At 47.2% G+C, this 228,421-nt stretch overlaps 7 protein-coding genes across 19 annotated transcripts in view; 1 reads left to right on the top strand and 6 right to left on the bottom strand.

The window, feature by feature from the left end:
• Positions 1-307: 307 nt before the first annotated feature.
• Positions 308-24,099, bottom strand: LOC144947909 (uncharacterized). Of its 4 annotated transcripts, none has more exons than XM_078877307.1 (19): positions 23,831-24,099; positions 21,465-21,548; positions 20,863-20,907; positions 20,582-20,743; positions 19,694-19,990; positions 18,515-18,841; positions 18,239-18,309; positions 17,690-17,804; positions 16,265-16,573; positions 15,846-15,955; positions 14,658-14,905; positions 13,744-13,844; positions 12,908-13,015; positions 11,968-12,127; positions 10,656-10,798; positions 10,356-10,503; positions 9,973-10,029; positions 9,291-9,515; positions 308-7,494 (listed from the first exon to the last, which is right to left on the bottom strand). In XM_078877307.1, the coding sequence occupies exons 1-19, from the start codon at positions 23,858-23,860 to the stop codon at positions 5,720-5,722; spliced, it is 4,515 nt and encodes a 1,504-aa protein (XP_078733433.1). In that variant the 5' UTR covers positions 23,861-24,099; the 3' UTR covers positions 308-5,719. The 4 variants fall into 4 exon arrangements, with proteins under 4 accessions (XP_078733433.1, XP_078733434.1, XP_078733435.1 ...); XM_078877308.1 differs by having other exon boundaries at positions 11,968-12,124; XM_078877309.1 differs by having other exon boundaries at positions 16,265-16,570.
• Positions 24,100-24,802: 703 nt separating this feature from the next.
• On the bottom strand, positions 24,803-32,736 carry HIKESHI (heat shock protein nuclear import factor hikeshi). 3 transcript variants are annotated; one of them, XM_078877305.1, is made up of 5 exons: positions 32,531-32,736; positions 29,692-29,923; positions 29,024-29,175; positions 28,314-28,432; positions 24,803-28,051 (listed from the first exon to the last, which is right to left on the bottom strand). In XM_078877305.1, the coding sequence occupies exons 1-5, from the start codon at positions 32,558-32,560 to the stop codon at positions 27,997-27,999; spliced, it is 588 nt and encodes a 195-aa protein (XP_078733431.1). In that variant the 5' UTR covers positions 32,561-32,736; the 3' UTR covers positions 24,803-27,996. The 3 variants fall into 3 exon arrangements, with proteins under 3 accessions (XP_078733431.1, XP_078733430.1, XP_078733432.1); XM_078877304.1 differs by having other exon boundaries at positions 24,805-28,051; positions 29,692-29,929; XM_078877306.1 differs by lacking the exon at positions 28,314-28,432 and having other exon boundaries at positions 24,805-28,051; positions 29,692-29,929.
• A 4,395-nt stretch (positions 32,737-37,131) lies between these two features.
• On the top strand, positions 37,132-55,450 carry LOC144947913 (uncharacterized). Of its 2 annotated transcripts, XM_078877314.1 has the most exons (10): positions 37,132-37,304; positions 38,207-39,165; positions 44,562-44,640; positions 45,678-45,841; positions 46,979-47,049; positions 48,035-48,093; positions 50,056-50,211; positions 51,688-51,913; positions 52,178-52,414; positions 54,624-55,450. In XM_078877314.1, exons 2-10 carry the CDS (start codon positions 38,287-38,289, stop codon positions 54,679-54,681), a joined length of 1,929 nt encoding a protein of 642 aa, XP_078733440.1. In that variant the 5' UTR covers positions 37,132-37,304; positions 38,207-38,286; the 3' UTR covers positions 54,682-55,450. The 2 variants fall into 2 exon arrangements, with proteins under 2 accessions (XP_078733440.1, XP_078733441.1); XM_078877315.1 differs by lacking the exons at positions 37,132-37,304; positions 38,207-39,165 and adding an exon at positions 43,500-43,684.
• A 552-nt stretch (positions 55,451-56,002) lies between these two features.
• On the bottom strand, positions 56,003-122,626 carry TAB2 (TGF-beta activated kinase 1 (MAP3K7) binding protein 2). Its single transcript, XM_078877313.1, has 10 exons — positions 122,290-122,626; positions 98,654-99,005; positions 78,084-78,429; positions 75,363-75,989; positions 70,726-70,854; positions 69,083-69,598; positions 66,340-66,500; positions 63,765-63,858; positions 63,462-63,557; positions 56,003-59,980 (listed from the first exon to the last, which is right to left on the bottom strand). The coding sequence occupies exons 2-10, from the start codon at positions 98,753-98,755 to the stop codon at positions 59,832-59,834; spliced, it is 2,220 nt and encodes a 739-aa protein (XP_078733439.1). The 5' UTR covers positions 98,756-99,005; positions 122,290-122,626; the 3' UTR covers positions 56,003-59,831.
• An 8,244-nt stretch (positions 122,627-130,870) lies between these two features.
• SNX14 (sorting nexin 14) lies at positions 130,871-167,250 on the bottom strand. 4 transcript variants are annotated; one of them, XM_078877300.1, is made up of 29 exons: positions 166,810-167,250; positions 164,120-164,237; positions 162,846-162,913; positions 162,675-162,753; positions 161,688-161,731; positions 161,361-161,448; positions 160,518-160,602; positions 159,996-160,152; positions 159,472-159,547; positions 158,572-158,616; positions 157,933-158,013; positions 157,115-157,229; positions 156,201-156,356; positions 155,039-155,163; positions 154,310-154,368; positions 152,141-152,167; positions 149,057-149,186; positions 147,740-147,953; positions 147,063-147,146; positions 145,787-145,887; positions 144,147-144,255; positions 143,015-143,052; positions 141,309-141,428; positions 140,036-140,159; positions 138,550-138,714; positions 137,784-137,879; positions 136,021-136,112; positions 135,143-135,205; positions 130,871-133,843 (listed from the first exon to the last, which is right to left on the bottom strand). In XM_078877300.1, the coding sequence occupies exons 1-29, from the start codon at positions 166,977-166,979 to the stop codon at positions 133,838-133,840; spliced, it is 2,835 nt and encodes a 944-aa protein (XP_078733426.1). In that variant the 5' UTR covers positions 166,980-167,250; the 3' UTR covers positions 130,871-133,837. The 4 variants fall into 4 exon arrangements, with proteins under 4 accessions (XP_078733426.1, XP_078733427.1, XP_078733429.1 ...); XM_078877301.1 differs by having other exon boundaries at positions 147,740-147,950; XM_078877303.1 differs by having other exon boundaries at positions 156,201-156,352; positions 157,177-157,229.
• A 2,921-nt stretch (positions 167,251-170,171) lies between these two features.
• On the bottom strand, positions 170,172-182,612 carry LOC144947906 (heterogeneous nuclear ribonucleoprotein R-like). Of its 4 annotated transcripts, none has more exons than XR_013640117.1 (12): positions 182,528-182,612; positions 180,148-180,322; positions 178,800-178,918; positions 178,261-178,368; positions 177,766-177,879; positions 177,136-177,312; positions 176,523-176,658; positions 175,887-176,092; positions 174,974-175,123; positions 174,392-174,525; positions 172,257-174,276; positions 170,172-171,093 (listed from the first exon to the last, which is right to left on the bottom strand). XR_013640117.1 is itself a non-coding variant. In XM_078877297.1 (11 exons), the coding sequence occupies exons 2-11, from the start codon at positions 180,317-180,319 to the stop codon at positions 173,670-173,672; spliced, it is 1,923 nt and encodes a 640-aa protein (XP_078733423.1). In that variant the 5' UTR covers positions 180,320-180,322; positions 182,528-182,612; the 3' UTR covers positions 171,915-173,669. The 4 variants fall into 4 exon arrangements, 2 of the variants coding, with proteins under 2 accessions (XP_078733423.1, XP_078733424.1); XR_013640118.1 differs by having other exon boundaries at positions 172,294-174,276; XM_078877297.1 differs by lacking the exon at positions 170,172-171,093 and having other exon boundaries at positions 171,915-174,276.
• A 9,579-nt stretch (positions 182,613-192,191) lies between these two features.
• LOC144947799 (dystrophin-like) overlaps positions 192,192-228,421 on the bottom strand; it is a 330,156-nt gene continuing 293,926 nt past the window's right edge. The window contains exons 41-55 of the mRNA XM_078877152.1: positions 225,699-225,807; positions 224,049-224,310; positions 221,883-221,968; positions 220,200-220,360; positions 215,127-215,293; positions 211,613-211,724; positions 208,031-208,167; positions 206,025-206,063; positions 205,821-205,880; positions 204,894-204,959; positions 203,876-204,034; positions 202,881-203,223; positions 199,936-200,089; positions 197,864-197,959; positions 192,192-192,694 (exon numbers count right to left, since the gene is read on the bottom strand). Of these exons, the coding sequence (XP_078733278.1) occupies positions 192,630-192,694; positions 197,864-197,959; positions 199,936-200,089; positions 202,881-203,223; positions 203,876-204,034; positions 204,894-204,959; positions 205,821-205,880; positions 206,025-206,063; positions 208,031-208,167; positions 211,613-211,724; positions 215,127-215,293; positions 220,200-220,360; positions 221,883-221,968; positions 224,049-224,310; positions 225,699-225,807 (2,016 nt within the window). The 3' untranslated portion in view covers positions 192,192-192,629. The remainder of the gene's footprint in view (positions 192,695-197,863; positions 197,960-199,935; positions 200,090-202,880; positions 203,224-203,875; positions 204,035-204,893; positions 204,960-205,820; positions 205,881-206,024; positions 206,064-208,030; positions 208,168-211,612; positions 211,725-215,126; positions 215,294-220,199; positions 220,361-221,882; positions 221,969-224,048; positions 224,311-225,698; positions 225,808-228,421) is intronic.

Genomic DNA, 228,421 nt, shown 5'->3' with positions numbered 1-228,421 from the left:
TTTTCCCATGTGGACAATGTAAAGACTGCTGCAAATTAATATCGATGAGCATCATATGCGATGTGCATGCATCAGGATGGAAACGTTTACTTAAAATTCCACCGGTGGGTGAGAATGTGCGGGCGTTATGGACGGGTGATAACTCAGTTGTGACATCCAACAGGAAAACCGAGCTGCCGAATTGGAAGGTATTCAGTGTGAAGTTTAAAATTACGGGATTCATAATATGCGCTTTACCTTTCAAACAATCTCTCGCTTTCCGGCGAAACAGCACGTGGTGAAAAGGCACGCTAAATGGGATACTTGGTCGCAGAAGCTGATTTTTTTTTATTGTGAAATACACATTACAAAAGAAAATCAACACAAGCATCATTTTAGTCTACATATTAAAACGTGTTTTCTCTCCGAAGGTTCGTGGTTTAGTCACACTAGCGGCAAGCCTGTTGAGCGATACAAGTTCCACGGACAACACCCCTTGGCAGGGAAATGGCTGAAGCAGTTAAACATGTAGGGTTTCACAGAGATATACAACAATGCGATGCAGGAACACAAGTTTAAATCCTTTGTACATGAGAGCAAGGTCACATCACTCCGAACAGTCAAATCAAAACAATCAAACATTGCCACCGTTCGAACACAAAAAAGTTACACGCGGCAATTACCTTCCCTGTGTTTCACACTGTGGCCCATCGTGGCTCAAACACGTGGCCAACAATGACACCGCTTCACTCCTTCCAACCCGTAGATCAGAGATTATTACACTGGGAACATTATGAGTGACACGGGCACCGCTTTATTTAGCCAAGGGTACAAAGCAGCAACCCACGTTTGCAGACGGCGCGGTAGCTTGCCCAAACTCTGGCATTTCGCTTCTTGGTGCTGCGGAAAGTTTACACGGAGAGGATGAGTGGGTGGGGTAGTGGGACGTGACCAGCACTTGCTGCACCGGTGCCATGGTGAAAAATGTCACATCCTGTGTTTAGTCGACTCGTAGGATCTCAAAATCAACAAGTTGGCTGAAGGTTGATCAGTGTACACTTGAACACGTAGGCTTTGGCGAGCAATATTATTCATAAAAGGTTTTTGGGTTAGATCGCGTAAGTATAAATGTGTCGTAACCCTCCACCACCCGACACAGCCAGTAAGGTTTGTCATGTAAACAACGCGCCAATGAGTTACGACTTCAGTCCACCGGTGTGTTAGAGAGTAAATCTACAACATTTCGCGCGATGATGCTGGATGTAATTACTGTACCAGCGAAACGTCGTATTCAAATTGGAAATGTTGTGGATTTACTCTCCAACACACCGGTGGGGTTGTAGTACCTAATTAGCACGTTGTTACCGTAATACATCTTACTGGCTCTGTCGGGTGGTGGAGGGTTACAACATTTTATACTGACGCGATCTAACAAAAAAACCTTTAAGAGTGTACAAATGGTTGGGAGAACCGTCCATAGGACAGGACAATTGTTGAGAAAGAGTATTTCAATTGAGAGCACGTGTCCGTTCCACGAACTAAAAGTATTATGACGAAACTAATGAAAGTAGACTTGAAGAGTTTCGAAAAGGGCCAAGGATGCAAGAGATTTGTTATTCGTAGACTAAACGTCGAACAATTTTTTCCCCCATCACTAATCCATGGGTAACACGGGTGTCGCCAGTGTGCTGAGCAGGGTCCCCGATTCCCTGAACCGATCACGCAGCGTGCGGTGTCCAATGCCAACATCAAAATGTACAATAGTCTACAGCAAGTTAAATGTACACGGCGATTAATAAAAACCAGAAAAAGAACTCGCTTTTAACCCAAGCTTCGCCTTCACATTTCTGATCTGTACAAACTCTGCAGGAGTACGGATTTGGTACGCATTGTAGAATTGCAATGGGAAAATCGTGTTCCACGTTTGCCTGATTTAACATCATGCAAATGCCGATGTTACCACTCGATGTCCTTCACGTGTGCAGGTCCGTTTCCATTCCAGTGGGCAAATAACACCGACATCTTGCAGTTAGATTCTGGGCATGCAGTATGAACTTCAAAAATACAAAACGTGTCCTAGTCTACTTGAATGCACCGTCTGGATAAACAAAATACGTTAAATGTGTTGCGGTCGAAACCCACCCAGGTTTATCGGGCGACCTCTTGATTTTTAAGTCCGCTGTGCACATAATTAAGGTAGCAGAAACATCACCCAGCGCTTTTGTGGCACCACCTGCTGCATTTGCGAGGAAACCGCATGCCAAGTAAAGATTTTTGTTTTGGGTTAGATCACGTAAATGTCTCGTTCAACCCGCCACGACCAGCCGACAGCCAATGAGTAAGAAGGTTTGTCACGCCAATAGAACGTGCCAATTCGTTACTTAGTTCAGCACATCGGTGTGTTGGGAGAATACAACCACATCGAGACAATTCGAGTACGACGTTTCGCCGGTGATTAGCAACCAGCTTCATCAGGCGATAGCCACAATTGTGAAGAAGTCTTCCATGTTTCGGTCTTAAATAGAGTAAAGGTGATGACATCACCACCTTGAGCAGACGTGTTAAACCGCATGCCTAAATGTGCGCAAGGAAAGACTTACACAGCTTCGCTGCCATCTCCGTGCAAAAAGGCAACGCACAGGTGGGCTGAAATTGCATTTGATAAACAAACACAAAAACGCATTAAAGATTCACCACCTCTCAATTACTGCCAAAATTCCACCACAAGGATACTCGGAGGAACGCGCTACGCGATGCGCGAGTGTGTAAATCTGCCGTGGCTCTGACTCAACGAGGCAGCATCTCAAGGAATAATTTCCCATTTACCCCTTTCACCGACAACCACCGCCACCGTCCCCCATGCCACGTTCCCCCAGTCGCTGAGTACAAAGGCTCTACCGCCCTCGGCTATTGCAGACCCCCCCCCCCATTCCCCCCACCGGAATGAATCGGGAAGTGGCAACACACAACTTGGCATGGATCCTGGCGAAAGAAATTAAATTACCCACCCCCCCTACTCCCCTCCACTTTGTAATCTAGTGCCTGGGGGCTCTGGTAACATTTTCACCGCTCGGACACACAAATCCTGCCATCACTGGTGGCATGGGGGCAGGGGGGGCCCATAGACGTCATCGCCAGCCCTGCTGACGCCTCGGCCGAATAAAACGACGAAAGTAGCGAGGGTCCATCCTCACCTGCCCGAGTCAGCAACGCTGCCTATTCTACGATTGCACACCGCAGGTGCTATACACATAGCTGCAAGGTGGAAAACCTGGCATTGACATTTCTAAGAATGCTGCCCTGACCTCCACATAATTTCCAATTCCATGTGCATGAGCCAAGATGTATAAAACGAATATACAGAACTTGTTTTCAGCGGATAGTAATTTGCCCTCGTTTCTGACGCGCACGTCATCAGCATATTTGTTTTAGGTTAACATCGGGCATGAAGTGTAATACTTTAAAATTCCTCGAATAGCAGACGTCTTAGTACTCTGCTGGCTTACAGAGAGACCTGGATAACAAGCATGAAAACACCCAACTTATTTTTTAGATTATGCTAAATTGTAAAAAAAAACTAGCAGATTGCCGAAATATACCATAGCACATTTAACATGGATTAACTCAAAACATTACCTAAATATTCGAATCCACTTTCACACGTTTACTCTGTAGCTCGTGAAGACACGCTGTCTTCCCATCAGTTTTAAAATATCAACTTGTTGAACAAGGTGTGCCAGCATCCACGTATTCCTCGACCAAGCCAAGCAAGACCAAGGGAAGCCACTGGGAAACTTGGCGGCTCGGTCCAGGATGTTGGCTTTGCCATTGACGTAATGCTCAATGGTGAAGTGTGTAAACTGCAAAACGTAAATTATGAAGTCTAGGAATTATGAAGAGGGGACGACAAAATTCTGAATAATTAACTGGACAAGCTACGACGGTTTAGGCAACACTGCCTTAAAATTGGGAAAACCGTTTCAGCTGAGCACGAGTCCTAAATGTTGTACGCAAGTGTTGGTGAATAACGGTGGTAAAGCACCGTCAGGATGTTCATATACCACTGGCCAATGTAGTTTACAAAATGTTATTTGTAAGCGCTCCTAAACTGGCTCCACCCATGGTAAGCAACGACCACCCCACACTGCTCTTATCCCACTGCTGCCTTGTAGCAATTGGCGTGAGCAGGGTGGCAAGCGAACATCGCTAGCAGTTCAGTGTCAATTTGCCCACAGGCCCAACTTCCAGTGGTATACAAGGCAGTGGAAAACAAACACTGAAGGCACTTGTGTAACATCCCCTAAACCCGGGGCAGCACGGTCCTGGGAGTGCAGTGTGGTGCAAAACAAGTCCCTACCTGCCCATACCTACCTACCCACCCGGGCAAGCGTGGCCCTCACCCAGCGCTCCCCTCTTTGCTTGTGCGAAGCTTCGTCCAAGCGTTACGATCTCCCTCGCACAGGGCCGGCGGCGTCGCTCCACAGGACGAGCTCGACGCACTTACCGTGGCGTGCGGCGCGCACTGCAACAGGCAAGAGGTGCACAGATAGTGGCGGTAGAGACCAAGCCCCTGCACCACGGGCGCTCGAAACTGAGATGAACCCCTGGCCGCTGATTGAACGGATTCGTGCACATTACGTGGTGGAGGGAGGCAGACCATGGCACCACCAGAGTCCTCTCAATCTTATATAACTATTGTATTCTGAGTGACGGTAGCACATGTTGTTTTATGTTGGCCGTGGTGGAAGTCTGGTGCTTTTTTTTGCGCAGGTAGATATTTTAAACAGCACACACCACACTAGGTAAATGGGTACATCGAGCTTTGAAATGTCTCACGAAAAATTAGAGCGCATTAGATTTAGTTGGGCTCGTGTCATGCCATGTGAATATCACACGCATACTGGATAAAATTCACTGCTCTACAGCAAATAAGGCAATTGCTCAAAGTTCGTTCATTATACTGGGTGTTTTCTGAAATGCGCGTCACGGACCACAGATTCGATCAAAAATAAATGTGTTAACTGTGCATACGGAACTATCTAATAGAGCATTGTTGGTGTTCTCACTTGAAGAACACCGTGCACTTTAATGCCTGCAACACGAGGTTTTGCCCACCAGATTTGTTGAAAACACATTTCCCTTCCTTATCCGATACGTGCAACACACCAGGCCATCTTAAAAACAAAAATATTACAACGGGAAGTTGTTTGAAGACGCAGTTCAAAAATAAAAAGATTTATTCCCATGCGGTTCTGTTCCAAATTTTTGTTTGTTTTGTTAAATATAACCTTGCCTGGGAATGATGGCAGTAATCAAGCTAACACTTTGTGAGGACAGAAAACATTCGGGTTCATTTGACGTGGCCCATCAGTGTCAGCAGCTGCACCGGACATGCAATACGTCTTGTACACCTAAATAAAAAGGTAAAATTAACGACTCTATTTATACAGTAGATGCTCAAGTCACACTTCCATCTGAATTTCAAGTCTCAAATGGACAATCGGACCAAAACTCCTGCACTTAAAAAGGCCACCAGTTTGTACAGATCGTGTAAAAAAAACCGTGTTTTCATTTTTATTGACCCCTACAGTGAATCCTTTTCCACAAATAAAACAATCTGTAAATGTTGAGCGTTGCAACTGAATTTTTTTTTTCCTCCCAAAAGTCGGAAGAGCTTGCTTGGAAAAGCGGGGTGCCATTAAAAACTCAGTCCTATCTTTTAAAATCATTTGTGTGTTCGTCACGCCGAGCTCTCTGCAGCTGCCGCGTTGGGTGGATCAGGAGTGGTCGCTGGAGCCGTCTTTTCGCCGTCACCCTCTGGCTTGCACAGCGGAGGAGGAGGACTGGGACCAGCCCTCTCATCTATGTCCGACGTCATGGCCACCGCATTAGCAGCGTTGGCAGGCGGCTGCTCCTGCACTCTATCTTGAGTCTTCTCTTGAGCCTGCTCCTGCTGCTTCTCTTGGGTATTCTCTTGCTGCTGCTGCTGTTGCTGCAGTGGCTCTGGCTGCTGCTGCGGCTGCTGCTGCTGCTTTGGGGGCTGTTGCTCTTGTGGCATTGGCTGTGGAGTTGGCTCCGGGATAGGCAGCGATGCGGGCTCCTCCTTTCCCAGCACCGACTCCGAGCGAATGGCCGACTCCTGTTGGGGGACAGCAGGCGACTCTTGCGCGTCCCCGTTGGGCTGCAGCCGTCGTTCAGGGCTGCTGCTGGCAGTGGCGGCGACGATGGCGTCAGAGGGAGCCCGTGCCGTCTCCTCCTGGGGCGGCTCGGGATATGGGAGCATCCTCGGCCCGCGACGATCACGCTCTCTGGACCTGTCGCGCTCACGCGATCGCGACCTCTCCCGGTCGCGGTCGCGGCGAAATCCCGGCTCTCGGTCGCGGCTGAAATCGTCGCGGCTGCGCCCTCGCTGCTCCCACGGCCTCTCCCCGCCGCGCTCGAAACTGCCGCGGCGCTCGCGATCAAATCCGCCGCCTCTCCTCTCACGATCGAAGCCCCTGCCGCCCCACTCACGCCTCTCCTCGTCCCGCCCGCCAAAGCGGAAATTCCTCCCGCCACCACCACCACCACCGCCGCCACCGCCGCCGAACCTTTCCGAGCGATCATCATCAGAAACGTGTCTGCCCCTATTCCCTCCGCCTCCCCGGAACCTGTGCCCAAAGCCCTGCTCCCGCTCATCACGGTCGCCCCGCCTCCCGTCACTACCCCGCTCTTCCTCCCTGGTGGACTCTGCAGCATGCATGAAGCGGTAGTCTCGGTCGCCCTCCTGCCCGCCCGACGACTCCTTCGAGAAACTTTCACTGGCGACGCTAGCCGCCGCCGCCCCACCACCACCACCTCCACCACCCGTCCCTGTGCTCGAGCCGGCCGCGAAGCGCCGCTCAGGCGCAGGCAGCATCCTCGCTGGGGCCTCCTCCCCGTCCGCTCCCTCTGGAGGGAATGGGAACAGCGGTCTGGGCCCCAACAGCGACGGAAGACCCATGAGGGTGTGCGGACCGCCCGGGAGGTTAGGACGCGCTAACAGAGCGGGCCGCAGCATGGCGGCCGGGAAACGCTGCATCAGAGGAATGGGCAGGATGCCCGGCCGGATGGCTTGCGGGAAAACTCCAGGCGGCAGTCGCTGCCCGGGAAGACCCAGGCCCAAGATGACGTTCTGTTGGCCCGGCGGGCCCAGCATGCGGGGCAGCATGTGCGGCAGCTGAGGTTGTTGCTGCTGTTGCTGCTGCTGCGGTGGCGGAGGTGGCAGCATTGGCGCAGAGTCTTCGTCAGCGGTGGGCATAATGCCTGCACGTCCTGCCAGCATAGCCACGGCTGCTGCCGCCTCTTTGCTCAGCGTCCCCGCCTGCGGTCCGGGTGTCAGCATGCGCGGCATGCCGCCCCGTTGCTGCTGCCCATCCGACGAGGCCTCCCGGTCGCTATGGCTCTCCTGGCTGGCCGGCTTGATGGCTCCGGGCCCACCAGGGGTGTTCATACCAGCTAGACCCATCATGGGGACGCCCTGCATCATGTGTGCGGCTGTGAGACGGAAACAGAGAGACAGGGTGGTGAGTGAGGACCGTGCATAAGGGTGCACTCTTTGACGCTGCAGAGGAACCGACTCAACCTGGATCTCCAAAAGATCAAAAACATAATCTACTGCCGAGCGCTGTTCCTGTATATAGCAGTTATTTATGCATTAAACTTTGCAGTCTCAGAAGGTGTTCCATATGTGATGAAAAATCAAGAATTCCACAACTATACCAGAGGGGGTAACCATCCAAATCGTTTGTTTGTATGTATGCAAAACTTCTTTCACAATGTATTTATAGCAAACCGTGCTCATCGGAGGTGCGGAGAAAGGACATTGGAAATTCGCAGCAAGCACTCTGAAATTCGATGTAAATTATCACAAAAGGTGCACACCTAGTGGCATGAGACAGCCTGGAGGTGGTCAAAGCCGAGCGAGGACGCAGAGGAGAGAAATGGTAACCGTCAGGAAATGGTAACAGTCAGGAAATGGTAACCGTCAGGAAATGGTAACAGTCCGGAAATGGAGCTCATTGCAAAAATACAAGATTAGCACTAGCCCAACCTTCTTTTCAAGTTCACAAGCCAGCACAACAAATACCATTTGTTTAAGTACAAGAAATGTAAGCGAAATGGGGACCGACACAGATATCGTGAATTCGAAGCCATAGATTCCTGGATCTCTCTGTTCTACAGAATGGGATTAGTGGCAATGCCACAATGGCCAATGAAGGACACGCTTTGGCAATTTCCGACATAAAAGACTGTCGATAATACAATTTTAATTATCCCGCAATTGCCTTCCGTTCCAATTGCAATGCGATTGTAGGCAACGGATCATGGGAATCGCACAGATGAATACATGTGGTCAAAAATCAGAACATACAAATCTGAAATGCCTAGGACTCATTCAGATTTTTTATTTAGCCAGTGTGGTTGAGTTAATGATCAATATTATGTGCAAACTGTGCAATTAAACAACTTTTGTTTAACTGATTAACCAATTTCTCTGAATTTTCAGACCGAGATGGCCATGAGATAGCAAGGACAGCAATGTATTTAATCTACCTGTAAGAGCTTTGAATGCAGAAATATACCAATTTCCTCCCAAATGCTATTCATTAATATAACTAGCCAAACATCTCAGCGAGGCTTTACAGGATCCAATCTCATTGCAATTATTGCCTCTTGAGGATGAGAATTGTGCCAGGCATCGATTCCACCGAGCCACAGTTGAAACCTATCGATGACACTTCACACCCGGAGATCGGTGTGGCGCAGGCCGTTGGTTGTGTTTGTTATTTCCTTGGACTCAATGATGTTGGGACCTCTCGTGGCCCCAGCGTCCCCTATGCATTTTTCGCAGCAGAGTTGTCTTTTACAGTGCATGTCCCCATTTTCAATGACGTTTAAAAAGCAGGACAAATAGCTCAACCAATTGAAGTAAATTTTCTTATATTTTGTACTGAATATAACAGTGGCTGTGCACAGGTTAAACGCACACGACACAATGAACCTCGGCGACAGGGTCAATTTTCCGATCATGGCAAACATCGGTGGCGAGTGATATCTGAACCTGCCCTGCCCCCCACCCCCCATGACTTCAACTCACACTGACCACACCAGTGTTGTGCAGTGTGGTCAAACAACCCCCGTGACTGACACAGCACAAGAAGACCATCCTCCAGCACCAGATTGACAAAGTGCTGTGAAATATTTCATTTGTTTTAATTTAGTTTTGCAGTTTGCCCTGAGATGCAGTCGTATTTACAAGACTGAACATCAGGCCCTCTCTCTCTGCTCACCCTGTGCGGCCACCACCTGCGCCAACTGCGCCACCCAGTCTGGCGGCCCCCGTGGAGGGAGCCCCACCGTGCCCAGAGGCGGAGGCTCCGATGGCCGGATGCCAGTGAACACGGGGTTGTCGGGCATGCCGCTAGACGGCCCTGAGCCCGAGGAGGCCCCGGGTCCTCGGTGAGAGTCTTTGGAGACGTCTGCAGCGACCGATGGCGGCACAAGCTGGTGCGCTGCTGCAGCGCAGATGCAAACACAATTACTATCGTTGCCGCTTTAATCTGCGCCATACTTAAACGTTCATGTTTATGGTGACGATCGCGTGCAAAGTAAGTTGCAGCTCATAAAAAAGAAAACTATTGGCTATTGTGTTGCGGAAATATACCAAGCCTGTGTGTGTATCCCATCAGGGATGCCCAGTATCAGTTCGAAGCTTCATTATTGAGAAGAAATGCTTTAAAGTTGCACTTTAGGGACAGTATTGTGACAACTCTCGCATAGTTTGAGTCAATACACTGACATCAACAAAGTGCTACAATGGAGTGTATGAGAGCATGCTTTTAAAGTTGTTCTCTTGAACAGAGTTTTCAACTGGCTTTGGGACAGCTGGGGACAGAGAGATTAGGCGAATATCCACAAGGGCTCGGTTTATTTTGGGCTGCGTTTCCCTTTAGCGTTGATTGCGTTACTCACAGGGCTGCACTGGAGGTACTCCAGTCGGAGGCGGCACAGCTCCGGCAGTCAGAAAGCCTGGCACGCATGCAATCATAGCCACAGCACGTTTTAATAACAATAGAAAGCAGCTGACGTGATAGCGGGTGTGTAAGGCTCATAATGTCGAACTCGCTTGAGTAAAAATAAGGTTATGCCTTAAGCGGCAGTGCTTAATTAAAAGTAAAAAAAAAATAAAAATGCAACCCTACAATGATGACCTTTTTAAATTAATATACGTCTTGAAAATGCGCGAGCGAAAACGTCGAGTCCCGAAGGGCTCCCCCGACATGAAAAGGTGCAAGCCCGATTCAAAAAGCCACACAGATGTGTGGCCACCGTGTGTTCTTTGACGAGCCCTGTACCTGGAGGAGGAGTGTTCTGGTTGAAGTGAGCCCGCAGGAACGGTGGTGGAGGGATCGCCGGGTTGAAAGGGGGCATTGTGTGTGCGAACGAGGGGGGCGGCTGCACCATCCGCACTGGCGGCATTGACATGCCTTGGCTTACTGGCACCTGCGACACACACACACACAACCACACGGTCACACCTCGCCCACAGTCTCACCATGATCACAAACACAATTAAATGCTCAAAGTGTTTAGGGCGGCACGACAGCCCATCTCACAAGTTGCCAAATGTGCACTTTTGCCTGTCCGAGCTTTACCTGTGGAAGCAGAGTAGTCAGGGGTTTGGGCGTCTGCATGGGCTCAGCCTGTGTGGGTGTGGCCGGCTTGAAATCAGGGCTCTTGTCACCGCGGGGCTTCTTGTCACCTTCCTCTTCGGTGACCTTTGGCTTGTCTTCCCAGTCTATACTCGACGCAACATGCACGGGAAGACGAAGACCATCGCACCGGTCAATTCCATGGCGGGGGGGGGGGAAGTGTTGTGAGCAGACAACCGCCACGATAGCGAAATGTTAATTCCCTTGCCTGGCATACACGAGGTCGTGGGTTCGATCCAGACCCGATGCCTGTATATTTGGAGTTTGCATGTTCTCCCCATGCTGCCCTGGATATTTCTCCTGGTCCTCCCACATTTAGAACCATGTGTTTAAGAGTATTTGGCTGCTATACATTTGCACATAAGCCATGAGCTATCATTTGTGGCCAGGTCGCTTCTGAAAAATATCTCAGTGGGCCTTAGCCAGTAAAATAAAAAAGAGTAAATAGTAAAAGCAGGCAAGGCATACGGATGGGGTGGTGGTGACCCAGTGTGACTGCCTTTGTCTCATTATTGCCAGTGCTGGCACACATCACAAGGACCATTCAATCCAGACCATGCAGGTCCACAAATTGACAGTTAATGATGTTCGAGCCAAATATTCCCCCTGAACTTTGGTGGCTGGCTCAAGCGAAGCGCAATATAGCCACGAGATTGTAGCATTACCTCCATAAGCACCTCACATAAAGGTGGCCAGGTGGTTCAAAGGCCTCATAAGTAGGAAACTGGAACCATCATGGAGCTCCTGAGTCTGAATCATGAAAGCCACCCATGATAAAAACTGGGTTCCCATTTGAAATGTAATTCGGAGGAAACAGCTTCGAAAATACCATACATATCATTAATACCCACAATTGCCAATTTTTACAACAACGGATGAACTCTGATGTGTCTTCGGGTTTTACCAAGTGTTGTTCAGTATGTCCAATGTCTTGCTCCACTTGTTATTTAGGGACCGATTGGAGGTCGCTCAAATTCTCCCTCAATTAGCTCGTGTCTGGCTGCTGCTGTTGCTCAATGTAGGCCAGTCGCCGTGAGCGAAACGTCGGACAGGGACAAACGCCATCAGATCCCGTGCTCAGAAACTGCGCTCCTTTAGACAAATAGTTTCGCTACGAGCGCAATATAATCCTATCCACCATTATTACTACCGCTACAGCGCTCCCGGATCGGCCCGGGAGCGCCGGATAATGTTGGAAGCAGCCGGATAATCGATGATCAACTGGATGAAAAGAACCTGTCCATCGACAACGCACCGGGGCACATGGTCTCCCCGTCGATGACCCCGCCGTCTGTGAAGAGGTTTAGGTGCTCCCGTTTGACGCGCTCCCACGGGATGTACGTGACGCCTGTCTCCACGTCCCAGTACTGCTTGTACTCCGACTTCACGCCCTTGTTGGGCGCCCATGCAATCTGCTGAAGTAGAACAGCGACAGTATCCCAGAGGACATAAATTTAAGTGCGCGACAACAGTTTGGGCAGAGGGGTTATTCGGCTGATAAAAAGTAAAAAAAAACTAACTTTAAGCCAGGGCTTGACAAGAAAATACAATAGAAGATCAAAGGAACAAAGTTGTCTGCGCTTGGTTTATGCATTAAATGAACTGGTTACACTGTTGTGCATTTCAACAGCCCTAATGTTAAAATGATTATCATGGAATTAATACATAATTTAACGAAGCAGTCAGTAACATTTTAACACAGAGGCTTTCGCGACCAATATTATCCATAAGAGGTTTTTGGGTTAGATCGCGTACGGTTTAGTCGCGTAAACAGAACTTGACAATTCGTTACATGCAAAGCACACTAGTATACTGGAGAGTAAACCCACAACATTTACAATTAGAGTACGACGTTTCGCCAGTAATTACGGTTAGCAACATCTATTTTACTAAATATATCCTCATCATATACGATAAATCCATTGCTGAATCAAGGCCTCCCCATCTCTCCAGAAGGGATGATGGCAGTGGTCGAGATTAATGACGGAGCAAACACTGCAGCCTGCACGGAGATGGAGTCGTGAAATCAGCTTGTGTGCAGGTTCCCACATTTATACATCGCAGGACCAAACGTATATTTCATTCAAATGAGCCCTCAATTGCCCACAATAACAACACTTATTTGGCGAGGCCCAGCGCATATGTGGATTCACAAAAGTTAAATCAACATCCACGGTTATCAATTGGTGGCATACCTTGATGGACTTTGAGTTCATCTTGCCCTTGTTGAGCTTCTGTAGGGCACGTACAGCATCTGGCCGTTGGACCATGCACACGTAGGCACAGCCACGCGGAGGAATCATCTGAAAGTGTGACACAGCACACAGGGTCAGCGTCATCCCATTTAGTGTGCCTGTGGCCAACAGCTTGTGACATTTCAGACACACACTGCACACACGGAATGCACCATATTCTCCAAATTCAAAGAGGTCCCAGAAAGCATCATCGCAAGCATTGCCGTTAAAGAGTCCAGTACTTCTTTACAATGCAAAACAGGAATCTCGTGGTCAACCGTGAACAGTCGCGCCAAAGGCGCGCGATCGACAAAATTCAGGAAACCCCCGCTATAAGTTGCCGCGTAACATTTTTTTCTCGCAAATAGGTTGCCGATCGATTAGGGAACATTTCCTTATAAGCGTAATGTTTCGCAAATGCATTCCTTTAAAGAATGTCGTGAAGAACTTTGCACAATTTTTTCACCAGGAATATATGCGGTTCAAATGAACTATTTAGCGATGTGATACCATACAGGACAGAATTACATCCGCCACATGGTAGTTTGCCTTCCGTCCAATGGGTTGTAATTAATTGCTATGGAGAACAGTCTTCAGAAAGATAAACGCATCTCGTAACTCAACCCCGAAGCTGTCCCACCCACACCGGCTGAAAGGCTGGTCTGATAAAAACCAGTGCACGCTTTACTCATCTTGCCACCCCGATTACTAAATGTAATCTCACTCGAAGCCTCTGCCACCACCCTCTGCTGTGTTATAGCCGAACGCCCAGTGGGGAAAATGGCACGAGCACTCACGTTTATCGACTCAATCTGGCCATACTCCTCAAAGAGGTTGAGGATATCCTGCTGATTTGTTCGCTTGTCGATCTGGCCCAGCCACAGTGTGGTGCTGCAGACTGAATAGAGGATGGGTGGGGACAACACGAAACATCACATGGACATGAAGCATTAGACAGTAAAAGAAAGTGAGCATAATTACGTTTTTTGGGTTAGTTCGCTTAAGTATAAATGTCGTAACCCACCTCCCGCCACAGCCAGTAAGGTTTGCCACAAACAAAACGTGTCAATTAGTTATTCCTTTAGCCCACTGGTGTGTGGGAGAGTAAATCAACAACATTTACAATTTGAGTATAACGTTTTGTTGGTAATTACATCCAACGTCATCGGGCGATTTGTCAGAATTGTGAGCAACATCCTTAGTCAGAGTATAATGGCACATGCGCACATTCTGCATTCTAACATTGGATCGCTAGTTATAAGTTAATTTCAAGATGTACATTTTAATACATATATGTAAGAAATAGCAGCTGAAAATAAAGTACATTAAATGTTGGTTTTCCCAATATGAACAATGAAAGAGCAATCCTTAAAAGGAATCATTGGTTATACTCGGCATGTAATGCTTTGATAAAAAATACATTTTAATGCTGATGCATTAATTTTAAACGCTTGTAAGAAGTAATCATTTACAACTTATGCAAATTGCATATTCTAACTTTAAGTCAAAGCAAAATAAAGTTACGTATGTTGAACTTCTTTCGCACCGTACGTAGCCAACCGTGCTCATCAGGTGTGGGATAAAAATAAAAAACGAGGCAAAAAAATTATTGAATCAAACCGCGATGTCGATTCATGACAAATCCTGAAACCTCGCACGCACGCACGCACGGAGGGGGCATTGTCACAAGCGCACGCCCCACACAACTTACCGCTGAGCACGTTGGGTCTCATCGGCGGGAAGCCCTTCTTCTCACGCTCCCTCTCATGCTCCCTCTCCCGCTCGCGCTCGCGTTCCCGCTCCTTCTCCCGCTCGCGCTCACGTTCCCTCTCGTGCCTCTCCCGCGACAACGAGCGTGACGCGCGCCGGCGCCGGTCGCGTGATCGTGAGCGCGAACGCCGCCGGTACTTCCTCTTGCGCGAGCCGGACCGTGATCGGGAACGGAAGCGACGTGGGGACCTGCGTGCACACAGAGCGGCACCGTCAACCTTTGAAAATGGCAACACTGAGGTGGACGTTGGTGGAAAAAGAGCTTTACAACTCATCCGATTCCAGTATAAATAACCATTCTGATGTGTCCACGTGGCTCACAAGCCTTAAGCGCAGAGCTGGCACGGCTGAGGCTTCTGGTTTTGAGTCCCAAGTTTCAGCCACCTGTGATTAAACTGGATTTCTGAAGTGCATTGGTCATCAATGCCTGGTTCTGCACTCAATGTAACTAATTTCCAGCTATGAGAATTAAAAGTATACTTTATGACTCTCAAGCAACTAACGTTATTCTCTTGATTATTCTCTGCAGCAGAGCAAATATAAACAGTGCTTCTCCTTACCGAGTGGCACAGAAGTCACTTTAAGGGACCTCAGAGGTAAACCTGCGATAGCTGCTTCTGTGGGTCCTCCTCTCACGTGAAAAGTTGCACCGATCTGCGAACATCTGAATGGATTCTTTGACTTGATCTTGGTAACAAAATCCAGATAAAATCTGTGAGACGGCCCAGCTCGCTACAATTGCTTCGGGGGGGTGTGTTTTGCCAAAGGCCAGGAGACTGCAAACCTGCGGATCCGGAGCCGCATGCGTATCTTTAAGGACTGCTTCGTGACGTCATTTATTAAGGGACAATTTTTTATTCATATGCAATTCGGCTCTTAAAATGTAGAGTCATTTGAACGAATTCTAAAAAAAAAAAGTCTCGTCTTGTTATTTTTGTTCCTGACCCTTGGGCCTAGGCCATCAGAAAAAAAAACCTTTAACTTGTCCATTGCTGGATGAGGTCACTATTCTCTATTCGGAGTTCAACATCCTAAAAAATTCGTGTCAATCCAGTTGGCTCTGTCTCCCCTTTGGCGAGTCGCTTGTGCATTGCCCTGCCCTCCCCTTCTGTGCGCCACCCAGCCCCACCTGCTGGAGCGTGTTGGTGAGCGGGATCGTTGGCCGTGACGATAGTCCATCATGGCCGGATCCTCCTGCTGCTCAATCTCCATGTCCATATCCATCTCCACCTCGGCACTCTGGTGTGCGAACACGGGAACATAAAAAGCAAAAGGCAAAAACGTCAATATTGCAAGACTAACAAACCAGGTATTTAACAGTCATGAAACTAAACAGTGAAACTTTTACATGAACAATAGGTGCCAGAGAGTTAGGTACACGTAAGCTCTATATTTTTGGTCAGTGACAATCACACAAGAATCGAAAAAGGCAATGCAAACGTGTGGGAGCAAGAGGCGACAAAAAAAATGCAGGTGCAAGTAAGTTGTGTTTTGGAGAAGCTAGCACCACAGGCCTGTGTTAACGTGAGCGTGCTGTGCGAGCCAGACCTGCTCTGTGGGCGGAGGGTAATCGGGCTGAGGCACTGGGGGTGGCATGAAGGGCTGCCCGTATTGGCCGAATGGAGGAGGGACGCCCTGGGGAGGCATGAACATCTGCTGGTGGTGTTCCACGCCACCCATCTGTTGGTGCTGTTGGTGCTGCTGCTGTTGGTGCTGCTGCTGTTGCTGCTGCTGCTGTTGCTGCTGCTGTTGCTGGTGCTGCTGTTGATGCTGCTGCTGGTGTTGTTGGTGCTGCTGTTGATGCTGCTGCTGGTGCTGTTGGTGCTGCTGCTGCTGTTGGTGCTGCTGTTGCTGCTGCTTCAGAACACAAAAGCAAGCGAAGACAACATAAATGAACATGACACCTTCACCTATAATAACATGGTGGTTTACCGACAGATTTATATGGTGCTGTTAAACATTTAAATTAGAGGTTCAACACTAGGCCGCAAGAGTAGAAGTCACAGTAACTTTTTTTCCACAGCTTAAATCCATATAACCTCAGTAGTTTAAGTTGTATTGCCTTGGGTCATGTACAACTTGCCAAAGATAATGCGATGTCAATACAGATGAAAAATTCTTGACAGACATCAACTAACATCACACCACCCATCTGTATGAACCTGGTTTTGCAGAGAACCAAAAACCAGCCCAATTAATACAAATGGTGAAGTAAACTACAAGTCAGCCCAAGGACCAACAGGTCTCAAAAAACAAGACAAACAACCAAACTCGTTGATAAGGTGAACCTCAGAGCAGCCAGTGAAAAGTCCACAAGATAAAATAAACCAAGACATGTTTATTGCAGCATGTTCAGAATGCGGCTGCTTGGATGGTAACCAGAATACCTTATTCACATCATACTACAACCACGTTGGCCTCCCTGCACTTCCAATTTCACATAGAATATAGTTTAAATCCTATTGTTAACTTAACAAAGCAGTGAACCATCTTGCCCCAGCCGACATCATTGACATGCTGCACCCCCATGTCCCCTCAAGGTTCCCAAGATCTGGGGATGCAGATCTTCTCTGCAGGTCGAGGCTTCGGTCTATGAGTGACCGATCTTTTTCCTGTGTAGCCCTCAGACTATGGAATGCTCTTCCACAAGATATCAGAATATCAAAGTCTGTGGAAATTTTTTAAAACCATCTTAAAACCGATTTATACGCTTATAAAAAATTTAGTTGACGGAGTAAATGGATTCTTAAAATGTATCTATAATATTTAAAAAAAATTATGCTGAGTGTCTGTTGCTCCGTCCTGTACAGCGCTTTGAGATAATTTATGAAAAGCGCTACATAAATGGAATTATTGTCTAAATTGCTGAGATATTAAGCACAGTTTTGCTGCAATGGTGAATAGGATGGGGTCTGTGCATCCCTGTGATTGTACACAGAACTGCATTTCTTGAGGGCGGGCGGCCAGACTCACTCGCTGCTGGATCTGCTGCTGGAAGTGCTCCTCCTGCTGCTCCAGGTAACGCTGCCGAAACTCCTCCATGCTGGGGGGAACCGGTGGCTGCTCAGCACGCTCACAATGGTAACCCCTATGAAGGCAGTCACACAAACATGCGGATAAACACATCAACCACCTCAAAACACTACAAGGAGTAAAAGTTATTTTTTGGATTTTACCCAAAATGTTGAGTCCTTGGGATAAAGACAATTTTTGATCTCTAACTCTCATCGAGAAGTGTTTGAGAACGGCCCATGGTAATTGCTGTTACACGTGTGCAGTAATTTCTACAGGCGCTGAGGCCTTGTTAGCTACATATTCTAAATTCTCTACAAAGAGTAGTGATTTGCGAAAAACGTCAAATAAGGTGTTCCCATATGAAGGGGCCTAGAATACATTTTCAGTCGGCAATAGTAATCTCATCATTGACGCCATGTATATTACTTCACTGGTGAGTGAGGTTATAAGGACCTTATCAGTGCACCTGTAGCCACAATGAAGGCAGTGTGTGGTGGAGTGACTTACGTCGACTGTGGCTCGGGCTTCTCTTCCGTAGCTTCCGGTTCATCATCATAATCAAACCGATCCAACAGTTTCTGTGGGAGGGACACATTCAACCATGGTTGTTGGAGACATTCTTCTTGAACACATCTCGGCACCAAAAATTGCAAAACACAACGACACGCACAAAACTACTCCACTTGCCCACCATCACTGCGAAGCAACCAGACCCACAAGCACAAATCAAAGCTTTCCCTGAAAGCACAAACATAACCACAGCCACCATCGTGCAACAGTAACCTTGTTGAAGGAGGAGTCGTGATCAGGCTGCCCTGGTTGGGCACTCTGCTGCTGCTGTTGTTGCTGCTGCTGCTGTTGTTGCTGCTGCTGCTGTTGTTGCTGCTGATGCTGTTGATGCTGCTGCTGCTGATGCTGCTGCAGCGAAGGAGGCTGTGCAGCAGGTGGCTGTGCATTCTGCGATGCATTCTGCTGCACACCGGTCTTGGTGGAGCCGACGGCTGCGGCGGCTGTGAGCTGCGCAGTGAGCGCCTGCACCTGCGCCACCAGGTTTGCGTCCAACGTCGGTGCAAGCGGCAGCTGCTGCTTTTGTTGGAGGCTCTGAAGCAGCTGTGGGGGTAGGGGTACAATCGACAGGTGGAAAAGAAACGGCTCAGGTGGAATTCCCAAGTCTATAAAACTAAGATAATTTAATTTTTCCAGGTAAGGCCCACTAAGCCCGTATAGGTCTTTTCAGAAGCCACCTGGCCACAAATGATAGCGCAGCTAAGTGGCTTATCATGTGGACATTTTTATCGCAGTAAAAGTCTAAATGCACGTTTCTAAACGTGGGGGGTTAAAACCGGTGGACGCGGAGAAAAATCCACACGACCACGAGGAGAGACACGCAGACTCAAAATATACAAGCGCCAGTCAGGACCGAACCTATGACCTCCTGTATACCAGGCGAAGTAGTTTATATCTCGCCATTGCGAGGTCCCTTAAGTCTAAACTCGGACAACGAAAATTAGTCAGTTGCGTGGACAACTAGGGGAAGGATGCTCCAAACAAAACATGTCGGAGTAAAGAATCTTCAATGTAGACATCTGTTTACACAAAGGGTTGGACTGTGGTCACACGCGTCCGACCACGAAACATCCCGCAAACGATATGCATAAACCATTACAAGCATCTTAGCCGCAACAATCAGGTACTACTATGGGGGGGTGTGAATATTTTAAATATGGAACCAATGTTTTTCAAACGTAAGCCATGCTCAGTCACTTTTTCTTTCAAGCAGTTTAAATCAGGCTCAATACATACATCCCTAGGGCGCGACCTTGGTTTAGGGTCAACTGTCGTATAGCACGCCAAAAGGTCCCTCAAAGTTCTATTTTCGCTCTCCGTAAGGGAAGGGATTCCCCCACGCCTGGTTTACACATTGTGGAGGCCAAGACTGTGGTATTCGTGTCAAGGCCACACCTGCTGACTCTGCGAGCTCTGCAGGAGCTGTGCGACGGCGGCGATAGCGTCCGCGTTGGGCATCTGCTGCGTGACGCCCCAGTGGTCTGCGGCTGCGGGCGGCGCGGCCTGCTGGGGTGTGGCGGGGGAGTTGGGCGTGGCCGGCGTGATCGCCGCCGCCTGCTGCTGGGCCGAAGGGCCCGAGGAGGCAGCCGCGGGGTGCGGGATGCCGGCCGCCATGTCTAGCAGCGGCTGGATGATCTCGCTGCCGAAGACGTTGTTCTTCTGCCACAGGTTGAGCACGCGCACGATCCTGCTCTGCTCTCGTGCGCACCACCAAAATAGGATCCGTCGATGAGGCGGAGGACGCACCAATGCAAAAGGGGTACCGCGAACAAGCATTTTTACAGCAAGACAAATTCGCAATTCCACCCCTAACTACCGACTTCGCGATTACATTGATACTATGGGAATCTCATTTGCCAGTAACTCTGATAATGTGCACTGTCCAAGGACAGTGCACATTATCAGAGTTATGTTCTTTTGTTTGTATTATGACTGCAGGTATTGCGGTCTATGCAAACATGACTCCTTGTAAAAAGGTGTCAGTTTTGTTGCCAGATATAAGGGTAAAAAAACAATTATCATACATTGATACTCACAAGAGGCACATTCTCCCTGCAAACTGAATAAACAATTGCTCTTATAAAATAACATTGTTTCTCGACACAGCTTTTGACTTGCATCACAAAAGCATTGATGCTTGAATTAGCAGTTGGATCTCTTAGCACATGTAACCTCCATGAAAAGACACCTCACTTCACAAAGTGAGCTAGCCATAAAAACTTTTAAAGTTGATCAGTTTTTAAAGGAAGGTTCTGCAAGCTCCGGCACTGGTTCCAGTCATACCTTGTCATCAGATGGACACCGGTAAAGGTTCTGGAAGGTGTTGGTGAGATTCTTGGCAAAGCGTGGAGCGAACACGTCACGCTCCATGCCGAACTGGTGGCGGGACTGCCGAACTATTGAGTCTATTACGTACAGGCCCGGGACCTTGTACTCCGGTTTGCACTGTGGTAAAACAAGAGGGAAATTATGAAAACATCGTCTCAAGAACCAGCACAGTATATATTACACATTACACCTGTATGAAGAAGTGTATGAATCACTTAATTTAACCGTTCACTTACCTTCTGTATAAACTTTTCCACACTCTGCACAACGTGCTTGTAAAGCTGAAAAAAGAAACAAAAAATATTCAGGTTATATCACGGACTTCTGTCGCACTCACAAGCACAATAGAAAACGTGCAATTAAATTAAAGGGAACTGCATTCAACTAAAAACGCAATTTATAATGTTCGCAAGTGCAGATGCCACGACACAACTGGGTCGCTTCATATTGACAGGGTGACAGTCAATAAACTTACTCTTATTAAGTCTACAAATAGCTATAGAATTCCACCTCTAGCAGGCCAAGTCAAACATCTACACTGCATTATTACTTTTCAGCGCGACTCGTACATGAACGTGTGAATGTGGAGGATGTCACTGCAGTAGTACTACTGAATAGGTTGTTGTGGTTGTGCTGTATATCTCTCCGATGTTTTGATTGTAGTTTCCTGCGTGTTGTTTTGTGTGCCGTCTGATGCTTCTTTCTATGTGCTGCATGTGTTGGGAGCTTCCTCAGAAGTTCCGTGCCTGAGCGAAACGTCAGACATCATGCCAAGCGTGGTGCAACCCAGAAATACATCGGATAGTTGTCACAGCTGTAGATCGGACGTTGGTCTTACCTTGATGGCTTTGATGGCCGACTTGGTGAGCTGTGTCATCTTTGCACGCGAGATGGGAGGCTTTGACTCGTACAACGAGGTCAGCTGAGGCAACAAAAAATGTACATTGTTAAGTATGAACATAAAATAAAAAGAACTTTCACGTGCAAACATCAAATAAAATTCATGTCCATCAGCTTGTGTGCTTTCTAGAGACAACCACTAAATTACGGTCGATGCATTTGTATGTGGTGACGTACAGAGCACAAACGCCAGAGTTTTATATCGTCAAACAGCACAACACATACTCTCGGTTTAAAAACATCAGCCCTCGTCTATCCAACGATGAAGACCTCCCCACGCCAACACAATCCTTCAATCCTGCAATGCCACCATTCATCTCACTGTTGCACATGAAGCTATCATCACTCCAATCTCCACCGTGGTTATCTCTTAGATGCGCCTTCTCTCCTCAGTCTTCCTTCAAGCCACGTGTTCTATACAAAATGTGCAACGTCTGAACCAGCTCCAACAACTGAACACCACGACCCAACTGAAACGGTCGCTCCACAATGCACATTGAAGTCACGAAACCCCTTGGTGCAATATCAGGAGCCCTTCCCGTCTTCCTTCAGCTCGTTGCTCTATACTACTGAATCTGGGACCCGTGCTGGAGTACTGATGAGTTTCCGTAGACTTCAGTACGCCATCCTCACATCTTAATAAGCCGGTCGACTGGGAAATGCAGCAACGGTAGCCCAGTGTGCAGCTGAAACTGGACACTTAAGTCTACAAATGACTGACAGCAGACAACAATAACAATGTATGGGGAAAGATAGGGTTCAGTAGATATGAATATAAATTGGTTAAGAGTATCTTCCAGCTCAGAAGTATGTTGCACTAAAGTACTTTCATGGGACGCAGTGGTAGAATGCAATGATGTTGAAGAAACGTGTTTTGAGGAGCTGCAATGTGACCCCTCCGGGTCTTAAAAGCCGACATCAATAAGGTCCCATCAATCGTCACCAAGACAGTCCATGTGAACCCTGTCTGTGGACGTGAACATCAGGAATGAGACCCAAGTCCATGCTCTTTGAAGCAGACAATATTGATACGAAGTTAGAGGACCCCATCTATGTTCAGAACAAAAATGAATGAGACCTCCATACTCTGGTTAAAAACGTGGTCATTGCCGGCCAGTCCGTGGATATTTAAACCAGGACCTGAACGAGACGCTAAATTTACACTTTAATCAATGGAATTATAAGGCACCAGACTATAATCCTCGTCCCTGGCCACGCGATCCACATCAGAGATAGAGGAAGTTACCGAGACGAGGTCCATGACCATCAAGGTAGGCAATGGAGGGCTGGCTTGAAGGCCATGCTCCCTGCATTAATTCCACACAGACCCAGTCCCTGGTCTTCGGGTAAGGAAGAGATCCATGTCTCCAGAACCTCTATGGAATGGCACCCGCCCCCGTGATACGCGAATCAAACAAATAACTCGAGACACTGACTAGCATGGCATGAAATGCGAATGCTGTCGCGAGAGGTCACACGTTTGCTGGCTGTTCGTGACGATCGAGACCACGAATTCTCATAAATGCCCTCCTCCCAGGCACTTCAATGAAACGAAACTGAATTCTGACCCGAACTCAAGTTCCCAACTTCCTCGCCCATTCTTCTCCCTCCAGACCCCGCTAGAGCCCGATTACCTCCAACTTCTCACCACCACGAAAGGGAGACCCCCTCCTCCCTAAACCTCCTCGCCTGGAAGATGCTTGTCACACACACACAACCAACCAGACCTGTATGCCCAGATCCCTCACATGGAGGGAGAGAGTTTCATCCACACAACCTGGACATCGATCACCGCGTAGACCCTAGATATCGCCAGCGATACTCCTACTCTCATACTCTAATCCCCGTCTCCTGGTCCCCTCGTCTGAAACTCATTCCATGACCAGAACTCCTCTCTCCATATCCTCAGCGCTACTCACGTGGGAGAGCTCATCCAAAGACCACAAACTCACCAATGCCATTTTGCAACTCAAAATACACACACCGCCTATTCCCCCCGTGCCCTTAGCGCTACCACCACCACCACGAGAAAACTCCGCACGTGTCGAGACCTCGCAAGGTTGAGAGAGAGAGAGGCCTCCCCCTCATAAACCTCCAGAGAGCGGCCACCACCACCACCCAGCACGTCGCGACCTCCAGCCCAGCCGAGGCCCAAGGCATAGGGCCTAGCCCAGCCGAGGCCCCAAACCCAGCCCCAAGCCCAGCCGAGATGCCCCAAGCCCAGCCCCCAGCCCAGCCGAGGCACCCAGCCCAACCCCCAGCCCAGCCGAGGCCCAAGGCACAGGGCCTAACCACCCCGCACACCTCTTTGTTGAAGTATTTGACGGCCTCCATGGCGCCCACGTTCTCCACCACCACCACCACCACCGGGCGCTCGGGGAAAAGAAAATATAACCCCCTTCCCCTGGGCGAAACCGACTGAGTTCGCGGGTGTAGGTGGGCGGGAGGAGGCCGCAGGCTGCAGGGACAGTGAGGAGGAGGAGGAGGGGTGGTGGGGGGTGCGGAGCTGCGGGCGAGCGGAGCTCGAGGCCCGACCGCGCCGACAGCGAGGCGCCCCACAATATGGCGGCCAGGGGGCCCGTTTAGATTTCCCAGCGCGCATAAGCGCCCCGCCGAGCCCCGTGATTGGCTTAGCGGTGGTCACGCTGGGTAGGGTGGGGGGTGGGGAAAGCTATTGGCCAATGGGGGGGGAGGCGTGGGCTGTGACGTAGGGGGTGGGGAGGGGGGGCCGGGTGTGAAGCGCGCGCACGTGAGAGGGTTGGGGGGTGGGGGCGGAGGAGGGGGCGGTGGAGGGAGCTCGTGACCACGTGACGGCGAAGACCAACGGGCGCGCGCGTGCGCAGTGGGAAATGTGGACAGCGCCGGACGCGAGCTCCCATTGGACGAGTGAGCGGCACTTGACGGTTTGAACGCTGGGGGGGGCGAGCGCGCGAATCGATTCGTTTGCGAGTCGATTCGATTGCGAGTCGATGCATCGATTACCGAGTCGGTATGATGGAACCAGGGCCATTCAAATCAGAGGAGGGGTTGCAAGGGGTTTTCTAGATTCATCGAATCATAAGATTTATGTTTACTGGAGGAATGCGGTGAGCTATAAAGCCAATTTTTTTCCCACAGATGACCAGTATGGGCACGGGGTCATAACGTTACATAACAGCAAAAAAAAAACACCGAAAGACATGCAAAGTATAGGAAAGTGAAGCAAATCACACGACAAAATACAAATAAAACTAAACTATATTTTAATTTCATCAGGTAAAGCAGTCGTGTTCCGGGACAATGACGTAATAACACTTCTTTCACACGTAGCCCCCCCCCCCCAAACTAAACCAGATTACATCTGACAGCATGTCAAAGCACAGAGCCCCCCCCACCACCACCACGCGGGGCCCGGGGCAAACACCCGGATTCGCCATCGCCTAGGGATGGCTGTGGTGGTGCTAAACAATAATACACACGAAAAATGAACATTAAAGAATTCTTCCTAACTCATGGATGTATTTGTTCACCCAAGGTGATATTTTCCGACACTCACAATTTCACGATATTCGACAACTCGCTTGCCTGCTGCCCGTTGACAAATTCGAGAATGCTTACATACGAGTGCAATAATCGCCATAAATATATTTAAGGTTTTCCTTTATAGCGAAAGCCTTAGTTGCAAGACTCCCAAGGTTCTGCAATGGGCATTAACCCAATTCCATAAGTGGAAGGCAGAGTACCTGCTGTAGAAACCCCATCTGTAGCCAAAAGGCCATTAGAGTGTCATGAATGTCCTTTACGTGTTTCTTAACTGAAATTCCAGTTGTACTATGATCAGTCGAAGCAGATATGCTACAGGGAACGTATAACCTCACATGTGCGCAGTATTTTTGATTTCTCGCGACACGCTTTTGTCCCAGTTGCTATTGTCCTCCTTTATAAGATTGTTTTGCCTTGTCACTTTGGTGACCCGGGTTACTCTCGCAAAGGAAACGACCCTGGGTCTCTTGACTTCTCACCTGGTTAAACAAAATAAACATTAACGGAAGGATACAAGAACGGGAGTTCTCGCTCCATCCACCAGCCCAAGTACACCAATGCGCATTTTCCACTGATGCATCCCAAGCCACACTGGACCGTACAGAGCCAGGCGCTTGATGGGTCGTGAGGCAGCAAGGACGTTTTGATAGCCAGAGAATCCCAACTAATCAGCCGAGGGAACATGCAGTGTGTAACTTAGAGACGTGCCGATGACACGGTGATGTTATCGTGTCCTCATAGTGGGTTTGACTTGACGTCAGACGCATTTAAAACGTCATTAAGCCTAGATCTTTGCCTGGCTTGGACCAGAGGAACATATATTTCTTGCGAAAACAGCAGCATATCACCGGTCGGTCAAGGCTCCACGTGGCAGCTTTGTGGAGGAAGACCAATGGTATTGCTGAGGTCCCGATTTGGCATGGCTCGGATATGGGAAGGGGTATGTTTTGCATGATCAAGTGTCAAAAAACATGGGAGGTAAGATCCAACCACTTTAAAATACTGAGTACTACTGACAAGCCATGCGATTCAAACACTGCGGTAGTTTAATGTTTCAATTATGAATGTTTTTTGGAGATTAAATTCACACTTAATGTCAGTCATGTTTTTTTAACAGGCAGAAGTCCCATGCAGAAACGTTATTCGGCAAGTCCTCTATTTACGTTGTTTCGCAATTAAGGTCTCAACGAATTGGGGAATGCAATTAGATTTGAAAATGAATTAATAAACTTGTCTCGGTGTTGACATCGCAACTGTACTGGAAACTATCCTGTGTCCATTACCCTCTCTAAATGCACTCTCCAACGCCATCTCTGGTATGAAGATTTAAACTTCATGTTTTGGGTATGATGCTTATTTAATGTTGCTTCTGCAAGTTCTAACCAAAAATATTACACGTAGGAACGTATCCGAAATTATAATCATTAATGGTAAAATAGGATTCCATTTACGTTTTTCCCTAACGTAATTAGAGGACTTACTGTATTCCGGCCCTTTTTATCAGATAAATATCATTGTTCTTTTGATACAAAAGACATTCAATTGCATACAAATGTCACCAGTAATAAACAAACCCATCCCAGTTAAAAAAACATATCTTGACCTGATAATTTTTGACAAAATTATTACTTTTGGAACACATATGCAAATCCATGTGCATGTGTTTAGAATATTGCCAATAATAAAAATGTCATTAAACATCAGTGTTCATAATAAGACTTAACAAAAGCATTTTGAAATATATTTGCTGTACATTTCATACTTATGCAAACATTACTTTTTAGCGTGCAAATAATAGAATTCAAGCCAAACTATTTTGAGTTAAACAAATATAGGCACCTGTATGTGTACACCTCGACAACTGAACCCTACTCATTCACAAAACTGCTCCAAATCTCGATAAATACACAACACACTGTTTAATGGCCTATACATTATTTTAAAATATATATGGAAATGTAATGGGTTGATGGTATTGACATAAGCTTCAGATTGAATTCAACTTTTAATAATAATTAGACATTTGTCAATCTCTTGCTGGATGGACTTCCCACATCATGGTCATGGTGTTAGTTGACCATACTTAAGCACAATGGTCAGTGTGGGTTCGTGAAGGAGTCACACAAAACCAGTTCAGATATCACCCTCCACTGATGCTAGCCATGGACAAAAATGAAAGGTCACCAGGTTCACAGTGTATTGCGCTAACCTCTTCTCCAACCCTTCATATTAAAATACGGTTTGCAAAAAAATGTGCTTTTAAACTGAAGAATATATCTTCTCCTGCTCAGGTTCACGGTTGTGCTGTAGCACTCTGGAATGTTTTTGGGTTGTACCACATGGTTTGGCATCACGTCCGTTGAAGCTCCAAGCACATGTAGCAAAAAATTGGACATCACGCCAATCAAAATTCAGTACAACCCTAAAAAATATCAGTATGTGAAGTGACTGAACTTGTGAACTTGTTAAGTGGAGTGGCCATTTATTTCCAGTGCAAACAGCACACATTACATACTGATGGCTCATGTCAGGAGATGAACAGTTTGAAAACATCAATGCAGCCTTGATTTCACTTAAAACCACATCACCCCCAGCGATCGCTCCTCAAATAACTTGGTGCATGTTGACTGCAGACCCAACGCCGCACCTGAGCTACTTTGCTTTGAAGCATCACGTGCAGAGGTCAGGGTTCGCCAGGGCAAGTGGGGATCACTTATTATATTTGGCAAAGGGATGTTAGTGTGAGCAAAGCTCTTCGTAAACATGTTCAGACTTTGTTACAGGTTTGTGAATTTGCTGTTGAGCAGTATGTGGCATTAACACCAGTTCTATATATCGTGAGAAACAGTGAGCAGCTTGTAGGGGTGGTGACATTAACAATGTTTTTGTTTTGTTTACTTAAATATGCCAAGCTAATTCCTTAAAGTAAGCCCTCATACTTGTCCATATTAGGATTTCCAGAAGTTTGGATTTTGCAGTAGCCGCCTCTGGAAGTTTTCGTACCTGAAACAAAAAAACAAGCAGTCTCATTAAAACCAAAATCAGCTAACTCATGACACTAGCCACACTTAGATTTGTAAAAAAAAAAAAGACAAACACTGCAAACATTTTTTCACCCCTCTGCTTAACTTCGAATAGCTTTTCGCAGGTTGAATTATATCTCTCCTGAAATACATCGAAGAGCTATATAAGAGGTCAAATAATTTGCACGGAAATGAAAGACTGTCAAAGCGAGCCACTTTATGCGCAATTAGCTTTTAGTTACCACTTCTTCAGGACAGAGGACGGGATGAAGGTTTCTGACACGTTGGGCACCATCTGTGTCTGGCTCACTGCAAACGATGAAGTGTAGTTGAAGAAGCTCTCGAGCATTTTCTGCGTGAACTGTAGGGGAATAGGGAACGCAGCAGAGATGTGTTGCGGACCATGGAGGCTATGCAAAGAAAACACGGGAAGACTCCTCACTGGCACAAGCACAACACCGCTATGAAACAAAGTGTGCCAGTGGAAAACTTTCACCCTCCCTGCCTTGAATGAAATCAGTGTCAGGTCAAAGTGTTGTAAACAATGAAAGTGAAATAGGCTTGGGTTAAGTCCTAACACAGAAGTTAGGGTTAATGATTTGGGTCAGGGGCTGGTTTAGTTTGGTTACGGCTATGGCTGGGATGAGGGTTTGATTGGCTAGTGTGTTTCTCTCAGCTCTGCTTAGCTTCTGACATTAATATTAGGTACATTCAAGGTAATATTACTGCACAGGTTTTTGTAGATATGCTGTATGGCTCTCCGACGTGTCTTAGGGTTGTACTGCATACGACATGATGTACGATGTTTCGGTCGCAATGCTGGGAGGCCTTCAGTTCCTGAAGAAGCTCAGAGCACGGGGAGTGAAACTTTTAAACATCATGTCACGTAACAGGCGGTAACAACCTGAAAACAAATCGGAGACATTCGTGGTGATTTGGTCATTGGACCTACCTCTGTGAAAGAGTCGAGCGTGGAGACAGCTGCACTGGTCACAGGCGTCTGCTGCAGCAGCTGAATCAGCGGCTCCACCGAGATGCCGATCTGAGAGACTGAGGGTCCTCGCGCGTGGTTCATTAGCCCAAACGGGTGCTGCGATGCACTGTCTGTGCCGACAAAACGGCGGTGGAATAAATGAGACACAAAAGCGACGAGATGTTAAAAAGGGAGACAAAAAAACATTAGGAGAAATTATACACACGCATGGATACGGTCACCCTTTCCGGCATGCACTTGTCTTCACAAGTATTTAATTTAGCAGTATGAAAAGATGTTGTCAGCGGAATTTTTTTTTTCATATTTGCCAAGTCCTTATGTTCCTGTTTATCTCACATTTTTGGTTAAGCTCCTTATAGCAACACAACTTTATTCTAGATTTGTTAATATTACATAAAATGTATACGAGTTGTTACAATGCCCCCTATTATTAAATGCTTTTAACCTCAGCTGTAAAGTATTACAAATAATCATTTATTAAAGAGAATAATGAACCCCAAATCATATCAATCTGTGAACTTACTTGGGTTGTAAACCATTACATGCCCAATCATACTACCCAATTTCAGCGGACACAATTCAGCAGTGTTGCACACAGAACCTGCCGAGCAGCTGGCAACACGTACTCAGTGTCTGGCGCGCGATCTTGAAGATGGCGCTGGGCTTGTCGTTGGCAAGGAAGCCCAGTAGCTGCCACGAGGCGCCGCCGGCCCCGTCGGGATAGGAGAAGTACACGGAGCCGCCCATACCCTCCGGGAAGGGTATCGTGCCCGTGAGGAACACCACTACGTGGTGGATCTGATCGCAGTCCGGCAGCAGGAACACAAACTTGTCTTCCGCCACTTGCTGCACATCCGTCTGCACCTGCGGGAGAACCGCAATGATCATGCATGGCGACGCTTGGCTGCGACCCGGCGCTTTCGAGGCAAGGGTTGGTTGTTCTTGTAGCTATGTGAAACTCAGGATAGCTCTCTGATGTATTTTTGGGTTGTGCAGAATATTTTTCGGCACCATGTTCGACTTTCCCTCCATATTCTGGGAAGCACAGGGAAGCCCTCGGTGAGTTTTGGAAAATGGATCAGCATCCTCACATAAAGGATATTGATGAAACTCCAAAATCCACTGAGATACAAAGGTGGCCAGAAGATGCCTGGACAGCACATGGGGCTGTTAAAACTTTGTTCGAGTACAGTATTTGCGTGTGATCATTTTGTAAGTGTGGGGTTTCTTTCGGCTACTCTGGTTTCCTTCCACACGGACAACTTATTCATGGACGGGCTAAATATCCAATTGTAGAACTTTACTGAGACTGGGTGAGTCTTACCTGGGTACACTTATTCGTGGCTATCTCAAACCCCCAGCTCACTTTCAAGATAGAAATCACCTTAATCAAAACCATCCAGACTCCCCCATTACATAACTCTCCCCGCCCATCTCACGCGTTTTTTCCCCTCTACGTACCCTCCTTATCCACTCATCTCACTCGACTCTCCTCCACTCGAGCAACGAACACTTCTGTCGAATCCCCCAGTCAACCTTTTGTTCAGTGGGATGTCACTCATTGTATTTTGCTGCCTTCCTTGTCTGCTATTCTTTTCTCCCAGCTATGTGTGATGTTGACTTCCGGCCCCCCATTCAAATATAGGTTGCTCTCTGTAAAATAAAAAGTGCACCATTTCTGTGCAGCATCTTGAGGTGCGGTCGTATTTAGACACTATTTAAATCCACACTGTGAAGTATTTGCATCTAAATGCGAGGCGGTTCATACACGGCCTCAAGTGAGGGAGGCCAATTCTCTGTTGCATAAAACACCACGAATTAATACGTTAATTTTCCGAGTAATTTTAATCAGCAAAATAAATTAGTACAAATAAATGAACATCTTTGCGCTACTGGTCCCGGTGTTGATCCTTCCGTAGAGACAACCACACCAATCCAACATCGCACGTCTACTCGAAATCTGGCTATCGCCTTATGAAGCTAGTTGTAATTACTGGCGAAACGTCGTACTCAAATTGGTAATGCTGTGTCTTGGCTCTCCAACACACCAGTGTGCTGTACTAGTAACGAATTGGCATGTTTTATTTTCGTGAAAAACCTTACTAATTGACTGTGTCGGGTATCACGACACATTTATATTTACGCGATACAACCAAAAAAACCTGTATTATAGATACTGCTCGATTCACATTCTCCGTAAACCTAAATCATTCGGCAGAAATGTCGAGATCTTTCCTGTGACGGATAAACAGTCAACACGTGGAGGATAGCCCCTCCTCTTCGAGCCGTGGAGATTATTCTATCATACGTCAGTGTTCGCCCCGCGGCGATCTATTTACACATGTGCGCAGTTCAATGGCATACCTGTCCAAGCTCTCATCAGTGCCTACCTTACTACACACCAATTCAGACATTATTAATAGGTCACCCCGTGCCCTTATAAATCTCAACATTAACCCTACAAAGCCCCCATCACAAGGGAAAACAATAAAAAAAATGTGTCCGTGTTTAAACAGCTGTACGCCGTATGGACCTGAAAACTCAATTTCCCTCCACAAGAATACGAAGTAAAACGTATGGGTTGACACGGTATTTTAATCGATTTATCTTCACCGCTTGCAGACGTAGACTCGATTGTTTCCTACGTGATCGTACTTTTGTTTTATTAAAACGTGGTTGTGGTCATTAAGCGACGAAATGAACGGAGTAAATAAATGTACATGACGCATTTATATCGTTATTGTTGTACCGCATCCCATGTTGTATGTCACCACTCGAATCTCTTTAGATTCCCAACAAGTGAGTGCAATTTCACAGATTAGCAAAACAAGTAGTTACGAGAAGAATGTGTTGAGTAACCGATTAAACAATCGAATTAAACAAATACAACCTCGCAGTTTCAGGCGTGCGTGGGGGTGGGCGCAGTGGTTAACGCGCTGCGTTATGAAGCCTGCGAACCAAGTAACTTCCCGGTCACGGCTATCATCAGTGGCGAGTGATCGATCTGCACCGATTTTGCGCTTATACTTCACCAATTCACATTGACCGGCGTGGTGAAGTATAGCCCAGAGCGAGGCTCGTGGGCCGATGACACAAAGCCCCAAGCCGGTAGCGCGCCCGTCGCTTACCGCAGAGAGGTTCAACGTGGGTTGTGATAATCACAACACGAGGCAGTCTGCTTCACAGTGAGTCCAAATTCTAATTCTCCTTAACAAAAGACTCAATGTGGAGGAGCAATCGTCAACCCCCCCAGACTTTCAGACCCGGTAAAAACACCCTAAATCAACTTTTAACTTCACCGCCGCATTCGTCACCAAGCAGTGCAGTGCCAAATGTATCAGCGCCACGAGATAATAACAATACAGCAACACACACCGTTATCAATAGACAATAGACGTGTCAGTGTGTGCGAGTACACGCGGCACGGCTTCACGTAAAACCACACGACGCTCTGCGTCGCCTCACCAGGCGGCCCGCGGCCACGCAGCCGAACATGCCGCTGCTGCTGCTGTCGTTGTCGTCGCTGCTGCTCGAAGAATGAGCGGAGGAGGAGGAGAAGCGGAGGAGGAGACGGAGGAGACGGAGCCGACGACGCGGGGAGAGGTTTCGAGAACAAAACGACGAACGCCGGACCCGGTGCCAGGCCGGAAGTTCGCGCCCATGACCCCCGCTACACCCCGCCCACCCCTATGTGCGAGCCACAACTGCTTCCGGGGTCAAATGACGTCATCGCGCGTGACGTCACCGGGCACGGTTGTTGGCGATGACGTCTCCGGCTGTTGGATGCGTACGAAGACGTCACCGGCTGCGGATGTGTGGCGATGACGTCACCGGTCGTGTATGTTGTGCGATGACGTTGCCCCGCACGTGAGGCCAGCGGTTGTTGCCGTCGTTTTGTTGTCCTCCTCCTTGTCGTTGTGGCTGATGACGTCAATGCAGAGCGATCGACGATGATGACGTCACAATTCGGGTGTTCGAGCCAGCCGTCCGTAAATGACGTCACGCACCTAGGGGGGGGGGGGTTAGACATTTGGACGATGTGTGACGAGAGGGGGGGGGTGAGAAATGTGACGTCACATCAAAATGCGCAACAGTAAATGAATATAGACAACACGTTCTACTTAATTAAATAGACTTTTTAATAAATGTTTTCTCCTACAACATCAGAGTGCAGCGGCACATTAAATACGCACTACAATGACAATAGTTTAAAGCGATATGAAGCATTATGAAATCTCCTTTACCAGTGGCAAAATATAGTAATAGGGTTTTACCCTTTCAACTGGTACAAAAACTGACACCTTCATACATTATCACCATCAGCCACGATCGATCTACTACCGGATCGTCCACGGTCTTGCTGCCACAATCCTGAATGAGAAAAAAATAAAGTCGGTGTTGCTTTCAGGAGTGTGCTCTAGTGATGCCAAATAAAGCCCTCATTCATTGAAGAAGATGCTTGATTTAAACGAGGTGAAAGGCCGTTGGGAGGTGGTGTTACTTTAACATTGGGACCAGGGACGTTCAAACCAATAATGAAATATGTAAATGACGAAAATTTCCCATCGCAACAGCAAAATAGTGCATTGTATGTATGTTGAACTTCTTTCGCAACGTACATAGCCAACCGTGTCATATCATGCAAATTATTTACATTTGTAAGATGCCTCTAAATAATGTAAAAATGCACCATGAAAAGTCGAACTGTGTAAATATGGAAAAAAAATTAAACAGAAAATATGTTGAGGCGAGTTCAAAATATTCAAGATATGTGATTAGCAGAAACAATTACATGAAAGGTTCTGAAGATGCGTTATTGATGTTGCTAGAGTTGAAATATTTAGCCAAAGCCATTGCAGTGACTGGAATAATGTATACATCGTGAATAAGTGTAGTGACGTATATTGAGTCACTACGGCGTTTAGCGCCAGCTACTGATACAAGAATAGAACTGTGCGTGTTAGAGCATCTCTCTGGCACCAGAGTATGCATGGCATGGAAGGGGGGCCTAGGGGCATGGTTCTGTTGACCGTCAGAGAGAGGTGAGTTAAGGACGTGACAGTCTGGGTTAACCCGAGAGGGCACGTGACCAGGACAGGGTAGCGAGGGGGGCCAAAAAGTGGCGAGAGGGACACGTGATGTATGGCCCAGAACCTTCTAGTGAGATCCAAAAGGAGGCGTGGCTGAGGGCGGAGCCAGGCCACGCTCAGGGGCATAAAAGAGAGGTCCCAAGAACCGATCGGGGCTGTCTTCTGGAATGTAACCCACCGTGATACGTTCTCTTCAATCTTCGGCCGTCACGTTCGGCATCGTGGGTGAGGCAGTATGTTACTGACCTGGCCCGGTTATGTAGTTATCCGGTTGGGGTCGAGTTACCCGTGGTAGTTACAACCTATGTCGTTATCCCGTACGTTTATGTAGTCACCTTGTGTGTCTCTGTGCAACCCATGACATAAGTATCAGGTTTGAGTGACCATCCCAACAGCGGCATTGTGGACTTCATGGCCTTAGCAATTGTGAACTTTGGGAGTCCAGAGTAGAGGAAAGGTTTCGATTTAAAGCTTTCGTGACTGCAGGGATTCATCTTCTTGGTTCTTTCGGTAAAGTCACGTAGAAGGAAAGAACCAAGAAAATAGAGGAAAGGTGTTTGTGGAGTTGGCAAGTATGAATGTTGGTGGTCACTCTTAACAGTTGACTTTACCAAGAGGCAGAAGAAAGAAAAGCTTGGACGCCACGAGGCGTGCTTTGTATTCGTCCAATGAGTCTCTGCTTGTTTGATCTCAAACCCCCTTTCCATTATTTATGTTAGGTTGCCATGTTGCGGCTTCAGAGTTTAGGGAATCTTTTTGTTGTTGTTAAAATAATAACGCTTGCTGCACACGCAGCAAACACATCCCTCTTGGTGAAGCCTATCGAATGTTGAGACAAACTTTTTTGGTGAACAACTACGAAGGCTGGCACGGCAGCACACGAGGAGGGGGGTGGTGTGATCAACACAAGGCCGTAATTATAATATATATTGGGGGGGGGGACACATCCCCCCCCCCCCAATATTCAAATTTGCTCAAAATGTCCCCCCCAAATATATTGCTATAAAATAGATTTCTGTTTATATGATTGTGGTTATGGTTGTACTTTATTAATCCCTAATCTCTGCCATTACATACAATGAAACAAGAAAAGGTAAAAAAGTAGAGCAATGTAATACAATACACTTTTGGACATTATTATAAAAAATAAATAAAAAGTCCATCCCGTGTGTTAATGCATTTTTTAAATATCTTAGGCAGGAAATGGCAGGAAATTAGTTTTCATATTTAGATATTTTTTCTGGGGGGGGGATCCCCAGACCCCTTGGAAGATTTGGTCCCCCCAATGGCTACGGCCTTGGATCAACACCATAGCTACCGAGTGCTGATATTCCCACAGGGCACACCAGGTCCTCATGAAAGGCTGAGTTGACCTCAAGGAGACCCCGTGAACCGGTTCAGATATCACTCGCTACTGATTCTGGCCGTGACAGGGAATCGAACTCAGGTGGCCGGGTTAATTAAGCAGTATACTACACCACTATGGCACCACTCAAAACAAAGATACCCCGTACAGCCTTCACAGACTGTTGGGGCAAGTGCTGTCAGCGAGCACCTATGAAGGCCGGCACGGCACACGAGGGGGTGGGTGGCCAGCAGTACGCCCGGCCGCCTTTGTCTCCCTGTGGCGATGTTCACACACCGCACCAAGTACTAATTTGAGGCTGAGTCGACCTAGGGGAGGCCCAGGACCTGTTCAGATAATCGCCACCGATGTTTTGCCCGTGAGCGGGAATCGAACTCGGATCGCCGGGTTCGCAGCACAAAGCGATAACCACTGCATCACCGGCCCCCCCAAACGCAAAGACCCCCCCATATAGCCTGTAACAGACTGATGGGCAATAGTGTTTTTGGCGAGTAGCACATCTATGAAGGCCGGCACGGCACACGACGGGGTGGGTGTCCAGCAACCACGCCCGGCCGCCTTTGTCTCCCCAGTGGCGGTGTTTACCCCCCCCCACACACACACTTGTGCTCTAACCCGTGCTCGTGTCGCAGCAGAAGCAGCAGCAACAACAAAGACATCGACCACCGCTTTCGTGTTGCTGCTGCTGCCCCTACCCCCCCGGTCACCGTGGCAACGCGGGGGGTGGGGGGGTGCAGCGTGCGGGGATTCTCGACCCCCACCCCGCCCCCCCCTGCAGTGCAAAGACAAAGATCCCCCGAGTAGCCTCTAACAGACTGTCGGGGCAAGTGCTGTGAGCGAGCAGGAGTTGTGAAGGCCGGCACGGCACCACGAGGGGGTGGGTGGCCAGCAACCACGCCCGGCCGTCTTTGTCTTCCCAGTGGCGATGTCTTTACGCACCGCACCGGCTACTCATTCGAGGCTGAGTCGACCTCGGGGAGGCCCAAGACCGGTGTCAGATATTGCTCGTCACTGATGTTGTGAGCGGGCATCGGGCCCCCGGTCGCTGGGTTCGTAGCGCAGCGCTAACCGCGACACCACCGCTCCCCACTATCACCCCCCTACCGTGCACATCCCCCCCACACACCCCTACCCCCCCACACCCCTACCCCCCCACACACCCCTACCACTACCCCCCACACACCCCTACCCCCACACACCCCTACCCCCCCACACACCCCTACCACTACCCCCCACACACCCCTACCCCCCACACACCCCTACCCCCCCACACACCCCTACCACTACCCCCCACACACCCCTACCACTACCCCCCCACCCAACTAGACCCCCCCACCACTACCCCCCACCCACCCCTACCGCCCCACACACCCCTACCCCCCCACACACCCCTACCACTACCCCCCACACACCCCTACCACTACCCCCCACACACCCCTACCACTACCCCCCCACCCAACTAGACCCCCCCACCCACCCCTACCCCCCCACACACCCCTACCCCCCACCCAACTAGACCCCCCCACCACTACCCCCCCACCCACCCCTAACCCCCACACACCCCTACCCCCCTCTCCACCCCACCCCCACCATGCAGGTCACTCCTGCAGCTCCATGTGGGCTTGACGAGGAGGAGGAGGAGAAGGGGGGAGGAAGCTGCAAGAGGTGGTGGATTAGCAACCACGACCATCATCATCATCGCTGCCTCGGCTCCTGCTCGGCTGTGGGCTCGGAGGCTCTGGATGTGAGCGCACGGACGAGTGAAGGGGCAAAGATCACGCGAGTGAGTGATTTTGTGTGTGTGTACATTGAACTTCTTTCGCACCGTACGTAGCCAACCATGCTATTCGGAGGCGCTGTATGTGTGTGCATGTGGCAGTGCAGCGGTTAGCGCCCTGCGCTACGAACCCGGCGACCCGAGTTCGCTTTTCACTCACGGTCAACACCGACGACGATTATCTGACACCGGTCGTGGGCCTCCGCGAGGTCGACTCAGCCTCAAATGAGGAACCGGTGCGGTGCATAAAAGACATCGCCGCTAGGGAGACAAAGGCGGCTAAGCGTGGTGCTGGCCACCCACCCCCTCGTGTGTCGTGCCACTCGCTGACAGCACTTGCCCCAATTGTCTGTTTGAGGCTATACGGGGGGTGTTTGTGTGTGTGGAAGAGACAACCTTTCCAATTTGACGTATTTTTTTCAACTCAATTTGAAAAATAAGAATACAAATATGGCCAGCCTTTCGATCAAACCACAATTGGAGCAAAGCCTCCGGTCAAGCCGTGTTGGTCTTGGCGGTGTTTCTGACCAAACTTCGTCATGCTGGTCAATGTGGATTGGTGAATAGGTGGGGTTGGGGGGAGGGTAAAGGTTAGAACCAGGTCAGATATCGCCCGCCACTGATGTGTGCTGCGGATGCGAATCAAATCCAGATTGCAAGGTTCACAGCACAATGCACACGCATCACAGTGTCACCGCTCCACCCAATAGCACACGTTCCCTTATTGCAGAATGTTTGCCGTTATTGGTTAATATTATACGAAGCTTAAAAGGATTTGTATTTATTTGATTAAATTACGTTTGGGTTTCTTTGCCCAAAGTACCACGGGTTCTTACAGCCACGTTGAATGTCCACGCGGTCAATGATTCATTGCCCGTTCACGCATTACCTCCCTCCTTGTTTCACAGGAGGGGCGGACGAGTTTGGCGGATATTAGGACATCGTAAGCAACAACAACAACAAGAAAACATCTTGCGCTCCCCGCGGCATGTCCATGTGGAAGGCACCCACCAACAGCGTGTTCGAACCCCGCAGCTACGACAACCGTGAAAGTCTGGCGCGCAAGTTTGCAGCGTGGCAAAATTGCCTGCGATCGAATGACGAAGGAGAAGATGATGAGGACATCCGCGCCACGGAAACACAACGACCGACCTCGTACGATGCGCCTGCTTCCGAGCGAGCAGCTGCATACAGCCTATACGGGGAGACAATTCTGGAGGATGAGCCCGGTCCAGGATCGCGTTTTGACAAGAGTCACCGCAGTTCAGCTAGATTATATTCAGACCATTCAGGCTTGAATGGTGCACGCTTTGCTGGTGAAAAGTTGTTCCCGTTACATCCTCCGTGGGCCGAGAGAGACAGCACGCGTGTCGTTCACTCCCGCACCACTCTGTCCGCCGTGGACACCGACACTTTACCATTTCGCAAAAGCGGCATCGCCCAGATTCCCACGCATCTCCCGCTCGATTCCTCCGCCTCTGCCAAGAACGAGACACGGCGGCACGGCATCGACTCCGACTATGAGCAACGTCTTTCCCAGGGGCATGCCGGAGAGCGATCGCTGCACACGAGTTGGACAAGAACACTTGTGCCTCGAGTGCCCGGAAGTTTTGAGCAGCTGCTGAATTCACAGCTTGAGAATGCCCTCTCCAAATTCAGCTCCCTCGTCCCTCTCGAGCCACGAGGGTTTCCCCTGCGCGGGAGAAGCTCGCCCGTGGAGACGGAGAGGTCCGCGAATCGGACATTGGACGGCTCGTCGGATGGGATGTCACTCATCGCGGGGGAACGCACCGCCCAACCGTGGGATTACGAGATGCCAAGTGCAGGAGACACGGTGTCTGCACTGCTGGAGTTTGGCATTGTCCAGGTCTGCCTCCGCCACCGCACATTTAACAATTATATTATAATCATGATTGTGATCATGATAATTTATGTACTTATCCAGGAAAGGCACACTGAGTCGTAGGACTCGTTATCAGGAAGGTCCTGCATTGGGCTTTTATTTTAAGATGTTTTCAGCAAATTCATGATGAGCTGTTTGTACACGCGGGATGAAACCGGAGCACCCGGAGAATACGTGGGAGGGGGCAATACTGTATCCCCGTACAGATGGAAACAGATGGCGATGAGTCCACTTGCTGTACTGCCTTCTCCTGGCAATCCAGGGTGCCATGATGCCCTTGACGTGTCAAGGTGTCATACCTTGACGCTCACGGGTAGAGAGTTTAACAACATTTGTGGTGGCCTATGTGGTGACCCATAATCACCAATTAACCCTTGACCGTGACCTCCTGCCAACATGGCCACGACACTTCCCCATTGCCTCGAAGTGCACCTGGCCTGGCACAAACACCTCGGTGACGTCACTACCACTTTTGTGGCGAATTGGCGGTGGTTGCTGTTGCATTTGGTGAGCGGTGGGTGCGAGGTAATGATTAGTGCCTTGCACTATGAACTCATCAAACCACGAGTTACATTCTTGGCCATGGTTGACATACCGTGTCAACCCATGCGGTTTACTCCGTATTCTTGTACAGGGAAGTTGAGTTTTCAGGTCCATACGGCGTACAGCCGTTTGAACACGGGGCAAAACAAAAAAAAGTGTCTATTTGTTTGTATTCTCCCTTGTGATGGGACTTTGTAGGATGAACGTTGAGATTTACAAGGGCACGGGGTGACCAATAAGGTCTGAATTGGTCTGTAGTAAGGTAGGCACTGATAAGAGGTTGACATGGGTTGACATCGGTGGCGAGTGACGATCTGAACTTGTCCTGCGGGTGATCGGGCTTTTGCCAGTGCAGCTCCAAGACTTACGGAAATGCGTTTCCTCTGTTAATCACAAGGCAATCAGAATCTCTAGAGCTATTTAAATCTGCCCTGAAAAACTCACCTCTTTCAAAATGGCATTTTCCCCCCATAGTTCCCGGTCGTTTACGCTGGCTCCCGAGTTATTTCTCAGCTTTCCATACCCGGGCGCACATTGGAATCCTTGGATGAAATGCTCCTTTGCCAATGTAAATTATGATTATAATAAATCCGGCAGTGGATTGAGAAAGGGCGGTTATTCTAAATAAAACGTGCTCTACGTGTAACAACTTCTGTGTGTGAAACAAACACACAGGTGTCAATTTTAATTGCCTTTTGTCTGTTAGCAGCTGGCCTGATCTCCAGAAATAACAACGATCTTGCCTCCGCAAACGCTGTTGCTACGACTTCGCTTATTGTCGCAAGGTTCCTGTAGCGAGGGAAGCCTAAGGCACTTCGGCGTTAATCTGCAAATATTGCAAACTCAAATGCTGCAGCGTAAGGCTTCCGTTGGCAAACATAAAGGTAAACAATTCAATTCCACTCATGGGGCAGGAGCCAGTGAATGGGAGTGGGCGCGTGTGTGTCTGTGTGTGTGTGTCTGTGTGTGTGTCTGTGTGTCTGGGGAATGTGGGGAGCGGTAGTGTAGCGGTTAGCGCGCTGCGCTATGAACCTGGCGACCCGGGTTCAATTCCCGATCACGGCCAACACCAGTGACGATTATCTGAACCAATCTCGGGCCTCCCCTAGGTCGACTCAGCCTCAAATGAGTACCTGGTGCGATGTGTAAATATCGCCACTAGGGAGACAAAGGCGGCCGGGCGTCGTGTTGGCCACCCTCCCCCTCGTGTGCCGTGCCGGCCTTTATAGGTGCTCGCTAACAGCACTTGCCCCTACAGTCTGTTAAGGCTACATGGGGGATCTTTATCTTTGTCTGGGGAATGGGGAGCGGTGGTGTGGCGGTCAGTTCGCTGTGCTACGAACCCGGCGAGCCGAGTTCGATTCCCGCTTACGTTCAACACCAGTGACGATTATTTTAACAGGTCCTGTGCCTTCCCTAGGTCGACTCAGCCTCAAATTAATACCTGGTGCGGTGTGTAAACATCGCCACGAGGGAGACAAAGGCGGTCGGGCGTGGTGCTGGCCACCCACCCCCTTGTGTGCCATTCCGGCCTTCATTAGGTGCTCGCTAGCAGCACTTACTCCAACGGGGGATCTTTGTCTTTGTGTGTATAACGTCAAAGTAGAGAGCGCGTCTAGACTCCGCACTCTCTCACCCACCCTTCCATTTATCTTCATATTCAGGTGACCTGTACCCCCGGCATTGCAAACATGGGTCTAACACTCCCAACATTTGGGCAATATGGTGCAAGTGCAGCCCTTGAGCCAATAAACTTCATGGGGGTTATTTGACCATACTTCACCACTCTAGCTAGTGCGGGTTGCCGAATGCGAGGAGGACTGACAATGGGAGCTTCGTGCAGTGCAAGCAGTGGGATTTGCTGGGCTGTCGCTATTCCTGACAATTCAGGCCCCACAGCAGCCCGACACGGTGATCACCCACCCAAGCTCTGATCAGGGCTCAAACCTGCTTATCTTCCGAGACCTGACGAGGTGGAGTACATTCCGGGCGATGGGATACAAAAAAAAGAAATTCGTTTATGCACCTGTAATGTTCTTGGAGGGAGACGGAGTCTTCGTAGAGGCAACACGCTTTATTTCACCAAACAGTTACACTAATCCCTAACACAAAGGGGTAACGGCCCCTTTCACCCACAACCTGGGGAGGTACAGCCTCTGGGCTATCGTACCTACAACTCTCCCTACTCCAGCCCTCCGGCTAGCTAAACCTAGGGGAGGCCGACCCACCGCTGGCCCAGTGGGTCCCTGACCACTGGCCCGTCCGGACCTGGCCCTCACCAGGGCATCAGGCCGAGGGAACCTCAGGGTCCTCACCCCACGACCACTGGCACCGCACTGAGCCCCGGCCCTTAGAAGGACGTCGGCGGCTTGGGGTCCAGGGTCTTCTTCTTCTTCTTCTCCAGGCGGCTTCTGACTTCGGCTTGAGACGGACTGACTCGCGCTCTCAGGGACCCGCCTTATATACTCTGTCTCCCTGAGGGGCGGGGCTCTGGGGGATCGTAGTTCCTGCCCAGCCCCCCCCTCCCCTCAGAGGGGTTCCAACCGCCGTTGGCCCGACCGGTCCGGACCGGTTTCTACCCAATCCCCCTGGTTGTTGCACGTGTGTGTCAATCATGACCACCACACACCTGTCCACAACAAGTATAACCCGTAAAAACAAAGTTTTTCACTATAAATCCTGTATATGCGTGGCGGCTAGAGTCATCTCGTCCTCTGGCTTGAGATGGCTGCCACCTATGGGTCAGATGATTGCATTGCACCATTAAGCAATTGGTAATTAAATATAATATTTTTGTCCTAAAAAGTGTAAAATTTTTGAAAAAAATTTCACGAACATTAATTGTCACGCACAACGAGTCTGTGTGGAAAATGTCAGCTCGATTGGATCACGGGAAGTGGGTTAAAAAACGACCGAAATATTTGCACGGTCGTAAGCAAGCAAGCGAACTTAATATAAAGGAGTTAAAATAGTTCATTTGATAAACCTACCACGCAATAGTCCATCCCGCAGCGTTTGAATTGTGGCTACTGTATTCATGAGCAATATCATTCGTGCTTCTAGATTTGAAGCTTTCGTGACTGCAAGGATTCATAACTCTTAGTTCTTTCGGTAAAGTCACGTAGGTCAAAAATGAAATTAAAATTAATAAAAAATAAAACAATAAAATCACGACGTTTCGGAGGCAACACAAGTCTCCGTCATCAGGTTGGACCGTCACAGCCAGATTTGCTGCATCAAGTGAGGCAAGGATTTAAGATGCAAGCCCTTAAATACAAGTTGGGGGGGGGGGAGAGGGGGTTAGATTTTTCGTGCTAACGTTTTTTTGGTGGGGGGGAGGGGGGTGGTTAGATCGCGTGAGTATAAATGTGTCGTTAACCCGCCACCACCCGACACAGCCATTCAGTAAGGTTTGTCACGTAAACAGAACGTGCCAATGAGTGACCGCTTCAGCACAGCGGTCGGTGGTGCTGAAGTAGCGACGTGACAAACCTCACTAATTAGCTGCGTCGGGTTGTGGGTCAACGACACATATTTACGCGATCTAACCCAACAACAACAACAAAAAACAATCCCTGATCACGCGGCTACACGCACGGAGCCCATGCAACCGCGTTGCTACGAGATTTGCGGTTTTTAAAAAAAACGCGCGCGGCTGTCGCACGCCCACCCACTCACCCACGTGCAATTCCACATGATCGGCTTAAGCAAATCCCCCTCCCGCGCAGCTAAATTTAGCGCACGCACCTTCAACGTTCGCATCACACACGCCGGGCATTAATTAACCCATCGGCCGACGTTCGACCTCGGATGCGTCGTGCCCCGCGCAAGTTTTGGACGGGCAGAAGCCGGTCATTTCGGCGAGATGGCATCGATCTTCATCGCCCTGGGCGTCGAGTGGGCATTGCGCTCCTCGCTGTGTCACTTGGGCCTGCACTGGGTTTGTATTTTGTTTTTTTTTTACGTCGCCGCATTTCAATTCGGATGAGCCCGTCTCGACCCCCACGGGGAAACTGCGGTCCGTTTGCCGTGCGGCGATGCCGTTGCTTGCTTGGCTTCGCGTGGGAACAGGACGGATGGAGGTTGTCTGTGGGTTGCAGCATTGGTTAACGGGCTGTGCGCAATTGAGAGATCAAGGGAGCTGGATGCCGGCTATTGTTTGGCATTATCTTACAGCTTTTTTCGGTAAAGTCACGTAGGTAAAAAATTAAATTAAAATTAATTAAGAATAAAAATCACGACGTATCGGAGGCAACACAAGCTTCCGTCTTCAGGTGAAACCGTCACAGCTTGTGTTGCCTCTTGAAACGTGATTTTTATTCTTTTATTTTTTTTAATTTTAATTTCATTTTTTACCTACGTGACTTTACCGAAAAAACTAAGAGTATGAATCATTGCAGTCACGAAAGCTTCAAATATAGAATTATCTTACAGCCTTGTTGGCCGGTGTTCATCACAGCGCAGTGAGGATTTAAACAAGATAAGGTGATGTTGGTGCAGGCCGATAATTATCGTTTCGAGTACGCTTTGTTGTTGCGGCACAACCGACTGGCCGTGCTTGCTTTAATGCAGTCTTTTTACAATCTCCAGTCCTTTCGCCGCATCCCACGCCAGGTTTTCCACACACACCGCCAATCGGGCGCAGTTACGATGCGTAATGCTTTCGTTTGCATTTGAATGGAGGCGACAAACGCAGAAAGGCGGATTGTGGCGTGCGGGTGAATTGCTGCCAGCGGTCTCGGCTCGAGATTTTATCAGCCGCTTGTCCCATCTGTCCCCCCCCCCGTCCACCACCACCATACCGACATCTGTCACAGGCGCTGCCCCGAGTGACGGCTCTGACAGAGGAGGAATCTCTCAAGTCCAACTCCCCGGCCGCGCTGCGGAGGGACATAGGTGCGTCTGCTGCCCTCATTTGCAGAGAGACAGGAGCGAGGATTCTTCCCGTGCCCTGCGGCCACAGTCATGGCTTCTCACAGTTTCGGGCTCATGATATGGCCTCCGTCTGGACACACAGACGTATCGAGTGACTGCAAGGATTCATATTCGTAGGTTTTTTCGGTAAAGTCCTCTAGGTAAAAAATAAAAATTAATAAAAGTAAAATAAAATAAAAATCACGACGTTTCGGAGGCAACACAAGCCTCCGTCTTCAGGTGGAACCGTCACAGCACGACTGCTGTATCGGCTCCACCTGAAGACGGAAGTTTGTATTGCCTCCGAAACGTCGTGATTTTTATTTTATTTTACTTTTATTAATTTTTATTTTTTACCTACGTGACTTTACCGAAAAAAAACTAAGAATATGTAACTACGACTCACCACCACAACAGCACACGATAAACTACCTCGAAAAGAGGATGATCCCGGGAAAGCCAAAACACGTGGCAACCGTCGGAGTAAATGAATGAGGCGTGTCTTCTTCAGGGTTTCATTTCTCGCTCGATATTTTCCGGAACGCTGCTAGGCTGGCGATTATTGGCATGAGGCATGACCACGGGAGTGCATGGTACGCCGATCCATAACGATTCCTCTTTTTCTTTTACTGTCCTCCGTATTCGCACACACCACCGCAGTATCATGGGGACAAAAATACGGCGAAGATGGACGTGGCGTGGTTTTCCAAAACGATTTCCCCGGAGCAACGTGTGTCTGCAACACAAGCAATCGTCATCAGGTGTGAAAACCACGGCAAGAACATTTTCTTGCCGTGGTTTTCACACCTGATGACGATTGCTTGTCGTGAGAATTGTATTGTTTATTATTTTTATTATTTCATTGTTTCCCTTCTACGTGACTTTACCGAAAGAACCAAGAATATGGCTTGCGTTGTTGTTTGGTCACTGGCCGAGAGGAGAAACTTGGGGATGATGTGGAAACACTGGGCCGCGTTCACCTTCCCCACCACCTCCCACCCCCCCCCCCCCCCGCACAGACGATCTGCGGGCCCAGGTGGAGGAGCTGCGAGTGGCTAGCGAGGGGCTCGTGGCATCGCTGTCTCGTGCCGAGGGCGAGATCTCCGCTCTTCGCCGCGAGCTGCAGCGTCGTGATCTTCGTGTGGACGAGGTCGCGAGGGAGAACCGCGCACTCAGGGAGCAGGTGAACGAGACGACGGGCAAAATCCGGCGGTGGCGGCGATACGAAATCTGCACGACGGGAAAATGCGTCTGACCGTCTGTCGGTCACGGGGCTCACCTTAATCGATTTAGGCTCATTCCGACTGGAAGGAACCCACGAACTCTGGTATTCACGATGAGCATTGTATGACCTACAGTCCTGAGGTGAAGAAAATGTTGATAGAAATGTTTCACTTTGCTCATCTTATGGGATATTAGAAACGTCTAAATGATCTCTCATTTCAAGTGAAGAATGGGGAGAATTTCAGTTTAAAATGCGTATGCATTTTAAACTTACGGTTGGTTGTGGGTAAAATATAAATTTAAATATATATGGACAAAAGTCCGTTTTATCATATATATAATACAAGTTGTCCATAAAACTCGTTTCAGTCGAGAATTTTGCCCACTTCAACAAACGGTTACTGGAAAACATCGGTCTCCGAGCCCCCGGGCGTGTCAGAACGTTGCAACATCTTTAGTTCTAAAGCTCGCTGCCATGGTGAAATCTGCGACTGCCAATACGACCTCTCATCCATAATGAAAGTTTTTTTTTTTGGGTTAAATCACGTAAATATAAATGCGTCGTTAACTCGCCACCACCCAACACAGCCAACTGGTAAGGTTTGTCCCGTTAAAACACATTCCTGCGGAGGTAGCTGGTAGGAACGTTGGGTTGCTCGGTCAATGGCCAGGGTCAACGGCGGCGTGGTGTATTCCGCAAATATGCCCGACTGTGGGGGCGGGCACAAGCCGGCGTGAGTAGGTTAAATGTTGAGTTTTATAAGGGCACCACGGGGTGACCAGCCCCTCCCCACCCAGCCCCTCCCCACCCAGCCCCACCCTCCCCTCCCCACCCAACCCCTCCCCACCCTCCCCTCCCCACCCAGCCCTTCCCTCCCTCCCCACCCAGCCCCTCCCTGCACGACGGACGGACGGACACAATAATCCCCTGTAGGCTGGTGTAACCAGGAGGTTCCTACCAGTACAAAAATGTGCCAACGAGTTGCTACTTCAGCACACCGGTGTGTTGGAGAGTAAACCCGCAACATTTACGACTTAAGATTACCGTGACGTTTCGCGACCTCTGACCCCGCCGGCGCGTCGTGTCGCTGTGCAGGCGGACCGACTGCAGGGCGGCAAGCAGCCGGGCGCCCAAGCCGGACCCCACGAGATGGCCCTTCTCCAACGGTGCGGCCGTACTCTCCAGCACTCGCACACGCCCTGAACTAAACTATAAACTCTTTTATTTTAAAGGTGTAAAGCCCACTGAGCTATTGTAACTCTTTTTGTCTCAGAAGCGACCTTGGCCACAAGCGATAGCGCAACGAGGTGGCTTAATCGCGTGGGAATGTATTTCAGTCAAATACCCTGAAACGCATGTTGTCGATTGTAGAAAATGTGGAGGGGAAAACTTTTTTCGCACCTTACGTAGCCAACCGTGCTAATCGGACGTGCGGGGGAAGGACAACAAACACAAAAAGCAGATCTAAAGAAATCCTTCTCCATTACAACATTTATTGTGCTTTTTTTTTCGATTTAAAGCTTTCGTGACTGCAGGGATTCATCTTCTTGGTTCTTTCGGTAAAGTCACTTAGAATGGAAATAATAAAATAATAAAAATAAAACATAATAAAAGAAAAATGTAAATTAATTTTTTAATTATATTATGTTATGCATTTTTCTTATTATTTTATTATTTACATTCTACGTGACTTTACCGAAAGAACCAAGAAGATTTATCGTGCTATTTGTTTTTGGCTGTTTGACACGTCGCGCCTTTGGGCCTGTGCTCAGCATTTGTTTAATATATACGAAGGCCCTCGAAATGTGTTGTATCCTGATTGCGTTATCGGCATCCAATCACGAGACCAATTACCCATTCAGATCTCTGACAGAGCGCTACAATCCTTGGTGCTAAGGAACGGCCCAAAGAAGTGGATATCATGGAGCTCCTTCTGAGATCCCTTCAAGTGACCTCTGATCCATACAGTAAAGGGCAGCACTTTGCCACTCGCCCTGCAGCAGAGAGTAATGTTCGTCGCGTGACAGACAAACTGACATTTCTATTCAAAGCTGGAGTTTCGTCAAATTAAGTGCAAAACCAAATTCAAGGGTCTGATTGCTGCTGCTGCTGATAATCAACTCATGTGCTGCGCTTATTCGTATTCGTTAGGTTTGCAAGCCAAGGCACAGAGGTGTGCACCAACCCCGACTTCTCTGCGTGGGATGGTGGTAAGCGTCACGTCGAGCCACGGACACCAACATCAACAACAACATCAACAACATAAACAAATCCCCTCCCCACGATTTGATCTCAACAACAGGATGGCGGCGGCTCAAGTGGCCGCCGCTTTGTTTACGTAAAAACCACAACAGCTTTTTTCGATTTAAAGCTTTCGTGACTGCAGGGATTCATCTTCTTGGTTCTTTCGGTAAAGTCACGTAGAAGGGAAGTAATAAAATAATAAAAATAAAACATAATAAAATAATTCTCACGACGTTTCGGCCACAACGCAAGCAGCCGTCCTCAGGTGAAACCAGGTCTGTCGAGGCGACAGCGTCTGAATGCGTCTTATGTTTTATTTTTATTATTTTATTACTTCCCTTCTACGTGACTTTACCGAAAGAACCAAGAAGATTAACCACAACAGCTGCAGCAGTGTTCACCGTGGAGAACCGCGCGGTTACAGTGATGTCGACACACAGCGTGCACACATATGCGTGTGGGTGTCAAGTTCAAGTTCATTTCAAGTTCATTTATTTGGTATAGCCCTGTGAGCCATTCGGCTCTTGAATCGGGTGCAACCGCAACAACAAAAAACTAAAACATGAGCAAGAAAACATTTTAAAGTGAATATGTAACTAAGTGCAAACAGAAAATGCAAGAAAAGACAGCAAAATATTGCAGAAAAAGCACCGTACACCAACACTGTGCAAAAATCCCAGTGGGATGCAAGTCAAACAACAACAACAACCACAAGACAACTTAGATTAAGGCCATCAGTCTAACTCCGTACTACAACAAACAAACATGGCCAAACCAAAAAAGTTTTCGAAAATCACCAAAATAAAGCCATGAAAGCAATGAAACAGTGGTCATAGGATGCGCTTTGTGCCCATAATGGATGTGTGCATGAGAATCGTGTTAGACGTGGTTTCCTTTCCAGAAGCTTAAGGTGCCCACTCCGTTTTTCCAACATGTTTTGACCGAGTGTCTGCAGTCGAGAATCACAATCACCACAGGATATTCGCAAATTATTTTGTCAAGGCGCTCTTCTTCCCCCCTCCAACCCAGCTTAAACATACGCTCCAAGCTTGGTGGTGTTTCATTCTTCACTTGAGGACGACTGCTTGCGTTGTGGCCGAAACGTCGTGAGAATTATTTTATTATGTTTTATTTTTATTATTTTATTGTTTCCCTTCTACGTGACTTTACCGAAAGAACCAAGAAGATGAATCCCTGCAGTCACGAAAGCTTTACATCGAAACTCCCCCCCATAATTTCCATGCACGCCCTGGCCGTATCGCTGCAATCCGTACAGCATCTACTGCCGCCTTGGATTTGTCGAAGGACCTTAACATTCAACTATGACATCATCGACACAAACTGTTGCTTACATGCCATGCGAAATAATAATTTGTAATTTTAGTGCATTCCGTATTCGCGCCATTCTTATAGCGCATTGCTATCCACGAAGCAAGACGCTATTTTCCACGGACACAGTCTGCGCTAGTTTCGTAGTCGAGAGCGATGTTGCTGTTGCTGCTGCTGCTGCGTGTGCAATTCCCCCTGAATAGTTTGCGGTGGAGTTTTTTTTTATTTGGCAAAACGTCGACCGGAACGCAATTCCTTCCGTCTTTTCGAATTATATCACGGGATCTTTAACGTCCATTCCGAAGTAGACGCCGCGTATTTTACGGTCAACAAACCTGCGGTATTAACCACGGCGGCTTGTCAGATAACGGACGACGGACATCCGCAACGAGCGACAAAGCGCGCTACCCGCTGAGCGACACATCACCGCCCCTGCGGTTTCGTTTTTGCGGTTTCGAGCATCAGGTCGGCACAACCTAAGAACTCCTGATGAGGAACGCATGGAATTCATGGACTGCCCATGCGCGTGTGCGTGCGTGTGTGTGTGCGTGCGTGCGCAACCATCGCTGTGTGTGTGCACCGTTTGCGTGCGAGAACAGCGATGCTCCCGCCGGAGCCGCGTTCCGCCCTCGCGTGCGCGTCCCCGGCGTCGGTGGCCAGCAGCGACCTGACGGACGAGCTGCTCACGGGCTTCGAGGTCACGGATGGCGGCGCGGAAGCCGGGCCGCGTCGTACCGACGCCGCGTCCTTTGCCGGTGAGGGCGACACTCGCGCAACGCTCGGGGCGGGTGGCGGGCAAGTGGCGTGGCTGTACGTACGTGCGTACGTGCGTGTGTTGAACTTCTTTCGCACCGTACGTAGCTGTCGAGCGTGCAGGCCGTGCAACTAAATCGGGGGTCGAAGGGCCGGATTGGCCCAGGCATCGGGCGAAGGGAGAGTTCAAAGCAGTTGCGTAAAACACGAACACCCAGGCTACGGAATGCAAGGGGTGGCAGGGAAACGGGTTGCGTTGTTTTGATTTAAAGCTTTCGTGACTGCAGGGTTTCATATTCTTGGTTCTTTCGGTAAAGTCACGTAGAAGGGAAACAATAAAATAATAAAAATATAAAACAAAATTATCACGACTTTTCGATTGCAACACAAGCAATCATCATCAGGTGTGAAAACCACAGCAAGAAAATTTTCTTGCCGTGGTTTTCACACCTGATGATGATTGCTTCTCGTGAGAATTTTATTGTTTATTATTTTTATTATTTTATTGTTTCCCTTCTACGTGACTTTACCGAAAGAACCAAGAATATGGGTTGCTTTGTTGTTTGGTCACTGGCCGAGAGGAGAAACTTGGGGATGATGTGAAGACACCCTCAAGGGCTGCCCCCCGCCGCCCCCACAGTGCCGGAGCGATTGTGCGCGTGCAGGCGGTGCAACTGCACCAGGCAGTGAAGAGGCCGGTAAATCTGAACAGGTCGAGCCCCACGCCAGAGCACGCGACTCGCCTCAGAGAGGATGTGTCGGGTTCGGGTGCAGTGCGTGTTCGGTGGCTGGTGATGCTCGTAGGAGATAAATGATGAATTGAGAAGTTAAGACAATTGTGTTTCACCCCAGAGGGAAGGTCAGATGCTGAACATTATTCTTCACTTGAGGACGGCTGCTTGCGTTGTGGCCGAAACGTCGTGAGAATTATTTTATTATGTTTTATTTTTATTATTTTATTACTTCCCTTCTACGTGACTTTACTGAAAGAACCAAGAAGATGAATCCCTGCAGTCACGAAAGCTTTAAATCGAAATTATGCCGTAGTTTTATTGGATTCAGTAATCAAAACAATTCTGCAGACTTAACGTTTTTGAGGTGGAAATTAGGATACGACCTTTCTGTCTTGTAGAATTTTGATATGCAAGCAACTCTTTAATAAAAATGCTGATGTTGTCATTGACAATGTGAGTTTATATGTTGTGTTTAATATTTACAGAAGAGGACTTATATGTTTAATGAAGTGCATTACTTCTAGACTGCAATGTGTACAATAAAAGCCTCACAATTTTGTGTTCAATTGGCCGTGCCTCATCTAGCTAAATACGATTTCTGGGTAACCGAAGTCCGGATATCCAGTCCATGGATGTAGTGAACTCAGAGTCACATGAGCTGTACAGAAGGCAAACTGTGCCTCCTCCACAGTGGTCAATCCCCAACTTTGGTGGGCACGCGCTCTCTTGTCGAATGCCTTGCAGACAGCAGCGTCCGGGCGGGGTACCTGGTGCCGCTGCCAGCCATCAGACTTCCCGGGTCAGAGGCCACGAGGGTGCTCCCCCTTGCCCAGAGCAGGGCCCGCTCCGCCGACAACGTCTCGTCGTCCTCGTCGCCGTTGCCCCGGGGATGCCCGGCCCGAAGCGAGTCGGTCAACACGCTGGCCGGTTCGGCCTCCAGCCGCTTCAACTCCCCTCTGTTGGCCAGCCGGTGAGGACGTGCAGAGGGCTTCCATTATTGACACTGTGCTATTTGAATTTTGCCAGGTGAGGCCCCACTTGAACTAAATAGCTCTTTTTTTCAGAAGTGACCTGGCTATCACAAATGATGGCATTACCGAGGAGGTCCCGCGCTGACCTGGCCCGGCCCGGATGTGACCGTGGAAATGTGGTACAAGGGTCAGAGATGCGTGGGCAGTGAATGGACGCCAATCGCCCGACACCGTATCCCCCCCCGCCCTCCCCCCCCCCCAAGGTTCACGGGCGATGCGAGCTGCCGCGGCCGCCCCTTCGCCCCTCGCTCGGCGAGCGACCTGCGCGTGGGTCACAGGGTGAAGTTCACGCGCTCGGGCGGGCGGGTGGCGCACGGTGCCGTCAAGTACGTGGGCTGCCTGCCCGGGCGCGAGGGCTCCTACCTGGGCGTCGAGATCGAGGGGGACGCCGAGCCCAACCGCCACGACGGGGAGTACGACGGGCGCAGATATTTCCGCTGGTGAGCGACACCGTGCCGATTGCTTGCCACCTATTTACGATATTTTTTTTAATTTGACCAGGTAAGACCCGCTGAGATATAAAAACTCTTTATTCAGAAGCGACCCAGCCACAAATGATAGCTCAACGAAGTGGCTCATCATGTGAAAATTGTATAGCAGTCAAATACTGTGACCGGTGGTACGTTGATTCTACACGTGGAGGGAAAAAACAGGAGGACCCGAAGAAAAATCCACACGACCATGGGGAGGGACATGCAAACTCCAAATATACAGGCGTCAGGATCGGGATCGAACCCACCAGCTGCATACGCGGCGAGGGAGTTAACATCTCACCACCGAGAAACCGCTGAACAGAAGAGGAGGGCTCACGGAGTGTGGGTAGTGGGCATTTAAGATTAAGCGGATGATGGGTTGTCTCCTAAAGAGTTCTTGAGTTTGGTCATTTCCATATTTTGAAAGCCTCGGGTATTGCCCACGAGTCTCCAATTCTTTTCAATGATTCAGTTCCCGTTGCGATTCCAAATATCGCCACGAGATGGCGCACCAGCATTGTAAGCATCCAAATTCAAGTGGAAGGGCATTTTAACTTGGGAATTGACGATTCCTGAGAGAATCGCCCATGGTGCAATCGTGGGATCCCAGTAAGAATTTACCCAGGACGAGATACGATAGGAAAACCCGGTATGTATCTAACAATATTCGTACATAACAGTACAAACACACTGTTACTTACAGATCATTGACGTCTTTGCCAGGAACTGGGTTATTGTAATTAAATATTTAGTTATCGAGTATTTCACACCTCCCATTATCACGGTTGGCTTCGTACGGCGCAAAATAAATTCAACACGTACCTAATACTATTACAATTCGTAGTTTTAACAGACCCAGTCGTCTATAGTAAGCCATGTACATGTGCAGTCCGTTTGTGAATTAATCCACTGCTGGATGAGGGCCTTTCCACGCCGTTTGGGTCGTGGGGGTTATTTGACCATACTTCACCACGCTGGTCAGTGCAGGTGCAGCTGTCCAGCGCCTGGCTGCCCACGATGATTCCCAAGCATACTCTGAAGCGTGCGTATGTGGGGATTAGAGGCTGCAATCGTTTTTTTAACGGTAGCTCCCTTTGCTAGGGCTGTAGCGGAAACTCACAACATTCGCGATCACAAGTTAGCAAAGTCTAAAATCCCCAAAAAAATATTCCAACCGTCCCTATGTTACATAAAACGCAATTACACAATGCATTGTCAATCTTGATTTGAAGCTTTCGTGACTGCAGGAATCCATACTCTTTGGTTCTTTCGGTAAAGTCACGTAGGTAGAAAAATAAAATAAAACAAAAAAGAATAATACACGACGTTTAGATCGCAACACAAGCGGTTGTACTCAGGCGAAAAAAATAATCCAGCAGTTCCACTGGATTATTTTTTTTCTGCCTGAGGATGACCGCTTGTGTTGTGATAGAAACGTCGTGATATATTATTTTGTTTTATTTTTCTACCTACGTGACTTTAACGAAAGAACCAAAGAGAATGCATTGTCAGTTCGGTAATTCTTGGCTAATTAGTTCGCAGCCAATTGAGGCAATTGGGCGCATGTCCAAGTCCGTGTCATAGTAACACCACTGCCCGCCAGGGCCATTCGCCGGCATCATTATAGCACGGTTGGCTACGTACGGTGCGAAAGAAGTTTAACATACAGGGACTCCTCTTACGAACGAGTTGGGTTTCAGAGGCCTGTTCGTAAGTCGATTTGCTCTTAAATCCAACTTTACTCCTGTCGATTCCATACATGCTGTACGGCGTGTACACTAAACACGGGGAACGGCTTTAAAAGTTGTATAATCTCCAGTAGATGCCACTGGTTCTTCATGTTCTGCAGATGTAGATACCACCACAGCCATCTATTGCGCGGTGGTTGAACTTACAACTCTCGGTCTCCACAAGCAACTGGACTTGCGGACAGGTTTGTTCGTATCTCTGAAAGTTCGTATTCGCCAGGACACTTCTGAAAGCCATCGCTCAGCTCACTCGGCGACCTCGAGATGAACATCGCTGAACTCCCCCCAACATACGAAAGGAGCGCAACGCCTCCTGTATCGCGTCAGACGCGCCAGCACACGAAGCAACCTGCACTCCACAATGTATCTGTTGCTACCAAACCCTTACCGCTCCGTTTGTCTGCGTCTCTGTGTGCGTCTTTGTGCAGCAAAATCAACAGAGGCATATTCATCACATTGAGCCGGGTGATCATGGCGTGGGAGTGAAGTGGGAGGGAGGTCGCTCTCCTCCGTGCTCGCTGTCGTCACGTGGCACACCAAGGCTCCCTCGGCATCAGCGTTTGCGGATTTACTCCCCACGCGACGAATCTCAACAGCTCCGTGAATTCAGGACCGAGCGACGGCATCGCTCCCACTGCTTCTGCGACCTCCGCCCCGCAACAACGCGTCATTAACTGCACGGGGGTTATTATTAAGTACTTTTGAGATGGTGATTGGTGGTCTCTCGCATACAGTTTTTGACATTCATGGTATAACGGCTTCCCTTGAGCTTTACCTTCAGTAGATTGAGGTCATCATTTGGAGGTGTAACGATTCAATGTGCCTGGTGTTTTGACAAATTGTTTCGATTCAGGGCCATGACTCGATGTTTTTAGTTGGCCTAAATTTCGTCCCGAATTGTGCTCTCGGCATTGTGCCGTGAGAGATGAAGTATTCATTCGGATCCCGTGCAGAGCAGTTGCAACTCGTGCTAGAAGAGGCACGGCCAATGCAAGCGGATATCATCACAGCTACCTCCGCAATCTCTTTCAAGCGAAATCTGGTCCTCGCAGCAGAGGGCAGCATTGCCCTACCCTCCCTACCACGAACAAGAGCGTTACTCAATTGGGACTATACAGAGCAAAAATAATTGCAAATGAGACTATCCTGGGCTTTTACTTCTCTCCGGGGTAAACAAAACAACGAATGTCTGCCGCATGACAATCAAACTAACGTTTTTGCTTTTATTCTCAGAGGTTGAAAAGTTGCCAAATTAAGAGCAAAACCAAATGTATTACGATGGGGGTTTTGTGCAGTCACTGGCTACTTGGGGTAAGCCCATTATCTCAATACACTTGAAACCCCAGTTGAAACACAGGCAGCTACTTGGATTTGAACCCATGATCTCCGTGGTACTCTGACATCTGAATCACCTGGTTAAATTTAGTTTATACTTTGATGTGAATGGTAGCACGACAAATGGTTGCATGGGGTGGTCACATGAACAAACGACAAAAAACAAAGTAAAAAAAAAAACCTCCCTCGATTTTTGACCAATGTGATGTACATATCCGCAAGCTGAAGCAGTAGCATTAATCAAATAACCGATGCATCATTCCACCACTAAGTTAATGCCATCTCAATTGCAGTGAATTTTAAAAAGTCTCAAATATTTACCAACAACACACGGGGTCTGAATGCCTGGCCAGTTTCAGAGGCAAAGAGTGCAACTCTGTGCGTTGTCACCAAACATTGCGTGCACGTGCTACTTAAAAAAAAACAAATAGCGCCTTTTGTGCGTTAAACCTCAGCAGAGGTGGTACCCAGTGTTACGAAAAAAAGGCACGCTCATACAAAAAAATGTGTTACGAGATTAATATAAAATTTTTGGAAAGTCTTATTTAGCACGTGAAAGTGCCTCCCCAAAAACACGCAATAAATGTCATGAAATGTGAGCGGCGGGGGCAGAGGTGAGCGCGGTGCGCTCCGAAGCCAGCAACCCAAACACGATTCGCAGCCACGGCTAACATCAGTGGTGAGTGATAACTGAACCCCCCTCCGCATTCACCAACCCGCACTGACCAGCGTGGTGAAGTATGGTTAAACAACTCTCATGAATGTCATGGCTTGGGGAAGACTTTTAACCAGCACTGACAAAGGACTGAAAAGGCTCCCTTATTTAGTATGAAAGTGAACTGAACTTATTTAAAACGGAAATCTGGATTGCCGCACCCTTGTCATATTACGTCCCATGTGATGAAAGCGGCTGATGCTATTATACATTTTATTACACGCTATATACCACAGTTGTTGCACACAAGTGATGTGATGACATATAGCAGTAAACACTGTGTAGAATCCAGCATGGGGGGGGGGGGGGGGGATGTACGGGGAGCATGCACAGTACACGTACACACCAAGGCTGTCTCATACATTAAATGAATTTAATTTTTTTTACACAAGAAACTATACAGGCGAAAAAAAATTAATAAATTTAAAATAAACGCATGCTCCAAACGATGTACGTATTTTTTTTACGACAATGTACAGGCATTTTTTTTTGTATTGCTATATTTTCACATGTTCCGAGTAAATAAGACACATGAAGACACCAAAGCGATTGGGAGGAGGAGGGGGGGGGGAAGCTTCGTTCAGTCCAGCAAATGCTGTGCTCTGTAACCGTAAGCCAGCGCATCCTTAACGCCCCCCCCCACCACCCCCATTACGGTGGAGCATTCCACGTTCATCGATCTTCCCCAGTCGCACATAAATTTGATAAAATAATGCACATTTCACGCAACGGGCGATTGATAAAAGTGGAAGGCAAAACACCGGCGCACAAACAGGGGGCCGCGTGCGACTTCTTGTTTTGCTTCTTGTAGGTAAGATGTTTCGAACTTGCCTCTCTTACCAAAAATGCCATTTAAACTGTGTACGTATATTGGGGGCGAGGGCGAACTTGGTATTGAGGCAACGATGAATGAGGTTGGAATCTTCGGAGAGTCAACAGGTTGGGCTCAGTGAGCAACTCAAGCCTCACGAGGAGCTACTTGGGAGTGACTTGACGTCGGACGTCGCAGGGATGGCCAGGGAGCTGTCTACACAAGCCAAGTGAAACACTCGGCCACTTTTATTCCTGGAGAAATGTTGCACAAGAAGGCAAGGGCTCATCTGACGCTTTCATTTTTTTTATCTCCCCAAAACAACGCTTTGATGGCGAGGCCAAGCAATAAAAATAAAACACCCTTCGAATGCCAGCAAGGCTTTTTGCGTTTCTCTTCTGTTTAAAATGTGCACAACAGCCCCTTTAATCGATCTACCGCTGAACGAATGCCTCCCCCAATCAGTGCGGGCAGTGACCATACTTCACCACGCTTGTCAATTCAGGAAGGCAGGAAGCAACAGATGTTAAAAGCATAGTATAAGTACAAAGGATGTTACTGCACTGCCCTCTGTCGACTTAAAAGTCTAAACTCATTATATATATGGAAAAAATGGCTCCGTTTCAAGTATTTTCACTGGGAATTTTTTTTTTTTACCGAGGCAGAGGGCCCTGTTTTAGGAATTGCGAGCACCAGTTGAAACCGCCACTGATCTGCACACAGAACAAGGGGTGAGCCTGCAAGTCCATGCTCACCTTCAGCTCTGTTGAGTTCAGTGCAGCTCCTAAGGCTTACGGTAAACGAACTTTTACATCCAGCTGCACTGTGGAACATAACACCACTGACCATTGGCAATCCAGGCAATTGTGCTCCATTTGCAATGTAGGCTGCCCTGTGTGTGCCAGTCGATTCACACCCATTTGAAGTATCATTTAGAATTAACAATGGATTAAGTGGATTATGGCTCAATTTCATGCAGGGCATGTGTTTTAAATTAATGCTACAATGTACATTTTAAAATGTCTAAGTTATCGCCGGAGACGTTTTGGCATTTATTCTCTCAGCAGCAAACGAAGAGTTGTGATTTAAACCCCTCGTCAATACATTGCCGTTGCTACCTGCAGCCAAAAGAATTCACAAGAGAACAGTGCCCGGCAGCATGATCCAACCCACGTGTGAGGGTATGGGGAAGGGTGTGTGGGTGAATAAATGGCCTCAATACCCTGCATAACATGCCCACATCACAACGAGTCACACCGCATAGACTGCAATGCCTCATCTGCCCAAGTGCCTTGCTGGTCTACTCACCGTTCTCTACTGGGTTTAAACCGTGGACAAGCCCGTGCCGGAACACAACTTGCTTTGTAGGCACTTATTGGGGAAGAGGGGGGGGTAATGAGGTGGTGGCTTCGACTCCTCGACAAATAAAAAAAACCCGAGTTGACTGGGAAGCAGACATCAGTCACGCACTGCGCAGATGCAGACCGGACATCCGAACCATCGCTACCGAGATTTGCAACGACCCTGTGTGTTCATGTGGTGAAGGTTGGATTCAAACATTACCATTATTACTATTATTCATTATTAATATACTTTGTACGTTTTTTTTTTAAATTGCAAAAAAAATTAACTTAATGAAAACTTTTTGATTATTCATTATTCAACACTTTTTAATACATTAAAATGCGGCCCAAACCCCACCTCGCTATTCATTTTTATTTTATATTTCATGGTTTTATATGTCTGCCAGCCAACTCCTATGGCAAAATCCAGCATTTCGTTGAAAAAAAAAATTAAAGTACCGAGCCAGACTTGGCTTGATCACGTCAATGATTGCATCCACTTGTTCATTTTTAAAAAAGAGGCCACGTGGTGATCATATAAAAGATTTTTAAACCAAAATCTCAGTGCTTAAAGAATAATTCCAGTACCCTTCTGTTAACTGTTAACAATACAGTCTGTAATCCGTGCTTAATATGACAGAAAAAACCCCCCAACGGCATTATAATTATAATCTTGCAACTGTCTTGACCCCCTTATTCTTATTACAATAAATTCAAATCATAAGTAATGCAGCACTGAAAGATTCACGAGGTGGCAGCAGCGTCAAGCTATTTGCGTCCCACACTTAACCACGGATTGCAATTGTCCATTCGTTACTCCAAACGCGACACTTCTCGTTCGTTTCGTTCACCCCCGAAAGGTCTTAATGCCGAAACCGTGTGCACTCGCCGCTTCAACTTCAACATCTGCACGCGTGGGGAGGAAGGAAGGAAAAAAAAAAACAACGCTTGCATTTTTACATCAAGTGCTCAACTCTAACCAAAATTCTCTTTCACTTTATTTTTTTTCAATCAAAGTCTCTTTTTCGGTAAATCGTATGCAATTTATTATTTAACACAAAAAAAACAAAAGCTTTTTGCGCTTCGGGGCGCAGCGCTGGCGCCGCGGGGGGCTTGGCCACCGCCGGCTCCTGAGTCTCCGTCGCGCCAGGAGTCACTTGCGAGGCCTCCGGCTTCGACCGCGCTTCTCCCACGCTTCTCGTCAACGCGTCCCCTTCTTGACGACGCCGCACACGGCGAGACGCTCCACCGGCGCGCGATCTTCCGCATCGAATCGCCGGGTTCCCGACGCGCGTCGCGGCCGGGTCTTGCCCGCAGGCGAGGAAAGCCCTGGGCCTTCTCCCCGCCGTTCGTGCCGCCGCTCGCACCTCCGATCGCTCCACGCGTCACCCCGCCACGCGTGCTCCCGCGGGGCGGGCTCGGTGGCGGGCGGTCAGTAGTGGCGGGGCATGTCGCACTCCTCGCAGTGGTTGAGTGCGGGGTGGTTGAGGAAGGTGCACGTTATGCAGCTCCAGGCTGAGCCCTCCTCCTCCTCCTCGTCGCGAGCCGCAGACCCCGCCGGCCGGTCCGTCTCGCGATGGTCTGAGTACGGGGGACAAGGGGGTGCACGCGTACGTGCGCACGGGGGGCGCTGTGAAACGCGGTCTGCGCGGCGCGCGTAGCACTGCAGCGGTGATAATGCGTGCCTCCCGGCGCCAACCTTAATCGTTCCTCGATTAAGGTTGGCAAATGTTAAACATTGAGTCAATACTCTTTGGTTCTATCGGTAAAGTCACGTAGGTATAAAATAAAATAAATCACGACGTTTCGGGCGCAACACAAGCATCCGTCATCAGGTGGGAATTGTAATCAACTCAAAATAAAGCATTAAAAGCCCGTTAATTTTGGTTCATTAAAATAGCATGAGGAAGGTGCAACAAGCCAGCACCATCGGCACAGTGCGTGTGAGACAGTACAGACGAGACAGAACAAACGAGTACAGACAAGGATAAACATGAGATTCTACAGACGAGATGAAACAAACGAGACTGAAAACACAAGCAACACAAAAGGTACACATTTGTATGGGTCAAAACAAACAATCGTGCCTTCATTTACAAATACGCAATTGACCTATGTATTCAAATTAAAATCCCGCATCGTGATAAGTCATCTAATTTTTGGGAGGGGGATGGGGGGTTCATTCGTTACGTGCCTATGTGGAAGAATGCATCCTTGTTGCTGTTGGTTAATAAGAGTACCGGAGAACAGGATGATGGGCAGTGAGTATTTCAGTGTTTTTTTACGTACTCTGCAGGTGCAAGCAAGGTCAGAGTTACTCAAAGACCAATTTGAGTAAGGTGAAGACTGCATTAAAGTTGCAAGAAAGAAAGCGGAATCAATGGCAACGTGAAACAATAAGTCGAGCACTGTCTAACAATTAAATACGTATTAAAATAAATAGACTTTTCTGTACGCTCGCCCAATATGTTTCATTAACCACATCCTCCACCGATGCCAATCGCATTGCAAGAGAAACCAACGACGCAAACTCATTTAAAGAAAACAAGAGACCAAGTTTTTTTTTTCTTCCATTGATCGTTTTCAACCGTGAATAAAAGTAACCCACCCCCCCCTTGTACGTTCAGAGCAGCAGGTGATAGCAAGGGTTCTAAAAACAATGCTCACGTCGCTTCCTCATTATTTTACACCTCATCGCCATGCTCAGCGGTCGTAACACCGACAGAGGACGACACACCAACTGATTAATAAGCTGCTACTATTTTTTATTGTACCAGGTAAGGCCCACTGGGCAGTATAACTCTTTTTCAGAAGTGACCCAGCCACAAATGACAGCTCAATGATGTGGTTTATCACGTGGAAATTTATATCAGCCAAACACTCTAAACGGGTGATGTTGATTCTAAATGTGGAGCGAAAAACCCGAGGACCCGGAGAAAAATCCACGCGACCACGGGGAGAGACATGCAAACTCCAAATATACAGGCGTCAAGATCGGTGTCGAACGCACGGCCTCCTCCTGCATACCAAGCAGGAGAGTTAACATCTCGCCACCTTGGAGACCCGAGAAGCATTGTCAGCTGCGCATTACACACGTAGCAAAGCAGAGGACATCAACTCGGCTGTGATAAGTGCGACGTGGCTACGCTAGGTTGTCCGGGGCTCTTAGATCGTGTGTGCGTCGGTGGGTGGCATCGTGAGCTCGGCAGTTTAACCGATTCGTGCGTCAACCGAGCACGAATCAAGACGCCCGATGCCAGGACACTCGGGGGAAAGGGGGGGGGGTGTGCAAGCGTGGTGCAGCAGCCATGCGGACCCACCCTCCGCTTTAATCACCAGAGAGTCAGGCGTTTGTGCACCCTTAAGTTTTGCGGTGACACTGATCTTTCGAGCTTTGCTCTCTAGAGTGCTCAGGGAGTCTGCGGTTCAGACGGGGGGGAAGGTAAATGGGGCAGGGAGGGAGGGAAGGAGGGAGGGCGGGCGGGAGGTAGGCGGACGGAAAGGGGAAAGCAGATGGATGGATCAGAACAGCAAGATAAAAGCAGGCTCATGCTTAAGCTGAAGCCGAGGGGAAAGAAAATAAAAAGCTATTTCCTACGGGACAAAAGCAGGAAGGAGGCCAGGCGCAAGTGAGAAGGGAGATTTTGCATTTGTGTGACCCGAATAAAATGAAAGAGCAACACATCCCCCGAATGTTACGCTCGCTGCACGTTAAACGTCAGCGCCGGTGGACACTCATCGTTTCCATCTGGACGCTTAAAGAACGAGGAACACAAAAATCCACCGACTCTTGCGTTCGCGGTTACGTTCACTACGGCTGTCCTAAAATAGTCTGATGTTTTCACAATGACCAATTAAACCACCGCTGTGCAGGTATGCGCGGTTGTGTTGTTTAGCACGCCGATGTGTTTTGGGGTTGCGCTGTGTGCCGCTCGAAATGACGTCTGACGTTTTGCTTCACGTGTTGGAAACCTCTCCAGGAAATGAATGTTCCTGAAGACCCACACCTCCCTCTCCCCTTGAAGAAGCTCCCCGAACATGAAGTGAAATGCCAAACAAGACACGGCACAACACAAACACGCAGCAAAGAGACTGTAAAAACCAGGATCAGATGCATCATCTTGGCGCTCTCTTAAGGTCGCACTCATTACACACAGAGTGCTTTCCACAAATAAACCACAATACCTTGCCAATCTCGTCAAGGAGCATAAACTCCGGTCATCCTAAGCAGTGGCTTTTGGATAAACGTCGATGCAAAGACGGTCACCTCATCGTGCGGCGTTTTTACGAAGCCACAGGAGCTATGCACTTTAAAAGCTGGACTGCAAACTAATTTCTTTAGAACTGCTTTTTGTGTTTCGTTCGTTGTCCTTCCGCCGCGCACCTCCAATAATCACGGTTGGCTACGTACGGTGCGAAAAAAGTTAAACATACATATATATATGTAAAATCACTCCGATGTCGCTCCCATGAATGTTAATCGAATGGCCAATGCAGCACCATGACTGGAGCACTGAGACAAACCACCTGACGACTTTTCTCGTGAACGTAGCTTCAAATCCACGTCCAACAGCGCGGAACACACGGCCTTCGTACCGACGTGCTTAGAAATGTTTTGAGTTTTTGCTAGTTGTCTCCCTTCACCCAAAGTCCACTGCCGCACGGCTGCTTGAAAACCAAATTGGTTCCGGACAATCCCTCACATGGGGGTCGACAGCTGCCCGGTTCCGGCGTGTGTGGAATGACGGACGAGCAAAATTGTGGAGGGTTTCTCTGGGTCCGGTGTGGCCATGTGGGCATGGCAAAAGCCCCTATTGCTACATCAGTTTTTATTTAAGACAACTTAAAAGTGGGCTTTGGCCAATTATGGTAAAGCCCGGTGTTTCACAGACCACCCATCCTCACTTCTCCAATGGAGGAGGCCCTCGACGGACCGCTTAAATAAAAAATAAAAAAACGGAGCGTGTCGACAGCCGCCGTGAGAAAAGCCCCTTTATTGATTTTCTTGCCAGCTACGGAAGTGACCTCTGGTGAGCATCGGCTGTGTGAGCGAGCCACTCACCTTGAGTGGAGGCTTTGGGAGGGACAGGTCCGACCTGCCCCTGGTAGCCCAGGTTCTTGTAAAAACTCAAGGTGGTATCCGGGTTAAAGTTCTTTCCTGTGACAAAGAACGAACGAACAAACGTAAAAAGTACGTTGCAATGAAGCACGGTGGCGATTCTCGTGGTGGTTTCAATTGCAATCATCACTGTGTCCGTGATGCATGTGGAGGGTCAGAGGGAGGTCGGGGGTCATGTGTGGGGCAGGGGGGTGGGCAGATCAAGCAGCTGAGAGATCGCAATGCTACTAAGAGGCACTTGCTCACCCCTCGCCTGGCAGAGGTCGAACTCCTTGGTCATGCAGTCGATATCGATCTGCAGCTGACGGTTCTTCTGCCGCAGCTTGCTCATGTCATCCAGCTGCAGCACAGAGGGAAGAATGCGATCGTCGCTCAAAAGCTCTCGGCGTAAAGACGCCAGCGGCGATGTCAATAGCACCAACACACGGGGCAAGCCTATGATCCTACGCTTTTGGAGGAATGGGTTGGTTAATCAAACGGATGTGAAATTCTCAAATTTTCTGGGCTGATGTGGCTAGAAGATGGCAGTACAAAAACATGATTCTTGAATCTGTCTGTACAGATAACTGAGTACGAGGTCTCCTTATGTGCGGGGGATTTCTCGAGGTACCCAGTGTTTGCCCAATGCAGGAACCTCCAAGTATATTATTTAGACTTCTATTTAAAGCTTTCATGACTGCAGGGATTCATATTCTTGGTTCTTTCGGTAAAGTCACGTAGAAGGGAAATAATAAAAGAAAAGACTTTACAATTTGTATTATTTTATTATTTCCCTTCTACGTGACTTTACCGAAAAAACCAATAATATTTAGACTTCGTTGAGGCTTTCGTGTATAAAGTCCATCACCATTCCTGACTACTGTCTGAAAGTTTTAAAATTGTGGTGGTGGTGGTGGCGCTCCTGCCTACCCCGGAAGAGGCTCCACGTCTCGACCCTTGCCACCCGCTGCACTCCGGCACCGCTGAGTTTACCGAAACATTGCAGGAACGGCACCGTGACACGCCCCCCCCCAACCTCCATTTATGTATCCGGGAGAAGGGGATACGGTGTCCGGGTGGGGTCTTCATCCTCGTCTGCTGCTGCTCATGTCACACTTATCTTTGTGTCGATTTCTCTGCTAGCTCCCCCGTGTGCTGTTTCTCGCCTTACAAGGTGCTCGTTAACAGCACTTGCCCCAAAAGTCCGTTAAGGGTATATAGGTAACCTTAATACTTGTTTGTGTGTAAATTTCACAAACCTATGTGACCTACAAACCATTGTCTCAAAAGCACTTGATTACTGGTGTAAACCTGGTGTGTATTCAGCAGTACTTATTGAACAATATTAGACACTATGGGAGTCGGCTGAATATATACTTTGAGAGAGTGAAAGGAGTACTATAAATATAGGGTAATTGAATCCTTAAATAGGGTCATTGAATATTTTAGTACAGAACGCACAGTTCCGATTGCACCGACTGGTGATCGGCAGGTAGTGAATGGTCGTGTGCATCAGCCTTTGCCTTTCCTGTAATTGGGCCTCAGAGACTGTGGCCGTTCAAACGCGAGCGGTTTGAGGAGCACTGCCTAAGAGCATGCACAGCTGCTGCCCTCCCTCCCTCTCTCTTCCTTCCTTTCTTCACCACCACCACAACCACCACCCTTCCCATCCCCCTCCACAATTATTCCCCTTAGCCCATCCCTAACCCGAACCTCCCCCCCCACCACTCCCCATGTCCAGGATGTCCTGCCAAGTGCAGGGAGTGGTGTGGCCAGACAGGTGCTCTGCTAAAAGGATGCATTGGCGCCGTGTTGTGTTGAACGGTGGGGCCCGAGCTTTGGCTAGCTAATTACGGATGATTAGTATCGACCATCCACATATTAATTCCAAGTAGCCATTGTTGTATTTATATTTTTGAACGGAGCGTCCGATTTCCAGGCCGCCCCGGTGTGCGCAGTGTCGTGGCGTCCGTCGCAATGGATGCGGGTGATTGTAAGGGACTTGGCGCTCTACGCGGGGGCTCGATTAGCGCGACGGATCGGTTTCGTTTGTGGTTTGACGGTGGAGAGAGGCGCCACAGTGGCGAGATGTTATCTCTGTCGCCTGGTATGGAGAAGGGCGTGGGTTCGATCCTGACCCTGACGCCTGCTGTATATTTGCAGTTTGCATGTTCTCCCCGTGGCCGTGTGGAATTTTCTCCGGGTCCTCCGGTTTTTCCCCTCCACATTTAGAATCAACGTGCGTCTACAGTATTTCGCTTTTATACTTTTCTGCGGCCATCATTTGCGATGGACAGGTCGCTTGCGAAAAAAAGAGCTCCGTGGCTCAAGTGGGCCTTACCTGATAATTGGGTTTTTAGCCTTTTATCTGGCAACAAAACTGACACATTTTTTTTACAAGGAGTCATGTTTGCATAGACCACAATACCTGCAGTCGTAATGCAAACAAAAAACATAACTCTGATAATGTATGCACTGTCCTTGAAGTTGATTGGTCCACACCCGAGACAGCTTTCCTTAGAGCCTAGTCTCACATGATGTTGGACCAGGCGCCTTTTGGCGTCATCTGATCAACCAATCAACTTCAAGGACAGTGCATACATTATCAGAGTTATGTTTTTTGTTTGCATTACGACTGCAGGTATTGTGGTCTATGCAAACATGACTCCTTGTAAAAAAAGGTGTCAGTTTTGTTGCCAGATAAAAGGGTAAAAAAACAATTATCATATTTTTTTCTTCTGGCAAATGAGGTTCCAATGGGCCTTACCTGCTACAAAAAAATCAAGTTTAGACAGGGATGCGGGGGGGTGAACGAGCTAGTGGGAGGAGGGCGATCACTCACGGAAGGCGTGTGCATGGAGGAGCTGGCGCGCCGCAAGCGCCGCTGGTTGAGCACGTTCTCCATCTCGTTCACCTCGGCCTTGAGCGTCTCGAGCGAGCCGCGCTCCACCCCCAGCGCCTCTTGCAGCCGATCCATGCGCATCCGCTGGTGCAGCATCAGCGCTGCCAGACGTGCAGGCGTTGGGGGATGTGGGCATGCGCACGGAGGACAAAAAAAGATTCAAAATCAGCAATCGGAATCTTTATTTAGACCAGAGGAGGGGGACTCCGATGAGCGAGAGGCTCTTTTTCCCACAAATGTCCAGCATGGGGCGGGTCAGAAAATTCCAACAGCAGACAATAACAAAAAAAATAGGAGTGTAAAAATAGAGAAAATTGTATGCAAGTCACTAAATAGAAATAAACACCCAACTAGCTAATTCTATGAGTTGGATTTATCAAGATTGGGCAAGGCAGCAAAAACAACAACAAAAAAGTCCCAGACCTCACCAAGATAACACCACCACCACCACACAGTCCCTCAGAGCCTCAACAGATTCTTATTTTTGGGGCACGTGCTGTTTGCGAGCACCTATGAAGTTTCGGCCCGGGTACACGAGGGGGTGGGTCGTCAGCACCACGCCCGGCCGCCTTTGTCTCCCCGGTGACGGTGTTTACAGAGCGCACACAGGTACTCATTTGAAGGAGAGTCGACCAACGGGTGGCTCAGGACTGGTGAAGATAATCATCGCTGGTGTTGGCCGGGAGCAGGAAAATGAACTCGGGTCGCCGGGTTTGTAGCGCTCCCACCACACCCCTACATTTTTTCATTGAATCTTCACGATTCGGAGTCATGAACCTATTCAATAATCCATCCTACATTTTGTCAGTGAATCTTCACGATTCGGAGTCATGAACCTATTCAATAATCCATTCTTTTTTACCTACAACATGGTGAGTGCAGCACCTATAACAGTTGCTGAAATCACACTTTTGGCGTCATCTGGTCGAACACCATATGAGACTAGGCTCTAAAGAAAGCTGTCTCTGGTGTGGACCAATCAGTTTCAAGGACAATGCATAAATTATCAGAGTATTGTTTTTAGTTTGCATTTGACTGCAAGTATTGTGGTTAATGTAAACATGATTTCTTGCAAAAGGTGTCAGTTTTGTTGCCAGAAAAAAGGGGAAAACCCCTATTAGTAAGACAGCATAAGCAAATAAAATAAAATAAATTCTTCGATGCATGGATTGATGCATGTATCATGCGCAGAAGCAATGTCGCATGCCTAATCTCCACGAACAACATTGTCCACTAACAGTGCTTTGTGACGGCATCCTCATGCCTCACTGTCCCCATGTTCTGAAGCTGTTTTGGAAACACTTGGCGCAAACTCTGCGTGACGCGAATTTCAGCATCGACACGGTGTAGACCATCTCGTGGGCTTCAGGCAACGTGCCCAACAGCTGATCAGCCAGCCCACCACCACACTACCCGGCTTCCACAACACACGGCCCATCAGTGAGTTCACCATCACCACACTGCCCGGCTTCCACAACACATGACTCATCAGTGAGCTCACCACCACCACACTGCCCAGCTTCCATATTCTATTGAAACAACCGGCAGCGTTTAACCAGATCTACACAAACCGTGGAAGATTCTGTGAATACCTAATGCGAGCGGAAAAAAAACCCTCTCTCCTGTGTGACTTTGGCTACGACACGCCAAACCAAAGACCGTTTAACTTGGCACCGTCCCATATACACATGTGAAGGCCCAGGATGGGTGTACCTGCACTTCACCAACTCTCAGACAAAGATGTTTCGAATGGCTACATCATTTACAACTGAATCTCTAAATAGTTGCTCCTCATAGGCCACACGACAAAATACGTCCCCATTCCTGTGATATCGGTAGGACACTCTTTTTGAGTCAATAGCGGAAAGAGCCATCTGTTGGCTGCTCATCCCATCATTATGGATGGACTGGGCTCCTATAACAAGGTGGGGCTTCAGCACGCCACTGGCAGGCACTTTGCACGATGTTTTAATAGTGTCTTCATTTTCCACAGCGCTTAAATAAACACGAGCCGTTATGTAACCGCGGTGTTTGGAAGCACAACCTGTGCTATGCTGCTCTGCTACGCTGGAAGACGACTGCAGATCTGCCAGCGCCGAATGCCCTGGTATATTTCTCTCAGCTTTGACAGCAGCAAGTGGAGAATGAATGAAGGGACGCCGAGAAGGTGGGCACTAGCTGCGAATGAAAGAAGGATGCGGATGATTGAAGTGCTGTAAGAATCTCCTGTGATCCACGCTCTTTTGTTGACTCTGTTGTCAATCTGCCATCTCTCTTCCATCACGGTTATTTGTTGCTCTCAGAAGCCCTCTCACTCCACTTTCACCGACTCCCACTCATCAATACCGTTTGCAGCTGTCGGTCACAGCACTTCATTTTCCCTGTATAGTCTCAAGTAACGGCTCAAACTGGCTGGAAGAAACCAGGTATCAAATGTATTTACGATAGGCCATGTACAACCAATTAAGTTTTACCTAGATCAAAAGAAAACGATGAAAATCTTATGGGCTATGCCCAGGTTGGAATAGCTAAAGCAAAATGAGGTTTTACTTTTCCCATCCAAAGCAGTTTTAATGTCAGTTCACTGGGGTCCATCCACAAGCTGGAGAGCTGGCTGCTGCACTTACAGCTGCGTGTTCCACTAAATGACAGCTGTACACGGCTAAGGTGGCGCGAAACTCACCTTGGGTGTAGGCCTGGTCGTCGGAGCCATAGCTCTCCCTGCCCTGGTAGTCCGGCACCACGCTCGTCGCTCCGGCCTGCGGCGGCCCAGCCCCCGCCAGCCCCACCGCACCCCCCATCCCCAGGGCCGCGGCTTCGGCCAACGAGGGCTGCGTCACGGCCGCGGAGGCCCCCGGTTGCGCCGACGTCGACGACGCCGGCGCGGGGGCGGAGGAGTCGGCGGCGGCGCTGGCGGAGGCGGCGCCGCCACCGCCCCCGTTGCTGTTGCCGAGCCGGTCGAGGATGCCCATGCCCTCGTACGTGGGGGAGGCGACGCCGGGCGAGATGGCGGGCGGCTTGTTGGGCGACACGGTGATCTCGAAGGTGTACTTGGTGTTGGGCTGCGTGACGATGACCCGGGCCGGCGCCGGGGAGGCGGGCGCCGTCGTTATGGAGGTGGGGCGGCTCCGCGGGGGCTGGTGCCGGATCAGCGTCGGCTGCACGCACGAGCCCGCTTGGGTGTCGGTGCAGCTGGACCCTGCCGAGGGAGGGTAGTCGAGATCGGCGGTGCTTACGAGGCCAAAGCAGAACTGAGATTTTGGGCAAAGCGCAAACTATGACGTTATAAATTAAGTTTCTAAGCCACGTGATAAACTGGTTTAGGCGTGGCTTGAAATCTATATTTCGGTGCGAAAAAACAAAATCGTTACATGCAATTCGGATGAGACGAATGCAAGTACATCTAACAAAAATAACATAAATAACACACGCAACATAAACTGAAACCTTGAAGCTATATCTTGAACACATATACACTGCAAAGGTACACTTTAACCTGCCTTTTTTTACTTGGCCATTCATTGTTGCTCATTAACTTTGTTGTGGACATGTAGCATTAACCGTGATGATCGGATGGAAAAAGTCGAAACTAAAATAACCGCACAATTCTCCCTGCCAGATATTTTGTCTGCGACTGCAGAACAGACACAGCAAGACGCAAACAATGGGAGTTCAAAATAAATCACATGGGCAATCAAAACAAAGGCATTACCGACACAACAAAGGGACCGTGTGTGTTCACCAAACTGTGTGGGAATTGAAGACACCTGGTCACCATCGCTCAAATGGGAGCATCGCAGTTTTTAAGGCCCAAAGGAAAACCACCACCGTTTAAAAAAAGGGCAATGCCACAGTGTGCCTATTGCTTGGGAATGTGATCGTGAAAGGTGCCTTGAGTGATGATGATGATAAACAATATGATGAATGATAATGACGATGCTGCTGCTAATTATTAACAGCGAATACCGGGTGTTGATTAAGATATTTATATTCAAAAAATATATTATTATTGACGATGATTAGGCAGAAAATTATTCACTCCCCTAGCTATATGATGAATTGTCATGATTGGGAATTGTCATTCGATTGCCATCTTACAGTTTCATTCACCCCATTATCGCAAATATTACATTTCCAAAATAATTTGTATACAATCGTAAAAAGCTCAATCTCATGCGCATGATTCAATGCACATAGCATCGACATGAGAATGGATTATCAGTTAAAGAATTGACACATCATTACAAGCCGAATGAAGACAACGGTGGTGATGATGACAGTTGTACCATCGTAGGCGCCAGCGCGAAAGTTGTATTCCTGTCTCACCTGAGCTGGTCCTACCCCCGACGGTCACCGCTGTGCTGTTGGTGCTCGGAGGTGCGGGGGACGTGGCGATAAGCAGGGTGGGCTGGCCCATGCCACGGCCACCGCCAGGGCCCGGTCCCATCCCGTGGCCTGTGCCCAACACACGGCACACGACGCCACCATCAGGGGGCAATTCACACCACGCGTACAGTAGAACCCCGGTCGTTAAGGGATGAGGTCGTTAAGCGAGTAGAGGAAATACATAGGAAGTACAGTAGACCAAGAATTCTAAAGTGATGTTTCTACTTCGAAGAGCAGCAGACACTGAATGCAAACAATGTCCCAACGCTCACGAATGGACGTCGCTGATTGGCCGAGGCCTGGTCAGACCACATTGGAGCTCGCCGATTGGCCGAAATTGGCGGGTCGCGTGCTCGTCATAAGCTCGTCGTTAACAGGGGAATGGTTGGTAAGCAAACACATTGGGCTCGATGGAGGCCCGCCGTTAAGCGATCAGACGTTAACAGGGGTGGTCGTTAAGAGGGGTTCTACTGTATTACATTATGGAATGAGCGCAAACACGAGTCCCGCGGAATGAACGGCACAACGCTCTCTTGGCAGCGTCACTACAGAACGAAACAATTAAGATGCAGCAGCGGGTTTGGAATACAAAAGTTGTGAAAATATCGGTTGACAGTTTTTTTTTTTATAAAAAAAGTGTGAGTTACAACGATGAATAAAAGTGGGCAAAAATCATCAAGCATAACCATGACAAAGACACACCCATTAAAGATCAATGCATGACCGACGAGGCCTAGACCATCATCGCAGGGGCTTTTGACTAACCATCGCATAAAAGATGGTCACTGCATTTTCAGATGTGCTTTTGCGGCCATCTGGAATGCTCTTCTGTCCAATATGAGGAAGCCACTGGAGCTAGGCACTTTTAAATCTCGATTGAAAACAAATTTCATGAGAACTGCTCTTTGTGTTTAGTTTGTTTTCCTTAGCCTACACCTCCAATAAGTACGGTTGGCTACGTACGGTGCGAAAAAGTTCAACATACATCCCCAGACGATTGACAATCAAATAAGGTGCAGACTAAGATAACACTATGTAACACAATTTTTGTCCCTGGATAGTGTTATTTTTTAATTGCTTATTCCTAAAAAGTATAGAAAATGGCTATTATTCCCCACAAACTTTGCTTTTGTGACCACGACTTTATGTGAAGGAATGACACAAATGCACACGTTTTCTCAGTGAAAATAGGTACATTTCTAAATATCACTGTCCTGGTCACAAAATTTAAGTTTGTGGGGAACCATAACCATTTTCTGTACTTTTGAGACATAAGCAATTAAGGAATAGCACTTACTACGCAGGAAAAAAATGTTTTGTTACAGTGTAATCAATTAAGATGTTAAGAGGCTGCAGCAGACAGAGGAAGATCAAAAAAGTTAATTGTTTAAATGTGTATACAAGATAATTTATTGAATTCACTGATTCGCTTGACTGATAATATGAGAGTGGGGTAGGAATTGCTCACTCCTCACGTCGATCTTTCATATCCAAGGGTGCACTAAACATTTGACCATTTTAGTAATCTGGCCTCGGAGATTAACGAAATGTTGGTGTCTCCAGATTATCGAGCATTAAACACTGAAATGAAAAATCGCCGATTCAATTAACACTGCGCATGGCAGACGACTACTTTTTAAATCCTTTATATTAAGTTCGCTTGCTTGCTTGCTTACGACCGTGCAAATCTTTCGGTCGTTTTTTAACCCACTTCCCATGATCCAATCGAGCTGACATTTTCCACACAGACTCGTTGTGCGTGACAATTAATTTTCGTGAAAAATGTTTTCCTAAATTTTACACTGTTAAGGGAATTTTTTTTAAATATTTAATTACCAATTGCTTAATGCTGGCAGACAATCATCTGACCCATAGGTGGCAGCCATCTCAAGCCAGAGGACGAGAGGACTCTAGCCGCCACGCATATAAAAGATTTAGAGTGAAAAACTTTGTTTTTACGGGTTAATTTTTTATGGCACCGTTTGACCCCAACGGGAAATCTGACACACTCTCAATCACTCCATTTCCGTTACACTGACACGTTATGGCGGCGGTCTGATGAGCTCTGTGAATGTCTACAGACGTCAACTTTCACCAAACTATGGGTAAGGGTGATGAAGTGAAACAGGGAAAGTAAGGAAAAAATAATGAAATAAATGCATTCTCTGTTTATTTACTTATCTCTCGGCACACAGTCTGCCAAGAGAGTGCGCAACGATTTTGTATAATTATACGAGAGGGCTCAGGGAGATAGATTGGCACATTCCTTCCTATTCAAAATCAACTCGCTGCTCTCTTTAGGTGCCGGTAGTTTTCCTCTTAGATACTCGTCAAACGTTCCGTAGATTTTGGACATACATTCCAGGCATTTAAAAGATGTGGGGAAATCATTGTAATGGCCAAGTGGCTTTTTTTCATTGGGCAAAGGATGTCAACAAATTAGGAATTATGTAATTATAAAAAAAAAATGTCCACCTTTTTGTGACACGGGATAAATCATTAGACGTACTCCCGTTTTTGAATCCAGACTGGCGATGCCGATGGTGCATTTTGTTTTTGGTACGTGCATCTTTACTCGACAAACAAGCATTATATTTTCTCAAGTGATATATAAATTACCTTCAAAATGACACCCCGGATGTATTATTTGGGTGGATTCTAAAAAGTTGTGACGAGAAGTTCGTCCGATTTGTGGGGACCGTCCTACTACTGCGTTCCAGAAGGGCTCCTTCGATTGAATTTCACTGCAAGTCATCTGTGCGAAGATGCTCAAAGTGCTGCTTTTCATAATATGCCCCCTCCCAAACGCGCGAGAGGCTTGCGACGACGACAAGCCACGTTCTTATCCAATCAGAACTCCCGCAGCAGCAAGCGGTGCACTACTCCGTGCCGTAGAATATCCCAACGAGGACGATGTCACGGAACTACTTCCTAAATTACTTCAGGCCTCATCACTAGCCACAAAAGGGGCACGAGTCTTACGTTTCTCTGCAAAGAACAAATATTGCACGGTAATCAAACCAGGTTTTTGTTTGGTCTTCAGAGCTGCTATGTAGAGTTAGAATGATGGCTTTAATCTAAGTTGTCTTGTGGTTGTTGTTGTTGTTTGACTTGCATCCCACTGGGATTTTTGCACAGCGTTGGTGTACGGTGCTTTTTTTCTGGAAGACTTTGCAGTTTTTTCCTGGATTTTTCTGTTTGCGCATAGTCACTTTAAGATGTTTTCTTGTTCATGTTATTGTTCTTTGTTTGTTGCGGTTGCACCCGTTTCAAGAGCCGAATGGCTCACAGGGCTATACCTAATAAATTAAACTGAACTGATAAATGAATGTAACGAATTGAGTGCCATTAGTATAAGGCCCGTGCATTGTGATTAACCTGTCGCCAAGAAGAATCCCATTACTCGTGAATTACAAAATAAATAATGATCATCATTTATAACCCTCTGTCAATTCACTGCCGAATGAACTACTCCCCACACTGTGTCAGTCATGGGGGTTTGTTTCACAATGCACGTGCGTTTTGAACTTCTTTCACACGGTACGAAGCAAACTGCACTAATCAGAGGTACGCGGGGTAAGCGCCGCAACCTCAACGCAAAAAGCAGTTGTCCAGAAATGAGTTTTCCATTTCGATTTCTAAGTGCATAAAAAGCTCAAATGGCTTCCTATTACCTAACCGTGCAGTTCAGCATGGGTTGGAGAAGGGGGCTGGGTCCCAGGACTTGTGATAATCACACGCCACTGATTGTATCCGTGGCCGGGAATTGACCTCAAGTTTCCGGGTTTAAAGTGTAGTGTTTTAAACAACATGCCACCTGCTTCACACCATTAATCATTTATGCAAAATATATCATTTAGGACAAGGTCCTTCACTATGTTTACTGGCCATGCCACGTTACTGTGAGAGCCCTGACTAGATATTCTACTTGTCGGTTACCACCTGAGGTGACATACTTTAGCGGAACCAATTTTTTTCTACATGGCCAATAACAGTGAATCATGCGATGACCATTTTTTTAATTAGCGAGTTGCATGTATGTTGAGCTTCTTTTGTACCGTACGTAGCCAACCGTGCTGATCAGAGGTGTGAAAATACATCACTCTCTTTTTCGTCATGTAATAAATTGGTTCTGATGTTTTGCTACCTTAGGTGGTGCCAATTTCTACGCTGGCCCATGGACAAAAATTTGCGTGTGTTGGTGGGCCGTGACGTCAAATTTTACATGACGTCTGTGCCTTTTATCTATAGGCATTTCATCTCTCGTTTATCTCGCTTTCATTGCGCTAAGATGCATCTCTTCACGTTGTAAGATCTTTCCGTGGCCCACTACAAGAACCTTCGCAGGTCACATCTGTCCCGTGGGACACCAGTTGAACAACCCTAAGGCGAGTCGAACAAAATCAGACGGATGAGATAAAAAGGGCATCAAACTCGTGAATTGAACTGTGACCGTGGATTTGACCACAATCCATCGAACCGCGAAGACTGTTGCGTCAAATCGCTGCACGCCCAGCACGAACGGCGGACACTCGTCGAGCGATCCACATCGACCGCACCATCGCGATCCGGCTTACCGTGGGACACGAGCGACGGTGCCGCGTTCCTCACGCCGCCCGTGCTGCCCCAGTGTAGGTGCGGCTGCTCGATCTTAATCTCGATCTGGTTTTTCCGCGTGGCCGTCGGCACGGCGGACGCCGGCGAGGGGCATGCGGCGGAGACGCCGGGGCTCTGCGCCGGTAGCGACGTGGGGCCGGCGCAAGCGGACGAGCTCATGCCGTTGGGCCCACAGTTCAGGTATCCGAGCTGCGACTGGGGTTGCGCAAACTGGACGTGCGCCGACACGCTGGTGGGCGACGACACGGGCATGTAGACGTGCGATGTCTGATGCTGCTGCGACGAGCTGTACACAGTCGGCTGCTGCGACTGCTGCTGCTGGGCTTGCTGCGACTGCTGCTGTATTGAACTGTACACGGTGGGGATGCTGTAGAGGGACGGCTGCTTGGACGATTGCATATACAGAGGCGGCTGCTGTTGCTGCGTCTGCTGCATCTGCTGCATCATCTGCTGCTGCTGTTGCTGCTGCTGGGCCGGCTGCTGGTTCAGGCCGCCGCGGATGTGCAGCGACGTGGGTGTGCCGCGTCCTGTTTGCATGTTCGGTTTCAGCGTCACCTTGATGGACTGTGGCTGCTGCTGCGACAGGCCTGCACTCACCCACCCACAGAACATGAATAACATAAGTAACCCGCTGAGAGCAAATACAGAAGGCTCCTCCGAGCTCATGTTCCAGGGTGCTTGGGTCCTGCCGAGGATGTGGCAGTGTTTTTCTGTAACCATCGCCGCCGCTTAGATCACCACGTTCTCCGTTACTCGTTTTGAATCAACTGTTCGCGGTTTCTCCCCTCCAGCGCACGAAATCGAATATTGGGAAAACAGATGACTTCCCTCGAAATCGGGACGCCAATTCTCTTCCTTTCCTTTCAAAAAAGCAGATTGACAGGTCTACAAATTTTGCGTGCGCCATCCGGGTTTCGTTTCCAGTTTGGGCACGTGGTTCACTTTGACCAGATCCTCCCCGTGTGCCCGCCGCTGGCGCTGGTGAAGCCAATAAAGTTAATTGAATGATCGATCGGTTTCCACGCAATTCACACTAAGTGCAGTGGACGCGACAGACGGGGGTCTATGGAAAATCCGGTCTGGTTTACGTTTACTTTTTTCGCGTGGACTGAAAATGGAACTCCCGTGCACATAAACTAAGTGCTGCTTTTATTCTCTTCTCGGCTTTGCATATGCACGTAATGCATGCAAACATAAACACACGGAAATAAGACCCAAATATTGTACCACAAACCATTAAACACAAGACCTGTGGAGGCAGACATTACAAAATACGAGGCTTAATTCGCATACAGTAAGCCTCATTTCCAGCTGAAGCTACATGCATTTCTTGAACGTGTGCACGGCTGTGCCCACCACCAGAAATCCCTGCATCAGAACATTCACGTACCCTGGAAAAAGCTCCCCGCCCCCCGCCTCATATCTGTCCGTGCCAAACAGCACGAAGTCCCTACAACGCTGGTTTCCATTTCGGCCGCCCATCCAAAGCGTTATCTCGGCTCAGCCCTCGCTAATTTTCCGAGATCTGACGAGATCGACCACAATCTGGGCAATGAGGTCACAGGCTAATAAACACTAAATTTTGATTTAAAGCTTTCGTGACTGCAGGGATTCATATTCTTGCTTCTTTCGGTAACGTCACGTAGAAGGGAAATAATATAATTTTATTATTTTATTATTTCCCTTCTACGTGACTTTACGTAGAAGGGAAATAATATAATTTTATTATTTTATTATTTCCCTTCTACGTGACTTTACCGAAAGAGCCAAGAATAATAAACACTAGTCACACCTTACTCTTAGTTTTTTCGGTAAAGTCACGTAGGTAAAAAAATAAAATTAATAAAAAGTAAAATAATAAAAATCACTTTATTAATTTTAATTTACCTACGTGACTTTACCGAAAAAACTAAGAGTATGAATCCTTGCAGTCACGAAAGCTTCAAATCTAGAATTAGTCACACCTTGTCGGTAGTTATCGATGCATCTTACTGTGTCTTCTTTCCCTCTACATTCTCAATCTTTGCCGTCTCTCTTTGTTCCTCCTCCTCCTTGTGCTCAATCCACGCTTTCGCTCTCTCTCTCTTCTCGCCCCCCTTCAGTGGAACAAAATTCCCCTCAATATTGAACAGTCAACTTCGCTCACGAGTTTCCACTCTCCACTCAAAACTCATTTAGTGTTCCCTAACTCCCCCCCCCCCATGACCCCTTAATCTCCCGTCATAACCACCACCGCTGTTGCCTCTTCATATTCTCATCATATGGCGATCACTCATTATTTACTGTCATCAATTTCGCTTTCACCGAATTCACGCATCATCGCAAATCCGCCACCCATTGCTTCCTCTTCTATTTCATTCACCTCATCTCCACTATTACAGTCATACGTGTATCGTTCTTAATTCTCTGTAAAGTGCCTCGGTTGAGGCGGTAATATGAATTACGAATAGGCAATAAAACAGGAGGTGTTAAGATGTTCAAACACCAAATAGAAACCTTTTGCAAGGATTCAAGTTCGCATTATTCACACGTTTTATTGCCAGAATACTGGCAAAAAAGGTCCCATTTTAAGATAACTCACGTTAAGATAAGCCGGACTAAAACCTTGGCAAGACGGGCGCGAGTTCCAACGCCAAGGGCTCGCAGAGGAACCAAATCTCGGCGGGCAGCAGAGCTCTCACCTGTGACGGCGTAGATGGGGTATGCGTGGAGACCGCCTGCCGAATCGCGGCGGCCCATAGGCTGGCTGGGCAACTCTCCGAGCACCGATGTGCCAGACAGGGGGGAAGGAACCCCTGTGGGGCAGGGGTTGTTGTGCAGCCAGATGTGGCTGCTGCCATTGCCCACGTTGAGGTGGATGGTGTGGGTGTGCAGGGGGCTCCCGGCAATGCCGCCGCCACCGCCGCCGCCGATGCTGCCACCGCCACCGCCCCCTCCCAAGACTCCGGTCTCCTCCGAGTCCCTGTCCAGATACTTGTTGCTCGCCTGTGCCAGGGCCTCGGCACACGCATCGCGGTTGTTCTGGTTCTGATGACGCGAGAACAACAAGTATTAGAAGGGGAGCAAGTGAAAATGCCGACAGAGACACGCGTGGCACGTGGATGACGACAGACGGCGATTTTGGTGTTTACCGAGAGTGGAAACGTGACGACGTTTCAAGGCACTGTACAAAGAGGGTCGTGGATCTTTAGGGTCTTCGTGCAACTTATACTTAAAAGACACAAAGAAGCACACATAAGACACATATGCACAAAATAATCATACGCATGCATGCATACATTCAGTTACACACACACAGCTACAAAGACTGCTCCTCATACCCTTAAAAAGACTGTTGCGGAAAGTGCTTAGAGTGAGCACCGATTAAGGTCTGCACGGCACACGAGGAGGGTAATGTGGCAAGAACCACGCTCGGCCGCCTTTGTCTCCACACAGCTTGTGTTTACACACCACAAACTAGATACTCGACTTAGGAGAGGTCTAGGATGGGTTCAGATATGAGAGTAATAGCTACCAATGTTAGAAGAGACTGGGAATAAAAGATAGGTATGCTAACCGGTTCCTCACACAAAACACAATACATAGAGAAAAAAGTATGCTTACCAAAACACAAACATGCATAAGGACATATAAAGATGCACAGATATATGCATACAGTCACACCCACAACCACACACAGAGAAACTACAGATCTACAGACACACACAGTTCCGCCGAGACGAAACACGCACACAGTCGTGCAGAACCGTCACACGAGTACGGACAGGCACACCCACACACACACTCGCACAGATCACACACGCGCACACGCACATGCGCACACACACACGTTCACTCACACTCTCTCTCTGCAGCATCACACTCCCTATTCCCTGCTCCGTTCGTTCGGCCGCACAAAACAACATTCACTTCCGGGTTCACCAAGAGCCGCCCCTTGCTGGCCCTGCCCGACACAACATGTGTGGAGGAAGCAAAAACCCAGGCACGACCGACGCGCCCCCTACCACCACCACCCCCCCACCTCCATCCAACGCCACTTCCACCACAAACGAAGCACAAAACACATGACCATGTGGTCCAGAGGAGCCTCGATCAAATTTCCACCCGCGCGCAGCTCCAGGCCTGATAACGTTTCCACACATGTGCAGCTGCGAGCGAAAGTCCGTGCTTGTGTTGGACGGGCGCCCTGATCTCCAGGAACAAGGTGGGTTGTTTTGTTTGCACTCATTTCTCATTTATTACGTGCGGTTTGTGCCGCTCGGCTGCTCGCCAGAGGTGGAAGAGGAATCCACACAAACTTCGACAACCCCCTTAAAGAAAAAGAAAGTCACTCCTTTTTGTTTCACTGCCTCTTGTAGACAAGTCCGGAGCAATGTCACATGTCTGACCGTCACATATGGATCCCGAACCAATTAAACTGTCCACACTCAGGGTTTTATTTGTGCATGGGTGTAACTGTCGTTCTTTATAGATGCTCACACGCAACAAAGTGTTATTCATCTCGCATACATTCGCTTAATTCTAAAGGGCAGGAAAGCTCATGTTTAAAGCAGCTTGTGCTTTATTTATCTTCATTAACCAATGTGTATGGTGATATAATTGTCATTTTCTGTAGACCCACAAAACCGTTTATGCCTCGCTGGCCAGTGAGTCGCAAATTGGACTTTGGACTGTAATGTTTTACGGCAAAACTCCAAAAATCCATGCATATACATGTGCGCGCATACATAGAAACATACAATTTAATTTGAAATTCACCAGCCTTCACACTTCAAGTAAAATGAACCCGGAAAAGTACAAATTTGGCCTATCTTCTCGATTTATAAAACAAATATTGATTCATGGCAATACAGCCCTTTGAGGTATGTTCCTGTCAAGAAAATACTGCTGGTTCACCTCTCAAATCCTCACCCTAGAATAGAAGATGATGTGTTGCCAATAGTGCGTTGTCCAATTCTCCTCTGTGTGCCGAATTCCACAGACGAACATGGAGCTGCTCCCACAATCCACCACGCGACGTGGTGCATCTTCTTGGTTCTTTCAGTAAAGTCACGTAGAAGGGAAGTAATAAAATAATAAAAATAAACATAATAAAACAATTCTCACTATATGTTTTATTTTTATTATTTGATTACTTCCCTTCTACGTGACTTTACCGAAAGAACCAAGAAGATGAATCCCTGCAGTCACGAAAGCTTTAAATCGAGACGTGGTGTATGTATGTATGTTGAACTTAGTTTGCACCGTATGTAGCCAAACATGCTCATCGGAGGTGTAGGGGAAAAACAGCAAACTAAACACAAAAGGCAGTTCTAAAAGAACTACATTTTCAATCTTAATTTAAAAAGTGAATAGCTGCAGTGGCTTCCTAATATCGGCAGGAAGAGTATCCCAGGCGGCCGCAAAAGCGCATCTGAAAGTACGCGATATGGAGATTGTCTTTATTCGATGGCTGGTCAAAAGCTGCTGCGAGGATGACCGGAGTTCGCGTGATAGGTCGGCCAGGATTACGGGGTAATCGGCCCCGGTGGATGGAGGTGAAAGGACTCGAGCGCGTGGCTGGAATGTCACTAGAGGGCGCTACGGCGACATTCCTGAAAAATCACGTGGCTGTAACTTTCAATATTTTCTCTCTCACGACCGAGGGCTTCAGACTCAAGCTAGAGAAAGCCCCCCCCCTACCCACCCACCTCGTGACGTGTCTACAAGACAACACGAATTTGTGCTTCAGGCGTCTTGCTTTTATAACTAGGTGAGAGCCACTGAAACCATTACCACACAAGAACACATTAATATTTTAGTCAATTTAGTTTTGTGGGTAGTTTTAACATTTCGGTCAGGCCCTGCCCCACCCCCGGAAGGATTTTCAAAGATTAGCACCCAGCGTATCACTCAACGTTGCCACAAGGCCCTTATGAGTCACCTCTCGTACTACCTTCTTCTATCGCATGGCTGATGTAGATCAAGATCTACAATTTCACATTCAGGTGGGCAAGCCAAACAACCGCATCAGGAGCTGCCGGAGTAGTGTATCGCTTTGATGTCTCCGTATTTGCGGATCGGGTCATTGAGTCGCTATACGTTGTTACGGTCTGTTCTGGATGACCCACAGTCGCACACTCGCGGAGAGTTTTTAATTTTCCATTTGTGGTTCTACCGATTCTGAACGACTCCTTCACCGCACTCGCAGCTGAGACGCGGCAGTGTCGCCTGTGTTTACGAGACGTGCCCATACAAGGCATTAGCGCCGGGAAGCAGACACGCGCCGAGCGTTATCAGCGCAGCACAAACACGCGCCACTCAGCGCCGCCCCCCCTTCTCTCCATTGCGCTAAATTGAGCTAAATAAGAATAGTGTGGAAATTAGGCACGCTAAAAACCTGCGCACGCACGCACGGTAGACGGTCCAACTCGGGAATTTGTTGAGTTATCAAATTCGGTGCATGTTTGTTTTTTCTTTAAATTGCACAAGAAAAAGCGAATTATGCTGTACGCGCGTTGATGCGTTTTGACTGTAATAAACCGGTTGAGATTACTTTATCATAGTGCATTGATGTTGACCACTAGCACTACACAATGGATGCTGCCATTGTATAATAGTTAGCACGCTGGACTTGGCAATTCAGGGGTTGCCAGTTCCATCTGTCAGCACTGCAGTTGAAACAACGGTGCAGGTTTTTTTTTATTCACCCAGCCTCTGTCCACCCAGCAATACAAATGGGTACAATGCAGTGGTCGATCTAAAGTGTGGGTATTCGAACATATTCCAAGATGTCTAGCCAGCCTGGAAGAGTAGGCCAAATACCCTCTAGAGGGGCTCTCTTGAGCTCCCTCTAATGTTGTACACACAGCACACCTCCGATGAGCACGGTTGGCTACATAGGCACAAAAGAAGTTCAACATACACACACATACAGCAATTTGAATTGACTAGAGGCACCTTGGCCAGCAGTGTGGGGTGAGGAAGAAATGACCCTTTAAAAGCACCACAAGGTGGAAGAGAAAAGAAATGTTCTGCCTAATCTCAGGGCGTCCCACACCTCCGTTTAGCACGGTTGGCTACGTACGGTGCAAAAGAAGCTCAGTATACGTACGTATATACATCCTAACCTCTGCACGCAGGCCACAGTGCGATGTCCCCTCCGCTTTGCTTTTCTTCAGGCATGGCATTCACACCCACCAAACCGGCCCACGTCACACGAGATTCTCTCGTCCTCTTGGGGTGAGTGGAAACTTTCGACCCTGTCAACCGGCAAAGCCAACTCCGCCAGTTTTTAGGAAAGCTCTTTCCGATGTCGAAAACCCAAGCACATAAAACCTTGGTTTGTCGTCTAACGCCATGCCCTGTTGGGCAACGCTGCCCAAGAGGTCTGCGGCAACCGCATGATTTTGTGATTATTGCCCAAGCATGGTTAGCAGAGGTGGGTGGAGTCTGGAGGCACCGGGACGGGATGCATGGTGCCGCCGGGTTGACTTAGGGTACCGTATCAACTGGCCACACCCGTGCAGGCTGCTGAGACCGCTCACTGTTCCAGGAACATGCTTTTTCATCCAGTTATCTTTATAGGAATTTCACACCGTTTTGAGTTTTGGTACAGCCAAGTGTTTTTTTTACAAGCCCAAAAGGATGGAAAGATGCGGGGCGGGGTGAGTTTCTACGACTTGCCGACTGCACAAACAAGCCGGACTCCTGCATAGACCGCACCACAGGGTGCTCAAGGAGAGGAACAAACCCTAAATAACACCCCGCCGTGAAATAAAAAGTACAAGCCTCCACCTGCACGGACGGCGGCGTCCGTAAAGGAAGCTGCACGTGCGGGAAATTAACGGAGGAATTCTCAATTTGTACGTAGGGATGCTAGTTATGTAACTTTACGACCACCATCCTGCAAGGGTCCTCGCCCACCACCCCCCTCCCTCCTTGCCCTGTGGGGTAAACCCCACCGCGAACAAAACGTAGCGTCACCTGCCAGCCGGCACGGTCGTTGGCGCAGAGAAACGCTGGCACGGCTCCTACCGAGGGGAGCCACGCACAGAAGTGCCGCCCCCCCCCCTGCCGTCCTGGGGCTATAGCGCAGTGTGGCGCTCACGGCGAGCTGTACGGTGCCCCGCTCACCGCACACTCGAGGAACCGCCGCGGTTCCGTCTCTCGCCGTTTTCTGAAAACGGAGAATTAGTGCGAGCGGCGGTTTTTTTCTTTCACGCCTAGATGTGAGCGGCGGTTTCGTTTGAGAAAAAAACACAATGGAAAACGCAAAGCAGAAATGTAAGGCGATTTCTTTTTTCTGCGAGCAATAAACTTGGCGTGGGCTGCCTTACATTGCCAATACATTCTTGGCAGAGCGTTCAAAAACACTCTGTATATATATGCACGCTGCTGCATCTTTTCTTTCATGCCTTATGCAGACATCCCAACCGCCAGGATAATGAGAGATCTGCAGACGAGCATTCAACCAGCTGTAACACACAAAAAGGAAAAAGCAGTAAACTTTAGATTTAGCTCCGACCACCCTCTACCATCCGATGTGGAATCACTGTCCACAGAAGTGACCGACACAGTGGCACCTACGACAGCCGAAGGTGCTGCCTGTGCGGCCTAGACCCACACCGGGCACAGTCAAACGCCACATTCCACACCCCAGCGGGAAAAATAAATCCATCAAGAGAGCACAACCTGCTCACTCTCACAGTCCAGCAGATGTATGTTGAACTTATTTTTTGCACCGTACGTTGCCAACCGTGCCAATCGGAAGTGCGGGGAAAGGACAACATACTAAACACAAAAAGCAGTTTTAAAGAAATGAGTTTTCATCATGGGACCTCCTTTGCCAGTACCAAAATATGATAATAGGGTTTTTCCCCTTTTTTCTGGCAACAAAACAGATGTTAAAATGTTAAAACACCAAACTGAAACCTTTTACAAGGAATCATGTCTGCATTGCATTAACCACAATGCTTGTGGTCAGAATGCAAACAAAAAACATACTCTGATAATATATGCATTGTCCTTGAAACTGATTGGTCCACACCAGAGACAGCTTTCTTTTGAGCCTCATATCAAACGGTGTTAAATCAGATGACGCCAAAAGGCCTTTTAAGTTTGCGTCCTCTGGTCAAACGCCGTTTGAGACGAGGCTCAAAAGAAAGCTGTCTGGTGTGGACCAATCAGTTTCAAGGACAATGCATTTATTATCAGAGTATGTTTTTTGTTTGCATTCTGACCACAAGCATTGTGGTTAATGCAGACATGATTCCTTATAAAAGGTTTCCGTTTGGTGTTTTAACATCTTAACACCTGTTTTGTTTTTTTTTTCTTCTTGGTTCTTTCGGTAAAGTCACGTAGAAGGGAAGTAATAAAATAATAAAAATAAAACATAATAAAACAATTCTCACGACGTTTCGGCCACAACGCAAGCAGCCGTCCTCAGGCGAAGAATGAGACATTATCAAGCTAGGAGCTTATATAGGTGTAGCGAGGAGGAGCGCCTTAACAAAAGAATGTGCATATGAAGAGGAATTTTAGCATACCAATGGGCAATGCGTAGGAGGGGGGGCGGAGGGGTTTCAAAGTCCCATTATGCCCATGCATTATGCAGGATCAACAGCACCACGGGGGGGCGCAAAGAACAACGTTAATAAAGGAAAGGAATGTTAATGATATGTAGCTGCATTTACCAAACAACCACGTAGAAAACCAAAGTAAAAACTACATAAAAAACTAAAATATAAACTGATACTTACTATACTCTACAATAAGCTGAGTTACTAACAACAAATAATAAATTACAATTCTACGTCGTAAGAAGTATATAATATACTTCCATCTAAACTTTATTCTCTTAGCATATACAGTACTATATACTGCCATAGATAAACCCAACATTAAATTATATACTGTATTGCTGTAAACAACCCTATACTTTATACATTTTAATATAACACTATGTATTATTCAACTCACCCTAATGTGTATCGAAATGGTTTATTACGTCCTTCCAATGATTGCTAAGCCTGAATCCATCTTCTCGGTTACAGTTCTCGTTGAAACCTTCTGCAGCCAGGCCACCAAGATTGTACGGCTTGCCAAAGATACATAAAGAAGATACACCTCTTCGTCCCATTGTCTCTACTATCAACTCCCCCACTTACAAACTGGCTCGTTTTTTGTCCGAAATCCTACGGCCTTTCACTGGAAAAACCACCTCTGCAGTACTAAACTCTACTGACCTGGTATCGACAATCAAGGGGATTGCCCTGTCCCCAGACGACCTGCTTGTCAGTTTTGATGTGGTTTCCTTGTTCACCAAGGTGCCTGTGCCCGACACCATCGCAATCATTGAAGACTTGGTTCATCAAGGACTAAATGCTGGGGTACCCCCCCTGGTGAGACACTGCTTAACCAATACATACTTCACCTGGAATGGAACCTTCTACAAGCAAATTGAGGGCACCCCAATGGGCTCCCCCCTATCTCCGGTTGTAGCCAACATCTTCATGGAGAAATTTGAGACGGACGCCATCCAGACTGCCACTCTACGCCCGACCTTATGGAAGAGGTACGTAGACGACACTTTTGTCATCTGGCCACATGGCCGGCCTGCTCTAGACCAATTTCTCGACCACATCAATTCCATACACCCAGCCATCAGATTCACCATGGAAGTCGAAAATGATGGCAAGCTACCCTTTTTGGATGTCCTAATCAAAAGGAGACCTGATGGTTCAATGAGCCACTCTGTCTACAGGAAAGCCACCCACACGAATGCTTATCTAAAACCGGATTCCCACCACCATCCATCCCAGAAGAATTCCCTCATCAAGACTCTATATCATAGAGCCCAACGCATCTCCGACCATGAACACATTTCCAGTGAACTCAAACACGTACGCCAAGCTCTTAAGGCTAATGGTTACTCCGACTACACAATCCGCAAAGCCATCACTCCAACCATTAAGAAGGATCCTGTTGAGGAGCCTTTCAAGACCATCACCTTACCCTACATTGCTGGGGTCACAAAAAAGATCTCCAAAATCCTGATTAAACACAAGATCCATGTCCGATTCAACACAGTACATAAAATCCGTGATCTGGTACCGTCTGTAAAAGATGTGATTCCAGACATACAGTACCCTGGCGTCTACAAACTAAGTTGCCTCTGTGGTAGCAGTTACATTGGGGAAACCAAACGACACGTCTCAGACCGCATTCGTGAACATAAAGCTGATCTAAAACACAGTAGGACAAACACCTCAGCCGTGGCAGACCACTGTTACAACTCAGTGGGCTCACATGACATTGACTTCTCCAAGACGGAGGTTCTCTGCAAGCCATCTGGCTATCATGAGAGATTCGTTCATGAGGCGATCCACATATACAAACACAGAGACAATTTTAACCGAGAAGATGGATTCAGGCTTAGCAATCATTGGAAGGACGTAATAAACCATTTCGATACACATTAGGGTGAGTTGAATAATACATAGTGTTATATTAAAATGTATAAAGTATAGGGTTGTTTACAGCAATACAGTATATAATTTAATGTTGGGTTTATCTATGGCAGTATATAGTACTGTATATGCTAAGAGAATAAAGTTTAGATGGAAGTATATTATATACTTCTTACGACGTAGAATTGTAATTTATTATTTGTTGTTAGTAACTCAGCTTATTGTAGAGTATAGTAAGTATCAGTTTATATTTTAGTTTTTTATGTAGTTTTTACTTTGGTTTTCTACGTGGTTGTTTGGTAAATGCAGCTACATATCATTAACATTCCTTTCCTTTATTAACGTTGTTCCTTGCGCCCCCCCGTGGTGCTGTTGATCCTGCATAATGCATGGGCATAATGGGACTTTGAAACCCCTCCGCCCCCCCTCCTACGCATTGCCCATTGGTATGCTAAAATTCCTCTTCATATGCACATTCTTTTGTTAAGGCGCTCCTCCTCGCTACACCTATATAAGCTCCTAGCTTGATAATGTCTCATTCTTCGCCTGAGGACGGCTGCTTGCGTTGTGGCCGAAACGTCGTGAGAATTGTTTTATTATGTTTTATTTTTATTATTTTATTACTTCCCTTCTACGTGGCTTTACCGAAAGAACCAAGAAGATGAATCCCTGCAGTCACGAAAGCTTTAAATCGAAATTTAACCTGTTTTGTTGCCAGAAAAAAGGGGAAAAACCTATTATCAAATGAGTTTTAAATTTGGATTTTAAAGTGCATAGCTCCAAAGGCTTCCTAATATCGGAAGGATGGCCGCAGTAGCACACCTAACAGCCCATCCTTGTTTGATGGTTAACCAAAAAGCCACTGCAAGCATGACCAGAGTTTGTGTGATGGTTTATACTTCTTTACGAGATCAGCAAGGTATTGTGGTTCATTTGTGGCAAGCACTTTGTGTGAATTGAGTGCGACCAAATGTGATTAATCACCACTCTTTGGGGGCACACCCACCGCCACTTGCTCAGAACCGCTCCGAGATAGGTGGGTCGGAAGGGGGGGGAGCTGGCAGGGACCGAGGGATTCCACAGTGGAACCCCGCAAAAGGTCAAGCTACTTCCGAAAACCAAAAAAATTAACCCGTAAAAACAAAGTTTTTCACTATAAATCCTTTATATGCGTGGCATCGGTTTTATTTTATTATTCATTTCTGTTTTTCTTGAGTAAGAGTTTCATTTTTATCACATTGGTATTTTAAATTAAATATAAAAAAAAAAAATTCCTAAAAAGTGTAAAATTTTGGGAAAAAATTTGCACGAAAATAAATTGTCACGCACAACGAGTCTGTGTGCAAAATGTCAGCTCGATTGGATCACGGGAAGTGGGTTAAAAAAACGACCATAGATTTGCACGGTCGTAAGCGCGCAAGCAAGCAAGTGAACTTAATATAAAGGATTTAAAAAGACAGCAAAGATGCCCCGGCTTGCTCCGTCACCCCGAAACCACCCATCTGCACTTCTGATAATCGTAGCTCACGCACTATGATTTTGTGTTACATTGCCCAAGTCGACCTTGCAAAGAGAATTTGTTTTCTTTTTCACATTTTTGTCTTTTGCCATAGTTTTTCTCCCGATTGTATCGGTACAATTTCACGAGACAAAGTGTCCCTTCATATCCCTTGCCAAGCAGTGCAACCCTTCGTGATAAGAGCTGCTACGTCTAAAAAGCGCTGAAAGTTACCTTTTTCACTCCCTCTTCCACTTAAGTGTCCTGTTCATCTCGCGACAAACGGATATATTAATTCTCAGAGTTGTAATTAAGCTAAATTAAGCGCAAAACGAAATTTTACGTGATGCTTTTTTTTCTGTGCAGTTATTTTGTGACTGGGCCGAGACCATCAACTTAATACACCTAAACCAAGTTCAATTACAGGCCACTGCATGGGATGAAACCCAGGGCCTCAGCGTTGCCAACTCAGTGCTCTAACCTCCGAGCCACCTGGCTTACCTCTCGGCCACCGCTGCCTAAAATGGCATTTTACCGAAGTTTGTTTTGTCACTTTGGAACAAGACGTCCTTTTACCTTGATTATCTACAATCCAGCGAGACAGAACATTGTTGTGTCTGGGCATTTTTCTGCCACAGGTCTCCCTTCAAAAAAGAGAGACCTTTGGTTTCCACGGCCTCTCGCCTAGGTTTTAAACGCAGAGGTTAGCACCCTGCTCAAACGACTCCGGGGTCGGAGCTACACCAGTGGCGTGCCATAATTGAACCAGTCCTGGCTCCTTCTCCCCTTTCACAAATCCGCACTGACCAGCATGGTGAAGTTATGTGGGCATTGTAAAATATCGATCCCCAGACTTCTGTCACGAGTATCCGTTCTGAAGAGTCTGCATTACCCGAAACGGTATCTTGTTTTTTCCCCTCCACAATAAAACACGGCAACTTGTGCAGAAAGCACATTGGCAAAACTCCTCTTTACAGCCATCTCCACTGATGGCAATCAAAACGCATTTTGCTGTTTATTTGCCAGCAGTGATATTCAGCCGAGTCCAAAGTGCTTTGTCCTGTGCACGCCATGAAGTTCGGCATTTAAACGCCACGCTGCCGAGACGGGAACACGCTATGGTTCTCCTGGCATAGTTAAAACTTCCCTCTGGGGCTTTTCTTTGTAAATCTTTAATCGTTGGCATAAGCACGCCTTCTTTGATGTGAACAACAGCTTATGAGCAAATCAGCGTTTTTTTCCTTTTAACGCAATCCTTCCACGCCGGAAATCAAAGCAGAGGGAAATGTTGATCGGAAAAAGAAAATTATAATAAACCCCAAACAACAAATTTCCAAGCGTTCGCAGCTTTTCGAATGTTTCTGTTTCGCGTTTAGGCCAAAAACCGGCCCCATCTCGGCCCGGCGAGCTCCATTCCAGGTTGATTTCACGCAAACTGAACGCTCGAAACGCAAGCCAAAAAGCAATTTGTGTTCCAAGTGGGAACCGCCGGCACACGCACAGGAGATCCCTGGCAATGGGCGCTGGAGCGACGGTGCAATTTTCCTGTTGCGCCGTGTACCTGCTGCCGGCTATCAAAGTTGGGGGGGGCAGGGAAGGGGGGCGGGCAAGGGCTTTGCTCTCACAGGGAATGCGGCCAAACCCAGCCAGTGCGCGGCTCACTCGTGTATTGGGAATAAACAATAGTTGAGCTGCGGAGCTCGTTAATTAAACCGCAACGTCAGCTGCGCTGCACCAAGCGCGTGGCCAAAAAAAAAAATCACCCCCCTACCCCCCCCCCAACTAAAGTGGCTGAGTGTAGAGCACCACAGCGCAGAGAAGAGAAACAGGACCGGTCCTGGGTGGTGTACTCACCGATGCCTCAGACACTACCACAATGGGCATGAGCGCAGGGGCTGTGTGTGCCCGTGGTCTGTAGGAGAGCCGGCAGGGAGATGGGCAGCCCCCCAACAGGGAACTCTGGCACCGTCGCGGTCATGTTGAACGGCCAAAAGTGTGGTCGACTGCTATGTCTCACGTTGTCGCATTGTAAAGAGTGGCTAAAGTTGTATGAAAGCTCTTCATCCTTCAGCTGCGTGAAGGCGAGGTTTGGGTAGGCGGGCTTATTGGATGGAGAAGGCACGTCAGGGTAGAGCACTTTTGGTAAAATTAGTTTTAAAGTTTCCAGAGGAAATGGAGGAATAATGTACATGTTTTGTAGTGTAATTCTTGCTGCTTAAGAAAGTGCTGACACAGACAACGGGTCTGCCCGTAGTTTACTGCATTTGATCGTATAATTCTTATACAGTGCAAGTGTTGTTTTCTTACTTATTCAGTTCTGACGATGTTATCCAGTCCACCTTATGAAGCCGCCTACTCCTTCAAACATGATGGGGAGCGGCACGTTCCACGAGTTCGGTTCCTCGGGTAGTGGTGGCGATCTGCAATCCCTCCGATAAACACCTATTCATTCCACGCACGCACATCCCTGGGCTAAACATGTTCTTATGCAAGAAGCATGCAGGATGGGTCCAGGGCGACGGTCCACTGTCTGTCACGACAGAGTTTCCGGGAAGTGGAATTTCTATCATCAAGGTTCAGGGTCATCCAGACTGGGGCATGACTTCTCCATCCCCCGTACCAGACAAGTCATGCATAGGTTTGGGCCATCCGGACAGATTTTTTTCCCAATAAAATTGATTTCTCTGCCGATTGTGAGATCGACTACTCGACTAATTCCATCACGTTAATTTAATTGGGATAAATAATCGTCAACTCTCTGCCCATGTGTGCCGCTTGATGTCAGGTGATGGGGGGCGAGGCTTGGTGACGTCACTGGCATCACCAGCCGCATCGTGCTGAGTTTAGCTTCGAGGGGGTTTTCCGCCTTCAGGAAGCAGGATGTCAGAGCGACTGCTATATTAAACGTGACCCGAGTAAATGACGACAAAAATGTAGCCCATTACAATTTTTCGTCTTATTTGCCAAATGGTCTCAGCTTGACTTTTGAGTTTAGCCAGTTGCTCGATGATTTATGTCATCAACACACATCGACCGTAAGCAGCCGGCGATGGAAAAGGCGCAGCGCGCACACCGACGCAGTTTATTTAAACGGCGAGAAAAAGTCTGCAATCGAATCGAATGGAAACCAAACGCGGCACTGAGCAGCCATTGTCCCCCAAGAACACGGGGCCCACGGGGGCCAGTGGGTACCCACCCACACAGTGGCACTCCTTTTACTGCGTGCGCAGCCATAAACAGCTGGCCGGCGGCTCAGTCCCAATTGCGCACCCATTAATGAAATATTGATGGGGCCCGGGTGCCTTTTGTCTGCGAGTGAATGAGCCCGCCATTGTTTCGCGTGTTGTGTTAGCGAACGCTTTAACGGTCTGTCGTCCCAACAGCGGCCAGACCGTTCGCACGCCCTGGGCTTGAGCATGGGGAGCAGTGGGAGCCACGATTGCTGTACTGTCGAACTCATGCGCGAGCTGCAGTTGCATTCGTAGGCTGTACAAAACGCTTTGTAAATTCACGTTAAATTATATCACTGAATCTTTGGTTCTCTGTTGTACGTATGTATGTTGAACTTCTTTTGCACCGTACGTGGCCAACCGTGCGAAATCGGAGGTGCAGGGGAAAGACATGCTAGCATATGTTCGACATTTTTTATCCATGCGCTGGGAGTATCTTCAGAACACCAATGGAGCAGCTCACACTCCCAATGTATTATATAAAGTTGCCGGCTACTTGTAGTGTTTTATGTAGGCTAAGCTGATGTGTGTTAGCTTCGTGATGCGTAGAAGCTCAAACGTATGTAGCAGTAAGGGGCCATCCATTGAGTATGTACGCAAAAATCTGTCGAAACTTGACCCCTCCCTGTACGCACACGTACTTTTTACACCCCCCCCCCCACCTGCGTACGTACGCTTGACCCCCCCCTCCCCCCCCCGAATCCTGTAGAACGGCCAATATTTAATCTACGCATAAACGATCAAGGATTAATAATATGAACGTGTTTAAGCAAACAGATAGTCCACTGCCGGAATATCTAACTCATTTGAAGGCCAATGTAGACAAATTATTAACGAGGCTTCACCCCCCTCCCTTTTCCTATGCCTACATACATTATAAGTACTGAACTGTGGCTCATTTGAAGGCCAATGTAGACAATTATCGAGGCTTCACCCCGCTCCCCTTTCCTATGCGTACATGGTCAGTAGACCCCCACCCCCATACGCAAGCGTACGCATTTGGGTTAACCCCCCCCTCCATGCGTACGTACTAAATGGATGGCCCCTAAGATAGCATTTTAGTCAGTAGTCATGTTCTAAAGGAGGACCCCCCCCCCCCCCTTTGCCTAAAAAACTTTGGGAAATTTCTTGATTGTCTACTTTATTGTCATTCCTGGGATAATTTACGTCTGGTCCGTTCATCTGAGGACACTTCACGTAGAAAAAAACACCCTACAAATTCCTTAATGCATTTGATGAAAAAACTTTCCAACTAGCAAAAAAAATGCTAATTTCCAGATGCTTATAGTTTTTGGGCAAGATAAGAAATGAAATGCTTTTAAAACACATTTTTTTTCCTGTGCAAATAACTGTTTAAAGATGGCTCTAAAACAGTGAAGTTGTACCAACTCCATCCATTGCCTCAAATATATCAGACTTACAAAGGGCAGTCTATGTACACGTTATATATAATAAAATTGGTCATGTGACCCCTACAGACACTAGAGGCACGGTATTCATCACAATGGGGTGAAAAAAAACATAATCCATTCTTGAAGTCAAGTGTGACCTTGAATCACGACAATTCACGGAATCACAAAGTAGGCGAATCGATACGTGGTTATTTCATGCCCACAAACCAACTAAACACAACTGTACATTGGCTGCAGTACTGTGCCTCGTGCCAGCAGTATTTGTCCTGCACCTCCGATTAGCATGATTTGCTATGTACGGTGCGAACGAAAGTTCAACGTACACGCATGCATGGGTCACTCTTGCTCCCTCCTGTAATTATCGTCCCACTCTCAGGGCTCCCTGTCAGTCCTGGTCAGGCCACAGGGAATTTAAACTCAAGTCGAAGTGTCTTCCTGCTCTCATGAGCAATGGGGGGGGGGGGGGGCAACGCTTACATCCGCTCGTGTCCCTAAGTCAGCAGTCAAAATTCGACATTGCTGTGGTGGGAGGGGGGAGGCGGTACGGTCTGTTTACGGGACGTCCACCGTTGAGTGTTTTTATTACGATTATAATTGTCACTGTTATGAAAGGGCAATTTCCTGGCTATCAAGTAGCAGCACAGGAGACAAAAGAGTTATGTGACACGCACGTGTTTTGACGTTTGCGTTAGTGCGGGTGGCATCGAAACCTGCTTTGCACACACGAGGTTGGGAGTTTCGGCGAGAGTCGCCACGACGTGCCTGCACTGGGCTTGCAATGACGCACTTTACAACTGATCAGCGTTCGCGTAATGCGCGACGTAAAGTGTTGTCTTTCGTCTAAAACCAAACGCCGAATTAGAGAAGGGAGGGCGGTCGTCACGGACCGGTTGAACGTTAAAAACCGTGGCCAACCTGCCTACAGCTCCAGCTTGGCCTCTCATCGCGCAGCATGGCGCTCGGTGTTGCCGTGGGACGCCAAACGAATTCCATAAAAAATGTTACTCTGAAAACGATCGGGACAACTTTTAGCCAAAGTGGCAGCTAACTTAAAGAACCAGCTGTGAACAAATTGCATTTCCCCCCCCCATCTACCCAAAATATAAAAAATATAAAACTGTTCGTAAAACGTGCCCGAACCTCAAAATAAAACACGAGCTCGGCATTACTTGGCGGAGACGTGAGCTGTCAAAGTGAGCGCAGCTTGAGCGACTAATGGCTTTAACATCAACGAGCTCAAGTTTTCTGCCCATGTTTAATTTGCAGGCGCCCTCAGAAAGGAAGTTAAGCCAGCTCCAGCATATGCCTGCTCGCAGATACAAAACATCTCTCCCCGACGATGCAACAAACTCCGCGGCTGCTGCTCGCGACGACAAACAGCAACCGCTCCACGCCACGACCACAGCACTCAAGTAATCCGCCTGCAGTGCCCTAGCTTCCCACTGGAGGGTGGGACAAGCCCTGCATGTAAACAAGCTACATTCACTTACAGTTTCCACATTACGTTCAAAGCATATCCAATGCAACAGGCGGCTATCCCTACGAGCGGTAAGCCACCGCAAACAAACAGACACACGAGTAAAACCGCAACACAAAGTTTCCGTTACCTGAGGCCGCGTATCGAGCTTCGATTTGGTAAACTCTACGTGCACCACGAAGCAGGTCATGGCCCCCCGCCTACCGGCCCTGTCAGCGGCGGCGCGCAGGCTCCGAGGATCGTTCCAGCGCCGCTCGCCCCTCGCCCACTCCGGCTCGCGGCATTTCAGCGGCACCGGCGCCCGCCGCAGGGAGGCGAGAGCGGGGGGCCCGATGTGGTCACGGGGCACGCGCGCGTGAGTACGACGGTGCCGCGCTGAACGAAGACGGCCGTGCTCAAAAACGACAACGCAAACTGTCGCAGCTGCCAAGAGACACACCGCCGGACCATCTGCCTCCGCGGTACGCAGAGGGGGGGGGGGGTCTGGCGAACAAAGGACTCCGCGTAGCCTGGGGCCCCGGCTCAGACACCCGTTTATCCGCGACCAGCAGCGTCGCTCGATGGAAACTAGTTTTTGTGGTTCGGGTGACGGTCCGCGCGGCACCCAGCGTGCCGTTCCGATCTACGATCGCGTTTCTTTTGCAACCTCCCCCCTCTCCCCGCGCCCACCCCCTCCCAAAATGAGATGCGGAGGGCGGTTCATGGCAGAGCAGTCAACCAGGTGGAGCTTGTTTACGAGACGTTGTAGTCATTGAAAGCAGTTCACACGTTTTAACTAACTGTCACGTAGGCATCATGGGGAAAAGCAGCGTACTTATTTATTTACTTGATGAAGAGGACAGTCTACATGGACTGTACACAGGAGATACAGCATACTCCACTTAACAAAGGTTGACGACAAGTGCTTGTTTGAAACGAATAATCAGCTGTGATCTATCCAATGATTAATGAAGACTTCCCCAGGCTATCGTCACCCTCACGGTTTCACGACGCAATAATCTGCATAGCCCATGCGCAAGAGGATATCTTTACTTCTGGTGGAGAAGATGACCACCTTGCCGTGGTCTCCACTGTTACGTGCTTGTCACAAACTAATGCCATCAACCTGGCGATCGAACGCCCGAAAAGGGCCTCCCAATCAGAAAAATAAATCATGCTTTCTCGCGGCATGTCCTGTCCAGGCCGACTAACTTGTCTTAACTTGTGTATGTTTTGCGATCTACGTGTTCGTCTTTAGGTCCATGAGGGTATGTATAACTCCAAGAAAAGACCTCTCTGTAGGCTTATTTTCACCATTGTCAACTATTGTATTTGCTGATGTCCAGGTGTCGTCTTATACATAACATGTAGTACGCACTGATTAAAAGTGTTGTTACTTTGGCACACTGATATGTTGCTTTTCATTATCAAGAACTGATTTTTGTGTTTAGTTTTTTGTCCTTCCCCCCACGCCTACAATTAGCACGGCTGGCTACGTACGGTGAAAAAAAAGTTTAACATACACACATCAAGTTCAGCTTTGGGAAAGCATTTCAACCTGCTCTCGTTTGCCTTTTTATTTCATAACGTTCAGCCTGGTTCAACTTTGCAGCAGTGTAATGGTTAGCACGCTGGACTTGCAATCCAGAGATCACCAGTTTAAACTTCCAGTGCAGCAGTTGAAACAATGGGGCAAGTTTCTTAAGACCCCCCCCCCCCCCACCTATGTTCACTCAGTAGTATAAATGGGTACAGAGGTGATCAGCAGGTCACAATTTACAATATTTATTTAAGTAAACTATATTTTTTCACCAGGTAAGACCCACTGAGCTATGTAGCTCTTTTTCAGAAGTGACTTAGCCACAAATGCTCACTCAACGAAGTGGCTTATCACGTGGAAATTATCGCCAAATGTCTTGTAAATGTGGAGGGGAAAAACCGAAGGACCCAGAGAAAAATCCACACCACCTCGGGGAGAACATGAAAACTCTAAATATACAGATGTCAGGATCGAGATCTAATCCACGACCTCCTGTATACCAGGCGAGGGAGTTAACATCTCACCACCGTGGCTCCCACGTGTGGTGGGGTATTCCCACCGTCTCCAAGATCTCTGATCATTGTGGAAGAGTTTGGAAAAATACTCTCTAGAGTGTTCTTCATTGGAAGGCCCGCGGGCCACCGGCAAGCCCCTGGTGGCCTTTAGTGCGGCCCCCGACAATACACAACACGTAACAACACCCCCATCAAGCTGACAAACCCAACGGGTTTCAAATGTGTGGCAGCCCTCACACTGATGCCTTGACGACACAAGTGGACCCCCTCTGAATATTAGTGAAGAGCACTGCACTAGAGGGGCTTTCTAAAGCTGCCTCTAGTGGGGGGCTCATCTGTCAGCCGTGGCCTGAGCGAGTAACAGCTGGGCTGCACCTTTGCCACGTTCAAAATATGTCCGAGGAATACAGTAAAACCTTGGATTGCGAGCATAATTCGTTCCGGAAACGTGTTTGTAAACCAAAGCACTCGTATATCAAAGCACTCATATATCGGTTGTGATCACGTGACGCTCGGCAGACAAAGCGTGATCACGTACTACTCGTATTGCAAGACCTCGCTCGTTTATCAAATTAATATTTATTTTAAAAAATTGTTCGCCTTGCAAAACACTCGCAATCCAAGGTTTTACTGTACATACTCGGATGTGTTTTCCAGTCGTTAAAGTACAAACATTCAAAGTTTTTAAATAGCACATACAATTAAAAATACTTGGCACATTTAAAATAAATAGTAGGCTGAGAGTTGAAATACTGGTTGGGGAAGGGGTTGTCTCAACTGTCGTTGTTACAAGATTAAATGAGTATCACTCTGTGGGAAGTCAACAGTGACTGTCTATAGCAATATGTATATTTCACCACGAACTCTGGGGCTATGAAAATTGAGTGCCACCGCCTTTACTCGTTTGGGGCCATCCATTGAGCATGTACACAAAAATCTGTCAAAACTTGGCCCATCCCCCCCTCCCTGTACGCACGCGTACTTTTTAAACCCCACACCTGCGTACATACGCTTGATGCACCCCCACCCCTGAAACCTATAGAACGGCCAATATTTAATCCACGCAGAAACGATCAAGGATTAATCATATTAACGTGTTTAAGCAAAGAGATAGTCCACTGCCGGCTGCATTAAATAATTAAGTTGCGTACCTTGGCCACTTGTTTTGCTGAGCTGTGTGATGGCTAGTAGTCAGTGGTGGCATGCAAGTGACATCTCTCCCACAGTCCTACTTCTCCCAGTCGTACTTGTCTGACAGCTGAAGAAACTGAACTGTGGCTCATTTGAAGGCCAATGTAGACAATTATCGAGGCTTCACCCCGCTCCCCTTTCCTATGCGTACATGGTCAGTAGACCCCCACCCCCATACGCAAGCGTATGCATTTGGGTTAACCGCCCTTCCCCCCTCCATGCGTACGTACTAAATGGATGGCCCCTTTGAGCAGACTGTATGTATGAACTGATTTCGTACCATACGTAGCCAACCATGCTAGGTAGCATAGGGGGCCAGAGGCAGCAGCTAAAGGACAATAGGATTCAGGCAATATGCTGTGATGACTGTAGATAATGGAACAGAAACCAAAAGAAAGAAAACACGAGCTCTTATCTTGTAGACATACACCCGAGCGGTGCATCGATCTGGCGGTTGTACGAAACGACTTTGAAGCTTGGTTGCGCAACACATCGCTCAGGCTGTGGGCCCAGGGCTTTATAGCATTGGGCCCACAGGGCAATTTCACCTGGGCCACCTCTGCAAGCTCAAGATCATCCCGGCATGCGATGTATGTATGCATGTTGAACTTCTTTCGCACCGTACATAGCCGACCGTGCTAATCGGAGGTGCGGGGAAGGACAACAAACTAGCATATGTTCGACATTTTTATCCATGCGCTGGGAGCATCTTCAAAACACGAATGGAGCGTCTCACGTGATAAAAATTTTTCCGGCTGCTGCAGGTGTTTTATGGAGGCCAGACGATATTATGCGAGAGCTTTTTAAATTATGCGTATAAGCTCAAACGTATGTCGCATTAAGTTAGCATTTTAGCCAGTGGTCTCTAGTTCTAAATACATTTATCGAGTCTACTGGGGCCGCATGGCGCCGCGTGTCATCGTGTTGTGTCGGGCGCGTGAAAGCGCAGCAACGGGCACCTGTAGGATGCACTCGGAGACGACGCCCTCGGGGATCTGCGGGAAGCGCTCGCGCAGGTCGTGGTAAACGTGGATGTCGATCTGCTGCGTCCCCTGGGCCATGGCTCTCCAGGCAGCCACAGGAGGCACCGCGCTCCTCGGCTCGTGCTTCGCCACCACCGCCGCCGCCGCCGCCGCCACCGCTGTCACCGCCACCTTCCAAGGGGCCGGTTTCACTCTGGTGCTGCTGTGCTCGCTCGCTGTGCCCGACAGGCACCGGGGGAAGGGGAGGGGGCCCGGGCTGCTGGCCTAGCCGTGCAGGGCTGCGCCAATTTGTCTGCGTGGCCTCATCCTTCCTCCGGCATCGTCAAACCTGCGGGATAAACCACCCGCCCGCGGGTTGCCGTTAATGCACGGCACAGTCTCGATGCACCGCAATGCGTGTCAACGAGGGTCAACCTGGTCCAGAAACTGCCAAGCACAAGCTCGGGAGAATCAGCACCAGCGCTACAGACATAAACGATGTACCTCGTGTACTCTGTAGCCGAATACTGTGTGTATGCTGCGTATCAATATGATCAGGGTTTGATTTGCATGTCGGCGAATGTTCCCTTGTGTTGGATTTCTGGCAAAATAGTGCCAATATTATTCATTGGAACATTTTTTTTGCTGTTTAGTCAAGGTGTAAATTTGATCATGTTTAAATCTCTCACGTTAAGTTAGAATCCTCCGTAAAAATCATGTATGCAATAATTCACCCTCCCAGTGATACTGCGATTCGATTCAAGAATTTATATTGGTCTAATTTTTAGCACCTTGTTGGTAATGTTTATCTTCCCGCCCATAACGTTTGCATAATTATGTTTGCCACATTCTTCTACTTGAAATACTATCATAACATTTGAAAAACATTTGCCTAAAATAAAAATAAATGTATTCACCACTATGTGCCCAATCAGCATGCTCTAAACTAAAACTAAACTATTTTTATTTACAAGGGTAGGGTCCACTGAGCTATACAGCTCTCTTTCAGAAGTGACCTGGCCGCAAATGATTGTTAACCAAGTGGATTATCATCTGGAAATTTACAGCAGCCAAATATTGAAAACGCATGTTTATAAACGTGGAGGGAAGAAACAGAGGATCCAGAGAAAAATCCACATGGCCACGGGGAGAACATACGAACTCCAAATATACAGGCATCAGGATCGGGATCAAACCCACGATCTCCTCCATACTAGGCGACGAAGGTAACATATCAACCACCACGGCACCCCAAATCCTCGCTCATAACTTCAGTAATTTTGTATCCTGTAGCATTAAAATTGCATGCCTTCATCATTGCACAAGTGCCATGTACATTAACCTGTACGTCAATAAAAGCGGATAGGAAATTGGTTTTGAATGTATAATTAAAACATGTATTTTTATGACCATAAGATGTATATATCACAAATACACCGCTAAAGGCAAGCTCAAAAAATCGTGCTCCACTATCGGTGATGAGCCTCTTTCTCCGGGGTGTTGTATTCCACCTGTTCATCAGACACATGATCTACAGCCGAGAAGGAAGGCCTCCCCATGCTGTGTTCGGGTCAGAGGGGTTGTTTGACCAAACTTCGCAGTACGGTGTGCTAAAAAGGGAGGGCAGTCGGACCGATTCGGATATTACTTGTGAATGATGTTAGCCGTGGCTGGGAATCAAATCAATCAATCCAAGCTTTGCAATGTGCCATATTCAGCAAAAAAAAGCTGAGGCGGAAGCATGGATGGTATAGAGGGAAAATAAACAAAATTCAACCAACCAGAAGAGAGAATGTTTTTTTTAGTCTGCTCTTAAAAGCACTGATTGTCACGGCGGAGTGGATTGCAGTCAGCAGACTGTTCCGGACCACCGGGGCAGCCGATGAAAACCTCAGTTCTGCTGTCCTAAGCAGAGTGAATTTCACGCAGCACCTCCATCGCAGACGAGCGAGCGGAGATTTTCGTGATGGGCGTATGGCATCGCTCAGGTAGGTTGATTGACCGGTTTGTTGTCTTTGCTATAACAGCGAGTACTGCGACGTTGCACCCGACTCCGTTACGCACTGGTAACCAGTGTAGCTCCTTCACAAGTCGAAGAGCTCGCGAGAGGTAGGGGCAAGGGGCAAACAACCGTGGAGCAGAGGGTGTTTTTGGAGATGCTGGAGACGCCTTTGCCCAAGGCAATCGTTTACTCCGTACAGCAGAGAGTGGGAAAAGACACGGATGTTGGTGGGATTATAGTGCACGTTGCTGGGATTATACGACCGCGTCACGACTCCACCCATAACATGTACAACAAGCCCTTTTGTCAACCCCCTGCTTGATGCAAACCTCCCAACACCATGCCGGTAATCAGAGTTCTTTGACCACATTTCACCACGATGGTTAGTGCAGATTGGTGAAGGCAGGCAGCATAGGCAATCAATCTGAAATCAGAATCTGTATTTATCCTAGAAGAACCCTAATTGAAGCGTAGTACAGTGCAACTATGGATTTAGCTGCACTGCCCTTTGCGACAACTTAGCACCAGCAGAGTGTTATGCATGGTGGCCACCCAATCCGAGCACTATCAAGGGTCAACCCCCTGCTTTGTCCGAGATGTGACGTGGTCAGGCACATTCTTATTGATTTGGTCAGAGGCAACCCACACATAGTCACATTAACAGTCACAGAAATGTAAAATTGATGAATGTCACAATTTCTTTGGTAACTCGTCACAAATGTCGGGTACCTGAAAACAACCACCTAAACAATTTGTGCCCAATCTGCATGAATCAGACGAAAAGGGGCATTTATTAACATTGGAAAATGTTGCCAGATTTCTGGTGAAAATTCACCCATATCTCTATTGCCAACGAGGGGGAAAAGATTACCAAGGCAATGTGACATGTTTCAAATGTTTTGTCAAGATGTGTCTGCCACATTGCGTTTGCTACTTTCTGTGATGCATACAAATTATAACGATTCCATATGGAAGCATGTATAAATAATACCGCATCTCAAGGTGTACTAAGACCCATTACCGAGATTGTCAGCAACCTGCACCCATCGGTTACTCTGGAGATCATCACACCCATTTGTATTTTTAAGACCAACTTTCACAAATTGCGAACGAGCTGGCAAGGAGGATATTTCCACTTGGGAGTACTGGGGCATTTGTTTTGGAAACGCATCACGTGAATGCCACACTATCGCAGTGCCCACCGGATGCAAAACAGAGCTGGCTGCATCAGACCAACGCGCGGCAGATCTTTTACGCCAACGTTCTACGCCAAAACACAAGCTCAGCAGCGATGCCAAATTTATTCAGCAATTTACGGGTGGTCTCGTTAGGAAAACTAACTCGGGTAACTGAACTCTTGTTGGAGATCCCAGTGTAAAAACAAACAAGGCCTTGCTCCTCTTGGAATGGATTAAGGGGCCTGCTGGCAGAATTTTTGACAAACCTGCCTCTTAGTATTAACTTTTTTTTGCTATCGCAAATGTAGATAATAATGTAACTGCACGTATGCAATCATGCAGCCCGTTACCAAAGCACGCCATGTGCAATGTGCACGTTTACAAGGCCACATTTCATTTATTTAGCAAACATTGTGCGCGTGACCAAGAAATGAAGGGCTCTCGTGTAATCTGAACCAGCCAATGTTTGTTTAAGTCAAGGAATCTCTCTCGAGATGCAACCGCCCTGTGTTCACCGTTGTCCCGGCAGCAACGGGGGGGGAGGGAGTTGGGTTTTGCTGTTAATACAGGACAGGCAGAGGGTGCGGGGGGGACATTGCCCTGGCAATAGCCAACACGTACAGCATGCATCACGAACGGAGCGGTGCAAATTCATGCACAATCGGACAACACAACTAATTTTTCACGTGCAAACCGCTCTTGAAATAGTTTCATTGTCCGCATTTCTCAAATACTACACAGATCTGAGCATTGGTATTGGCAAGCGGTGTGGAAGGTTTGCAGTGCATGCGTGAAGGACTTTGTAGTTTTCATGCAAACGTGTGAAGTATCCTCACCTGGAGAAATTTCCCAGGAAAAGCAATTACGTAGCCAATCATCAACCTCCTTATAACATTTTGGCAAAGGACCTTCTTCAAAACAGGGCCACTGGCCGAAATGTATATATGTTGAACTTCTTTAGCACCGCACGTAGCCAACTGTGCTAATCGGAGGCGCAGGGAAAGGACAACAAACTAAACACAAATAAGTATATATTTTTTTAAATGTACTAGTAATGGCAGAACTCCACGACTCCAGGAAGTGGCCCCAAAGCTTGCCATAACGTAAGGGACCGTGGTGATTTACAGCCAACGTCAGTTGAGCGTGGACAATTAGACCCAAGCCGAAACATAACATATAAAAAAAATAATGTTTAAAAATATTTTTTTATGATAGAATATAGTATTGTCATGAGTATGACATAAGTATACCAAGTTTGCAGTCGATACCACATTGGGAAGTGGGTTAAAATCGAGTTATAAGATTTGAGGATACAACAACAACAGAGTTACTAAAAAGCGTGTAAAAAGCAGTTTTAAAGAAATTAGTTTTCAATCTAGATTTAAAAGTGCATAGCTCCAGCGGCCTCCTAATATCGGAAGGAAAAAATAAAAGCTTACCGTTACAAGAGTCAATAAAACAATACTTTACCATGCTGTTCAGTGTGGGTTAGTGGAGATGGTAACATCGACTTTTTTGAGCGAGGATGGATGTACAGGTAGTCACCGACTTAAGATGGTCCGACTTACGATATTTCGAGCTTACGATGGGGTCGTCGTAACGCATCTCCATCGTAAGTCGGGGACTACCTGTATTTAGGTGCACTGCCCTCTGCTGCCCACCACATAGCCCCACAGCCTGCAACAACCTGATTTTTCACGGTGGTCCCATCCCACGCGAGCAGGCTCAACTGCTGCTCAGCATCAGAGATCTGGTAAGATTGAGGGAGCCTTCCATGTGCTTTGGTCAAAGGCACGTATTAGTCCTAGAAAAATTCAAGAGCCAATTATGTTCGATTTAAAGCTTTCGCAACTGCAGGAATTCATACTCTTTGGGTCTTTCGGTAAAGTCACGTAGATTAAAAAAATAATAGATCACGACGTTTCGATCGCAACACAGGCAATCGTCGTCAGGTGAGAGAGTTCTCACCGAATTATTTTCGTTTTAACTTTTAATCTCATTTGTATTACTTCAAGATTTTTCAGTCCATTTGTTTAAACATATGTACGTTGAAATTGTTTCGCACCGTACGTAGTCGCAGGCACACAATGTATAACTGGCATAGAATTTGGATATTTTGGAAATAAATTCCTGTGCGTGTGATTCAATGCACCTAATCCATTTGAATCCAATGAATTCAAATTTAATTGCGTAACAATATAAAGCCACGTCAATCCACTGCTGGACGAACATCTCCTGTCACCGTGTCGTTTTGAGGGAGTTGTACTTCACCATAGTGGTCAGTGCGTGTTGCTGGTGAAGGAGAGGTGGCCCAGAACCGGTTTATATATAGCTCCCTACTGCTGGTAGACATGCACAGTAATCGAACTCCGATTGCCAGATTCATAGCTCGGTGCTCTAACCCCTGTACCGCTGCCACTTCACCCCCCCACCCTCTTCATCCAAGCGTTAATTCTCCCGCACGTTTGCAATTACTATGCGCCAACGCCGTAACAACTGTTAGCATCCACCTCTGGCAGTTGTTGGAAGTATTCTGAGAAAAAATGCTGAAGCCAAATTCACTTGAAACTGAACTTCTGACGAGGCTTAAACACGGTCTCCGAGGTCTTGCAAACTAAAAAAAAAGAGGGAGATTTAAGGGGTCTGTCGAGATCAGAAGTTACCCCCCCTCCCCCCTACCCCCTCATATAAATTTTTCCCGCTGAAGGCTTACTGCCGCCGCCGCCTCCAGTTTATATGAACACAGTGCGCACGTAACGCAGGCGTGGACATCTGTGCCGTTAGTACCCCAAGAAGGTCAGAGCAGTGTTCCCCAACCCTGATGATATCTCTTACAGGGAGCGATCTCAAGCTAAAACTAAACATTTTCTTTATTTTAACCAGGTAAGGCCCACTGGGCCTATGTAGTTCTTTTTCAAAAGCGACCTGGCCACAATTGATAGCCCAACAAAGTGGCTTATGAAGTGGAAATATACAGCAGCCAAATATTAAAAATGCATGTTTCTAAATGTGGAGGGAAAACCCGGAGGACCCGGAGAAAAATCCACGCGATCACGGGGAGAACATGCATACTCCAAATATACAGGCGTCAGGGTCGGAATCGAACCCACGCCCTCCTGTATACTAGGCGAGGTAGTTAACATCTCGCCACCGCGAGACGATAACAATGCAATCTGCAACCCCAACGATCGCACGCACGTTCGGTCGCGCCTTGCTCCGGTTTCAATCGGCTATGAGAATAACTCTGCTCGGAAATTAAAAATGCAGATGTTTTAGAAAAATATATAAAAGTGGGCACATTTAACATTTTTAAGAATACACAAGTGGATGGACTTATCAGATGACAACCCAAGCTCCACGCCCCTCCCAAAGGTGACCCACCCACGCACCACCCCACCCTCATGCCCCCCCACGTATACACACTTATGTGCCCCCCCAAGCTCCCACAGCCACCTGCGTGTCTCCCACGCTCCCACACACCCCCCCCAAAAGGTGACCCACCCACGCACCACCCCACCCCCTCATGGCCCCCCCACTTACATACACTTACGTCCCCATCCTCTCACAGCCGCCACCTGCACGTCTCCCACGCTCCCACACGCCCGACCGGCCGCCGTATCTCACCTTTTAAAAAACATAAAACATCTGGCATCAACCGGGCCTTAGCTGGGTCATGCAGTTTACCTATCTAACAATAACTCAAGCAATGCCAAAATCGAACGCCCTAAAAAGAGGTCAACGTGCCACCACCGGCGATGAAGGTCCAGAAATGGTCTGACAGCATTTTTCCTAATTTACGGGAACAGTTGTCGATTCACCAAAGGGACGCCAGCTTCTGGAAAGCAAAATATGAAATAAGTAACCAGGCAGGGCAATATTTCACGACAAAAGAAAACGTGACAATTTAGTTCACCCGCTCAAACGAATATTTTGGGTCTAATGTTTTCCAGCAGCACTTGTTTTCGTGGGCAAACGCTTGATCGATTGGTTTTGACTTTCTGAGTCTCATCAGCAGCTGCAGCCAATTAAACAAAATGCTGCTCGGTTGTGTTATGGGCGAGTGATTTCCAATCTCACCTTGGGGATCTGATCGGTGCGGTACAGTAATCATGTGCAAAATGCATTATGGCCTCTTAGGAGATTATGGGTCATACATAACGGATAAGTACCGCGTGTCTGTTACACGCGTGTTTATTACAACATTTACTACCCAAATAAACTCGTAATTGTTAATTTATTTACGTTGTCAACAGAGGGCAGTACAGCAAAATCTAATTTTGTACTGAACTATGTCTGACATCTCTACACTCGCTGCCTTCACCGACCAGCACTGACCAGCGTGGTGAAATGGTAAAATAATCCCCGAAACCTGCACGCGGTTGGGATGCCTTCATTCAGAAGCCGATTTACAAGTAACCATAATCCACCCAGGCAACTTGCATAATACTTTTTGGCATCATGTTCATCGTTTTGCTCCCACCGACTGGGAGCGTCTCTTGATTTCCTGAATTAGCACCCAGCGTGGTGGCGAAACGTCGGGACATCAAGCCGAAAACAACAGTGCGTCAAGAAAGGCTCCCACCCCATGGAGAAAAACCTCGCGGATCATGCCCGAACAATGCGCGGCACGACTTTGAAAGCACATTCGAGGAGTTGCGCAGCGCATCCGCAAACACGTACGCAGTCGTGGCACATTTTTTTTGTGTTCCAGGAAGTGGCTGTGAGAAAGGGTTTGTGCAACACGATGAAGCTCAGGTGAGACTACTGCACGGTCTTTCCCCCTCTGCACAAACCCCCAATTTCGTAAAATTCCTCCCCCCCCACCACCGCCCCACAAAAAGAAAAAAAAGCCCCAAGTAAAACACGATGACAGGTACACACGACAAGAAAGACAAACCTGCGTTGTACATCCAAAGCCCTGCCCATCACGGGCAGAGCAGCTGCCCCCCCCCCTTCGCCCTCCCCTACCCTCACCCCCCTTGCTGCCCCCTGCCCATTTATCGCAACGTCCCGTTTCACAAGAGCTGCGCAATTTCCCTTCCTCCGCGTGGCAACCACATTTCCCAGCACCCATCAGCCTCGGCGCCCCCCTGATATTGCGCAGGACAGGCGGCCTCTGACCCTGCGAGGAAGTCCTCTGATAAGCAAAGAGGAGGAGGAGGGGGGGGTGGTCCTGACAGGGCCTGGCAAGATAATACCTTCCATTGTTTCGGCATACGTTCGACCGACTGGCTCTCCCAGACAGACCCGTCTGTGCCCCCCCCCCGACACGAGCGCCGCCGCATTCTGCGCGACTGTGACCCGGCGGGAGGGATTCCGCACTCAAAACATTTAAGTAACTGTGTGGGGCGCCTACTGGCCAGACCGGCCAGTCCTGTTAAGCTTGCAAGAGAGCTACAGTGTCAATACGACTTGCTTCTGCTGCACTCTCCAGCGCAGAGGAGAAGTGAATCTTGGTTAGAGGGTTTATCGTGGAAGATAGGTGGCAGAGGCTGGCAAACCACTGTGTCGATCTTGGATTAACACGCCCGTAAGGACTTTCTTATTGTAATGGACAATAAGTCTGACGAGTGTTGAAAAATCACTGTTGCCTCCTCTCAAGATTCGGATTTCACAACACAGCGCAACAACACTTAACGGCGTGCCCTTTACGCTCCAGCCTTCACGTCGCGGGAAAGTTCGCGAGCTCAGCCCTAAAGTTAAGACACAATTGACAGCCAACATCCGGTGACGCGTCACACGCTGCCCGCGCCGCGCGCACCGCCCGTGGCGGCTCTGCCCGCAATGTCGCCATGCAGCCAATGGCAAGTGGGTCAGGACCCCACTGCAATCAGTGGATGCGCCCGGCCTGCTTGTGCTTCGGCCAGAGTGGCATTTAACCTCCTCTCTCACCGTGCTCTGAGACTCGCTGAATCACCACCACCACACCCCACCACTTTCCTTGGTCGGGCAGGAGCATCTGCTGACTGGCTTCACATTTTATCGAACCGAAAAATAATTATCGGCCGTGATCGATCCACTGCTGGATGAAGGCCTTCCCAGGCCGCCACCAGCCGTCACGGCCCCCGCGATGCGAAACTCAGCAGACGAAGGCCGATCTCTTCGCCACGGTGTCCTCACAAGGTAGCGTTAATTCAGCTTTTAGCAACTCCGAGATGAAAGGCTGCACGTGTCAGCACGCTGAGCAGGGGGCAGCTGAAGCCGACAGTTTATACGATTTAAAAATAGCACATTTTTGTAGTTCAATTTGGATAATTATAAATTCAACGTTAAGCTAGTTAACTTTAAATTTTTCCTGAGAGCTCAATTACAAGTGGCAGTAATAAGGGCGGCGCTCTCAGTTGTGGCAGTGGTAGCAGTATGCGAACGGTAACACTAGTAGTATTCGTGGGAGTACTAAGCGAAGCTATTCATGCACTGAATGCTCGGATTTGTTTGGGATTAAATGACCACATGACGAGGTTGCACGGCTCCTTCTGCAACCCGCCATGCAAGCCGTGATGCAATCACGCACACTTACACACGCGCGCACACACACACAAGCCCTTTAGTGCCAGTGGCAGAGAAAATAACCACGGTGCAGGTGAAGGGGTGAGAGCGTTGGGTTGGGGGAGGCAGGGTCAGATATCGGCTGCTATTGGAATGTTCCATTCACCACGGGGGGGGTGCACCGTGCGCGGTTCGTCCGCCCAGAACACCAAAGAGCCCAACCAATCGGCCTCTTCCACCTATCGGGCACCGTGACATTGGCCGCGCTCCGCATTCTTCCCGGTCGTTCGTTGGCGTTAACCTTCGGTGGGGTAATCGAACTGGTGTCGACTAAACACGAGGGTGGACTGATCGATCAGGACGGGGTGGGGGGGTGCTCATCTCTCTCGGCAGTAGCCAGCACGCAGAGGGTGGGGGGGGGTATGGCGGGGGGGGTATGGCGGGGGGGGGCAAATCCACGCTTGAGGAATGTGTGTGGCTAAAAATATCCCGGGGCAAAAGGAAATAGCCTTCAGCAAAAGCCGCGTGGTGCCAACTCTCCTCCTCCTCGCGAGCGCCAGCCAGCACGCCAGCCCGCACACACGCACGCGTCCACACAGGCGGCTCTCGCCATTCTCGGGATTGTATTATTTCCCTTCTACGTGACTTTACCGAAAGAACCAAAAAGATGAATCCCTGCAGTCACGAAAGCTTTAAATCGAAATTTGTAAAAAGTAGTCAAAAAGAGGAAGGGAAATTAGCGGAGACCCGCGGCCTCCTTGCAGACAAACCCCCCCCCCTCGTTGTGTGTGGCTCCCTCCCTTCCCTCCCCCCACACTTAAAAAGCTGCCGAGCCGAATCTCAAAACCAAAACAACTGCCGTGCGTATTGGTTGTGCAGCAAAAGTGCCGTTCGCGACGTGCACTGCAGTGGTGGTCTGCGTTACGTGCAACCGCAGGAGCATATGCGGAGCGTTTCGGCTAAGAGAAGGAATTCGCAGCAGCAACAACAACAACAAAAACAAAAGCCATAAATCTTTAGAGAAAAGTATTATCTGCGATCTTCGTGCCGCGTATTTTTTTTCCAGACTCCAATGTACCTCATTGCGATGCTATCGAGGCGAACAAATCGCGCGCTGCTTTGTGTTGCGGAAGACGATCAGATACTTTTGATTTTTAAAACAAGCTTGCCTTTGAAAAGTCCGCGGTGATATTGCGGTAATAAATAACAAGTCGCTGGTATTACACGTGTGCTTTCCAACAAGGTGAGGGGGGGGGAACTACAAAAGGCGATTCTGCAGCGTGATAACAACACCCATCAGATTGATGAGTGTATATGATGACTAAAACAAAGACGCTAGGTACGGACTTGGGTGCACTCTCGCACACGTGGACTGGCATTGCAGAAAACACGTCCACATACAGTGCGCTATTACATAAGGTCACCACAACCAGTTAGCCACATGTAAAAAAAACACAATACAAAAACAACTGTTTAAGTGCTATAAAAAACACAGCGTAATGTTTTACAAATGCAGAAAAGGAGTTGCTTTGTTAAGCCCTAAGAGTGCAGCTGGCAGAGAAAAGCACTTTACGACGACCCATAAAAAGGCAGTGGCGGTGGTGGGACTACTGCTGACTGTGCACGTGAAGCGCGTGTGGAGGGTTTTGGTTATTTTTGCGCTTCCCATTTCTTTTCAAGATTTCTTCCCCAGGTGAGTCAGGGAGATGCAGCACACGCTATGAATGGACGAGTGCGAGGATGTTGTGTGTGTGTGTCGAGAGCGTACGTGTACTTTACACGAGTGGGCATTTTTGTTCGTGCTGCACGTGTGCTCGCACACAAAAGAAAGCGCAGGTGGTTTGATAACTTTGCTAGCTAATACCCCGCCACCCCCCACACCCCCCCCCACCCAGAACGTTAAGAGCAGGCCAAGGTTAAATTTGGAGCAGGCTGTGAACCCAGGACCCATAGGAGCATGTGGTGACCACCAGACCACCGTGCTACAGCATCAACAACAATAGTATCACTCACTCATTGTATTGCCAGTGATGTGCACAGCCGATGACCAAATCACCCAGAATACGCCCACGCTTGTAAGGTCTTGGAAGCCAAGCAGGATTTGAGCCTGGATTAGTGCTTGAATGGGTGATCGCCATGCACACACGGGATCAAGTTTCAAGTTTTCATTTATTAGGTATAGCCCTGTGAGCCATGCGGCTCTTGAGTCGGGTGCAACCGCAACAAACAAAATATGAACAGAGAACATCTGAAAGCGACGACATGAGGGCTGCGAGTTTGGTGGGTAGCAGTAGGCACTGCGTAAAGATTAAGTTGGCCTCTACTTATATGCTCTCGCATCTATGCTCCTCCATGCATTCACCAACCTCCACTGGCCTGCATTGTGAAGTATGGTCAAACAATCGTTGTGACCAACTTGGCATTATGCACAACACAATGTGCAAAATGATTCTGTTCAAGGAGTTCTCATGCCCTTTGAGTTAAAACAGTCAACTCCAGCAGCACGCAACTCGTGGCTACAGCATAGTCGGGCCGTGCGGACAGCTGGCTGCAGGCTGCTGCACGGTGAAACGGCATTGCCCGAGAGGCAAAACCCAGCTCGGCAGAAACTAAAAACCCAGGGCACGAATTATGCTGCTCATTATAAATTCTTCCCAGCTTTCGTGAGAATCAATAGCGGCTTTATTATTTGTTGAACAATAATCACGATTGGACGTGATGACTCTGGGCACAAACTCTCTCTCTCTCTCCTTGGACCCAGGCGGACCGCGGCAATTCTTTTGTTTGAAAATCGATGCTGCCAAAAGTAACCAATACACGACCCTATGGCAATGCCAACCACACCACACATCCACAAGGACTTGTTTGTACCGCAACTTGCACATGCTGCACAATGGGCCACTTTTATACAAAGCATGCATTAATTTGCAAAGGAATACACAATAACTCTTATGCTATTTAAAGCCTGCCCATTAAAACAAATCCTGCTTCATAATTATCTACAATGCATATATATCTATCATACAAATTGACACGAATAAAACTTACAATTTTAAAAAAGATGAAAGTTCAGGACATGATATTAATCAAATTAGCCGATTCCAATGGTGGCCTTTTTTTGTACATTTAACTAATTGAATTTTAGAATTAATTAATGTTGTATGAGGTCAGGCCCACAGCTTATTTTACACAGCGTCGATGTGTAAGGTTGTCAAAGGTAGGTGGAGAGTGTCATGTAAACGGACAGTTTTTTTGTTATCAATCTACTGCTGAATCAGGGCTACCCCACGTCACAGCGGTAGTGGGGGGTTATCTGACCACACTTTCCCATGCCGGTCAAAGTGGGTTGGTAAAGATGGGGTGCATAGATGTGGGAACAGAGACATACAGCACAGCAAGCGATGCTGCCGCACTGCCCCCTATTGCCCATGAAATAGCCCCACAGTCCGTTGACAACTTGTATATTGTAATCGCCCATACAAGCACTGCCCCCCCCCCGCTCAACCTTGTTTAAAAAATCTGATGAAATCCAGGTGCATTCTGAGTGAATGAGCCATAGGTGAATGTAGCAGCAGTGTCTTAATGTGTCGTGTTTACAAGCACTACCTGTTTTCCAATGACGACGTGAGGCCCATTAACTTTGTCTCGAAGCCACGTGAATACAGACTTGTGGCCCCTGACAACTTATTTTTTTGTTGAACATTGCCGTTTTGCTGCTTACAAAACAAGCCTGCGCACACTGTACGGATGACTAAATGTAAACACAGACAGACGGAGGCATCAGAACTCCCCAACTCAGACAGGGGCCGATGCGTGGCCAGGAAATGTTAAAATTATTTTAAACAACATTAGGACGTGATTCATGGGAGGGAAGGGTAATTTTCATCCGCTCCAGCACCACGACCACACTTCGACATGCCCGTGCCATTACCACCGCAGCGGCGGCAGCAGTGGCAGTAGCGTGTGGCGACATCTCACGGTAACAAACGTGCTATTTCAGACACCGCTCGGCCTCAAAGGGATGGCTCGCAACGCAACTCAACGGCCTGACTACAGCCAGCCACAAGTTACTGGGCAAAAAGGGCTACCTCCACATTTCGAGGTCTTACGGGTTTGATAATCACTGCATCGCGCGGTTTCGGACGCGTTTCTGCGGCCGTCTGGAACGTTCTTCCTTCTGATATTAGGAAGCCACTGAAGCTTTGCACTTTTAAATAAAGATTGAAAACTAATTTCTTGAAAACTGCTTTTTGTGTAAGTTTGTCCTTCCCCCGTTAGCACGGTTGGCTACGTACGGTGCGAAAGATGTTCAACATACATACACACATCAATGTCCATTGTGAAGTTGCCAAGGAGATGGGGTCAGAGCATTGAACTGGCATTTGCCGAGATACCCGGGTTAGAATCCAGGTTTCAGCCACCTGCGATTAAACCACTGATGGTGTCAGCCTGGTCACAAATGATTGCACGAAAAAAAACACCGGATAAAATATGAAATTTTGGTTTGATTGATTGACAGGCAATACTCAAAACAGCAAATTGGTGGTCTCAAGCAAGTGACCAATGAAAACACCAAACACGCATCAAAATAAATTTTGTTTTTTATTTACTTCCGCCTATTTAATATCTGAATGACGTGCAATGATCATGCTTTTCAGGGCAAATATAATAAGGTGTGCCTTTAGTGTTGATGAAGATAACAGGTGAATTGACTTCAGAAGTAATTCTGTGACATCATCTTCTGGGGCTATTCTCCAACACAGGATGGTGCACTGCTTGCTGCTAGAGTTCTAAACAGAGATTTATTTGTCTAATGACATCACGCCAGTAGCATAACTGGAATATAACTCGGAGGGGAAAAAATAGTTTAACAAGGCAGGCAAGGCAGGCAAACTCTGCTTCGTGCTAAAGAAAAGTGTGTTCTTTTAACAGTCCTTGCAATAAGAATTTCCAGACCATAAAGTTTTACAACCTACAGGTTATTGCACCACATAATAAAACCTAAAAGCACGAGTGGAAATCGGTTACGGATCTAATTACTTCATAAATAACAATATGAAATTGCGTAAAGAAAAACATCAACTGTAATTTAATTTCACGCAAGTTATTTTTTAAAGCAAAAATTTGAGAAATCCAACTCATACAATTCTCCACCCATGGGTAAAAGTAAAATATATCTGGCTCTGTTTCTTATTTATCCATGCAACAGGCAGGTCAAAGGGTTTGTTCCATGGGAAACGTTACATTTAGTGATCATAATCAGAATAATAAGTGTTACTTATGCATTTCTTAAAGGATGAAAAACACCACATTTAAAGAGATCCTCCTTTGTGGCATTTGAGTGAAGGCTCATCTTTTCATCTAAAAGGTAAAAGTATAGAACCCTGTAGAATGCTTGCACTTGGCACTGCTGGCAGAAAAGCCTCAACTAAACAAAGTCTCAACTAGAGGGATCTCTACAGAGCCCCTCAAGAGGAAACGTAGTCTACTCTTCCACTCCGACCAAACATTTCGGAATAGGTGGGTAATACCCACACTTTAAACTCACCACGCAAGACCTGCCGATCAACTAACCGTTGCCGTACCTATTTACTGCATACTGTTAGGTGGACAGAGATGGGGGGGGGGGAATTTACGAAGATTGCACCACTGTTCCAACAGACACAACTGAGAGATTTCACTGCGCTGGAGAACCCTTAGGTTGCGAGAAACAGTGTGCAACCCATTGCATCGTGAGAGCATCCATAATACTCTTTGGTTTTACAGGTAGGAACAACAGTTCCACACTGCCCACCAGGGATTATTTGTCTGTCTGTCTGTCGTGCAGAGCCCCTCCCAAACATGTACGCTCTCGGATTGGTTGAACCGAGTTCCTACCTGCCCACTCCGAAGGAACGTGTTCGGTAAAATCACGTAGGTAAAAAATCAAATCAAATAAATGAAAACAACTAAATTAAATCATGACGTTTCGGGCGCAACACAAGCGTCCTTCTTCAGGTGGGGACAACGTAGCGAAAGCACAACCGCTTAAGTGTGTCTGACACAAAGAGTATGAATCCTTGCGGTCACGAAAGCTTCAAATCTAGCATCCATAATCTTTTCATCTCTCGCTCAACTCATTATGGGGCAACGTTATTTTCATAACTTTTTAAAATAAAAAAATAAAAACAAAAGTTATGGAAACATTAAAGCATAACATACCGTGGCAAAGCGACTGAAAAATAATACAATAGTAAAACAAAATAAAGTACGAATTTTATGAACATTAAAAAGGTGTTTCTGAGCCCCACGGTTTGGAGGCAGAGCGAGATTAAATCTGGTGGACATACTGGGGGGGGGGGGACAAGCGCTTAAAAGTTTGTGCACGATCCAGGGAATTTAAACAACGTGAAAAGCAACACTCCTCCTTGCGTTTGCGGCAAAACCTGGAAACGAAGGCTTGCTGCCAACGAAAATTACTTTTCAAGATTACAGGGAGACAGTAAGATAAGCCTTTGAAATTTGACACACTGCACAATTATTTGGTTCGGTTGCTAAAAACATCGGTAAGCCTCGTGAGCTGGGTTCTAGAAAATGCACAAAAAATGCACGCATCAAATTAATTATATTCCGAATTTCACGGAGTAGAAGTACGTAATGGAAAAGTTATTTTCTCGAGTTTTTATGAGAGAAAAAAGACACCAAGGTAAGGCTTTCCATATTCCAAAATACTTGGCATGGCGGAGCATCAAACACACCATGGAAAAGCAGCTCGCAGGTCCAAAAGGTATTGTTTCGCGGCATTTTGGTCGTGTGCAGCGGGGGATGTTCTATTAATACACTTGACCTACAAGCGAGTCCGGATGATACACGCGGTCACGGATTACGGCTTTCGGCACGGGCTGACAAAGTGGCGAGTGAGAGAGAGGCGGGCAATTAAAGTGCGGGAAGCCACGCGGCTGGCCGGACCCGCTGCGCTCGCTGCAAGGCGCAGAGGGCCTTGGCAGTGGGCCAGCACGTCACAGCTGACGGTGCCGGCACGGCGCCCCGCAGGTACCCACCCGCAGGGTCACGTATGCGCCATCGCTCAGTGCCCAACTCTGCCACCCAATCCAAAACTCGTAAATGTCACAGGGGCTCAGTGAACTCTTTCTCCCGTGAGCCAGAGTGATGGCGGGAAAACATTAAACTATTTTTAACAACAATTTTTTTTTATTCGTGAGGTTAAGGCCCACTGAGCTGTATAGCTGATTTTTCAGAAGCGGCATAGCCACAAATGATAGCTCAACTAAGTGGCTTATCACGTGGAAATTTATTGCAGCCAAATACTCGAAACGCACGTTTTTAAATATGGAGGGAAAATCCGGAGGACACGGCGAAAAATCCACGCGACCAGTGAGAACACGCAAACTCCAAAAATACAGGCGTCAGTCGGGATCGAACCCACGATCTCCTGTAGACTAGGCAAGGTATTTAACACCTCGCCACCATGGCGTCCATGCTGTTGCTTTGTAAATTTAGGCACTTTGAGATCTGTGTACATGTGGTACGTGAGCTTAAATTGGCATTGAAAGTCTTGCATAAAACAAATTAAAATTGTTATTTCAAGCGTAGAATTAAGGCAAAAAGCCTGAGAGAAGATATTCTCACATGGCCAAAACCGGAAGAAAACACTTGGGATTCCAAGTGGCTGCAAGCTAAATTGAGGTTTTATTAATTTTATATACTGTACTTTACCGGAAGCAACAACCTAGATAGCGTGCATTATTCGAAATATTGTTAAGAGTAATAAAATAAGAATATTTTTCGATTTAAAGCTTTCGTGACTGCAGGGATTCATCTTCTTGGTTCTTTCGGTAAAGTCACGTAGAAGGGAAGTAATAAAATAATAAAAATAAAACATAATAAAATAATTCTCACGACGTTTCGGCCACAACGCAAGCAGCCATCCTCAGGTGAAGACCAGGTCTGTAATTCTCACGACGTTTCGGCCACAACGCAAGCAGCCGTCCTCAGGTGAAACCAGGTCTGTCGGGGAGACAGCGTCTGAATGGGATTCCAAGTGGCTCCCCGATAGACCTGGTCTTCACCTGAGGACGGCTGCTTGCGTTGTGGCCGAAACGTCGTGAGAATTATTTTATTATGTTTTATTTTTATTATTTTATCACTTCCCTTCTACGTGACTTTACCGAAAGAACCAAGAAGATGACACCAATTTGTCAATCCATTGCTGGATGAGGTCCTCCCCATACCGTTTGCGTCACAGGGGTTGTTTGACAATACCTAACCACGTTGGTCATTGCGGATTGGTAAAGGGGGACACACAGGGCCAGTTCTGATATCACTCGCCACTGACACTAGCTGTAGCCGGGAATCGCGCTCAGACCGCCAGGTTAATAGCGCAGTGCGTTAATCACTGCGACACCGCTCCACGATGCATTTAAAACTTGGAGGAGTTACGATGGAGTGGTTGGTTAGCATACTGCGCTACAAACTCTGTGAACAGAGTTCAATTCTCAACTGTGGCAACGGATATGTGAACTGGCCATGGGTCTTCCTTCATCAACCTGCACTTACCAGCCTGAAGTATGGGTCAAACAACCCCCTCCGATGGGGAGCCTTTGATCCGATAGGCTGTAAACATTCCTTTATTATTTTTATAAAAAAATATTTTGACTAATGTACGCTGTCTGGGTTGTTGCTTCCGGTACAGTACAGTATTTCACAATAATAAACTCCAACAAAGGAGGTTTTCAGAGCCACGGTGTAGTCGTCTGGGTTAGACGAGATGTCCGGGTATCACGGCAGAGAGATCTTAACTACCTCGCCTGGTATATAGGAGGTCGTGGGTTCAATCCCGACCTCAAACTGTACATTCGGAATTTGCATGCTCTCCCTGTGTTTGTGTGGATTTTTCTCCGGTTCCTACAGTTTTTCCCTCCACATTTAGTAACATGCATTTTTAATATTTGACTGCGAAAAAGTTCCACATGATAAGCCACTTGTTTAGCTATCATTTCTAGCCAGGTCGCTTCTGAAAAAGAGATACATATCTCAGTGGGCCTTACTTGGTAAAATAAAAATACTTTATAGTTAAGTTTACAGGCCCCATGTTAAGCATTGATTCTCTAAAGCTTTTGTAATTACTCCACAATTGGAATAGAGTACCAATATATGTTTTTTGTTTTACACGATACTTTCAATTCCAATCTGAACTTATATACACGGATCTCAAAGCTGTCACGGATCAGCTACTTGTGCTCGGCACCTTTCCATAAACTCAATGATTGCCAAGTAGATTAGCAGTGACTCACTTTGTCCTGAGATGTTCAAGTAGGATTGCGGGTGAACACTTAAGTGATTCTGAACCAAAAGACATTTGAAACTGAGCGGCTTAAGTCCACGAGGCATGAGGAATTATTTTACAGATTGTGAACACAGTAAAAACTAAAAAAAATTGAGACTTGCCACGGTCACTGGGAGTAAAAAAAAAGAAACCCCAGAAAACAACTTCAGGTGCGAGTGTTCATTCTCTACATGGCGGTGGATTTAGAAAAAAAAAGAAGCAAATCAGAGGCACGCAGCGGGAGGGAGAAGGGGGGGCACAACATGAGACCTAACCCTAACCAAACATACACTGGCACACACTGCGCATTAAACCACACACAGTCAATACGGCCTGGAACATCTGCAAAGCCAACAAAATCGGAGACATCACGGCGGCGGGCGCAGTTAACCACAGATGTCTGATATCAAGGATCTTAACTTCGTGCAAGCCTTCAAAAGTTGCTTCGCATCAAACAGTGGACATCAGCGAAATCACGCCAACGCCTCCACATCCACTCGTAAAACTATTCTACCGGTTTACAAAAGTGCCACTCCCTCTATAGGTGCATGGTTTTCAGCTATTATTAAACCACCGATGGATGAAGGCTTCCCCCCAAGCCGTTGACATCTCTTGCGATCCTCAGAATGAATAAACCACCTAACGTTCATGCATACGAGCTGATGTAATTGCTCCATCTCATCATCGGACGTCCTCTTGGGCAGGTGACCATTACTCGGCCGCCAAGAGGTATACACACACACACTTGCATTGTGTACGCGTACACGTACACGCGCTGTGTTTACATTCAAATATTGTGTATGCACAGAGCTGGGGCATAAACGCGAGGTATTTTAATCACCCCTCCAGCTCTGCGGAGCAGCAAAGGAGGCATCAAAGTTTTTATGGCTCAAGGAAATATTTGAGCAGCCAAAAGCCTCGCACCACCCAAGTGGGCAGGCAGCCCACGTGCTCTCTTCTGCTCCGCACACTGAGCGCTGGCCTTGGGGCTGCCGCGGGTCAATAAGTTCACCAGCAGCTTCAAGGCACCGTGGAGAGTTCAGAAACGCCTATGCCAGCCCTGTTTTTCACACTTTAATGTGCACGCGGGGCCAGGCAGAGAGAGGAGCCTATAACTTCACAGAGCGCTCGCTGTCAGACAGCGCGTCAATTCCACTGCGACGGAAAGGCAGCTTGTGCATTGAGCAGGGCGCCCGTCCCCGCCGCCCCGCGTACATCTTCGGCAAAAAATAATCATGATCCCATGGGGAAAAAAGTCAACTTTTACGAATGTTAAGAAGACACCGTCAAAGGAAAATGCAGAGGTGGGAGTGTAATGGACAATGCCATACAGTGTATTATACGGCATTGGACATGTTTGCTTACAAACGCATTCAGTCCCCTATAAAGCCAATGTTAAATGTTAACTAAGTGCGGTAAAAAGGCCCACCATTGCTGGGTATTGTAATTAAATTCGGTGTAAACTACAAACACTGACTCAGGGCTGTGCACAAGATGTGCAAACTGCGCACGCACATAACGCGCGCGCAGATAGGCACTAAACAGGTCCACAAAGCAAAGACAAAGGGGGCCCGGATTCGCATCTTGACGAAACGGCCAAAACACATCGCGCCTTGGCTATCGGCCACCCCCCTCCCCGCCCGCCTACCATTTGATGATGGAAACTTCGACACGTTTTCGCCAAAAATTGGACCAATGGCAAAGTCCGACAAGCACGTGAATCCGGGGGCCCAAAGACGCAAACGCGCACACAAAGGCACGGGACACGCGCAGAACGGGCACACGGATCAGAAGCCGGGCGCTGATCGTTGGCGTTTTAAGCAAAACAAAAGTGGTTGACGCCAAGGAAAGGGGGGGGCGGGCAAGGGCAGATGGGCTTCCCAGAGAGCCCTGGATGCAAGGGGGGGGGTTAACAGCAGCTCCCACGAGGAGCGCATTCTCATCAGAATCCTGTTCGATCATTTTGAACCAAAATAATCAAACACCAACAACAAATAGAAAAAAGTGTTGAACCTTGCCTAGATGCGCGCTGTGTCTGGCCCTGGTCGTGGCAGTCACCCCTGAATTGAGTCGGAGGGCTCACCCCCCCCCCCGCACTGTGACGGGTCTCGTGCGGCCTCCCGTCTAGAAGTTCAAGCAAAACAAAACACGAGCGAGGAGGAGGAGGGGGGGGGACGGGCAAAACACGCCGCTTAACCAAACCACGACTAACAGGGAGAAGTCAAAAAACAGATCCAAACCACAGAGTTGGGGTGGGGGGGGAAGAGGCAAATGCCACATAGCCTTGCTTGACACAGTGTTCACCAACACTTCACATATGCACGTGTTACAGTCTCTTCTTGTCAATCCGCTGCTGGATGAGGGCCTCCCCACACCGTGTGGGTTCCGTGGGGGAGGGTTTATTTGAGACACTTCACAGCACTGGTTGCTGCCGGTTGGTGAAGGTGGGGAGCACAGATGTACAGTACAACAATGGCTTTTGCTGCTCACGGCGCTTGTGTATATAGCAGGCTCATGCCTGCTTCGTTTCCGAGACCTGACCAGATAGTGCATATTTCGGGTGATTTGCACACAGGCAACACTAGAAAATGTTCAACTGCAGAAGCCTCCCAGATAAATCTTTTGCAATACAATGCCCTGTGAGATGCATAATATATATTACAGACCTTCCTCGCAGCGGACAGGATTCATGTTTTTGTAATTTAGTTCCAGGCCGCTTGTCAATCAATCAGCCAAGTGCTTTAAAGCACAGGGCATCAACTATATATATAAAGGAATGATGCTACCAAACAGTATTTAACATTCACTTTACGTTGTTAAAAGATTAATTTTGTTGTTGTTAAATTGTCCCCTTATTCTATAGCGGTTGCGCAGTGACACGGCGGCCAGCGCATTGTAGTATGGGACCCAGCAAGCTGAGTTTGATACCCGGCCACGGCTGACATCCGTGGTGAGTGATGTATCTTGAACCAGTCCTGTGCCTGCCCCCCCCATTCACCACACACGCACTGACTCAGCGTGGTTGCAGTGTGGTCAACCCCCATGACTCACACGGGGGGGGGGGTGAGGTGTCCTTCACATATCAGTGGATTGACAAAAAAACAACCGTAAAATACCTTGCATTACAAGATCGATAAACGTTCCTTAGCCGTGCTGGAAACTCGACATTCACATGGCCGTGGCCAGTCCATCCTTGACACAGCAGTGTTTGACTTCCGTGCACCGAGCGGTGCAACCAATGCGAGTGGTACTTTTTTTTACCAACACCCAAGCCACAACAACAGTATCGAAGACGATATCGATGAGGATCAATCGGATGATATCGATGGTGACGACAACGATGTTTGCTGCTGCTGTTGCTGATGTGATGAAAGACGACACGACCAAAAAAAACCAGCCGAGTTCAAACAACGGACACTCACACATTTGCCCTCTCTTCCATGTACTCCGTAGCCCACTGACGTCGCAACAAGTTGCACAATTACATTCACGAACGCGACGCAACATTAAGGACAAAATAGAGGAACACGTGGATGAATACGTCCGCGGGGGTGGGGAGAGGGTGACACGATTTCAACTATCGAGAAAGTCATCAACTCTTTTGAACGACTGCTGACGATGGGACACGACTACAACGTGACAGGCAAACACCAATGAACGAAACGCGTCCGAAAAATCTCGTCACTCGGAGATGGAGCTGCGAAATTCGCTTATTCGCGGTGGATTCTTATTATTATTTATTGGTGAGAGACGTCGGTTGTATTGGAAGGAGTCATTTTAATTCGGTAGCGAATTGGCCATGGGCTGCTTGATGATGTATAAGCTGTTACTGATCATATGCCATGACGACACGAACATTCGGCTCTACAATAGCCAGGAGGTTTAAACTCACGACCGACACTTACAATCCGAACCAACAAACACCCTTCAACAGCACCACGTCCCAACAACATTCATACTTGTTGAGTGTTAAATAAACAACAAAGTATAAGCATAATTTACGACACCGGGAATTTAACTTAGGCGCGCTGCCCACTAAGCCACCCATCTACACAGCAAACTCCACCATCACAATTGCGGATACCATCACAGATGCCATCAACTACAGCTGCTGACACCACCACCACCATGGGCACCACCATCACTAACAACCACAAACACCATCACCACAACCGTAGTCACCACTGACACCACCAAAGAGACCATGACCACCAAACGATGCCACCGACCACCGTGACCAACACCACCACCACAGACATCACGAACAACCACCACAGACACCATCATCACTGCCATTAACACCACATACACCATCACAACCACCATCACCATAACCACCAACAACAACCACCACCACAACCAGATGACCATCACCAACAACCTCAAGACTCCACCATTACCACAACCACCACCCTCACCACGATCGCTACCGGCACCAACCACAAACATCTCTCTCTTAATCAATCGACACAGACACTTAATGCGACCACGACAATTCGTGACGAACGCGTCTCAACAACCGCTCCGCCCGGGGGACTTCCATCAGTTTCCACCTTGCCCACCTGAGGGCCGGGACGAGGCCCGTGGTCTGTGAGAAATGTCGCCAATCGGTGCCACATCACCTGGCGGCTCAGCTCACCTGTCCGTGAGGAGGAGATGAAGGCGACACCGCCGATTCAGACGACGACGACGACGATGATGATGGTGGTGATGATGATGAAGATGAGAAATCGAACGTTGAGAGAGACGCGGGATACGGATACAACCCTCGGGATGCGGGGTGAAGGGGTGTGGGGGTAGGGGGGGGTGTATTGGCTACGTGGGGAGGGAGGGGTGGGGGTAGCAGGGCGAGACGAGGCAGGGCCGGGCGAGAGGTCGGACCGGGGGGGATGAGGCCGAGGGAGGCTCGGGTCAGGCGGGCCGGGGGGCCGCCGCCGCCGCCTCGGAGCCGATTATGGCGGCCGAGGGCCGAGCTGCCTGGTGAGGGGAGGGGCTGGGGGAGAGGGGCGGGGCTGGGCGGGGAGTGGGCGGGGCTAATGGGGGAAGTGGGCGTGAGTTAGGAGGGGAACCCCCCCGCCTCTCTCTCTCGCCGATGCCAGTGTCTCGCGAGAGTTGCAAGGGCGCGCATCTCGCGAGAAGTGGCCACGTGGACAAGGGGCTCTGCATGCGCTCCACGTGGGGCAGCGGGGGGGGGGGTTCTTCTACGGCCGCTTGAAGTTGGCGGTTCGCGGGTGGTCAGATGATGTGTGTGGATGTGTGTGGATGTGTGGAGGGGGAGAGAAGGTACCACCCGTGCTTAGGCGTGGTGGTTGGTGGTGGTTGTTGTGACGATGATTAAAATACATCTGGGGCAGCAACAACAACAAATTAAGCGTGCAACTTTTCGCGCGTGTTGAGAGTCAATGTCGTTTTTTTTTTACGATTCTGGACTGTAGAATGCCAATACAGAATGGATAATTCTGAACGTGACAAACAAAAAAAACAGCACCGCGTTCGAAGAGAAGCAGAACTTAGCCTTGATCGTGTTGGGGATTGTTGGCAGCGGTGGGGGGCAGCAGAGGGCAGTTCAGCAAAAGTTATTGCACCGTACAATACTCGTGCTGCTGCATCGTTTATGGTTCATCGTCTTCATCCAGCACTGACCAGCAAGAGTGAAGCGTCGTCAGCTAATCGTCACGACCGGCAACGGCATGGGGAGGCCCCCCCCCATCCAAAAGGGCTGTGTACATGACATGCCAGTGTTGCCCCCCATGAGTTGTCTACCTACAGACAGGCTTTTTGGTTGAGTTTCCTCCCATTCTAGTTTAGGATAATCATCCCAATCCGATTCTTGGACACTTCATGCCATTTTTTAAATCCTTTATATTAAGTTCACTTGCTTGCTCGCTTAGGACCGTGCAAATCTTTCGGTCGTTTTTTAACCCACTTCCCGTGATCCAATCGAGCTGACATTTTCCCATACAGACTCGTTGTCCGTAACAATTAATGTTCGTGAATTTTTTTTCCAAAATTTTACACTTTTTAGGACAAAAATATATTTAATTACCAATTGCTTAATGCTGCCATGCAATCATGTGACCCATAGGTGGCAGCCATCTCAAGCCAGAGGACGAGAGGACTCTAGCCGCCACGCATATAAAGGATTTATAGTGAAAAACTTCGTTTTTACGGGTTATATTATATACCTCTTGGGTGTTACGTATCTCCAATGTCCCAGGTCCTTCCATCGGCATGCTTTCAACTCTTGACTACTCCCATTGCTGGTGTAATGATGCCTTCTCTGTATCTTGCCAATTCGACTTTCCCCCAGGGTTTGCTAACTTTTCCACAGAAAATCCCGGACATAATTCCCAGCCGAGGTGCTAGCAGCACTGCAGTTATACTGTGATAAAGTTCAGCACAAATGGCACAAAATCTCGGTAGAAATCAATTCTTAATTACCCAAATGTCAATTCGAGGACTGGGTCAAAATCGGACAGGTGACAATCATAGATAAACTTAACTGTTTTATTTCTACTTCTCGACTAACTCGTTAATTTAAATAGCTTATTTTTGCACATTCTTGCGTAACATGTTTTTGTGTTGTGTATACATTTTTTTGTATTTTGCATTTGTTTACTATCCTAAATTGCTGAGATGTGGACTCGAGTCATGTGACTTGGACTCGAGTCAGACTCGAGTCATGAATTTGATGACTTGCGACTCGACTTGGACTTGCATAACAATGACTTTGTCCCACCTCTGAGATGTGGACTCGAGTCATGTGACTTGGACTCGAGTCAGACTCGAGTCATGAATTTGATGACTTGCGACTCGACTTGGACTTGCATAACAATGACTTTGTCCCACCTCTGAGATGTGGACTCGAGTCATGTGACTTGGACTCGAGTCAGACTCGAGTCATGAATTTGATGACTTGCGACTCGACTTGGACTTGCATAACAATGACTTTGTCCCACCTCTGCTAAATTGCCATAAGTAAACATGCAAATGGAACAAAAAAAATCCCAATGTAAACATTTACTGTACCGTACTTACCACTCCAATCTCGGGTTTTGTATACACGTTGCAGTATTTTCATTGTTTAAGTTGTATGTATTGCATAATGTACCGTATATAATAAATGACACTGAAATCAAGCGTAGCTACTTGTTTTTTTGTCACGCACACCGTGTCGATCGCTGGACTTGTTTACAGCCTTTGGAGCGGTTTTGCCGTTTCGGCCCGGTACTGCCAGATGTTGGAAGCTGGATGATCGTCGATAATCAAACCCATTCGGATATTTTTGCCTCCTCTAAAATGTAACAAATACACTTCCCGCAACCTCATCCTATCACTCTCACTTCCTCGGTACTCTTTTCCATACCGTGTCAACCCATACGTATTATTATTATTATTGTACAAGGAAATTTAGTTTTCAGGTCCATACGGTGTACAGCCGTTTCAAATGCGGGCAAAAAAATGTTTGGTCTGTTTCTCCCTTGCGATGGGAATTTGTAGGATGAACGTTGAGATTTCTAAGGGCACGGAGTGACCAATAAGGTCTGAATTGGTCTGTAATAAGGTATGAACTGAGAAGGGGTTGACAGGTTTGTCTTTCGGACTGACTCTCTACTGGACGCCACACTAATACGTCTCAAGATTGCGGTCTTATACTTCCTTTCTCAGCGCCCGCGCCTGCAAATATTACAGAAAACTCGGTACTAATATTACATTTAGGCGAATGGAGGACGCCAAACTGCCAATAAGGAAAACAAATTAGGAAAATATTCTGGAAACACGACAGCGAATCATCCAATCAATTTCTTGGTGGATAACGACAGATAATAAATGCTTTGATTGGAAACCAGGTGGTGAGGGCCGAATGTAATTAATTAAATACGGTACGATATTATGTCAAATAACTTATTAAATCACTTCCAGGAGGATCTTACATTGGAACTTTGGCCAATGTAATTTAACAAGTCCAATCTTGATTTGAAGCTTTCGTGACTGCAGGAATCCATACTCTTTGGTTCTTTCGGTAAAGTCACGTAGCAGTCCTGCTGTTTGTTTCACACCTGATGACGGTTGCTTGTGTTGCGATTGAAACGTCGTGATCTATTTTTTTTATACACCTACGTGATTTTACCGAAAGAACCAAAGAGTAATTTAACAAGTGTTATGCTTGTGGTAAGGAAACTACGACCTGTAGAAAACCCACCGCATGAGGGGATAGCAACCCAAAGTTTTCATCGGCAGGTTCACGAACCCACGTGCTTTAACTAACCTCTGGCAATTTCTCAATCCAGCAAGTTTCACAAATCTGCCTCGTAAACATGTTTGTATGACATGTGGCGCATACAAACATGAAAAAGGATCTCTTAAAAAAGAATGCGACCCAGGTGGTGTTGAGGAGCTGGTAGTACAGAAAATGGGTTTAGCCACTGGTCTTTGTGGACAATTCAATGTTATCCCCTTGCATACATAGTGGGTTTTCGCTGGGTATCCTTGATTTCCTCCCGAACATACAACTATTTAAAATGGAATTGATCAAATTTTACAATGCAGGACCGACCCTCCTTTAAAAATGCTTGAGAACTTTCCTGGATGAACTAAATTACTCCAAAATAATATTTCGTCTTGTCCTCGCACACAGATTGTGTGTTCTGGGCTGCCTGACACAACTTTCAAGCTCTGTTAATGAAAAAAAATACTTTAATGTTACGGCATTAACACCACTGCATGGACGTATGATTATGTTAGAAGAGATATCACCAGAGTACCATAACGCCACATCTGACCATAACCTCCAAGTTCTTTACAGAAGCTGTGAGAATTGAGAAATGTGTTCTATATACGCGAGTCTCATGCCATATGTGCAAGCATTGTAAGGTATTAATGAAAACGACATAGCCGTTTCCCCATATTAAGCCCTTACACCCTGCTGGTTTTAAGCCACCATTGGTCAATCGTATGCCACCCGCTGGCCACTGGCACATTACCCATGTTCCAATTTGTAAGGCCCGTCATTAACATAGCTTGCTGCTGTAGATATGCCGAGCTCGGCAGCATTAACACAACACACATGTGACCGGGCTTGCTGTTAGGTTGTGGGTTCAAATCACATGCAGGGGTTTAATGCAGGCTATCATCCCTTCTGGCCGCAATAATACGTCAACATACTTTAGGGAAAAGCCAGCAGTGGACAATCTATTTAAAGTGGCTATCAAGAGGGTGGGAATTTGACCATTTGACTCCGGTCAACAATGGATATGAGAGGCACCCCATTGATATGACTTGAATCAAGGCATGAACCTCTTGCTCAGCTGACAAACCACACAGTAATTTAGCAATTCCAAATATATATATCCATGACTAATACGTTATTCACTTGACTTTAAAATGCTTTTCCTTGTTTTGGTTATAAAGTTTCATCGTTATAGTGACAAAACCATGGGCCCCTATTTAAAGGCTGGGTAAGTGCACTATAAAATTCAGCCATCGAAGCACGTGACCATTTGTTAGTTGCAGTTGGCCCCCATAAGGCCACATTAAGTCCCTTTATACCACAGTTGGCAAAGCATTGATGTACGTTTCCAAGTGCCTTTGAAAGTGGCACAAACTTGATTACATCGTTGCATTGTGAGAGGCGAGCTACAGAAAAATGTTTTTCCCACAAAGTGGGCAGTGCCACCACGACCGGCGTTAACCCTAAAACTACAGAGAGGCCACACACATCACCAGCTGGAATTTACATCAACTCTCTCTCTCTGCCATGTCTGGTATGCGCAAACATGCCAAATCCCGGAAGGTATGGGAGCTAAGGGTAGGCCCAATCAGCCACCCACCCCTCTGCCCGGTTCCTCGGTGAATCACACAATTGCTGACTTGGTCAAAAAGGCGCTTGGAACATCTCTCCATATAAAATGTAAAGTGCCTTTAGAATGCACCCCCTTGTGTCAACACAGCCTGGCTGAATAAGGCGATACAAAGGAAGAGATGTCGGTATGCCTATGGTGAGTGGGTTTGGCTTGGAGTGTGGAAATACTCCCAGATAGGAGGCTGCATTCTGTGTCTCACGTAGATTTTTTTTTATATTTTCCCCATTTCATAAATCTTTGGCTTCTTTGAGAGTTAATGCATGGGCCTTCGGGATTATATAAAGGCACACTGTGATGCACTGATGACAAAAAAATGTAATATGTGGAGAAACGGGGTTACAAGGTGGAAGAGTTTGTTTTTTCAAGTTGGCGCAAGGGAGGGAGGGAGGGTAGTGGGTTGGAGGGAGTTTTAAAAAAATACACGGGTATTCAATCCACGCTGGGAAAATTTTATTTGTAAAAAAAAACGGCAGCATACAGTCCGGCAGAAAAAGTATTGTATATTGAGGAATTTTCATTCTCCCTAGAGGACATTTCTCCGAAATCCCCACCGAGTCTGGATGGGCTGCTGTATTTGTGCTGATGGTTCTGCAGCAGACAGCAAAACGGCTGCGCTCAATGTAAGTCCCCTGAAAAGCGTGGGTGTGGAAAGTTCGTGGCAATTGAAGAGGCCACCAAACGACCACCACGCGGACATCCCTCCTCCGCCTCCTCCACCCACCCACACGCTCTGCCACTCCGCAGCAGCTGTCGGATACGTACAGTGCCTCGAACTGTACACGTGCATTTAAAAATTCGGACAGCATCCTCTCTCTCTCACACACCACCCCCCCCCCTTACTGGAGCACAGAGCAAGTTGGGAGAAGACAGACAGAGCACGTGGCCCCCCCCACACACACGTGAGCGCACGTGTGCTGGTAGCGGCGTCACGTGCCATTACAGAGTTGGAAGGGGGAGGAGGAGGACGGACTGCATCGCATGTTAAAAACATTAGCTGCTGCTGCAGCAACAACAACAATATGGCAAGGCTGCGGCGGCGTTGGGCAAACACATTTTGGCCGAAACGTCGTGAGAATTAAATTTTATTATGTTGTATTTTTATTATTTTATTATTTCCCTACTACGTGACTTTACCGAAAGAACCAAGAAGATGAATCCCTGCAGTCACGAAAGCTTTAAATCGAAATTTAAAAACACATTTTGTTACGTGCCACGAACGAAAGTGGTATATAAGTGCAAATGCGATGCAACACGTGGCAACGCTCAATGCAATAATCACCTTCAAAGCGTTGATGCAATTGTCAATACAGTACCACAATACCTTTTTTTGGGGGGGGGGGGGTGGACATGGCTAACACACACACACACACCTCTAATTGGACGTCTGTGAAAGGGGAAGAGCTTTATAGGTCATCGGGATTCCTGCAGTAGAGACTACGGCAGTGATTCTTGATCTGGGGTGCGAGATTTTTTGACCTCCCCCCCCTCTCAAATGACGTCACAAAAAGTCAGACCCCCCCCCTCAAATATGACGTCACAAAGCTCTGCCCCGCCCCCCACCAAGAAAAATGCTTCAAATCGCTTTAAACTATTGTCATTGTAGTGCGTATTTAATGTGCCGCTGCACTCTGATGTTGTAGGAGAAAACATTTATTAAAATGTCTATTTAATTAAGTAGAACGTGTTGTCTATATTTATTTAAAGTTGCGCATTTTGATGAGACGTCACATTTCTCAAACCACCCCCCTCGTCACACAGTCACAAATGTCTGACCCCCGCCCCCCCCAGGTGCGTGACGTCATTTATGGACGGCCCCATAGGTAATTAATCGAAACATAAATTAAGCACGGGGCACGTAAGTACAACTACTTTGTTTCATCAAACCCTACGTATTTATTAACATTATTTTGTTTTACGATGTAAGGCTGCAGGCGAGGTTATAAGCACCACTGGACTACAGCATTCCAATTCATTGAACCACCACCAACCACCCCCAACCGATCTGGTGACCCAACATCTACCCGGCTCCACGCCACCCCTTCAAACCCGCCTTCCAGGAACCCGACCACCAATCACGCGGCCCCATCGCTGACACTGCCCTCCCGTTACCCATGGCAAGTTTGTTCATGTTGACCGTGTTTGTTTGGATACCACGCGCACACACACACAGAGTTCCTGGACGGCAACAAGGAAGGGGGGGGTCGGAGAGATTGGTGTCTGAATGGGCCGAGACGAGAAGAGAAAGGGGGGCAAATTGGGGCTTAAATGCCACTTGTTAGAACCACTCCCAGGGCTAAATCACATACCTGTCAACCCTTTATCAGTGCCTACTTTATTAGACCAGAACTTATTAATATACCCTGCCCTTATAAATGTCAACGTTCATCATAGTCCCATCACAAGGGAGAAACACAATCACCACTCGTACACTCACACCCATACACTCTCATACCTTTCAACCCCGTATCAGTGCCTATCTTATTACAGACCAATCCAGACCTTGTTGGTCACCTAGTGGCCTTATAAATATCAACGTTCATCCTACAAATTCCCATCACAAGGGAAAAGCATGTATTTTTTTGCCCGTGTTGAAACGGCTGTATGGACCTGCAAACTAAAATTTGCCTGTACAAGAATACGGAGTAACCCGTACGGGTTGACAGCTATACATTAATACGGCAGTAAAAATAGCAGAATTAAATGTGATGTTTGTTCACTGCTAGGCGGTATTACAACTGCGGTAATGGTAAATTATTTTCGCAAAGTGCCTTTCGACTAGGTACTCAGACAGGGCGATAACTCTTTGGTTCTTTCAGTAAAGTCGCGTAGAAAGAAAATAAATTAAATAATAGAATACGACGTTTCGATTGCAACACAAGCAATCGTCAAGTCGAACTAAATTTGCGAGACAAAACACAGACACGGTGACGATTTCTTGTGTTGCAAATTAAACGTCGTATTCTATTAAATTGATTTTCTTTCTACGTGACTTTACCGAAAGAACCAGAGTAATTCCTGCAGTCACTAAAGCTTCACATCAAATTTGAAGGGCGATACATAAATAAATGCCACGTGGAAGCGGCAGTCAGTGAATCAAAAGAAAATCAATGGGTGTTGAGGTCTTTAAACACCGTAAACATTAATTATGGAGTTATTGGTATGTACTGTTAACAGGGCCCATTTAGTTTAACACGTAGGCTTTCGCGACCAATATTGTTCATAATCAACGATTTTTGGGTTTATAACGCGATCTAAACCCAAAAAATCGTTGATTAGGGCCCATTTACAATGTAACAACTTTGCGAATGTAAGCAGCACGTGGGTGCATGTGACATTAACAAGACACAGCAGAACAAGTCATATTTAAATCACATTTATGCTACCAATATACAATTCTTACACAACTGAAGTACATCCAAAGATTGTAAAGTGTAGGCCTACAGATAAGGCAAGTGCACGCCACATGAAAAGTCAAGAAATGCTTACAAAATGCAATTATTTTCACAATGTTTGGTAAACTCTCAAACTCAGTTAATTTCCAGGGATTTTTACAATTCAAAGGCATTGTCATGCCGATGTGTAATTCATGCAAGACAGTTCATTATTTGCACACAAGTGCGTTTTGAAATCCGCAAATGACAAACCTCACATTGCCAGGATACAAATGATAAGTTTAGCTCTCCAATGTGAGTATTTGGTTTGTACCCGCTCCTACACATCACAACGGTGAAAACCGATGCAGTCTTGCACCCATCGTCACAGCCCCAGAATGGCAGCACATATTGCCTCTACGATTCGCATGCGGACTACGTTGTTATCGACTGACACGTGGCTCGGGTAATACACAGTCGACCGCACGCGGCTGTCAGCAGAATGTCACAGTTGGATGTTCAGGTCCTTCAACCAATCCAAGGTGGCAGTAGACTGTGCGGACAAAAAAATCAACACTCTTCAACTGTTGACAGTGCTGTGGAAAATAACCATTATGCTCTCATGTAGCAAGAGGGCCTTGTGCCAGATCATACGCACGTACAATGTCCTACAATTGAAGAAGTGCAATATTTTGGAATATAGGGGAACTGTACGGAAAGTATATATAAACTTTTTTGCCTAGCTATCCATCATCGCGGGTAAAATTAAATATAAGCAGAACTCCGTTCCTTCCGTGCGACAGTTGGTCTGTAAAGCAACGAAGGCCGATGGACTTTAAAATATTTCAATTTGTATGCAGACACAGAATGGAGTTAAGCATATATCTGTGGGACTGGGTGAACATTAGCTTATATATGTATGTATATTGGTCAAGTGTGGTTATCCATTTGCCTGCACTCAGAGGCAGAAGAGTGCTCTGAGTTGGATAGGCAGGTATGACCAAGGAAACAATCCAAAGTAAGTTTTTTCCAGCAAAGACTTGCCCCGGTGGTCAAGTGTTTGAATTTAAATTGCACCGAATCTCATTCATTGCTTCATAAGCCACTGATATAAGTGCCATAAAACCACAGTTTAGGTTGTGGTTACCAAACCTTGAATATGGTTCTGTAGTATTGCTAGAATGAACTTCAAAACAGTAGAGTTTACCCGTCATCAGGAATTAAAGGGAGTCAAACTGTTAACTTGTAATTCCGTACTGCACAAGTGTAATTAACAATCTCGTGACTTTACCGAAAGAACCAAAGAGTATGGATTCCTGCAGTCACGAAAGCTTCAAATCAAGATTAAGCTTCTAGTTGTCGGTGTTCCAATATCAGGAAAATAAAACATTCAGTGTCATGCAAAACGAAAAATGCTCAAGATATTTGCTTGTATTCAATTAATGAAGTAATTATTTTAAATACTTTATCAAGTCTTGAGACCACATATTGGGCCCAGCATTTGAGGTGGTCTTGTACCACAGTGAACCATGTTGAGCGATATTTATAAAGCAATTTAGGCACTACAACTCCTCTTCCTAACAACGCTTTACTTCGCACATCCACAGCAAACATAAATAATGACGATTCTTATCCGAACACTTACTATCAGTGGCGTAGCATGGGTTAGACTTGGGCCCTGGTGCAAGGAATGAAATGGGGACCCACCCCTGTCAAATCCCCCTCCCCTCTTCTTCAGAGTCCAGCAAGCCTATGCCCCTCTGACTCTATGCGTGCCAGTGCAGTTGCACAGCCTGCATACTCAATAGCTGCGCCACTGATTACAATTCGTTGCTTTTAAGCGATAAATGTATGTTCCGGACATACTAGTTTTCAGAGCTGCTTCACCATTGACATCAGAGCATCTGGATGTAAGTAGTATGTACATGTGTATGTGAAACTTTTTTCACACCGTACGTAGCCAACCGTGCTAATCAGCCACTTCAGTGCCATGGTGCTGAAGAGCTCTCATTATTAGGCATATTACAATCCACCCAACATTCAATGAATTATCACAATTTGGGGTTGTGATTAGATTCAAGAACTTTTTTTTTTAATCTTATCTGTACAATCTCGTATTGTCCACCTTGTCTTTATCAAGTTGTCTAATTCGTTCCATTAGCCGAAAGATTATATTTTCACTTAATTTAAATATATCGTTAAAAAAACTAGACCATGAAATGCACGACTCGAGACATGTATTCGGAATGTAAGCATCTACCTTGATTGACTAATAATTATTTATATATCTAATAGAAAGGGCGCCATCGTGGTTAAGATGTTGAATACCTCGCCTGGTACAACAGGAGGTTGTGGGTTCAATCCCGACCCTTGATGCCTGTATATTTGAAGTCTGCATGTTCTCTCCATGGTCGCATGGATTATTCTCCAGGTCATCTGGTTTTTCCCTCTACATTTAGAAACATGTGTTTAAGAGTATTTGGCTGCTATAAATTTCCACATAAGCCGCTACATTGAGCTATCATTTGTGGCCAGGTTGTTGCTTCTGAAAAGGAGCTATGTTTTTCAATGGGCCTTACCTGGTAAAAAAAAAATTTCGTTTAATAGTTTAAAAAGCATGTATGGCCACTCGCACCAAAACTACGCAATTTAAGAGGCTGTGAACCCAGACTGGAGTAATGACAGCTCATGGTAGCCACATCATTGCGATTGCCGGGAACAAACAAACCATTAAAATGCGGGCATTATGTTTCACCATGAAATGCTTTTCCACGGGAAGGAATTCTGCCGTGTTCGAGCGGGCCTATGCTATGAGCCGTGTTTACGAGGTAGCCCACAGATGCCAGGCGTTTATTGGGGCCGACATCGCAGCTTTGAAATGCGACACCCGCGGCAGCATCAATCTGTGGGACTCGTGCTCGGGACGGCAGGTATTGACATCGGCGGCGGCGAGTCACTTCTGTAAAAATAAAGAAACAATGACGTAAACATCACATGAGAAGAAAATTCACGAAATGAAGGCAGCATTACACATTTCAAAGTTGCGCGACTTATTATAAACACTTCACCACAAGTGGTCCTTCACAACAATGCTTTTGTTAGTTTTTCACAAATGGCCATAATTGCCTAAATGGTTTAATGATATCATGGGGGTATTATGGCCTCTTATATAATGCATAACCACAGGCAACTCGCAAGGAACATGTATTATCCTAAACACAGCTGCTAGACGACATGCGGCAAAGTAAATTAACGGCATGCTAAGTTTTGATTCAAAGCTTTCGTGACTGCAGGGATTCATATTCTTGGTTCTTTTGGTAAAGTCACGTAGAAGGGAAATAATACAAATAAAACAATATCATTCTCACGACGTTTTGTTTGCAACACAAGCAATCATCATCAAGTGTGAAAACCACAGCAAGAAAATTTGTGAAAAAAGTGGCGGTTTTCTTGTTGTGGTTTTCACACCTGATGATGATTGCTTGTGTTGCAATCGAAACGTCGAGATAATTTTATTGTTATATTTTTGTTATTTCCCTTCTACATGACTTAACCGAAAGAACCTAGAATATAACTGCATGCAATTCGATGGATTTATTTAGTAAAAAATGTGAAAAGAAGCAATGGTTGGGTGGGTCAACGAGGACAATAATACGATAGAGCACTGAGCAGGCGAAGCTGAAAGCCTGGGTTTGAATCGGGGCAGGCAACTGTGATTAAACAGGGTTTCTTTGTGTAGTGAGTCCAGTCACCAATGATTACGTGAAACAACCATCACAATAAAATAACATTTTTTATTTATTGCAGCTTATTCCAGCTCCAACAATAAAACTTTTGTTTGCATCTGAATGACATACGATACACATGCTTTGCAGGCCGTATAAAGGTTTACCCCGATTGTGAATAAAGAGGCTCTATGAAGTGACTTCAGAAGTGGTTATTTGATGTCAACTTCTGGGGCAATTCTCGAAACACAGGATGGTGCACTTCTCACTGCAGAAGTTCCAAATCGAAATTTCTTCGACTCATTACATGATTACCGATTTTGAAATTTGTATATAATTGGGGGGGGGGGGGGGCAGGGGCAGCAAATATTTGGAGATCCATCGGTCAGACACCACCAGTGCATCGAGCAAAGCGGTCAAGAGACCGATTACTGTGATCCTGCACTGCGTCTGCAACGGACCTGTCGGAATATCGCGAGGGATGAGTGTTGTGATAAAACACGTCAGTTGGATGGAGGGAAAGACGGACTCACCAGCTTCTGGTCGATCTCTGGGAAGAGTTCCAGCACGACGATGTCCAGCAACAGATAGGTGAGCTACAGTAGCAGCAGCAACAGCAGCGCAAAGACACGCGGACACAAAGAAGACAACGATCACGCCTTTGGCGTCATCTGGTCCAACACCATGTGAGACTAGGCTCTAAGAAAAGCTGTCTCTGGTGTGGACCAATCATTATCAGAGTTGTTTCTTTTTGTTTGCATTTTGACTACTTGTGTTGTGGTTATTGCAAACATGATGCCTTGTATAAAGGTGTCAGTTTTTGTACCAGTTGAAAGGGTAAAAACCTATTACTATAAGACAACGATCCCCCGTTTCGCTTTACAAACCATATTGGGAAATGCTGTTAGCAAGCAGATATAAAGGCTGGTAAAGCACAGAAGAGGGTGGGGTGTGAGGTCATAGTGTCGTGCGCAGAATGCCTGCACCACCGCTTTCCACGCATGCACGCACGCACATGCAAGCGCACGGTCGAAACCACTGATGAACACACAAACACACGAAACCAGCGGGCAATCCCGCAAGCTGTTTCACTCTCCCTCAGACCCATGACCCTGGGAACCATGAAAAGGTGCTTGGGACTGCATGCACGTGTCTGATGGAGAACGTGGCCATGAAGCGTGTGTCAAGGTATTTCAGTCACTTGAATGAATCCACTTGCGTGCATCACACGAGACCCAAGAAGCTTAGCTTTGAAGCTTCTTCAAACTGGAGCCACAAGCCACCACTTCAGAGAGAGTCAGGAGAGTTTATATCGCCAAGTAAGAACTTGAGCCTATATGGGCTCTTTTACAAGGTTGACCTGGTGAAGATGGCCATAAAAGTAAGACAGTGGTGATAAAACGGGCCTTGCCTGCTTGTTGAGCAGAGGCTGCTGCAGCCCATCAAACAGTAGCTTGATTCCCTCGTACCGGGCATCCTCTCCGATGCACTTCACCAGCATGTCTAAGGGCCGTGTCAAACACAAATTAGATCCCAGCGAGAGAGCAGCCACAAAACATGAAAACGTTCAACGATGAGAGACACAGCACAGCATGCGAAACAATTATTCAAGCACCGAGGGATCCTCTTCGATAGAAATGAAAACACGCCGCTGATCGAGCGGGCGAAGGAATATTAAAGCGCCCAAAGACAGCGGAGCATAAAAAACGTGAAAACACCCAGAGTGTAGATTTAAAAAAATAAACACGCGCTCCACAGTTAAGTTGGAGAATGTGAGACCTAAATTTTGAGAAAAGTAAACATCCGAGTGAAACAATGAAGAGTTGATCTAACATTAAAACGAACGTGCCGTGATGTATTTGAGGAAGATTCGAATTAAAAACGGATAAATACCAAGTAAAAAAAAAGAAAAAAATGTACCCTACACGAAATTTAAGGCTTTAATTAATAAAAAAAGACTTTAAAAGTGTCTTTCAGGAGTGCGACATAGGATACTCGCGTTGTCGCTGCAGTGCGACTGTAACTTATAAAACACCACTGCAGTACGAGCACTCCTTCGTGAAGTCACTCTCGACTCTGCCTAATTTACAAAGCTTCAAACAAACAAGAGCTACTTGTTTGCAATACTTTCCAAGAAAGGTTAGAAGTGTTGTAGCGCAATTCACGACTCCGAGGCAGGTTGCTGTTAGGGGCTCACGCCACGTTTATTAAGGGCTCACGCCACGTTAATTAAGGGCTTACGCCAGGTTGTTAAGGGCTTCTGCCGAACCAAAACCTCCCTAGCCTACAACTCCCCAGGGGACAGGGTACTGGGATCCCTACCCCCGGCTCACCCGGCTCTCCACCCTGCCCCGGGCTGGGACTACCCCCAACCTCGGCCGGTCGGGCGGAGTAGCCTCCCCTATAGCCTCGTGTGAGGATCACCTACCCGAGTTCCCACTCCTACACCCCCGACCAACCCCGGTTACATTCCGGGTCCCCCTTTAAATACCCCCCTGGGGGCATGACGTCACCATCCCTCAAGGCCCGCCTGACGTCACGTTCCGCGACGCAACTCTCTCCGTGGGCGAGCGTGGCGTGATGTCACCCACTACACCTCTACATATGTATTCAAGGATTAGCTAGGTTCGTACGTCTAGAACAAAGGGGACACGGTAATTGTTGTAAAACTCATCCAATATGAACCACATTGTAGTTTAACGCTTTGTTGTTATTAGGTAGGGGTTTACCTTTTTTAAAAAGCTGTCAAATTCAACAAAGGGTTGCCCAAATATTGGAGACAAAATAGAGCAAAAAGTCACACGCAAACTGATGTTAACCCGAGAGCTACCCATTAGTTTCCGTATTGCCGAGTGATTCACTGAAAAAGCGTGACACCAGTGGTTCTTAACCTTGACTGTAGCCTTGCACCCCTTTGGTTCTCAATCGTAAAGACATTTATGTTAATAGATACATAGCTTTGTGCTTCATTTGTGTTTCGATGATTTACCTTCTAGAAATATCTGGCATGTCCCGCACCTCTAGAAAGGGCATCTCGCACGCCCCGTGCACCCCAGGTTAAGAACCACTGCGTTACACAATCCACGCAGATGTATTATTTTTCCTAACTTGTTGATGTCGCTTTGTTCCTGTAAAAGATCATGATGAGTTGCTGCGCCGGGTGTCGCAGGTCACCTGGAATGTAGGACATCATGCCCTGGAATGTCTGCTGGGCTCGGAGACGCTGCTCTTCGGGAGTTCGGGAAGGGTCTTTGTCAAAGAACAGGACGTCTGCCACAATGAGAAGAAAAAAAACAAAAACCACCGTTAAATTAATTAAAATCCTAAACTCAACATTCATGCGCAGAAGGTTTATCACGAGGGAAATTGTGCACATGGGTTGAACAAAAAATAATCAGCACTGCTAGAGCCTCGGTAGATGCGAGGCCAAGGCCTTAGAGAGGTGACTTTGCCTGAGGTTGAAGAGCACCTTGATTGAGAAATTGGAGCTGGCAGCTCAGTGCTGGGTTCCCAGAGATTACAATAGAATAAAGTCGTGGAATGCGGAGGGTTGTGGACCTGGTATATGAGGAATGTTCAAAGAGGGGAGAACCTATGATGATGATAAAGGAAAATATGATAGAGGTCACCAAGATTTTGATAATTGTCATGACAATAATGATAACGATCATGACAATGATCAGTGAAGGGGACAATAATGATGGAGAAGACGACGAGAACTATGATGATGATGCCAACAATGATTATTCAGACAATGCTGGCGATGATGATGATAATAATGATACCAACAATAACTATTCAGACGATGCTGGTGATGATTTTGATGAGGATGATGATGACGGCGACAATTTTTACAATGACAATTACGAAAACTAACATGGCGTTGAGTGAAAGCATAAATGGGAAGACCAGGCCAGAGGTGGCGACACATGGTGCTCACCTCTAAGCAGGTGCAGGAGCTCCTCCAGCCGGTGCTCCTGCAGCAGCTGGCCTATCTTGTAGGCCAGGTAGTGGTCGCAGTAAGCCTCCAGCGTGTGCTTCAGCAGGATGCGCCCCCCCATCAGCAGCTGGTGCAACCAATCGGGTATCTTGAACACTATTCGGCCTGTGGTCAGAATGGCGCCAAGAGGTGGCATGAGGATATCAACATCAGTGTTAAACTATACACTATTTTATTCACCTAACAAATGTTTTATTTTACCAGGTAAGGCACACTGAGTTATATAGCTCTTTTTCATAAGTGACCTGGCCACAAATGATAGCTCAATGAAGTGGCTCATGAGGTGGAAATTTATAGCAGCCAAATACTCTAAACACATGTTCATTGAGAATAGTTTTTCCCCCTTTTATCTGGCAACAAAACTGGTGTTAAGTTGTTGAAACACCTAACTGAAACCTTTTACAAGGGATCAAAAAACATACTCTGATAATACATGCATTGTATTTGAAACTGATTGGTCCACACCAGAGACAGCTTTCCTTTTGAGCCTCGTCTCAAACGGTGTTAGACCAGAGGACGTTTGAGACGAGATAAAAGGGAAAAACCTATTTTCATATTTTGGTACTGGCAAAGGAGGTCCCACATGTTCATTCTTAATGTGGAGAGAAAAACCGGAGGACCCGGAGAAAAATCAACGTGACCACGGTGAGAACATGCAAACTCCAAATAAACAGCAGGTGTCAGGGTCGGGATCGAACCCACGACCCTCCTGCATACCAGGCGAGGGAGTTAACATTGCGCCACAGTGGCGCCCTGTGTAAAGTGGAGGCACAACGCACACACAAACAGAAACTGCAGCATGTCATGTAGGCACCTCCATATGTTGAAGGATAATTAGCCAAGTCACACATTGGTCCAAATGGGTTTTAAGAGATGATGGTACTCACAACTTAACCAACTACCTGTCATCCACAATACAAATTATGAAGTGCACCTGTTTTTATACTGAAGTGACATAGCCGCCTTGAACGGCAAAGCAACTCAGGGTCTATGGAATGAGAGTTGAACCAGTTCATTGCGTCAACAGGTCCAGCATTTGCCTGCTTAAACAGATGTTGATGAAAAACATTGGCAAAGAAGACCCATAGAGCAATGGAGCAAAATGTGTTTTTTTTGGATGGTAAATCACAATTTTTTTTAAAATATGTACAACCCACAATTCACCAAGAGAGTACATATTACATTTTGGACAAAAGTGGCCGCTTTTATGGTCATTTTTATAATTTTTCTAATTCTTTTAAAAAGCCATTTTTTTTTACAATGTTACCCCCCCCATATTGCAATATCCCCCTCTGCGCCAGGCTCGAGGGATCGTCGGCCAAACCACTGCAGGACCAGCACTCGCCACGAGACCGATGACAATGGTGATGACGAATGGATGCAGAACATCGCACCCGAAAATGTCGCAAAGAACAGAGCCACTTACCCACGAACAAGAGGTAGTCATAGATTCCGCTCACAGTCCTCTCCTCCACGAAGAAGTTGGGGCCCCTCTTCTTGTCACAGCCGTCAACGCGGCTGGCATTGTCGCCGAAGAGTGGGCTGAAGATCTGTGGGGAGCCACGGGTTGGGGCCACTTAGAGTAACTGCTAAATCATGTTTCACCTAAGACAGGTCCGGCAACCAAAATAATAAGAAGAGACATTTTCTTTTAGAATTCGGTAAAAAAAAACTCAATATTTCAAGAGACACAATGCACGTGAATGCGAGTCGGTGGTCCTTAATGAATAATGTCACGAAGCAGTCCCGAAAAGAGCCACAGGTTGCTGACCCCTGACCTAAAAGTACGATTAAGTTTTTGCTATATGACAATTATCGCAAGAACAGTTCACCACAACTTTGTTATTTCATTACCATTGTTGTTATACTGTTGTTGTTGTTGTGCCTTCCTTAACTCCCATTTGGAATGAAGATTACTTAAAAGATCCTCAACCGCAGTAAACTGAACACAGGCCTCCCATAAGCCTTCTAATAATAGCAAATTAAACTAATCCTCATAACGCACATGCTGTCAGTTACACAATAGATAATTAAAGAAGTAAATTAACTATGCTAATAATGTCATATCACCACCATGCCATTAATTAAGTTTTGCAAAGCACAAAGAGAGTAAGGTCATGGCTATTATTTGGACCTTTCATTACTGTGTTATTTCATATATATTTCGTCAGGAACTAAACTCTAAAAAAAAATTTGCGTAATCATAATCAGTCAAAAATACAATACAATTATCGTGGACAAGATAAAAAATTCAAGAAACCAGGATAGTCTCATATGCAAGAGTGACTTGTGGCACCAAATTGACACGAGAAAAACATCTAGGATAAAGTGCAGTAATAAAGTCATTATAAATCAAGAGAAAACAATTAACTAAAAATATTGCACGTACATAAATCAATGTTAAATACTGCATTACCCCTTCGCACAAGGTGGCTGTCACATATTTAAAATGATCAGTATAATTAATTTAAAGAAACATCAAACGGCTAGAGTGACTATTGTGCAAATATATAAACAGACAAGCACACATGTCAAATGTTAATCATAAAGGATCGACAGCACAGCATTAAATTGTTATATTGGGTGGGAGAGTAATCGAGGACGTTCCATCATTTGAGACGATATTCCCTGGTGTTTGGCGCGAGCACAGATCCACCCTGCAGGCTATCAGCGCCGAGGGGTGCACGCGCGCGTCACACCTTCGCATCGCACTTCTGGCTCGGGCTGAGGACGGTGATCTCGTTCTTGCCGGGCTTGGGCTTGGGTGCTTCGCAGGAGACCACAAAAGACTGGATGAAGGGCTCCAGGTGCTGCCCTCTCTGCAAGGGCACGGCCGCGGCGATGGCAGGGGAGAGAGGCTTTTGTTAACGAGCCAGGCCGATGAAAGGGTTAAGAATTTTTTTATGTGTATGCACTTGTTTGTGTCTGTCCGTCAGTCTGTCTGTCTGTCTGTAAACACGGTGGTCATGGTAACTGGAAGATTTTGCAGTTTTGTCCTGGATTATTCTGTTGCGTGTAGCCACTTTAAGATGTTTCTTGTTCATGTTTTTGTTTGTTGCGGTTGCACCCGAGTCAAGAGCCGCATGGCTCACAGGGCTATACCTAATAAATGAAACTGAAACTCTCGGAAAGACGATCCAATGTAAATGTGATTTTATTATAAAGCTGTGTTGCTATTAGCGACTCGCGCTATAGCAAAACCGGCCAAATTAATAAAAGTGCCGTGCAGCCCTTGCCAATAAAAATTTAGCAATAAATGAATTCGCCTTTTCGGCCAAGGCGATGATGTCACACGCCCATATCGTGTCTTGCTCTTGCTTCCCCATGACGTCATTAGGAATGACATCATCTCGCAACGTCACACGCCATGTAGCATAATCTCGTCCGGCTCAGGTGATAAAATACTACCACTAATTAAATACTTTAGAGAACAACAGCATTTTGGAAAGCTTGACAGAATCGATGCATTTGTATGGTGTTTCTTCCTTGTTTAAAGCAGATACAACCCAATACTGTCTCTTAGTTGTAGATACACTTTTGGCATTGTGTCCTCGGCTATCAGAAACAAGTTGGAACTGTTGTTAATGATAAAAATACTTTAAAATGACAATCCGTCAGGCCGTCTGCATAAACTAGTGACATCACTCCATTGATGTTGAAATACAATGTATAGGGTATATGCGCAGGGTGGCAAGGCTTTCTCTCCGGGATCGGGTGAGAAACACGGCTGTCTGCCAGAGACTCAACGTCCAGTTGGCACTATTGAGCGTGGATTGAAGCCATCTACGATGGATGGGTCATCTGCTAAGGATGCCGAAAGAAAGACTCCCACGGGAGACGTTCCAAGGACGTCCTCCAGGCTAAAACCCAGAGGCTGCCCGCGATCGTGCTGGAAAGACCGGGGCGGTGCGCCTGGCTGAGGAGAGACAGGAGATCCGGGAGTCACGGTTGATGCCGCTGGCGGAGGACAGGGCAGGGATGGAAGGCCTTGGTGGAGTCGCTGCCCCCACGACCCCATTCAGTTCGGAAAAGCATGCTGATATTGATTGATTGAAGAGTGATGTGAGAGCGATATAACTAAAGTGCAGTAATGATGCACTTGACTACAAAAGTGTCGCATTAAAGAGGCCCGAGACACAGCCGAGGTAAGTACCTACAAAAGCTATTTGTTTAACTACTGTCCATTCCACATTGAACGCCCACCATCTTAATCAACACATCTGTGAAAGAGAACTTTATAGCTCATCGGATTCCTCCAGTGTCAATAAATATTCTTATTCTAGAGGGTGTGAATAATTATTAGTGTGTGACTCTCAGAATAGTCGGACAACCCCTCATATTGAACCCAATTCGATGACCGTTGAGAAAAATACCAAATCTGTGAATGTCTAAAACGTTTACCCACCTCTTTCATCAGCCGAGGGACTGCTTTGAAGATTTTTCCTGCCAAATAAAAGAAAGAAAAATAAACTTGATCATAACAATAATAATATTATTCACTTACACACGTGCACACTATCCTAAAACTTTTACACTCGAGTTAGTGCACACACGGGCGAGAGCATGCAGGCCAGTTTCCGTATGTGGGTGAATGGTGAGTACGCACGTGGGAGAGTGGGCAGAGGGTGGCTATGTATCGATGAGTGAGATGTGGTGGGTATGCACAGTTTGTATGTATATCGGCGAGTGTGCAATTGGACTGGATAAGAGGGGGGGAGTTAAACAAGCGTGGCGCAGGCTAGAGACGAAATGGGCAGATGTGGTATCGGAGGACTTGAAGAGCCGAGTGGAGGGCAGTGTCAAGATCGGCCTCCGTGGAGGTGGTTCGCGAAAGATGCTACTTCAGCGGCAGTAGGGAGGACACATGGTGTATCGTCCATCGGTTACAGCCTATGAACCAACAAAGACCTCTGCTTGTCCCCGTGACCTCCTGGCAGCGAGCCTTTGACACTTCACATGGCCTCAAAGTGCACCTAGTCTGGTCAATGGAGGTTGTTGCAGTTGTTGCGAATGAATGTGTGCAGGTGATCACGTGAGTGTGTATGGACGAGTGGTAATGCAGAGGTTTAGCATGCTGTGTTACAAACCTGGCGACCAGAGTTTGATTCCCGCTCATGGCCAACACTAGTGATCATTATCTGAACTGGTCCTGGGCCTCCTCTAGGTCGAATTAGTACCTGGTGTGGTGTGTAAACAATGCCACTCGGGGAGACAAAGGCAGCTGGGTGTGGTGCTGGCCACCCATCCCCTTTCATAGGTGCTTGCTAACAGCACTTGCCCCAAAAGTCTGTTAAGGCTATAGGAATATTTTTCCCTCTGTGTATGGATCAGTACGCGAGGACACAATGTACGAGTATCTGTAGATGAGTGCGCATGAATGAGTACGTGTGGATAAGCATGCGTGGATGAGTATGCATGAAAGAGAAATCATGAGTAGGTAGGTAGGTACAATCATGAGTAGGTAGTAGGTAGGTACAGGAAGAGTAGTTACAGGTGACTACGGGTAGATGAGTGTGCCCAAGTGTGTGCACGCTTGCCGATATTGACGTCTGGGAAGGTCTTGTCGGAGAACTGCGCCTCTCCGTCACGGGACAGGAAGTCCACGAGGAGCTGGCTGTGTGTGAGCGTCGGGCGCTGCAGTAAGCTCTGCCATGCGGTGATGACAAACAAAGACAAAGATTCCCTGTATAGCCTTAACAGACTGTTGGAGCAAGTGCTGTTAGCGAGCACCTGTGAAGGGACGGATCGGCACACGACGGGGTGGGTGGGCAGCCCAGAGGTCGCAAACGGGTTTTGATTCCTTACCCGTACCCGGTCGCACCAGGGTCGCAAACGGGTACCCGTACTCGATACCCGGCTACCCGTACCCGGCCGGGAATCGGGTAGGGTACGGGTTTCGGGTACCCGATTGCGACCTCTGGGATGAAGCCATGTTGAAGGAGCGGGTGGGTTGATTCTAGGAACTTGAATTGTGAGAAGAGACAAGACGTCGGGAAATGAGTGACAAACGGTTACTCACCAGTGACTCACGGCCTTCTCACTCATTGGTTGGGGTGAGTCACGTGCGGTTACCCGTACCCGGCCGCACCAGGGTCGCAAACAGGTACCCGTACCCGTTATCCGGCCGGGTACGGGTAGCCGAGTATCGGGTACCCGATTGCGACCTCTGGGCCAGCCCCACGCTCGGCCGCCCTCGCCTCCCTAAGCGGTGATGTTCTTACACATCGCACCAGGTACCCGTGTGAGGCTGAGTCGACCTAGGAGGCCCAGTAACGGTTCGGATAAATCGTCACCGGCGTTGGCCGTGAGCGGGAATCGAACTCGGGTCGCTGGGCTCGCCGCGCGGCGTAGCGTTAACCGTTGCACTCCCCGCTCCCCATACGATGACGATGCAAACACAAGCGCATGCGGCAATCCCACCCACCACCGCACTGCAGCACAAACCCTCCCCCCCACCCCTCTCCAGGTGTGGATCACCTCAAAACTATGCAGCCAACCACCAACACTTTAACTCAGTTAGTTACTATATAAAGAGTAAGCACTCTGGCATTTGTTAGAAGGCAAGCCAACAAAGGTAACAACATTTGCTCCCCATAAAAAAAACCCTCTTTCAGCATGGTGCTACAATGAACAGACAGCAACCTGTAATTATATCATGCTCTGAAGTCTTAAAAGCATGCTAGAAAGCATGCCAATGTGCCTAACCATATGTCTTAATGTGACGAGCCCTTATCCAACATTCTAACCTCTGCGGATGGATTGCATGGATGCCTGTGACAATAAGAATGTCCTTGGTTAGGGATGAAATAAATGCAACTCAACAATACCTGCAAATAACAGTGCCTCTTGCTGGCTCTCTGCAGCATGTACATGCTGTGTCAAATCCACTGCTGGATGAGGGTCTCCCCACGCCTATACCGGCCGTGTATAGGCATGGGCGAGACGGTGACGACGAGGGGTATATAAAGTGCAGTACAACAGTGCATTTTGCTGCACTGCCTTCTGCTGCCCCCCCCACGTAGCCCTGCAGTTTCATGGCAACATTTGAGGACACGAAGGCCGCCCATCCAAGTAACATCCTGGCTCGACACTGTTATATTGGACACATTTTGGGTGAGTTGATCATCGAGAGCATGAGATTATTATTAAGTTTTAGTTTTCTGTGAGGGCGACGTACCTGCAGGTATAGCTCGAAGCCCTTAGTCTTGGACTCCATAAACTCGAAACCCTTTGATCCGATCACCTTCTTTGGAGGAAGCTGAGCATCGGGGAAGGAGCCTGTAAGAATGTCAGGGGGGGGGGGGTGGAAAAGAGAAGCCACAATATTCGTCACTTGGAAGCCACCTTGAGTTATTTAACATATATTATAACTAAACTATTTTTACTGGTAGGAACCTCCTGGTTACACCAGCTCACAGGGGAGTATTGTGTCCGTCGTGCAGCGAGGGGCTGGGTGGGGAGGGGCTGGGTGGGGAGGGGAGGGTAGGGAGGGGCTGGGTGGGGAGGGTGGGGCTGGGTGGGGAGGGGAGGGTGGGGAGGGGCTGGGTGGGGAGGGTGGGGAGCGGCTGGGTGAGGAGGGTGGGGAGGGGCTGGGTGGGGAGGATGGGGGGTGGGAGGGGTGAGGCTGGGTGGGGAGGGGCTGGTCACTCCGTGGTGCTCTTATAAAACTCAACGTTTAACCTACTCACGCCGGCTTGTGCCCGCCCTCACAGTCGGGCATATTTGCGGAATACACCACGCCGCCGTTGACCCTGGCCATTGACGGAGCAACCCAACGTTCCATGCAAAAATTATAAAAATACACTTTTTTTGGGGGGGGGGGGGGGGGGAGCTCAATAATGCATATATTTTTTGCACGGCAAGTGAGCTGTGACGTCACATCTGTCACGTGACCCGCGCACGTGGAAGCGTAACGCATTGTAGTGTAGTGGTTAGCGCGCTGCACTACGAACCCGGCGACCCAAGTTCGATTCCCGCTCACGGCCACCACCGGTGACGATTATTTTAACCGGTCCTGGGCCTCCCCTAGGTCGACTCAACATCAAACGAGTAACTGCTGTGGTGTGTGAACATCGCCACTGGGGAGACAAAGGCGGCCGGGCGTGGTGGATCCAAGTCCCGGGCGAAGCCGGGTAGTACAGCTAGTTGTGTATAAAATACATCAAGCCAACTTGTCCATTAGAAACGCCAACGAGCAGTAACGTTCTCTGCAAGTCAAATGTTTATTGTCATTGTCAAATTAATGGGGAGCAATAGTTAAATGACCATTGCCAGGGTTTCCGTTTACAGCAACAGTGTTTGGATCCACGCAACTGCCATACATCTAGCTATTCTAGTTAAGAAGTACATCATCATTACGGTAATGCACCTCGGACAGAAATGGCTGCGGGCATATGTAAACGCATTCTCCGGCGAAAATCGCATGCGAGTTATGAATACGGAGTCAGCCTTACCGTGGAATTCCGTGAGCTTGGTCTGCAGAGCGTAGAACTCGTCGTATTTGCGCTTCACAGTCCAGTGATTGTGCCCGGGCTCATCTGCCGATGGCAAGGTCAAAGTGCACGTCAGTAGTGGCTTCTATTGTTGTTCTCCTTCATGGCGTTTGGTGGTGGTGCTGCTGCTGCTAGTGCTGCATTGCACAAAACCACTTGCGTGGCACAACCCGTTCACTGACCTGGAACCTATGCTGAATATGCATACAATGCCAGCAACAACAGCGAATGACATACACACCGCATAGGATATTCTGCTAATGATGGTGGTGGCATTGCATTGATTTAAATATACTGGACACAGCCACTCATTTAGAAGGATCCTTGCCTCTACAACAGCCCAGGGGTGTGATTTCATATGGTGTTGGCACAATCGCAGATATTTCTGCTTGTTAAAAGAAAATTTAGTAAAATATGAAGACAACATGATACATTTAGCCGTATTTCCATTAAATATAAGCATAACCTAACTAGGCGCCTGATGCAATTTTTTTCTACTCGACACATTAATATAACCCCAAAAAACCTGTTTTATGGATGCTTGGATACGTACGGTGCAAAAGAAGTCCAACGTACAAACATACGCACAACAACGTACGTACATGCACACTGCCGCCGGACGGCCCCAGTCCACTCACCGGGCTTTCCGTCCAGGCGCTGAACCTCGATGAGGAAGAGGAAGGTCTTCTCCTTGCGGGCGTCGTCGAAGCCCACGTCCAGTGAGACGGCGCACACGCGCCACGACGAGAGATCGCGCGGCGCCGGCGGCTGTTGCTGTGCCAGCATCGCCGCGGCCGCCGCCGCGTCCTCCAGGAAGTCGTCCTCCTCCACCATGTTCGCCTCCTCCACCTGCTGAAGGACGGCGGACGAACAAACACACAAGTGTCGCTGGAGAAACACCTGTTATGATGACTGGGCGCCACAGTGGCGAGAAGTTAACTACCTCGCCTGGTATACAGGAGGTCGTGGGTTCGATCCCCACCCTGACGCCTGGTGTCTTTCCCCGTGGTTGCGGCGATTTTTCTTCGGGTCCCTCCGGTTTTTTCCTCCACATTTAGAATCAAGGTGCGTTTAGAGTCTTTTGGCTGCTACAAATTTCCCCATGACAAGCCACTTCGTTGGGCTATCATTTGTGGCCAGGTAAAATTCTGAAAATAAGAGCTATATAGCTCAGTGGGCCTTACATGGTAAAATAAAAAGTTTATTTCAAGACTGCCAAGGCACACTCCACTAGTGGGTAGAGTGGCCAGCTTCATGCCGGCCACCTCTTGTCTCTCCATTGCTGTCATTCAAACACACACACACTGCAGAAGGTACTTATTTAAGGCAGATTCAATTTCGGTGAGGCCCAGAGGTTGCAAACGGGTTTTGATTCCTTACCCGCACCCGTACCCGGCCGCACCAGGGTCGCAAACGGGTACCCGTACCCGGCCGTACCCGTACCCTACCCGTACCCGGCCGGGTACGGGTATCGGGTACCCGATTGCAACCTCTGGGATGAAGCCATGTTGCAGGCGCAGGTGGGTTGATTCTAGGAACTTGAATTGTGAGAAGAGACAAGACGTTGGGAAATGAGTGACAAACGGTTACTCACCAGTGACTCACGGCCTACCCGTACCCGGCCGCACCAGGGTCGCAAACGGGTACCCGTACCCGGCCGGGTACGGGTAGCCGGGTATCGGGTAGGGTACGGGTATCGGGTACCCGGTTGCGACCTCTGGTGAGGCCCCAGGACCAGTTCTGTACCACTTGTAAGCTGCAGCTGGATATCGCAGTCACTGATTTGTCACTACACTGAATGTGTGATCGATCCACCCTTGCGCATAAACAACGGTGAGCGATGATGAATCGACCAGTGCACTGCAATCCCGAAAAACCTCGGTTCCATTTCTGGCAACGCGACACTACGACGATGGGAGTGGGGCCAAAAAAGGGGAGAGGAGAGGTGCACGTACCAGGCCCAGCTCGTCTGGGTCCTCCATGACGGGCAGGCCTCCCTCCAGCGTATTGCTCTTGAACACATGCTTGAACTTGCTGCTGATGCGGCCGATTCCAAAGGTCTCACCGCCGCGCCGGTTCAGCTGCCTATCATTGGCGGCAGAACACATTCGATCAGCCCCCGACACTCGCCGATTCACTCATTTCTTCAGTCACGTTCGAGAGTCGTGTCGAGTAAGTATAACCCCGAGGCGGCCCGTGAACCCCGGGCCGGTTATGGTGGTGCACGCGTCAAAGCCAGAACATTTGGAGCGAGTGGCGTAGCTGCCGAGCCCATGTCGGCGATGCAACTGCCCCAGAGCCCAGATGCTCGGCTACGATGATAGGCGGTGGGGGGCCCATTTAATTTCCTGTACCAAGGCCCATGCCAACCATTTTAAGACACTTGGGGGGGAAGTGGGGAAAGTGGACACCCAGCTACAGGGAAATGAGGCACATGTAGGTGGCAGTGCAGTAAGTAGAGCTGTCTGTGTAGAGTTGAAACAGAACATGCAGCGAGTGAACTAATGCACGACCGCTGAACCCTGCTCCACCCCATGTTCACACATACCAGTGTTTATACAAGCAACGCAGCAGCTTGCCAAGGTGTCAATATTGATGTTTAAATGTGGGCCATTTACAATTTTTGCCAGGAATATTTGAAGAAAAAATGTCTGAACTGTGAAATATCACGCAATACTGTCTTCATATACTGCAGTTAATATACTGTATTTGTAAAAAGCTAAAATGATATAGTAGTCTCTAATTTGGCTGAATCTTGGTAAATGTTCACAGAACCTTTACAAAAATATTCCTTCCTCATTCTGAAGTTGAAGTGGTCATTTCATTGGCCGTTGAATGGTCTCAAACTCACATCATGCATTTACACTGCAATTAGTAGCATAAGTACACATCAAGCAGGGTTATGCGGTGAACACAACAGAAAGTGTTTTACGTCTTAAATTCAACTCGGTGGTACGTGCAGCAATAAGGGCTTAGCGGGACTTTCACGAGTTAGGGATGTAATGATTGAAGTTATTCAAATCAATTCTCTCGTCCATGATTAGCGAGTTGAATAATGTGTGCAGTATTTTGTTCATTACAATTGTGTATACGTTCTCATTGGCTCATGAGAACCTTGCAGCCATGGTATATTACACACACACCACAAAATACGAAGTCAATTCTCGCGTTTCAGATTCGTTGCCAAAAATGATGACAATTTAATTGGGTCATGGGGGGGTTAAAATCGTCACATCCCTTATTATGAGACATGCAGGGAGCAGATGTTAAAGCATGCACAAGCACGGTGTGCTCTGGTCATCTCGCAGTCCGAGTTTCCCTTCTTGAGCACACTCCTTTGGACCACGCTGCATGAGATCACTATCGAACGGGCACGAGGAGGATTTTAAGCTAAGTCAGTCACCCATCGTATGCAAATATTTTGGCTAAATGTAATGCCATTCATTCATCCAGGAAGACTCCTTTTAAAGATACTGCATCGGAGTGTTTCAACAAAGCTCAATTTGCTGACAGGCTAGGTTTACATGAACCAACTTGACAATGACACCTATGCATCTTCATAAGCCGACTCAAAATAAAGATACACCGATTCACACATATTATCCTTGCTTAACTTCCTAAGCAGCCATGGTTTAATCAGGCTCCATGAAGAAAATTCGCTTCCCTTGGGGACGTGCATGCAAACGGAAGGAGTGAGTAACAGTGAAGGGTGCAGCAATGACGAGATATGGCGAAAGAGTGAATGTTGCGGGGAGCACTCACACTACACAGTGACCACTACCCCATGGCCACCTGGGTGAAGCAGCAATGGTCACAGCGAGTGTGCATACCCCACACAGGCACTGCTCCTCGCCAATCTCTCATCATGACTACGGCGCGAGCACTTACTTGCGAGCCGTGGGCAGTGAGGGCAGGATGGTGGATGGGAGAGTGAGGATGGATGCTACGTGTGGGAAAGGGGAGGAGGTGGAAGATGAGCAAGTGGAGGAGCAGGGGGATGGAGGGGCCGGGGAGGAGCTTGTGGAGCCCGAAGGAGACAGGCCTGGGCTTTCAGGAGAGGCTCTGGGCTCCCGCTCAAAGCTAGGCCGCAACGCGATTGTGTGGGTCGCGTGGAAGTGTCCGTTCATGTGGGAGGGCGTTTTTATAAAAAAAAGTATAATGAAGACAGAGACACAGACAGACGCACAGTGAAAGTCCGAGATGGGCAAGTGTGGGATCTGTTGAGAAAGACATGAGATGACTGAATACATGAAAGAGTTGGCAATGAATAGGGTATTGCACAAAAAGGAAAATGCAACCAAAAAACAAACAGCTCATCTTGGAGCGACGTACTTTGGCTGTGTCCTGCGCTGTCCGACAAAGGTTTGAGGTTTAATTAAACAGAAAAATAACTTAAACTTAACATTCAGACGTGCTCCAGTGACATCTCTGGAGTGTAATTTTACATGAAAGTATAGCAGTTACGCCACAGTGAAATAATTAGAGTGCAAGCGTGAGTGACTTTAAAGTCTTTTTTCTCAAGAACAGTTTTAATGTAATGTCAGACACAGCTGGGACAAGGTTTAACTGTGCAGCTAGAAGAGCTATTTAGTTTGTGAGTTGCATCTTCTGTAAAGATGGATGTATGCATGATCTCTTGACACAGCTGTCCCAGTCCCCCCCCCCCCTCCCTCCCTAATAGCACTCATCTTTCTCCTACCTGCGTAGCTGCTACAAGAGCTACTCATTCTTTGGCTGCATCTTCGATTAAAGTAGATGTACGCACGATCCCTTTCCACACCTACACTATCCTCCCCTGCAGCGATTTCATCTCCTTCCCCTGCCTCTCACGCGAATATTTCGACAACGAAGCAACAGGCGAGAGAGGCCCAACAAAAGGGGTTAATGGCAGCATGTTTAACGCGAACGTAGAAATGAAACCGCGGTTACGATTGGTTGCACGTGCATGCGGTCAGGTGAACGCGCGCGAGCAAGCGGCTGACGTCCCGCGCTCGGGCACCGACCGATGGAGACAATGCACAGTTTGCCACGCCACTCACCTGCCATCCTCTATGGACAAGCTTCCTCTGAAATAAACAGCGTTACGCAGGTGAAGGGTTACGCCTGGTATGTATACGGTGAACTTCTTTTGCGCCGTACGTAGCCAACCGTGCCGATCATATGTAGCCAACGGTGCTTCGCAACCTTTACACTTTTCCCAAGACTCTGAGCCGTTTAAAATACGTGACGTGATGTTTAAGAGTAATAGCGATTTCGTACATTCTTTTTCTATTTCAATCGATTATGTATTTTTATTGTTTAGTCTTGCGTATTTAAATGACGTGGTGCAGGCCCAACTAGCTCGTCACTAATTTCTGTACTTAAAAAAAAATCCGTTTCAATTAAGAACATAATACCTCTACATTAATGACCACGGTGGTTTCAATTTAAATCAACTTACATAACACACGAGGGCTTTAGTGGCTAAACCGATCTCAAACTCTTTCCACATCACCAAACGGAAGGAAACGCATTACTGAAGTGAAACGCGATCCAGGCCCCTTGGCTCAAGCAGGTCAATAATTATTAATGCTTCAGATCTCCCCACAGTAGTGGCAGAGTCGCGCTGCACCCCCGCACCACAACCCCCCCCCCCGCCAACTCGCTCAGTATCCATTAGTGTTTTTTTCGTTAAACCGGCAACAACCCACACAGCCAATTAATAATGTTTGTCACGTAAACAAAACGTGCCAACCATCATTGGAACCTCATTTGCCAGTAGCAAAATATGATAATTGTTTTTTTACCCTTTTATCTGGCAACAAAACTGACACCTTTTTTACAAGGAGTCATGTTTGCATTGACAGCTTCGGGTGTGGACCAATCAATTTCAAGGACAGTGCATATATTATCAGAGTTATGTTTTTTTTTGCATTCCGGCTGCAGGTATTGTGGTCTATGCAAACATGACTCCTTGTAAAAAAGGTGTCAGTTTTTTTGCCAGATAAAAGGGTAAAAAAACAATTATCAAAACGTGCCAATTCGATACTAGTTCAGCACACCGGTTGTGTGTTGGAGAGTAAACCCACAACAACTGGAGTGCGACGTTTCACTCAGTATGTAGGCAGGGCGAGTCTAATTGGTGTGCCGTGGCGGCGAGACGTTTTCTCCCTCGCGTGGTATGCAGGCTTTAGGATTTGATCCTGATCCTGACTACTGTATATTTGGAGTCTGTATGTCCTCCCCGTGCTCGCTTCGATGAGCTATAATGTGTGGACAGGTCGCCTGTGATAACGAGATAATAGCTTTGCAGGCTTTACCTGGTAAATTTACTTTTTTTTTCAGTCAAAGATATATGACTTCCTGTCCTTGTATGTCATGTCCTATTATTTTTTGTACCTTATATTAATTATATAATCATGTACTCCAGTGCAGTAGACACTAAGCTGAAGGAGTGACAGTTTCAGGACGCTAATGTGCCAGCTACAAGCCTCCTCAAACCAACTACGCAAAAAGCTGCGGCATTACACGTTCAACCCAAGCTCACTGCCGACCCTGAGAAGCACCGAGCGGAGTAAGAGGGTTGCACTGGAATGGCACTCTTTAAAGATGCACCCGCTAAAATATAACATTTCTTATCATTTATATTTGGTTACGCACCACCTCGGGCTGTGGGTCTCAGGCTGACACAAAGTTGTGACAATTCATTATCGAGAACCAAACAACAATTGAAATGTCGCGCTCGTGGCATCACAAGAGCCATGACGCAAACTATATCACCAGAGTTCACCTGGCTGATTTTAAAGCCTTTTTTCCTCGTTAATAAACTCATGTTGGGCAGGCTGGGGATAACAAGGCTTAGCTATGTGTCTCTATGAAATAATTGCTGTGTTTTGGGTTAGGGCTTCGTTTAAAATCGCCAGTTTCCCCTCCATCAGCCCCCCTTCCCCCCCACCCTGCTCCCTTAAGTTCTTCTTCCACTCATATTCCCCTCCCCACATAAAAGTACACACACCCCGCTCACGGTCCCCACTCGGTGGGGCGGCAGCGAGCCCAATTCCCTCCCTCCGGAGCACAGAGTTTGGGACTTGTGTCCGCGGGTTTCCTGTATCCGCCCCACCCCGGCGTCACGGTTTGCGCTCTGTCTCGGGCTCCTATCGAAATATAAACACATACAAAAAAGTCTCAAAAGTCCCAAGGCTAACGTGGGCATGAGCGTACGAACTCACTTCATCATCTTTCCCTGGGTGGAGTTCAAGTTCTCATCTCCGATCATGTACCTGAAATACTACGCACAGCACAGCAGGCATCACATCGGAGAAGAACAATCACACAAATATGTACAAATTCATCACCATTCTATGTAAACCAAGGCGGATTAGGATTACACGTAGCAATCATTGCACTCTGCTGGCATTCTCATGTCCAGTCACAGACCCAAATGCCGAGTAGCCTCGTGCCCAAGGAAACGGCTATCACTGAGGTTACCCTTTAAAATATTTTGACATGAGATGTAAGTTGCTTATTGCATGTAAAGCACTCTTATTGCGTGTATCAAAAACAAATCATTATCATGAGCGCTTACTGAATAAAAACACAATCATAGGCTCAAACAGGAATCTGCGTTTCAACACTCACTGCCATATGATGGAAACACATACAAGCAATGTTTTCTGACAGCGCTAACCCTATTTCCAATGCAATTGGTAACATTTTGCTTAAATGCAATTCATATTGATATTTTAGTCTCTATTTCAAGGCAGCAGAGAGTACAATCTTGACAAACTGAGCGCAAAGCTATGCTCACTTACGAATGTACGGAGCAGCAACCATCCTGATAGTTATTTATGAGCCTTAACAGAAACTTGACGAAGGCTCTCGGACTCAGTCAGGGACGTGATATAACACTCGAGGCAGTGCCAGCGCTGGCTTCATGCGCGCGACTTCTCTGCGCATACCTCGTCGCTCTGCCAGAACATGGGGGTGAACACGTTCTCCAAGAGCGCCAGCACGTGCTCGTACGCCTGGAACAGGTGCGGCGTGTTCTGCAGCCTCACCACGTCGCCGTATGGTCCGTGCACCACTGCATGAACAAACAAAGACAAGAGGGTTTCTTTATTTTGGTCGGTCGCTTCACAGCGATGACTTCAAGACAGCGACGACGCGAAGAGAGCGACAACGCGAAGACAGCAACGACGATGTGACGACCCCGACTTCAACAGCAGCCCCGAACCTCGCTCCTCGCCCTTTTTCATCTCCGGCGTGGCCATCGCTCCGGCCCTGGTCACGCCCTTACTTCTCGGATTCTCTGGCGAGTTCCCGAACCTTCCTGGAGATGATTCCAGATCGTTCCCTTGTCTGTCACCTCGCCTGTAATTACCGCTCGTGACCGCTAGTCCACGCACTGTCTTTACAAATGTATGAAAAATAATAGGTTTTTACCCTTTCTGGGTAAACAACTGTTTTGTCAGAACCTAGCTGCTCACCCGAGCTATAAATGCTCTGATAGTGCCCTCTCTTTGTACTGTTTGCCTTTTGGCGTTCTCTGGTCTGACACTGGTGAGACAAGGCCATAAAAGAAGGCTGTCTCTGGTGTAGGCCAATCAGTTTCAAAGACAATGCAAACATTATCAGAGCATGTTTGTATGCATGTTCACCACAAGTAAGTGTGGTTAATGCGGACTTGATTCCTTGAAACAGGTTTCTATTTGGTTAATGAACATCTTAACACAACTGTTTAATTGTCAGAAAGGGTAAAACCCATCCTTGTTTCTCATACAAAGACAAAGGTACCCACCACCCCCCCCCCCCCCGTATCACCTTTACCAGACTGTTGGGGCAAGTGCTGTGAGCGAGCACCTATGAAAGGCCGGCATGTCACACGAGGGGGTGGGTGGCCAGCACCACGCCTGGCCGCCTTTGTCTCCCCAGTGGCGGTTTACACACGGCACCAGGTACACAAATGAGTACACCAGTTCAGATAACCGTCACTGGTGTTGGCTGCGAGCGGGAATCGAACTCGGGTCGCCGGTTTTGTAGCGCAGCGCGCTAACCGCTACTACACTACCACACACACAAAATCTCAGGTTCAAATATACGGCTTCATGTGGGACGACCCACCTGTAGCGAGTCCCGCCACCACGGCAGGGTCAAACTTTATCTTGTCGACGCTGCCGTCGCAGCAATAAGTGCGGTACAGGCAGCAGACCTCGGCGTGCAATTCCTGCATCTCGGTGTCGCTCAGGTCCGGCCGGATTAGCTTGTCGTTGAAGTCCTCTGGGGAAAACGGAGGCGGTGTTGCGTGAGCAGGTACGGCCGTGCGGTCACAGAGGAGGAGTTTCCTCGTGTGAAGGACGCCCGTGTGCTCACACCAAGAACAATCATTCACCCCATATTCATCAAAAAATAGAAGCACCCCATATTGTTTCCCAACTGTCACTTTGTCCTCATGCACCTTTAAAATACGGAAAATAATGTATCATTTTGCCTGTAGTAGAAAACTGGAGTATCTACAGGAGATCTACAAACAAACACAAGGACATACCAAAGATCCACAAAGATGGGTTTCTGAACCCACTTGCTGGACTGCCATCTCATTAACACCTCGGAGCCCAGTGGCTATGGGAATTTCACGAATTTAGAATGAATCAAATATCCCAAAGCAGGAACCTCATGAAAGAGCTTGACGTTCACCGAAACGTTCCCTAATAAATAATACATGACAAAATGCATTGACATTAAGATAGCGCAGTCATGGCAGCTTCTGTTTTAAGCATAACCATCATTTGATTTCGATTGAAAACTAATTTGTTTCGAACTGCTCATTATGTATTGTTCATTGTCATTCCCCTGCACGTCCGATGAGCACGGTTTCCTACGCACGGTGTGAAAGAAGTTCAACATACAGATATTTAAGTTCACCGCAAAACGCATAAATTCGTGAATGGATTTAGCCGGACGGCTGAGCTACCATTGCACCCCTTTTCCCCGCACCCCCACCCCTCATCGCCCCTGGTGTTCGGGGCATTGCTCACCCACGGAGAGACAGAACTGCAGCACATGCACGACCGCCTGGCTCTTCAGGAACTTCATGAAGAGGAAGAGCAACTCCTGGGTCTTGCGAATTTCCTTCAGCTCCAGCTTGAGCACCTACGATTGCCACACATGGCGGTTTGGGTTATGCTCGTGCATCTTGCACTACCCGATTATCAACCGTTTGCACTTTAATTAAGTCGAGCGTAAATCCTGGGTTACGATTATATTGAAATGTTTTGTAGAATCAAAAGTGTTTTGTGTTCATAGCATAGATGTATTTGGGGTTTAAATCATTGTACTTGATTTAAGATTTGCTAAGCACTATGGATTTTGGCAAGCAGAAACGTTTTGTCAATCCACTTCTGGATAAGGACCCCTCCTTATGTTGCTGTTCAGTGAGGGTTGGTGACGGACGGGAGCACAGACACGGGGGCACAGAAGTACAGCACAACAACGGATTTTGCTGCACCACCCTCCATGTATTCCCCCAACCTCGCAACACACCTTTTACGAATGGTGAAAGCCAATCTAATGGATTATCCATGCTCAAACCCTGCTTAGCTTCCGAGATCTGAAGCAATCGGGCCCATTCCAGGTTATTTGGTCACAGCATGAAGAATTCTCATTCTCATTTATAATTTGTATTATCTTACACAGTACGTCGAACTTCTTTCGCACTGTATGTAGCCAGCCGTGCTATTCGCAGGTGCGGAGCGCGTGGAGGCTGCGTGTTGGTGTACGGGTGTTCAACGAGTTGGCCCCAGGGTCTCGTCCTGGTGCCGAGTGACGTGTCGCGGGGGACGAGTGGACGACTCACGGTGAAGGACTTTGTCCTTGGCTGCACAAACTTCTCCAAAAACGGCACAAGGGGTGAGGATGGCTCCGTCGAGTCTATCATCTGCCCACAGCGATAAACACAAGGGGTGTTCAAGTTCAATTCATTGAACCAGGTGAGCGGTTAAAAGACCAGGTTAACCCTCATTTGCAAGGGTGACCTGGGGCATTAATCTGTCAGTAGGTGGCGATGATTGCTATGTATTATCCCACACTAATCATGACCTATAATTCATGGAATAGCTGATGGGGGTGGTGGGGGAGGGGGCAAGTTAACTGTTACATGCCTCATTAACCACAGCACGATATCCTCGCTGCTCATTCTTTACGGTGTATCAATGTGAACACAAGAAGACACTGGTATATTAATTCTAGATTTGAAGCTTTCGTGACTGCAATAATACATTCTTAGGTTTTTCGGTAAAGTCACGTAGGTAAAAATAAAAATAAGTAATAAAATGATAGAAATAATAATAACACTGGTATATCATTTGAAATTGTCGCAGTGCACCCAACGATGCATAAATACATACAGGTTAATTGCTACGCTCATGCAGTTGCTATGCAAACTCACCACGCTTCATAATATTACTTTAATCTGATTGCCACGGCTGAGACTCACCGGGGTTTCGTCCAAAAAGAGCAAAATCAAGAAGTTCACAAAGTCCTGGAAAAAAGAGGCAAAAAAAATACAATTACTCGAGCATAGCCATCAGCATGTGCACAAACATTACCATTCATACACCAACCACATCTATCTGCCTTTTCCATATATAAGTTTCGTGATGGTTGTCTATCAGGCGACAACCAGACAATTCTGTCTGGCTGTCGCCTGATAAGGCGGGTTGTAATTACCGGCGAAACGTCGTACTCGAATGGTAAATGTCGTGGGTTTACTGTCCAAAACAATCGCGTGCTGAACTAGTACCTAATTGGCATGTTTTGTTCACGTGACAAACCTTACGAATTGACTGTCGGGTGGTGGTGGTGGGGTTTAACGACACATTTATATTTACGCGATCTAACACCAAAAACCTCTATTATGGCTATTGGTGGTGAAAGCCTACGTATTAAACTGATGGCTGTCTATTAGAGTATCACTATGTTGAATTCACCTCCATGTTTGTTCAGCGTGGCAGGGAGTCACCGTTAGGCATCTGCCATTTGCAGCTATATGTGTTGACACATATAGTTTCAGCACCTCAACCGCCATGTAACCCCCTGATTGTTTACTGATTCTGGGAATGAGGGAGCCACGAGGTGTGGGGGCATCTGCGGTTTACAACAATGCGTGGCGACTTCGTGTCTGGTGGGGTTCACCTCCAGCTAACCTTCTGAGTGTTTTTCAACAAGGAAGGGAGAAACCATGAGGCCTCTTTTTTTGTTCGGCGTGCCGCCAAAGCGCGCCGTGGAATGGAAGAAGTTGAGAAGCGCCGAGGCAGAGGACAAGGGAGCGGCTTAAATTTGCAGACCGAAAGTGGCGCGGTGGGCTCGTGGGCAAGAGCGACTTTAGGGAACTCACGGGTGAGGCCAGCTGGTCTAGCAAGGGCAGCAGCACGGAGCCCGACACCACCTCTCTCACAAGCAGCATCAGAGACCTGTGGCGAAACGGAGAAGGCAACCGCCTCTGTCACTCTGGCAGCACGAACAACTCTATCCAGCAGTGGACTGACATCGGGATGTGCAAGTACGTAGCCAATGTACTGGGTTGACGTCTGCTGGTCTAGTGTTTTTCTGCGTGCGTTTTTATCTGTTAACTGGAGTCAGATATGGGAGGTGTTGCATACATTTGATTTGCACGGTTGGCTACGTACGGTGCGAAAGATGTTTTTATACGCATACATTTCAGTCTGCCACTTAAAACTAGCTTTAAATTCGGGTGCGAAGCGCGGGGAAATGATCACTACAGTATACACATCAATGTACAAATCCCGTTGAATATATATATACATGTGCACAGTTAGACTCGTGAATATCGCAGATAAGCACGCGGAGTGGAGATGACGCGAACGCGCAGCGCGCGTCGTGTGCAACGCAGGCACGTGCTTGGTGTCGGCCGTGCTGTGCGGGATCAGCTGCGGAAGCAGCATCTCGGTCAGCGTGCGCAGGTAGCGCAGCTCGGAGCGCCGGCTACGGAGGGCCAGGTGCAGGTCGGGCCCATACTCCTCCAGAGCCGCCTGCTGGAGGGCGTCCGTGTTGCGCACTGGCAGTTAAAAAGGGAGACACGAGGGCATCGGACCAAACGTCGCTAACGTACCTACGCCCGGTCGCCCACGCGCACTCAAATTGTTTTGGTGAAACTGCGCTGGCAGTGGAGCACAAGCACAGAAAACAACAAAATGCAACGCACTCGTCAAAAAACACCTTAACAAGAATTCATACTCTTGGGTTTTTTCGGTAAAGTCACGTAGGTAAAAAATAAAATTCAAAATTACTAAAAGTAATAATAGAAATAAAATAAAATAATTATTTTATTTCAATTATAAAATAATATTTTTTATTTTATTTCTATTATTACTTTTTTATTATTTTATTTTATTTCTACACGAGGTGACGAAGAACCGGTACCTTTCTGCTTGGCTCGCACCACTATCTCAATGTGCTTCATGGCCACCTTGAGCAACTTGTCCGTGATGAGGGAGGGAACATCTATCTGGGAAGCAGAAAATGCAGAAAGCTTCTAGTTGTTGGAACTAAAGCGAAACGGTAAGCGGTATTGCATTCAAGGCCATGGCCCAGGAGGCCAGGTCTGAGTTCAAGGCCAGGAGCCTCGAAGAGGTTCAGAGTAAATCACAATTTGACGTTAAAATGTGGATTAATTACAACTTCAATTGTAATTGCGTTTGCAATATAGCCTTGTCTGTTTACATATCAGTACTATAGTCACCCTATATCTGTTTTTTAACTGGTTTTGTCATAATTTGCGCAGCAAAACATTTTATATTTGAGCTTTATTCAACACAGTGTAAATAATGGAGTGGATTATTAACTTGGCTTTTCTGTCCTGGTCACAAAAGCTAAGTTTGTGGGGAATAATAGCCATGTTCTGTACTTTTGAGGCATAAGCAATTAGGAAATAACGCTTACTACCCAGAAACAATTTTTTTTTGTTCCACAGCGAATTATTTATTTCTGATAAAGAGCCCTTTATGCTGGGACGTCTCGGAGCGCTGTAAACGCGACGAGCGACGTATCTACATCTCAATGCATTCGAAGGGGCGCCCCCCAGTGGCAACTATCTCTGTGCAGCAGGTGTACGCTGGCTGTCGCCATTAAAGGGGCGACGTTGCTAAGGATTTTTTTATTCTCCCAACGAAGCGCCTTGCAAGTAATTTTCATTTGGCGACTTTGGACCGTGACGCCGTGTGCGAAGTGTACGCGTCATCTGAGTGAACGGCGCGCGCCGGGCACCTTCTTGGTTCGACGGAGCAGCACAGCGGCGGCGAAGCGCATCGTGAGGCGCAGCTCGTCCACCAGAGCCTCATCGTCCGTGAAATCGCTGCGAAGCACGCGTGCGCAATCCCACGTTAAGCGATGCAAACCGAGGCTCCGCCCTCATGACAGCCACACGTCACATTAAATCAATCGAATGGATGTGTCAGAAACACATGAATTATTAAACAGCCTTATAAACTTCTATGAAATATCACCGATATATTTGGTTTTCTGCGATGATGATATGCCGTTATATGTAACGATGGTGAATGAAATAGCTAGAATTGCATTCACGTTTCATACCTGTACCAAGGATAGATGAAATTCTTCAGCACAAGCTCCAACAACTGTAAATAAACGTCACTATCATAAATACATTGGTAACAAATATTTACGTGAATGTATGCAATGGGTAATGTACAGGTTGCGAGTTTAAAGGCAGTGATGAGCTCAATACCAGTCGTTTCAACACTTGCATATGATTTTCCAATTCATAGACACGATAAATGTACCTAACATAAAACTTCATATGTAGACATAATCCCAGGATGGTGCATGTGTGTATGTACAGCCCTTTGTCAATCTATTGCTGGATTAGGGCTTCTCCACCCCATGCAGGTCATGCCGGTTATTTTTACCATGACTTCACCACGTTGGTCCGTGTCAATTGGTAAAGGTGGGGAGCATAGAAGTAGAATACAACAATAGATTTTACTGTTAGGAACCACCTGGTTCCACCAACCCACAGGGGATTATTGTGTCCGTCCGTCGTGCATCCAAAAATGGGAGGGGTGGGGCTGGGTGGGGAGGGGCTGGTCACCCCGTGGTGCCCTTATAAAACTCAACGTTTAACCTACTCACGCCGGCTTGTAACCACCCTCACAGTCGGGCATATTTGCGGAATACACCACGCCGCCATTGACCCTGGCCATTGACCGAGCAACCCAACGTTCCTACCAGTTCCCTCCGCAGGAATGTGTTGCTACAGTGCCCTCTGCTGCCCCCTAGGTAGTCCGACAGCCCCATGATTGTGTATCTGCTGGTCTCCCATCCAAGCATGATAAAGGGTTCAAGCGCACTTATTTTCGAAGCTAAGCACCATCCGGGTAATTTTGTCCATGGTTAATGCAGGACATTGGAGTGTTCATAAATGTCGGGAGGTTGAAATGTGAGGGATGGATCTCAATGGATGTACGTAATATTATCCAACTTCTATGACCCCCCCCCACGCCATGGTGTTTAGAGACAAGCTTGACTGCAGTATGTACCAAACTCTGAAGAGTTACTGACCTCTGCTAAGGATGCATCCACCTTTTGAGGAACTTTCAAATCGAGCCAGGGCTGCATGCTTTCCAGCGAAAGTGTAGGCCTGAATGTTGACATGCAAAAAAAGTATCGATAAATGTCTCATTCAAATACATTCTTTAAAAGATAATAATTAAATTCTGATGCTCAGCTCACCTATGCCTGTTGCATTTCACGTCGCCGCAAACCGCACACCCAATCGGTCTAGACGATCCTTCCGCATCCTGTTGTTAAAAGGGCACGTGACATTCCACAAAACGAAAAGAAAAACAAACATAATCACTCCCACATCCACACAGCCACAGTGATGTGTAGCCAGTGATGTGTTTCCCCAAGAGCACTGCTTAATTTAAACACAATGCATGCCAAACTATAATTTCCGGACTGTGTTCTGTAGTTGGGTGCCAAGGCAGTTAATCGACCTCTTGAGTTTTTCATGTTAAACCCACCAAAACGTGTGGCACGTGCATTTCTGGAAAAAAAACATGAGTGCTTAATTCGAAATAAAACGGCCTTTAACTCTCTGCATGCTAATCACTTGGTACATTCACACATCCTTTGACCAAACACAGCAGTGCTCCACAAGTGGGTGGCTGAAGTGATTTGCTTCCACTATGGGAACCTCATTTGCCAGTAAAAATATGATAATTGTTTTTTTACCCTTCTATCTGGCAACAAAACTGACACCTTTTTACAAGGAGTCATGTTTGCATAGACCACAATACCTGCAGTCTATGCAAACATGACTCCTTATAAAAAGGTGTCAGTTTTGTTGCCAGATAGAAGGGCAAAAAACCAATTATCATATTTTTACTGGCAAATGAGGTTCCCATAGTGTAGATGCTTGGCCCGAGCTCTCATACTCTGATGGTACATTGTCTTTGAGTTGTGCGCATTTTGGCGTCATCTGGTCCAACCCATGTGAGACTAGGCTCTAAGGAAAGCTGTCTCGGGTGTGGACCAATCAACTTCAAGGACAGTGCAAATACATTATCAGAGTTATGTTTTTTGTTTGCATTATGACTGCAGGTATTGTGGTCTATGCAAACATGACTCCTTGTAAAAAGGTGTCAGTTTTGTTGCCAGATAGAAGGGTAAAAAACCAATTATCTGATTTGCTTCCAGTTTACAACATTGTTATTAACCGTGACCACCTTACACAACAATGGGTGCACTCCTCATCAATATGTTCTGAACACACCTGCTTGCAGGGTATGCACAAAAACACTTAACGGACAGTGTCAACCACCCCCCTTTCGTGCAGCACTGCCTATAAACATATCAGGTTCTCTCTTTGAAGCCAATAACTAAATTTTTAGTGCAGCGCTTGTGGATAGGGAAGTTGTACATGAAGGAGTGCGTAAATGCTGGTGAGCATAAATGTAAAAAGAAATTACCCTACCAGTGGTAAATCATTGCAATGGACTCACCTGCTTCTTGCTTATGAGAAACAGTAGGTTTGGGACCAGAGTCTCCGGGCTGAGCGCATAGTAAAATGTTGCCAGCCCCGCCAGGAAGGACCAAAACACCATGAAGATGTGCAGGTACCTGAGGCACAGCAACATCACTCATGCAGCAGGTGCTTCGGATGAGCGGTTAGCCAAGTGGTTTGGTGTTGAACCGACTAGAATCAGCGGATGTAGGTTTTCGCAGTGGAATATAAAACTTCAGCAGATCGGCGGGACATTTAGGAGCAAACCGATTCAAGGCCTTAAACGTGAGAAGAATAATATTTAAGTCGATTCTATACTTTACAAGGAGCCAGTCCAGAGGATGAATAACAGGAGTAACATGGTCACATGATTTAGATCTGTTTAAAACCTGGGCAGCTGAGTTTTGAGTTTGGATATACTGTAATCTATTGGAAACACTTTGAGAAACATTTAGCAGTCAGAGAGCTAAGCGGAAGTACCCGAAGAAGTTATACGCTTCAACTGTCGTGTTCAACTCAATCACCCCGATTCCCATGACTCGGTGGTCATTCCTTTAGATGCACACTGGCAACTTAATACCCTAGAGATTGATTGGGCATGCACATAACGTTCAAAGCCAAATTAAGCCATGCTTATGATTCTTGTGTGTCCAAAGGACATTCATTGAGGTTCTTACTGACACTTCAGATTAATATGATTTAATGGTGATTCCTATGGATGACAGATCCTAAATACCACACACACTTACGATTCTTAAGATTCAGTTACAGTATATGACTTGTGGCTCATATTACCATGCAAACCACACTAATGATTAAATGGTCATTCCAAGGGATTAAAGAGCTAAACTAGGTCACCCTTATGGTTCTGAAGATGAGATATGGCTATGTCCAAAGGTCAAATAACCATGCACTCTTGAGGATCTTAGGATTAAATTGGAATGCTCAAGTCAGAGTCACACCAAGGCAATATTGAGATTATCAGAATGAATGTGACAAGTGTTACGCTTAGAGCGACACGACAGCAAACTAAAGATTCAACTGGAAAATCGAACTCTCACAGAATAAGGCGAAGGGCACCGTTCGGATAATAGTACGACTAATAATGTTATGCGTGGACTTTTTTTATAAGGTTCGCAAGGCCATATTAAATAATATTTTGAATTATAAAAATGGTATGTGTATGGTAACGATGTTAATGACAACTGTTGGACGTATACAGCCAACCTAAAGACACACTAGAGATTCACATCTTAGAACAAGACTAAGGAATCTATGATACTCTTAAAATCAAACTGATATCTCTAAGGGTTGTATAGCTCCACCAAGGCACCGGTAAGACGTGTGGAAAATAGTTAGCACCGATAATATTCAGAGCCTGAGGCAAGAAGCCTTGAAACTCTAAAGGTTTAATTGACATCTTTAAGAATAATAGAATAAGTGTAAAGCACCCCTTATACTCCGATTAGCACGGTTGGCTTCGTATAATGCGAAAGAAGTTCAACACACATACTGTTATTACATTGATATATGGGGCGTATAGAGCCCGACACTTGTAATTATGTTATCTGTAATGCTCACAGAGCCACTTCTAAGGCATTCTTCAGACCATTAGGATTCAGTTTAACACGTAGGCTTTCGCGACCAATATTATTCATAATCAACGTTTTTGGGTTAGATCGCGTTATTTATAAATGTGTCGTAACCCTCCACCACCCGACACGGACAATCAGCAAAAAAGGTGTCACGTTGACAAAAGACAAATAGTTCACTGCTTTAGCCCACCGGTGTGTTGAAGCGTGAAACCACAACATTTACAATTTTTTAGTACGACGTTTAGCTGGTAATTGCATCCAGCATCATCGGGCAATTCGCCAGAATGGTGAGGCTCTGCTCTTGCTCCCAGTCTTAACACTTCATTGGTCAAAGACCCAAGCAGAGCTACTTATATTTCGATTTTAAGCTTTCGTGACTGCATGGATTCATATTCTTGGTTCTTCTTTCTACGTGACTTTACCGAAAGAACCAAGAATATAAAGCTACTTATATGGACTCTTTGGATTTAAACGATATCTCTAAGGTCTCAGAGGCACACGAAGACATCTCAATAACTTTCATGATTTCATTGAGATATCTCGGGCTCCTCGTGACAGGTCAGACGACCCGAGCCTCTCCATGATACAATCTCGAATGTTCACATGAACATACGAATAATCAGCCCTATGACGATTAGGATTGACCTGTGATTGCAAAGTTTCTAAAAAAAACAGACCAAGGCATCTCCAAGGATCTTCATTCATGACCACTGTACCCCTTGTGCTCACAAAGCCGGACTCTTAAGACGCACATGACATCTCTAAGGTGTGTACACAGTCAGGCGAAGACATTTTCAAGAGGATATCCGCATCCACGAGATCTCCAAGACTCACAGAAAAAAAAACGATGCTACCCATCATACTTGCGTCATACAATTCATATCACTGTGGCTCACGGAGCCATACTCCTCGGATTAAATCCACATCTCTGCGGCACGTGCAGTCAGACGACAGCATCCCTAAGACTCTTAACTCTTATAAAAAGTATAAAACCTAAGGCTCGCCGAGCCAGACCAAAGCAAGCCCCGTCGCGGTGTGGTTTGACAGGAGGACCGAGGGGCGCGTAAGGGGAAAAGCGAAGGAACCCCCGAACCTGTTGAGCAGCAAAGTGAGCGTGGCAAGCAGCGTCAGGGTGGCGAACGACACGGGGAATTGCCTCGCCGCTGCCGCCAGCGGGGCCGCGCAGGACAGCGAGACGCGGGCCGTCAGCCTCGCGAGCGCCGCGGGGACGCCGAGCCTCGGATAGACGCGCTGCCGCTCCATGGCGCACCGAACACGGCGCGATAGACAAGGCCGCAGGGTGGGTCCCCCGGTTGGGTTTACGAGTCCTCCCCTCCTTCCTTCTTTCACTCCCTCCCTCCACCGTTATGTCCAACGCGAGCTCGGCAATGGGCGCGTCACCCCCATCGCACGGAGGAAGAGAACCGAGGTTTGGGGAATGTTTGTTGTTGTTGAAAGTTATCGAATGCCCGAGCGTCCCTCGGTTGACGAAGGCGGGTGGCGTCGGCGGAGGCTCTTCGGGGTGCGCGCGCGTGTCACGTGGGGGGGGGGGTGCGCGTGCGTGTCACGTGGGGGGGGGGGTGATCACGTGACGTTGTCAACACTAGCACGCGGCACGCGCTCACGACATCGTTGTTGAATCTCCCTTTCGTCGTCCGGCTGATGTCAAACTTCTTGACATGCCCTGGCAACCCCTTTATCAGTGTCCTAGCTTATTACAGACCAACTCAGACCTTGTTTGTCACCCCGTAGCGCCGTATACATTTTAAGGTTCATCCTACAAAGTCCCATCACAAAGGAGAAACACACAAAAAATAGACGCAATAATTTCATACTCTTAGGTTTTTTCGGTAAAGTCACGTCGATTTGTTTGTCAAATTATTTATTTTCTGTTCGTGCCCCCCCCCGATTCTGTTTATCCATCACATCGGAAATGCGCGGTGCTGTATCGCCACCTGCCGGCCCCGTCTCAGTTATCTCGTGTTAAATTGTTGAAACATCCTCTTCACACTTTCATTTTACGAACATTTGTTAATGTTCGTTTGTTTCTCGTGTGCAAGCGCTTACATTTTAACACGCTCAATTGTTTACATACTTGGCTACAGATAACGTGTTTGTTTTCCATTGGCCGTGCAAACGTAGCATTACATTCCAGTTGTATGGTGTCAGCTACATAAAATAACTCCTTACCAAATTCCCTTAGCGCCTTTTCGAACAATTGGTTGCCCATTACTTTATTCCCCAATGATCTTCACGAGTGTTTATATACAAGTGATGTACATGACAGAAGGCCAATAGGTCTGATGTAAAGCTACACGGAGATCAAAGTAAAATATACCGAACAACGCATTCCTGCGGAGGGAGCTGGTAGGAACGTTGAGTTGCTCGGTCAATGGCCAGGGTCAATTAGCGGCGTGGTGTATTCCGCAAATATGCCCGACTGTGAGGGCGGGCACAAGCCGGCGTGAGTAGGTTAAACGTTGAGTTTTATAAGGGCTCCATGGGGTGACCAGCCCCTCCCACCCAGCCCCTCCCCACCTTCCCCACCCTCCCCACTTTTCCCTCCCCACCCAGCCCCTCCCTCCCCACCCAGCCCCTCCCCATCCAGCCCCACCCTCCCTACTCTCCCCTCCCCACCCAGCCCCTTCCCACCCCATCCAGCCCCTTCCCACCCAGCCCCCCCCTCCACACCCAGCCCCTCCTCACCCAGCCCCTCCCTGCACGACGGACGGACACAATAATCCCCTGTGGGCTGGTGGAACCAGTGGGTTCCTACCAGTATAAGGCAAGATATGCTCTTGCAAAAACAAGTTGGATTGTAGCATAATCCAGCAGTGGATATATCAATACAGATTTCTACAAAAAAAAGAGGTTTACCTCTGATTCTGATACTCCTGCTGTTATGGAGTGACTCATGCAGCCAACTATGGCTGCAAAGTTTGGTCGTACATGTTGTGTATATCGTTTATTGTTAAATTTGAATCACAGTTCCTATGATCACTGTTACATTGTTTTTAGAGCTTTATATTGGTGATTTTGAAAAGTTTTGGTTTAGCCATATTTGTTTGTTGTAGTACAGTTAGTCTGATAACTTTAATTTACATTGTCTTATGGCTATTATTGTTTGACTTGCATCCCACAGGGATTTTTACACACAGCGTTGAAATGCGGTGTTTTTTCTGGAAGACTTTGCTGTGTTTTCCAGGATTTTTCTGTTGCGTGGAGTCACTTTTAAATGTTTCTTGTTCATGTTTTGTTGCGCATGGCTCACAGGGTTATCTCCACATATATGTAAAAGGCAAAGTTGTGATTGTCTGTTCAAAATGTTTAGCGTACTTCCCGACATGCAATACACTTGAAATTTGCCATGTGGGTACTTTCCAGACTGTACACCATGCAAAAAATATAAAAATACACTTTTTTTGGGGGGGGGGGGGGGGGAGTTTAATAATGCAAAAAAAATTTGCACGGCAAGTGAGCTGTGACGTCACATCTGTCACGTGACCCGCGCACGTGGAAGCGTAACGCATTGGAGTGTAGTGGTTAGCGCTACGCTGCGCTACGAACCCGGCGACCCGAGTTCGATTTCCGCTCACGGCCACCACCGGTGACGATTATTTGAACCGGTCCTGGGCCTCCCCTAGGTCGACTCAGCCTCAAACGAGTAACTGGTGTGGTGTGAACATCGCCACTGGGGAGACAAAGGCGTCCGGGTGTGCTAAATCCAAGTCCCGGGCGAAGCCGGGTAGTACAGCTAGTACCTAATAAATGAAAAACTGAAACCTTGTCCACAACCCTTGTCATTCCACTTTTAAGAACCCGAATAAAAAATGATTTTGCCTTCCTAGGTATATCATGGTTGCTTAGCAATAATACTTCACGACCTGATTCAATGTGGGTCAAGGTCAATTACAGCCTACCCCCACTCCGCACTGGGCGGTCGACTCAAGATTATTGTCACCCGCCACCGAGAGCACTTAGAAATGTCTTAACATCGCCCCCAGGTGGCGGCTGAAACCACTGCGATTTTCCACCGGCTGGCACCACGCGGACCACCGCCCACGCTTAAATACCCAGGCGGCCGACTGAAATCATCAACCAATCACCAAGCAAGCTTCTCGCGGTGTAAGCCAATTACTGACGAAGCCGTGGATTGTTCCACATTGCAAAACAATAAGATAGTTCACTCACCGCATGACGATCACAATGTCCCACGTTCTTGAATTGAAACATAGTATGCGTTTGCCAGTTTGAATGCCATTTATTATCAAACGTAGGGCACCTCAATGCCACGTCGAATGTACAAAATCCAGGGATTTCAGCCGATGCCACCTCGAGTCCGAGGACCGTAAATGTCCCCCCCCCTCCATAGGTTTCGATGAGGGGGAGGGGGGCGATGACGATGTACCAATAAAATATTAAATGTAGAAAAAAAAGCCCAGCCCCGATATAAAACTGTAACGTAAACGCATTCACAAGTCGTGTAGTTCAGCTTTATTCGCTGGAAAATGGCGGTGGTTAAATATCTCGATTTCAATAAAGCACACAATTAAATTTTGGTCATCACAAATTCACACGAAATGGACGTTTTGCAGCTGCGAATCAAGAAAAACCCTGCAAAATATGCGGTGCGTCTGTATAGCAAGAATCTTCAATTTGCAGTGATCAGTACACAAACACATCTGGAGGTCTTCCGGTGTATAAAAAAATCAACACGTTACATTTTAACCATACTTTATTTAACAGCGAGTTACAGATGAGAAGTGCTTATACTGTCAGAACTGTTCACTCAATAGTTTTAGTTCCGATGTAGCTTATGCATGTGGCTCATCCCACCATTTCAATGACAATCTTGAACATCAATTGCTCGGACTAAAAATGAAGTTTTATTCATGAAAATTGCACCTCAAAATGCTGGTTGGAATGCGTTTTTCACACGGCAAGTGCAGGAAACCTGGTACGCAGAGGCTGCTGGAACTGGTGTAAACAAATGTCCAACTATTAATGATGTTAGTGCAGGAGGAACCAGAGTACGTACTCAGAAATGGGGGGGCAACATATCCTTGAACAGATGAAAAATTTACTTTTTGTAATGCCACGCCCTGGCAAACCAGGCAGGGGAAAACTCTAACATTTCCAGTTGGGAGTTTCAGGAACATGATCCCTCAACCCAGAGGTGCTGGATTCCAGGCAAGCCCCACATTTGCAGCCAGTCAATAGTGGACCTTCATCACATGGAGTCAGGGCAAAATGCAACTCAATGGGGGAAAAATAAACCACTCTCAATGCACCATTATTTAATGGGCCACTGTGCAAAGCTTACCTTGGTACTTACCTCTTGCAGGCGGAATCTCAAAGAACCACATCCATCTTTCAGCTAAAAACAAAAAATGAGAATACAATTAACAGTTACATGGCTTTAACTCCGTAACAAAAATTTGGCAATGATTAAAATGTCACTTGCAAATGGATGTTTTACAAATAATATTAAACATTCCATTCATTAAACTTGAGAAATGTTTCCATAAACGAGTAAAAAAAGGGGGTATACATAACCACTTACCATAAAAGCACACACAGCACAAGCAGCACATAAAGGGCCACCACCAAATTGAGAGGATAGGCCTTTGCATCCTCAGCCGAGGAGAGCACGTTTACGATCAGCGACTTTCTTGATCAGGGCCTCACGCATGGGGTCGCAGGATTTTGCCGAAATTGGAAACATTTGGATGCTTGGGTCTCCAACACAGCAGTTATATCTTCTTTTTTTAAACACTGCAATTTGGAAATTCTTCCCCTTTGTCTTCACTTTACCAAAAACCACCATGCGATGAGAAATTTGGCAAAACAGCATCGAAGTAAAATGTTCAAACTCCTTGCCTCTCCACGCATAACAATTTGTACCTTTTAGAATTTGTGTAATGTGCTGAATAGAAACTCTAAAAATAATTGAATACATTGTGATTCAAGCCCTTTTTTAAACACACATGTTCATAAGCAGAAGCACACGTCAGTGAATTTGTAAAGTGCTGGATCACAGCTCATCGCTTGAAATTTTTCACAAGGATTAAAGTTCTTTTAACACAATTTCTTCACCTCAGACCCACAATGGGGCTTGTATTGGGTATTTTTAAATCAGGCACTCCAGGAAATATGCTCTAAACCCCAAAAGATCCAGACATTGCCACCATCTTGCAATATTTAATAAGTCTTAAAATGGACACGGCAATTGCACAATTGTTTGGTACTAAAAACGCAGTACAATATTTGCTTGCACTGCCTGTAAAACCTGCCTTTAATAAAAAATTTGCGTGTAGAAGTTTAATGTAAAAAAAACACAAACCAGACAAAATTTCCACAAGTTGACAAGCCCCTCCCGAGATTTCTTAGGGAAATTTCATTCGCTTTACAGTGCTGGTCAAGAGGTTCTCTCACAGACCCGTCTTTCAGCCCCAGGTCGATTGCAGAATTGTGCTGTGATCCACGTGCACAGTGTGCGGAGCAACAATGGAGGTTTGATGGTGCCAAGGCAGTGCTGACCTAAGCAAAATCCGTGGTCTGTCTCGCTCGCTCTTACCCACGCGCTCCCCGCCAGCAGTCTCCACGGCAACCACGCCGCCTAGCGACAGGTCGTCATGACAACAGGTCAGGACCGGCCTGGCACTCTGCCCTGCTAGCCAGGGGACAAAAAGCAACCATTAAACAGCAGTCCCTCCCCAAAGGTATGCACTTAAGCATGCTCACACCACGCATGCCTTGTCTTCTCTCCCTGTCTCTTGGCCAATACAAAAGTACAACACAAACAAAAACACAAGCTTCTTATGAGCTAATGCACGAGAGCAGTCTTCACAAAGCACCCGTTTGAAGTTGTGGGGTGCACTTCAACGGTTTCACAATTTCACTGAAAGGCTTTTTTGTCAGTTGTGTTTTTGAAATGTTTCATGTTTTTCGCTTGTGAAATGCAAGGAGATTTTTTGGCGTTTTCATTAAATAACTTTGGTCACCTTTCAATTTTGTTTAATCGACACATAACTCAACATTGTGTGAACACTTCAATTTGGAATGCTAATGCATGTGGGCTTGGAGTATGTGGATCACCGGACGTGCATTTGTGTGTAAAATTTTTAATTCCGTCCAAATAAATTGTCGCCACATACTTGAAATCGTTTTGTTCAATTTTTTTTTTGAATTTATAAAAAATTTATTTAATGGATGCAGATAAACAAAGAGTACACAGTAACAACAAGCAACAAAGCAAAATAATCCTTGAGGACAGCCATAAGCCAATAAAGAAATTTCGCGTCTAAATTTGACTACCATATTACGTAGCATGTACTGCGCACTTTCTAATTCAAACAACCAGAATTTTAACCGCAAAATCTGTAACAGCAAAATTTAGAACATTGTTGGACACGAGTATGTTTACGGTATGCCCAAATACAGACAAATTGAAATGAAAAGCAAATGTGTTTAGTTTTGCGGAAGATGACAATGGTGGGCTGTCCCTTCAAAACATTCACTTTCTGTTCGTTTCAGCAATATCGGCCATAAAAATAAATTTTGGCCAGAGTCACAGTAGCCAAAATGGAATGCCTTCTTCATCTCTCAAATCTTGGCAGGTTCTCATCGGGCCAGACAGCGTCGAAAACTGATCTTTGTTTCGCCTGATAAGGCGACCACCATGGGTGTGTGCAGATGTCCGGTTGAAGTAAGCCAATGCAACTAAATGCAACAGAAAAATGGGCGACTTTCTTTGTTTTAAATGCCAAGATATACCATAAATGAAGTGAAGATACATACCTAACAAATCACTGAGAGGGGTAAGGAATGGGGAGAGCTGGGAGGGTACGTCAGAGGGTGGGGGATTATGGAGGTATCTAACCCACAAACCTACAGGAGGGTAATGCGCAAGAGGAGGCAGGCACATTTGGGCTTGGCTCTGCCTCTGCCACTTCACTTCCACTGCTGCCCGTAGGAATCCTGATAGAACTCCTGGTCTGCAGAGCTGTAACCATAGTTACCGCCATAGTCGCCACCGCCACCCGCTTGCAGGGGCTTCTGTGCGATGGGACGAGATCCCCAGGCACCCCCTCCCCGGTTCCCCATCTGGCGGCGCTTGGAGTCCGGCTGGTTGTAGGCGTCTGCCTTGCGTTTGCCTCCGAGGTTTCCGGTTCCCCGGCCTCCCCTGGCACCCCGCAGGCCTCGTCCGCCGCGGCCTCGGCCACGAGAGAGGGGGCCCCCTCCGCCACCCCTGGGGGTGCCGCGCTGGGAAGGGCCGCCGATGCCTCCCCGGCCGCCCCCTCGCGCCAACGCCCTGCCCCGGCCCAGGGCTCCGATGCCACGCATCATGACGCCGCCTCCCCTGGGTGGCCGGTAGCCATCGTCGTAGCCGTAGTAGGGGTCCTCGTAGCCGCCGCGGTAGCCGTGGTAGTCGTAGCCTGCGTAGTAGTCGTCATAGTAGTCATCGTAGCCGGGGTAATAGTCGGGTGGGTAGGCGTATGCAGAGCGGCCCCCAAGGCCACGTCCTCCCCGTACGCTGCGGAAATAATGTTCCTCATATCTATGGAAGGGTCGAGGGGGGAAAAAGCAAAGTTAAGCGTGAACAAGTGGTCGTTTAGTAGACGCGGCGGTACTCCAGTACACGTGGGTGCGCGTACAGCGTGCGTTACACGTACCCTCCTTGCCGGGACATGAAGCGCTGTGCCTGTCGCTCGGCTTGCCGGTCCTTCTTTTTCTTGTCAGGCGGCTTTGCAAGCACAATCACAAGGGGCTCTCCTTCCAGCGGTTTCCCGTTCATCTCGTCCATGGCCTAGCAGGATGCAAATCGTAAAATGGAGTTTGGCATCAGAACGCGTGCACAAATTGTGCTGAATGAACAGATGAGTTCAAGTTATTAAATGTATAAGGTATTCACAATATGGGAAATTGACCTATGCAATGGGTCATTTAAAAAAGATTTGGCTCGATTATAAAAGCACCTGAATACAAATTCGTAATAAGAAACGTATAATAAAAGTTATTTCCATGTTATCATGCATCTTTTGAGATGTATGTCAGTCTAATAATGAACAAATAGTCCATCGAGCACTGACCTACATCGGAATCTTGGTATCATACTAGATGTTTACACTTATCTTTTAATGCAAACCATTGCAAGGTCCCCATTTGAATTCTACAATTAAAGCTGCCTATCTGGGAATTACAAAAATGTAAACATACAAAGAAAAGGGTAACAAAATTAACATCGCTGGCTTTACCTTGACGGCATCGTCCCTATCTTCAAAATGCACAAAGGCGTAGTCCTTAAGCTTCTTGACGCGCTCCAGCTTGCCAAACACAGAGAACGTGTCTTGCAGAATCTCTTCCGTCACAGCCGATGCCAGATTGCGCACGAACAGCACTTTGACCTGTACAGTTCATCACATGGTTGGTACAGCAGGACACGGCTTTTCTTCCCAAAATGAAAGCATTCCCTATCAAGACTTGAATTTCAAGCCAATAAAGCATTTCACGAGACAAACAGAAAAATTAACCTCCATACACACGTTTTCTAGATTTGAAGTTTTCGTGACTGCAAGGGTTCATACTCTTTGGTTTTTTCGGTAAAGTCACGTAGGTAAAAAAGAAAATAAATTAAATCACGACAGTTCGGAAGCTTGTGTTGCCTCCGAAACGTCGTGATTTAATTTATTTAATTCTTTACCTACGTGACTTTACCGAAAAAACCAAAGAGTATCCATACACACGCATTAACATCGGCTCGGAAGGTTAAGCACAGCAACAATGAAACTTGCAGGAATCTTCAAGTGGCATCAACTGCTCTTTTTAACTGTTCCCTGGTCTCTTTACAGAATCTAGGGGTACCAAGGGAATGACTATCTAACCAAGTAGGGGGGGGCTACTGCAGAAAATGTAATCCACTCGTGACAGCATCTGATCGACCGTTACTGTAAAATTTGGAGATAGGCGGACGTTTGAGGGGCTTTTCCAGGAAGGACCCTAGGCTTTGGCACTGGATGGTGAACGCAACAATGTGTGCCGTCTCAGTGGAAGCTCCTACACTTGACTTGAAGTTTCTCCATCGATTGGAAAAAAAAACAGGCAGCTCACTCTCTTTATTGGCAACTGAGGAAAAGCAGGGGTGGGGATAACGAGCACACACACACACACCTTGGACATGATCTCCGGGTCGGGCTCTTCGATGGGGTCAGCCCACTCCACCGACACGGGGATGCCGAAAACCTTGATCTTGCCGCTCATGAGGCGGCGCCGCGCCTGAGCTGCCGTCTTGTGGTCCTCAAATTCCAAGAAGCAGAAGCCGCGGTTGCGGCGCTTGTCCTCCACTTGCTGGTATAAGATGACATCCGTGAGGCCCTCTGCAGCATGTCACAGGCAGGCGCGCGCACACAAAAATGCATGAGGGACCGCAAGTGCATAGCGACCATGGCAAGCCATGTTAAAATAAGCAGAATAAACATGGATTCGATGTATTAATAAACACATCGGCTGGATGTGATTCGCCAAGGCAAGCACAATTAATCAAGTGGAGAGGTGATCATCTAGTCGGCGACGTGACGTGGCACATGAGCCGATAACGATGATTGCATAGATGTAGATCTTGAAAAAACATAATGGCCCTCATGCATTCAAAAAACACTTAACGCCATCACTTCCTTGCAAAATCGTATTATCACTTGAATTTCACACCAAATTGTAAGTGTTAAACCCAAACATTAAACTCGACAGAGCACTCTAACCAAGGTAATGGACAAAAAGCACAAAAACAGCCACAGCAAAGGGAAGCACCTGTTATGTCTTGAAACTCCTCCATAATTTGTTCCTTGGTCTTGCTCTTGGGGATAGAGCCCACAAAGAGGCGGTTGTTGGCTACGGACAGGCAAACGCCCACGTGCTTTCCTGGCCGGATCTCGTAGTTGTCGCACTGCAAGGAAACAAACCCACCACATTAAACACCACACGCGAGACCAAGGAAGTGCTGCTTTGCTATTCGAACTCATGAGTGGCACGGAGCAACTGCGGACAGAACCCGGAGCCAATGCAGCACACGTTATCTTAGTTTTGGCTCTCGATTCTATCAGCATATGCTCCGTGCCAGGTTTTACGATGCTGTTGCGCATGCGGCAGCTGGCATGGTTAATGCACAAGGGTTTGGTGCTGACCTAAAGAGTACTGCACAATAAAGCTGGCCATTCGAGTAAAATTGTTTTAGTTATGTTTACCCCCCCCTCCCCCTGTACTTCCAATTAGCACAGTTGGCTAAGAATGAAGTTTAACGTACATAAGTCCCCAGCAATGGCGAATGAAAAGATTGACAATTTAATGTGGGTCCCCTAACTGCTTCACCAACCTGCAACATAGGTTCATACTCATAAATGAAAGCCAACACAGATAGGCTCACCAGCTTGACAGCCTCAAGAGCAGCATCCTTGCTGCAGTAGGTGAGGAACGCGTAGCCTCGATTAAGTCCGGTGAGTGGGTCCATCATGAGTCGCAGGTCCCAGATGGGGCCCGCCTTCTCAAACAGCGGCACCAATGTGTCCTCGAACAAGTCACGTGGGATCTTGCCAACAAACACCTGCAGAAGGCAGCAGCCAACAAATCAGTGATTGATAATTGTTTTTTTACCCTTCTATCTGGCAACAAAACTGACATTTTTTCAGTGATTTTTAGGGAAAAAAACCACGTAGGTTTTGGGATTTCACATATATTTATAGAAACACAAAAGGGAAAAACAACGTTTTAATTTTTTAGTATGTTATTCTAAATATGTTGAACATTTGCCTTGCATTTATGTTTCAAACCAATAAGCTACAAACAAGCGGAATCACATTTACAAGTAAACATGCTCGTGATATTCAATTAAAAGTGACTCAATTGCACGAACCATCGGCAAAAACTATGCCTGCGCTTGACGGTTTCTGAACTGTATTGCCGAGAGGGTTGGATTATAAAAACACGTTTAAACATTGAGTGGAAGGAATTAAAAGTAATAACGTTCATGCAGCCAAAGGTAGGGAGGGATCAGTACCTCGGTGCCCGTGCCTGGTTGTTGTCCACTGTAAACTGCATCTGGGGGTGGCCCTCCATACTTCCTCTGCCCTGTTGTCACATCTAGTGTGTAGCCAGTCCTCTCCAGCAGTTCCTGTTCAAGCACATGGCAGCAGGAAGGGTTCAAAATAATGTAATCAGTACTTGACAATTACAAAACTAAGCAGTGCTTACTTAAACATGATAAATTAGTCATTATTAATAATTTGACAGATGGTTCCTGTATTAAAATTGGCTTTGTCGAAGAGTGCCAATAAAAACATCAGCGACGAGCTGGTGTGCACATGCATTTGGCTAAAAGCAAGCACAAGACATGTAATGTGCAAAAGCAGGCATGATATGCCAGTCAGTGTGCTTTGACCTCATGGCCAGACCAAGAAAAGAAATAGGACAGGATTTTGAATGCCGTAACAGGCAGTTTTCACCCAACAGGTGACGGTCATAACGTATTTTAATGATTAAAGAATGTATTCACCTTTATTTTGGCCTCATCAGGCCCCTTGTTGGTTTCTGGGGCCTTCCCCCCTTGCTTCTCCCTCTGCCGGTAGGTCTTCATTACGCCGCAAAGGAATGCACTCTTGTTCTGTAATGTGCAACACGCTCGTTTAGGGATATAAATCACACACTCGAAAGAACCAGTCAAATAAGCTATTTTTTAAGCATATATACTGCAGCCGTATTATATGCAGGGAACATTCCCATTGCCAAAGCTTACAAAATCAAAGTGGCTGTCTGGAAGCGAGTTTTTTACACCCAATTGAATTACTCACATCTCACGCAGGAGTGGAACAACAATCATGACTTGCCAAGTGCACTAAAGACCTGAGTCAATAGACTTAGGGATAACAGTCTAAATATGCACTTTTCTACAATTAACAAACCTATTCAAGAGTTAATTTAGAACACCATTTTGAGAGGTCTTGGCTGCAGTACGCCTATGTTGGTGCAAGTGACGCATGTATGTACAACTTCTTTCGCACAGTACGTAGCCAAGGGTGCTGATCGAATCGTCACCTGCACGTGCGAAAGGTCGCTCTCCTTGAACTGCTGCAGCACGGCAAACGCCCCCTCCTCGCTAAACTCTCGCAGTGCTTCCAAAGCCCGCCCGTCCAAGTCCCCGTGGGTCACGAGCCCTGTCAGGCCCAGAAAAGCACAAAGACATGTGCATCAGATAAGTGGCCACTAGGCAAAGAAGTTCATCCCTTCATAAAAGTAGAGATTTCAAGTAGTTTTTCAAGTGTCCACCTTCTTTAACAGTCTTTAATTAGCAATTTTGTTCTGCTTAAAATTACATCAGCATTAATTTCCCCCAATGTGAATGCCTTTCTCGAATTGTATGAAACAACAATTTAGGGTTTACTGTTAGCCAACGTTATAATTTACTTAAGTGAGGATAGATTATAAGGAATCCAAAAATTCTACAAGCATTTTTAAACTCAGAATTTTAAACAATCAGCACCATGAACAGTAATCACTAGCACTGGGCCCCGCTTAAGAGAGAGGGAAAAAAGGTCTACTACAAAAAAATATTTAAAAAATATATAGATTAGCTGCTACATTCTGTGTGTTGGAATGCACAATTTATAGAAATGTAACGTCTCACACGTGCACTATTTGAACTGTAATGGACGTGTTACCCTACGCCATGTCGGGACCACACTGTGAACGACGCAGTTGCAACTCAGTAGCGCACTCTGGAGAAATATTTTAATGAAATAGACAAACACATAGCCAGACCACGGACAGCATAGTAGACTATCACATTCTTAAAAATAGTTACTGGCTGGCCATGCAGGCATCCATTTTCCATGAAAGGCATTGCACCTGGGGCTTTAACAATGTTTGGCAAAATGAGTTACACAAACATTTACTGCATGTCTGTTTGACAGGACTTGCAAAAATGCTGATCAGAATTAAAATACTTGCCCTCCCTTCAAAAGCCAGTGCAAGCTGTGCAGGCTGAATAGCCATTACAATGAAGTTTTAAAATGTCACTTTCTGTTGTAGTCATCTTCAATGTGACATTTGGAAAACTATTCCAACCCATAACAAAACTACACTGACCCATAAGATCCCTGCATTTGTAATAAGCTGGACCAATAGAAGAAGCACATTACATTAAGTACTTCATGGTTAACTTAATTTCAGTTGCCATTTGCTTTAACTTGAAAAAGCTTAGCAGCATAAACGATGCTCCTCATTAAAAATTCACCATCAGAAGGCATATTGAAAGCACAAATAGCATTGCATTAAGAAGTTGTTCTTCAGCACATTTATAGTCTAATGGTCCTGGGCATTAACATTCTCTCATGATGGGGGGGGAAAGGGGTGAGAAGGGGTTGAAGTTTCTCTGGCTCCACACCTGACAGGTAAATCTCGTTGAGTTTCTCTGCCACTTTCCACCCAATGCCCGAGTCCAGCAGAGCCTGGAAGTGCTCCGAGTGGTTGGCGGCCGCTGTTGTAGTGTCCATTGGCTCTTCGTCCATTGCCTCTTCTATCTTCAGGCTACCGTTACCCACCGGCTCAAAGGACATCCTCTGCGGAGTCACGGGAAGCAGCATCACACACCTGAGGCCTTGCAAGGTGCTTGTACCTAAATCACCATGTGCCCGCATCAAGTGGCACCATTCACTAGGGCTTTACATTACTTTACTTAATGTACTTGGGTAACTCAATAAATTTGAATTATGTATGCCGTCCATGGTCTGGCTATGTTGTTGTTCACTCAATTAAAATAAAACACAAGACAATTACATGAATAACAAATGGGTGGATTAAATGGAATGGGTGAATAATGCCAACACATACGCAAAATGGCAACACATACGCACAGATTGGCCCGATAAATTACAGAATATTAAACATGGATGGTAACATTTTAGGAGTAAAAAAAAATCACACTGACAAACAATGGTACTAATAGCATATCAATCATCAGCAAAAATGTAAACAATAAGCATCACAAATGTGCATTGATTTCAAGTCAGTTTGCGATTAACCATTGTATTCTGGGAAACTGAGCACACATTGCCTCTGCAATTAGGAAACAGGTACAACTGAAAGTCCTTGCATGGCAGCTCAGAGGTCAGTGTGTTCTATTGGTGGTATATTGAGGGTGAAATTAAAACCCGAGATACCTACCCAGCACGCAGAGGACACTTGTCAAATAATCTGCCGAGCGAATGTGATGATTTATATACTGCCATTGTTCCACCTCACGCTCTAAACTGCAGTGTCCTATTAATATTGGATGCGCATTTGATTCAGGAATAGTAATCATGAATCATAAAGAGTTCAACTTCTTTTCTGCCGACGTTTGTGTCGAGCACTGGCCAAAAAATGGATGTAGAGCAATATCTTAGCATGTTGGTTACGATTTCTCACAAACAGCACCTATCCCAGGGAGGCAAACCACACATTTCCGACTCCCCTTCACACCTGTGTGGTCAACTTGGTCAACTTAACAGTTTCGGTCGTGGAGAAAGACCTCTCTATGGGCCAAACTGCTGCTAAACTATGAGCAGCACATGGAAAAATGTCTACATTATCCTCACTCAATCCCAGTGGGATACAGTTTATATTTCCAGGAGAGTAAAAAAGAGAGGCACATCCTTGCAAACCCATTGATTTGCTGAGACCAGACACTTTTCTGCCATTAAAAATTAACCGAGGACGGGGATTAAAAAAATGTCTTTACTGTATGTCCAAACTGACAAAAATAAATGCGAGGGTAATTTGCACCTCAAATGTAATACATGTGGACTTGTTGGGGTCAGATGGTGGCTGATGTTATTACGTAGGTCTGAGCCTATTGAAATGTATGAAACGCAAAGCCACGATTTTGTTCTTGTAAATATGGATGCATTAAAAAGAAATCGTTAATTTGTTTTTAATTAATTAGAGGTTGCATTTTGTGCATGAAATCTCGCCCCATCCTTTGTACCCCCACACATCAATCGAGGCAAGCCTTGCAAATGGCGTTTTGTTATAAAAATTCAATGTTTAAAAATTTCATGCAACGTTCGTTATTAGTACTGCCATACAAATCACGCCGAAGCGAAGATGTCGCCTCAAATGGCTGCTCGCTTCTTTCTCCCGTCCCAAAAAAAAAATCTACTCCCCTTTTCAAATTGGTGAATCTACTGCGCAAAAACAACCACTCCGTGGGGGGAAAAGGCGGAGCAAAAATCGTCCACAAGATGCCAAGTTATCTCTGCAGTGGACTTGTGTGGTTTTCTTTTCCCTCCCTAAAATATTTGGTTAATAAAAGGTGGAATAAACGCACGTAACACCCCCACGCCGCCGCGTTGCACGCCAAGTGCCCTCTACGTCCATGCCACGTCCAGGGCAAAGCCTCCTCCTCAACACGGTGGCCGCATTCTCTTCTAATCTACCCCCCCACCGCGTCGTTGTATCCAGTGTCACACGTTTCGCCGTCGTGTTAAAATAGACCCGTGGACGTGGATTTAAATCGTTCCGAGCCTCGCGTTTCATTCACTCGATAAAGGCTTTGGTGGGCAGTCAAACAAAACCACCACGGCCACCATCACCACCACGTCGGCTGCCATTCAATTAAAACACAAGAGGCGATGCGCTCCCGCTAGACGCACGGGCGCTTGACGTGGGGGGGGGGGGTAACAACGACAAGCTTCAACGCCGAGCAACATCAGCAGCAACCACAGCAACAACAAAAAGTGTTACGCGAAATGCCGCGGCGACTTTAAGGGCCGTCAGCAACTCACCTTCGCCTCGACGCGATGCCGCCGCCGCCTTCACACAAAATGGCGACGAGCGAGAGAGGGGCGGGGCTGGGAGAGGCGGGCGGGGAGGGGGGCCCGCGGGGGGGGGGGGTAAACTGGCTTTGTGCCACGGGGTTTCCAAGGCTCTCCGCGCAGGGGCGGTGGCGGTGACGTCATCGCGGCGGTGTGCGCGGTGACGTCACGTCGCCCGCCCCGCCCCGCATTCGTTGCGCGTGGGTTGGCGCGGGTGGCTGCGTCGTGACGTCACCGACGCGTGTCGGCGCGCCGTGACGAACGTCGATTCAAGGCACCGCCGAAAGGAATCGATGTTAAGTATTTTTCAACGGTTCGCAGACACTCATCGATTAACGTTGATTCTTAAGCCTTTCACTTATCGCATCGAGTCGTGTGTCCAGAAAACGATTACTTTTTTAAAATCATACCGGCTCTGATGTTATGGTTAAATCGATTTTTAAATGGAACGATGCAAAAGGAATCGCTTTGAACCGCAATCGTAAACCCCATCGATCCGTACCGGTTGCTCCGCTTCAGAATTCGATCTAAGAAATGTTTTTGTCGCCCTTGTGGTGCACCGTGGAAGCGCAATTCTAGGAGCGATTTTCATTAAGCACGCTGTGTTTGCGCTCCTATCCTGCGTATTTATGAGTAAATATTCCATTTATTCGTGCGCGATTCCATAGTGCACCCTGAAACTGTGCGTAGGAATCGATGCGATGGTTGAGCAAACGAATCGTTACACCCAGACGAGCCCGGCCACGCGTGCGTTTGCGTCATGACGTCAGCGCGCTCGACGCGGTTACGTCACAGGAAACGTCTGCTGCGTGATGACGTCACCAACAACTGCCACCGACCTTTTTATGTGCGATGAAGAAGGGCCATTCCCCGAAATGTCGTTAACGAATGTATTTGAAAATAAATTTCCTGACATTTCCTGCCTAATATATTTAAAAATTCACTAACACATGGGATGGATTTGTTATTTCTTTTTTTACAATAATGTCAAATCGTGTATTGTATTACAGTGCTCTTTTTTTACCTTTTCTTGTTTCATTGTATGTAATGACAGAGATTAGGGATGTATAAAGTACCACCATAACCACAACCATATAAACAGAAATCTATGCATTGTTATATGTTTTAATTTACATAGCATAGAAATGTTTTTTTAAAATATTGTTTATAGCAATATATTGGGGGGGGGGGGCACTTTGAGCATATTTGAATATATATTATGATTACGGCCTTGACTTGAACTATGCTCCAACGTCTGTTTCCATCTGCGAAGGGATTGAGCGTTCCCCCCTCGCACGAGTGGGCGTTTCCCCAGGCGCTGCCGTGTCCCTCCCATATGTATAGACACCAATCGATGTAGTTGGCCAAACACCCCAATTCATTTCGTGACTGCAGGGATCCATACTCTTTGGTTCTTTCGGTAAAGTCACGTAGGTATAACATGGAAACGTCGTGATTTAATTTATTTTAAACCTACGTGACTTTACCGAAATACCCCAATTCATTCCTGTCAATCCCTTACCAGTGCCCCTAGCTTATTACAGACCAATTCAGACCTTATTGGCCACCCCGTACTCCTTATAAATCTCAACGTTCATCCTACAAAATCCCATCACAAGGGAGAAACAGACAATTTGGGTTTTTTGCCCGTGTTGAAACGGCTGTACGCTGTATGGACATGAAAACTCAATTTCCCTGCACATAAATACTGGTACACCATATGGGTTGACAGGCATGGCAATTGTTAGAATCGGTTTTTATGGTCCGCGCCTCTGAATATAAGGGGACATGCGTGTGCGTTAAAGTAACTTTACATTTCATCAACCAGCCTCCGACTAGCGTGGTGAAGAATGGTCAAATAACCCGTTTCGAGTCGTGGAGAGGCCCTCATCCAGCAGGGCTGGAAATTGATTTTTGAGGTCACCCATTAGTCCACAAATATATAATTTAGAGTCCACGCCGTGATTTCGAAAAAGTTTTTTGGTTTGGCCATGTTTGTTTGTTGTAGTACGGAGTTAAACTGATGGCTTTAATCTAAGTTGTCTTGTGGTTGTTTGACTTGCATCCCACTGGGATGTTTGCACACAGCGTTGGTGTACGGTGCTTTTTCTGGAAGTTTTTTACTGTTTTTTTCTGGATTTTTCTGTTTGCACATAGTCACTTTAAGATGATTTCTTGTTCATGTTTTTGTTTTTTGTTTGTTGCGGTTGCACCCGATTTAAGAGCCGAATGGCTCACAGGACTATACCTAATAAATGAAATGAAAACTGCAACATACCGTGTCAACCCATACGATTGTTTACCTGTATTCTTATACAGGGAAATTGAGTTTTCATGTCCATACGGTGTACAGCCGTTTCGATACGGGCAGCAAAATATAGTTTGTTTGTGTTTCTCCCTTGTGATGTGACTTTGTTGGATGAACGTTGAGATTTATAAGGGCACGGGGTGACCAGTAAGGTGTGAATTGGTCTGTAATAAGGTAGGGCACTGGTAAGGGGTTGACAGTTATGGGGACGTCCATAAATGACGTCACGCACCCGGGGGGGGGGAGGGTCAGACATTTGTGACGATGTGTGACAAGTGTGTGGGGGAGGGGTTGAGAAATGTGAAAAAATGTGAAAATTAGAAAAAAGTGACGGTTTTCAAAATTTCTTGCTGTGTTTTTCACACCTGATGATGATTGCTTGTGTTGCAGTCGAAACGTCGTGAGAATTTTATTGTTTTGTATATACATATTATTGTTTCTCTTCTACGTGATTTTACCGAAAGAACCAAAAATATGAATTCCTGAAGTCACAAAAGCTTTAAATCTAAATATATATTTACGAAATTTGAGTCAGGCCTGTGTACCAAATACAGTACGGAGCATGACAAAGTAGATAATTCTAAGTAGGCGGTTCTGTTTTATTCTTCCGTATGGCAATATGTCCAGGAGCTAAATGCTAATGTCAAGGTCTGTTAGTCATGGTATTCTCCTAGTGGTTTAGTATAGGGGCCGTCCATAAATGACGTCACGCGATTTTGGACGATTTTTGACCCCCCCCCCCCGCTCATCACACGGCGTCACAAAAAGTCAAATCCCCCCTCAAATATGACGTCACAAAGATCTGCCCCCCCCCCCCCCAAAACCATATTTCCATTTTTAAAATAAAACATGCTTCAAATCGCTTTAAACTATTGTCATTGTAGTGCGTATTCAATGTGGCGCTGCACTCTGATGTTGTAGGAATGTTGTTATAACAATTAGTGCTGTTATAACAGTTATATATTTATATTCTTGGTTCTTTCGGTAAAGTCACGTAGAAGAAAAATAATAAAATAATACAAATATAAAACAATATTTGTATTATAACATTTGTATTATAATAAAATAATACAAATATAAAACAATATTTGTATTATTGTATTATTTCCCTTCTACGTAACTTTACCGAAAGAACCAAGAATATGAATCCCTGCAGTCCCGAAAGCTTTAAATCAAAAGTTATATATTTATTTAAAGTTGCGCATTTTGATGTGACGTCACATTTCTCAAACCCCCCCCCCCTTCGTCACACATCGTCACAAATGTCTGACCCCCCCCCTAGGTGCGTGACGTCATTTATGGACGGCCCCATAACGTACATACGTCGATAGTTTACAATGGCGATGTTATGCTCCTGATACTGGCTGAGTTTTAAGCGTTAACATTTTACCAGGAGCATCCTAAAGGTGCCTTGGACTGGGGCGTCGAGCCTTGGGCAATAACACTGAACTTGATGATTCTTAATGGTTGAAGGGGCCTTAGTCTGCCATTCAGTGTGATACTGGTAGGAACCCACTGGTTCCACCAGCCCACAGGGGATTTTTGTGTCCGTTCGTACGTCGTGCAGGAAGGGGCTGGGTGGGGAGGGGGGGGTGGGGAGGGGAGGGTGGGGATGGGCTGGGTGGGGAGGGTGGGGAGGGGCTGGGTGGGGAGGGTGGGGCTGGGTGGGGGGTGGGAGGGGTGGGGCTGGGTGGGGAGGGGCTGGTCACCCCGTGGTGCTCTTATAAAACTCAACGTTTAACCTACTCACGCCGGCTTGTGCCCGCCCTCACAGTCGGCCATATTTGCGGAATACACCACGCCGCCGTTGACCCTGGCCATTGACCGAGCAACCCAACGTTCCTACCAGCTCCCTCCGCAGGAATGTGTTATTGACGTGCGCGGATCGTGTCCACTAGGGGCGTTGGGGCGCTGCTCCACCGAGCAGCTGGAGATGAGAAATTATTTTTCTAATAAAAAAACTTTTCTAAAATGTATTTTATTGAGTTTACATAAAAAAATATATATAATGATTCTTTCAACGTGAATTGCCTAATGAAGGTAACATTTTAAGTTGTTCGTATTAGACACCGCTGCAATACCACAGTCTGATGTGTGCCTCGGGGAGGTCTCGGGGCGGCTGTGAAGGCGTCCTCCGAGTGGAGAGATGTCCCCTTCGTTCGTTGCGATGAGCTTCTCGCATTGTAGCCACGCCGTGTGAGACCCATTCAGGGCGGGGAAAGAGACGCCCGTGGCTGTAATAAGACGAGGTCACGACGCAAGGTTGCGCTGTGCAAATTGTAGCAGGTCACGGCTTTGGCAGTGTCAAAGGGAAAAAAATGAAATTAAAATTAATAAAAGTAATAATATAAATCAAATATTACTTTTATTAATTTTAATTTCATTTTTTACCTACGTGACTTTACCGAAAAAACTAAGAGTATGAATCCTTGCAGTCACGAAAGCTTCAAATCTAGAAGTGTCAAAGGGGTTATGTAGTGTGGACTTGAGGGTCATGGGGACAGCATTTGAGTGCTTTGTTGATTTGTTTCGTGCTGTTTATGAATGCCTACCGTTGGTAGACAAGACAGTTACATCACTTTCACGGGAAGGCCAAAAAACACGACGAGGTTGTTCTTAATTAGATTTTCAGAGGTCACTCACAACAGCCCCACACCCAGTGGAGATGTCACAAGCCGCCACTGGATATTGTGCCTCTTCCCGTCCGTGTATATGTGCGGTGGCTGCTCTTTTGCACAAATTAAAATGCTAAATATATTACAATATACTTAAAACAATGAGGATATCTTGCTCGGAGCGGCGAAATCAGCTCGGGTGGCGGGTGGATTACTGCATCGTAGGATCGTGAGGGATGCGATGGCTTAGGAAGGTCTTCAAGCATCAGTGGATTGATCATGGCCGATGATGATGATTAACATCTTTGTCTTTGGCCATATCGCCCGGAATGTACCCGCCATCTCACCAGATCTTGGAAGCTAAGCAGGATTGAGTGCTCGTATGCGTAACCACCATGGGTAACAGTTGCGGCTGTGGTGGGTAGCAGCGTGAGATGCCGTAAAATCCATGACTGTGCTGTGCTTTATGACCCTTGGGCTACAACCATTTAACACCTTTTAAAACAGTCTGCCTCAACAGCAGATCATGCTTTCACACCTGATGACGGACGCTTGTGTTGCGCACGAAACGTCGTGATTTATTTTATACCTACGTGACTTTACCGAAAGAACCAAAGAGCATGGATTCCTGCAGTCACGAAAGCTTCAAATCAAGATCAAATCAAGATCAAATCAAGATCAAATCAAGATCAAATCAAGATCAAATCAAGATCAAATCAAGATTCTCAGCTTCTCTGCGTATATGCTCCCTGCCTTCACCAAACCGACTGTGAAGTGTGGTCAAATAACCCGCACAACCCGCACTTTGTGGCGAGGCCCTCATCCAGCAGTGGATGAACAAGACGACCCACCGGGAACACGTACAATATCTGCCAGAAGTTGTGATGTTAACCGAGCTGTGAGGTCACATCACCCTGCATACCATTAACATTCTGGCGACAGACGCAAATCATTAACATGGATGCCATATCCTAAATCCCATGAAGATGTGGATATGCTTTGCTGGAATTCAGAAAAACCCCGGAAAAGCCACCACAATAATGCGCGCAAGCATTATTACAGAGTACTACTCAATGCCACTTTGTACAAACAAGCGGATTGTGGCCATAATAAGCCTTCATCATTCGGACAGATGAGACTGTTGACACCATCAAACAACATAATTTTCCAAACACCAAAATCACACACATTTTTTGGGTGTGCACAATGACACGCAGTGGTGTTATAAATGAGCTATTGTTGACTTTACGCTCGCTTGAGACTAATTGTACACTGATATCACATTGACTAACCTTGCAATGCTGCGGTTTAAAAAAAACATGATTTTCACAGCGGGCGTATTATCCCTTTGTAATGAAAATTATGTCGGTGGAATGGGTTGTTCTGATGCTGTACAGCAGGTGCCAAATACAGTATTGTCAGTGAAAAGACAAAAACGTGATCACATGGTAAGAATGAGCAAGGCTACATTGTCTCATGAATCTCAAACAGTATAACACAAATCTATTCGTGAAATATTTGTTTTTTATTCCACCAGGTAAGGCCCACTGAGCGACCTGGCCAAAAAATGATAGCTCAACGAAGTGGCTTATCACGTGGCAATTTATCACAGCCAAATATTCTAAACACACGTCTCTAAATGTGGAGGGAAAAAACTTGGAGCCGGAGAAAAATCCACCCGACCACGGACAGAACATGCAAACTCCAAATATACAGCAGGCGTCAGGGTCGGGATCGAAACCACGACCTCCTGTTGTACCAGGCGAGGTATTCAACATCTTACCACCATGTGGCCCTATATATTAGATGTATAAATCATTATTATTCAATCAAGGTAGATGCTTACATTCCGGATACATGTCTCGAGACGTGCATTTCATGGTCTAGTTTTTTTAACGATATATTTAAATTAAGTAAAAATATAATCTTTCGGCTAGTGGAACGAATTAGACAACTTGATAAAGACAAGGTGGACAATACGAGATTGTACAGATGAGATTAAAAAAAAAAGTTATTGAATCTAATCACAACCCCAAATTGTGATAATTTATCGAATGTTGGATGGATTGTAATATGCCTAATAATGAGAGCCCTTCAGCACCATGGCACTGAAGTGGCTGATTAGCATGGTTGGCGAGGCAGTTTAACATCTCGTTACGGTGGCGCCATCTCACACGCGTGCACCGCAGGAATGCTACCTGTCCAGATGTCATGCCGAACAATTTGGAAAAGAGCAATCTCTGCGTCCGTGGAAAGACGGATCTATCAGTCACGCAGTGGCAATACTGCCCAGCATCACCATCACCGCGTACTACAAAGATCTGTTGTTACTCGTTGGGTCTTTTGGTAAAATGAAGTAGATAGAAAACTAATAAAATAATAAAAAAACCACGACGTTTCGATCGCACTACAAGCAATCGTTTTCAGGTGAAAAAATACAGCAGGCGGACTGCTGAGGCAGGATTGCTGTATTTTTTTCACCTGAGGACGATTGCTTGTGTTGCGATCGAAACGTCGTGGTTTAAAAAAAAAGATTTATATCTACGTGACTTTAGCGAAAGACCCAGAAAGTATGAATTACTGCAGTCACGAAAGCTTTAAGTCAAGATTTAAGATCTGTTTTCTTTAACAGCATTGTTACTTTTCGAGGTGTGGTGACGGACGCCTGTAAATCAGTGATTTGGATTGTGGATCAGTGCTCCAGGTTTGGGAAAGACCCAAAACTGTAGGGCCGAGAGACGGCCAGAAGATGGCAGTAGAGCAAATGGTTTGGTAAAGCTGCGAGAAGCACCGATTGTTTAATGGTGGGAAAGATGCCGACTTAATTCATGGCATCAAATTTTGAAATCCCAAATCCCGCCGGAAATTTGTTTAATTAAATAATTGTCAATTTGCCTTTGAACACAGGTCTACAAATGTTTGCATCTGGAGAGTTTCAAGAGTGCTGAACCCAAATATGTATTCAAAGTTTTGATAACTTATTTTTGTTGGGACTTTTTTGAACAGTGCGACGATAAAGCTGATAGAAAGCGAAACAAATCTACCTTTTACGAATAATTTGTATATTAAATTACCGATTCCTGCATGGATGATTTATGCACAAATCAATGGATTTGTGAGTGGAAAAAGTCTTACTTTATTGAAAGAGGTGTAACAATCAGACATCTAAAGACACATTGATTCTTAGATTAAAATTGATCCTCACACCCACGATACAATTATATTGTGCACGTAATAATCTATTATCTTCGATTCGTGTAAGTTGCATGTAATGGGTTCATGCGAACCCTGCAGCCACTGGCATCTGTACAGGGGCCACAAAGGGAGAAACATCGAATTGCCACCCTGAACCAAAGTAATTGAATTTCCAGGGGGGGGGGTGAATCAATGCACGCCTATTTACTATTTTAGATAATATTAAATTATGTATAAAGCGCTTGATATCTCCCCAAATGGGTGTTGACAAATTCGAAATCACAAAAAATAACAAAGAAAATAATCACCTAAATATTTGATTCACTGAAAACAACAGGTTCAGCATTGAAGGAAGGTGTGAAATAGCTGACTTGAAAATGATTTGTGAATTGTGCACACTACAAATGTAGTGGAAGATGACATGTTTAACACGTGGACTTTTGCGGCAAAATATTATCCACGAGTTTTTTTGTGGGTTAGATCGCTTAAATGTGTCGTTAAACCTGTCACCACCCGACGCAGCCAGTTAGTAAGTTATTTACTCAAATTGTAAATGTTGTGGCAAACCTGACTGATTGGCTTATTGGGTGATGGTGGCGGGTGTAACGACACATTTCTATTTACACGATCTAACCCAAAAAAAAGCATCTATTATGGACAAGATGAAATAATATATATCCTGTGCTGGTCTTTAAACATCACCAAGTATTCAATCAATGCTGTGCACACACACACGTTTCAGATCTTTTATTACCATAAAATATATCCAAACGGACGCTTCATGATCAAATTTTGGCATGGTTAACGCATACATAACGCCATACTGCAAGCAATACACTAGAGGCCGCTATGGATACCATTTTACATAACAGCAACTGCTTTTAAGATACCTGTAAGATATAAACTGTTACAATTCTACGTTTCCAACATTCTGAACCGTTATGAAGACATAACTGTGTCCAGCCTCACCAGATCAATGACCGTAAAGTCGAACTTCACTATCATTGATAAAGGAGTCAAAGGCGCACTTGACAGCATTTACAGAAAGTGAAAAAATGCATACATTAAAAAAGCAGTCTTTTGCTGTGCTTCCAATTTCAGAGTTTCATGAGGACAATGGTGTACGTCGCGAGGCCAATATATACACCAGAACATACCATGTACGCACTTTGCCGGGATGCTCCAATAAATATGGTAATTTCATTTGCCAAAAAATAGCATATGGTCTTCTTTACTCGTAAGTGAAAATAGTGTAGCAATTAATCTTGGCAATATGCTATACATATGTATAAAAATAAATAGAGGATCCTTTTCATTTTTTTTAAGTTGATAAAGTAGCGTGAGCTAGGCACAAGACTCTGTCTAAAAGTTTATCGCAAGAAAAATGTTGGACTTTCACATTCGACCCCCTGAAAGCAAGTAATTTAGAGATTAAAATGGAGGCAGTTTAGCAATCGTCGTCATGTTAACATAGAGCTGACACAAAGGATGACGATACGTGAATAGAAAAACGCAGTCGGATGCTTATACTTTATTAAAAATTAAAAATGCTCACAGGCTAAATGAATGAAATTGTACTTTATATTCAGCCATACAAATGATGTTTTTTTTAAACAAAATAATCCATCACGGACCTGTAATACGCTATACTGTATATATTTATTTTTTATCATTAACCAACTGGCCTTGCTTGTAAAGACCGTTTTTCATCACGGAGAATAATTCACAATTCAGGCAGATCACAAAGCGTAATGACAGCCCGCAGTTTTATTTTATGTTACACTTGCATAGACTTTAGAACGGTGCATCATTTCAGACCCGAGTGGTCACTTATTCACCGTAGCAGGGACTAAAACAATTGTTTATAAATCCCACAGTCAGTTGAGAAGATGCAGTGGGGGACCGCCCTTGATCGTAACCCTTTCGATGAGTCCTCTTCAGTGGCCGTTGCAACCTAGGGCCCCGTGTCGTGAGTCAAGTCATCCGCGATGCCAAACACGCCCGCTCCTACATGGTTACCTACGCACAAAGAGGAAGAACACAAGGCAGAAAGCAAACGATTATGTTCACGTCACGCCTCTCATCGCTTAAAATGTGGTGCAACTTCAGAGACTTCGGCTAAACGTGAAGTTTCGGCATCAGTATCATCAGCCATGGGTTATCAACTGCCGGATGAGGGCCTCCCCACACCGTCACCATCCCTCCAAGATCGTGTGCTGGCACAATCCATCCCCTACGCACGAGGTGATCTCAATGCTTCGTCTCCGCGGTGGTCATCATCTGAGGTGCATTCGCTCCTTTTGGCTGCCATTCTGTCTTGTCCATCAGCCGTCATCCCATCTAATGAGGTCTCTATTGCCCACGCCCACTTACTCTTATGAAGAGTCAATATGTCTCCCATTTGCATTTCCCCCCAATTACATCTATTCTCATTTGTGAAACATTCTGGTATGTGTCTGTCTCCATCGCCAGCCCCCTATAGCTCCATACCGAGGCCATCATATTTATATTCTTTGGTTCTTTCGGTGAAGTCACGTAGGTGAAAATAAAATATAAATCCTTTTTTTTTTTACTGTAGTGGGCAGAAAAATAAAAAAAAATTGCTGGGGTTGTTCCACCTGATAACGGAAGCTTGTGTTGCCTCTGAAACGTCGTGATTTTGTTATTTTTATTTTTGATATTATATTTATTTTATTTTCACCTACGTTACTTTACCGAAAGAACCAAAGAGTATGGATCCTTGCAGTCACGAAAACTTCAAATCCATCATATTTACATTTACACTTCTGTATTTTAAATATGTTGCTGGATGCATACGGCCACAGAATCAAGAACTCAATTGCTTTGCCATAATCTTGCTATACAATGACTGGCAAAGGTTAAAAAGCATAACATGAATGGGAGTTAACCTTAGTTTCTATATCTGCCTCTGGGGAAATGAGGCCAGAATTTATTCTCATTTTACCGAAGGCTGCCTGAAAAAAAAAACCTCAATGCGCCTTAGATATACGCAAAAGAATTACAGCCAAGATGAAAACACTCCTTGGTTCAATATTGCAGCATTCTCTCTGCTGAGTAGCATGAATCACATATCCCCAGAAATATAATGGAGAAATATGCAGCATTTCCCCCCCATCGATCTCTTGAAATGTGCTCAATGTCTCTTCCCTCAAGAGTTAATTCTATCCCATCCGCCCTCTACAGCTGAGACAATAATTTTAAAATGAAATTTCCAGAGTAACTCATCACCTTAAAGGAAAAAAAATGTGGTGGCAGGCTGACATGAGTGGTTGTGTAATCCATATACAAATAAAACGAGTGGATACATCATTCAGATCAAACGTATGTTTCATAAACATGATTACCCTACGTATATTTGATCGTTAGTTAGGTAGTTTTTTTCAGCCACATTGAAGAACAATGCATTATCTCACGCAGTAATCACTATAAATATTTATTCATCTTGAAAAAAACTGCGCGGCTTATGGATTGTGCAGAAAATATATTTTTCCCACGTGGGGAGAGGAATATGGGATGGTTGTTTATTCTACGACGATAATGCTTTGTTATATTAATGAAGGAAAATGTATTCTAGCCTGTGTATGAAATAGGGTTTAGTTTAAGCCAAATATCTATCAAACCCTTGAATGGAACGTTTACCCGTTGCACAACACCGTGATAGATGGCACTCAAGCACTGCGCTTAAATTGCGACAGTTTTGCCTGTCAGAGATCAATTGGTTCTACCGGTGTTGTGAACAGTAACTTGATTCGATGTTGCATTCGTATCCTAGACAGTACAATAATCATTGATGAGGTTTTAGTACACAAAAAATGTTATTTCAAACCTACTTCTGAATTTATGTCATTGATTTATTTTCAAATTGTGCTTTCTTAAACGTATGTAATTGTTTGTTGTTATGAGTCAAGAAATATCCAATTCTGTGCTCCCAGTTGCCTGCGTGGAAAGGCGAGCTGGCTCGAAAATTCAAAAAGCAAACAAAATTGTGGCACAGACAAGGCGGTGAGTGGCACGAGTTGATAATTAACGAACCTCTCTCACTCTACCAATCCTCTCGTCTGCTTGCCCTAGTGAAAGAACAAAAAGGTTTTTTGATTAAAAAAAGAATGCATTTTTTGTAAATCGAAGAACAACTAGATGCGCTGTGCTTTATTGCACTCGATGGAAACTGTCATCGTCATGCCCAAAACCGCCCTCCCCCACCCCCCAATACCTGGCCACTTTGAATTCAGTCGGAACGTCGCATACCCGACCGTCGCATATCTGTCCTGGCCGATTCAGGAGACGTTCATAAGAAGTTCATTTCCCAACGGGTAAAGCCCATCGAGCCACACGTCTCCCTTTCAAGGGCAACCCGGCCAATCACACCCAGTGCAGTATACGTGCAGGCTATAACTGTAATACTGGTAAGAACCTCCTGGTTACACCAGCCCACAGGGGATTATTGTGTCCGTCCGTCCGTCCGTCGTGCATCCAAAAATGGGAGGGGTGGGGCTGGGTGGAGAGGGGAGGGTGGGGAGGGGCTGGGTGGGGAAGGGCTGGGTGGGGAGGGGAGGGTGGGGAGGGGCTGGGTGGGGAGGGTGGGAGGGATGGGGCTGGGAGGGGTGGGGCTGGGTGGGGAGGGGCTGGTCATCCCGTGGTGCCCTTATAAAACTCAACGTTTAACCTACTCACGCCGGCTTGTGCCCACCCTCACAGTCGGGCATATTTGTGGAATACACCACGCCGCCGTTGACCCTGGCCAGCTCCCTCCGTAGGAATGTGTTTCTTTATAGATGGTCACAGAATACGACCTTTCCCACTTGTGTTCTCGATCTCACGTACATAACACAGTAAAGCATTTTACGATGTTTATAAAGCAGTTTGTGTTTGAGATGTTAACTACCTCGCCTTGTACACAGGAGTTTTGTGGGTTCGATCCTGACCCTGACGCCTGTATATTGGAGTGTTCATGTTCTCCCCGTGGTTGTGTGTATTTTATTACACGCTTTTTGTTAACTCACTCTGTCTGATGTTGTTGTCGTTGTTGTATCCTCAAATCTTGTAACTCAATTTTAACCCACTTCCCAATGTGGTATCGACTGCAAACTTGGTATACTCATGTCATACTGATTACAATACTATATTTTATAAAAAAAAATAAAACATATTTTTACATTCTTTTTAATATGCTATGTTTCGGCTTGGGTCTAATTGTCCACGGTAAACTGACGTTGGCTGTAATTGGCCACGGCCCCTTACGTTATGGCAAGCTTCAGGGCCACTTCCTGGAGTCGTGGAGTTCTCCCATTACTAGTACATTTCATAAAAGCATGTTTTAAAAAAAAGTTTTTTTTTTACATTACTTATTTTATTTCTCTGTGTCCTCCGGTTTTCCCCTCCACTTGTAGCAACATGCGTTTAGAGTATTTGGCTTCAAAAAATTTCCACGTGATAAACCACGTCCGTTGAGTTATCATTTGTGGCCAGGTCGCTTCTGAAAAAAGAGATGTATCTCTCAGTGGGCATTACCTAGTAAAATAAAAAATAAAGCTTATTTTTTAATCCAGGAACCCATTTCTACACAGTGGTTGAATCTTGCATTTTCATTGATGTTCACACATCTGACCTCTTCGCAATATCCGCAAACACCTCAGTTCCTAGCGAGTAGTGGATATATGTGGTTCTGCCATCTCTCCCATCCCTCCCCTGCCCTTCCGTGACCCCTAAATGCTCCACTGTTGCAGTCACTCATTCCTCGGCCATTGCACTCCACCCCCCTGACATCTAAATCACTCTTTTTCATATTCTTAGGATTTTTCGGTAAAGTCACATAGGTAAAAAACATTAAAAAGTAAAATAAAAAAAAATCACGACGTTTCGGAGGCAACACAAGCTTCCGTCTTTATAAATATTAAATGAGATAAGTGGGAGTAAGAAGGACGAGGGGAGGGGCTTCAGAGGGAGCCAGAACACATCCCGGCGAAAAAAACAAATCACGCACTCCACGATGAGCAAAATACACAGCCCACGACAGCGTTTCTCCAGCTGCCATTGGCTAAATGATGACGGATCACAGACATTTGTTGAATTCCTTCATGGCTTTGCAACGGCACCGAAAAATCAAGTGCTCGGTAGACGCAATTTATTTGCGGCGAAATTCGCCGCTCACATTTTCTTCATTTCCATTAATGAACCTTTTAAGTTTGTTTCAGACCGCGTAGCGGTGCTGATAAAATATGGTGGAAATAACCGCGTGTTTGATCGTTTCACCTTGGCTCGTAAAAAAACGACCCCCGCGTAGCCACACATTAACTTCTGGCTGCGTTGTCTTTAACCTCGTCAAAAAAATTTCGCAGGTAATGACAGACCCCGGGGTCATGCACAACATGCGGTATGTGCGGTGCGGGGAACTACAAGAACAAATGTTGAGTCTTTCTCAATGAAATAATCACTCACTCACCCACACTCACTCACTCACCCACACTCACTCACCCACTCACACACTCACCCACTCACCCACTCACTCACTCACCCACTTACACACTCATCCACACTCACGCACTCACGCACTCACACACTCACTCACCCACCCACTCGCATACTCACCCACCCACTCACATACTCACCCACTCACACACTCACCCACTCACACACTCACCCACTCACACACTCACCCACTCACACACTCACCCACTCACCCACTCACACACTCACCCACTCACACACACACTCACTCACTCACCCACTCACTCACTCACCCACTCATGCACACACGCACTCACTCACTCACCCACTCACACACACACTCACTCACCCACGCACTCACTCACTCACTCACCCACTCATACACACACTCACTCACTCACCCACTCACCCACCAGACTGCAAATCGAAACTCTTCTCTTTCTCATAATCTTCTCACACTGCTTGACTTTGGTATTCCTTCCAATTGTCTACTTTCCCACGTTCTTACAAACTTCATCAGTCCAAGACAATGCATTTGCTCTAATCTATTGCGGCTGAATAGTTATGTTTATTTCCTGGCCACTTGGAAATTTGGCCCTTCGGCTTTATCCTCAAGAACCGTGATATATGCAATAATAAAAGCAAATTCCCCTTCATTAGCCGTGCATCAATAAGTAACGTGATGACTTGTGGAGGTGGTGGGGGGGGGGGGTCACTCACCGTTGCGGTTGGGAAATGTGTTGTTGAGTCGCTCCATCACTTCTTCTAGGCCGGTCCCCGAGTCCTTGGGGAGCATCAAGATGTCTTCATCTCCTGCTGGAGGCACAAACGAACTGAAGATGATGCCGGTTGTAATTACTGGTGAAACGTCGTACTCAGATTGTTAATGCTGTGGCTTGGCTCTCCAACACAACCGGTTAGTGCTGTACTAGTATACTACACTATACACTACAATACATTACACTATACACTACACTCCACACTAGTGCTGTACTAGTATACTGCATTATACACTACAATACACTACACTATACACTACACTATACACTAGTGCTGTACTAGTATACTACACTATACACTACAATACATTACACTATACACTACACTATACACTAGTGCTGTACTAGTATACTACACTACTATACACTATACACTGTATAGTAGTGTAGTGTTGTATAGTAGTGTACTGTTGTATAGTAGTGTATAGTATACACTACAATACACCACACTATACACTAGTGCTGTACTAGTAACGAATTGGCCACCTTCTGTTTACGTGACAACCCTTACTAGTTGGCTGTGTCGGGTGGTGGCGGGTTTAACGACACATTTACATATTTACGCGATCTAACCCAAAAAACCCTGTATAATGGATGATATTGGCCGCGAAAGCCTAGCACGTGTTAAACAAACAGCAGCCATCGTACCCACGTGTCTTACAGTCGACGCAACTGAAGCGACCAAACCTCCTGGCTTGGTTTCAGAGAGAGGCTGCTCCATCGCGGTGTGTCCTGTGCCATTTCGTAAAATGTGTAATTTGTCCTGCTTTATATCAGGACATTCGTCGTGGTTTATCAGGACACATTAGCAGAAGAGCAGATGTGATTCGTGAAATGACTTTGTGCGGCACTTTGTCAACATCTCCTGCGTGTGGATTTTATCCGGGCGTACGGGCAAAAACACAACCCGTTGGAGCTGTCCCAGAACCACTATGCAAAACCCCCCCTGAATGAAATCCTGTTTAAGATATGACTAATGCATGTCCAGCTGTCGATGCATCCCAGTTGCGAAAAATTTAAATCCCTTAGATTAACCATGAAGATTTACTGAGTTTCCAGACTCTGCATTGGGAAGTTTGTTCAAATCCATAAATGAGTGTCGGGCTTCACGCGAGAGGAAACTGGAGCGCTCGAAAAAAACCCACCCACACGAGGGGGGGGGGGGGGTGATGACGCTCAAAGTTTCACGTAGATGGACTCAAGGATCCCATTTGCTGCGCTGCCATCTCCTGGCACCTTGCAGAGCAGCCTCCCGCTCGAGTAGCAACCAGACGCAACCCTCCCGGTGATGCGGTCGTTTATCAGTGTAACCTTTGCCGAAGTTGGTGTGACCTCATCTCATCCGAGCGATTCAGTAGTCACGGGCAGCGAGGCCTTCTCCGTGCGCCAGAGGTCACAATTGGGTACCCGATACCCGTACCCTACCCGATACCAGGCTACCCGTACCCGGCCGGGTACGGGTACGAGTACCCGTTTGCGACCCTGGTGCGGCCGGGTACGGGTAGGCCGTGAGTCACTGGTGAGTAACCGTTTGTCACTCATTTTCCAACGTCTTGTCTCTTCTCACAATTCAAGTTCCTAGAATCAACCCACCCGCGCCTGCAACATGGCTTCATCCCACAGGTCGCAATCGGGTACCCGTACCCTACCTGATACCCGGCCGGGTACGGGTAGCCGGGTATCGGGTAGGGTACGGGTACCCGTTTGCGACTCTGGTGCGGCCAGGTACGGGTAGACCGTGAGTCACTGGTGAGTCACCGTTTGTCACTCATTTCCCAACGTCTTGTCTCTTCTCACAATTCAAGTTCCTAGAATCAACCCACCCGCGCCTGCAACATGGCTTCATCCCAGAGGTCGCAATCGGGTACCCATACCCGTACCCTACCCGATACCCGGCCGGGTATGTGTAGCCGGGTATCAGGTACGGGTACGGGTACCCGTTTGCAACCCTGGTGCGGCCGGGTACGGGTAAGGAATCAAAACCCGTTTGCGACCTCTGCCATGCGCGCCCACCCGAAATGTTGTGGTGGTGCCGCCCGTTGGTGGCGGCGGTGGCGACGGCGCTGCTGCTGGTGCCGTTCTGCGGAAGGCCCTGCGTGGAGTCCGGCGAGCAGGAAGACGGGGAGGAGAGGTAGGAGCCGTTCACCCGAGACGCGTCGATGGCAGGCTGTGGGAGAGACGGGCGGGCCAGCATGCGTGAAACAAGTGGAGTGACAGTGGCGGTAGTAACATGGGGCAGCAGTATCTACTTTAGAAACTTGTCGCTGAAGTCCTACGAAACAGCAGTGCCTAAGGCCTACAAGAGCCTTAATCTGGGCCCTGGCCAGCAGCAAGAGGACGTGTGTCGTGGATAGAGGGGAAAGAGCTGGGGGAGATGGAGAGAGAGGGCGATGGATGGTGGTGAAGACCGAACGGAGAGATGATGACAGAGGGGAGAGGTAGAAGGGGAGGGATTGTGTGTGAAAGAGTTGAAGAGAAAAACACAAAGCGGTCTTTGCAAAAAATAACATTTGAGGACGATATGGCGAGAGCCAAAGGAGAGACAATGGATGGGAGATAAGCTAAATTAAAAACATCACTTTCAACACGCGAAACGATATCGTCATACAAGCACCACATTTATCATTTCTAGCAGTGGCACAAAACACTAGATAAGAGCTTCCTTAAATAAATAAGTTTATTCTTCAGCAAGTGTAGTGAGACTTGTTTAGGTGACCTGCCATATCATTTTTTTTCCATTTTTTGCCATATCATTCCCTTGCTGCCATGTGGATATTTGCCAATATGACAAACGGTGAGAAGGGGCCGCAAAACTCGAGCTGATAAACAACTGTTGATGATTGCGGCTGCGAGAGCGATCCGATAGCGCGGCTACCCAAGCGGAGGAGCGGTGCAGATTTAAGAAGGGGCGAGTCAAAGCGCGTCGTGAGCACCCGTCAGCGACCAGGGACTAATGCAGGCGTGCGATATCAAAGCGGCAAATGATGACGTCAACGTTCGCGTTCAACTCCTCCGCGCGTGGCTGTGTTTGAGCGCGCCTCTACGTTTCTGCGCGGCCGTGTCGATGCCGCAACGCCGGGGCACAGCCGTCGCCGTTCGTACGGACGGACCAATTCCCCACCGCCTTGAATCGATTGCCGCAAATTTGACATCGCGTCGTGTTCACCAAACGGATTATCTCCTCGTCATCGGCGGTGCAAGGCGACGTGAATCTATGCACACTAATCTATCGTCGTCAGCCATCATCAATCCCAGGGCTGGATGAGCGCTTCCCCCAATAATCTATAGTCGTTGAAAACTATAAACTAATGAATGAACAAAGTAAACAAATACACACTCAATCATTACATGCACAATTCAATGTGCAATCCAATTGCATTGCATGCATCGCTTGTTAATCATCGTGTTGATCAATTTTAATCAAAGAACGATTAGAACCTCAGCCGCGAGGCCACAGCATGCTGCAAAGCGTCTGATTGTAGTCGCCCAACCTGAAGACATTTGAGCGCTCAGGATGGATGTGCATCAATCATGCAACGTCCCATGCAGGGCAGAGTTGCTATTTGCTATGAATGTCGACATCGTTGTTGTTGTTTTCAATTGACCTAAAGCCAAACTCAAACGATGCAATTCTATTTTTTCAATATTGTTGCATAAATACTCTTAGGTTTTTTCGGTAAAGTCACGTAGGTGAAAAATATAAATTATAATAGAAATAAAATAATAACAGAAATAAAATAATAATAAATCAATTTGATTGCGACGTTTCGGAGGCAACACAAGCCGTGATTTAATTGATTTATTATTATTTTATTTCTATAATTATTTTTATTTTTACCCACGTGATTTTACCGAAAAAACTTTGTTGCATAAAACAAAGTTGTTAATGTTCAACGGTGTGTTTCCTGGGGCAAGACCTCAGTGAGAGGATGAGGTGGTCTCAGAGGCAACCCCACCCAGGGATTTTGTCCGTTAACTCTTATTAAATCTTATCGAACTACTAATAACTCTCGGCTAACTCCAATCTCTTTCACATTCAATTAGTGCCTTTTATTGCTGGCCGCTTAGGTTTTTGCGACCTCTGGGCCTATGCTCGGCAGCTGTTATAAGGGGGGGAATAAACAAAAAACATAGCATCGTTTCAGCTCTCGCGACAATATGCACGCGCGTTAAAACGCAGCTTCCCTTCAACAGCTGCATCACGCGCAGCAACCGGGATAACGCCCATTGCTCTCAATAGATTCACGTTAATCAATTTGATCGATGCATCGATACAGGCCTAGAAGTTGTCAGGTGCGGGAATGCTGCGCGACTTAACGTCACCTTCACGTCGACGGCCGCGTCGCGAGCTGCGTGTGGTCCCCGCGGCATCGGGAGTGAACCGGATAATTAATGCCCGTCAATTCTCGTCGATTAATGCCTCGATTCAAGTAATTATCTATCACCGTTGCAGCGCTAACAACCAGCGGCTTTTGGCTGACCATCGAGCAAAGACGGTCACCGCATCGCGTGCTGGAAACCACCGGAGCTGTGCACTTTTAAATCTGTGATGAAAATTAATTTCTTGAGAACTGCTTTTGGTGTTTCGTTTGTTGCCCTTCCCCCGCACGTCCAATTAGCACGGTTGGCTACGTACGGTACAAAAGACGTTCAACGCGCACACATACATACATACAAACGTTACACGTACTCTTTGGTTCTTTCGGTAAAGTCACGTAGGTAAAAAATAATAAAAGTTAAAAAATAAAACACGTGACTTTACCGAAAGAACCTAAGAGTATGGATCCTTGCAGTCACGAAAACTTCAAATCTAGAGCAAACATTACACGCATGACACCTCCACCACTCGACTTCTCACCTCGCAGTCGACGACCGCATCATCGCACGCCGCCTGCGATTTAGCGGCGTCGCGGATCCAACAACGACGGGGCCGCCCCGTCGCTCGTCGCCGCACGTACCTGGGTGAGCAGCGAGCGCAGACGCAGGAGCTGCGACTCCAGCTGCCGGTTGTGGTCCTCCAGCACCTGCATCCGCGACTCCAGCCGCCCCTTGTGCTGCCGCAGGAGCCTGGCCTCGGCGACGAGCTCGCTCTCCGGCTGCGAGAACTCCCCGCCATGGAGCTCCGTGCCGGGTGCCGAGCCGCCCTTGGGGGGCAGGGGTGGCGGCGGGGAGAGCGACTGCGACGAGTGCAGCAGCGGCGGCGGGGGCAGCGACGCCGGCGGAGGGAAGTGGAGGCAGCCGGAGGAGCCCGACTTGCTCTCGTGCTGCTGCTTCAGCTGGTTGTACTCGGCCGTGAGATTCCTGGGGGAAAAAAAAGGTGTGCAATCGACGGTGCTGTTAGTCGAGAAGAAGGATGATTGCCTCAAATGCCATCTAATATATACTTTTCATATTCGATACCGTAGAATATGAATTCCTACAGTCACGAAAGTTTAAAGTCAAAATATACTTTTCACTTTTACAAAAGTGTTATTGATGATTGTGTAGTGCTTGGTCTGCGAGGGATAGAGTTTTAGATTTTATTCTTTTACGGATATTGGATTTTTGCATCCGATATCCAAAAATTACACCCCTCTCACAGCAATCAAACATTTCGTCCGAAGGGTGCTTGAACCAATCTTTGACGGCTTTAGTCGACTATGCAAAGAGAACGACTCCACGACATACACCAACTCGGACTGAAATTCCGCAGGTTGTTGTCGACCACATTACGACTCCCACTAAAGGAGAAACTGCTGACTGTGGTCATCCTGGTCTCATGGCACCCCCCCCGATTCCAGAGCCTGGGTCTGTCAGTCGGTGTCGCTCCGCTGTCATCGGTGGGGCTTTCGTTGCCGTACAAAGCTTCTCGAGTGTGACAGGTGCCAACAGCGCGCAGCTGCCGTTTAATGGAAGTCAACCCGTTCTCCGAAACGAATTAAAAAAGACAATGGGGGGGGGGGGTCCCATTTACTGGTGCTCTTCCTCCAGCTCGGCGATGATGTGGCACAGCTCCTCGCTCTCGTCGGTGTCCATGGTAACGAGCATCGAGCCGGGGTCGCGGGAGCCGGGGCATGGTGACTCAGCGCCCAGGGTCTGGCAAAAGTGCCGGATCAGGATGTGCTCCTCGTCGCTGCGACAGCACGGACACGAAGACAAAAGGCACGCGCTCTCCCGGGTTAATTTCGACGTGGTGCAGTGGACTTTGTTACTGCGGTTGTTATTAAATACGCGTGCGTACGGGATGTACACAGGCAATGGCACGTGTGTTCGTGCGTGTGTGTGTGTGTTGTATGCAAACAAAGTGGGGAGTGGTAGTGCAGCAGTTAGCACGCTGTGCTATGAACCTGTCGACCAGGGTTCGATTCCCGCTCACAGTCAACACCAGGGACAATTATCTGAACCGGTCCTGGGTCTCCCCTAGGTCGACTCAGCCTCAAATGAGTACCTGGTGCGATGCCTAAACATAACGCCACTCGGGAGACAAAGGCGGCCGGGCGTGGTGCTGGCTACCCATCCCCTCGTGTGCCGTTCCGACCTTCATAGGTGCTCGCTAACAGCACTTTCCCCAACAGTCTGTCAAGGCCATACACGGGATCTTTGTCTTTGTCCCGTGCTACATAAAGTTGTAACAAACAAAACAAAAATGAACCCAATCCAGCTCACAGATTGCTGGGACAATTTTAGTCAGAAAGCACCTTTAAAAGTCGGTACAGCAGCACAGCCGATGTGTACACACCGCAGAATGTACTTCATGTAAGGCTGAGTCACCCTAGAGAAGGATCAGGACTGGTTGAGATATTCGTCACAACTTGAAGTCGTGTGGCCAGGAATTTAACGCTGGTTACCGGGTTCGTAGTGCAGTGCGCTACCCGCACGCACGCGCGAGTGATGCGCACGTTATGAATTTTTATTGAATCTTGAATCGTTATGAGTTGGTGACGATGTTGCAACGAGCCATTTCACGTTGCCTCTGCCGGCGCGGCACTCACATGCTTTCGTTGGGCGAGGAGATTTCATGCAAATACGATCCGTTTTTGTTTTCCATTGCGGCGAGCCTGCGACAGACAAGGCACGGAGAGGCGCATTGGTTTTTGTTGCTGTTGCATTTACTTATTAAACAACCCAAAATGTGTATTTGGTGAAAACGGACATCATTCAATGGGAATGAATTTCCTATTTATATTAAAATCTGTGTAAAATGGCGTGAGGTGGGGGGAAATGACAGCACAGGCAAGAAGTTAATAAGAACGCTACTGACGGGCCTGAAAGTTGGACTCTAAACACCGAGTGGGGGGGGGGGGGAGGAGTAAGAGTTGGGCACCACAGAACTGAGAATGATGGAAGACAATTCCGAGGGATTACAAAACCGGATGGGGAGGATGCAGAGAGTGGTGGGGGTTGCCGCGAGGAGGTAACGCAGGCGGCCGAGGAGAGGGGGGGGGGAAACTGCGCCCGCGACGGGAGAGTCAACGTGTTGTATTCATCCCCCTTTTTCCAAAAATTAATATTAAGAATAATTCTGCCAATAATATAATTTTTAAATAGCATATAATTGCATATATTAACATAATTTCCGCGATTTACGAATTTTTCCAATCTTCATTTGATTTTTATTATTTTTTATCAAAATTTGATACACAACAGACGGCACGCGGACGGGAAGCACGCCGCGGTGGAGACCATATCGAGGGGCGGCGGGGTCTAAGGTAGAGCTGGTGGCACAGTGGTGAACCAAGGTACGAAGGGATGTGGGAGTGGACATGGAGATGGTGGGCCCAGGACAGAAATGTCACGGAGTAAGAGGAGCAGGAAACTCCACGAGTGTCAAGAAGAAGACAATTTAATGAGGATGTCCCTTCCCTATCGATATGAAAAGGGTGGGGGGGTGGGTTGGGAAGGACTTAAAAACACATTACCGGCTGGCGAAGTGTTCGATTCGCGCGTGCGTGTCCTCGTGAGACAGCTGAGGAGAAGGGCTGAAAGCGGGTGAAAAAACAAAAAGACGCGGTAAATTTCTTCGACGAAAATGGAGCGCGGTCACAAAAAAAAAACCTCTGGTCACATGGGCGGCTCGGGGAGTCACGTGACTTCCAGCGGCCGATAGGGTGTGCGGTACTCACTCCAACGACACCGGCCAGAGGTTGATGACGGTGAGGGGACTGCAAGACAAGAACAGCCGATGGCCGCGTGAGAGACGCGATCGCGCGAACGCGAGCTGCGCGGTGCGGACGCGGCATGCCTTGTACGCACGTGTTATGTACGCTGAACTTCTTTCGCACTTTTTTGCCACCAAAATCAAGACAAACGCTCATGGGCCGGCGAGCGCTCGGGAAAGAATGACGTTCGTCTGCAGCCAAACACCAGAAGTTAACAGCGCGTGCGTGTGCTCGCGAAGAAAAGTACACGCGCAAAATAACGAGGTCCCCCACGCGCAAAAGAGCACATATAAGACGATGCACGCAAGCCTCGGGTTTCACACCGCCGTGTTTTTCACCGCCGTGTTTGCGCGAAGATTGTCTACGACTGCGCCGTTTATTAGATCTCGAGTGCCGCCGCTCCTTCCGTGTTCGTGCCGCTTCCCCGTATTGCCCCGTCATCTTTTGTTTCTTTTGAAGTCACTTTATTTCTTTTGTGCACAGCGCCAGACGGGGAGATAATGACCCGCTTTTTCTTTTGTTACAAACGGAGTCCCGAGTAAACACGCGGCGAGAACGCACGGCGTGTCACGCGATGTGATGAATACGGTGCATTACACAAAAAAAAGTTTCACGGTCGCTGGACTTATGGACCGAAGAGTGCAAATGTTAATGCAGTTGGCATTGTATGTTAACTGACAGAGATAAGATAATTGGCATTCGAGATGTATTGCTATAGAAGGACACTGCATCTAAACTGGGCCAAACGTGGAAGCAAGGCAAACGTAGAAGACTACAACCTGCCCATGCAGGCAGTGATGAGAAGGAAACCGGCACTGTGTGGACACACGTGTAGGACGGGCAACAACAGGGACATTAAAAGTGTTGTCGTTCGGAAAAACTGAAGGAGCCGGAAAGCGAGAGGAAGACCTAAGAGAGAATGGGTTTGACGACGACATCACAAGAGATCGAGCCAGAAACATGTGGCCACTACTTGAGCATGTTGACAACAAGACAGGAGAAAGTGGAAACTAATGAGAGAGTGTGAGGTGGACACCTACGGGGCTATCTGGCCATGGATGAAATAAATATTCAAGAAATTAAAATCCGTTAGAATATTAGGTGTAGAATGTTTTAGCTGCTTTGTGTGAAGATTCTGTTGAGGAGGATAATTGAAAAATATTTTTTTACAACTCGCTGGATGGTAGTGCCTTGAGTAGATGCAGGATTGACGTGACACCGTTATACGATGCAAATTCAAATAAAGGTTTGTAAATATGAAATTATTTGAGCTGACAGACAAGAATCTTAAGCGATACAAATACATTCTTACGGTTGTAAATATGATGCGTCCATCATGTATGTATGTTAAAACTTCTTTCGTGCCGTACGTTGCCAACCGTGCTAATCGGAGGTGCTAAGTGGATTATTGCGTCGCAAGATCGAGACAGGTGATGGTGGCGGCTTGGGGAGGTCTTCATCCAGCTGATGATGGTGATGATCGTGAGCTTAAGAATAAATAATAATCTATGAATCAAGGGATTGTCGTTGGGCAAATATCATCACGAAACAGGACCCTGCGGGGTGGGCTGGTAGGAACGAATAACCAAAGAATATAAACATAATGTATTATTACACTTGTTAAGCCAGGAAAGCCCCACTGAGTCAAAAGGTTTTTGTAGGGTCCTGCCAAGTGTTTGCAGTAGGGGTTCGATGTTGATACACGGACGGACGGACGGACGGACGGACGATATAATCTATTGGTGGTCTGGTCCACTTCGTTCCTACCAGTATAAACCTTACATTAAAATGCCTGGTACCCTTGACATGCACACAACAAACAGCTCAGATCCGCGCAGCTTGACGAAATTCTTTTACGAGCAGTGAGAGAGCTTCTGGTAAAACACCGAATAGGCAGCAGCAGTGGCAGCAGCAGCGGCAGCATCTACTCTGAGCGGGCGGGATGCACAAGCCACGTGACTGGCGCTCACGTTTCCATGGTGTCGCCCTCCAGCACCGTCTGCACCGGCAGGTAGCCGAGCCGCTGGTGCTTGCTGAAGTACCGCTTTGACTTAAACTTGTTCCGCAGCACGCGCGTGAAGTCACGCACGTCCTCGCCGGATGTCGTCTGAGAAGGGAAAACGTTTGAATCAACCAAGGCGAGGAAAAATTTCGATTTAAAGCTTTCGTGACTGCAGGGATTCATCTTCTTGGTTCTTTCGGTAAAGTCACGTAGAAGGGAAATAATAAAATAATAAAATTTAAATATAATAAAATAATTCTCACGATGTTTCGGCCACAACGCAAGCAGCCGTCCTCAGGTGAAGAACAGGTCTGTCGGAGAATTATTTTATTATGTTTTATTTTTATATTTTTATTATTTCCCTTCTACGTGACTTTACCGAAAGAACCAAGAAGACAAGGGAGGAAAATCGCGCAAAACTTTGCGTGGATTCCGTCGCGCCTTTTGCAACGTGCGTTTGCTCTTGGATGTATGTATTTAATGAGCGGCAATAATAATATAATCAATGGTAGCACTGGTGCCAGACGTGTCGGATGCAGTATGTTTGTAGGCCTTGAGCAGACAACAGACATTTGGTAGCGGCAGTGCCAGGGAGGGCGCGGCGGTAAACCCGATTAATTAATTTGGCCGATATTCTATGGGCCAAGTCCCTTATAACAAAACAACAAAACGACTTTATTCAAAGGAGCCGATTCATGTCTGATCATCATTGCGAGAGTTATCATGCCCCCCCCCCTCCGATTACAGACGGACAGACAGATGGAGCTAATGCAAAAACGCCTTCAACGTCAGAGTGTTAAAGAGACCTGGAGGGGGGCACGAACGGGGGGGGGGGGGGGACGTAAATAGATGCGCAATACGATAATTAGAGCAGATTAATACACAAAGCTAAATAATGAGCGATGGGATTTGATCGATGTCACCGCACTCTATCCTGGTGAGCATCAGGTAATATGGTCGCGCGTGCATGATTAACAGTTATCAGCGGAACACAAGACAATCACAATTTGATGTCAACGCCGTTGAGACCCAAAGTGTCCAATATAAATGGGTTCCAAGTGACAATTACTTTTATTGGGCAGAGTAGCAGCCCCGTCTATCATTTGGACGTGATCGTCCATTCGCCTGTCCCTCCCTCCAGCCGGCGTTTTAAAATAATACAGCAAAGCGAGCGTTCTCGTCATCGCACGAAGGTTGTCCGCAGAACAACGTCATCCTCCTTGTGCCTCGCTAACCACGCACCGTGTCACCAGTCAGCCAGCAAAACTTTTTTTAAAATACAGTACTATATTGGAGTTGCACGCACTGTGTGGTACACGAAAAGAACACGTGGTGCAATGGTGAACACACTAGACGTGTGCACGTTCAACTTTATTTATCAAAGCAAAAATGCAAACTGTGTATGATCTACGTGTGAACACAGATCACGCAACTTGCCACACAATGCGTTCACACAGAGCTGCAGAGTCGTGGATCGTTGGCCTTTAATGCTGCCAGCAGGTGACTGCCAGTTTGTTTTTGTCTGCTTTTCACAGGGAGAACCCGCTTATCATTGTACTCAAGCGTTAACACGGGCACCGACAGCTTGCCTGACAATAGCGGTGTTGTTACCGAGAATTGGCGGCACAGCCAAATGTATAATAGCTTTGTAGAACAGGAAGATGGTACGTCAAAAAAAAACCACGATAATGAACTTCACAAAAAGCAATCAAAGCTTTAAAAAATATATCACTGGCCTACCACTGAAAAATAACTGACCACCATGTTATAGATGGTGGTCATTTCTTGCATGCGATGACATGAACAAGAATAGAAGGCCATTTAAGTGACACACACACACAAAATATCATAGGTAAAAAGATAATTCCATGCTCGGCCAATTCTCATTCATCATGACAGTCGCACGTGTTTTTTTTTTTTCAAGGTGGGCAGCGGACTGGGAAATTAATCCCAAGCGGAATTCCGACGATACACACGCACATAAAAGACAGTGGGTGTTGAATGTAAAGTCTGAAAGGGAACGCGGATGATTAAAGGCAACTGGATCTATTTGATTCATGAATATTGAACTGCTCATTTCTCAAGGAGGGTGGAGCGATGGTGCAGCAGCGTGCACATTGCATCATAAATTCGGTCACCTGAGTTGAATTCCCGGCAATGGTTTTTAGTGGGTGGTCCTTGTTGAGCGAAAGTCGTAGACATGGACAATGAAGGCCGCGGGAGCCATCAGGTCGAGTGTTCATTCCTAAAAGTTTGCGGATTTGGCTTTGTCAATCGCACCTTGGATTAGCATGGTTGGCTACGTACCGTGCGATAGAAGTTCAACACGCAAACATACAATCTACTGCTGGATCAGGAGGAGTTCCACACAGTGTATGGGCCGTGGTGAAAATCAGCCAGGCAGTGGCATCTGCAGCAGTCCTCCTGAGTGCTCGCCTTTAACAAGTTTGTTACCTGGGTTTCAGAAAAATAAGCTAAACTGACCCAGCCATGGAAAAAATTTCGGTAAAAAAAAACTCCCCCGTGAAATGCACGAGATGCCTTCATCCAGCGGCGGACTGGCAAGGCTTTGCCTCGTGCCGTTATCTTTCGATAGGGTTGGCGGTGGTGCGTCACCTCCCTCCACGTCTCTCCGTCCTCCGCCAGTTTTCCCTGCAGCATTAATTTGCATCCCCATCCGCTTGTCTGCATCGTATGTTGATCGCCTTCTTGGTACAAATCAGAATTATTATTATTATTCAAACATCTGTAATGTTTGACTCCTGCAGTCCACGTTTTCATGCGGGTTGTCCGACAAAGCAAAGAACGCCATTTTGGTCACGGCAGTCACACCGATCACACCTCGATTCAAAATAACCTGATGAGAAATCCCCGCCTCCATAGTTTAAACATTTCAGGAGGGGCAACCCGCCACCTGTATGTATGTTGAACTTCTTTCGCACCGTACGTAGCCAACCGTGCTAATCCGAGGTGCGGGGGAAAGGAAAACAAACTAAACACAAAAAGCAATTCTGCAGAAACGAGTTTTTAATTTAGATTATTTAAAAGTGCATAGTTCCAGTGGCTTCCTAATATCTGAAGGAAGAGGGTTTCAGACGGCCGCAGAATTGCACCTGAAAGCGCGCGATGCGGTGATCGTCTTTGTTTGATGGCCAGCCAAAAGCCGCTGCTGCTACGAGGATGACCGGAGTTCATGTGATGATGGTTTACGCTCCTTGACGAGATCAGCGAGGTATTGGTGGTTAATTTGTGACGAGCACTTTTGCGTGCAATGAGTCCAACATTATAATGCCACAAAACCCTGCTTATACCATACGCTACAAAAGCCCATTTCTCCTCACCACCACCACACCCCTTTCCCCCCACCCCCGTCCATTCCATCCGCGTCGCACATTATCCATGAGCAGCACCCGTCCCCGAACGATGCGCCCGCCGCGCTCTTGGCCGTGAGCCAACGCGCGGGGGGACGCGGTTAAATCCATCTGGACAAGCCCGTCCGTCTGTGGCCGCCCGCGACGGGAGAGCCGCAAGGTTCATTAGGGTGGCTTACCGGCGTGCAGTACTCCACCATGGGGTAGTGAAGCTTGTGTCCCTTTGCCGTGCGGCCCGAGAAGAAGCAGCTTTGGCAGATGTCGTAGTTGAAATGTTTCAGGCTGCGGTAGCTGCAATCGGAAAGGGAGCGGGGGATTACGTAATGCAATTAATTATTACCGGATTATAACACGCGGATTTTTTTTTTTACCTTGTAGTTCGAAAGCAAAAGTTTATGTGTATATATTACCAGCTTTTGTATAGCTCTGTTGACCGGACACAAGTTTGGATTGCGTCTTTTAATATGAAGAATGCTGCATTATACAGGCTGCTATTGTGAAATGTGATAGATGAACACCCCTTCTATTAACAAACCGTGGCTGTGTATGGGCTTCAATATGGCAAATGGGAGCGTCTTATTTAGACACTTCCATCCAAAAGCCTCGGCTATATTTACTCAAACAAAAAACGATCTGGCAGTCCAGACAAATGGGTCACGAGCACTTTCGAAGAAGCGAGCGTCATTAACAACGAAGCCACATTTTTACCAGAAAGCAGCACAAGGTCTGGTAAACATTACGTACACATTCTACTGTGTTCACAGTCCACTGCTAAAGGACTTCGGGTGAATGTGAAAACAACACGTATTGATGTGTCAAATAACGAACCGCAAACTCAGAGCCATTCAGGCGGAGGGATACTTCTACACAGGTGGCTCTTATTTACATTCCTGAGTAGCCGAGGTCTTAAATCTGCGGCAATGAAACCTTGTACGTGGTGGGACCTATGCGGCCAGCGGGGTGAACTTTATAGTGGAGAGGGGGTCAAGAAAATTCCTTGCGCGAGACCTCTGGCTGTCGTTTGGAAGCCGACCGCACGCACATGAAAAAAAAAAAGTAGAAAAGTGTACGTGGCATATGTGTATACGAACGGGCCAGCCCAGAGGGTTTTCTTTACCAGGTAAGGCCCACTGAGCTACGTAGCTCTTTTTCAGAAGTGACTTGGCCACAAATGATAGCTCAACGAAGTGGTTTATCACGCAGAAATGTGTAGCAGGAAATGTGTGTACTCTAAATGCACGCTTCTAAATGTGGAGGGAAAAACCGGAGGACCAGGAGAAAAATCCACACGACCGCGGGGAGAGAGAGACACGCACACTCCAAATATACAGCAGGCGCCAGGGTCGGGATCGAACCCACGAGCTCCTGTAGACCAGGCGAGGGAGTTAACATCTCGCCGCTGTGGCACCCTTCTCCACAGTGTGGGTCATGGGGGCTGTTTGACCATGCTTCACCATGCTAGTAGTCAGTGTGGGAGGTGGGGGGGTGAAGGAGGGAAGCGCAGATGATGACAACGTAGTTCCACCATGTCCAATAACGCCGCCAGTGCATGGTGGTGATCGCCCTTGCTAGCACTATCCAGGCCCAGCCCTGCTTCGTGTCCGAGATCTGACGAGATCGGGCACATTCAGCAGCGTTTCATTGTTTACGCATTCAATCTAACGTTTAAACGGAGTTCAAATATTAAGTCGAAATATTACAGTAAAAGTTATGTGCAACTCGTTATATTATTATCATATGATTACACTGCAAAATAAAAATGTTTTTATAATAATAATAATACTAATTTACAGGACTTTGTCGGTCCACTGCTGGATGACCGTCTTCCCAACTGGTCAGTGCCGGTTAGTGAAGTGAATGGGGCCCCACGACCAGATCAGATATCACTTGCCACCGATACTAGCCATAGCTGGGAATCGAACTCAGGTCGCGTTCGCATTGCAGTACGCCAACCAAAGAGTCACCCACCCATTAAAAAGCCTGATTCGTGCCGCACATGAATATTGCGTTTTCATTAATTTTCGTGGCCGATGCACCTTCATGCTGTCACACCCCTGGCTCATTCCCGATGCTCTCGAAAGCTCCGCTCATAAATAACTGGTTCTTCCCACAGAAAACTCTGCCAAGCATGTTTCAAAGGGCTGGTTATCTACGCCGTTCGCAGAATCGCACGTACGCATCCAGTGGCCATGAAAAATTCTGGGATTAATATTTTTAAGCGTCAACGAACCGAAAGAGATAAATAAACGGAGTGCATACATCATCGAGTGCTGACGGTGATGTCATGAACACATCAGAGGAGCACGTGTGCTTAAACTGCAGTTCACATGGCCATGCTCGCTGGCCGGCGGCTTAACTAACACACGCGCTCACATATCTCGCACGCACACACGAGCACTCTCTCTCCCCGTGCGCACGCACACACACACAAAGACAAAGATCCCCCGTGTAGCCTTAACAGACTGTAGGGGCAAGTGCTGTTAGCGAGCACCTATGAAAGCCGCAACGGTACACGAGGGGGTGGGTGGCCAGCACCACGCCCGGCCGCCTTTGTCTCCCTAGTGGTGATGTTTACACATCGCACCAGGTACTCATTTGAGGCTGAGTCGACCTAGGGGAGGCCCAGGACCGGTTCACATAATCGTCGCTGGTGTTGGCCGTGAGCGGGAATCGAACTCGGGTGGCCGAGTTCATAGCGCAGCGCGCTAACCGCTACACTATCGCTCCCCATACACACACGCACACACACGCAGATTTCTAAAGCACGGGCCGACAAACTACTGTTTACAAAAATGTCACTTTGGAGACGCGAAAAAAGATGTTCACCCGCTCTTCTTCCCGCCTCAGATAATGACGAGACTCCTCAGACCGCCAATTGCCCTCGGCATTCCTGGAAACAAATGAGCGCTTTGTACCAGCCACCTCATAGCGTTTACGAATACGCAGGGATGTCCATTATTATTGTATATATTTTTGAATGCATCACACTCTGAATTTATAAGATTCCTCCAGTAAAACGGAATATTCTGATTCTAGAAGAAGGTAAAGGTGCAGCAATGCAATTGTTTGCTCCAGCAATTGCGCGTGGAGGGACTTGGCAAGAGTAGGCTGTAGAGAGCCGCTCCCCATGGGGTCATATTTGGCCTACTCTTCCACGCCGGAAGAGGTGACCTGCAAATTGACTGCTGTTGTACCACATTTGAGCTGCTGGGTGAAATGGGTTGGGCAGATTAAATAACCTTTGCTCGATAGTTTCAACCGCCATGCCAGGCAACAGCATGGAGCCATAAGAGGTTTTTGTTGGGTTATATCGCGTAAATACAAATGTTTTCGTTAAACCCGCCACCACCCGACACAGCCAATTAGTGAGGTTTGTCACGTAAACAAAACGTGCCAATTCGTTACGAGTTCAACAAACCGGTTGTGTTGGAGATTAAAACCCCCAACATTTACAATTCGAGCAACCATGATGTTACGCCGGTAATTACAACCAGCCTCATCAGGCGACAGGCAGCATGAAACTGGCGGCCTTTGGATTGCAAATCCAGCCCGCTAACCGTTACCCTTACAATGCTACAAAACCCCTCCTCGATTTCCTCTGGCGTCTCGGATAATTATCAGAGCTGCGCGTCTGCAGAGGCGCAGCTGAAAGCATCAACGACGGTGGTGACCGACTTCGTTTTGGGCTCTGACCGGAAGCCGACGATGGGGCACTCCTTGCAGATGTTGCACTTGGCCTGGTGCTTGGCAGTCTCAGAGGCAGCGACGCGGTGCAGCACGGGCAGCCACACGAGGGACTGCGGCTCCAGTTTCATCCACTCGAGGAAGCGGCCCACCTCCACCATATCACGGCTGTTGGCCTACATGGGATGGACGGGGGGGCGGGCGAGGGTGATGGCACAGCGGCATCAGTGTGATTGGCGTGGGCCCTGGTGCAAATACATACTTGGGAACACTGTTCAATTTCCCACCTCTCTTAAAACTATTTTTTTATTTCACCAGGTAGGGCTCACTAAGAGCTGTGTAGCTTGTTTTCAGAAGCGACCTGGCCACAAATCAAAGCTCAACGAAGTGGCTTATCACGTAGCAGGGCGGGGTTCGTCCACTGGGGGCGCTGGGGCAAGCAGTTCGAGATGAGAAGTATTTTTTCTAAGAAAAATACTTTTCTATGTTTTGTTGTGTGTCAAACAAAATAAAAAGTGTAATGGTTCTTTCAACGTGAACTGCCTAATGAAGGTAACATGTTAAGTTGTTAATATTAGAAATCGCTGCAACATTGCAGATTTGTGCTTAGGGGAGGTCTCGGGGCGGCTGTGAATGCGTCCTCCGAGTGAGAGATGTCCCCTTCGTTCGTCGCGATGAGCTCCTAGCATTGTAGCCACGCTGTGTGAGACCCATTCAGGGCGGGGAAAGAGACGCCCGTGGCTGTAATGAGACGAGGTCACGACTTTAGGTTGCGCTGTGCAAATGTAGCAGGTCACGGCTTTTTGCAGTGTCAAAGGGGTTGTGTAATGTGGACTTGAGGGTCATGGGGACAACATTTGAGTGCTTTGTTGATTTGTTTCGTGCTGTTTATGAATGCCTACCGTTGGTAGACAAGACAGTTACATCACTTTCACGGGAAGGCCAAAAAACACGACGAGGTTGTTCTTAATTAGAACACCACATTTTCAGAGGTCACTCACATCAGCCCCACCTAGTGGAGATGTCACGAGCCGCCACTGTCACGTAGAGTTTTTTAAGTGCGTATATATAAGCCAAATACTAAATGCACGATTCTAAAAGTGGAGGTAAAAACCGGAGGACCCAGAGAAAAATCCACACGACCAAGTTGAGAGAGACACGCAAAATCCAAATATACAGGCATCAGGGTCGATATTGAAACCCCCGACCTCCTGTATACCAGGTGCGGTAGTTAACATCTTGTCACCGTGGGCGCCACGGTGGCAAGGTTATCTTCATCTTTATCCGTGGCGAGGTTATCCTCATAGCCCCGGTGACTGGGTCACTCCGGCCCGTGGGCCTCAGTGAAGTTAATTGTCGTCGTGGTCATCATCACGTGACGATTTATTGCAGGATGGTGAGAGCTGATGAAGATGTGGTGCTCATGGATCACTAGAAGGAGAGATAAGAACAAGGGCTGGATGGCTGAAATGGCGAGAGATGACTGGTGTGGTGTAGTGTATAGTGCAGTGTATAATGTAGTGTATAGTGCAGTCTATAGTACAAGACTGTGGTGAGGCCGGTGCTGTTGTACGGGGCCGAGTGCTGGGACACAAGATAGAGGGGAGGGACCAAGCTAAGGCAGTCACAGAGATGAGGATGTTGCGGTGGATGTTGGGTTTAACAAGGAAGGACAGGGTGAGAAATTAAGAAGTGAGAGGAAGCCTCAAGGTGGTAGAAATCACAGAGAAGATGAGAGAGAGAGAGAAAAGGCTGCGGGTGTGGTTCGGTCATGTGGAGAGACAACAGGAGAATGATGTGGGTCAGAAGGTGTAAGAGATGCAAGTGGAAGGAAAGAGATCAAGAGGAAGGCAAAGGAAGAGGTGGGGCGATGTGGTGCGATTGGACATGGTGGCCCCGAGGAGCGGAAAGAGAGATGGGGCAGGATAGGGCTGCGTGGAGAAGGTTGGCAAGGACAAACGCATGGAAGGAGGAGGAGGAGGTGAGAGATGATGATGGATTGCGGAGGTCTTCAACCAGCAGTGGGTTGATAAAAGCCCATGATGATTCGTACCGTGCCTCTGATGCAAGACATCTCAAGTCACTCGAGAAAAAGGGGTATTGGAGATGGTAACAAAAGAGCTACTCGGCAAGGTCGTGATTGCACGGCAAATACAACGTGGAAAAAGCACATTCCTGCGGAGGGAGCTGGTAGGAACGTTGGGTTGCTCCGTCAATGGCCAGGGTCAACGGCGGCGTGGTGTATTCCACAAATATGGCCGACTGTGAGGGCGGGCACAAGCCGGCGTGAGTAGGTTAAACGTTGAGTTTTATAAGGGCACCACGGGGTGACCAGCCCCTCCACACCCAGCCCCACCCCTCCCACCCCCTACCCAGCCCCACCCAGCCCCTCTCCACCCTCCCCTCTCCACCCAGCCCCACCCCTCCCATTTTTGGATGCACGACGGATGGACGGACACAATAATCCCCTGTGGGCTGGTGGAACCAGGTGGTTCCTACCAGTATTAATAGAAAAAACTGAAAAGTTCAAGTGTGCTTAAGACACGGTTCAGGGTAGCTGTCGCGTGTGCGCCGCCTGTCCACTCGATAGCTATGCCACTGGATTGGGTCAAAGTCCGTCCATTCAATCATTTACTCATTTGCTCATTCATTTAAGAGTTGAAGGTTATTAATCATTGTCCATAAAAAAAATCCCGAGTTGTCCCAGGAGGTCGATGCCCACTAAGAGTGGTGCAACAATTAATTGCTCAAAAATCGATGACTATACTCACTAATTAATTGTGCGCGTACAAATCAAGTACCGTACAACGATTATTTATGCAAATTTAATTGTACGTAGATATTGGGCTAAAACTAATCACCGAGCTTAAACTGGACTGTCGTGCACAGCGAGTTAACGCTCCCAGCGTAGACATTGGGATAGAACTAATCACCAAAATTTAACAGGGACTCTCTGTGCAGTGAGTGAACGCTCCCACCGTAGTCACCAAATGACTAAGCGTATGGGGCAAGCCATCGCATAAACAATTTTTTACTTCCCGTAATTTGCCCCCCTTTATTTTAACTCTGGCAGCCTTAATCTGATGATGCTGCATTGGAAAACGTAATTTGAAAACAGCGTGAAACGGAGCGCACTCACAGTAGGGGGTTGCGAATGGATGACTCCACCAAGTGTCCTTATAATGGGATTAGCATTTAATTGGTGGCAAAATACCAAAGCATAACAAAACAATGAGGAATAAAACATTTTTGTACGCGTAGGTTTTGTCATGTTTTCTTACGTGTTTTTATGCTCGTAAGATACATATTGTTTGATGAATACAAATTCCCAGCTATGAAAAATGGAATAACTGAAGTCTGTGAGCCGCATGGACAGGATTGGGCAAGGTCGCAGCTCCACCACCACTGTTCACCCACGCAACTGGAGAGACTTACCACTCGATTAAGAAACAACTACATCTATTCAAGAATGACAAAAAATGTTCTTGGTTCTTTCGGTAAAGTCACGTAGAAGGGAAGTAATAAAATAATAAAAATAAAACATAATAAAATAATATAATATAATAAAATAATATAATATTTTATTATGTTTTATTTAAAAATAAAACATAATAAAATAATATAATAAAATAATATAATATTTTATTATGTTTTATTTTTATTATTTTATTACTTCCCTTCTACGTGACTTTACCGAAAGAACCAAGAAGATGAATCCCTGCAGTCACGAAAGCTTTAAATCGAAATGACAAATTTGCCATGAAGATAGAAGAATTTAAGATTTTTTTTATGAAACAAGGGGAGCGCTGAAAAATGTAACAATCGCTGTGATGTGCACAAATCTCCGAATGTTCTTGCCAAGTTTCGGGTAACCCTATGTCCGATTCTCCCAATGCCATAATCATTTTCACTAAGAATTGGACCGTCTTCACAAGGGTTACCGTGACCCGCTCTTGCAGGCAGATGGACGGAGGTTAACGCATTAACGCTTTCGAACTTCGACGTAAAGTGTTAAAAAATAAAAACACGTAGGAAAACTTATTTTCTCCCGGACCCTTGGCTCATTTATCAACCGTTGACCCGACCCACCAGGCCCTGTCTGTGCGGGTTGCCTGGCGGATGGAAGAAGCCAAGGGAATGGCCCTGGGGCCTTCGTGGCTGCGGCAGATGGACAGCTGCTGTCCAGAGCTTGAAATGGGAAAGGGGATCTCTGGCTTAGGGGCACTCTGCCACGAGAGACACTTTGGTGTGACTTTGGTGTGACGTCGGTGGGTGTGTGTGTGTGGGGAGCGGTGGAGCAGCCGTTGTTGCGCTGCGGCTACGAATCCGGTGACCCGAGTTCGTATTCCCGCTCACCGCCACTGACAGCGGTGACGATTATTTGAACGGGTCCTGGGGCCTCCCCTAGGTCGACTCAGCCTCAAACGAGTACCTGGTGCGGTGTGTGAACATCGCCACTGGGGAGACAATGGCGGCCGGGCGCGGTGTTGGCCACCCACCCCCTCTCGTGTGCCGTGCCGGCCTTGATAGGTGCTCGCTAACAGCACTTGCTCCTACAGTCTGTTAAGGCTGTACGGGGGATCTTTGTCTTTGTCACGCTGCCAGTTATCTCAGTCGGTTAACCATAATGAAGCAACGTCACTGGCTTGTAACCGTTACATTTGTATCTGCTGCCGAGGTCTAACGATTAGCATGCTTGGGGGGACTCAGATTGCAGAAGTCGCCGATTAAATAAGATGCCCCTCCCAGGAGAAGCAGTTGAAGTGATGGTGCAAGTTTCTTGAATCTTCTTGGCCTCCGACCGCCCAGCAGTGTAGATGGGTAACACCGTTTGGTTTGTGGATCGGCAGGTCCGGGTGCGTTGGGGTCAAGTGTGGGCCCTCTCACCTCGTCGAAAGATGCCTTGCCTGCACGCAAGTGTAAGTTAAACACCCTCGAGAGGGCCTCTCCAGAGCTCCCCCCTCGTGGAGTCCCTGTTGCCGGCGGCGGCGTGAACAGGTAATTGCAGGGCTGCGCCTTAACATTTATTTACCCTTTCATGAACCGCGCGAAAGTGGTGGTGGTGGTCTCGGTGGAACGTACGAACTGGAAGCAGCTGCGCACGCTCGGCTCGATGTTGCTTCCCCCGAAGGAGGCCACCTCTCCGAGTTGCCGGGGAATCTGAATGGCCTCGTGCAGCAGCAGGCCCAGCTGCCTCTGGTCACAGCCGCCCCCGCCCGGGCCCGACACCTGCCGGAACAGGTCTGCACCAACAGCGACGACGGCCTCCGGTTAGCACGGTTGGCGATGTACGGTGCGAAAGAAGTTCAACGTACGTACCACAAACGAACAACAACAACAACAACTGTCTGAGGTTATGTAGGGTTCTTTGGCCTATATTTTACGGCGAGTCGCAGAAGGATGTTAGCTTGTGCCTGGCGGGTAATGTGACGCCGCGTGTCACCCGCACAGAAAGACATTACGACGTCGTACGACGACGTGACGTAACATCGGAACATGTGCACCCCCCCCTTGCCTTGAGATACTGCATCTCCCTCCTGGTCATCTCTCGCTCGCTTATCTCACTCAACCTTTATCGCCGGTCTACAACTCGCTCATCTCTCGTGCACGTCTCTCTCTCATCTCACCCATCTGTTTATCGTTTTGGACGGCCATAGTATTGGGGGCTACTCCAAGAGCCTTTGTGGGCTTGTCTCCATGTCTTGCTTATCTCTCCGTCATCTCGCGAATCTGTATCTCGTGTCTACTGCTATTTTACCTCTCTTGTTCATCTCTCTCTCATCTCACTAATCTATATCTCGTTATGTTTCGGTGGCCCAGAGAGCCTTTGTTGGCTAGATGTGGCCCGCTCGCCGTCAGATAAGGAATCCTGTCCGAATGTATGAAAGATGCAAATAATGCCAGACCGAACAGCAGCGGCCACCACCGAGTACAATTGCTAATGATGCATGCCATGCGTGCACGTGCTTCCGCCAGGCGCGTTCGTCTGTCACCGCTGATCACAGGTGCGTGAAGGATTCACGGCACATGACTCCATGGAGCCTGCATCAGAGGCGGTTACAATGATGAAAGCAACACAATATGCAGACTTAGTGGCCTTTTGCCAGACCACCGCTGCATGATGAGGGTCTCCCCGCGCCGTGCGGGTCGTGGGGGTTGTTACGTCACAATAATTAAGGAGACGGTGCTCAGTGCGGGTTTGCGAAGGTCGGGGGAGCACAGTAGCGGAAAAACAAACGTTTTCTCACGGTGGATTTTGCTGTACCGCAAAACTACAGCTCACCATGTATCCCCACAGCTTGCTATGCATGGTGGTCACCCGTCCGAGCACCATGCAGGCTCCACCTTTATTATTTTCCGAGTTCTGCCGAGCAGCACAACTACACGGTGGGGCGCCACAGTGGCGAGATGTTGACTCCCTCGCCTGGTATGTCGTGGGTTCAATCCTGACCCTGACGCCTGCTGTATATTTGGAGTTTGCAAGTCTCTCCCCGTGATTGCGTGGATTTTTCTCCGCGTCCTCCGGTTTTTCTCCCTCCACATTTAGAATCAATGTGCGCTTAGAGTGATTGGCTGCTGTTTTAAATTTCCACGCGATAAGCCGCTTTCTTTGAGCTATCATTTGTAGCTGGGTCGCTTCGGAAAAATAGCCATGTAGCTCAGTGGGCTTTACATTCCAAGATAAACATCGTAGAGAGATATATACTGACTGTAATAGCAATGAGAGGAGGCCAAAGCCAAGACGTTGTGTGCCTTGCAGCTCACATTTATACTTCTCTTCCAGCGGGGCCTTGGACAGGCAGATGAGCCCCACTTTAAGAGAAAGGGATCGGATTTTCCCCGTGCGGCTCCTGCAAACAACATCAGGGGAAACATTTAATGAAAAATTGACCCATCACAGCTGGCGGTACGGAACGTAGATAACATTAAGCTGTCTCGCGGTTAAAGAGTAAAAACGAAATAATGACACAATTGATTTTTATTGTTTGGGGAGGTTTTTTTTTCCGGTGTTTTGATTTAGTTCGAGGGATTAGGCATTATTATCTCGGACAGAACAGGTGCGGTATATATTAGCCGATCATCGTTTTATCACGAGACCGAACGCCCCGCTCAGACGTATAATCGGTGACTTGGTCTTCCTCATCCCTCCATGATCCACCAGCCCCCTACTGCCTAGCTCAGAGAACCACAGCTGCTAACGTCAGGCACGACACAAGAGGAGACGATGACAGCGTTTGTGTGTTTTCGAACACCCCGTGACCTTGAATGCAAACAGTTTCAAATTACGTCTGATCATCCCAGCAGCAATAACCTTCCCAATAAGACAATCTTCATTCGCACAACTGAAAAAAAACCCATGGGACCTTTTTGCCAGTTTCAAAGTATGAAAAATAAGAATAGGCTTAACCCTTTCTGGACATAAAATAGGTGTTAAAATTTTTCGATTTAAAGCTTTCGTGACTGCAGGGATTCATCTTCTTGGTTCTTTTGGTAAAGTCACGTAGAAGGGAAATAATACAATAATAAAAATGCGCTGTCTTCCCAACAGACCTGTTCTTCACCTGATGACGGCTGCTTGCGTTGTGGCCGAAACGTCGTGAGAATTTTATTATGTTTTATTTGTATTATTTTATTATTTCCCTTCTACGTGACTTTACCGAAAGAACCAAGAAGAAGGTGTTAAGATGTTCTTTTTGCAAGGAATCAAGTCTGCATTAACCATACGTACTTGCGGTGTGTACTGTTCGCCTTTTGGCATTCTCTGGTCTGACATTGGCGAGACTAGGCCATAAAGAAGGCCGTCTCTGGTGTAGGCCAAGCAGTTTCCAAGACAATGCATAAATAATTATCGACGTTTCTTTGCATGTTCACCACAAGTGCGTGTGATTAATGCAGACTTGATTCCTTGCAAAAGGTTTCTATTTGGTGTTCGAACATCTTAACACAACCGTTTTATTGCCAGACAGGCTAAAACCTAATCTTATTTTTGATACTGAAAAAAAAAACCCTTCCGATCGTCCCGGCCGGCAAAACTACGAGATGGATCTCCTCTGAACGGATGACCAACGGCCGGCTCGCAGTCGGAGGGGAGTCTTCTTAATGAACGGCCGCTTATTGGCCAAGTTGTTCAACAATGAATGACTTGCCCAGTGGTCCAGCGGCTGCATAATGGATTGCCGCTAAGCGATACACAAAAGTTCTCCTAATGCGCAGCTGTTAATCGACCGACAGGCCGTCTAACAAACGACCGGCTTCAGTGGCCCTGGAGCAGCCCGGCCCGTGCTCTCTGCAGTTGGCGTAGCGTGGTTTGGCATGGGCACTGGTTTAAAAAAAAAAATGGAAAAAAAGGTAAAGGTGCAGCCCTGTAATTGCTTTGTTCACGCCACTGCTGGTGGAAGAGTCTCCACTATATAGATGCTCTAGAGCGCCCTGTCTACAGGGTATTTTTGGCCTACTCTTCCACTCTTCCACACTGGCCAGGCGTCTTGGAAGAGGGGGGAGTACCCACACTTTACCCCACCACACACGCGAACTGCGAATAGACTCACCGTGGTGTTCCAAATTACACTGCTTTGGTGGACAGAGGGGGTTTAACAAACCTAGCCCATTGTTTTATCTACCACGCTGGGAGATCGAACTGCAGATCTCTGGATTGCGGGTCTAGCCTGCTAACCACTACACACCACACGGCAGCTTCAGGGCCCTGGTATAATGAATGACATTGCCCCCCCCCCGTCCAATTTTCCTCCTCCCCCACTCCCCAATCGTTCTCTTCATAGCCCAATTCCTGGGCCCCTCCCCGCCCCAACGGCCCCCCCTTCAGCGCCACGGGCTTCGGTGCAGTTGCACCGGGGTGGGGGTCTAGGCTGGAGGGGGGGGGGGTCCCGCACGCACGACAAGCTGCACGAAGCGGACCGTGCGAGGGCTCACGGGTCGTAGACGTTGAGGAGCCAGTTGAGGGCCATGTCGGTGCAGAGAGGCGCGGCGACGAGGCGCTGGCCCTGCCCGCTCTCCAGGCCGCCGTACAGCTCGGCGAGCAGGCGGCCCACCTCGGTGGCGCCCACCAGCCGCTCGTGGGGGCCTCCCCTCCCGCCGGGGCCCTTGCCGGCGCTCCCTCCGAGGCCCGGGGTGCGGGGGTCGGGGCCGCATTGCTCGAGCTGCGTCGTCAGCGCCCCCAGGCTCACCAAGTCCACTGGGAGTCGGGGGAGAGGGGGACAGCAGAGGTCGCAACCGGGTACCCGATACCCGTACCCTACCCAATACCCGGCTACCCGTACCCGGCCGGGGACGGGTAGCCGTTTGCGACCCTGGTGCGGCCGGGTACGGGTACGGGTACCCGTTTGCGACCCTGGTGCGGCCGGGTACGGGTAAGGAATCAAAACCCGTTTGCGACCTCTGGGGGACAGGCAGACCGCACCGTCACTACGTACGTCGATCAACGGATTCCCTTCGTTGCACGTGTGCGTCGAGCCCCTGTTGTCAGTCCACTGCTGGATGAGGAGGGCCTCCCTATGTCGTGTTGGTCGTGGGGGTTATTTGGGCCATGCTTCACTCTGCTGGTCAGTGTGGATTTATGAAGGTGGGGAGCATAGAAAGTTCCCTACAACAATACATTTTACCTGCACTTGCCCTCTGATGCTCTCCGTGTAGCCGCCTAAAGCACCCTGTTGTGCATGGAGGTCGCCCATCCAATCACTCTCCAGGCTCAAACCTGCTTAGCTTCTTTGAACGAAGATCAGGCGTATTCCAGGTTTTTATTGGTTAAAGGCTTAATATAGTCATAACTTCACTGCAGCATTTACCTCAATATAATTACTCGATTACGAATATATATCTTCAAAGCCTACACAATGCATTACAATCTATCATGGTGCATTGTGGGCCATAAACAATTACGCTAAATATATTTCACCATGTGAAACAAAACAACTTTTTTGGCCATCAGCTTTGGAGATTAATCTGTGCAAAGATGCGATTATGTATCTTGGTTGTGTGCTTTCACTTTCAAACAAACGTGATACGCACGGCCATCCATCCTGCTTTTCACCTCATGCACTGCTCATTGTGACGATCTAAACCCATCGGGATGCTGGACATTTCAGGCCGATGACGACTACAAAATCTCCTTGCTGTTGTCGTCTAAAACGTTTAACTTGTTAAATAAACAATCGCTGTGGCCCAATTCACATTAAAATTCCCAGCTGCCCTAACCTATGATTGTCATTCCAATCCATTGCGATGGTCAAAGTTTACTGGGAAATTGTTGACGATGTGTGTGCATATGTGTGTGTGTGCGCGTGTTTGCGTGTGTGTGTATGTGTGTGTATGTGTGTGTATGTGTGTATGTGTGTGTGTGTATGTGTGTGTGTGTATGTGCATATGTGTATGTGTGCATGTGCGTGTGTGTATGCGTGTATGTGTGTGTATGTGTGTGTGTGTGCGCGTGTTTGCGTGTGTGTGTGTATGTGTGTATGTGTATGTGTGTGTGTATGTGTGTGTGTGTATGTGTGTGTGTATGTGTGTATGTGTGTGTATGTGTGTGTGTGTGTATGTGTGTGTGCGTGCGTGTGTGGTACATACGACAGAGGGCTTTCTGTAGACGCCTCAGCTTCATTGCCGTCCGGTAAGCAGAAAACCGCACGCTGTTCAGGTCCGCTATGGACAATGAGAAACAGCGTGTGTGAAGCGGCTAAGAGGTCAGAGCGCTGAGCTGACACTGATTAATATCGAATTCAAATCCAGGCAGCTGCCGGCCATTAAACTGGGCTCCCAACTGTAGCGATTTCATGGTGTCAGCCTCGTCACCAATGATTGCACAAAAATCCCAATCACATTAAATTCGTTTACGCACGTAATTTGGGTAAATTCCAGCTCGGAGAATAAAAATTGATACCGGTTTGACCGCTTTGTCAAAAGCCTTTGCTCTCGGGTGACAGAGCTGGTGAGATAGTGCTGCCCCCCCCTTAACTGTGTGGACCAGAGGTCACGTGAAGGTAGCCCCTGTGATATCGACGGTTTGTTTGGTCGGGCGACGAGCATTCCTCTCGGTGGCAGGGCTGCGAGAGAACCGAACGGACTCACCGTCTCGTGGCAACGATGCCGAAAGTACACAATTGGGAGATGACGACGACGACAACAATAACTTCAAAAAAGAACATCATCGCAACTAGGCTCCAAGCATTGGGTGTGAAATTCTGATGAGAGGGCATGTAGCCGTCTAACAAAACTTCCACACACACACTTGCCAAATTTCTGCCAAATTGTAGGTCACCGCAATTATCCGAGCGCGAGTTTTCATGAATACGCAATGAGAGGTTTCCTGATCGTGTTCATCCATTACACAGACGAGTAATTAATCTGCCTGCAAACTGTCAGCATTTGAAGATGGGACACATATTAATGAGAGGCCATTCTTAGTAACACACTAATCACAGGCAAATTAACCTTAATTTCACACAAAGGGAAAAAATGTAACAAAATAATATTATAACTATTGAATTTTAACCGTAATGGCTCAGCCTCTGACAGCAGGCAATCCTATTACTCACTACAAATAAATTATTTATGAAAATAAACACTTTCAGAATATCTTGGGGACGTTTTTTTCCCTTTCTCCGCAGCCTCCGAAGAGAAGGCAAGGCGAGGACGGACGACGTCAAGGGCTTGCCGATCAAGGTGCTGCGCTCAGGGTCACATGGAGCGGCAGCTCGTACATAAGCCAGTGCCCGGATTCTCACCTGGCTCCTCTCTCAGCTCAATGGCCACACGTGGTTTTACGAGTCCTTTACAGGCTTGCAGCGATACAACATCCGTGATTTTATTAATTGTCATGAATCACGATGACAATTCTGATCCGTGCGATGTCTGCCCCTAAATATATGAGGCTCATTATTTTTTACTTGTTTCTCCGCGGACGTACGTGTCATGCGCGTCAGCATTAACACTTTTCCCAGTACTGTGATCATCACCTTGCTCTTCCGTTTGCCACTAATTTCCATTCCATATGACGTTGCCAAAGCTCTGTCTGGTCTACAGGTTGGGTCGGACAACTCTTCTTCTGAGCCTGAAATCAGATCAGTGCCATCTGCAAACCTAAGGTTGAAGAGATGTCTCTTCTTCCAAATGATACCGAACTGTGAAGGGGTCCAAGGGCATCTGGCATGATTTGTTCGAAATGCAAGTTGAATAGGCTCGAGCGGTACAGGACAACCTTGTCCTGTACCAGCTGTGATGGCAAGAGCCACTGTCTAATAGTGTTGTCCACCTGAAATGCATTATATGCATTACTGTAATGGTTGCATGCCAAATTAAATGTATTGTCAGTGTTCATTACACTAATGGGCCATTGAGTGCAACGGGACATTATTCCATGAGATTGAGGGCAGAGTGTCTTGTTATTTAAAGTAATAATAATATTAATAACGCTTTCCTACTTATCCAGAAAACCCTCAAGTGAGCTTCAAGACTCTTATTTCAGGAGTGTCCGTCTACATTGGTATGTGTGGCCAATTCCTTTAATGGAGCGTTTGACACGTGGTCAGAAACTGCAAACTGGAGTGCTTGGAGAAAACCCAAGCATAGGAATGGATAAGCGCTCACTGAGCCACCCCAGACGGATTCAATGATCTACTTGCTGCACTACCGTATCCTTACCAATTTGTTTTTTTATCAAACAACCCTTGCCACTGAAAAACTGTTCCACCATGGGATATACTTGTCACCGAATCATACAATTACCGAAATAAAGGGGGTGCAAACAAAATATATATTTTTAATTAAACAAGTTAAGAAATATCACTCATACCTACGCATGGATTATGCAATGCTTTCTAACATGCACTTGTGTTCAAGAGGCATTAGCTGTACGGAAGTCGACAGGTAGACGTCCGGATAGACACGAGTTTGCATTTCGAAAACAGTCCTTTTCCCTCCGGTTTGCATCTGCAAGTTTTTGCCAACCAACCAATTTTAGCCGATTCCTCCAGTAGGTTAAGTCGCTAAATAGCAAGACATCACCGCACGCTAAGTAATACTGGATAATCTTTACAACAGTTGTAGTGGAAAGACAGACGGACGAAAGGTTACTGGATAAACGGTTTCAACATTGAATTAGAAAAGTAAAAAATATACAAAATGAAATGTGAGAAGCTCCACCCTCTCGTTATACGGGAAGCAACAGCAGTAGAAAACTACACTTTTTGTTTACCAGGTAAGGCCCACTGAGCTATATAGCTCTTTATCAGAAGCGACCTGGCCACAACAAAAAGTGACACAATCAAAGTGGCTTATCATGTGGAAATGTA

The sequence above is a fragment of the Lampetra fluviatilis genome, chromosome 47 (genome assembly GCF_964198595.1).
Source record: "Lampetra fluviatilis chromosome 47, kcLamFluv1.1, whole genome shotgun sequence".
In the NCBI taxonomy this organism is placed as follows: Eukaryota; Metazoa; Chordata; class Hyperoartia; order Petromyzontiformes; family Petromyzontidae; genus Lampetra; species Lampetra fluviatilis.
Note: the sequence above shows the minus strand (reverse complement) of the source record. Positions and strands in the feature narration are given on the sequence as shown.

What these genes read in the sequence shown, in the direction of transcription:
- LOC144947906 (XM_078877297.1), bottom strand. Translation starts at nt 180,319, where the DNA reads ATGTCCTTTGAGCCGGTGGGTAACGGTAGCCTGAAGATAGAAGAGGCA. An exon ending in GCGACCTTTCGCACGTGCAG is followed by an intron (nt 178,369 to 178,799) that starts GTGACGATTCGA and finishes TGCACATTACAG; the next exon opens with AACAAGAGTGCATTCCTTTG. An exon ending in GGAGTTTCAAGACATAACAG is followed by an intron (nt 176,093 to 176,522) that starts GTGCTTCCCTTT and finishes GACATGCTGCAG; the next exon opens with AGGGCCTCACGGATGTCATC.
- SNX14 (XM_078877300.1), bottom strand. Translation starts at nt 166,979, where the DNA reads ATGGAGCGGCAGCGCGTCTATCCGAGGCTCGGCGTCCCCGCGGCGCTC. An exon ending in TAGACCAGCTGGCCTCACCC is followed by an intron (nt 158,617 to 159,471) that starts GTGAGTTCCCTA and finishes TCTTTTTTCCAG; the next exon opens with GACTTTGTGAACTTCTTGAT. An exon ending in CTTCCCAGACGTCAATATCG is followed by an intron (nt 143,053 to 144,146) that starts GCAAGCGTGCAC and finishes TTTATTTGGCAG; the next exon opens with GAAAAATCTTCAAAGCAGTC.
- LOC144947913 (XM_078877314.1), top strand. Translation starts at nt 38,287, where the DNA reads ATGTCCATGTGGAAGGCACCCACCAACAGCGTGTTCGAACCCCGCAGC. An exon ending in GAGATGGCCCTTCTCCAACG is followed by an intron (nt 47,050 to 48,034) that starts GTGCGGCCGTAC and finishes CGTATTCGTTAG; the next exon opens with GTTTGCAAGCCAAGGCACAG. An exon ending in TCCCCTCTGTTGGCCAGCCG is followed by an intron (nt 51,914 to 52,177) that starts GTGAGGACGTGC and finishes CCCCCCCCCAAG; the next exon opens with GTTCACGGGCGATGCGAGCT.
- TAB2 (XM_078877313.1), bottom strand. Translation starts at nt 98,755, where the DNA reads ATGGCCCAGGGGACGCAGCAGATCGACATCCACGTTTACCACGACCTG. An exon ending in TCTCCGAGTGCATCCTACAG is followed by an intron (nt 78,430 to 98,653) that starts GTGCCCGTTGCT and finishes TCGCGTCATCAG; the next exon opens with AACCAGAACAACCGCGATGC. An exon ending in TCCCAAAGCCTCCACTCAAG is followed by an intron (nt 59,981 to 63,461) that starts GTGAGTGGCTCG and finishes CCCCGTACTCAG; the next exon opens with ACCATCGCGAGACGGACCGG.
- LOC144947909 (XM_078877307.1), bottom strand. Translation starts at nt 23,860, where the DNA reads ATGGAGGCCGTCAAATACTTCAACAAAGAG. An exon ending in AAGCCCGAGCCACAGTCGAC is followed by an intron (nt 17,805 to 18,238) that starts GTAAGTCACTCC and finishes CTGCCTTCATAG; the next exon opens with GGGTTACCATTGTGAGCGTG. An exon ending in CGGGGAGACCATGTGCCCCG is followed by an intron (nt 10,799 to 11,967) that starts GTGCGTTGTCGA and finishes CGTCGAGTATAG; the next exon opens with ACTGGGAAGACAAGCCAAAG.
- HIKESHI (XM_078877304.1), bottom strand. Translation starts at nt 32,560, where the DNA reads ATGTTCGGCTGCGTGGCCGCGGGCCGCCTG. An exon ending in CGCTCGACTCTTTCACAGAG is followed by an intron (nt 28,433 to 29,023) that starts GTAGGTCCAATG and finishes ATTCCCCTACAG; the next exon opens with TTCACGCAGAAAATGCTCGA. An exon ending in TCCTCTGTCCTGAAGAAGTG is followed by an intron (nt 28,052 to 28,313) that starts GTAACTAAAAGC and finishes TTTTTGTTTCAG; the next exon opens with GTACGAAAACTTCCAGAGGC.